The 214708-nt window shown below is 41.4% G+C and overlaps 6 protein-coding genes across 9 annotated transcripts; 4 read left to right on the top strand and 2 right to left on the bottom strand.

Moving 5' to 3' along the window:
* Positions 1 to 33456: 33456 nt before the first annotated feature.
* Positions 33457 to 130096, top strand: LOC146626871 (C-terminal-binding protein 2). Of its 3 annotated transcripts, none has more exons than XM_085361484.1 (10): positions 33457 to 33809; positions 76072 to 76278; positions 109597 to 109751; positions 113459 to 113603; positions 116610 to 116816; positions 122608 to 122822; positions 124159 to 124289; positions 125923 to 126050; positions 126499 to 126616; positions 128289 to 130096. In XM_085361484.1, exons 2-10 carry the CDS (start codon positions 76221 to 76223, stop codon positions 128467 to 128469), a joined length of 1338 nt encoding a protein of 445 aa, XP_085217610.1. In that variant the 5' UTR covers positions 33457 to 33809; positions 76072 to 76220; the 3' UTR covers positions 128470 to 130096. The 3 variants fall into 3 exon arrangements, with proteins under 3 accessions (XP_085217610.1, XP_085217611.1, XP_085217609.1); XM_085361485.1 differs by lacking the exon at positions 33457 to 33809 and adding an exon at positions 68035 to 68117; XM_085361483.1 differs by lacking the exons at positions 33457 to 33809; positions 76072 to 76278 and adding an exon at positions 86319 to 88143.
* Positions 130097 to 132377: 2281 nt separating this feature from the next.
* Positions 132378 to 147832, bottom strand: zranb1a (zinc finger, RAN-binding domain containing 1a). The gene is made up of 10 exons (XM_085361486.1): positions 147515 to 147832; positions 146206 to 147058; positions 140772 to 140959; positions 139617 to 139770; positions 138658 to 138729; positions 137774 to 137972; positions 136975 to 137095; positions 135387 to 135516; positions 134225 to 134454; positions 132378 to 133198 (listed from the first exon to the last, which is right to left on the bottom strand). The coding sequence occupies exons 2-10, from the start codon at positions 147032 to 147034 to the stop codon at positions 132983 to 132985; spliced, it is 2139 nt and encodes a 712-aa protein (XP_085217612.1). The 5' UTR covers positions 147035 to 147058; positions 147515 to 147832; the 3' UTR covers positions 132378 to 132982.
* A 476-nt stretch (positions 147833 to 148308) lies between these two features.
* hpdl (4-hydroxyphenylpyruvate dioxygenase-like) lies at positions 148309 to 150916 on the top strand. The gene is made up of 5 exons (XM_085360876.1): positions 148309 to 149063; positions 149151 to 149317; positions 149395 to 149546; positions 150051 to 150178; positions 150605 to 150916. Exons 1-5 carry the CDS (start codon positions 148309 to 148311, stop codon positions 150807 to 150809), a joined length of 1407 nt encoding a protein of 468 aa, XP_085217002.1. The 3' UTR covers positions 150810 to 150916.
* A 3112-nt stretch (positions 150917 to 154028) lies between these two features.
* fam53b (family with sequence similarity 53 member B) lies at positions 154029 to 168184 on the top strand. 2 transcript variants are annotated; one of them, XM_085360875.1, is made up of 5 exons: positions 154029 to 154179; positions 160712 to 160943; positions 161629 to 161683; positions 163089 to 163852; positions 167123 to 168184. In XM_085360875.1, the coding sequence occupies exons 2-5, from the start codon at positions 160854 to 160856 to the stop codon at positions 167471 to 167473; spliced, it is 1260 nt and encodes a 419-aa protein (XP_085217001.1). In that variant the 5' UTR covers positions 154029 to 154179; positions 160712 to 160853; the 3' UTR covers positions 167474 to 168184. The 2 variants fall into 2 exon arrangements, with proteins under 2 accessions (XP_085217001.1, XP_085217000.1); XM_085360874.1 differs by having other exon boundaries at positions 161629 to 161689.
* A 7009-nt stretch (positions 168185 to 175193) lies between these two features.
* On the bottom strand, positions 175194 to 198433 carry lhpp (phospholysine phosphohistidine inorganic pyrophosphate phosphatase). Its single transcript, XM_085361482.1, has 7 exons — positions 198282 to 198433; positions 197967 to 198154; positions 195802 to 195955; positions 195634 to 195697; positions 195437 to 195529; positions 193439 to 193530; positions 175194 to 175716 (listed from the first exon to the last, which is right to left on the bottom strand). Exons 1-7 carry the CDS (start codon positions 198431 to 198433, stop codon positions 175620 to 175622), a joined length of 840 nt encoding a protein of 279 aa, XP_085217608.1. The 3' UTR covers positions 175194 to 175619.
* Positions 198434 to 198798: 365 nt separating this feature from the next.
* On the top strand, positions 198799 to 211981 carry oat (ornithine aminotransferase). Its single transcript, XM_085361481.1, has 10 exons — positions 198799 to 198906; positions 205864 to 206098; positions 207063 to 207287; positions 207373 to 207468; positions 207793 to 207920; positions 208169 to 208291; positions 208693 to 208821; positions 208953 to 209066; positions 209256 to 209400; positions 210996 to 211981. The coding sequence occupies exons 2-10, from the start codon at positions 205888 to 205890 to the stop codon at positions 211154 to 211156; spliced, it is 1332 nt and encodes a 443-aa protein (XP_085217607.1). The 5' UTR covers positions 198799 to 198906; positions 205864 to 205887; the 3' UTR covers positions 211157 to 211981.
* Positions 211982 to 214708: the final 2727 nt, after the last annotated feature.

Genomic DNA, 214708 nt, shown 5'->3' with positions numbered 1-214708 from the left:
TTTGTCTGTGAGTGTTTTAATGATATCCTTGCTGTCCCGTGTCTGGGGTTGAATTAATAATGAGTGCAGGAATTTTATCACTGTTAGTGTGTTCATAGAAAAATAACAAATGTCACATCTTGTTGGAGCGAATGGTAAATACAGTCTCTTTAAAAATGGGCTTTATATTAATTCACCCAAAAATCTTTCGTGTCCAATTCACCACCTTCCCTTGTAGAACAAAAGGCTCACCAAGTTGTAGCCTGATTAGAAAAAATAATGATAAAGTATTGATTGCTGTCATGGACCTTTTGAGCTTTTGTATAGTATTTTCTTATGGGTTTTTTGTTTGTTTGTTTGTTTTCCATTGGGGGGGAGGGGGGTAAGTTTAAGCTTCTTTATTCTTACTTTTGAAATGCAGTTTCATTTTACCTTTTGAGTTTCCCTGTTTTGTGTGTCTTACCTTCTGTTTTACATCCTGTATCATTATTTATGGATTTACTTCACCTGCCTCTTCTTCCCCAGCTGTTTCCATTCTCCCTTATTACCCTTAAGTGTATTCATAGCCCTGCCCTTCCCTTCAATCCTTTGTCAGAGTGTCTGTTTACCTTCTGTTGTGTGTGCGCTTTGTGCCTTCTTTGGGATCTATGCCCTTTAGTCTTATCTGCTTAACCTTACAGTACCTAATACCTTTGGATGATAGCTCAGTACTAACTGAGTATTTTGCTCAAGTACAGCTTTAATCTGCTTAATCTATTTATTCTACTATTATTATTTATTTGAAAACTTGTATTTCTTATTATTTTGCAGATTAATCATATTATTATCAATTAATCTATCAAGCAACATCTCAGGAATTAAAACTGAAAACAGCTGAAATATGAAATAGATAAATGCACATCAGTGATTTTTTATTTACCAGTAACTATGATCCATTGATCCAAAATAATTTAGGTTTTATTAATCTGGAAAAAAAAAACTCAATTGTATATTATAAATATAATTTGGGGACTTTTAAGCGGTGCACAACAGTTAAGCTGCTTAAGTATGATAATAATTATTACTTAATTAAAAGGTCTAAACACTGTTTAAACCAATTATCCGACACAAAGGGAGATTTCCGGAGTCACTTTTCACATAGCAAATCTGTAATAAGACAATCATCAGAAAATCATAGGCAATCATTTTTATGCTAGTTTTCTTCACTGATTTTATTTGTGATCAAATCTTCGAATTTCCCGGTGTCTTGACATCAAATAGCTCAAGCATTGTGTGACAACAATCAAATCAGTCAGTGCGCACACTGTGTCTGAGGAGGATGTGCGGAAGTGCTTCAGGAAGGTGAACGCACGCAAAGCTACTGGTCCGGACGGGATTCCCGGCCGCGTCCTCAGGTCATGCGCGGCTCAGCTGGCTGGAGTGTTCACGCACATCTTCAACCTTTCCCTCTCTCTGTCTGTAGTCCCAGCCTGCTTCAAAATGGCCACCATCGTCCCTGTACCCAAATCCTCCACCATCTCCTCATTGAACGACTGGCGACCTGTAGCCCTGACCCCCATCGTAAGCAAATGCTTCGAGAAGCTGGTCAGGGACTTCATCTGCTCTGCACTACCCGACTCACTGGACCCTCTACAGTTTGCATACCGCCACAACAGGTCCACTGATGATGCCATAGCCCTGACACTACACACTGCCCTGTCACACCTGGAGAAGAGAGACACGTATGTGAGGATGCTGTTTGTAGATTACAGCTCAGCATTCAATACCATCGTTCCCTCGAAGCTGGACAGGAAACTGCAGGATCTAGGACTGAGCAGCTCCCTCTGCAGCTGGATCCTTAGCTTCCTGTCTGATAGACGCCAGGTGGTCAGACTGGGCAGCATCACCTCATCCCCCATCACACTGAACACTGGTGCTCCACAGGGGTGTGTACTGAGCCCTCTCCTGTACTCACTCTACACCTACGACTGCACAGCCACTAACAGCTCCAACATCATTGTGAAGTTTGCGGACGACACTACAGTGGTGGGTCTTATCACCAACGGTGATGAGACGGCTTACAGGGAGGAGGTCAGCGCCCTGACCCACTGGTGTCAAGACAACCATCTCACCCTCAACGTCGCAAAGACAAAGGAGTTGATAGTGGACTTCCGGAGGTGCAGAGAAGTACACACCCCCATCACCATCAACGGCGCTGCTGTGGAGAGAGTGAGCAGCTTCCGGTTCCTTGGCGTACACCTGGCTGAGGATCTTACGTGGTCAGTACACACAAACAAAACAGTGAAGAAGGCCCAGCAGCGCCTCTTCTTTCTCAGGAGACTGAAAAGATTCGGCATGAGCCCCCGCATCCTCAGGACCTTCTATCGCTGTGCCATTGAGAGCATCCTCACTGGATGCATCACCACCTGGTATGGCAACAGCACCGCCTACAACTGCAAAGCTCTCCAGCGAGTAGTGCGGTGCTCTGAACGGATAATTGGAGGTGAGCTTCCCTCCCTCCAAGACATCTACAGGAAGCGGTGCCTGAGGAAAGCGGGGAGGATCATCAAGGACTCCAGTCACCCCAGCCATAAACTGTTCAGACTGCTTCCATCAGGAAGGAGGTTCTGCAGCATCCGGTCCCGTACCAGCAGACTGAGAGACAGCTTTTTCCACCAGGCCATCAGACTGCTGAACACGTCATAGACACCTCAGCTTCACTACTGGAACTTCAACATTATGCACTCCACACTGTATATAAATGCCACTTGTTTTGCACATATTCAACTCTGTATATTTTATATATTTTATTATTATTATTATTATTATTTTTTTTTTTTTTTTACTATTTAATTTGTAAAAATGTGTATACACACACACACACACACACACACACACACACACACACACACACACACGTAGGAAAATATTTAGTATACACATCCAGAAATGCATACACTATTATATATTGTACATATATTTATTAGTTTCAGGTTGGCCATTCTTGTATTTTGCTCGTTTGTGTTGTTGTGTTTGCACATCTCTGTTGCTTGTGGGGCTCGCACACAAGAATTTCACTCGCATGTGCTGTGCCAGTGTGCCTGCACATGTGATGTGACAATAAAAAGTGATTTGATTTGATTTGATCAAAGACAAAGGCAATGCAATGTGCAAAGGCTCCACACCTATTCATTTCCGGGCAGGTTTTCTTTTATTAATCTGTTCTCAAAGTCAAGGCGACGCTCCACAGGATACATACAAAAGCGGAATTGTGCTCCTTATCATAAGTACACTGCTATGATTGATTGAGGGCTCTTATGGTAGTTTGAATAGGTTTTTTACAGCTATTAACATGCAAATATTAAAAAAAAAACACAACAACTTTCAGAATAAAATATGAAGCTATTATTTCTTCTTATTCTAAACAGCAAATGCAATAAGAGCAAGAAGTCAATCTCCTGATAATAATAAATTTGCTCTGAGGTATTTACATTCCCATCCTTCCAATTACTTATGCATCTACGCCAGCATTTAATCTTTGTCAAACTGTTCTGCACCTTCGGCAGCCTATAGCTTAGCACCTCCCTCTATGAAGTGAAGTCTGGTGTAAATGCTCTGTTAAAATGTTAATCTAGTAACATTATATTGTGCCTTGAAGCAGTTAAACTTATCTTCCAAAGTTGCAAAAAAGAGCCCAGCAGAGGGCAACCTCAACACACAGTGCACTGTTGTCAGCATCCATATGAAGTTTTTTGAGGCATCTTTGTGGGTTTTACTGGTAGCGGATGCATGTCTCTGTTGCATTTCTTTCACTCCTTGAATATGTCAGATATATTTTAACAGCAGAAAAAGAAAAGATAGGATTTATTCCACGTACTGCAAATGTCCCCCCCACCCCTTGTCAGCAACCTACTGTGGAAATTTTGACGTGCGTGGGGCGAGAGTGCATCCTGAAATGACAGTTTATGGAAATACAGTTTACCTGGTGTACACACACTCTGTGCTATGTTTAAAAAGGGAATTTGTAGTTTCTGCCAAAGATTTCCGACGCCACGTTGAGGTGGAGTGCGGATCAGCATTTATTCTGCAGTAATAAGCGTGGAATTCAGACTTTCCTGAAAAGCGGATTTTCAGTTGAAAGTTGTTTTGAGCATTAACTCTGAGTGGCATCGTTAACAAGGCTCTGGTGTGTTTACAGTGGTTCAAAAAAATCAAGCACTCGGCAAGAGACAAACTACACACAGGAATGCACGGCGATGCTCACAAACATTGACTTTGCAAATGCATACACATGTACACCCCCATTACAATTAAAACGTACAAACTCATACACACACAGATGTCCTCGTACACGTCTCTCTTCCTCCCGTCCATCCTTTCTGCTTCTCTTCTTGCCTCCAGATGAAGAAGTTTGGCTCAAAAGAGAAAAATACTGACTGAATCCTTTGTGACTGCTTCTCAATTTCAAATTTAAATCATTATTTCAAAGGTTTTATCATCAAATAGTTTGGCGCAAAGTGCTCCTCGCTAAGGATCTTTAATGTAGTAGAAAGGTAAATAGGATGTTGAATTCATAAACCCAAGCCTTCATGCTCTCATTATACTGTGGAGAAGAAGAAACTCCATTTGTGTGATTGAAAACTGTGTAAGTGTGGACTAAAACCATATTTTTATATGGCAGAACAAGTATCTTTGCCTTCACATTTCTTCTTGTTTATACATGCAAGCAGGAGTTTCTATGCCAAATAGAAATAGTACAGTAATTACAAATCTTCTCTAGAGAATACCCCATGTATCAAACAGCCTAATTTGAATGAGGAATCCAAATCATGCAAGTGTAATTAAGTATTGTGTAGCCTCATGCATAATGCAGAATTTAGGTATTGACTAAATACCTGATAAACAAATACTGTGAGTGTGGAGGAGGATATGTTTGTCATACCACAAGCAACCTTCCCAACAAATCCAGTCAGTTCGCTAATTTGCCTCCATATGTGGCAGGGGAATCTCCCACCCGCTGCAAACTGAACCTTGACCTTTGGCTAAGGAGGAATTTTGGAGACAAAATAAGACATGTCAGTCTGAGTGGCAACTGCAGGTCAAGGGGGGAGGGAGGAGGTTCTCTTATGCATGGCCGCACAGAAGTGACTACCAGGCCACCACTTTCATTTACAAGCCTGGGAAAGTGACAGGAGTTGTGCGTGCCATGGCAGACAAACAAAGGGAGGAAATAAGAAACGTAAAGCAGTCTGAATACTGGGCTAGAGGCAGATAAGAACACCTAATGCTTGAGCTATCTTTGTGTTTTATTGTATATTCAAGATGCACTTTAAAGGAGGAAAAAAATCTCGCTGTGCTGATTTTTTTGTACTGGAAGTATTTATTCAACACAAAGTGGTTTCTCTGAAAACTAACATTTGTAGAATCGCAGTGTGGGTGATCAAATGTAAGAAGACACTGTTTCTTGAAATTAAACTAACATTGCTTGGTACACTTGATAAGTTAAACCTTTGCAGAAACCAGACGTTTAATTAGTCCGAAAGGAGTTATGCACTGTTGCTGTTACCGAAAGCCTTTTGATAGCTACATCAGCGGCAGCAGAGTTCTTTTATTCGGTTTCAAACGTCCTCATTTTACAGCGATCACAAGTTCCAGCTTCACACATTCACACAAAATATGGTGTGATGTTGTTACAACCTGTCAACAAAATTGTCTCCAGTCATTTTACAGCCACATCTGCTTATAAGACTACTTGCACATTCAGAAGAACCAAACAAGCAATTTGTCAAGTGGTTGACAACTGGATTTTGGCTTTCCTCCTCACTCACTCTGTTGCTCCTTTCACATGCAAAACACCCACCACCTTTTAACCATCATCTGTACCTCCTCTATCTGAAGATCGAATCCTGATTTTATCCTCACCTCACTTCCCCAACCCCTATTTCTCCTCCTTCCCCCTCTTGCCTCACTTTTCTACCAGAGGAACAGATGGGGTGGAACTCAGGGGAGGGGGAATGATGGCTGGGTTTGAATTTAACAGGGGGACAAGGTTGCTACACTTTGTGTTACATGCCAGTCCTGTTTTTGTGTCCAGGTTTCACTTTCAGCTTAAAATTAGGTTGGAAAACATTAAATGGGGTGACTAAAAAGTCACTCATATCATTGTAGACGTACACAGAAGTTAAGCTGAGTTGCAGTTCCTGCTACCTGGCCCACCCAGGCTGATGGTTCACTGGATAGATGTTTTAAGTTATAGCAGCGGTCCCCAACCCCCGGGCCTCGGGTCCGGGAGTCGTTTGGTACCGGGCCGCGAGAGTTGAGGCTCAGGGGTGAAATGTATGGTTTTCAGAGTTTTTATCGGTTTTCAGCGTTATTTTGTTATCGTTTTTATCGTTTACTCGGTTTTCCTGGGTCTTTTCACGTCTATTATGAATAAATCTTCTTTTTTTCGGTACCGGTACTAGTTTTATTTTGTTGTATTTATCCGCGACACCTTAAAGGCCAGTCCGTGAAAATATTGTCGGGCCTAAAATATTGTCCGTGGCGCAAAAAAGGTTGGGGATCGCTGAGTTATAGCAACTCCCTGCAATTGCTATACATCTGCATGCCACTTTCCAACCCAGCCCTACCTCATGATCATCATCTACTAAGAGTTCACATCCACTAGCTCGCTGGGGCCTTTCTGCATTGACTTGTCACATTCTCCTTGTGTTTGGATAGGTTTTCTCTGGATTCTCTGACTTCCCACAGTCCAAAGATGTGTATGTTAGATTAACTAGTGATTCTAAATTGACTGTAACTCTGAGCATGAAAGGTTGTCCCTGTGTCTGAGTTAGCTAACACCCTACTGGGGTACACCCTAACAAGTTGTCCAGGGTGTACCCTGCCTCTTGCCCTATGACCTCTGGGATAGGCTCCAGGCCAACCTTGACACTAAATTGGTTAGTAGAAGTGAATGGATGGATGCTTCAGTTTTTAGTATCCCAGCATTGAAGATGCTGGTTCACTGTCACTCACCCTTAAGGATACTTGAGCAGTTCTTCTCTCTTACCCTGATAACTGAAAAATGTCTCTTGTAAAACAGGTATTTTTTCTGATAATCTCACCGACCACTTTCTTGTAACTTTCGATCTGTGTTGTTACAATGTTGCCAAAGGAACACTTTCAGATGTCACAAGTTATCTATAGAGTCCAGTGTTATCGTAACCTTTACAGGATTATGGTCTGGAGCTAGAAAATTATTGGCAGCTATGTGAGCAAAGGGCTGGTATGTTCTTACTTAGTCTTGGTAGTGCTTCGGCTCTCTTTCAGCTGCCTCAGGAGCACTCCCTGGGCTTGCCACCCTTAACGAAGCCCCTAGTCCACGCAGAATACACTACCCCTTCACACAGACGCTGGAAAGAGTGAACGACTGCCACTTTAACCCAGAGATTCTATTCTGAGGGAGCTCTGCCATAAAAATAACACAAAGCACCTTGCACATGATGAAATATCTCTGCAATGTTAAGTCTCTAGTTTTTAATTTGTCAGTAAATGTGTAGTCAAGTCATTATCTCAAAATCTTCTCCTTCCATCCTTCCTTCCTCCCTTACTTCCTGTTCTTTTTGTTAAACACGTGTTAAAATGTCCTGCGCTCATACAATATATAAAAGATGCATTTCCTAGCACCTACTCACTAAACCCAAACAGCAGGATAGCTGTTTTGCAGCATTGCAACTGAAACCTATTTGAAAATAAACCTCAGAGTTTTTCCAAACAGCTGCCATTATTCATGAATGTCAGCTAAGGGGTGTATTTCATATGTCACTGTCAAAGAGATTATATTATGTTACAACCTCTGGCTGGTGTCGGTAACGTGTTTTTAATGTACCAAACAGTGCATCAATAAAATAAATATTGCATGCTTTTCGCCTTGAAGGATGCGGTGTATATTCTAACCTATGCTCCAGGAAGTGTCGTGTGTCAACCATGAGAGAATTATGTCTTAGAGGAGAAGCGCTCTCCTCCTTAATGTTCATGCATTACATTTTGGAATACTCAGTAGACGGGAATCTTGCTGGGAGCTGGAGTTTGGGCTTTGGCTCACTCTCATGTAGGTCACACCTTATAATGGCAAATTTAAAAGTTCTTGCCACGACTCTGTTTAGAAAATGAGAAGGAGGTCCCCTGTGTGCATGTGTGTCACGGATTTAAACGGTACCATTTCACCTCCTTTCTGGAGTGTTTTGTTTGATCTAAATGAGAATTCGGAGAAAGTGGAGCAGCTTGTGAAGGAGCAGTGAGAAATCGAGACTGACGTTGCCACCTCATAGCCCTGAAATTGTGTGGAGTAGTTGTGCCAGTGTCTTTGTTTGGAGATTAATGTTGCGTCAGTCACATTCTTTGTATGAGGGACACTAGCCAAACTGCATGGTGAAATCTAGCTACATCAAAAACACCCATTTTGATGCAGAGGAAAATAGGAGAGCAGCATTTGGAGGGAATCATAAATTTATCTGACATGCATGGGCTCCCGCTGTTATGAGGTATTGATATTCTGCCAGTCAAAGCTTGCCATTTGTGGCATCATCAACCTCTGTCTTTTAACTTTGTGTGCATGTGTCTTTGTATGTAGGTGGAACATTGCAGGGTTTTGTTATGCGTAGTTGTACACACAGAGTACTGAATTAGAAGGCCCCTCTTTCCATTTTTTTCCTCCCCTTTTCTGCAGGCTTTGCTCAGGGGCATGACACATTTCTGAGGGGCTTTGGATCCACTGGCCTGATAATTCCTTCAATTATTAAATGGTTGGCTGGCAGATGAAGTGAGGCCATAAATAAAGCAAATCTGCGGGCATACAAACTCTGACAATACAAACACTGTACGGCAATCATTTCCTCTGCTCGTCCTTGAAGATACACTACAGTATCCTGAGTCTGTAATTATAGAGATTTTCCTGGGCATTGCTTTGAGTCTCACCACCTGTAATGGCAACAAAGTCAGTAGAGGGTCAGAATCATACACTGAATCCCAGCCAAACTCCTGCAGGAGCGATCTGCTTGTCGGGTCAGCTCTGAGGGCTTTGTCTCTCTCTTTCCGCACTGGTGTTTGTAAAATCAGAAAAGGGTTTTATCGGTGCACGCTCATTGTGAGTCAGAGCATCGAACATGCATCAGATTGTAGCTCTTTTCTTGTCAAGAGGTATGATGCCTGTGATAGAGCTGTGGCGCATAATAAAAAGCTGATCTTCTCCGACACACTATCCTAACTTAGATCAGTCAAGTGTAGGACAAAAGCAAAAGAAGGGCTGCTGTGCTCCGCCCTAATGAAGTTGTAGGTCTTGTTCCTTGCTGCGCTCTGTTGGAGAAACAAAGCTAATCATAGTGAGAGCAGCCCCAGACTGCTACAACAGAGGGACCAGGTGCTTGTTCTTTTTCCCCCCCTTCTTCTTGCTTTTCTTTTTTTTTTTCTCTCAGAGCACCTGCCTTTAACCATCTGCACCTGCTGTCTGTAATAAGACGACGGTGCAGCACTCACAGCACTCCCTGGATGTTCGACAGATACCACAGTTCACTGCGATGATGCCTCAAAGACATACAGAGCACACGTATCTCTTATCTCCTCCTGGGTCTCCGTAAATAAATAAAAAATGGGGGGAGCTGACCTTTTTGTTGCTCCGACAGGAAACCGAACTTGTCATAGCAGAAGCAGAGATTTGGCTTTTTACAAGCAAAAAAGGTTAAAACACCACAGCTTCAGATTGGTGCCACATATAGGAAGCACTGGCCCCTTTTTCTTCTTTTTTTTGCTCCTGCAGTGCCTCATTGTTGCTTGATTTTAATCTCCTCAGCAACAGACTCCTGGTGGATTTGGTTCACAGGGAGGTCAAGGACGAGCCAAACACTCCACCCTCTTCTTCCAGCAAAGCTTGGGAGGAAGAAGATAGACCTCAAAAACTCAGTACTTAATAAACACACCTTCCCCACAGATGAGAAGGTCAATTCTGCTTTTCTTCAGTGTAGACTTTTACCAGGAAAAAGTTCTCTGCCTTCAATCATTAATGATATAAAAAAAAATTAATTAATAAATCTTGCTGCGGATGAAATTTTGGACAAAAACCAATATTTTTAATCTATCAAGAAAAATCCAAATTTAGAAATGAATAACGAAAACGGGATGCAACAGAAGATGAACTGTGTGCCACGCTGCGCCTTAGCCTTTCACTCTCTTTGATGTGCGAGGTGGAGAAAGCATTGCACCTGAGGGAAGTGTGAGAGGGCGATATGGTAGAGAGAAGGGGAAGGGGAGGCTGCAGCACTGTGAGCCACTGCCAACTTACTTGAGTGTCTATCCACCTTAGCCTGGTATAACCATTGCCAGCATTATTGTGCCAGACTCTGCTCTTCCAGATAAATAAATGCTAGACAAATTTCTCTTTGTTAAACCTGTGTCAACTGCTGCATCATAATGAAGGCTGTTGCTGCCAGAGCATGTGTCCAGCCAGTAATGATCCTCCTGTCTGAGAGGACAATGAGGAAAGAATGTATTCATGCAAACGGATCCCTCTGCTGCTCTGTAGACTCTTTCTTCCCGGACTGTCCTGTCTCTGGCGTCATTGTGCATTTGTAAACACAGTAGTCCAGTTACTGTGCGCAATTATCCTTAAACGTATTCATAGGAGATCTGGACTGTAGTCATTCTAATCATTATTCTTATTATACCAACGACTTATCATTCAGCTGACTCCAGTATAACCCCCAGTTAGCATTTGCTTGCACTCAAGAAGAGATTGTTAAATTTAAATTGCAGCATGGTAGGAATACATCGCATCAGTGCTTGACAAAATGCCAAATCTGGGTGATTTTATGTCAGGGATCTGTCAGGGCTGTCTTAGTATCTGGCTCCAACAGGGACCACTGCTTGTTGAAACAATAATACATTACACTGTGCTTCTTTAAAATCCTCCTCTTGGTTAAAAAAAAAAAATGTTCGCTATTCTCACAGGACTCTACCTAATTATGCATGGAAGATGTCTGAGGGCTGTGGGGGGAGGAGGTGAGAAAGGATGGCTACTGGTGGACTTCGCATGGCTCGAGTGCATTGCTGAAGGCAGCCAAAGACTTTGATACCTGGCAGCTGGATCTCCCCGGTCCCGATTAAAATTACTTTCAGAATATCATGCATCATTACGACTGAAAAATTGGCCAGATCACAAGGTTACTGTGATAATGAGGAGAGGACGACAAGGTAAACTGCTGCAGTGAGACACGGTTTCAAATGTGACGCATATTTACCTCACAGGGTTTTCAAAAGGGGACCACATCTCATTTTCTGGAGGGCGACCCCTTTCCAGAGGTCATATCCAATTAAACAAACAAAACGAATGCAGAGCTTTTCGGTAAAATGCAAAGAGGCGATCCCCAGACTGGTGTAAAAATGCAAAGACTGTCCAAGAGGATTTGATCCACCCCCGACTCCACGCCTCCACTCACTCGTGTGTAATATCCTTTCTGTCAAATATGTATGTAATGAGAGTGTAAGGAGTACTAAAACACATTGCCCTCATAAAATGCATTTTTTACACTGCTTCATATGCAGCCATGCATTTGATGAACATTTAGCAATGTATGAAAGAGAAATGTGATCTGAAATATAAAAAAGGTTTTTTTTTATTTCATATATACGTTGATTTTTATGTTTTTACCTTCTACGTTTAATCGTTCTTACAGTTTATACAGTGGCATACGATTTGTTTTATATTTAAAAGTACACTCGTGCGTTTCTTCACATTAGCTATGTGAAATGAGAGGTTTTGTTCACCAGCCTGTGAATTCTCCTCAGTTTTTTAAGTCTAATTTAAGCCCACAAATATATTGTTTGGGTTTCTTTATTTTTTTCAGCAACAGCAGCTGTAAAAAAATAAAAATTAAAAATTAAATAAATCCACTGTTTAACCCAGAATATACAAATAAGCTCAGCCCACATTCCCAGTGCATCAGCTGATCTCAATTCCAGCCCACAACAGCTGATGGCTCAGCTAAATTCTGCTCATCCTGTTAAAATCTCATATAGGAGGCATCTGCCTACAATGTTGCTCCCTCTGCAAGCCGCTTAACAACCCATCTAGGTGGGCTGGAGGTGTGTGATTGCTTTGTTACCTACAGAGAAACAGGAACTCAGGCTGGAGTTATACAGTTAAGGCTAGGGGGATGGGGACTAGATGATGTTATTGGCACGTGAGTCCACTCAGGAACTCAGGAAAAACATAAGGCAAAAGGGCATTGTTTGCTCTCAGTTCTGGCATCTAATTATCAATACAATTACCTTAAACGTTAAAAAAAAATGTAACTATCTTGTTCCGTCCATGATCATTTCCTGTTGAACTTGTGACATTTTCAGCACAATGGGACAACAGGAAGTGAACAGGCTCTGACTAAAACTGGTATTCAGATATAATTCTTATTGAAATTGAATCTGCTTTAATATAAACATATTTTGTACAAGAAAATGACATTTTTAATGTCACTTTGTTCGGGGGAGTGTTTTGTTTCTTTTTGCACAATTTATGGCAACTTATGTGTGACCATAAAGCCAAAGGCAGACTCTACACATTTTGAAAAGTTAAATTCATTTTAATGTAACGCAGGTAAATAAGACGTGATGACTCTGAAATGAGACCCCCGTCTCCTTATCAGCAGCTGACCAGAACAGGCATGTGTCTCCTCGTTCTCGATGACCAAAGTGTGTTTTGGTAGCTGCCTGCTGCTCCTGCTGCTGTTGTTGCTCCTTCAAATGACAGACGCTCTGATTCAGTTTTTATTACTGAATCTTACTCCGGTAATGAAGTTGGGACTGTTATGTTTCTCTCATTACCTTTTCATTAAAGATATGACTAGAAAATGGGGTTGCCATGGAGATGGCTCCATAAAGTCTCCAAGCTGTATGCAGGGCTGCATTGTTTACTCTTTTGCCAAGACTGCTGTCTTCAATAGGGAACGAAGACTTTTTTTTTAAACACCCCTCCACCCCCCACGCACGCACGCATACACACACACCCACCCTTACCGCTCCTTCATCATTTTTCCTTTCTTTTATGGATCAAACAATGACCTGATACAAATAGCGCATTCTTCAGTGGTCCTATTTGTTAATGCTGAGAGGTTCCATTAGCTTGCTCATTGCTCCCAAAATGATAGATGATGCCACTCGGTGGAATGAGTGAAAGGGAAAAAAAAGTGATTCACAGGCTGTAAGCAGTAATTTACACAGAAGACATTCAAGAAAATGGTATTGAGACATTTTGTCTAAATGACGGTTGGACTTAATGTCTACAAAAGCAGCTGCCAGCCTCCTTGAGCACTACCTGCAAGGCAAGTAGTGTCACTGGTTCATATAAGTAAAAAGTAGCTGACATTCAAAAGTGCATGTTAACCCATCTATCCAGGCATCTAACCACCCTTCACGCCGTGTCATCCAAAAACGCTTTGGTATCATATTCCAGATGTAATGGCGCCCAGAAGCAAGGTAAATAAACGAGGGTAAAGACAGAGTCACAACCTTTTCTCCTCATTCATCAGCAGCATTTTCCAAACCATTAGCCCTGTCATTGCTTCCTGTACTTTTCGTGTCTGCTGGCTGGCTTCACCTCAGTACTGTGATTAGTTCAAGCAGGATGCCCGCTCATCGATTTTGCTCCACTGGGTGTTAGTTAACCCTCTGCCAGCTTTTAATTGCTTCTCTTGCCTGTTAAAGCACTACACATCTTCTGCAGAAAAAAAGAGCTTAAGATTGATTTGTTGTTTTTTTTTAAATTTGCATGCAGAATTGTGCCTTTCGGAATATCTAGATGTATCGAATTGTATCTACGCTATCAAGGAATACATGTTTTACTTGTATCTAAGAATAAGGTGATTAATTGAATGTGTTACCTGCTGGCAGCAATTTCTTTCATGCCGAGAGGTGGAGATAAAGACGGAGAACAGATGAAAGAAGAGAAACGCTTTGTCTTTCTCATGCGACTCTACCTCTGCCTTTCGAGCTTATTGTGTTTGCCGAAAATAACATAAATCTAGCGTGATTGACAGAGAGATGATAGTTGCAGTAAACAAAAGGTGCTGCACATACACGGAGAGACGAGGAGAGCGTGGAATGGGTTTTTGAAAACAATAAATCACAACTTGCACAAAATTCATGCTGCAACAAATCTCATTTGAGTTTCATTACTACCCCTGGATCCTTCATTACGCAATATGTATCTGTTTATATCATGAAAAAGACATTTAGACATAAATTATAAAGTTACTAGAGGACTCTTTTCCTTCATTAACTCAAGCTGTTCACTGACAGTAAAACATTGTTTGCAATGGATTTATATTTGTGAACAGAATTTTTCATTTTACACAATCAGCCCTCTAATCACACCTGCGCAAAGCTAATCTGTAGATCTAACCATTTTAATATCGGAGCTCTACTTTCTGATCTATGAAAACTTCTTTTGAGGACCCCATAAGCAATCGGTTGCACGTGCCCCTGGCTTCTTGGAAACCAACTGAGAACTGCTGCAATAAATGATCCCAGACCTGCTAACAACCCCGAAAATGTATATATGTTTGTCATGGTTTGATATTAATCCACCCATAAGGAACAGTTTGTTAAAGCTAGACAGGAAAAGTCGGCAGATGCTCTGTCATTAAGACACGAGAAACATCATTCACAACAAAGGATGATATATATGTTTTTATATTGTATCTGAGATGAACGCTGTATGAAATTCTAGCAGTGAAAATGTCATCTTGTGAACAAATGGCAGAAAATCATCTGCAGCAGGAGGAGCCGATGTGTGCTGATGGATTAAATTTAGCAATTTGTGGAACAAACAATTATTTTAAATGACTCAATATTTGGTTGGAAGCAGCACCTTCTCTATGAAAACAACATTTGTAAATGAGACTAATACATTTTATCAACATGTTGACAGAAGTCCTAGAATATGGTTATGAGGGCCTCATAAAGGCAGCCAAGCAAAACTTCAATACTTTGCTAAATGCCCCCTTGGTTTTCTACTCCCTATCATTATTTGAATGCTTTTTGAAGGTCTTTAATTTGCATCCTAATGCTGTGCCCTTGTTCAATTTAATTTACAATGCAGATACAGAAGCGATAAGTGTGATGGAGGTTCATCCCCCAAGAAAAGGAAGAGAGAGAGAGAGAAAAAATAACAATAAGGGGAAAAAAATAATCATTTTACTTTTATATGTCTCTCATATGAATTGAGCTGATAAAACATTCATATTAAGCGAAAAACCATTCACATCAGCAAGTGCATTATTAAAGAATACATGTGGAGACATAAAATAATCATTTCTGAAGCTGCTCAGAGGAAATTTCATATACATCTACCGTATGACTAAGCTGCCCCTTGTTTCACAATTTGTTTATCTGCTTTTTTGCTTCATGTCTACATGTTTGCTTAGCAGTAATTTATGTACTCACAGTCAACATTAGTACATGCAAACAAACAAGACAGAGGCGCACATTTAGGGAAGTGGCAGAGCTGGCGCAGAGTGAAAATGACAATGGTGTCACAAGAAACAGATTGGATTTGGGCATTTTGGGCCTTTTTTTCCCAAGGAAAGGGTGTAAAAAGTAGGTTGCAATGCTGGGGGTGTATGTGCCCAGCCCCCAGGGCTGTTACAAAAAATATGGGGCACTCTCACTCTTTCTTTCTCCTACACACACACACACACTCACACACACACACACACACTTCCTTTCTCTCTCTTCACCTCCCTGTTTTTTCTCCCTTCCTCATTATATCTTCAATTATCAAGTCAGGAGAGAAACTCATTATTTTTGGAAGTCAATGCCCATACCGGTGTTCTTTTTGACACAACACAAGAGGGGTGCAGACAAAGTCCATTTGTCGAGATTCCAATCTCTTAATACCATTAGCTAATTGTGAGAATAATCATTTTAAAATTACACCGAGGAAAATATGATTTTATATTTTCACTTTTAAGCTCCTAGAATTAACTACGCAAAATGATCCTTTTATGATCCTGTGCAGCTGTATCATTAAAGAGCAGGGAGTAATTACTGTTGGCTGATTTCACTATTTGATGCAGCATTTTAATTGTCTTACGGGACACTTTTCGCAAGCCGTGACCAAGCTTGGCGGCACGTGACCCGACTCCGGGACTGTATCTGATTTCATTATTAGCCCCAGTTTGGCTGGCTTAGCCCTCATATGTACCATGAACACCTTTACCCATGGGTGGCTCGAGTTAATTACTTCAGCCAATAATGCCTGAGATACCACCTAATAAGCATGGAGAGTTACAAATTATGATGCTCAGTTGACGTGTTGCTTGTGTCACATCAGTATTTGGGGGTGCTTTAAAAAAAAGATGTTGAACTTTTGGCATAGTCTTTGTTTCTGTGTTAGCTTTGTGTTCTGAATTGATTAGCCAGTCGAACTTACCAAGGTCATTAATTAAATTTGCTCCTAGTCTACCTAGATATAGATTCTCCCTCCATAACAGAACAATAGAAGTGAAATGTACTGTGTGTGTGTCTATGCATGTGTTTTGTAAAGCACTCTGTAAAGCATTTTGAATCACCTTGTTGTTGAATTGTGCTATACAAATAAACTTGCCTTGCCTTTTACAGAACTGCCTCCTAATGAAAGATGTGCTGTTGATTTTTGGGAGATTAGTAGACCACACCGTTAGCAGTTTCCACTGAGACTGCTGTGAACAGTGAAAGCTGCTGATTAATTAAATTACCTGTGAAACTATTAACTTTAGTCACGAGCGCCAAATGGCAGGCTCTAAAGATCTTACACTTTCCTAAATATACATTTTTGTTTGTTACACTGGCTTTCCATAAAAATGTGTCTATAAAGTCCAAGCAAAGATGACACAGACGAAAAAGAAAAAAAAAAGCTGTGCCCACAGGCTGAGTAGTACTATTTCTCAGGAAAATTAAGTTCCCGTTTAACATCAGCCAACAAACACTGGAAAATACCACCATTTTCCAAATGATGCTGCCAAACCCTCCATTATTCAGACAGCACACAGGCATAGTGATCTAGAATAATGCCTTGTGCTCTCAAAGTGTCTTTTTAAGAGCTTTAGTATGAGCCCTCTTGCACTTAGCGAGGTTAAGTTCAAACTGTCTAACAGTTAGCATGTGCAAATGGGCACAGTTCACCGATGTGCAGAGGACGCAGGCTGTTTCATGGCGATTAGGTGTATCTAGGGTGGTAGGTTTGTGACTACACGTGTGGGTTGGCAGTTGGGGGAAAACTTGAGACAATGGTCCACTTCATGAGCGTACACTGTAGAGAAGCCCTCCCACACAGCCTTTGTTAAGCGTTCTCTCTTGAGCTGGCACTCCAGCCTCCCTGAGCCCATTGACTCCCCCTGGATGCTCTCCACAGTGTTTCCTGGGTGAAATATAAGGGGGCCTCTTTAATACTGTAACATCCGTATCCATTCCTTTCACACATGCCCCCCTCTCAGTAAACTACAGCCAATACAATTTAATCCCATTTTGTAGGCAACTTAAATTCATCCAATTTCACAGATTAGGAGTTGTGGTCTCTCTGCAAAATTTTGCTTGGTTGCATTCTTGATGTTTCTTTAGCTTTCATTTTTGACACACTAACACACAAGACACACAACTAGGGCAAATTTTATATAAATATATATATATATATATATACATGTTCATATTATCTAACCTTTCCACTCTTTAATCTGTGCACTAATTCTTATGAAGGCCATATAAACCGCTTGCATATTAGTGTATTTTCCATAAGCCTGCTTTATTTAATTTCAAAGACCTTGTTGGAACAAGTGTTGTTTCTATAACAACCATAAATCACAATGTAGCTATAGGGTCCACATAATTAAACTGAACATATGAACATATAGCGCGAATGGGATGCAAGTCTTATGTAGCATTTTTATTTAATTACAAAGTCTTAATTATAAAATTGAAAAAACAGAAAAAAGATGAATTGTTCTTGAGCGTATTGTGCTCGTCGTCGCAGCCCCTGACAGAAATGGGTACAGTGTCATTTGTTAAAGGCTTTCTTGTGTTTCTGTGAGACAAGCCTCTTTCCCACGTTATAATTTCACCTTCTCTGATGAAAACTTTTCATTCCTCCTGCCAACTTAAAGCCTGCGTAGGGGTCATAAAGTAGCTTGATGTGTAGTGCACTTCTAAGGGTTTGTTTGCTCAGTGGGAAATGAGAAATGCAGTAATTCTTTCAAAAACTATACAGCGCAAATAGATGTATTGCACAGAAGGATGATGGAAGAGGTGAGGGGGAAGGAGGGGGGGGGGCGCAACCTCTGACAACAGAGACTGGTCTGTTTTATGAAAACGAACACCGATGGTTTTAATTTACTGACTGCATTAGTCGGCTCCTCTCTAACCAAGCTTGGTGTTGTCTGTTTGGCAGCAGCAAAAGTTATTAATGGTGCAATAACAGGAGGCAAGCCTGGGCACAGAATATTCTATTCTTTCTTAGATTGTGTAATGATTTTCCACAAGCGAGAGTGCTGCCTGCTATTCCTCTTTGCAGCTTTCTTTTTAATGGAGTGATGAGGGGAGGAGGTAGCAAGAATGCGGTCCTTTGGGTTAATTGACTTATATCCTTCACACTGACATGCCTTGTAAGCATGAAAAAAATGTTTGACTACCAGAGAAGATATGAACCGACATTCACCTACTTCAGTGTATATGTATTATATGTCCTTTCCTTTAACACGAACTGTAGCTAAAATAAAATAAAAATTGAAAATGTTGTGTTTCCGGGGGGTGGTGGGTGGGGATACACAAGAGGCCTCTTTGTGCATATGTTACATGAAGCATAAAAGCATAATAAATACAGACAGGCCTAACGCGCTCTGTTACATATTCATTTTCTAATCTGGGAGCATATTTGTGACCTTGCATGTTAGCAGATGGATTCAAGAAGTCAAGCGGTCATTAGAAATTCAAACCAGACAAAGGAAGTGAGTTCAGTAGGAGATTTAGATGATGACCTCCTGCCTGGAGACTTGTTTTCGGTAGCTCGTTCAGGTTTTATAATGCCAGCTCTGCAGGTTATGTTTTTAACCACAATTACTGGCCAATTGTCCAAGTCTGTTCTGTGATTTATGGGTTTTAAAAAACAGCGTACGAGAAGGTCAAGTCGCAGGGCAAAAGTGGTTGGCATTACTGACATGTCCTCTCTTTTTTATCCTCTCAGGGAAACTAAATTTGCCTACACTTCAGTGAAAGATAAACTTTACATTGATCTAAATGTGCGTACAACCCAAGGTTAACACTTCCTCTACTCTGTACTTTTAATGCTACTGAGTATGAATCAATACACGCTCAGCCCCCTCTCCTCTCCATTTTTTTTCCACTAGTCCTCATATTGATTCCATGCATGAGCCTGCAGAGTTATCACAAAACAAATTGCACAGACTTGAATTTGACAATCCCTTTATGAGGAGCGCTTCATTGATTTCTGGATGGTGGCTCTGCTTGGCTCCTTTACAGAGGCGGGAGGGAGGGGGGGTGCTCATTGGAAAGACACACAGCACGGCTTATTCTAATTGCCTTATTGCCTATTGTATTCTGGTGGAAGCTTATGCAGCACAGCGTCACAGGGAAGAAAGTTAGTGACTATTGCTCACATGTACAGTAAAATATACAGTGTGTTCTCCACCTTTTTCCATGGGCATATTTCAGCCCTGCTGGGAATAGCTCTGAGTTGCCACTTTTTCAGGATGCGTCGTGTCAGCGAAATCAGTCCTGCAGTGAGAGGCTTGACACTGCAGTGACAGCGCAGCAATATTTCTCCTCTTGTTTCAGGACATATTACCAGCAGCATGACATCAGAGGACTCACTGTGCACCTAGACCCCCTTCTTACATGCACCACTGCCCCTACAGTCCTCTGGGTAAAAGGTGCTGCATGCTATGTGATTCTAATCATCTTTTTTTTGTTTTTGTTAAGTTAAAAAACAAAAAATCTGACTGGGGTTTCTGTGTGGAGTTTGCACGTTCTCCCCGTGTCAGGGTTCTCTCCAGGTTCTCCAGCTTTATCCCACAATTCAAAGACATGCAGTTAATTTGGGTTAGGTTAACCGATGATTAGAAATGGTCCATAGGTGTGAATGTGAGTTGGTTGTCTGTCTCAGCCCTGTAACAGACTAGCAGCCTGTCCTGGGCACGCCCCACCTCTCACCCTGTGGCAGCTGGGATGGACCCGGTGACCCTGAATTGGATCAACAGAAGAAAATGCATGGATAATTTGGGGAGTTTGTTTTTTTTATTTATGAGTAATTATCTTTCTCAAAATACCTTATAGCTGTGTTCTTTCATTGATTTATTCATTTGTATCTTACATTTGAAGTACGTGTGAGTCTAAAGCCATTGAAATGGGCCGCCATTAGTTTTTTTTCCTCATATAAAGAAATTATTCACCTAAGGCACTTTCCATTTTTGTATTGATAGGCAGGTAAAAGGCATATATAAATGGCTCACAGTATACAGAATGAAGAGTATAATATTATGAGACATTGTGTGTCTGTGAGGCCACCTGATGCAATCCACCTCCAGGGTTAAGAGTTTATCCAGACCTCCAAGGTACCATATATATTTCTTGTTTACTTCTCTACATACAGTAGATCACTTTGATACAGAAATGGCCACTAAAAGCCACTCTTCTGCCTCTGCAGAAAGTGGTATTCATCTCTGCGATGTCCTTTCTTTTTCACAAGGTTTTTAGGTCTTCGGTGTAAAGAAAAAGGGGAGGGGAGGGGGGGGATTCTGCCTGCCTCTGCCTCCTTTTTCCTCCGTGTGGAATAAAGCTGCATTTTGAGGGGGAGTACTGTCATGCATCATACACCAGGAGAAGCAGGAAAACAAACAGGGCCAGATTCATCAAACAGGGGGAGTTACTCAGCAGGGTGGGGGAACGTTGGGTGTTAATCAAAGTTGAACAGCTCAACTCATTTTATTCCCAGCGGAGAAAGACGGATCGAGGCGGGGGAATAGCAGAGACTGCATAGTGTGTCTTGTCTATGAAAGCAGTGCATACGAGATGACATAAAAGTGTGAAGACATAGATAATTATGTTAAAAAGTTGAAAAATCCTTCCAGTTTTCTAACTTCAACTGAGATTCACGTTGCAAGGATTCATTAAATAAGCCCAGCTGCAAATTGTGAGTACGCAGTTTAACATATTTTCAGCTTGTGCGGCACAACCTAGTCACTCTGGCTTATTTGTTTCTACGTCCTGCAGACTTTGATGTGGCCTGTAATCTTGTCCAGTCTATTAGGATATTCAGATCGAAGCGGAGAGTAAATTAGTAGAGAAGCACTCGTCCAAATCGTGTCTTTTAAAAAATAAAAATAAAAGTAAAAAATCTGCAGTCCCTAATTGGATGAATGGATTTATTTTGTTTTTGGAACATCCGTGGTGAGGCTTCTGTTTAATCTCCGCGGGCCCCTCATCCTGCTTCCCCACCCACTCACCAGATTGATTGTATCTCATAACAGACAATGGCATCAATGAATTCAAGTAGTTTTTCCCCCCCTCTTGGGTAGAGAAGAAAGAAAATCATTTGCATGCAGGTGACATGTTCAAACAGGGCAAGGCAAGATGAATCAAAATGCAACTCAACAGTTTCCCTAATGCTTTGACCTAATTATGCACCCATTTTTCCTGCCTACTTTTTTCCCCCCCTCCACATTGGCTAGTCATATCAAATCCAAAAACATGCAGGATTGGTTTTGATGGAAAAGTCTCTGCTGATTCACTGATTCTGTGTCTGCCTTAGATTAAATTTACTGGAAGATTTGATGTCTATAAAAGAATGTGCAAGATCAAATGCTTAACCATAAGCTGCGCAGAGACCAGACGAACCTTTTCCCTTTCTGATCAGCTATATTAGTGAGTATTTCCCCTTCAGGATGCTCTTAAGGTTGGACATATCATCTTACATCACACTAACCACAACAGACAAATCCAGTGGGCAGAAGACTATACTTGCGCAGACCAAATGAGCATCAAAGAGCATCAGATTTATGATGGTGGAGTATTGATCCCAGAGGAAATTAAAATCATGTTTATAGGAAATTACTTAGATGACCCCACAGATGCTGTCTTACCAAGACGAATATGAGCGCGAGCATTGTGCAAAAGGAAAAAAAATCACTGATTTGAGTGCAATATTGAACCTGAACTATAAAATATAAGTGACAAGTTAAAGTACAGGTTCAAGCTTAATGCAGTGCAGCTCGAGAAAACACATGCAAATACAGAAAGTCCAACCTGCATACAGAGGAACAGGCTTTTTCCCCCCCAAGGGGCACTAAAAGGTGACAAACACATTTGTCGTTGTGGCACCTTAAAAAGTCACTTAAATCTAAAACCAGATGGCAGAAACTGTGTCCTGGCCTAATAGCATTTCCTGTTCCTGTGTGTGGTATTTGCTTTATTTAGTTGTGTTTTTTGAATTAGCAGGGAGGGGTTCCCCTAAAGGCAGCGTTAAAGCGTCAGAGAAGATGTTTTTCTCACTTTGCTTGTAATTTGCCTGCTTGCATGTGTTTTCTCAAATCATAGTGCAGCAAGGTCTCAGGGTCACCGCACTTGTCTGGACTTTTGGATAACAAAGCAGCAGCTATTTTCCGGCACAGAGAATACAGTCTGAAATGTGACTGCTTGTAGGCTTTTGTGTTTATTAAAAAAAAAAAAAAAAGTTGTAGACACTTAAGCTGCACTCATGAAATCCAGGAATGAAATTTATGCTTAAACTAGCTATGTGTGCTTGGTGGAGTTTTTTCTTTTTCCTTTTATTCTGTGGCCGTCTTATTGCTTCTTTCCAAAAGCCGTAACACACCACTGAAAGAAAAGATTCATACCATGGCGTGTTAACCTAAATGAGAAGAGTGGGAGCTGAGAAATAAAAGAAAACGTTCCAGTCATTGCCACCACCCTGTACTACAGTCTAGGCCGACATTAACACTGAAATGAGAATGACCTCATCATACGTTCAGCCAAATCATCATAAGTGACATAATATTAACTCTGCCAGACAGCTTTATTTTTTTTTTCTCGGGCAGTTCTCCATTTTGCTATAGTTTGTGGTTCTGTGCCCTTGTTATCTGGCCCTCCAGACTCTACTCTGACTGTGAAGCAGAGGAGCAGAAAGATGGCAGTAATTCATTTTGTGCCACGCCACAGGCAACGCTCTTTTTCCCTTCTGCCCATTACCTCTAGACCAGACTCTACGTCTCAGCAGGACACCGCTTCCTTCCGCTCTGGCCCAGACCCACGGTACTCCAGGGGGTTGAGGTTAGTGGACGACCCACTTCAGATTCTGTCAGCGCCACCCGCAAGCATCTGAGGCACTCCATTCTACCTCCAGGAAAACTGCAAAAACGATGGCAGGCTCACAGTCAGTTTAATCGAAGAAGCAGTGCCTGTTTTCTCTTCATTTATCTTCATATACAAGTTGGAACTCCATTTTAAAAGACCTCTTAGACTAGACTTGTTTGTACAATCACAGCCATATTGTGGCACGTGTGTGTGTCTGTGTGTCTTTTCGAGCTTTTTTGCAATATCCAAAAATAGCATTGTGTTCTACTATGTTTTATAGTTTTGTGGTAAGCAGGAAGGCATTAAGTATTTTTCTAAGGTAAAATATTCTAGTTTGGAATGGAATAAGGCTCAATTACAGTCCAATTCTTCAAAATGAGAAGATGTGCATCAAATACAGGATGCCTGGATGTTTTTGAATTTAGAGTGATACATTGGAAAAGCACTTTTTTTGCAGTATTGCCACAAGACCTAATTTGTTCCCCCGGCAGGCATTTGAGTTTTGTTGTTTTTTTATCTTTATTTTGACATGTTGTTGTTCATGAGAAGATGAGGAGAAATATCTCATTAACAGGCTCTCTCCTATCTCCCTTCATAAATCACTGACATGGAAATGAAACTGTCCTGACAAAAAGGGAGATGGATAGAGGAAAACAAATGCAAAAACATTACATGTACATTCATCCCTTCGCCCTCCTCGTCGCTGCTTCACACGCAGGCATTTCAACAACTGGAACAATTTCTGAATCGACAATTAGAAATGCAACAAAAACCTGAAGTGATTTAAAAGAGGATAAAAAAAATCTAAGAGGGCACTTGTGCTACACTGCAGTGTTTTCACAGGATGGCAGCTTGAGTCTTGATTCATTGATTCTTTGTTCAAATGTGACAAAGCCACAGATCTCTGATTACTGAGACAATGATTACATTTGTCTCGTGTTTGTGCAAGGTTTTTGCAGTCTCTTTCAAAAAACCACACCTGCATGGGTCAAAAATACAGACATATTTAAAGTTTTCTTCTCATTCTCTTCCTACGCTGAGCATGGGTAAATTATAAATAATATAACTTATATATCTAAGTTTTGGAACAATGGTAGTAAATAATAAAATACTCATAAGCTCTATCTTGTTTCTGCAAGAACCTAAAAAAATGAGGAAAAAAAGAAAAGGTTTGAAACCTCGTGAGTTGAAAAATGAAGCTAACATTAAAACACCCCAAAATTTTGGGCTTCTTGATTAAAGCTCCCTCCAAAAGCATAAGCAAAGAAAATTCAATACTAACGTTCACACCTTTACATGAGGAGGCTAAAAATGAGGTCACAGTCTTGTCCAAGAATTATTTTTAGTTCTCTATGTTCAATGTTCCCCTTCTTGACATGTGAACAGGAGGTGACTCAACCTTTATTTGTAACTATATATCACCTATTTATACTATAAGGCTTAGTCTTCTGTAAAGTAAGAGTGTGGAAGCTTTGACAGAAGGCTATATCTGCTAGCTCTAACTCTAGAATCGGACCTCACAAGTTTTTTTGTGGTTTTGTTGCATTTGGGGGCACTTTTGATTCAATTATACATTTTATATATTCAATTTTTCAATAATACAGCTTGTTGTGCAGTTAATTGTAGTAATAGTCCAGACAGGAATTGTGTTTGTAGGTAAGCGAAATTGCTGTCTGGATTTGTTTACAAAAATGGAGTTTGCGTACATCTCTAGCTAATTAGCATTAGCAAAAAAATTGGAACTCCACCCACTCATGCAAACGTGGTTACTTTTAGGACTTCTTGCTCCTTCCATCTTTTGCAACTTTGTGTAAAAACCAAGCCGTAGCAATATTTTTTAATTACGAGTGAAGTTAAAGCTGTTATGCTGCTAACTGAAACGTTATCTTTAGCTCAGCAAGACACAGCAAGCACAAGTGGCATTTTAATTGCCTGTTTAAAAATGAACTATAAGAAAATAATGTCAACCCATCTATGGTGTACGCTACTTCTCGCCCTGTGAAACCTGGGATAGGCTCCAACTTTCATTTGCAAAAAGGCAATAAAGCAAAGTGGACTCTAAAGTAAGACCAACTGCAGATGAAGTCATTTGCAACAACAAGCAAATGCAGATTGAGATGTCAGCCAATGGGATCCCAGGGGACAGTTCAATTCACAGGTACAGTATCCACTGAGAGAGACGAGAGGTAGGCCCATGCAGGTGAGTCCACAGGCAAGGGTGTAGAAATGTTTCAGGTGATTATGTTTGAGATCGAAACTAAGTAAGCTAACTGCTTGCTTAGTTTGCCTGAGCATTGGTCTTTTTTTATTCTGAGAAAGAGGTTTAGGAAGGTGAGCAGGCAGGTGAGGTGATCCGCTAAATTCTCCAGTGAAGGATTTCAAAGAGGGAGGACCAAGTTGATGAAGAAGCCACTCTTCCACCAAACAGGGAATGCTGGGAAACAGGGAAACGCAAAGAAAAACTAAAAGGCTTAGAAAATCACATGGAAGAGCCTGTTAAACACTCAAATGTAGCAAACAATCTGACAGAGAGTGGACACTGGAGATGGTCATTGACTTGTCAGAAGATGGATGGATGGATAGATGGATATCACTGACCTTTTGAACACGGCTTCTCTTTTGTCTGACCATGATATTTTTTGTTTTGAATATACCCTGATGTGTTACAAATATATCCTCTTCCCCTCACGTTCATTTATTTTTGAGTCAATTTCCTTCATACACTCCAATAAAATTTTAAACTACATTGCATCTGACAACGCTGACACTTCTATCACTCTCCCAGACAAGCATAATCAACAATCTTTGTCAATTTTGTTGGATTTAAACTCACAGATTTACCCAGTGGTTGTTACACAAGGGAGTCCGCAGCCCGTTATCCAGTACACCTTCCTCAAGGAGCAGCTGACATTTACTAGTGTAAATCTGTCATCTCAGGAGCTATCTGTATGCCACAGTGTTTTGTGGGGAGAACTTTGACTTTGAGCATGCATTCGTTAACAGTGTAACTCAATCTGAGAAGTGCTTCAGCCTAGCGATGAAATCTAGAAGATTGCAGCTGCGAAAACAAGCAGCTGATGAGTCCCTGAGGAGGTCAAATCCTTTTGCACAACTGAAAATAAGCTCTGATGCGTATGCAACCCTGCAACGGGCAAATCTAGATATAAACAAAGTCCTTAATTGAGATAAGTAGCTGCATTTACCTAATCTTGACTATTTTCGGTCTTGTCCTAGTAATTATAATATCACTCCACAATGTGCAGGTACACTTGAAGTAATTGCTGGGTGTGGGGTAAGCCTTGATGAAGTGGGATGCTGATAGCACCCGTGATTGGATAAAATATAAATCTTTTGATCTCATGTAAAGGTTAAGAATAGTGCATCAAATTTCTCTTTAATTCTTTTTTTCTTTTGTTTTTTCAAAGCAAAAACTCGTTTTTGGAGTTTCATCTGACTGAAATAGAAAATGAATATTTCTTTGATCTCTGAATGAGAAAAAAATGCCAAAAGCGATCACCAGCCAACAGGGAAAGTACAATAACCCAAGTCTAGTAAATGGTGTTCTAGCAGAAGGAGAAAGCAGAGCTACACAATACAGCTTTTGCGAACAAATGCAGAGGATTAAGTAAGTTTCCCTTTGAGAAATTAACTAGTACAAAAAGTGGAGATAAAAGAAGAGACATAATAACAAGGCCTATTCAGAGGTTTAGCCATGCATTAAAAATCATAGTGTTAAGCTTCCTGACAGATGCTAATGAAGTGATGTTTACATTTTTGATTCGCTGCCTAAACAAAGATAAGACATGCTCTCGGAAAACAGCAAACCCTGCAATCCAAACACATCCATTGAGTCTGTCACCAAAGACATGACAGCTTTCTTCCCTTTCTTTAACAACAATAAGCAGCTCATTTCCATATTAATGAGAAAAAAGAAAGGCAAGTGGATGAAGGGGGGGTGTCGAGCACGGAGGGGGCGATGTTGCTTCTTGTTGTCTTGGCACCTATTGACAAAGTCTTCAAATAGGTTGTTAATGACCAGCCTAAAACAAAGGGAGCAGCCTGTGGAGTAATCATATCAATATGTTGTGTATGTACATCGTGCTGAGTACTGTCGCCATATCTCCTGTGTGATTGCTCTGGCGTAAATGTTTTTTGCCACACATTTAGATATACGCACGTGTTCACGCAAGGACACGTGCGTGCACGTGTATTTGCCGATCTATAGACAGTGCGAAACATCTTTAAAAATCAGACATCCTCATCACACAGGAAGTAAGCTTCAGTACACCCAAAGGGTAAACACCAAATTAGCAGAATTAGAGTACACAAAGCCAAATTGAGAGGGGGGAGGGGTGTTACAAAAGATCTATTGGATCTCTTAGCACCGATGCCACAAAATGTAAACTGTTTATGAGAAAATGCTGTTGTCTTGACCTGCAAAGTAAAAACTGTACACTTCGGATTGGGCCATAAAATCCGACTTAAAGAAGGGGGCGGGGTACCGTTTTTACACTGGGTTCATTCAATATGTCACAGAGACTTCTAAGACTGTGATTTTTTTCTTTATTTGATGTGAACAAATAAGTTGGGTCAGACCACAAAGGTATTTTAACCACCTTGAAGAAAAGAAAATTTCAGCTTAATTTCATGATCCAGCATTTTTGGATCTTGCACCACTGAAAACTACATGTCTACGTATTTCAGTTTCAGTTTCAGTCTAAGCATAACAGTAGATTCTTTAAGGTATGCAAGAAGTTGTCATCAAACTATCAACATCACTCAACGTATGCAAGAAAATGTACAAATGCAAATATCTGCATATTTCAGTTTCTTATATGACTTAATCCTGGATTCCCCTCAAGGATATCAGACTCACACTTGAAAGAGATGAAAATTTAAAAAAAAAAAAAAGGTTTTATTCACAAATTACATCATAACTTATTATAAATAATTTTGTTGTAATCCATGTATCAAAGTCCCAAAATGTAAATTGTGGCATCTCTGTAATTTGTTCCCGTATTCTGTGTAATTTCTTAGGAGGCATTCGCCAAGGCAACACTTGACTCCGAGAGGCATCTCCTAAACACAATCTTCCAGTTCATAGTGCATGTCATTAGCCTCCTAAATTACAAACATCATTAGGGGAATTGAATCAGCTTAGCATCCTGGGGGGGCTCAGTCTGCTGTTCCTACATGGTGAGCTCATTCTGAGTGGTGTCAATCCTATTTCACAAGTTCAAGGAGACCCATTGGGGGTCTGAGCCGTTCACCCCCTCTTTATTCTTGCATGGTGAAGCCCTGTTTCCTTATTAGCAAAATAAAAAAAAGAGGTTGTAGGTGGGTGGGTGCGTGGTGCAGCCTTCATATATGTTGAGCATGTAGGAGCAATGATGCATACTGATCTTTGCAACTTAAACAAGTGCTGGGGCATGCTTTGGCAGCCGTGCATGTTATTATTGATTTGTTTTTATTCATTAGAGATAATAAATATATTTTACAACTCAACCAAAAAAAAGAACCAATACAAAAAAACAGAGAAATCAGACTGTAATAACTTACCAAGAAATGGAAAGTGTGGCGATGAGCAGGTGCATGAAAATTGCGATTGAGCTGAGTACGTGGGGAAAATCCTTTTGAAAAGAGTCTTCAAGGTGGAAGTAAAGTACCAAGGGAAAGCAACTGATTCATAGGAGGAGAACTGAAATATAGGAGGGGGGGGATGACTAGAAACACAACATGAGGAAAAAGAAATTTAAATAAATTCGCCCCTCGAACCTCCAGTGCAACATGGTCCTTGTACTCTGGAGCAACAACTAATTCCAACCGATGTAAAAAACATGGTGGGGGTGGTGTGCCTTCAATAATTCATCTGGAGATTGAAAGATGTGTGTCTCCAGAGACCGTAGTGTAGATAGCATGTTGCACAGCTCTCCAGGGGACTCGCCATGAACTCTGCATGTGAATTTGTGAGTATGGAGATTGAGTTCAGGGTTCAACATGAGAAGGTCTGATATGGCTCTACACTGAACCCTACCTCCTCTTCTTACAGCATAGAATAAATTCCTCCAGTACTCAAAACTCCCCACAGATCTCCACCAATCTTTTATGTTGATGCAGTGGTGGATTCGATGTGAAATGCAGATCACAGTTTTTTGCATGTTCAACAATAAAAAAAAAAGTAACATGGCACTTTCCTATTTGTTTACAATGTTGCTTTAAAGGGGATCTGATAGCGTGCATCCCTCCAGTGTTTTTTTGACTTGAGGCTGTCGATTCTTTTGTTAAAATGATAAAAGAGCACAATAAAATCTTATTGCTGGCTCTGATTTAACTTTAAGTTTGACAAAGGAAAACAGAGAGCATGCAGCATGAGCAGTGGGAATGGAAGATTTAAAGAGATTTCTGCTTCTATATACAGATTACATTAGCTGCTTGTGGTTATTGTATGCCGTTTTGCAGTGGGTTGTCATTTATTTGTAAATGTTTTTGCAGCCATGTAGTACAGTGCTTTGTAAATCCTTTTGAATTTTCTATGTTTCTGCATAAATATGGCTTAAGGCATCAGCATTTCTTATAAGTAAGTAAAGTACAAAGACAAATGAATTAAAGGTTTCCAGTACCGTCGATCAGGCTTGCATACTGGCTTGGAAGAATTTTAGCCCACTGGTGATGTGGCGGTGAGCTTCCTCACATAAACTGCTTGCTTCGGGGACTTCCTCAACATTTATTCTAAATTAAGAACAGGACTTTGACATCGCCGCTCCAAAACTTTTCAGGATCAACATTTGTGCTAATGGTTGCTGCATGACTCACCTTCTTTTGACATTCAGTTCGAGAGCAGTTTTCCTTTAGAATTATATATAATTCACAATTCATTTGTCCATCTATGATAACAACCTGTAATGGCTCAGATGCAGCATATCAGAGGCTGTTCTAGATCTTGCTATTGGGGAGTAACAATGGTCTCACATTTCCTTCGTTTGTACACAATCTGTCTGATTGTGATACATAACAGGCAAAGTCCAAAGATGGTTACAGATGGTTTTGTGACCTTTTCCAGCTCAATGAGCATCAATTCCTTTTCTTAGGTTCTCTGAAATCTCTTTTGTTTGGGCCATGATACATTTCCACAGACATGTGTTGTGAAGGACAGACTTTAGGGATTCTTTAGAGGCCTCATATTTATACTTGAACCTCATATTAAGATAATTTTCAACTGCGATCTACAGGCATGCTGCTGCAGGAAACAAGGTGGGTTAGAAAGATAAATAACACTCAATGGTTTTTCTGTAAAAACACCACTACTTTGTCATTTTTAATTAACTGGGTTCTGTTTTGCAACTTGTGCGAAACGTTTTCAGGTCAGCTTTGTAAGGAAAAATAGAAAATTATTAAGGATTTCCAAAGTGGCACTACTGTAGATGTGTTTCTTCCTTTAGTGTGAAAATGGAGTATCTGATATCATAAAATAGTCACAGTTTTCTGCCACCATTTTCCGTTTTTCCAATTATCTCACCGAGTTCGGTTCAATTCTTGTCTTCTTGTGCTATAAGCTGCCCAGCCCCCACATATAGCCAGTGTTCTGACAAAAGGTGGGCAATCACTGATGGAGAGACCAATAGAGAAGGGAGGTCAGGCAGAATAGAGCAATAGGAAAGTTAAAAAAAAATGGCTTGCTCTGTAATGTAATGAGATTGAGAATGAGATATAGAAATGCATTGTGGTTTCTTGAATCTGTAGCAGCGTTCAAAATGTTTATCAGAGGCAACCTCTTCATGGTTTAATCATATGAATCAATGTGTGTCGTTTGTGCAACAAGTTCCAAAAAAAAAAGATAGTAAAAATCAATCATGTGCTGTCCTCCATGCGCCCCACGCTTTCACAAAAAAACTGGGGACGTGCTCTTTGCTGTATATTCTTGTCAAATCAATTGAGCATGGGTGAGTCCAGTGTACAGCACAGTTAAACCATGTCTAGGACTAAATTAAATTCTCTGCCTTTACAAAAGCCACGGCACTACTTGCAGAATAATCACTTTAGAGAAAGCAAAGGAACTCCTAACATAATCAATATTGGGTTGTTGAGATTTGTACAACTCCTTTTCTGTAAAAACGCTCCCTCTACACAGAGCGAACATAAAAAAATCTAAGTGTGTCTCTCCTTAGATCTACAAGGTTTACCCTTCCTTCACCTTTTACTCACTTGGCTGTGCTGTTTTATGAGCTTTCAGTCAGCAGCATCCCACAGTGATCCATACTAAAAAGCACCATTAATCATCGGTACAATGTAATGGGGTGAAACACAAATATCACAGCCTTGTACAGTCTCCTATAACATCTTAGTAGTATGTTAAAGCAATTCCATAAATTATACATTGACTGCAGACTAAAGCACTGCTGGTACATTCATAATTCTGTGTGGTAGCATTGTATGGAGAGAAAGAAAGAATAATTTTGACATATTTGCTTGTAAAATTTTTATCACCCTATGAAGTTGGGTAGAATTTATGTGACAGGCATGCAACATTTTGTCATCCATGTTAGTGGAAGTCGGGGTCGGTGCACTCAGACATCGCATCTAGTTGAAATTTGGACCACACACAGATAATCTGGCTCTCAGGCAACACTGGCAGACCAACAGCCAGAACTGACTGCTATGGCATATTTTACAGTTAACGCCAAGTATTTGAGATTTGACGTGCCAGCGATTTAAAATGAAGATAAAAGGCAAAGAACTTCCTAAACTATTCATGATTGGCTAGATGCTGGTTTTCTCTGCCATTTGGCGAAAGACAGGAATTTTACAGGGATTTTATTGTAACTTTTCAATGAAAAAGGCTGAGTGGTGCACCAAACAACGCTGATCAGAGCAGTGAGATGAAAGTGTTGTGGTGGTGCTGTTAAGTGATTAAGATTATGATTCCAATATGTTTGATTTGATCCCATTGGTCAATGCCCTATTCCTATTGCTTAATTTTAGCTACTGCAACTATACTTAAAGCCGGATCAGGTGACCCTGAACCCTGAACCACCCCTTTCTTATTCTACTATTGGTTCAGACTTTTGCAGGACAGAGGTTTGTTCCTGTTAAAAGAGAGTTTTTTTCCTTACCACTGTCGCAAAGTGCTTGCTTCTAAGGAATCATCTTAGAAAATGCAGGGTAGAGCAATTTAATTCAGTCTTATTCATATAACGCCAAATCAAAACAACAGTCACCTCAAGGTGTTTTATATTGTAATTTCTCAATAATAAAGAGAAAACTCCAAAAAACAACCTTTTGGGTAAGCACTTGGTGACAGTGGGAAGAAAAATCTCCCTTTCAACAAGAAGAAATCCCTTGCAGAACCAGGCTCATAAAGACAGGATAAAAGACAAGGTGCAGAACAGAGTCAGATTTTAGTTTTGAGCCGAATCTTGAAAGATTGCATTATATTATTGATCATATGATTTGGTACTATAAAACTAAACATGCATTGAATTGACTAGCACTCTACTGTGATTTATATAAAAGGTGAAATCATCTTTTTTAAAAAAAAAGAAAAATAATAACAGCAGGCCACGGAACCAAAACAATGAGCTCAGAGAAACTGAACTATACTTAAAAACAATATAGCCTCAACACAGTGATAAAAAAAATAAAAAATAATAATAGTTGGTACAGTTTTTAAGAACTGAGAAGCAGAAGTTTGACAAAAAAGCCACATATAGCAATACATCAGATAGTTAACTTTTAAGAGTTCTTGAACTTATCTTCAATGCTCTGAGCATCACAATTTAAAAAAAAAAGGCATTCCCCAAGAAAAGCACTCCTCACCTGAAACTAAAACTATCTCAGTTTTAAAAACTCTTTTAAAAAGAGAGAGAGAGATGCGGTCATTCCAGAGGAAGAAACCAAAAATGACCGCATCATTTATGCTCACCGCGGTAGAGGAAGGTGTGTGTGTAACAGAGAGAGAGGGGGGGGGAGAGACGGTGGCGGTGGTGGTGGTGGGGGGGGTGTTCTTCTTCTTCTTCTTCTTGGTTTATGTCATTGGTTTAAACGACCCAAGACCCCGCCTTTATAAAAAAGAGAGTTAGACATAGTGTGACTACAGCCAAAGAGAGAGAGAAAGAGAGAGAGAGGTAAAATAAAGCAGAGAAGCAGTTAGACACCTACTCGGCGTTTATGCTCCGTCGTATTTGAATAAACAAGGACTCGCTTCAACACATTGTAGCTCGTTCCCTGCTCGGCTATCACTCCTCTCTATCCGGTTGTTTCTTCTCGCCTGCCCCTAAAAGAGAAAAAGAGAGGGGGGGAGAGAGAGAGCCCGCGAGAGAAGCCGCTCGTGCAGCGCGCGGAGGATTAATAATAAGGTGGAATCAGAATTACTCCAAATCTTATTTCGTATCCCCGAAGCGGATGATGCTGCCGCCGACGTGTGCCTAAAAAAAAAAAAAAAAAAAAAAAAAGTCGGCTTCTCAACTTGCTATCTGATACCATTCATCCAGGTAAGACTGCATTTACAGAAGCAACACCAGCCGTGCAGATTTAACTCGTGTAATTCAGTTTTGGAGGAGGGATGGTGGTGTTGGTGGTGTTGGTGGTGAGGAGGGGGGTTCAAAAGAGAGTTGGCCGCCGTTGGGTTTCGGGTCCGCATACGGCTCTGACCATGTGTGTCCACCTTACTGCGCCATGAAGATGGGGGAATGGTCGGTCGGGGTGGGTTGTACACACGGGAGGGAAATTATTTCTGACCACGTATATAGCACGCTGTGTCAAATGTGGACACGACCGGACCGCGTTTCCCTCCTTACAGTGTTGACATTTACGTTCCTCACCTTTACATGGCGAAAGGTAGCTGTTCGGCAAAGGCATGCGGAGTGTATTGTTTTTGCACACAGCCAGACCCCTCACGGAGTGCGTGTCGGTTAAAAGAAAATAGGAAGTGCATTAGTAGAGTGTCTGTTGAATGGCTGTGGAGTTGTACAGGCTGTGTTGTGCTTTCCAGCGAGACTATTTGCTCATAAATCCTCTAATACCCCATGCTTGATCCGAATGACTGAGTTTTTGTAGGCATAATAGTGTTGTAGAAGACGTCATCCTGTGTAATCTTCAGCGCTCCTCGCTGCTCAGCCTGTGTCTCTTAAAAAGAAAGAAGAAAAAGGAAAGAAAGAGAAACGCACGCGCAAAACGCACGCACACAAGTCATCCCAACAGGAGCACATTTGCTGCATCACAATGTCACTGACCATTCACGTGTTTGTGTCCTTGCACACATTTTAAGACCTCTTTTGGAGACGCTTTGCAATAAGCTGTTACGCATGGTTACGGAGGATCAGAGGGCCCCTTAAACTTTTTTTTTGAATTGCAGGGCCCCGCAAATAGATAGAAGATCAAACACCTGCATCTGATGACATTTTGCCCCGAGGAAACTCACCTGAAAGGATTTGGTGGTTTAGTGTGGAGCTGCAGAGGTGCAGTTTGCCAAATAAAAGTAAGATTTTAGAAACTGATTAACTTAACAGTTGTTAAGTGGATGGCGTTCTCTTGATCCCATAGACGATGTGACTTGAAAACCGCTAGAGGAGAATAATGAGCTGTTTTCTGTAGTCCCTGCTCTTAATCAGTTAGCTGTATTTTACATAGAGGTGAGTGTATATTATTTTAATTGCTGAGCTGTTATTTGCAGCTGGAATAAAGTATCACTTCTGGTTGGGTAAACTTTAAAAAAAGTAGTAAAGAAAGTGCTTCCTCTGTTTACAGCCACCTTTAGGTGCAGGCAGCGTATAAATGAGCTGCTAATTGCCTTGTGTTAACTTGTTAATTACACCCACTAAAGTATTCTTACATATTATTGGACTAATTAATTCACTGATTACTCTGAAAATATGACAACAGGACACGTGTTGGATTAATGAAGAACCGGGGTTATCCCAATTCCTTATCGCTCATCATTAAAAACATCATCGTCAGTAATTAATTCTTGTCAACTAAGATAATTTCCATCCAGCACCCACACCAAAAGAAAAAGTATAATCTTGATATAATCAAAGTAAATAATTGGATCACTGCAAGCTAAATAAGAGGTGACCTCTTTGTCTGTGCATGTATTGACTGAGAAGGGAGGGGGGCGTGTGCGCCTTAAGGAATATCAGACTGTTACAGATGTGTGCAGCTTGGACATCTGCTCCGTTGTCAGCCATTGTCAAGGAAGCAGTTAAGATGGTGGGCAGATCAGCTCAACAGAGCTCCCTTGTCAGGAAAAAAACGATAAACTGCAAAAGTGCAGCAGGAAAGAGCTCCTAACACAGAGCGGTATTCTACATTCACAATTACTCCTGGTCCACAGTGGATCAATTCCTCATTCATAACCAATAAAATCGCTACACATACGTTAAGATACATATTTTTTTGCAGAAGGCACCCTTTGTTAGGCTCACCTTCCCACACTGTGAGTCAGTGTTATCATTTAGAATGGGACCTGTCATGTTTCCACAGAGGAAATTGAACAGACTCAGTTAGCCGACCCCGTGAAGAGCCTGCCCTCTGCCATCCTCTCCTGTGTTGCCGAGCAGCACCCTATCACTCAAGGCAATTGAACGTCTCTGAGGGGACCTCTGTTAGCCCCGTGCAATATTTATTACCATCCATCATCCCAAGACTCTCGCTATATGGGTGAATAACAGTGGCTGCTAAGTTCTGTGTTAAAAAGTTCCCTCGCCAGCAACCATTAGAAGGGATTTATGAGAGCGGCTTCCCAAGAAGTGCTGTGGAAGGGAGAGGGAGCATGTTTTAGAGTTGCTGCGTAGCCTGCCCGCTGGGCTGTGCTGCCAAATATGTCATGGTTAAAATTCTGACTGGCTGAAGAGCTGCCTGAATGTCTCATTTCCATTTCAAGTTTGTTTTCTTAATAGGTTCTATTGCTTTAATTAATTAGTAGACTGGAAGAAAATTTCCCTGAAAATGTCACTCTTTCACTGTTTTAAACCTTCTTTGAATGGAATGTGTTTGGTTTTGGGTGGAGGGAAACATTTTGAAGTGCTGGAAAGTTGCATTTGGCATTTTTCTTTATTTTGACCTTTAGTAGATAAAACAACTGATTATTTGCAGCTGCCTTGCTCAGTGCTATAGTGACACGTGTAGCATTTAATACACCATGCTGTGTAATTCCCATATTTGCTGAATTGTGAAGCTAACAAGATGTCTATTTTCAGTGTATTTTCTTTGTAGATAGTAATGATGCTGATCTAATGTTCACTGTGGGCTTTAATAAGAATCAACTAATGTATGCATGCTGTGCATACAGAGCTGGTAAATTCTGCCTTCATGTCCTTTGAATGAGCCTGTGTGCATGTTGTGTGAAAATTACGTGCTCGCTACATCGCGATGTAGTCTTTGATCCTGCAGAGATGAGATGGGAGAGGGTTTTTTTTCAGTTTTCCACTCTGGTGAGATTATTTGTTTGTCAGGGTTGAAAACAATTGCAGTGTATCTAAAAACAGGTGAAACCATGAGTATGGGACAGCACCATAAACGAATGCCTTATTACGCTTCTTTTAGGTCAATTTGAATATGTGTTTTAATTGGTCTCTGAAGGCTAAGACTAGTCGTCTTTTTTTTCCTGCGTTCCTCAAAAGTGCCTGTGTGATGTGACTGCGTAGAGCTGACGAGCCCGGGGGCAACGGTGTTCATTTGAAGCTCGCTCAACGTGCTCATTATTTCCAAGCAAAGTGAAGATTGATTTAGCTGAAAGCTGGGATAGTGTTTTTAATGTTTACTTTTTCTGCTGTGAAAAACGTGGCCGTAGAAACTGATCGAGACGGTAAATCCGGCCCCAGATTGCTCTTGGTCAAAGCAGAGAACTTGGAAACAAGGTCTTTGCTACTCACGGCAACAAGAGATGTCATTACTCAGCAAGAGGTACTATCTCATGCTTTGAAAACTCCTCTCACCTTTAGAAATGCTGTATTGAAAAGATATCTCAAAGAAATAGTTTACTTGTCATTCCCATTTCTTTGCTTTTTCTCTTAAGGCATTGTGAGTCTTCACTTTTACGCACATTGAAGAGCGCGTGTGTTCAGTGTGGGTGTGGTTAGAGGGGGACTATCATCGCTAACCAACCCCCACCCCCACCCTTTCCTATAATTTCATTGACAGTAGCAGCAGTTGTGTTCTCCAGAGCTACACAGGGGTAAAGGATAATTGGAGCTGTGGATGTCTTTTTCGTGGTAACGGGGAAAGTGGAACCCTGTGCCAGCACTATTCTCTGTACTATACAAAGGGACAAGATCCAGCGATAGGGTGTGCATAAGAGATCTACAGTATTCGCTAACACAAACAGATGTATTTTATTCTGACTGAAACTAGTAAGGCTGAACCTCATGTGGCTTCTGAGTTGGCTGGCAGTTTTTTTTTCCCTGCTGTTATTGGAGTGGATGCACTGCAACAGCCACTCTGTGCTTTTACCTTGCACCACTCTACATTAGTATCAGGGGAGAGCGATGTGCCCGTGTAATAAAGTGTAGGTGCATTGTCTTTCAGCAGTGCAAAAGGTCACGCAGCGCTTGTACTTTGGCCCCTGTTGGCCGTGTCAGAGACCATCTTGTTAGCATTAAGGTATGAGTCGTTTGGCAAAGCAGCACTACAGCAATTAGAGTTATTAATTATTTTTTTCATAACTTAATACACTTTCGTTTAATGCATATTAATTGATGTGCTCCCAAATCTGCACTCACATAATCCACCAAGGATTTCTCAAAGGCAAGCACAAAAGGCTTTTATTATCTTAGGAGGAAGTGGTCTTTTGGGACGTAAAGTGCCCCTACTCAATTGTGTATTACAATATGAAACAGACGTAAGTGAAATGAAATTACAACATATCATCAGCACGGTGAAGGATCCTATTGAATTATTACCTCGGCAGCGCCATTGTTGTAATGTCAGGCTTGCTCTCTTGGATGTGACAGAGGTTTTTTTTATAAAGTCTTCATGCAAGGAAGTAAAAAGCAGTTTCAAGGTTAAACTGTGTGAAGGCCAAATGTTTGGGGAGGCTGGATTAATTTCATGTCCCATAACACTGGAATTCCCAGCTTCTACCGTTCTACCTTTAAAAGCCGGAGAGCAGTCAAGTCAAGAAGGCTTCTACCTGAGACCCCCGCGGAGTCATCATTTTGCGTTTCTACCTTTAAAAGCCGGAGAGCAGTCAAATGCTGGAAGTGGAAGCTAAATTGGCTAGTCATTCATATGTATATTGGGTCGTTACCTAGGAATTCTGGAGGGAGGGGATTGGGGGAGAAATCAACACACATGAGTCTAGGTCCTTTGTTGCTGACATTTATTGATAAAAACAGTAGTTTCATTTCATGTTATTTCCTTTTTCATTTCAAGCAAGGAAGTGGATGTAGTTAGTAAGTAAGATATTTCAGACATTATTCTGACACAGAGGAGGAGATACTGGAATTATAATTAGTATCTATGCATGCATTTGTGATTTTGTTTGACCTTCCCATTGCTCACAATTTGAATTTGTTCACACTGCAGATGAGTGTCTCAGTCCCCAAACAAGCTCTCTTTTTCGGTGGAGAAGCAGTCTCCTCATCCGCAGTGAGTGTGGAGAAATCAACACACATGAGTCTAGGTCCTTTGTTGCTGACATTTATTGATAAAAACAGTAGTTTCATTTCATGTTATTTCCTTTTTCATTTCAAGCAAGGAAGTGGATGTAGTTAGTAAGTAAGATATTTCAGACATTATTCTGACACAGAGGAGGAGATACTGGAATTATAATTAGTATCTATGCATGCATTTGTGATTTTGTTTGACCTTCCCATTGCTTACAGTACAAAAAACCAACCATTTGTACACATATGTACTAATAATAATAAAAAGTGAGTGCAACACTGCAACCCATCACCCCGTCGTTCAGTGGTCGTTGATCAGTGGTCCATTGTGGCACCATTCAGAGCACTGGTACAATAGTACCAGCAAGATATGGGAAGACATTGCAAATGTACTTGGATTTTAGGTTGCAAGCCACCCAAAACTTGATCCCAAACTTGTCAGGTTTACTTGCAATATACTGCAGGAAACCCGTCACCCCGTCGTTCTGTGGTCCATTGTGGCACCACTGATCAACGACCACTGAACGACGGGGTGACGGGTTGCATTGTTATGTGGTCACACCCCCGTCGTTGATCAGTGGTCCATTGTGGCACCATTCAGAGCACTGGTACAATAGTACCAGCAAGATATGGGAAGACATTGCAAATGTACTTGGATTTTAGGTTGCAAGCCACCCAAAACTTGATCCCAAACTTGTCAGGTTTACTTGCAATATACTGCAGGAAACCCGTCACCCCGTCGTTCTGTGGTCCATTGTGGCACTACTGATCAACGACCACTGAACGACGGGGTGACGGGTTGCAGTGTTGCACTCACTTTTTATTATTATTAGTACATATGTGTACAAATGGTTGGTTTTTTGTACTGTAAGCAATGGGAAGGTCAAACAAAATCACAAATGCATGCATAGATACTAATTATAATTCCAGTATCTCCTCCTCTGTGTCAGAATAATGTCTGAAATATCTTACTTACTAACTACATCCACTTCCTTGCTTGAAATGAAAAAGGAAATAACATGAAATGAAACTACTGTTTTTATCAATAAATGTCAGCAACAAAGGACCTAGACTCATGTGTGTTGATTTCTCCACACTCACTGCGGATGAGGAGACTGCTTCTCCACCGAAAAAGAGAGCTTGTTTGGGGACTGAGACACTCATCTGCAGTGTGAACAAATTCAAATTGTGAGCAATGGGAAGGTCAAACAAAATCACAAATGCATGCATAGATACTAATTATAATTCCAGTATCTCCTCCTCTGTGTCAGAATAATGTCTGAAATATCTTACTTACTAACTACATCCACTTCCTTGCTTGAAATGAAAAAGGAAATAACATGAAATGAAACTACTGTTTTTATCAATAAATGTCAGCAACAAAGGACCTAGACTCATGTGTGTTGATTTCTCCCCCAATCCCCTCCCTCCAGAATTCCTAGGTAACGACCCAATATACATATGAATGACTAGCCAATTTAGCTTCCACTTCCAGCATTTGACTGCTCTCCGGCTTTTAAAGGTAGAAACGCAAAATGATGACTCCGCGGGGGTCTAAGGTACTACCCCGAAATGACTGCTCTCCGGGGGTGTAAGTGCTAATGTGATTTGCAGTATCTCCTCCTCTCCTGCCCTTGGTTTCTTTGGAGATGTGCGAGCCTGATGAGAGCTGAAAGCAGGAGGGGAGGACAGGGGGGGTGCTGCTGTAACTATCTGCTGCATTTATAAGTGTTTACAGGACTCCTAAATGGAATTAGGGAAGATGGTGCGTGCTTACAAATTCACCATCATTCCCACACCCTGTCTCATTACTGAATACTAATTCAGAGGTTATTCCTTTGGTGCGCGGCAGAGAAAATGAGCTTTCTCTCACACATGCTAGCACGCACAACCACAGACAGACATATGCTTAAATATAAAATAACAGAACACACACCCAAAAAAGCGCAATCACACGATGGGCGCTGGTTCCCGAAAAACAAAAATTAGTGGACGTTATCAATTGCAGGGCAGGCTACGAAGGAAGGGGGACCACCATGAGAACAGCAGCGTTTGCAATACAAGGAAGTGATAAAATCAGCAACTGAGGTCACTGCAGGGAGTGTTTGAGGTGTAATACTGGTGGGTGAGTGGGTGGGTGAGGGTAAGTAGCACCATCTCATTACTGCCATGCTGCAACATCAGTGATTGAAGTACATCAACACTGGGGCTGCTCAGTTTTGGTACTTAGATTAAGATTTCTGTCCAAATGGAATCAGCAGCATGTGGGTCATTCTCTAAATTGGGATGTAAATGTGATACACTGTGCGGACAAAAGATGCTCGAGGTGAAAGACACAGCTCAGTACACCTGTGTGGACTGTGTATAGTTCGGATGTGGGTTGAGTAAATTTAACGTGTGGATAGCTGGGCATTTCTTTCCCAGTCTCTCCTTAGGTAGCTTTCAGTGAGGGCAGTGAGTATAATGAGCTGTAAAATGAGTAGGGAACAGCGAGTTTAGGCTGTCTGTTGCAACATGTTGTAGTATTTTAAACCTCTCCTTGGCAGGGGTGCGCTCAGTGGTCTGTGCATCAAGTTGCTGTTCCTCTCCTTCTCAATTTCCTGCAAAATATAAATGTAAGTGGCGTCAGTATCACCAGTGAATTTTGTTTTTTGTTGTTTGTGTGAGTTTTTTTTTTTACCTCTCCAAGTTCAGCTACAGTCAGATAAAGAATTAGATCTGATCTTTTGATCTATCCTTAAGCATTCACCCCCCTAATTTTAGGGAATTGTTGCTGATGCTATTATAGGGCGCTGGCTGATGCATTTAACATATTAGGGAAATTAAGAAGCTTTTGTTTGTAGGATCTCTGAAACAAACTGTTTTTGCCCCCGCTTTTGAGACAGTGCATTTCAACATCTTGCAACACACTGCTTTTATCAAACACAGTAGAACACGTCACTTACCAGATACTTTGTGGTATAAAGTATTGCAGCTGTGCTTTGATGGTATGAAAAACACCCCATGTGAGGTATTGGCATTTCAAATGCCTTCAAACTGCACTTATTCATATTTACCCTTCACATACACCCTATAGCAACGCCAATGTAGCCCTGTAGCGCTATTATATGTCTGAAAGTGCAGTTGGTAAGAAGAATGAAAAGACCAGGGCTGCTGTCTCACACTTTCTTATCTTGTTTCCTCTTTGGCTTTTTTCTTGTCCTCTAATGCACATATCCATCTCCACACCCCCACCCCTCCCCCATGCTAGTGGAGGTCTCATTGCTTATGTAATGTCTCTAAACATTTGTGCAGCATTAGGGGAAGTCAGCCATGCCAAAACTGTGCAAAACGTCCCTCTGTGCACCCCATAGAGGTGGGACAGATGGCAACCCTCGTTCCCAGTCTTGTAAACTGCCTGTGACAGGCGAGATGGCATATACACAGCTGAAGTAGGGCAACACTAACTAAAGCTTTACAGACAGTGGTGGACACAATTGCATGCACCCTCATCAGTGAGGTGCTTACTATGAAAGCCTCGTTTTATTGCATTTAGCTGTTAATTACAGCACAGTGTTTACCGCTCGCAGATTCGTGGAAAAGTTGATCCGCACTGTAAACGCACCGTCGCTTTGCCCCGCCTGTGATCCAGATTCTGGCACACCTATAACAATTGCTATCAAATTCTCGCAAGAGATCATCCATCACAATGTTAAAGAAGGTGACCCGGAGTTGTTTTCTAATTCAGTCGTTAATCACCGCCACAGCAGAGTGTCGGGCACTTTCACTTTGTTCCCCTTAACAACTCTCTGGGCAGAGTCCATTACTGAGTAAACAGACAGTGAAACACAGAAGAAATGAATGAAGCTGCCCAGCACAGAATCCCCAGAGGTGAGATCAAATGGCAGGCCCGGTGATGATGAGGGATGTTTATGGCTGGCACTCTATTAAGAGGAGGCTCTTTCCTGCTGGCTCATAATGAACATCTACCTTGTGAAATGGTTACTTGGAAGCTTTTTTCTTTACACTGAATTACTGGTCATTTTCATCAAATTTTGCCCTAATTGCTCTCAGCAGTGAGTCAGGGGAAGGGGCACTGATAAAAAGAATGAGTTTTAGGGTAAGTTGGCAAGGTGACTGGCTTATGGCAACATTAGCCATTTTGATTTGAATAAATCTCCACCACCGTTTCTCCCCCCTTTGTATGTTAATGAAAGCCAGCTCCGTCCTTGTAGGATGATATTTCAGGCCTGAACTCTTCTTCTTTTCTCTGTTTACTCGGCAACGCCTCCTCCAGATGTCCCCCACTGCGGGAGGCTTTGAGGCAAATGTGAGAGGCTTCCCACTAAACCATACACTCTCACACACACAGACATGCACACACAAACATGCACTCTCACATCACCTCTGGGGGTAGCCACTTTAGCTGACCTGTTACGAAATATGACTTCATGGGCTTCAGACAAAAAGTGTGTTGTTTCTATCAAGAAGAGACTTAAATATTGCTGACAAAAGGTGCAGCGGATGTGTTGGGGAGAAAGGAAAAACATCTCTGAAAGGAGAATGTTTTCGTAAATCACAGACAATGTACCATCTGCACCCGGCGGGGTGTATGAGCGACACTGGACTACTGCTGTGAGGAACTATTGCATTGTTATTAAATGGCTGTTGCCTCACTGGCAACCATATTAAAGCCTCAGATCCTGTGCCTGATGCAAGGCAACGAAGAGGAAAAATTTAGGAGTGGGGTGGGTGGCAGAAAAAAAAATCCCAAACCAGCCTGGCCTTCTGGACATGTTGACACAATGTGCAACTGCAATTGCATAGATTAGAAGATGGCAGTAAAACGTCTTGACAGTGAAAAGAAAGATTTTTTTCCCCTCTCGTCTTTGCCTGCTCTAACCTCTCTTAAGTCCTTGTTGCTGTCCATCACCACTACTTGCTCAGCATCTTGCACATGCTGCTGTGAAAGGGGAGCTTTTTTCATAGGTAGGATCTATGTCTTAAGAAAGGCAGATGTTACAGTTCGGGCTATACCAGAAACTCATGCTGGGAGGGTAATTTTCTTTTCCTTTCTAGATTTTCTTTTTTTTTTTTACTATGACCATATTCAAAGAAGCTACTTTTTATCCCTTAAGCAGTTCATCTTCAAAATTCATTTACCATTTTTTTTTACTATAGGATGTTCCTCCCATCTCATGGCGAAGGAGCCTGGATCTACTCGTGCTATATCAGCGTGCTCACTTATTGATGACGGGGTTCATTTTGTGCACGTTGAACTACTAGCAGAGAGTTCGTGAAATGCCACTGAAGAGCGAGAGCTGATTAGCTCGTCTTGCTCTCCCCTCATTTCATTCTCGCACATTCGCACGCTCTGATAACAGTTTCTTGTTAACTTTCTTTGTGTCAGAGGTTATTAAAATGATGCAGTTTGAATATATAGTTGCTGAATTGACGCTGACCTGTGCCAAGCTTTCTGTGCAATGTCTGTCTGTTATTGAAGGAAGTATTTTTTGTTACTTTTTTCTTGTATTTCCTCCAAATGTTTTGACCCTGAACAAACTGCAGGCTTTATGAAGATTGTCCAACCTCCCCATTTTGTTTAGTTTTGGTCAGTTGCTGAAAAGAAGCTTCAGCGATGTGTAATTACATGGTTATTATTATTTTTATTATGGGATTTGGGGAATTGTTTCTAAATATTTTCTTTTTTCTACTTTTCCTAAATGGCATGCAGTGCACATGTGCTTTTATACACATGTAAGACTTAGTCTCTGAGGGTAATCACATATTTTTCTGGGCTTCTAGCGTAGCCACTGGAGACTGGAGTCAAAACTGCCTTTTTGCCCCCCTATCATTGTTTCCAAAAAATTCGAATGAATTTTTAAAAAGTTAATAAAAAATAATAATACGATTCCGAGCCTTTAAAGGGCAAAGGTACCAAAATTCCAGATATTAAAAAGCCTTCCCTGGTGAGAAATTAGAAGTGGTTGACAAAGAGGACAAAAGACTCAGCTATTTTAATAATCTCTGCAAAAGACAGACCTCGGATCATTTTGTCTTATCATGTAGAAAAGTTACAAAAAAGAGAAATGCATATATTTCTATCACATAACACAGATTCATTGCAGGGCAAATACCACGTATAGTCACCCACCAAGGGCACATTGTGAGCCAGGAAAAACCCCGCTGGCCTGAGAAAAAAATAAATAAAATCCTAGTATTTTCTCAACTGTGACACAGAACGAGCACAAAACCCGAGCAATACTTGTAAAATGTGGAGTCAAGTGACTGTCAGATCAGTAGCTCTGTCCCATCCCTGCTCTGGTAACTCTGCGAGGAGTGAATTTGTGAATGCCCATAAATATGCATACGTACTTGAACTCTGCTGCTTCTTTTTTCTGTTGTTTTTTTTCTTTTTTTCTTGACAAAAGTTTCCGCGGGTCTGATTCTTGAAGGCCGTCATGGAGCTTGACGAAAACCTGACATTTGGAAAGGTCTGCGAGAGGGATTTGTTTGTGACAGCTTCAAATTACAGTGGCACGGAGGGAGCAGGAGAAAGGGGAGGGATGCAGAGATTGATGAAGAAAATGGCTCCTGCTTATTTAAATTTCAGTTCAGCAAGGTGAATGCCTAAGCTTCTTTTTTCCCCCGCAAGCATTACATGTGTATTCCTCACAATGGAAAAACATTTCTTGCCATCTTTTATTCTGTGTGTGTTTCTCACCGTCTTTCTGTTTGGCTCAGGCGGTGTTATTGGCAGGAGGCTTTATGCCTTGTGAAGCTTTGCCAGCATCTTGACAGTAACCACAAACCATTTAGTTGTTTGTTTTGTGTAGGTAGTGACTGAAGGACCAGTCACTCAGGTCCTATTTAGACTGGAGGTTTATTCTGGACCATATATGCAGCAGTATAAAATACATATTAATTTTCCGACTCTTGCGCTCTCTCTGCAAGTGCAGAAACAAAGCAAAAGTAAGAAAGACATCACTGCGAGTACAATCTGGGGGAAGAAAGCACACAAGGAAAATAACTGATAAGTATGCTGCAGTTTCTGTATATCCAGAGTGATTTCTGTTATGTAACAGCAGTTTTCCCCCCCCCAACAAAGGCTGTTACTTCTTGTCAGCCCTCAGCGCACTTACGAGTGCACAGGGAGCTCTGCCTGTCACTGACCTTTTTAATAAGGATGAGATGACCGAAATACACCAAGTGTCCCTCGGTGATGATAGCCAAATGTCACTCAAACTAAAGGACTGTAGCCAGACTTTCACATTGAGATTCCAACAATAGTACAGAGGAGGGAATGCAGAGCCCCCTATCTCTTTTCCTTGACAAATAGCTGATGACACTGTTGGATTAAGTCCTCACAAGTCATGCCAGCTGCTGGAATCAGATGACAAGTACCTCCATGTCTACGTGTCTTAATCTTTTTCAGACACTTCCAGCCGTCGTGTATAACTGGAATATTTATCACACAGGTTGCAAAAGCCAGTAAATTATGTGACTTAAGTGATGCCTGAGTTTGACAACTGCTTTCCTGAAAGGCATGTGCCCTTTTGCCTACTTTTTCATTGTGTCCTCCTGCCATGACACATTTTATTGAAGAGCTGTCTGCGGGCGTACCACAAGAACTCTATGCTGTCTCTAAACTGCAGCCTGCACAAGTTCCCACAGTAGAAAATAGACTTTTCGAATCAGCTACTGCAAACAGAACCTGTTTTAACAGAAGCATTGCCCATAATTAAACTAACGCATAGGAAAGTATGCTGGGGTGGCTCCCGTGATTAATGGAGCAATTACATAATCCATTACACTGAATTATGAATGTGCTAATGATGAGCTCATGTTGGGTAATGATTCCTGGAGTTTGCTTGTGTAAAATATGAAGAGGGAAGCAGAGAGGACTGTCGGTGTTTGCAGATGTTCCTCTAATCACTAGGAGGTAAGGCTAAGGAGGAAAAAGAAAATGTGCGACTTCCTACAGAGAGTGGCACCTCCACCATCACGGGTCATTGCTTCCTGTTCTAGAAAGAACGCCTCCTACTGTTCCCACTTGGATTAGATGGCGTAGATTTGAGTGTCTCCTGCTATGAAATACTAAGGCCATACTAATCTAAATTAGTGTTTTATGTAATTTTTATGATGGGAGCATGAAGTATGCAATTAAGGAGGCAAAAAGACAACATAAAGGATGACAGCTGGTGACTAAGCCCTGTCATAATTTTCTCGCCTAAAACAGTGACTGGCTGCAAAGCATTAATTTGTTGTTTACATTCTTGTGTCTTTGCTATGCTTGCTTTGGTGCAGGAAATGCCTCAAATATCTTGTATCATGTTAACAGAATTCTAGTTATATATTAAGTAAAATCAACAGTTTTTACTTTATTTGCGAATTCTGGTGTTTTTTGGTAAAGATGCACTGATCGACCGGCCAGGGGTCGGGATCGGCCGATTTTCCGTGTGCTTGGCCCAGATTGCCTGGTGAGTCTCACATATGTCCAATTATGAGCTGGTCTGTTTCATGCATGTCGTTTTCATGCAGAAAATAGCTGCTCACACAGTTACGGCTATATGCTAACATATTGTTTGTGTGCTGTAGCCATGAAGCAACCTTATTGAGAGACTTAAACACCCTCACCCAATTGAACATGCCCAGTTTGAACATGATAGCAAAAGGAAAGTGGCTAAATCTGAAGTAGCCAAAGCTCGATATGAGCCTTGGTATAAGCAGTGAAAAGACCAATGCAGTTGCAAGGAAAATTGCGGAGATGGGTCAAAACAGGGTCAATGTCAATGCAAATAACTGTTGTACCTGCTTTTGTTTGTTAAGCTAAAATATGTCAGGTAAAGTCGGGTGTACAGCTAGTTTTATTTTCAATTATGTAAGTGAGAGTAGATCCTGCAACTTACTGCAGTGTGTGGGAAATTGTAAAGTTGAATCATTTCTTTTATCATGAAAACCATTAGAACTGAAGAAAAGTTGGGTTTTCTTTGTATATGCTGTCAGTTATAGTGCTTCGAACTGAAAAGAAAATTGCAGCGGATAGATCTCTATCCTTCAGTCCAGCTGCTACAGGTGTATAAGATCAAGCACCGAGCCATTCAGTCTGCCTTTAGGAACATTTGTGAAAAAATAGTTTTGAAGAGCTTACTGAATTTAAGTGTGGTACTATAAAAGGATGCCATCGTTGTAATAAGTAAATATAAATAAGTCAACTGTGAGTGGTATTATTGCAAAGTCGAAGCCTTTAGCAACCACAGCAACTCAGACGCAAAGTGTCAGACCACATAAAGTTACAGATTGGGGTCTGTAAGCGCTGAAGGGTGTGGTGCGTCAAAGTTGCCAACACGCTGCTGACTGAATAACTGCAAGGTTTGAAACCTTTTCTGGTGTTAACATCAGCACAAAAACTGTGCACGGGGAACTTCATAGCATATGTTCCCATTGGTGATGAATAGTTGTGTCCAGATAGCGTAACTTTAATTTGCTAGCAATAGCCAGAATAAGCTCATATTGGACCAACTCTGAATAAAAGTGTACTAAATTGATAAAAGATGCAACAGTGAATGCAAGATGAAGGTTTTGCTGTTTTCCCTGGTATTAATTTTTAATGTATGAGTAAGAGCACTTTATCTATGCAAATTGCATTTACAATCAAACATAGTTCTTATGACACTGTGAATGAATGATTTGGTATTGTCAGAAGATTTGAAGACTTGTTTTGTTTTCTTTGTTTCTTAGTTATTTTTTCTGTGACCTTATTCAGCTTCACATCTTATTACTAGATAATCTTGAAAGTACATGCAGCGTATCTGATGTTGAAATTGTCATCTGGCATTTCTTGTGTTTAGTTTCTTTAAAGCACTTAAAGCAGTGTAGGAGGGTTTCAGTTTGTTTTTTCTATGTAATGCCTCATCCTTATTTTTCTTGTTAAATAAAAAGACTTCAATTAAGGGTTTGAATAATAGTGCATTTCAGACTTAACAGACATAACAGCTACTATTTAAATGCAATAACAACTTTAAATAATAATAACTTTAAACCCTCCTAATGACTTTTCATGAGGTTTATTTCTTATAGCTCCTTCAGGGTTTTTACAGACAGTGCAGATAGCTCAGTAGTACATTCTTATGAATATACTTCATAACGTTCTCATGAATCTTAGCTTAGGTCACCTTCTTCTTTTGGTTCTGCAACAGCCTAACCACAGAGATACCACCAAATGCAAAAAGCACGTGTTTGGTCTTTGCATCTGGCAGACAACTCGCTGCAGATATGTATGTAAATACTGCATCTGAGATAATAAGAAACACATCACAAGACAATAAACTAAAAATGGATCTGAGTAAATATTTTAGTAGAACTATTGAATATCTCTCATCGATATGGATGAAACCATGGCTGATGGCTGGATTAACTTCACGATGGATGCCTGGTGATTCTGTCTGTGGATGCCAGTCTTTGTAATTGTCGGTTGAGGTCTTACAATTCTCTTACAAATAGCATTGCTGTGGAGTTTCTGTGTCTTATTTACTTGACAAGCAAATAAAAGTACTTTACTGTCTGAAAGTACACAGTTTATCTTGTTTAATTAATAAATGCTGTTAAACCATGAATTTACTATATATATTGTTGTGAACATTCATGAATCTTCACACAGCATCTCCAGAGAACAAAAGTTCATTGCAAAAACAAGTTTTAATGGGGCTTGTGTTTACCAAGCTATGACCTCCATGCCCTGAATCCACATAAATGGGCTTCCTTTTTTCCTCCAATTATATTCTTTTTATGTGTACAAATAACAGAATCTGTTTGTTGATGTAGCTCAACCTGCTTCAGCGTGTTAGTGGACCTCTTTAGCTGGGATGATTGACGTCCATTATTTTTCAGCATACCTTGTCTGTTATAAACTTGCTGTGGGTGCGTCTGCATTAGATCTGGTTCATTTGAAGTTCACCGTGAGTCCATTTTCTTAGGTAAACAAAACAGCCTGACTGTCAGCTTCCAGCTGAGGACAGTTATCTGCTTATCTGTGACTGAAAATTTTTTTCTTCTTCCTAGTGGGAAATTCCTCTTTGCATTCTGTCAAGGTAACAGTGTTTGTCATCTTTGAGCGAGAGGTGTACTCCGTGCTATCTGCTGTAAGGGAGTCGCTTCGGCGTTGGAAGCTGGTAAATGAATTTTGTCTGTTAATTTTATGGGGAAACAATTGCTAGGCAAAAAGACGAAAAAAAAACTTTAATGGTTTCAAATATCGCAGTAAAAGTTTGTAACTGTTGAGAAGCGTGTCTCCTCTCCAGAAATTGCCTGTATTGTTTATTGCTATGGTCAGAATTGCAAAGAGGAAACATTATGAGAGTTTTGATGAGGTTGTTAGTTTGTGTATACTAGCACGTGTATGCGCAGGAGTCCATCCGAGCATCTGTTGGCTGTTTTCTCTCTGCGTGTGCTGCTGAGTGGAGCCACCTTTTTTATATATGCAATTATTATGTAAACATGCCATTTTGGTCTCAGAGCCACTTTGTCTCACATTGGCTCTGACTGTGTTGCAGCTCAAGACTGAATTGAATGCCACTGAATGCCATGATTTCTTATACTTAAAATACTTAAAATAAAATCATACACACATTGTGAGCTGTTACGGTTATATTTGTTTTTTCTGATTCAGTGTGTGTTTGTGTGTTTTTTTTCTTTGTTGTGTTGTGTTTGTTTTTTTGTCTGATTCTTAGCAGGATTATTAAAAAAGGTCTGGATGGATTTGCATGGAAAGTTTTCAGAGAGGTGTGGCATCGTCCAGCTTGGAAGAGATAAACAATTGGACCATTAAAAGATAGGGCAATGCTGAATATGTCATGTCATATCTTCAAATTTGTATTTTTATTAACCCGTTTTTCCCATGACAATACTCATGCATGACGTCTACGCAAAGGGCGTTTGGATACAGACACATTCAGTGACAGTTTATTTCTGCAAGCTGCAAAACTGTGACTTAAATGAATACTTAAAGCTAGTTACAGTGTCTGAAAGAGGTTTGTGTGCAGTTAGGGTCCCTTCCTGCCCTCCCTGCTCTCCAGGCCGCAGGCAGCACAGTGTCCTTTGGTCTTTATAGTGGGCCTCTGGGCTCTGGGCCACTAGCTCTGCCTTGTTCAGGTCCTTGTTCTGCTCTGCTGGTTGCATTGGCCCTGTTGTGAAATGTGATCAGTCAGCTCCATTAGGGCCTGGACTGGGTGCTTTTGGAAACCAAATGGCCCAATTCCTGGTTGTACCACCCAGGAGTTGATCTCAGGGATTGGTCGGAGCGAGTAGTGTCTGTTGCTTCGTAGTAAGTCTGCTGGGAATGCAGCCACACTGCCTTGTTGTTGTGGTATCGTGGGCTTGTTTACCACGTTCTGCCTTTGTTTGGACTCTTTTACATGTTAGGTAACAGTGGATTATGTATTTTCTTGTGGACACACAGTATGCCCAGATATGTTTCAGGTTAGTTTAATAACTTTTCTTATTAGTTATTTTAGGGCTGCTGTTGAAGTCAGTCGTAAGTACCCTGAACTCCCACCAGTATTTTTAAAGCCACCTTTCAAGTTTACAAAAGGTGAGTGTTAGACCCTTATTAGATATTTATAAGCTATATATTTGTTAAAAAATCATTTTAACCCATCACATCGTCTTTGTTGTTTCCATCTGTGTCAAAGATAGAGCAGCTTTGTTGACTTTTTGCCATTTGTTGTGCTGATTTGTGACTGTCTGACATGCTCAAGCTGAGTGACCCATTCCACTTTAACCTTCTTGTTCATGTTTTTCCAGCTGTGAAGTGAATGTCCCCGCCTTTTTTTATGTTCCTTGAAAACTTGAACATCAAATTTGTGGCTTTTGCTGAAAATATGAACAAATACAAACTCTAAATTTGGCATCCTGTTTATTAGACTGACATCCTCTAATGTGTGTTAGTAGTTCATTTGAGGAGGGTCACAAATGCACAGAAAAATCTGATACTTTACACGAGTCCTGACTTGGAGCGACCTGTTAGGTGGATACATGGGAAGTCTGACAAGCACGCTTTCACTGCAGCGCAACTTTTCTAAACCAGTCTGCTTTGCATAACATCAACTTGGCTGCCTGTCATTATTGCTTTGTAATTAACCTGCAGAGGCTCAAAACGGGCGCCCTCTGAATGGCTTAATTAACCTGTGCCTAAGAGGCGGCTATTGTCCTCTTTGCTTCCATGACCTGCACTAAGCAGCCTCAGTACCTCGTATTCTTTCTGCTCTCATGTAGAGCTATAATGGCTGAGAAAAAAGCGTGCCTGCATTTGTACTGAGATGATATAAAATCGTGCATGGATAACATTCGGGTCTTAGCTTTTAATTGGCGCCATCAAACACTCGATTTTTGGAGTCAATATTGATTTTAACAATAAAGCACAAATTAATATGAATATGCCAATTTACTTTATATACTTAGAAATGCTAAGGAGACTTTTAATTAGGTTTAATGCTAACAAACTATTTGGCATCTTATCATAAAGATAAAACAAACGCTGCATGCTACTGTCTGCTCAGCTGTGATACTACTCTGTCTACAAGACCTCTACTGGGCCACTGTTAATACTGCAGTAGTTTTGAAATTAAAGCATGCATCTGAGTTACAGTATGTTCTGTTTTTTATTGGGTCATTTCAGATGACAGATACAAATAATCTCCAATATACAAATCATCCTCCTTATGTATGGAGAAGGTCAGGAGAGAGAGATAGAATAGGGAGTGTCTACAGCCATAAAAACTGATGGAACACAGAAACGTACTGTCAAATTTTGGTCCATCTTCAATGTGTCTGACTGGCAACAGCTTAATTTTTCAGCATGACAATGAACCCAGACTCACTGCCTTTGTAGTAAAAGCATAATGGATAGACTTTCAAGCCCTCTAGAATTATACAAACTCTATTTCTGCCATATACGCTGTATTTCCATCTATGTTTGCACATGTTTCTATAAATTGCTGCTCCTATTTTTTCCAATAAAATATCTAAAAAAAAGAAAGGTGAGTCAAAACTTTTGCACGGTACTGTTTGTGGATGCTATGATAGGCTGATTTTCACCAGTGTTATCACTGAAAGTATTTACTATTCTGGCTTTTAATTACCAGGCAGGGGATTGGTCAAATGGCAGGAAAATAATTATCACTAGTTTGGCTGGTTGTTTGTTGTTTATGCTAACTGGCATTAAGGCAGTCTGTAAAGCTATTAGCGAGTTTACTGACTTTTTCAAGGCTGCTTCAGGGTTTTCAGTTTAGTCAGAGGATATATGATGGATATAAGCTGTTTTGTTCACAGTTTATTGTTGACAAAGGCAGATACATTAAAAAATGTTTTTAAAAAAAAGCTAATATGTGTATGTTAATACCAAATGCATTCTCATTTAAGCCCAAGAACAAGTACAAATTGCTTACTTTAATGTAAATAAAGACTGCTCAAGTGTGATTGGTCAGTACAACCCACACAGCAAGCATGCTGCAAATGGAAACCAGAAAGCCTCCGCTATTATAAATCGTCTCCCTTGTCTAAAGATTTGCATAATCATATGCAGATATCTGTTTATAGATATTAGCATTTAGCAAGCAAATGTGCCTAACACTTTGTTACTCTGCAAAAAGGGAAGATTTTCTGCTTCTTTTTAAATAATATGCATATTAATGTGCACTAGTGAAGCTTAAATAATAGTTTTCTTTTGTTGTCTACTTCTTATTGAATAATTAATGAGAGATTTGTTGATAATAAAAGCAGGCTAGTTGGTTTCATCCCTGGGCTCCCGCTTAGCTGAGGAAGCAAAAGTTGGGATAGCTTTGTCAGATAAGAGCATATAATTTCATGGCATCACCCTGTGGCATGGCACACCTTTTCTCATCCCACCTAAATTGAGTTGTCTCCTTGTTTAGTCAGCTTGATTTTTCTCAACATCAGCATGGAGCCCTGAAAACCCTTGGGATTTGAAATCTGTAGATGTGCGTTTGTATAAGGGAAAAAGAAAAAGGAAGAGGTAGACTGCAAGGCTTGTCTCTAGTCAGTTGGAGCAGTCTGTATGTGTGTCATCTCACGAGTGGAACACCAGCTTGGCCCACTTCTGCCTGACCGACTATACATCTGGGCTCTTCCCTCCTGTCTCTTTTGTTTAATTTGCTCTCTCTTCTACACTCCGTCCGTCTCTTCCCTGCGTGGGGTCCACTTCTCATGTCTCTTCTCGATATTCAGAACAGACCAACCAAGGCTCGCAGAAGATGTAGAACGTCCCAGGTGAATCGAACAGAAAGTATTAGCTCACAGTCAGCGTGTACAACGAAATCAGACTGGACCACCCAGTGCAGATTCACACACATACAGTTCCACACCAGTGCATGCATACATACACATCTAGGTCAGACAGTGAAAGGGGAAGAAAGGGGGGAACCTTTAGCTTACATCATGCCAGCTCTGTTTTCACAGACAGCAGGGGCTCTGAGGCTGTGTGAGATGATATGGCCTCCCCGTCATCTATAACTAAAGCTCAGACACAAGTGGTACGTTAAGCCAGAGAAGCTGTAAATGATTCAACCTTTGTATTTGGCTCCATTTTATCTCACTACCAAGGATGGAGATTACATCAACAAGTAGAGTGAATACTTGACAGAATACCTGCTGTCAAATGTCAAGTAGGCCATTAGGCTGCTAAACGCTACACTAGGTTCAACACCTCTAATTGTGCACCTCTGTTTGGTCATATAATGTAACTCACATATTTAAAGCTGTATTCTTTACGGAAAATGACGATAAAACCAAAATAAAGTACTAACAGATATTTTCATTTGCCACGTTTCATTCTAAAAATTACAGTAAGTTAAATAAATGTGGCGAATGAATGTCAATGATTATGTATTCAGAGATTTCAATGCTGGTATTATTAATATTTCACATGTCAAAAACATGTGAAGGTTATTACAATGACAGCTCAGCAGGATACGATGTGTTCATTTTGAGCAGGTGCTAGAAGGGTTTGTGTTGATGTCTCAGTAAAGTAGAACACTTGTCAATCATTTATTGTACAGCAGAGCTGAGAATGAACCAGGTCCCAATAAAATGCACTTCAACTTTGAAAGGATGTTGAGCAAAGCAGCATTTTTTTTTCTTTCGCTTTTGGTTTTGGCAGACTATATATTATCAGTCTCTTGCTGTCTACATTTTATCTCTTAGATCACAAAATTATATAAATGGTCTCCAATTAGGTGTAATTTAAATGCTTAATCTTAAGCTTTCTTGTAGATTTGACTTATATTATGAATTAAATCAATTTTATACAGATATTTACAGATCATTTGTATCAGGGGTTACGTTTGGATTTCATTCCAGTTTCAGCTGTTTTGTGGTGAGGGTATCTATTTGACATCATAGCCAAGATGCAGATTCTTGGCTTTCTGTTATGAAAATTTGTAATATTTATCACGTTGGCACTCTGGATTGAAAGGCCAAAAAAAGCTTCTTTTTTTCATGCAGTCTTTATGTTCTGGCTCTTTCCCAGTTCGTTAGATACAAGCTTCAAAATAACTGCATCACCAAGACAGACAGGCTGAGCAAATCATCTCCAACCTGTGGTTTACTGTTTATACGTGAGAGTTGAGATGCCCTTCTCTTTTAACAAAATGTCAAAATATTCCCCTATTTACTAAATGACGGAAAATGTGAACATTTTTTATACTTGGAATTTTTTTTATTTTAATATCGTGGCTAAAGCTCTTCTATAAAACATGATAAAATTTAAAGCCTTGAGACCGAATTAGGAGTCAGCTAATACACATCAGCGGGTAACTAGGAGAGTGCCAGAATGATGGATACTACAGACACGTCATCATCCTTTGTGTGCGTGTGTGTTTGCACACTCATTGCCTCCATCTAAGACCTTCTCGCCGCCCATGGCCAAAAATGTCACTCCAGGCTGCTGTGGGTTCATTATGCCATTATCTACCTCAGGCCACAGTCCATTTGCCGGGCAGAGAGTGATGAAGCTTTTTCACGGGGTCACCCCTCCTGCTGGAGGCCGGTCAGCTGAGGTGTGTGTGCGTGCATGTGATGAGAAAGACCAAAAGACAGATTGTTCACCTGTATTTGACACTAATCATGATTTAGCACAGGATGAGGAATGTGTTTTGTATTGTAACCACTCCATACATATGATTTGCTCTGATTCACATTGTCTGTAGCTGATAATATCTATCACTGACAATGTACAGCTCAAGATGATGGATTCATTATTGGCTTTGCTGCAAAGCAGTAAAAGCAGTAAGTACACTTTGTAAATGCAGCACAGCAAACAACCTAAATCAAATCTAATGGTGTATCTGTCTGTCATTTGGAGTTACGCACACTCAGTCCCAGCTAGGTAATTTTCAGACACTGCTTCATATCTCAGCGTGGGAAGGGTTAATCCATCAGAAGCGAGTGTTCTTGTGTAGCTGAACCATATTCCCTAGGCCTTTCACCCATCCGTTGCCTGAAGAGAACGGCCAGCTTATTTTCTCTGCATATTAAAAACTGCCTGGAGAGGTGGCAGGCAGGGCCTCAGGAGGATGCAGATAGCAGGGGAAAAATGAGTGGTAAGACAGAAACTGCATGGGCGAGAAGGGGTGGGGTCTTTTTTTTCCTTTCTTTTTTTTTTTTAAATCAAATAAATGATTAACTAAATACATCTCCCATTCCTGTCCAGGTCCAAAAAAAAAGGACCAGCTTTGATCTGCGTGGCCCTTTGAAATGATCTAAGGAATGAGGGAGAGGGATACGAGGGAGGGGCAGGGGTAAGTAGGTGAGACAGGGACAGGAAATGCCACGCCTCTCTGGGTTTAGAGGGGAGATATCACAGGTATACTTGCACAGAGTGCAGCAAAAGCAGAGCTGTAGAGAAGGGGGAAGTCTGCAGTGGTAAGCTTTTGGATAGTAACTGAGGTTGTGGGAGTTGTTCGGCAGCTACTGTGTAAAGTGAGCACAGCTTTAAAATGCCTTAGGATAGATTAGCCTCCCAGGATCCCCAGAGATCAATGGGGCAGCGTATGCCTCTTCCCCATTCAATAGTAAATTTGGCTTCACTTTCTCATCACAGGAGGCTGAAGTACTTCTAGATGTAAGTCTCATATCTGCCATGCTTGGTGGCCCCTGTAAAGAGCACGATGCCGACTTAGGCGGAAAGGTGCACCCTGACTTACTCCTGTAAATGTTTAAAGTACTTCTCTTCCCCTGCAGCTATTCAGCTTTCTTAACTTTCACAGCTGCGCTCTGTGACTAGTTGCATGGGCATTAAATCATCTGGTAGGTCTACTTAGTCTGTTTTGTTAGTTTTAAACCTCTCTTTAAATCACTTCAGACAGCAGGGTGCAGATTACATTCATTATCAGCAAGAATATTGCTATAAACAATGGCACAATAGTGTGTTTGTTTTATGCCATTGAGTGTACAGAAGAAGGGTAACTTTGTGTTGTGCTGCGGCAATTAAAAAAAAAGCTTTTGTTAATGCAGAATGTGTTGTAGCATTAAAGCCATCTGGAATTCCCAACTGCAGTGGTGGAGAGAGCAAGTGATGACTTGTACTTGTCTCTGTGGCTGTGGACTGACTGTGCTGGAACGTAAGCTGTATAGCTATACCTCCATCCGTTTTCCTCAGCTTATCTAATTCAGGGTTTTAGGGGGTAAGAGCCTGTCACACCTATTACAGGGCAAGAAGTGGGGTAGACCACAGACAGAACACCAGTCTAACGCAGGGGTAACACACAGAAACAGGCACTGACTCAAACTCACATTCACACCTAGGGCCATCTTGGAATCTAACATGTATGTCTTTGGACTGTGTGAGGAAGCAGGAGTAACTGGAGAGAACCCAGGAATTCCTCCAGAGGGAAAACATCCAAACTCCACAGAGAAAGGACCCAGCCGGCTGGCAGATTTAAATCTTGTACCCTCTTGCTGTGAGGCGGTATTGATAACCACTGCACCACCATGCAATATATCGTTTTTTTCCGAAATTTGAGAAATGTAGTCTCCTATGTTAAAATGCCCAACTAAAGCCAAAGAAACATCAGCTAACTTATATCAAATGCTTTCTTTGAGCATTTAATGCAACTACTTAGATATCTGTGTCTGTTAATTGCATCCATATAGTTATAGGATGTGCCTTGCTAACTGCTAATCAAGCTAGCTAGCATTACCTGAAAACATATCACTCCTATCGCTCTTTCAAACATGGTGACTTTCGATAAAAACAGGGAAAAAAGGTAGTCAAGGCTGACATCGGTCCATAAATAATAGGATGACATCACGGTAGTACTGGCCATTTTTATAAACAGTGTATATGCTGAAGCTGCACTTTATGCTAACTGCTAGTCTTGTAGCAGCTCTTTAGCTTATCTTCAAAAACATTTAGAATTCCAAAAGTTTGTAGTTGCTGTCTTTTTCACTCGTTCCTCCCTATGTTTGCTTCCTTATGTAACAACAAAATCGTGGGAGGAGTGGGTGGAGGCCTACATTTTTTTACATTTCCATATAACTCTACCACTTTATATAGCTTAGCACTCAGTAACTCTTAGAATCATCCAAATGTGATGGATATAATTTAAGTACCTCTCGTAAGTACGTCTTAGCTGCCTATTCTGTTTCATTATGGGTACTAAAGATGCATCAGCTGCAGTTTTTCTATGATTACAAGGAGTATATTTCCTTTTTTGCTAAGGAAATGCCTGAATTAAGGTACATGTGTATATCAGCGTGTGTGCTACACAAAGAATGTTTTGTGATAATTTCACATTATTATGCAGAAATGTTTAACACACTTCACATTTATCTAATTATAAACGTGCAAAATAGCCAGGAGCCACGCTGAGTGAAACACAGGTGTTGAAAACAGAACAGCCACCATGTTTAAACAAGGATTGACGTTGATTACCTCATCTAGAGATGTTTATTATTGAGCCAGCCTAGCATTTCACTGAAAGGCTACTGCTTTGTATCAGTGACTCTGTCTGTCCTTGTTGTTTTTTCAAAGCCAGGAAACTTGGGTATTTTCCTGAAGTCACCTGATGCTTTTAATTTCGCAGTGCGTCGGTTATTCTGTTGGAGTTCTTTCTTAGCGCTTTTGTTCCCACGAGACCGCTGGATCCTCACTTTCATTAAAGTTGTTTGGAGAGTCTCTCAGCTTCGGTGCCTCGTAAAACAAACTATGATGAAAACAACTAAAAAAAGCCCCACACAAGCCAACGCTACCCCTCTGTTTTATTAGTACATGCACACAGAAGCAGACACACATACACAACAAAATACTGTTTGTTGAGGTTCTAATGAGTCCCAGTAGCAGTGGTTTGATTTTTTTTTCCCTCTCTTCCTAATTTGACATGCTTCAATTGGGCTGGGTCCCTCTCGCTCCGCAGACCTCAAATCCTCCATGCAGAGGCCTAATGAATCTTCTCCATGTACACAAACAAAGGACAAACAAAACAAGCAGGAAACGCTCACTTCCTTAAGCTTGTAATTGTCCTAAACATGTCAGTCAATCACAGCAGCTTGCTCGAGTCTACTTTCTATGCAGACAAAAGGGTTATTAGTCACCCATGTGAACACACAAATCTTCTGATTTCCGAGAGGTATGCTCGTGTCTTGGGTTACAACTGGCGGAGTTTTCTTTCATTTCTCTTCAGCCGAGTTGGAGCATTCAGCATTGTACTTTCTGCTTAGGAAGGTGACACGAAGAAAAATGAGTCGAGCCTCACCGGTCTCTTAGGGCTCTCCGTGTTGAGGTTCAGCAGTAATTGAATCGGGGCTTTTGCTGCCCACAGAAGACAGTGTGAGTGAATTGTCTCAGATAGTTTATAGGGTAATAAACTCCCTCCACACCAACACCTGCCAGCTGCGCTCAGCTTTGACCAGTTCTATTTAATACCTCTTGCTGTGCACCTGCAGCCCACCCATAACGGTCAACTCGGATCGCACCAATCGACACAGCCAGTAGGCGGTTGTCTCTTTTTGGATATTCCTGAAAGTTATGATTAGGGCAATTAAAATCTTGACTCAATTAGCCCTGCGCTGTTGACCTTGTTTGCAGGTTAGGATGCTGTACAGTATCTGGCCAAATGCAATTACTGCAATCTTTTTTATCTTATCTGATCCCCTCATTATCTTACCTCTTATAAATAGTGACATTTTTTTCTTTTTTTTTCCTGGACTTCTCTTGACATCTGCTCACAGCTAAATCAAATCCGTCTCTGTTAAGAGGAGCAGCTGAGTGGGTGAAGAGTAGGTGGGCAAATGGATGCAGCGCTGATGACATCTAGAATTGTATTTGTCACAAAGGAGTCTTTCATACATTACACTCCGTGTTTACTTAAGCCAGTTTGAATTTTTGGTCAGTCTGCAGTGTTCAGATGTAAAAAACTAAATAAATGTTGCAGTGAATAATGCTAATTACATCCCTGACAAAACTGCACCTTTAAAATGCTATTACTGGGTGAGCATGAATCTTCTCTCTGCTTTTGCGGCCAGCTTTCGGTATTATTAAGGAATTGTGCATTAACAGGAGTCAGCAGTTTCCAGTGCTGCAATCTCATTACATTTACAAGGAAGGGATGAAGAGCAACAAAAAAAAATTAATTGGAGGCTTGCGATAGTTAGGACAGGAGCCTGGGCAAGGGCAGAATAAATCAGAGATCCATTTGACAGCTTTATGGCACTGGAGAGGGAGAAGTGGTTGACTTTAATGAGTGGAGATAGAAATGTTGAGTTACTTTATTTTTTCCTCTTTCTCCCTATGACACGCACTCCCCTCCCCCCCTCATCAGCTTAGGCACACAGCCCCTCACCCCTGAACTATTTGGCCTGGCTTGATATATTGAGTTAATTCAACCCGCTCTGTGCAATAATTCATGCGTTTCATGCATTCACTGTGATGCAGATGCAGTGTGGGGTGGATTTGTTCATTTTCTCTGTAGAGATTGCGAGCCTCTTTCCTCACTCACACACACACACACACACACACACACACACACACACACACACACACACACACACACACACACACACTTCTGTTCTGCCTGTCACCTACTCTACAAACTGTCCCCACCCCCAGCTCCTCTCCTCAGCTCTTTGGAAGTTAATTTAGGTGAAAGAGTGTCCGTCTTCAGCAAGTAATTCTTGCAGTTTCAACAGTTTGTGTCCCTTTTCAGCAAGGAAAAAAAACCACTAAGCTTGGTCGATGCCAGCACAACAGCCCAGTACGCTCAAACGCTCCATCTTTCTCCCTACCTCCATTCTAAAGTCTCCTGGTCCTCGCCCTGCGGTCACATCCTGCCATCACCCCCCATCACCAAGTTCACTAAGGTCATCCCCACAAGGGGCCAACCCCTCCCCAACCTCCCTGCTGACTTAAGCCTTGTGCTTTTATAATTCGGGGGGAAATGCTGGCTACTAAAGCAACCGGTGAAGTGGCTTCTGCAGGGCAATGGGGCCCTGCTCTGTGTGCACTTATTTATTCTGGGCAGACCTCTGTGTGTGGTGTGTGGGGGTGGCATGTGTTAGTGCTCTAGGATTGTTGTATGCTTTTGTGAGCAGATGGATAAGGTCACACCTCAGAAGGCATTGTTTGCATATTATACCACATAGTGTATACAGAAGTACCTGAAATGTAGAGCTGCAGTTAACATGTGAAATACGTTGAGCACAAGGTTGCAGAATAATGTAATGTGTTTAACTTGCATGTTTTGTCAGAGAAGATGTTCTCTGTGTTGGTAGGAAGTGAAAAGAAAATGACGAAAAGCAGCAAATGTTCACATTTGGGAAGCTGGAACCAATGAATGTTTGGTATGTGTGCTTGATAAATGACTGGAACAATTAAGTGAATAGCTGAACCCTGCTAAAATCATTTGATTATGAGCGTGTATGAAGAAAAACAACTGTAGTTAACAAACTACACTAACAGGCATTTTGCTCTGACATTTCAATTAAGTCATCTGAAATTACAAGTGCAGCTCAAGCAGAAAGGTCTAATTAATCTCAATCTGGTACAAAAACCCAAAACAAATGTTTTGCACATTTGTAACTCTGTGTTCAAAGGCATGCCATCACTTTGCAAGCTCTGCTTTGTTTTCCTTCAGGTTTGAGCAGTGGCAGCGTTGGGTTTCTGCAGTGTTTCAGAGGCCTTGGCTAAGACCAGCCAGCCAAAGATAAACACTGAAAAGCATTTCCCCCCAGGCCTTGAACACAACTCAATATAAAGTCGAAGCCGTCACCTTCACTTTTACATGGAAACTCTCGAGCTGGAGTTAGCAGAAAGAGAAAAAAAACCTACTTCTTTACGTGGTCTGGCAGAGTTGCAGAGCACATTGTTTTCATTTATTTTATTTCAGTTGGCAAGGTAGGGGTGAGTTAAGTTTTTTTTTTCTGTTTTACTTTAGCAGTGGGAGGGAAAAAGGAGGTCACATTTGTTGGCAGTGCTGTGGGAGTGCACTGATACGAGTGCGAGGGCTTTGTGTCAGGAGACATTTTGTGGCAGACAGGAGAGAAACCTAGCGCAGTGACAAGGGCTTTTCTGCACTTTAAAAGGCGTGACGACCCCCGTGACCCAGTGAGTTGAAATGGAGGCCACTGTCAACTCTCATGCCTGATTAAGAAAAAAAAATCTCTGGCAGCAATGGTTTCCTTATAAAAAAAAATACCAACAAAAAACCCAAACATCTGTGGGATGGCGATTTAGATTTTAAACAGTGTAAAAATTGTTTTTGTGTATGTTTTCATGAGGTCTGTGTCACTGCTGCTCAGACAGCACAACTGACCTAAATGATGAGGTGGTCAGTGTGACTTTAGTGTAAATACAATGCCATGATTCGTGTCCTCGTCCGTTGTGTTAGGGACTGTGTACTCTCAGGAGATCTCATTGACTTTTTCCTGCACTAATACAGAGATATGCACATCTTTATGTACCCTTTTCATCCTACACTTGATGCGTTTAAAATGCGGAACACTAATACTAAATTTGTAGATAAAGCTTATGACATTATATTGATAATAATGGTTTACTGGCCGCCTTTGATGTGTTGATGGTTGATAAATTATGCTTTGATTGGTCTTTCAAAGGCGACTCTTAACTGTAACAGATGGCAGCTTGCAGTGTAAAGTTTGCCAAACTTCTCTTCAGTTTATGTTAGTGCCTAGAAAATTAGTCAAGTAGCTGAAGCATCTATGAATAAGCCTTTATTTGTCACTTGTAGTTGTCCGCAGCGAAATAATTGTGAGTGGTTTAGAGAGTGGTGTACAACATTTTAATATATTATAGAAACTAGTAGACTGAAAAGTTCCTTGAAAGGATTCCTCTGGTTATATAAATACATTCATATTTTTTATACATGTGTTTAAATATATTGTGTAATAGCAGCATGTAGAGCCCCTGCCCTGGCATTGTAGTAGTGTTCATTGCCCCAACTTTAGTCTTGTGGCTGCTTATTCTTTAGCATTTACCCCTAGATTTAAACTTATATTTATTTATTGGGTTGAATAAATTGAAGCTTGTGCAAGTGCTTTGGATCGCCTTCACAAAGACTGGACGTACTAGTTCTTTTCTACAAGGTTGACTTGAAGCATTTACCACTTTGATTAAGCTCTCTCTCTAGCTGTTTCAGCTGAGTGGCTGGCCTGCTTTTCCATCAAGCACTTGCTTGTTATCTGTCTTTGTTATTTCTCTTTATTTTAGAGGTGGTTTTATGGATTGAGGTTAAGGTTTGGTGTTTGGTTATGGAATATATGATTTAAGTTTCTCACATGTCAGCTTCAGAGAAATGCAGGATCAGCAGAAACGCGACAACACCGTAGAGATTGCATTTGTTCGTGAGAGCTCCTACAATGCAGCCACATGTTTGATGATTCCTAAAAGCAGTCACACAAAGTAAAAAAAAACAAATCCCACACTATCTATTAAATGCATTTTAACTGATTTCTCGCACTTTAGTATTGAGGAGATGCAGAGACATGCTCCATCTTTGGAAAGAGTGGATGCTTCTGCACTCTAATCAATTCAGGTAGGGCAGCTTTATCTGTGGAGCTGCCACCAGAGCCACGCTGTACAATAACTCAAGGCGGGCATTTGAGAAGTGTGTGAGTTTGATCCTGTGCCAGGGTGATGAATAGCTGTTTTTTCTCTTTTGTTGCCCATCAGCACTTTTATTCTGCAGTTAATCCGCCAGGCCATGCGTACCTCCCCGCTGTAATTTTTCACCTTGCTGCGTGAGATTGTGTTTGTGCATTTGTGTGTGTTTCCCTATCCTGCTGTCAGTGGTTGGACTCATGCTCCCACACAAACACAACACCTGCATGTGCTCCGCCCTGCTGGGATTGGAGGTTGATTTAAAAGTGTGTGTGTGTGTGTGTGTGTGTGTGTGTGTGTGTGTGTGTGTGTGTGTGTGCATTGATAGGATTGGCATCTTGTGAAAAGTTAGTGGGGAGTGAGAGCCATATATAACATGTCAGCATGCACTAGTTGGGGGGAAACGCCTGTTACTGAGGTCGGGTCTTAAAAGGATTGTAATCTTGTTACAGATAATGCAGCTTATCCACCTGTTTTACTACATCAGTGGATACTGGACTTTCTGCTCAGGCTCACCTCCCACTGAGACCATGTCCGCACTAAAATAATTACAGCTAACAACCCATTTTTTCCATTTATCGTGCCCTTCTGCATGCACCAATCTTTCTTCTCATTCAGACATGGATATTTTACCAAACATTCTGCAGATTGGATACATTGAAAAACTTTTTTTTCCATCTGGCTCCAGCTTGGCTGCTTGAGACAATCTCCTGCTGTTATTCCCAACACGAACGTCTCCAGTGGGTCCATGGAAAGCTCAGAAGCTTGAATTTCACATGAGAATTTAGGAAGTCCTGTAGTCTGTGGTCACCTGTGTTTTTGAAAGTCAACACACATGGTGTTCCTATTGTCACATGTTTGAGCTATTGTGATTGGTAATATTTAAACATTCCTGTGACTCCATCTGACTGCAGAGCTCCCTTTCAAGGTTGTCTCTTTGTGCACTTCTGGACCACTTCCAGCATAGCTGTTATTTTTAAATCTCTCTGTTCTTACCACTTACATATGTGAATCTGTGGATTTATCTCTGACCTTGCACAGAGAGACAACATTAACTTTCATGCCAGCCAACCAGACAGCACTGTTCAGTGTCCCAGCCCTAAAGAGGCACGAACAGGAGATCAGGGTCGTGCATCATGAATGTGTCTGTCAACACAGACTTCTGCTGTAACATCGGCAGCCTCTAAGGGAAAATTGCACACCTGTTAACAACACAACATTAAGTCACAACTTGCCAAATTTGGCTTCTTGGACCTTCTTCCTTAAACGAAATTCAATGTCTGCATTTGACATAATGGAGGAGATCCAGTATGTGTTGGAGATGCACAAATGTGGTGGTCAGAACTGTACTTTAAAGGAATGTCTGAAAAATGGCAGCCATCGTTAACGAGGAATGGTGGCAGGGGGTTATTCATAATACTAACAAAGTCTTATCTTTTGCTTGCCTTCCACTCATTCAGTTTACAGTTTACATAAGGTTCATTATTCTCCATCAAGACTTTGATATTTACGCAGATATAGAAGTTTGTCTTTTTCCTGTCCACAACTGCATAACATTTGAACTGGTTATTTTAATGCATCTTTAATCCTTGACACTCCATTCCTCTGATTGGTTGATTACCATGTTTGGGACCCTTAGTCCGCCTTTTACACTGGCCAGATGGCTTCACTGGCCAGATGTTGCCTTCTTCTAGAATGAAAGTCTTCTAATCCTACTTCTGTAGCTCACTGGATTAAGGACACTGTTTTTTTCTTAAACACAAAAAATGAAATACACATTAGGGGCATGTATTGACAAATTTTGTGCAGAAATGGCAATCTTTATTTCTTATTTGAGAGTCCTTCTGGACTGAGTGCTGCTATGAAGATTTGTGTATGTGGTTGAGCCGGGGTGAGAAAGGTGTTTGTGTATAGAAAAAAAAGAATGATAAAATTGATCAAATGATGTCAGCAGTTTTGAAATGCCCAAGAAATAATTTTAAATGGGGGCTCAACCACTCAAAAGTGCTATGGTTTTTTAATGAGCTGACTAAAACTTGCTATGACCACAGCTCAAAACGGGCATCTGTAAGCAGTAGCTGTGGTGTGAGATCAGCTATGTTAAAATGATCTGATGACATAAAGCCTGTTGGAAATTTTCAATGGTAAAGTGTGGCTACTGAAGAACAGATGATCCCCACCTGATAGTTTCAAGATTACACCGAAACTGTGGTGGAGCTTTCAGTTAGATGAAGCTGGACCCCACAGACTTCACATTTCTTCAAGACAGGAAAAGCGGATTTTCCTGTCCTCACTGAAGAAAATCGTAAATCTGATGTTTGATTGATGCAATGCAGCAGAGCAGGGACAGCTTTTACGAACCCTTAATAAACTTACAATTTTATTCTCGATGAGCTCTCGCTACAGAAGATGGGAATATATGTAAATGAGAACAATGAGATGAGGAGAGCAGAATTTCTTTACTAGATGATGGCTGGGATTTGTGTATTTACTAAAAAAAAGAACAAATGTAGATGTTACCTTGTTTGCATGCGTTATGTGGACAAAAAACCCACTATTACACACGCTAAACAGCATTTTCAGATTTAGCTGGCTCAGTGTAAATGCAGTCTGAGTTGCCGTCTTCATCCCCACTCCACCCCCCAAAAAACATCTTGGTCACTTACATTAGATCTCTTGCAGTAGACGGGTTATAAGCATACTGCACATAAAAATGGTTAATGAGGTGTAAGTGGAATGACCTGAAATTCTGTACAGAGCTTTACACCCCAACAGAAAACCTCACCACCTCTCATTTCTCTAGCTTTTCAGACTAGCTCTGATTAGGGAGTTCAGAATCCTTGTGGTCATATATTAATACAAGCCTGAGCACTTTGAGGCCCTCCTCAGCCTTGCGCTTGCCGCATCGCTTCATGGCGTTGCGGCTAGCCTGCCTCCAGAGAGCTGTTCTACATACGGCGGACAAGGAGCACAGCTTCACGCAAAAGCCTGCTGAGACTCTACACCATTTATCTCTCAGCTGCAAGGTTGGGCCAGTACTAATTGACTGAGCCGTGTGTGTCTGTATGTGTGTCTGTCAGTCTTGGTCCCTTGAAGCATGGCATATTAGTAGAGCTTGAAATGATAGGATGTGGTGGTAAAGAGAGAGGTAGGCCAACCTTGTGTTGCAAGCCCTTCCAAGGGGGCTCGGATGAAAAGCTCTCCTGTTAGTCAATTATTGGCTGTGGTTCTCCAAAATGTAGCCAGTAAAACTGCTGTGGGAGCAGACAAACCACACTGCTGATGCTGCATTTAAAGGAAAATATCCGTTAATTACAATGCATGAGTTTTTTTGTAGTTATGAGCATCACTGGTGTTAGTTATATAACGTATAACATCAGTCAGATGATATAATAAATGGCAAGCAAACCCACTTAATCAGTGGGTGAAAACTGTGTGCGCCAAATACATCAGATGGCAGGTGAACTAGGAAGTCAGTATTTATACAGTGGTGGATGTTTGCAGTGCACAGGGTTTGTAGTAATGTTACAGTTAGCGTGAATGACTGAGTTGATTTAAAACATGAATTTCCTGGCCACACATATCACGTTACCACGTTTCAGCAATTAGGTTTTCCTTTTTCTTTGAACACATTACCAAACAAATTGATTGTCAAAACTACAAAACGTTCGACAATCTGGAATCATCCGTAAATGTTCATGGCAGTGTGAATCTCATGTCTGCTGCAGCACACCCTTCACTCTCTTTCTCTGTGTTCCTCTCACCACTCTGCTCTGGACTTTATCAACATGTTGTTTGACTTGGCTTCCACCCAATGTAAGCCCAAGAACAGCACGGAGTTGGCCGTTTCATCATCCACAGGGAGAAGGGTGTGTGTGTGTGTGTGTGTGTGTGTGTGTGTGTGGGTGTGTGGGTGTGTGGCGTGTTCATGGGCACGTTCTTGGGGGAGTGGAAGAACCTCGTTCTCCTGGATCAGGAAGCTCTGAATCATGCTGGCTCTTCCTGGAAGGACCCAGAGGGAGCCAGGCTGAGCTGGACTCTGGCAGGCTGTCTGAGCCGGAGCCTGGCCTCTCACTGACACCAGGCTGGTGGTGAGTGCAGTTCTTACCTCACCCTCACAAGGCAGGCCACACCTTCCCTCTGCTCACCAGGTTGGCACGCTGCAGGCGTTTTCCTGTACTGGGAAGTGTTTTCAGCTTTGGCTCTGGCTGTGCTGTGTGCTGATAACCCCAGCCTTTGGAACACTGAGAAACAAGATTTTATTGATTGGACGTAAATAGCACAAGGTGGGCTACAGTGGAATACATTTTGAGACTAAATTTTCATTACTGATAGCAGTAGTTCAACAATTCTGGAGTCTGAAGGCATTCACTTTAGCATGCTTACCAAGCTAAATATAAGTGTGTCAAGCTGTCACCTGCCTACGCTGTCACAGGCCTTGTTTGGTTCATGGAAATCACACTCTCCACAGCCTGAGGTGCTGAGGATCTTAGGCATGAAAGTTGATATTAATAGTTGAGCTGGGTTGGTGCTGGAGGGTGTCCACACCTTCCTGTTTTCTCTTTCTTTGTTTTGGCCCACTGCTGACAGATTTACCTCTAGAGGAACTCCAGCATTTGAAAGGGAAAAATGGTCTCCATTGTTCAAAGGGGGCTCTAGTGGAAGGAAAACACAGGCCTTTTTTGAAGAAAATAACAAGGGGGTAATAATGGTTTGAGATTTCAATAGTAAACAACCTTGTCATTGAGACTAGTGTTTGTTATTTCTAAAGGAAATTGAGAGGATAGAGGTATTTTTCCAAGTGAAGTGTGCCTCTTTGGCTGGAAGTGTGAACTTTAGCTCGCTTTGAGGAGGTTTTCATTTCGGAGTCTCTGAAGAGGCTTGCTGAGCTTCAGCTTTTGATAGGAATCAGCAGTAAGAGGGATGGATATTGCTGTGCGTTTTCCTGCTGCACACTGTCAGATAACCTGAACCGGTTGTCTCGTCTCACAATTTTCCTGTCAAACTCCACAGGGAAATTAAGTCAGGAGAAGTAACTGGATAAGTTGTCCAACTCTATCTTAAAGCTGCTATTTTGTGCTTTTACTGTTTTGGCAAAGATCCTCGCAGAGCTCAAATTGAGACATTGCATTGAAATTGTAGCGTCAGCTGGGAAAGAAACTAAGATAAATACAGACTTTAAATTGTATTTGACATGTCTTTTGAAAGATCACATAAAGCTTTTCTGTATGAGACATAATTTGGCAACTTACTAAAAATAACCAGTTAGATAATCTAACTTTCTAACCATCCTTTCAATACAGATAAAATACACTGCCTCTCACTGCTGTTTTTTTTTTACTCAGAAACTCATTCATCATCAAAAGTAAATCAATACCCCATTGTCCGGATTCATTCCATTTGAAGATTGATAAAATCCTTGTTGTTTCACTGTGGTTTCTGTGTTTTTGCCAGATACTGAAAATGTGTATCGATTGACTATAAAAGATTGCCAAACAGTGGATGGGTTCGTAGTTACATAATGTAATTCAAACAACTCTAAATCAAGAGACTATTCCCATCTAATCCTGTAGTACCTCATTTTAATCATTGAAGATCTGCACCACGCGTCTTATTATTTTATATTTTAAAAAAACCGCAGCAGCTGTTGAAGATTTTTCGTCATAATTACTAAACAAATATTGAAATCAGCTCAAACTAGAAAGAGCTACGAGCGTGTACCTGTGCCAAGCCTCAGCAGTCTCCACATTTGTTTTTCCTAATAGAAAATGTTCACAAGTTTGTAATCTGGATCTTTATCGGATTAGACATGATAAACAATTGTGGGATGTATGTGCCAGGCTCATTTCTTGTTTCAATCAAGTAAGTGCAGTAGCTCGTGTGAGAAAACGAGTGCCATATGAAGGGAATCCTTTTAAAGCAATTACAAATACTATGAGCTGCGATCTCCATTTGTTTTCATTATCAGAAGATTTGGATTAATATTCTGTTCCTGTTTGTCATTCATTTTTATTTAATAATGGTTTCAGGTCTAATAGATAAGCACCGAAAACTAATCGCTGATTGGTTTGTTACTAGAGCAACTTTTTGTTATAATTCTGACATATGCAATACCACACATTGCTAGTTCTGGCCTGGAGCTCCTTTTCCCCTCAGAGCTGTCTTAATCCTTCATTGCAGAGATTCAGCAAGTTGCTGGAGTTTTTGGTCCATATTGACATGATAGCATCACATGCTCCATTGAGATCTGGTGACTGGGGAGGCCATTTGAAAACAGTGACCTCATTGTCATATTCAGTTAGCCATTTTGAAATGATTGGAGTTTTGTGACATGGTGTGTTATCTTGTTGGAAGCAGCCATCAGAGGATGGGTACTGTGTGGTCATGTTCAGCAGCGATACTTAGGAAGGCTGTTGCAGTTATATGTTGATTGATTGATAGTAAGGAGGCTGTGGTTTCCCAAGAAATGATCCCCCACAACATTACACGCTCGTCTGCATAGTCTGGTTGTAGCGAATGATTATTTGAGTAGCTGTTTCCTTCATGTTAGCTTGAAGCAGTCTGGGTATTCTTCCCAATCTGATGCTCAGTTTGAACTAAAGCATGTCATCTTTGTCATGTCTACATGCGTAAAGCCATCAAGCTGCTGCCATTGATTGGCTGATTAGATAATCTGCATTAACAAACAGTTAAACAGGTACAACTGTTATATCTGAAGTAGGGCTGTGCGATATGACCAAAATCTCATATCCCGATATAAGAATTCTATCATCCCGATAACGATATAAAAATGTAACATTTTCTGTAAATTATGTGAATCTCGGGCAGCTCGTCTTGTGGGAAGTGTTTCCAGCTGCGCGTCATGTAGCTGGAGTAGAGTGTTTTAACCGATGCATGAAACTATACATTTTTAGACATAAGTTGTAACAGCCGCTGTTTTCTTTGTGAGTATTTATTACACGGCGTGCTGCGGGGAAAAGCCTGTTCTAACGTTTGAGTCTAAGGTTTATTTTTTAGCACCTGGCGGCTCTTTTTTTTTACTTCTTATCCATAAATAATCTGCTCTTTCACGTGATTCAGTTTATTTTGAAAAGTCTCAACAGGATCTTGAGCTTTATTGTGAAAGGTTTATGTGGTACATAAACAAGCGGACGCGATGGTGTTACCGTCGTTGTTGCTAACGACAAAACATAAAAACAGGTGCTTGTCCATCCATAGTGTGGTTATAATAAATATAAGAGAAATAGAGAACTTTAAGAAATTAATATAGCCACTACAGTGACCATCAAAACTGAGAAAAAATATTGCCGTAAACAGTTTATTTTGAGACACCGCGAAACAAACGATATATCATTATAACAGCCCTAATCTGAAGCATCCAGTGAGTTATATTGACCGACAAATTAGACAAAAAGTGCAACTTGTTGTTTTAGAATAATCAAGCAGAAGTCTCAGCAGCTATCATATTTTAGTCTAAGCATTAAGAGTCAGTGTATGCAATTGTCAGTGGCTGAAAACTCTCATGTTTTGACCCTGAGAAATAAAACCTAGGCCTGTTTGCTTTTGATGTGGATTGGAAACATGCTGAGTGTGGATTTTCTGGATTTATCTATCACTTAAATGTTTCATTGAGAAAATCCCCAATAAATGAATCCCCACGCTGTCGGGCATTAACTGACGTTTGTGGAAATGTATCGCCGTTAGATATATAAATGTCAGAACCTGTCTGGTGAAGAAAAAAGAGACTCCCCCTTCAGCAGCAAGCCCAGGGCTTCACTAGCACTTGCTCAAATCCTTAGAAAGTAAAGCCTTACTGGAGCAGACCCCAAGGCTTAATGTCAGCAAATTAATTATGGATTCACCCAATTAGTTCACAAACTGCACTGTGTTCTAGGGAAAATGATCATTCCCCCAAATGATGTCTCTCTTCAGTCTTTGTCCTACTGTGCGTTGCGTCTCTCTTAGAACCGCGAGTGTGCATGCCGGCGTGTGTGAAGCGACACGCAGCAGGCAGGTAGCCTGACCTTTTTAATTATTCAATCTCCCAAACTCATCCTCAGACACTCTCATACCGTCCAACCTTCAGTTTAGCTTTCAGTTTAGCTTTTTAACTACTCCTGCCTGTCTAAATATATTTCTGTCTTTCTTAAAATAAAACATCCTGTGTGCTCTGTTTTTAAAGCTTTTCTAATCACACTGATCTGTGTCAACACATGAAGTGATGCTGTAACTCGAGTGACTCATTTGACAGTGTGAGATTGCCTTTGCTCAGTCTGTACACCCCCACCCTGTCTGATAAAGCATGTAATTATTGCTATCTAATGAAAGTCGGTCAGGGACGTTGCTCATATCTATTTACCAAAGCAAAATTATTTTCTTATTTCATCATCATTAAATTTCATCGCATTACAAGATGATGCTGCAACAAATGAATTTAATTTGGATTATTATTATTTTTTTCACATCCTCCTATGGTTAAAATCACAATGTTGGGTGGAGAATAACCAGGACAGAATAGAATTAATGCTTTCATTATTGATGACTGTATACGTTGGGTTTTTGATGTGTTAATTAATTGTTCGGTGAATAAAAGATCAAAGTAGAGCGCAAAATGCCAATCACAAGATCACCTAACAGTTTCTTCTGCCTTAAAAAAAGGTCAAACAAAGCCACAAAACCAAATGATGTCACTTACTTTATGTCTCAGCCTTGTGGTCTTCCTCAGTACATTAAAGGAAATAGAGGTCATATGTTTGGCAGACGATTGGCTTAGAGAGTCACATGGCTATTGACTTCCTGATCTGATATACATCTTTCTGATAACTAAAACCAGAATTGCACAGATCCGAATCTCCATTATACCACCTGCATTATTGCTCAATTCAATGACTTGTCATCAGCAACATGCGGTGTCTATAAACTGTTCACCTGCTCTCTGTTGTAACCTCACATATGCCTCCATATAAATGTGAAGGTTAATAGCCACACGAGGACCAAAGAGTCCTTCTAGGAAGATGATCAGAGTTATTGACTTCACATGTCTGTGTCTTTAACGTTGTGCTTGATCGCTGCGCCGCTGCACATAGATTAAGCTTAGACACGCCCCCTATGTCAGTGCCAACTCAGGAAGTTAAATGGTATTAAAACCACTAAACATATCTATGGCAGCATATGTGTTACTTTTTTATTCACATATGTGTGATAAAAACACGTAACCTTTAACTTTGTTAAACCGATACATTAATAAATTAATATAACATGAGCCAGATAAAAGAATAACATTGAATAAAAAATTTAATTTAAGTCGAGAAAATAATGGATTATAGGTTAAAACTTCAAAAGTTCAGCACCCAGCAGCTGCATAAAACTTTAAAAATATGCTTAAGCTTAGCAAACAATCTCCCTATTTCAGTTGTAATAATACTAGGAGGTGTGAAAAAATGAAGGGGTCCTGAGACGGCCTTTTCTTATTGATTTGTTGGTGTTTTCTTCTGTCATAAATCACTTTACAACGAGATCAGTCATTTGAGACTGTTTGTCTTTGTGCTGTATTCGAAACCCCCGCTAACTGACTGCCCTTCCCCCACATCTGCGTACCATACATACTCTGACAGGGATCTCTGTGTGCCCCTGACATTGAGCAGAGTTTGCAGACTGTGATTGTGCTCACGGGTGAAGCCATCCTTGGGAGACAGAGCCGGCTGTCACAGATATGGATTCGTTCATTTAATGTTTTGGTGTCTCGCGCGCAAATGTTTCCCTTTCAGTGAGCTGTGGCCACGCAAGCGGGGGAGTTTTATCGATCATCTGACTTTTAATAGCTCTTAAATATTAAGATTCATGTATATGACCTTTGTGTTTGAATTGAGTGTGCAAAATTCCTGCCTAAATACCCTCTCATGCACTGCTGGCTGCACTGTCAGGCTTGTTTCACTTTTTCTTTTATAGTATTGAGAAATTGAACTCTTGATTCATGTGAGTTTTTCTTCTTTTTTTTTTTGGAAAATGAAACAGTTCTCAAACCACAGCTTATAGTTGATTGTCTAACAGAAAAGAAACAGGCATATAGATGGGGAAGGTTTGGCCTCTGTGCGGGTCTTGTTAGCTTCTGTGAATCCTCCTCTTCTCAACTTCCCACCCTCTCTGTCGCTCTCACTCTTTATGTCACACACACACACAAGTGGATGGCCCTGGAACAAGGGCCGGTGATTGATAACTCTGTGCGAGAGACCTCAGAGGCAGCGGCACTACAGAGAGATGGACAGATGAAAGGGGAGAGGGAGGAGGGACTGAGAGGAGACTGAAATGAAGTAACAGGGTGAGGCCTTCCAGCAGCAGTTAACATACTCCAGCCGGGGTACCATATTGTTAAAAAGGCACCCTGGAAGTAACCTTGTGTGCGGCTTCCTCTCGTCAAAATCATTCTTTTCTCTGCCATGACAGTAACTTAAAGATTACTCAGCTGAACAGGAAAATGATTAGCCTTTTCCACCTCTGCAGGGATTATTTTTAATGGACCCTTCTTTATCCAGGTTGTATGTTGTTGCATTTATGACCTGCTAAAGATCTTTAAGCATTTAGGTTTCCCATAAGTCCATAAAGGGAAAGAACTGAAATCATTAAAGGAGGCTTATAAACAGAAAACGGTTTTAGAGGGGACAAAATGGTGTGGCAATGTACGCTTAAATAGGAACATGTGGAGGATTTTTTCCTCAAGGAAAGGCTGCATACAAGTCTTTATACCTCCTGGTGTGATAGCTCTGCATGGTCCCATATGTGCAGAGGTGTCCTGATAATGTCACATTTCAGCACCACCCACAGTAGCATGTAGTTTCACATTTGAATAGCCAGTTCTGATGAATAGCACAGGTCGGCTCAGATCCACAACATATGAAATCTTTACCTTCTCACCCTTCTCGTGTTTTTTACCCTCGATATTTGACCACACAGGACCGATGAAGACTTTGTGTAATGACTTTGCTGTGATGCTTTCTGACACAAAGAGATATTTCAGTGATCTCAGCACTTTGTGAGAGCAAAGGCGCCTCAGGCTCTGGTCCTGGATGAGCACAATGTGGGATATGAGTGTTTTGAGAGAGAGAACGTTTAATCCCTGTTGTGCTGCAATAATTTAGTTCCATTTGACTCAGATGCTTTTCCCCACTTTCCTTTGTAACAAAGATGCAATTGTACAAATAATTGCCTGCATGTCTGTGAGTGATAGCGAATTAAAAAGGCTTTGTCGGGTTACATTTTCAGACAGCTCAAAATTACAAACTTCTCTTTATCTGAAATGGCAACTGTGATTATGTGTGCAAGGCCAAATCGTGGCCAAGCTAAAGTTATTTGAAGTTCAGTAATCATCTGGCTTCATATTGTGTGGATGTGAACATGTGTTTCTCTCTGGGTAGATTCTAACTACCCTCTATTGGTCTGAACGTGTCATTACATGACAGTCCATCTTCAGGTTCGACACATCACTTTATCAGATGATAAATTTCCCCTCTCCAGTCTTATCAGCTTCCTTCACATCGACTGTCGTCAGACTGAGCATTTCTGCGCTTGCTTTGTTTTGAAAAACTTTCACGGCAAAAAAAAGGGAAGAAGTAGACTGAGTTGAGATACCTCAAATGTCACAGTGATCAATAAGAAATGTGATGAGTGACAAGTTAGATGGAGCTTCACATGAGTATTTGTCAAGGAAAGAAAACACACTTCAAACAGGGGAAAAGTGGAGCTTTTAGAGCACTGAAGTTTTGTCACTTTTTAGAGCAAATGGAGCACTTTGTCACCAGCAGTGTCTGAGTGCATGTGTGTGAAGCTGTGTGATTCACTGATTTCCTGTATATCTATTGCCTGCAGCTTCCCAGACTCTTTGTGAAGAAGAGGCTGTGGGACTTTGTAGTCAAGGCCTCTTAAATGCATTCCTGTGTCAGAGATTTTTTTGGTGCTTTTACATCAATGATGTGTGTATATACAGTAACTACGTGTGTGCGCCCGCGTTGCTTTAAGCCAAGTTTCTTTGTGTTTGTGCCTTTTGTGTAGGTGTATGTGCCGAGGCGGTATGCCCCGGGGAGTAGTGCTGACAGTGCACTAGGAGTCTGAACCTTGTCAGTATTGGTGGCTCAGGAGGAGAGATACCCTGCTGTGCGGAGCAGAGCCCTGCCGTCCTGTGCTGTGCCGCGTTTGACGCCATGTCCCTGACTGACAAACACAAAGTGAAGAGACAGCGACTGGACCGAATCTGTGAAGGTAAAGTTTTGTGTATGTACCCATCTTAAACTTTTTTTGCACTCCCGACTCACATTTTCCTGCACTGCTCTTCTCTCTACCTTCGCGCCAGTTTTTGTTGTTTCAAGAGCTACTTTCAGTACGTACAAGCAGGCCTCCAGATTTTGCTGTAAATTAACTTTGACTGGGTGTCAACTGGGTGTGATGATGATTCTTTATATTTGGAGCTGCGCTGAACCAAAATCCTGGTTTGATGGTCTACATATTGAGGTTTAAAGTGACCTCAATTTGGTCAAAAGTGAGCATTTTTAGAATACAGGTTTAGCCTGGGTTTAACCTCAAAATCTGCATTTCTTTTGACCTGCAGAGAATGGAATTCTTGCTAAGTGCATCTCCTTGTTGTTTTCCTTTGGAAAATAAATCCTCACTTTTATGTTTTTCCTTCTGTCTTCATTGACCGCCTATTCTTGCTGTTCTTAGCAAAACCCTAGCACCTATCGGCGATCAGTGCCTATTGATTGCTATAATTTTCTGCTGGCACGCCGCACATGTCAGATACTACAGTAACCAGTCTATGAATGTTGACCTCAGCAGCAAACATTCATCTAGTGGATGTAAATGAAATTACTGCTTTACTCTGGCCTCTCTGCGAGCTGTGGTTGGTTTGTGTAGGAGTGTCTGTTATGTGACTTATGGTTAAGGAGAATCTCTAAACATCTGAACTCAAGTTAGATTACCGCAGGGGATTGAATGGTTTCCATCCTGTCACGCCTGTTAAAAAGCAGCCAATTTTACAGCATGAACTGCAGTGATTATTAAGCTTTAGGTGGTGGATTATAGAGCTGTGGTGTTGTATTGAAAGGCCTGAACATACAAGAGGAACCCCCTGCTGCACGCATAGCTACAAAGTAAGCCTAGGCAACAAGGAATATGAGTTTTTGTGTGGGTGTATAAACTGTATCTGAAGCCTTGTGAATGTGCATTTTTAAATCCACTTGTTTGACTGCCCAGCGTGTGTTTTGTGTTGTGTGTGTGTGTGTATGTGTGTGTGCATGCGTGTTTGTGCGTATGGGTCTGTCAGACTGTGTCCTGAGGTAAAATCATCTCCTCTCTGCTGTCTGGGTCCCCAAGAGGCTTGTTAAGCTGCTAGGCCCTCCTGGAGCCAGCGCAGAGAGAGGCAGACATGACTGCAGTGCTGGAAAATGAAGCTAGACGCACCATTACCCCCAGTGCCAGTATATTTGTTTTGCAGCATGATGTAACCACCTCAGCTTTATGCACATGAAATGAAGGACATATGCCACACTTCCAGCATATAGTCAGGACCAAGAAACCTTGTCTGTGATGTAGCATTTGGAAATATATACTGGCATTAGGAAATTACCTTACAACCCTGAACCAATAAAAGCAAATCTTTAAGTTCAGCATTTCTCGAGTGTAATCAAGCTTTTTTTGGAAAAAAAAAGTTGTCTGAATAACTAGTCATCACGAAATCAACCCCTTCATTATTTATTTAGTCAGTTTTACAAGTTTAATAATAATAGTATTGTTTTTATAGCTTTGACTACACTAACAGGTATGCAGTTCTGTATTATCTTGACAGCTAAAATTTAATGAGAGAGAAAGAAATAGGGAGAACCTGAGTTTTAAAACAACATTTTAAATGCCATGAGGTGCAATCATAACGTTTTTTGACTACACAACACCTGACTTAAATTTGGCTAATTGCTCTTAGGGCAGTGCTTGCCCACTTCCACTACAGCTGCTCACCACTCGCACTCTGGACCTCCTTTAGCGTGTTAAAACCTGGGGCGTCAAACTTGAATTTTTATTTTTGGGAAAAGACAGTCACAGGGAGGCATATCTGATATATAGGGCAGCTGATGAGCAAAGGTATTTTTTGGCTACAATACTGTGTTTTTCAAAGCACCCAATAGAAAATAACTCAGTCCTTTGGGTAGAACTCCATATTGACCGTTTGACCCTGGGGGATGAAATAACAGTGCATGTCTTAATAAGCACGCTCCCGGCTGTGCTTTTAATCTTATGCACCAGATATCCGGCTTTTCTAGTAAAGAAGTCTGCTGTTTGGTCTCATGGTTGTAGCAGGAGAACCAGCGCTGATCACCAGTGATGATCCCTGACGTGACAGGTGGGTTAGTTTTACCCAGACGTTGATGTCTGTTGTGTTGTGCGCAAGTTGTAGATCCATGATGAAATCCCTGACAGAGAAGTGAAAAGTGTTTAATAGGGGACTTTCACAGGGAGATCTGAAAATAGCAGGGTAAAATGGTAAATGCCTGTATTTATATAGCGCTTTTCTAGTCCCTAAGGACCCCAAAGCGCTTTACACATCCAGTCATCCACCCATACATTCACACACTGGTGATTGTACATTGTAGCCACAGCCACCCTGAGGTGCACTGACAGAGGCGAGGCTGCCAGACACTGGCGCCACCGGGCCCTCTGACCACCACCAGTAGGCAACGGGTGAAGTGTCTCGCCCAGGGACACAACGACCGAGACTGTCCAAGCCGGGGCTCGAACCGGCAGCCTTCCATTTACAAGGCGAACTCCCAACTCTTGAGCCACGATCACCCCGAAAGCATCAACGTTATACATGGTGCAGTGCTGCCCAAGAAGATGACCTTGAATTGGAGAACAGGCAAATCATTTTAATTAATTTATATTTTTGTTTTTTTGGTGGGGGGGAGGTGTCAATAGCAAGTTTATTCCCTTTGCACTCAGAGTTACATGAGAAGATTCATACCACATGCTACATGCTTTACCACATGCTTTATTTAAACAGCAGAACCAAGCTCAACGGGGCCATCATCTGCCATGGCTGAATGGGGGGTTAAGCAGAAAGAGAAGTGGGGGGAAAGGGAGAACAAATGGAGACTGAGACAAAAAAAACTAACTTTAGGAGAGAGAAGACAAAATGTAATGATAGCATTCTTAAGGGATAAGGGAAGGTGGAGAGGGAGTCTCTGCCTTCCAAAATCCAAACTGGGAAGCTGCCCCCAGAAGCTGGATAGCTTAGCTAAGCATAAAGATTGGAAAGGGGGGAAAGCTGCTTTTGCTTTGCCCAAATCAACTTTCACCACCTGTAAAACTTGCGGAGATTTCTTGGCCAGGACTATTTGCCAGTCAACATGCAAAGACTCCAGGAAGTCACTTATCCCAGCCAAGAAACAATACAGTACATAACCCCCTGCTGAACTGTTGTTTTAACATGGAGGTTTTTCACTACCTAGGATTGCTGCTGATCACAAGCTGTTTCCTTTGGACAAAGCAGTGATAGCAGTTTTCTTAGTGCTGCTCAGCAAACCAACATGACAGCCTTATGAATCTTTTTTTTAACTAATAAATGAATGAAGCAATGAAATTTCCAAGATTTCCTTAAAGTTTTTTTTATGGGCTATAATTACAAATAAATTTTATAATACACAGCACAACAAGGAGATTTCCTTATAAAAGTTCTCCCCCCCCCCAAAAAAAAAAAAAAAAAATTGAACAATAGTTCTTTAATAATCACCTGACCTTAAAGGTGAGTCGTAAGTAACAGGAGGATTTTTTCTATTGGTTGAAATAACTTCCTGATTACCATTGCAGTCCAGATCCAGCTGCTGAATTTGCATGAATCAGACAGCTGAGGTAGTTAGTCATTCCTGAGGGAACAACAGTTTGTCTGCTTGGCTTGAGCGCAAAGCCCACAGGAGACGCATAGAGAGATGGTAACAGGTGTTGCTGTGATGCATGCAGAGCTGCTTCATGGTGAGCTTACCTGCCGACGTTCCTTCTCGCACACTCGCAAACACAAGCACGCCGGCGTGAAAACTCACACAAGATCTCCAGATGGCCGTCATACAGGATCAGTGCATCAGTCCCCTGGTTGCTATTGTGAGGGCATAAAGGGGGGGGGAGACAGCTTGTGATTTGTTCACGAGCCAGTGACCAGGCCGAGTTGTCCCACTGATTGCATGTAGTGGAGTGATAAGGCTGCTATGGCGATTGTCTCTGAGCAAGGAGAAAGCGTACATGAAGCGATCTGCTGCTTTTGGTTTCACACGCAGGTAAAAGCCTCACAGGACCTATTTGGCTACTGTCTGGAGTAACTCATCTTAATCCAGGTTCACACTTCAACCAGACTCGCAGTTGGCAAACAGATACAGACCAGATGAAGCCATGATTTGCGCTGTCTCTTCTCAATCTCTTTCAAGTGAAAATCTGGAACGTCCTCTTTGGAAAACGTCTGCTGAGACTACACTCTCTCTGCACTGTCCAACAGAGCCTTTGCCTTTGTTTCCATTGTTTTCCCAACATTAAAATACACCTCTTGTCATATCCAAGTCAGCTCTCGTTGCCACGCAAGGTGCAAATTGTAATTTTTTTTATATTATAGCATTTCCCAAATTGTTCATCCTGGCTGTCTTTATATTAGCATTTATGGCAGTGGGATCACATATGCTGTATCTCTGAAAACCCGGTGGCTAGATGACAAGGCTGATTAAGCCATTAAAGTCCTTGATATGTATTTAGCATAATCTGGCCTGTCTGCAAATAAGAAGGCAGGGAGCTGGTTGCAAATGTTTTATCAAAAGCTGCTAGTTAGCTCAATCAAAGCAGCTGCTGGGAAGCATCAGCCTTAATTCGGCTTTATGAGAAATAGAGAGATGCTTTCTATCTCTCTTTCTCACTCTTTCTCTTGTTCTGTTTCTTTCTCTCTCAGGGGTGGAGAGATTCATTTCTGTCATCTGAAGAGATGAGGAGTGATCTGCCACGGCCCATGTTCCTCCCAGCCTCAGGTCCTTTCATGTTCTCGGCTTAATTTGAGCTGAACCAATGTTTATCATTCTGCAGCAACTGGGCCGAGTGGCTGGGAGGGAGGACAGTTTTGCTCCTGATCCATTTTTTTTTCTTTGCAAAGATTGTTGTTTTTCTTGTAGACTGCATTACTCTTTTCCCTCTGGGTTAGATTAGTGCCGCTCTAATCTAGTCAGATAATGTTTTTATCAGCATCTGCATTTTATTCATGTTGTGCAACATGATGGCACTTTATGGTGGAATAATTAGGAATATAATTTATCCTTATTAGATGCAAAACAAAAGTAGTACTGCAGACACAGAAGCAGAATTGTTCTTTCTAGTTTCTGATTGCATTTGCTCATAACTGTTATAGTGAATCTGTTTAGTGTGAACTTTGAACTGGATTGAGCACTTGAGGAAAAATAACGTGAGTCATGTAACTAGCTGTTTGGGTGTTCTTACCAGCTTTACTGATTCAGAGAAGCTTAGAGTCACCAGTTAAGAAAACTATATTTTTGGTGATCTTTTATTTAACTGATTATTCAATGAAGCTTATTTTGTGGCCGTTTTCTTTAAACTAGAACCCGATCGATACAGCTTGAATGAAAGGTTTAAAAATATATCTGTTGGCTGATTCATAATGAATGAATCAATGAATTTATAGCATTGAGGATTGAGGACTGCCATCCCAGGAATGGTGTCAAAATCGTTTCTTATATTTTATTGCCAGTTTATTGCCAGTTGATTACTCTAAATTAATTTTGAACTTAGAATATGTTTCCTTTTAGACTACAGCTGTGGCATGCTTTCAAGTAGTACAGTATATATGCTATATAGTTTCTCACTTAGTACATTAATTGAACAGGATAGTCCATATTTATTACCCATTATCCAGTTCAGGGTTAAGATAAGATAAGATAAGATAACCTTTATTAGTCCCACACGTGGGAAATTTGTTTTGTCACAGCAGGAAGTGGACAGTGCAAGGCTGTTGTAGCGAGGCTGGAGCCTGTCAGTGGATTTATATTTGTTAAATGTTGAATTTACACTGTAGGTACATCGCAGACATCTCTGAAATCCTACATGGTAGCATGCACCTCCCTGGAAATGTAAGTACATGTTGCTTCGACTGGCCTGTTCAGTACCGTCGATTCATTCTGTGCATTTCCAAGTAATTTTTTGCTGCAGTTTTTGAATTTGTCAGTGAGAGAACAGGAATGATTATCTCAATATAAGGACTCAAATATGTCCTGGAGAAGGATTGCAGAAATTGCAATTATTGGAATGTACGTAAGGGAATGACCCCCCAAAAAAGAGTGGAGGACCCAGGAGGGAAAAGCATCTTATTTGTTCCTATTGTGGCTGGTACCACATATAAAACACTGTGACACAACCATGAGGTAATTAACAGATTAAAAACCACACAAAGTCCTGAATGCCGGTAATGGTGTCGTGAACTGTTGGTGCTATAGGCTCGACAAAGATTTACCGCAGAAGTCTCTTTTAGCTAGCACTGGCATCACTTGCAGCACTGACAACACATCCACTGGCTGAAAATTGCTGTAATTCTTATGTCCTTCTCCTTTTGCTTTATAGCTAAAATTTTAATCACTAAGGGTAAGAAATCTGTTGCATTATATTTCTTTATAGGTGTTTTATCAGGATTACGTGCAGCTGCTTGTCTAAGACACTGATGAATGAGTAGTCTAGCTTATCTTGGGAGATGAAACATAGATTGCGGCTATTCTTAAATAAAAAGTGCCAGAAGACGTACTGACCTTTATACACTATGCATTAACACTACAGAAAATAAATAACGTTCGCCTTCTATAGCGTTCAGCGCATACGAATATTGCCACCCTTCCCCCACATCTCTGCTTTTAACTACAAAAAGCGCTCTTTCATTTAGCCGAACTCCAAATCATTTTTCACCAACGACTTAGAGAAAAATTACATTTTCTCTCCTTTCCTCTCTCTCTTGCTCTCTCCTTCCCTCCCTCTTCTTTCACTCAGCTGCAGCTCCAAAATGCAAGCGGGCTGTCGTCTCTCCCTTCTGTCTGCCCCATCTGTGATGCAGTATGGGCCACTGGCTTGATAATGATAGGCAGGCGGAGCGTGGGGCTGTGCACAAGGCAAAGATGGAAAATACCAACCTGCTAAAATGGAAGACAAAACTCTAATCAGTTGCTTCACCAAGTCTACTTGAGGTCTTGCCCTGTAGCGGCTCTCTCTCTGCCCTGCGTTCCTCCCATCCTTGAAATCTGTAACATGCTGAGCCGTGCACTGCAGAGATGCGAGGTGGTAAAGAGGCAGAGGACAGCGTCTTGATAACACAGCAGATGTAAACCCTCTGAAAGCCATCAGACCAGAATTGGTACCATGTGTTTTTCTTTCCTCATCGCCCCTCTTTCCTGCCTGCACTTGTGTTTGAGTGAGAAAAGGCCCAGAGGCTCGTTAAAACTTTAATATACTGTACAATCACAGTAATTGAGTAGAATTTTCAAGTTCTTCCAGTCATGGTTTTAATTTATGAAGTCCCTATGAAAGTTTAATGGATCAGCAGTTGTAGAGTCGCAGCTATCTAAATCATTCTGCAGCTATCTCTGCCTGCACTGCCTGCCAAGTCCCGCCGTTAGCGTCCTGTGCCCTAGAAAGATGGCCAGATTGCTCCAAAGGCACGACTGTTGCTGGACGTCTGTTCAACACATTGTACCTAGAGATCTTTCACAGAGCCGCATGACTGGCTGTGAGCTAGCAAGCCGAGGTTTTGGCATTAATTTTGATGCCGTTCACCACATATCCAGTGTTTAAATTTGGAGTTTCCCTTTATTGTATTATTCATACAAGCAAACACAGGATCCCTGTTGCTTGATGAGTGCAGTGTAGTATGCTCACTTAATTATGGAGCAACTCTCGTGAGAGAAAGGCTTGTCAGGGAAAATGCACAAGATGAATTTGCTACCACAGCTTCTTTTGCTAATAGATTGCGGGAGATATGATAAGCCACGTCCTTGTTTCGTTGTAAGCAACACCAGTCCGACCGTACTTGAGATGTTTATTATTGTTATTAATATTTTGTCAGGAAGCGGGAACTGAGTGACACACAGCCCTGAAAGGGGCTTATTAAAAGAAGTTATTGTCTGCGATCGCCGCAGAGAGATACAACACAGTGATTAATGGTGTGTTTTACAGTTGACAAAAAGGCGCAGGGAGACTCAGACCTGAGAGTACAGGACTGAGAAATCACTGCACGGAAATTGCTAGGTATGGGTTACCTCTAATAAAAGAAAGCATTCTTCAGATGTGCGACATCATGCGCTGCACAGAGCTGCAGGCAGAAACAAAACTGTTCTGATTTCTTCTTTGTTTGACCTACTTAATGCTCTCTGATTCAGATGTTCCATAATTAAAAATTCTCTTGTTGTTTTTTTGGTTTTGTTTAGATATTTTATCACTATTGCATCATTTAAGCCTGGAGTCGAAAACAAGGCGGTTCTAGCATTTGGCTCTGCGGTTTGACAGGTAGTGGGACAACATAAAGAGACACAGCATTATAGCAGTTTCTTGTTAGTCTTAAACTGGAATAAATTTAGCCCGTCTCAGTCACGCTGTCTCAGTGTCTTAGCTTCAGAAGCATCCAGATGATGTCACTAGAGACTTGCAGCAAAAGGTATTCCTTTAAACCCGAGGTGTCTATTTCATTGATGGGTAAAACGCAGAACAGAAACAATCCTATAGACATTTAGATGTGACAATCTATTCGGTATAGTCCAGTCATTTTCCCTTCCTTTCCTTCCTTGTCCTATTTCACATTATCTGTTTTCGAGGTAAAGTCAAAACTGGCAGCCTCTCACTTTATCGGCCTTTTTTCCTATCAGACACTTATCAAAGCTCCTTTCTTCTCCTCCTGCCACTGTTTGCATTGCTCTTATCACAGCAAGTAAACACTGGCAGTTATCTCGCTGATGGTGACATCTCATAAGCCACATCTGCTCTGCTGCGCATCTGGTGTGCAGTAGCAAAGTGTAAGTTCTGTGAGTGGATAAAAATGACGCGCACAGATGATATTGTGATGGCTCACATTGACCAGAATGCCTGCTGACAAACTGATAGATATAGTGGCTTAGTACCATGTAATAATGCACTAATTCAGTTCACACGTATTTAGATTTCTGCTACACACCTGTAATGTTCTTTCAGTGCCTTGTGCACAGTTGAGATACTATTATGTTGACACACCAGCCTACTGCAGTAGGTGTCTCTAGGATCATGCATTACAAGGACCATATAGACACTACTCATCGTAGTATAAATCAGTCATGACGAAAACAATCATTAGAACACGGCTGATTATAGGCATTCATATATGTCAACTTGCCCAGTGGTTTCCTGTCGTTTTCTACCAGTCACTAAATAAAATGTGGCCCACAGTAGTACTTGTGTGACTGGACACTGTAACCATCTCCTCCCCCTCTCTTAAGGGAAATACACCATGTCAATCCCCAACCTCCTCTGTCCCTTTGGGAAGATCCATTAATGCCCAGAGGGATACCGGCTGCAAGCCAATGGAGAGGTGAGCGGTAAACACTCGAGCTTTACTCTCTATAAACACATCCAGAGGTATCAGCAGTATGTTGGCTGTGTATACTATCTAGTTCAAGTGATGTCACAAGGGGCAGTGGATTTAAGCAGGTTTTAGTTTGATGCTAATCCCCTTGTGGCAAACGCAGTGGACAAGAAGACTACGCCTGCCAATGGCGTGCATCAACCCCCAGTGGATTAGTTCGCCTTGTCCCCTCCTCCATTCTGCTGCCATTGTCCAGCATGTGTTTTTTAACCCCAATTTCTCACCCTCAGTCTTAGCTTGGAAAGTAACCGTGATACCCAGCACAAGCATGACCTCTGCAGTAGAATGGAGCAGAGCTGCAACCTAAAGGTGTGTTAATTTTCTGTGTGTTTGTATTCTTTCTGTGTTTTTATCATGTTGGGCCTCTCTCCCCACAGATTTCTCATGTTTCCAGGACTGAATTATTTAAATAGGTTGCCAGCAGGGAGCTACATGATAGCATAGACTGAGAGGGGAGGGGGGCTTTCGGTTGCACATCAGGTAAAAGGGTACCTCCTGCTTCACCTTTCCTTTTTTCCTCTCTGTTCCTCTCTTTTGATTGGGGCTGAGTGTAACTGGAGAGTTGAAATACAACACCTGGCTCTATTTTCCGCCTTTATAGCTGCCCTCTTTATTGTCTTCACTGATGCCTAACTCAAGTGAACAGTCGTATTTTGGTGGCTCTCTGAGCCAGCGTGGTCCTGAATGGAGTGAAGGCCAGAACGATAGGGCTGCAAGTCGCTGTCACTACTGCGGTAACATTGCAGGGTGTAGAAATTCTTCTGCACTGTGTGGGGAAGACGGAGACGTTTGGTTTCACGGTCACCTAGATCTTGGGGAAAAACGGGATCCAGTCCTCCACTCCTCTCTATACAGACAGATCCAGCAGGACCAGCATGGGCAGCCACCACTGAAGAAAACCTCTGTACCTGACCTAAGCAGCAGTCTCTACCTCAAGGAGCTAATGGCAGGCCGGGCCTCAGCACCACCTCAGGATTATTACCTCACTGACGCCACCTTATCTGGTCATCCACCTAAGGAGTCTGGGTTTTACAGGGATAACCAGCACTTGCTCACCAGATCAGCCTTGCATTATGGGCCCAGCGTTGGGGGGGTTAGGTCTTCCTGGGATCAAGGACAAGCAAGAGCCACACCCTCTTTACTGGCCTCTGCTTCTACACCTACACCCGCGCCTCTTCCTCCTCCCCCTCCTCCCCCGCCTCCTCCGCCACCACCTCCCCCTCCGCTTCATGAGCTGAGCCGTTTGTACAGGGAAACTCTGGGATCTAAGATGATCCCAGACGTCCAGCGTATTGGTGGCAGCTCTCCCGCTACTGCGATCTTCGGGGCTCAGCCCCCGCTTCCTGTTTACGCTGCTGAACCGCTGTCTGCTCGTCAAACTTACAACAGTATCAACAGCTTGCGCCTGGATCCCCTTCAGCCAGCTGCCACCAGTTCATTGGTGGATCCAGCTTCTCAGGGAATGGACGCAGCTTTCCCCAGGGCTTACGGAGCTGTAGCCTCCCAGAGGCTGCCTTATGATCCAAACTATGACCCCAGCTCAGCCATGGTGGCTGCCACAGCTGGAATGGTCTCCACCTTGCCTCCTCACCAACCCAGTGCTGCAGACCCTAAGAAGATGGTGGACCCTGCTTTCTTGGCTTTCTTAAGAGGGGAAGGCTTGGCTGAAAGCACAATTACACTTCTGCTGCAACATGGCTTTGATTCCCTTTCCACACTGGGGATGATGGAGGACCATGATGTTAGGTCTGTGGCCCCTAATTTGGCCCAGGCACGTGTTCTGTCACGAGTGGTGCTCAGTTGCAAGACAGTTGGGACGGCAACACGTGCCCGATCTAATAGCTTCAGCCATCGCAATGACCTCTACGTGCAGCCCCAGGGTTTGACTATGGACCCCAACCTGATGCAGCAACCTCCCACCACTGTCCAGACAGTTTCCCCTAGAATGGGAGAATTTCTGGGTAGAAGACCGAACAGCGCACCCTCCCAACATCTCCTGGAAACCACCACCTACCCAGGAGCACGGCCGCTGGCACCTGGAGCTTTTCCAGTCAGCCCTGGAGGATATAGCAGTGCTGTGACTCAGGGAAGACCCTTCTCCATGTATAATGCCCACACCGGTCTTGCCATGTCTGCTCTCGGAAACCAGCCTCCACCTGCTCCAGGCACCCCTGGAGCTGCACCTAAAACCTTCTCTGGCTCCTATTCCCCGATGGAACTGATGAAGAGAGCCCCCAACTTTCCCCCAGCATCACCTGTAGGAGCAGCAAGCCCCCTTCACAGCCCACAACTTCTCCGCAAGGGGATCAATGCTGCTCCTGAGAGTACCATAGTTCCCGTCAGCTCTGCCACCACTCTTCAAGCGCAAAACCTTAACAACAACAAGATGGTGGGACGCCGCACCGGTCCACCTGTCATAGTCTCAACCATGGTCACTACGCCTGACACAAGTAATGTCCAACCTCACTTTTCTCATTAATTTATGCAAACCTTCCATCCTTATTGCTGAATAACCTTTTTTTTTCGTAAGTTGGTAATAATTTTCTTCTGTATATTAGTTCTACATATTTTGACATGGATTTTGGCATACTAGGAAAAAAATCACACTGACAGTGTTTTTGAATGGAGGAGTAGCATGCAAGATGCATCTGACAAGTTAAGTAGCTATGCTCGGAGGGGTCTTCTTTTTTGAATTACGCAACTATTTATACATGTATTGCAAGAGAGTTGTGTCATTTGCCAGAAGGGATCCTGTCTCATCATCAAGTTGAAATATTTCTTTTGAGCAGCACTGCTTTTATTGAGGTCAACATTTTTTCCATCTATTTCTTTTTAAAATTGTTGGTCAGAATTATTTTCAGGCACGAATGTGCTTTTGGAGTGGTTTGCAGCTCCGTTTTGCTTTTCAAGGTTGCCTGCACTTGATTTGGTGAAGTTAGAAAGCACATTTTAAACACTTTTGATTATTTAAGTGTAAGATATTAGACAGAGTGAGTTAAGTGACAGAATTGCATCAATGTTAAGCTTGTCTTATATGTAAAAGTTTATTTCCTTGATACAGAGCTACTGTCATTCTATTTTACGCTGCACTCTCTCCTAATCTGGGGCTTAACCGCCTCAAATCCAATTACACTAATTGGATGTATATTTGCGTCGACTATAGGAGGTAACTGTTTTTATAGACTCCACGCTTCCACTCAAATCCTGCTTCCAGTGCAGCGCAACTAAAAGAGTGTTTCTTTTGTTATAAACTCAAATTTAACTAATATATTGAGTTTATTAAGTAAATGTCCACTGATCTGCATTGTACACGTTTTCCAACATGCTCCAAGAAGCAGTATACAGTTTAGATTGTAAAATCACTGCTAATAAACACCAGTTGATGTTCATTTCGAAATTTCATTATAGCTTTTTTCATAGTGACAGAGCCATTAAGGAAATAACTACTAAATTAATATGTTTTTGGAGCTTTCCTAAGTGTGCTTTTATATTTAGATCTGCGGAAATACAGTTATTAATGGGCCTCAAACAAGGCTAACACAAGTAGTGAGGTAGCGTTTTATGTCCAGATACTGCAAGTGAATTCTCCAATGAGGCATCATCTCAGCTTATTTTGATTTCTCCTTCTAACTAGTTGATATATTTCCCGGCTGATGAGAGCTGATGAGCTTAGGGAGGAATTAAATCTTTTAACCTTGTTTTCAGCCGTGTAACCCTGTATCTTGCCGGCCTCTCTAATGGGTCCGTGGGCCGCTGCACTTGTTATAGAGTAATGACTTTTATGAAGTGGCTTCCCTTCATGTGTTGTCAAGGAAATAAGAAGCGAGGTGTGAGAATCAGAAGAGGGAGAAGGAGATGTGGGGGAGGCAGGAGGGTTCCTCTCGCAGTTTCGCGGAAATGTACGCGTCTCTCCAAGGTCACGGCGACGGCCGAACGTACCCATAACACTTTTAGCAAACAAACTCATTTGCATGGCGCTGACATTTGTTGCTTCACTAACTTCATCTGATAATGGGCGGCCCTTGCTGCTGATCGGAAAGCGTACTTCTTAATTGTGTGTTGCCAGGCAACATAGGTTTCAGTGGTAATCAGAGGCAGATAATCTTCACATTTAAGGAAACAGGAAAGTGGAGCTCCGCATTCAGTGTTACACATTTAGTTTTTTTTAAACTTGTTACGTTTTTTGCAGAGATAATTGAGTGAAAACAATAAGACGGTGTAGGCCATTTCTTTTACCCACCCGCTCCCCCTGAGCAGTGTACATCTCAAGAAATTGCTAGTCACTTTTCTGCAGAGGCGCTTGTATATCTGTGAAGAGCCTCTCGCATTACATGCATGGCGTTTTATGTTAAAACATGCATATTGATGAAAAGTTGACACGTAATTCCTTTTACACGTCCTGAATAAATCCTCCCAATATGAAGCACTGTCCTTTTCATCGTCTCACATTAAAGTGGACGTTTACACATAGCGTGAAGGCATCTACATTATCGTACCATTAAATTCAAATTTATTCTCCAAGGAGAGTTGTAAAAACAAAGACGTGAGCAGAAGTGAAATCGGTGCTTTCTTAAAATATTTAAGTAGATGTAGGTGCAGGTGGGAGGGCCCTGCCTCCTCTCCGCTGGGCGCTGTCTTGGTTGGCTAAAGCTGTAAGTAGTGTTAATAATGGCATTAAACGGTTGAGTCAAGCTCTGTTGCACCATTTCCTTCAACCTTAAGTAGGGAGAGGGCCTCGAAGCACTTGCATTGGCCATGGAGTTGTCCGTCAGTGGCATCCCACAGAGCGGCACAGGTGGGTGAAACTTTCAGTGTCACGTGAAGCAGAAGAGCCATTTCCCTGGCTGTATGTGCGATTGGCTTGTAGCCTGAATTGTGTGCGTGCTCAGTAGATTAACAAAGGTGGACACTTGCACATGGTTTCCTTGTGGAGATAATCCGCAGAACATCTTCAGCTGTACTTTTCTGGGCTGGAGAATTAGCAGGCAGTGTGGGGAGGAGACGGGGTATATTTTGGGAGCAGAGCTTGTAACTTACAGGGAGGAGTGAGACCAGAACTTGGCAGCAGCGCCTCATAGCCATATGGGATGTGTCAGTTGATGTGTTTACCTGAATAAGTCTGTTCTCTTGGTGACACACTCGGTGCCCAGGTTGTAGTCAAAACACAGCAGATCACCTTTTTTTTTGCCTCTGAGAGGAAACCATTGCTGTTTGTGGCTGACAGTTATGCAACCTTCCAGTGCATGGTTCCCATGGGGGGCCTGAATGGGATTTTAATTTCCCTGCCTGTGTTTGGAAGGACATTCACGAGGATGCATGCCTAATGTGCACTCAGCTGTCCTTGGCTAAACTGCTTTGTGTTCAGGTGTCTGACGTTGATTTCACTGTGCACTCGTACATGTTTTTCCCCCTAGCTAGGTGGAAAGAAACAACTCCCTGTGTGTCATTTTGGCCCTAGACTAGTACTTGCAAATGCTTTAGCAACAAGGTAGCGTCTGTCTTCCTGCGTAGCCACTCTGGTTTTGATTCTATGGGAGCAAAGCACTTTGATTTATAGCTAACATGGTCACACATGCATAACTCCAGATATTCATGCATTACGATATATGGCTGTGTGTGTGCGCGCTGGTGGAACAATGAACGAGGTTGGCACAATCCACCATGCTGCCACACATGCACACAGACAACAGATGCCCGTCTCTCAACAGCAGGAAGTGCTCATTTTCATCAGGATGGCTGAATGTGATGAAGCTGACAGCAGGACACAGAGACAAGACCTTAAGTTTCCTCTATTTGTCTCTCTCTTCCTTTTACTAGCACTATCTACTATACATATAAAGTGCCGTCAGGAAGTGTTGCAGTAGAATTGTTTTAGCTCTGCTTTAAAAAAAATATCAGCTAACTTAAAAACTAGGCACATCACGAGCTACTGGAGCACAGCTGAAAACGTCTGTTTTTCTGATGTGTATGTGTATGTGCAAACATGTATGATCCAGGCTCCGTTTTCTTTAAATTCAAATGCCCTGCGGTGTTAAGGCAACACAAAAATAACTTTCCTAATACTTCCTGGCTGAACTGCATGTTTACCCTTTCCTTACTTGTTCTTAATGCAATTATGGGTTACACATTATTATTGTGGAGGGCTAATAGCTTAAGGCAGGAATAGGCGCAGAATTAGAGAGGTGGAAGCCTGCTGTCCACATGTATGTGTTTGTGCATGCTACTATACAAGCATCACGTGTTGCTGACAGTGTGTCATCCTCGCTAATCCCACTGATATGAATGAAGGGAGACAGACAAGAAGGTTCAGCTCACACATCGTCGGTACGGAGTTATTATGTGGAGCTGTAATAAGCATCTATATGTGCTTTTGTATTAACGCCTTATAATCACGCACATGCAAAACCCTCACTACTTTAAAGCTGCAGAGCAATTTATTCAGTGCTAACTCTTCGTTTTTTCCCTTTTTTGTTCACATAAAAGAGTAAATGTGTAGTAATTGTAGCCTTTGTGCTTATTACCTGTAATTTTATTGAAAATAATTGTGCAACAAACTGAATGAACTCATAACATTTGGACAATTTGTTCTGTAGTAAGTAAAACACATGATCGGTGGTAATCGGTAAGAAACTTTCCTACCCCGTGTGCTTCACAGTAACTTTGGGATTCTTAGACACTTGCCTGTTTGCAGTCTCTCTGTCATGTATCTCCAGTTTCCTTTAAAACCTGGTAGATGTTACATGAACTGTCTGCTGCTCCATCTCCATTAAAAATCCGTATTGTTTGTATCCCCGAGGAAATACGACAAATCTATTTTTCCACTTCAGTATTTATTTCAGAGAGAAAAAAAAATTGAAGGAAAAAAAAAGTGTTTTCGAGCCCCATCCTCACTCACCCCTCCCTCTGTGTTTTCTCATGGTTGATCTTTCCAAACCATCGGTTGCGTTCACAGAGGGATTAATGGTTTCTGCAAAGCCAGCCAACCCGTGGAGGGAATGGAGCCTTCGAGCGAATGAGGAACAGCTGGTCTCCCCCTGCTTGTGACAGCTTGAGTGTTTGAGTGTGTGTTTGTGCGTATATGTGCGATAGTTGCAGCTGACCTCTGCGCAGGGTCAGAGGTGTTCCTGCTCCGAAATAACACAAAGTTTATGTTGCCGCTCTTCTGCATTGCTGATAAATGCCAGTCAGTACTGTCAATAGGCCTATTTAAGTATTACGGGTTTGCAACACGAGATTTTGTTTATACTCTGCAATTACCCTGTAATTACCCTTCAAGTTTGTGTGTTTTTCATTATTGAGAGAATTTTCTGTTATTTTGTGGTGATCAATTTGCTGTCGTCCTCAGTGCTAAAGGTAACTGCGATGGTGCGATGCATACAGTGTGAGTATGTGCGGGGGGTTTTCTCCAGCTTTTGTGGGTCTTCGTCTGATGACTTGTTATGATTGGTGGGAAGAATAATTTGGCTATTTCGAGAGACTGCATTGTCATGTTTATTCTACTAGTCTCCCCATCCCATGGCAGTTTTGTTTACAGGATAGCAACGGCGTGCGCTTGCTGCTCGTGCTGCAAGAATGGCAGCGCTTTGATATAATCTCCCCAATTATCTGTCGTCAATTCCGCTGTATATTATTCCTCTCTCCACAGCAGCTGGGGAGGAGACTGGTTTTGTGCTTGTCACAGAGGAACAGCTGCATCCACTAAAGCAGACAACTACCTCTGCATACCTCCCCAGTTATTCTCTCCTTTTTTCTTTTTTTTTCTTTTTTTATCCCTCCCCCTCTTTCTCTCTCACTCAGTGGTGGGCAGGTCACCCTGAATTATTCATCAGTGTGAAATGAAAAAGCTCATGGATATTGAATATCCCCTCTGAAGTGGTGGCCAACATTGTGTTTTTTTTTCTCCTCTTCTTCGATTTTTTTTTTTTTTTTTTTTTGCAACTGAAAAGAGTAAAGAGAGGCAGATCTCATTGCCAGGGTATTTCAAAGGTTAACCGATTGCTTTACCTCGTGCACATATTTACTTCTTTCATGGTCTGTGGTCAGGGAGGAGGGAGGAGGAGAGACACTGAGAAATACAGAGGATGAAGAATAAAACCTAGGAAGACAGATGAAAGCAACAGGATTTTTTTTAAAGGTGTAACAGTAATCTCTGTTCTTTTTTTTCCTGGAAGAACTTGTTTCTCTGACCACCATATAGTGGGTGATCTCATTGCCTAGCTGATGTACTAACCTTTTTTGTTGTGAGGCCTATTTTCTTCCAGTAAAAATTGCACTTCGGCCGGTTGTGGTCATCCTGATCGATCAGTTGTCATTCGTTCCCCATGTGGTCCTCTGTGCTTCTCTATTGTCTTCCGGGCTAGTCTTTTGTCCTGTGGTTTGATCTCCTGCCCGTGTTGCAAATCCATGTTACCGGTTGCCATTCATCCAGCACAATTGCCAGTAAACACAGCAGAGGCTCTCAGAACATTTCCCATGTGAGTTTATTTGTAATGGGCAGGGATAATAGGTAGAAATTAAAAATTCGGTCGAATATTTTGTTTCCCATTTGCCGTCCTAAAAAGTAAGTGAATACTGATTTTCCAGAGGACAAAGATGTGAAACATCCTCCTTACTGCCATAGAGCAAATGCTAAAATAACAAATAAACCAAAATAATCTGCTCAGCAGCGAATCCCTCATCCCTTGTTTCCTATGTTGTACACACTAATAGGAGATGGAGTGCTTTATTTGTTCAATAATACCTGAGAGAACAGGCAGCGCTGACCCTGCATTGCTCCCATTGGCTGCTACCTTTGCTTCCTTTCATTTTGGTCCATTTTCCTCCATTCCTGATTTCTACTGCAGCACAGACAATTACGCAGGAATGCTTTTAAAGGTATTCTCAAGCTTTACAAATGTTCCTACAGGAAACAGCCAGGGGTTCAAACGGCTTTTATTTATTTATTTTTTATGAGCAACAGTTCTTAACAGAGTCATAATGACTGACAACTGGAGAGAAGAAAGATATTTTATTTTCCCATGAAAAAAAGAGAAAGTCAAATTGTTTGTCTTCCAGGAAAGCCTCTTTTTTTTTTTTTTTTTTGCTTTAAACTCATATTTGGGAACACGCCGTTACCTCTGGGTAATTGTGTTTTAGCTTGAGTGAAATGCATCAATTGTGACAGCGTACAAGTTGCGTGGGAACGTCGTTGTGGCTTTAAGGTGTCAGGTTTTCCAGGTGTCAAATTGTGCGCCCAAAATGCGAACTCCGGTTACAGTAGGTTTCAGGGTATTATATTTTGTGGGGAAGAGGTCTGTGCTGCCACAGGAAATGTAAAATATCATTTGCCATGGTAGAGGGAGGTGGATGAGTAGGTGGGTGGGAGTTTCTTTTCAGAGGGTGTAGTGCGATGAAGCGGGGGGGGGGGCTATGATGATGAAAATGGCTGTAACTCTTTAGCAAAGTGAGCTTTAAAAGGCTGTAAGTGGACACCTCATAGTATCTGATGGCTGACTCCTGGTTGACAGGACCCCCATGACCCCAGTGTATTTATCGTAATGGAGCACAGCTGGGCTGCAGCTTCGATGGGTTAATAGCCATGTGACAGCTTTTGGGGGTTGGGGGGAGGTAGGCAGGAGGTATTTTGTGCACGTATGTGCATGCATTTTATTTACTCGTGCACTCCGTTGAGTGGCACACAGGGGCCACACTTGGGAGGGTTGGGACTTTGTGCTCCACTCTCTCTGCCAGGCCAGATGGCTCCTGTCACTGAAAGGGGAGGAGGAGCGATGGAAGGAAAAAGGGGAAGGATGGAGCTCTGAGTCGCCCTTAACAGCGCTAGAGTGGCCTGTCCCCAGAGCCACCACATCTGGAGACCACCTGCTGCTGGCTCAGCCTGCTTCCTCCATCCTCATCGCTCTTGCACACGCTCACTTTTCTCACTCTGTTTTTCCAGATGGGGGAGGTGGCGGTGGTGGCAGTGGTGTGTTTGGTCAGGCTGCGTGCCTATATTTCAGCAACTTTAGTGTCTGTGCTTTGGGTGGAGGAGGTGCAGGAAGGAGTGAGCTGAGGAGGGATGGGAAGAGGAGGTGGCGTGAGAGCATAGAAAAATATCATTTTATTTTATGACTGCACCAGCCTCTGAGAGTTGTGGGTTTTGTATTTGTTGTATTTCTTCTTTTATTCCTCCCCAAGTAAAGAGACAGAGTGAGAATGTTCGTTTTTCTTCTCTTAGCCGTTGCTGCAACTGATCCACAGGCCACGGGGGGGCTGTTCCTGCCTGGAAAATAAAGCCTGCTTGCCCTCGTTGGCTCCCCCCAAATAAAATACACTCATTTGCATTCCCATGCTGTAATTTAGCCCTTCTCTCTCACACATACACTCTCTCTCTGCCTTTGCTCTCTCTTTCACTATCTCTGTCCCTCATCCCTGCATCTTTTCAGCCCCGGTCCTTGCAGTTCCGCAGGGACTTGAACGTGGGAGGGGAAGAGAGGAAGGGAGGCAGAGAAAACAAAGGCGAAGAGGCAGTGTTGACTCAGGGTTGTTATCTGGACCGCCGGTGAGGGGGTGGGGGGTCTTGTGGGTATCTGTGTGTCTGCATACATGCCTGGGGGGTTATTTACCCTGGCTGCCACTGTCACGGCAGGTGCCTCCCAGTGGATAAACCTGGGCCCCCTAAATAAATATTCACTGCAGTGACATTAGACTTGCATCACCAAAAATGAAACTAATACTGCCCTCTTTCCCTCCCTCTGAAGAATGTCCAGACCGCTAAAGATCACCCATATATTGATGTTGCATGGTGACTGGCTTTACGATCATCCTGATATTTTGGTTGGGTGGGATCAGAGGTTTCAGCTCTCATTTTAAGTTGTGAAGTGAACAAACATGATCTTTGGCTAAAGTTATTTTGCATTGCTGATTCCCTGTGAATGAGGGTTGAAATTGTTTTATTGGTCTGAACGGAAGACTTAGTTTGTTTGCTTTGGTCTTTTTCCCCCACATAATAAATTCAAGCAGACAATGCGTTCATAAGGGACAGATTTACTAAAGGTTTGTGGCAGTGCCAGCTCATTTCTGGAATAAAAAAACATGTTGGGATTTACTAAAGACATGCAGTGTAAAGTTAGCAATGGAAAGGTGTGGACTTTTTTTTAAGCCATGTTTGTAGGGCTTAGTTTTTCAGATTTACAATTTTGGGAAGTGGAGTCTGCTGAGGTTTGCAGTAGTCAGTTTACTGCCAAAAACATTCCTGATGCACTGAGAGTGTATGCTAGAAGGAAGAGCATTTTATTCGCTTGTGCTAATTTATTTTGAATGTGTTATCAGAACATATTAATTGCCAAGGCACGCTGTTCTTGCTGGAGGAACTCAAAGACTGCCCAACTAGAAAAAGTCACACAATTCCCGCTGCACCAAAAATCTTGCAACCCGTAATTCTTTTTTTTTTCCTTTTGTCCTCTTGTTATTTAAGTCAAGCAGGGCTTTATAATAAAACTTTTACTTTCACAAAACTGCCTTCAGCCTTAATTTCACTGAGTCTTTCCAAGTGAAAAAGTAATGACACAAAAAATTCGCATAGTTTTTCATGTTTCGGGACAAAACTGCATACAATGTTGCCACTTGTTAGACTATAACAGCCTAGCAGTCATTTATTCTATAGGTAGAATCAATCAGAATGTAGTGCTGTTGTAGCCTACACATGTGAGTTCTCATTTGTGTGTCTTCCTTACTCCATGAAGAACACCTTTCCCTACTATTGCAGTTACCTTGGCCACAAAGCTGTTCCAGATGTTCATTTTGGAAACATATTGAATATTGTGATTTGGAGGTATTTTATAATAACGATTGCATTCCTCCACTGGTCCCCAGAAGATTTCTTCTTCCACTGTTTGTGTAACTAATAGATTCTCTTGCTTATTAGATCTTTTTTTTAGGTGGATTTTCTGATTATTGGAATGAATTGGCTACATCTGAACTCACGAATGTGCACAGTGACTGTAATTACCTGCAGAGCTTGTAGTTGTAGTTGAACCTGTAGCTGAAATGAAAAGAAAAAAAGGTCTTGTCTGCTTCATTAACATTGCATTCCAGCGAGAATCAAGATATGCAATTTGTAAACTTAAAAGTCACAGTGTTTTTGGGATACTCGTGGCTATATTAGTACAGATTTTGAAATAAATCTCTTCACCCCACTGGTATGGTAAATAAAATTTGTGATGCTCAGCACTCTGTGGAAGCCAGCAGTATTCATTGGGAAAACTGTTCTGTAAAGTCTGCGGACATTTTTTGAGCAGATCAAGCATAAGTAGAAGTACAGTACAGGAGAAAATCATGGTCTTACAGTGTGCTAGAAAAAAATTGCATTAAAGAATGCACAAACTCTTGATACCACTAAAACTAAAATAAAAAATAGAACACCAACACTTAGCTCTTAAAAAGGAGAAAAAAATCAAAGCAAGAAAAACGTACTGTAAAAGCTGTCTGGTGATATTCTCTGGGGTTTAACTGCTGTGGAGCTGAACCTCTTTTTGACCCAAGTCCAGCATCTGAAATGAACCCCTGAACCTCTGGTCATAATGTGGTCAGCTCAAGCCTCGTCTCCAAGCGGCAGGTTGGCTCGCTCTACCACTTACTTTCTTAAAATCCCTTTAACTGCTTTAGGGGGATTTAACGGGCCTCTACATCCACTGTGCTCTCAGAAGCCAAGTTCTAGCGCTTACATTAAAAGGGCACACACAGTATAATGAAGAAGGCTCCCTCTCATGGACTGTAAGAAGGCTTGGAACATTTGTTGGGTCTTCCAGAGCGTGAACGCTGCCCTTGATGTCTTACTATGCTAAAGGTTGGCGCTCAGAGAAACCATGCAGCAGGAAGGAGTGTAGACTGAAAACCTCAAGTATTATTATGCATCCCAGGAAAAGCAGCACTATTGCTTTTCTTGTAAGTGTGGTTGATTTAAAATTTAACAGATTTCTTTTTTTTTTTTCCGTAGAAAGCCACACTAATTTTTTAAAGAGGCAGCTAATATAAAAACCCAGATTTACATCCTTGTGCAACTCAAAGCACCTGAGAGTAGGTTGATCACTTATGTTTACACAAAGACTGTGTTTACTATGTGTAAAGTGAAGAGAAAAATGAAAGGCTAAAATAAAGATCGGTAGACATTAAAAAAATTGGATTTCAAATGGAATTGATTAAATCTGACTTTAAGATTTTTATCGCACTGAATATTTCAGAAATTCAGCGCTAAGGTTTTTTTTGGTCAGAATTTCAATTAAATACATTTTGGGCAGCAAAACTGAAATGGTGTGGGGAGCAGGGATGGGATGCTGCAGTGCCAATCTGTCGTCACTAGTCTTCACTCGCCTCTTCCAAATAAGCATGTCGTTACATGCTCGTCAGCTTTTGGACGAGTGCTGGAGCACATCTCGCTTTCTTTGAACTGGGCCAGTGGTTCCCCATGCATAGCCTATTGCTTCTGTGCAGCTGCATCTTCCCTGCTTTAACCCAAAATTTTTTCTTCTGGGATTCTGTGATATTCTTGTGTTAATATACTGCTGTCAGACAGACAACCCCCACCCCAGCTTTTTTAATATTATTAAAGAGAGAAAGATCAGAGGGGCAGCCATATCCCCACACTTTATAAGGAGTGTGAGCATGTCTGGCCGGCTGGCAGGAAGTGGGTTGCTACTGCCTTTGATGGTCAAACTCTCTCAGATGTGTCATTGCTGCAGACTGTAGCTCGGATGACAGGTCATGTCTCCGCTTGTTGGGCTCTTGCAGCTGAGATACAACAGCCCCAATAATTACCTGAGCAAGCACACACACTTTAAGCGGATATACATCATGGTCCTACACACAGACAAAAAAAGAGAAGTAGCTTTACACTTAGATGGACACTGCTTGTGCTGTTTCACCTTTCTGCTTTCACTGTGAGTGATGATCAGTTCTGGCGCGTGACCGTGCCGGACTCTTGCTGTATTGGTCACGCTTGTCACGCAGCTGACGGTGTGCGTGCACGTGTGTTTATGTGTATGTTCGTCGCCGTGCTCTGGCGAGTAGCAGGGAGGCTCCGATTGCTTTGTTATTCCAAACAGGGTGTTTACAGCCACTCATCCTCACAGTCATTCAGCAAGGCGATCTGTCAGCTCTCCCCTACAGGGACCAAACTGTGAACTTAACACGCTCGGCTCTGATGACTTCCCTGATGGTGTGAAGAACAGCAAAGTCTACAGCTGTAATGTTGTTGCTGGAGTGGCTTGAATGTTGCATTGTTCTTGCAGTTTGTGTGTGTGTGTGTGTGTGTGTGTGTGTGTGTGTGTGTGTGTGTGTGTGTGTGTGTGTGTGTGTGTGTGTGTGTGCATTTTCAAAGGGAGGTAGGCGGTATGAGTGTGTATGTCACTTCCCCAATGTTTTTCCAGTAAGCCCCCAAAATATCAGGGTGGAGTGAGTTTGTGTGCATGTTCAGTATTTTTGGTGGGGAGTGGGGAGAAGGTCTAGATGAAAGTAGAAAAGAAGAAAAGGAAACCAAATAATCAGCAGGGAAAGGGAGGTGAGGCTTAGGCTGGGAGCAAACCAGTGTGTGTGTCTGTGCGTGTGAGGGGGGGGGAAAAGGGGCAGGCATTCTCAAAACACCATGGAGTCCAGATCAGAAATAAAACATAAAAAAGTGGAGAGGCAGGAGGAGGGAAAAAAGGGAGGAGGAATTGTGCTTGAGTGTGTTATGCGTGTGGATCCTGTGAAGTGAACTGAACACAGCCGTAAATTGTGCAAGCCCAGAGAGTCCAGCTCTGTATGTCCAAGCTGGCACGTCTGATTTAGACAGATCTTTTTTTTCTTCCTCTCTTTTCCCCGATGCAAGGTCTTTTTTTCTGCAGCTTCTGGTTTATTATCTGCTAAGACAAAGGCAGGAGAAAAAAAGCTAAGGAGAGAGAGCGATAGAGAGACACGCAAAGCGAATAAATGTTGCGCAGCTGACAGCAGAGGAAGCAGCGAGAGAGTTTCCAGCTACTGCGTTCCCCGACCGCAGCAGCCTTTTCTTCCTGGGAGATTTAAAAAAGGAAAAGAGAAAAGGACAAAAGCTCCTGCCCCCGTCTTTCTCCGTCCTGCTACCATCCGATCATCAGCTCTGACCTCAGCGTGTGTGAGTAAGCGTGCATATAAGGACGCCGCGGGTGTATGGTGCTTTTCTCCCTGCCCTCAAAGGCATGGACTAAAGATGATGCAGCCAGGGGCTTAGTGAGAGCCCGCACCGCAGAGACCCCTTCCCCTCACCAACAGGGCCAGACCGAGAGGAGCAACTCCAGGGGAAGGGGGAGGGGGGTTAGAGGAGTGGAGGAGGAGGAGAAGAGGAAGAAGTGGAGGGGGGGGGTACCCTCCATGGATGATTGCAGAGGGTCCTTCACTTTCCTTTTTTTGTGTTTTTTGTTTTTTCCACTCCCTACTCGCCTCAGTCATCTCCTGCTTTCGCTGTGATGCATAGCCTTTAAAAACGAATAATGTGGAGACAACATTTTCCAGGCAAGCAGCATGTTTCCTGTTTTCTCTTCTGGATGTCTAATAAAGTCTGGCATGTGGGAGGTGGGAGGGAAGTAGGTGAATGGGGAGGGGTAGAGGGAGTATGGGTAAGAGGAGAGGAGGGGAGCAGTGTTTTAGAGTGTGTGTGTATGTGTGTGGATGCATTGCGTGCCCGGTAAGGAGTAGTCATTTCGGGGTCTGTTACTTGTGCTGCTGAACTGGGCTTACTAGGTTTTTGCTGCCTCTGCAGTCTTGGGCTCAGAGTTGCACTTTGTAGCTCAGGGCAACGCCGAAGAATAAAAGAGCGGGAAAAAGAGAGAGGAAGGGGAGGTAATGGGAGGTCCAGCGTGGTTCTGCCATGGATGCTGTTGACACTCGCTTTTGTCCCGCAGTGGAGTGCGAGCTCCGGCCCGCCAGTGCACACAGAGGGTACCATTTAAAACAGCCGTGCGCTCATTTTCTTGGCAGGGGATGGATTGGTGTGGCGGGCAGCCGGGTGGTGACAGGGGTGGGGCACTGGCAGCGGAGGACAAGTGGCCTTTGTGTGCTACTTTTGGGGAAGTGAAGGGAGGGAAGGGCAGGGAGGAGGCTGCCAACAAAGGGTGCTTATGCCCGCCCTCCACACCCGCTCTCTTCAACTACTACAACTCATGCAATGACCTCGTGCTGTCACGGGCAGACTTTGGGTCTGCGTGTGTTCTAGACAGGTTTTATGTGCACACGTAAGTAAAAGTACAAGCGCCATGTGAAATGGAGGGAAACTTAAGTGAGGAACACAAAGTGTTGTTTGACCTAACAGCACTGTAACCTGTGCACAGCAAGCTTCTCCTTTACCTCGCAGCAACCTCCTGGCTGTTCACCAAGGTTTGCTGTCCCATTCATTACCTCCCAGTTACATACTATCGACCCTCATGTCAACGTTTTCATAAAAATCTCACTTTGCCTTTGCAACCTTTTACTCTACAAGAACATTTACAGCATGGAAATGTGGTTTGAAGGCCTTTTGTTGAACATGAATGTGGTTTAGAATCTTCTTCCTAATTAATTTGTTACCAATTAAAGTCCATCTGGTACACAGCAGACCATCCTATGTGCTCTGGCTTTCCTCTGTAGAGTTTTCTCATGTGACATCACATTGCTCAAGAATTGCCCACCTTAACTATCAGTCATGAGGGAAAAATGTGTATTGCCCAACTGGCTGCAACTGCAACCTCCTTTTAGTTGCTTTGGTTTCTAGCAGATCACCTCAGTTGCTTGTATAAATGCAGAGTGGTATAAAAGTGAAAAGAGGTGAGTGAAGAAGAAAGGCTCAGTTCATCATAGGAAGCACTCAGCAGCCTAGGTCTATTACAGTGTAACTGAGGGGTAAGCATCACCTGATCCAGCCATAACTATAAGATTTATCAAAAAGAAAAGTAGTATTTATAGTCAGGTATAGGGTATACATGCTGGCCTCTCGGTGCCTGTAAAACATTTGTAACATAAAGTTGGCCTACATAGTGTGTGCACCACTGTAGGCCTCTATTTTGGTTGATGCTGTTTTGCACTCTGTGGGTGATTTGGCATGTACTGTTAGGAAATGCAAGCAGCGGGGTTGTGACTAAAGTCAGGTTATGTAGGGAATCAGTAAATTATTAATATGATTTGCATGAAAATTTTAACCGGAACGTCAAACCTGAGAGACAATCGTGACAAGATTGTTCCACTAATATAAAAAAAAAAAAAGATTCAACTTTCTTCTCAGAGTTGTCTAAAACTTTTTCATTTTTTCCCTAACTCACAGTAGAGATGCCAATTTGCAGTGAGGACGTGAGATTTACTACAGCAGTAGGCTTTTGTTTGGCCTTTTTGGCAAGTTTCTGGGAGAATTATCTTTAATTAAGAACAGCTGAAGCAATCCACTGCGAGTGACATGTTTCTTTTATAATAGTCAAAAAAGGCATTCAGTCTTGATTTATTGTGTGGCGCATGTGACCTGAATGATTTGTAGAATCGTTTTTGCCAAGAAAATCAGCAATGATTTGATTGTAATTTGAATTTAAATCAAAACGAAATCCTTGTCAAAATGGCTCCATATTTTCTTTAGAGTGTTTAAATTATTTAAACGGCAACTGTTTCCGCTAAACGTAAACTGTCAACTATTTTGCCAGCCTGGGAAAGTCCAAATGAAACCACATGTTCATATGGTTTGGAACTGAATTTCCCGGAGGAACCCACCCGAGGGATTAATAAAGTTTCATCTAATCTCTAATATCAAAGCGCGCATGTAAAGCAGGCGTTACGTGACCATTTTATAACCCTTCTCTCGCCACCATCGACATGCCCCACCTCTCACACGCAGCCTGCTCCTTTTGGGCTTAGCAGGGAAAGTATATGGGTCATGTGTTAGCTCAGGGTGGCACAGTAAATGGCTGTAACAGTTAGCGGTCAGCAGCAACCCCCACCCAACCTTGTTGTTGAGATGGAGCCACCTGCAAACAGCAGCTTGGGGTTGCTAGGTAACCTGTGGCAGAAGATGATTATAGTATGGCGGAGGGCTTGTCTCTCATTAGCACTAAAGTGACTTCTGTTTCTCTGCTCTTCTCTTGATTTTAATTTCTCATTTCCCCGTTGCCCCTCTAGTCCCCCTTCCCCTCACTGGAGGCAACATAGCACCAGCAGCAGAGGCCAGTGGTAGGATAAGACTCCTAGCTCCCTTCACCACATAATGGAAACACTGGCCTCATCTCCCGGTACGCCGCTCTGCTACTTCCTGCTGCCAGACTCTGACTAAGTGTTTCTGGCTCAGAAACCGCAGCCTTCAGCCCGGACTGAGTTAGGGTTGTATTTGTCTAAAGGAATGATTAGAATTTAAATACAGATTTAAATACTGAGTAAGATTACTGGAAAAAAAGAAAGAGGAAAAACACTGATCTTATGAAGTTTGGTAATCTACATCAAGTGGTTTTAAGCTTTTTTACTGGAGGCCTAGATTTCCAAAATAATTTCCATTGTGACCCAGTTCTCATTTTCCACAACTGGTGTGCAATCTAATTGAGAAAAATGTTCTGTTTTTAGACCGCTAACTGAGCCCCCACATTTTATTACAGGGAATTAAAAAGACTTTAGTAACATAATATCTAGCAGCCATGGATGTCTTTAAAAAAAAATCATTTCAAGGCTCGTCTTTCAGCGTCTTGGAGCCCTCATGATAAATATGTCTGTGCTTTTAGCAGGGAGAATTATTTTAGATGTGTTTGTGTGTTAGTTTCATTCCAAAAGTATAGTAATCACAAAGCAGAGGTATTTAATTGAATAATATAACCAGCAGATAAACCATGGATACCTGTACAGAACAGTGTCGTATCTATCAGGCTGTAAATTAAATGTTTTTAGATTAGTGGTTAAATTAAATAAGAAAATGTTACTTATGTCGCTAATTTTTGACATGTCGAAGATTTGCAATTAATTAAATAGTTGAAGAAAATCAAATAATTAATCACCAATGAAGAAAATCATTAGTTACAGCCCCAAATCTATCATTACACATATTACACCACAGCAGGAGGTGTGTATGCGTGTGAACATGCATCACATGCATTATTTCCTTTGGCAGGTAAACCCACAACAGCAGCTGCCCCCCTCAAAGAAAATTAATTCATCCCTAAACATCTCACGCGCATGCATTTGCAGCCTGGCAACAGTTAAGCGGCAAGCAGAGGACGCAAGAACTAGGAGGAAAGGAAATGAGGGAGATTAATTAATGGAGGAGTGAGTGAAATTAAGAGCACTCTGCCTCCTGCGGCTCTGACATTACCTCCAATACTCCACAATCCCCTGCCCTTCACTTAACACATTTGTTGAGATTTGGTGCACCGTATGAAAGTCTGTGCTCATGCTTCAGTTCAAATCCTCTGGCTGTTTGCAGTCAGGTGGCCAGCGGCCGCGTTTGCCAAGGCGCCAGGACGTAAACCTGCAGAGAACATGGTAGACCTGCTGAAAATGCTGTTTTACTCCTGCCTGTTGCCTCTGAAAAGGTGTTGCACAGCTGTTAAAACAAGTGAGCTTAGAGAGTGCTTGTCACAGTGGAGGTTAAAGCTTGTTTCCAAGGCTTGCAGTGCCTCTCACTGAGATTGTCTTGTTCCAAAGAGTTAAATTCATGCTGAGATAAAAGATAAATTGGAGGTTGACAGTAAATCGTAATCTTGAGAAAACTGCTGGTGGCTTCAAAGCACAAAATTATTCTAGTTTATGGCACTTTAGAGGGGATTTTTACTACCTTTTCACCCATAATTTGCAAGCCAAGAAGCCTTTAGATCGATGTTAAGTTTTTTAAACCCCGACTATTTGCATAGTTTGTATATAAATGATAGTCACTCCATTCCATCCCTCATTGGTTGATGAAATCCCATTATGAATTCTCAGGACCAGACTTCTTGAATGTACTTTCAAATGTACATTAACTGAAAAATAAGAAGGTTACATGAAAAATACCCCGTAAGGCACCACTCAGGCAGTAAAAAGAGACCCTTTACAAACTGCCGCCACCAGGTGGCGATACCTGTAGATTGAGTAAAAAATTATTCCTATTTTGAACATCTTTTTCATGTCACATTTCAAAATGGCATGAAACCACATTGGCTATCATCTTGTCAATCCCACGTCGGTAGCTAATGGGTGCCAGACCCGTCCCTCCTCATCACATCCATTTTTTGCAACCAAGATGGCGAAACAGAAACCCTCATATCAAGGATGTTACGAAGGAGAAAATTAACTATTGACGTGAAAACTGTCTTTTGAAACAGCCTGTGAACATGTTTATTTTAACACAAGAGTTTATTAGCGCTTTTGAAGCCAGCCTCGAGTGGACACTCGAGGAAGTGGATACTTTCAGGCACTTCTGCGTTGCCCTCATTTTCTAGCCCCGGGCGTTGTTGCCTGGTTACGAGACTATTACTCCCCATCCATTATTGTGACTTAAATATGAAGCTTTAAATTGTCAGATGTATGAACACATCTAAACACACACAATTCTATATTCTACTTAATTTAGATTGGTACAGACTTGTCATAGATGCACAGAGCACAGGGATGCTGTTGAGTATCACCACGGAGAAAAGAGGTGGTGAGAAAGGTGTCATGAACGCATCACCTATCAGAAACGGGTGTTGTGGTGTTGTGCAGCTGACAAACCCAGCGGTTCCGGTTGATACTGGTTTGATGTACTTGCTGTCAATTTAACACAGAGGGAGTGTTGCCTGTCACCTCCCTGCTTTCCCTGCCTGAATATATCATATCCTCTCCATCAAAATCAACAGTGTAAGAATCAATCTGTCACACAGGAGGACATGCGCACTTCGGCTTATAGACAGACAGACCAACTGGAATTGAGGGTCGGAATAGAAAATGGAGGAAAAGAAATGACAGTTGAGGTGAAAGAATGACAGAGAAAGGAGGGGCAGTGATTACTGAAAGACAGCTGAGGAATGATAGCAGAGGTCGGGGAGGAATTTATGTGAAAAGGGAGAAAAAGAAAATGAGATGCGCAGTGAGCAAACAGTCACTCAGGGCTAGACATCGGCAGCAAAGAGGAGCTGTCAGAAGATGCTATCATACAGGGAGAGATCTGCGAAAATACAACAGTGCCAACGATACTTTAAAATGTAGCAGAGGAAGAAGTCGACAAGAGGGAGATTAAGAGACTGAGTAAGAGACTGAAAGGTCAGAGGAACCCGGTGGATGATTCATGGAGTTCAGCCTATCTAACTTCTGCCTAAGGGTTTCACACAGCCTGTCAACCACTCCTCTCTCCTACTGCTTCATCTACAGCTTCTCTAACGTGCACACACACTGTGCGCCAATAATTGTTAGATACAAGTACACACTGGTAGGATGAAGCAGGGAGAAGCCATAATCAGTATTTTTCTTCATATCTCTGAATCAGTGACAAGTAACAAGTGGCATTTAGTTTTTAGCCTGTTTTAGGTTATTGTTTTTACTTTAGTGCACATTTGCACCTTGACTCTGAGCAAGAATAAAAGCTCATCAGCAACTAAATACATCTGCTGAATCCTAATGTTGCCACCTATGATAGACTATTTGTTAACAACTTTTATTGATAGTTGTGAGATGTTTTCTTCTGCCCTCTAGTGGACATGTAAGAAAATCTTGAATAGAATAAGCTTGAATAGAGTTTGTGTGATTTTTGGGAAGAAAAATAAGCCAAAGTATTTGGAAATGACTTATTACTGGCCTCTTACATAACTTTCAACAGTCCAAAACCCAGACGTGTTCAGTTTACAATGACATTACAAACAATCCAGTCATTTGTTTCACTCGATCGATCAACCACCATTCGTGGAGTGTTTCTGACACACCCTCGCCAGTTTGGTGTTGATGTTTTTGACCACTGCTGCCCAGTCTTTACCAGCTGCCTCTATTAATATTCAACAAGCTGTCACATACAGATGCGACAGCCAAGCTGGTAAGCCTCACCTTTCCCACCGTCATGTCAGCTGTCTTGAACAGGGAGCCTGATAAGGAGGTAGGAAGCAACGGAGGCGTTTGATGGAAGGCTTGAGATGAGGAGGCGGAGGGAGAGGGGAGGAGGCGGCTGTCTGTATGTCAGGGGAGAAAACATCTCCTCCGCCCTTTGCACCGCAAGAGTGGGGTGGATACGGCCGTTTGCGCCTCCGACCCAAACTCATGGCGCAGATGCCGGCGGTGCCAAAAATAAAGTGCATTAAAACTGGCAGCCAAAGCCTGTTAAGTGATCACCATGACAACAGGCGGAAGGCGCACGGAGACGACATCTTCGCTACAATCCTCCCCCCCTGCCCTAAGAGGCTACACTGCTGGACTGCTCGCTTTCTGTCAGCTGGGCTTTCTCTGCGTCTCTGCTGTCGTTTATGTGCTCCTTCTCCTTTCATCCTCCTTCTCCCCTGATAAGTCTCCTGGGAGCTCTTTAAGCTAACAGGCAGTGTTTAGTCTGTTTTTATGCTTCCTTGTTTTACATTTTAATTTCACTCTTCTCTGAATCGCTCCTCTTTTTCTTCCCCCCTCCTCCCCTCCCACCTGTTGTTTTTCTCACTGTGCATTTTAACTTGTTTGTGCACACACACATCTCATCTTAAATCTCCTTATCTCACCTATATCGGTCCCAATGCTGTGTGCTGTAATCCCAAAGAGCACTGCCCTAATGAGACCTCCTCCACCTTTGCTCTCCTTTCCCTTTCTCCACCCTGCTCCTTATCGCATGGCGTCATTGTAATCTTCAGGATAACTTTGAGAGCTATGCATACACTAGTGCGTGCACAGAGTGAGGTCATGCATGAGCATCCCGATACAGATCTTAGCAGCAAACCTAGATAAGAAACGTGATGTCGTGAAGTCACAGGGAAACATCCGCAGGGGATCTTGTTGTCGGGGTGAATATGGTGACCTGTGCAGTGTTGCGATGCTGTTTCTTAGCAAGGAGCAGTTTTGCTTCTTCTAAAGTCTCTCCGTCCACAGGCCAGCATCTGAGGGAAGCATGAATATTGATGCTCCTCACTTGTTAACATTGTATGAAGCAGGGGCTGGTAATTGTCTGTCTTCGAAGCGCGACACGTCCTCTTCAGTGGGATGTGTGAGAAGGTCGATCCCGCTGGGGGGTTCGGCTTCTCTTGACTCATTTTACTTCAAGTGAGAAAAGTAGCGAGTAAGGAGAGGAGAAAGAGCCGAGCGGCGACAGAAACCCGAGTTACGACACGCACTTTGTCAAGTGTGCCGAAGTGCAGCTGCGAGTCGCTTCCGAGTTTGTTTCAGGCTTGTAGCGTTTTCTCCAATGCTCTTCATTTCAATGATGCATTGCTCTTATGAGGCATTTCTAAAGGTGTCCTCACAGTGTTTCTCTTTTCTTCTTCTTTTTTTTCACCCCTGTTCCACAGCAGCTGGTTCCACTCACACTGCCGTTTTTTAACTGGTAAAAGAGAACGACCAAAGTGTGCGTGTCAGTATGCACACAGGGGAATTTGTTCCCCTTCATATGATTGTGTGAAACTCTGTCTGCTTGCATTCGCCTATCTGTGTCAGTGTATGTAAATGTTTCTGTGTGCGTTTGAGAGCCAGACCCAGAGGATTCCTGCAAGTGAGCCCGTCTTCTAATCCAGTCTTGAGTAGGCGCATTGATTTATTGAGCAACTTTTGTTAGTTCGGAGAAGCCCCGCTTCCTGCTACATCCTAATCAGCACACACAAGTGCACACATGCATACACACAGCAGATGATTGTTATCTGAGTGTTGATTAACTGAGTGAAGACTGCAATTTAGTGATAGTTACATTTTATATTTTATTTGGATTTCATCTTTCCTGATTTTGAAAGCTACTTTCTTAATACCTTTTCTGTTTAAAATAATCTTTCCTCTTCTTGAATGTATCTCTCCAGGTATTCGGCCTCAAATCATGAACGGGCCCATGCATCCCCGCCCGTTGGTGGCCCTGCTGGACGGGCGTGATTGCACCGTGGAGATGCCCATCCTTAAAGACTTAGCAACCGTTGCCTTCTGTGATGCTCAGTCCACGCAGGAGATCCACGAGAAGGTAGGAAGACGCACGCACCGTAGTTCACTTTCAGTGTCTTCCACATCGCAGCTGAACCTTGATGGAGAGACGGAATTTACCCGTCACTCATATCTCCCTCTTCCTTTTTCTATAGCGCTGATATGTGAAGTGCGTTATATTGGCCTCATACACACCTGCCAGTTAAAATATAGTGGCTTCATTATGATTTAATGTCACTTTGTAGCACTGACTGTAACGCCTATATCAGTGCCATTGTTCTAATAGAGAATCTCGTACAGCGGGGATGCGGTGTAATTACATTGGCTTGTAGAGGCTCTTTATTGCTTTTTATGCAGCGCCGTGGTTACAAAACAATATATGGCCACAGAAATGGGTATCACCCAAGTGCTATCTCTTCATCTGCAGACAGAGTGAGGGCTGCTATATCTTCCATCGCGCTGTTTTTATGAAAATGGGACATATTAAAAAAGAAGCATTTGCATAGAGATCAATTCAATCAAAGACCTTGGGCGGTGAGGAGAAGGGGGGAAAGTGGGTAGCTTTTTGTTTGTTTTAACACTGCCTTATCAGGAAAAACATGATTGTAATGTTCACCTCGCAAGCATATTCAGCAGTTTGCAATAATAACTTGCAGTCTAGATACCCAGAGGGGCGGTATAGATTGAAAATGTCCAATCTCTGCTTTCTGCAGCATGGATGCGAAGATGCAGTGTTGATAACTCTGGGAGTTTCAGTTCAATGTTGTCAGGGCGGACAGCAGCTGCCACACTCCCGTACATATACACTAGACAACAATAAAAAATAAAAAAATCTTATGGAAAAGATTGGCCGAGGATTGAATATGAAAGTTGCCTAAGGTTATGTGAAGTCTTCTACCTGGTAATCCTCTTTTTTCTCAAGTGATAGGGATACAATAAAGCACACAGGCAAATACCAATCAAGATCAAGTTACAATACCACTTCAGTGAGACCAAATCCTGTATGCAGCACCTGCGCTCCAGCATCATAATCCAAGGTCTCTGATCCCTCGTCTTTGTCACAGTCGTTGCGCCTCATAACCACATGTGGCTTGTAAAAGTTGGATGAGAGCCCATATGGCAGGGAGTCAATATTGGCCTATTACTTTGTGCGCCGCCTGACTGTGATCATCCAAAAGAGGTGTTAAGCTTGGGGCTTGCAGCTAATGACTCTTAATGTAACTAAAAGATGATAGATGGAAAAATTATGATACTGTGTTCAGTTAACAGTTCAATCTCTAAAATGCAGGGGGGGGGGAGCCATACATTGCGTGTTGTCGACTCGCGTCATTAGTTAAACTGTGAATAGAAAGTCTTCACAATATCAGCAAATGTTTACTATTTTCCATTTATAAGAAACAATAAATTTTCAAAGCAGTAAATCCTTTAATAAACCCTAAATGGGGTTATATAGATATTTATAGCACTTTTCTGTTGTTAAAGTACTTCACCCATTCACATTCACATATTAAATGCTGTGCTTTATCTGTTACACACACACACAAGGATGAATGGGGGCATTTAGGAGGTTCAGGCTCTTGCACGAAAACAGTTTAAGGTGCATACTGGAGGTGTCAGACTAGTTTAGTGGACATACTGGTTAACATCTGTTTATTCTTTGGCACTAAGACATAACTTTTTTTGCTTTCTTGCTGCTATTTCACTATTTAGGTGGGGGACTGGGGTAAATGTGCAAGAAGCCACGTTGCTTTAGATAAGCACTGAGGCTGCAACCAGGAAAACTGGTAACCTCCCTCTGACCTAAGCGGCTGGACCTGGCATGTAGTCTTCTGTAAAATCAGCACATCTCGTGTGGACGGATTTGTTTTAGAAGTATTGAAAGATTTTGTGGAATCGATGCACTGCTAAAGTGGATTTTGAAGGTACAATGGCCAGTGGGGTCAGAGCTTGTTGTGTTATGACATATTTCACAGTATTTTGTGACGCTGTCCTGCAAAATGCTAAGCCACCTTCGTTGTAAGAAGTTTTAAGTAGTCTGTAGTTTTATGAAGCAACAGTTTGAGCAGCACAACATCCCTGCGGATCACTCACGGGATGACTTCATTGCCATAAAGTCCCCCTCCTAGAAGCTAGGAGTGTGCACTACAGTGTGCACATCACCAAATCAAAACTCCCTTGAAACAGTCTATCTTTTGCTCAGCCAGGCTAAATGTGAAGCACGGGCTTTGTGCCTTGTCAGAAAAGTCCAGGCGTCATAAGAAATGATAGATCCTTAAAGCGATAAGGGTTTGGTTACAGTGGAGAGGGGGATGTAGCTGAGGTCAGAGTTTCCATTAACATCAACTACAATCAGGCTAGAAGATTCCTTCCCCCAGCTCAAAAACAACACAAGACCTTCAGGATCAGCGCAGAGGGAGACAATTATGTATGTGTGCATTTTGGCCGGTCGCGCATGTGCGTGTAAGGAGTGTTTTAACCTTGAACTAATATCTGGAAGGCCTGTCCAGGACACTGCTCTAATAAAAGCAGTATGGAAATTCAGAGCTAATCTACTAATCACAGGAAAGCTAATGCAGCTTGGCTGGAGGTGAATGTAGAGCTGTTATTTAGGCGCTGACAGGGGCCGGGGCTGATACGGAAGGGGAATAGTTTAGATCCACATCACAGGCCAGGTCACCTTGTCCACGTTAAGTGGCAGAGGAGCAGCATGAGCAGCATTTCACAGTGATTGTCCCCCCCCCGTCCAAGGTGACAGAATTCAGACTTTTTTGGGAAATGTTTCACTTGGTACATCTTAAGATTGTTTTTATTTATTCTTTTTTATTTAACTTGAATGGATTGTCTTTGGGTAGGTAGATTCAACAACGCCACCATGTGGTTGTTTAAAAGCACAGTTAGTTTTGACCTTTACCTGCTTTAAAATAAGTAACAACCACTTTCACTTACACTTAGCTGACATGCATCTTTAAGCTGGAGTTTGCGCAGCCTAAAATTTTACTCAATGCATGAGTACAGCAGGTAAGAACACCACAAGCTACTAGTCTTGATGCATTCTCAATCATCCAAGTAAGTAAATCTCCAAAAGTTGATTCTGTTCATCTTCTCCCACTGAAAACGCTACATCCAGATGAATAGAATCAACTTTTGGAGACACAAGCTACTAGGGCAAATGCGGGATACATTCCCAGGAATCGGGAAATTTTGAAGCCTGAAATACAGAGCGGTACAGTCTGGGTAGTAAATTAGTTACTTTCTTTGTAATGGGGCTATTTTAATTCTATTATTCTATTTAATTTATAAGGCTTATCCTGCAATCAGTACCTCTCTATCCAGTCACTTATCCAGATCTTGTGTCCGTAAACGCTCTTGGTGCAATTGTGAATACCGTGCAGAACTGAGCCCCCGCAAAACAATATAATGACTGTTTCTACTTCCAGTGCAGGTCTGTTAAATGAACAATGTGTCAGTGTTGCTCGCGGCCATGTGATGTCTGTAGTTCCCCCTCGATGTGAAATCTATAATGTTCACAAATGTCGGAAGTCACGGCAGGCGTGTGATTTTCACAGCATCTCTGAAAGGAATGCGACAGTGTGATTGTCATGAGCTCTTGTATCCCCAAGTGGATTTAATAGCCGTGTTTTGCATGAGCAAACGAGTAAACTGGCCAACGGAAGACACAGATTAAGGAGGGAAAAGCATTTCATTCAGTTGTGTCATGCAAAATTTTATGAATACATGTGTCTGCAGGTGCTTAATGAGGCAGTGGGTGCCATGATGTACCACACCATCACCCTGACCAGAGAGGACCTGGAAAAGTTCAAAGCTCTACGCATCATCATCCGCATCGGCAGCGGCTACGACAACATTGACATAAAGGCTGCTGGAGAGCTGGGTATGAACTCTTTAAATAGCGGCTACTAAATCATAATCATTTTCTTCTCCACATCTGTGCTCGTGTAACAGCCTCTTTTTCTACATCTGAGCAAAGCTCTAATGTGTTTTGTGCTCCTTTGATACGACTATCCCGCGTCGCATTGATTTCTTGTGAGGGAGCAGGTCTGCTGATTTGCTTGTTTGATCGTTTGTTTGCCTGTTAATGACAAACGATACCTCAGGTGCCTGTAATCAGATTTAGGTGAATCTTGAAGGGAAGATTCATCACATCGCAGCGTTAAAATTGGACTGACCATCTAAAAGAAAAGCAGCGATGAAATAGAGCTAATAGTCGTTGTCCCTAAAGCGGACTACTTCGAATACCACGTATACCGTTTCCTTGTTTTTACTGTATGGATTTTTTCTGAATAGTATCAAAGGCTGAATAAATAGTCAGATGAAGTGCAGACATCCCGCTGTGAGCCAGAATGTTCAAAGAGACAGAGTAAAAGACACACGGGGAAGGAGAAGAGTTCAGTTTTCTCCCTGAAACACCACCCAGGCTTATATCAGCAGGCTGGTGGCTCAAAAAGCTCTTACAGTTGACAAAGCTGCCATTTCCCTGCCAATATGAGATACTGTGTCTAACTGCCACCCACTCACCGAAGGCGCTCTGCCTTGCAACACAGGAGTCAAAAGCTATCGTGCCTGGAGAAGGCGGCGCTGATATGACGGCTGTTCTCGGGGAGAAGAAAAAAGGGGCCATTGATTGAGCAGGCTCGGTCTATTTTTTGCTGTCTAGAGACGACTGCGCTGTTATTCCGAGATACAGAGTGAGATGAGGACATTAGGAGGAGAATGAGGGCAGGCAGAAGTGCTTAAGTGTTAGAACAGAGAAAAAAAAGTAGTCTGTGTTGTTGGAGGAAACGGCAAGGTAATACCACAAGGTCAGGCCTGTATATCGGCTGAAAGGAACAAAATTATGAACACTGCACTGGATAAGATCTTGACTTTACATATTTACGTGTGTATCTTCATATTATTATTGACGTTTAGCAGGTGATGTTTGGAATACTGATTACGTTGCCCAAATATAGACCTAATTAAAGATAACCCAAGTTATTAAGGGATCAGTTCACACCATTATCAACTTTTCATGTTTTTCCTCTGGCCTGTAATGCTTTGGAGATTTTCACTGTTGAAATATTTGCCTTTCTCTTGAAAACAGTGACCTAATTGGCAGTCGTGATGCTAAAAATTACATTTGGCTTTTCAAAATATAGCATATGTAGATTTATATACATCCACAAACTTTATTGTGATCAGTTTCGTGTAGGAAGTATCGTTCTCTCTCTTTCTTTTATTAAACTATGCTCGCCAACTGTTTCAAGAAAAGGCCATCCGTCTACCTGTGATGAGAGGCTAATGCTAGTGACAGATAGACAAGTGTTAACATTATATGAGCTGAGCTTCTGTGTGGTGGTTCCTACATAAAACTATAAAATATGTGAATGAGGGCTTCAGAAACATTACCGCTAAGTAGCTTTTTGGTTTTTTAGTTTGGTTTTTTGTTGTTGATGCTTTGAGCATCACGAGAAAAGTTCCATTAAAATCTAGAGAAGGCAGTTATTTCTACAGAAGATCCATCCATCCATCCATTTTCATCCGCTTTGTCCGGGGCCGGGTCGCGGGGGCAGCAGCCTAAGCAAAGAGGCCCAGACCTCCCTCTCCCCAGCCACCTCCTCCAGCTTATCCGGGGGAATACCAAGGCGTTCCCAGGCCAGCCGAGAGATATAATCTCTCCAGCGTGTCCTGGGTCTGCCCCGGGGCCTCCTCCCGGTGGGACATGCCTGGAACACCTCACCCAGGAGGCGCCCAGGGGGCATCCTTGTCAGATGCCCGAACCACCTCAGCTGGCTCCTTTCGATGTGGAGCAGCAGCTGCTCTACTCTGAGCCCCTCCCGGATGGCCGAACTTCTCACCCTATCTCTAAGGGAGAGGCCAGCCACCCTTCGGAGGAAGCTCATTTCTGCCGCTTGTATCCGCGATCTCGTTCTTTCGGTCACTACCCACAGCTCGTGGCCATAGGTGAGGGTAGGGACGTAGATCGACCGGTAAATTGAGAGCTTCGCTTTTACACTCAGCTCCCTCTTCACCACGACGGACCGGTGCAGCGTCTGCATTACTGCAGCTGCAGCCCCAATCCGTCTGTCGATCTCCGGCTCCCTTCTCCCATCACTCGCGAACAAGACCCCGAGATACTTGAACTCCTCCACTTGGGGCAGGAACTCATCCCCGACCCAGAAGATCTACAGAAGATATCACCCCTATATGGGTAAATATAATAAAATATACTTTTGGACCAAAAGCTTCCTTTGAAGTTTTTATAATATATGACCTGTGTTATAGTACATAATATCCATTCACGTATCCATCATCTTCTACTTGTCTAAAGTGAGGTTAGGGGTGGCAGCTGCCTAAGCAGAGTATTCTAGTCGTCCTTATCTCCAGCAACACGTTTCAGTTACTCCTGTGGGATCCTGAGATTCCCAGACTAGGCTAGATGTATAATCTCTCTAGCAGGTTCTGTATGTCCAAGGTCCTCACTCTATCTCCAAGACTGATCCCAGCCACCCTACAAAAGAAACTATTTTCATCTGCTTTTATTCGTGACCTTACTCTTTTGGTCATGACCCAGATCTCATGACCGTAAGCGAGTGTTGGAATGTAGACTGACTGGTACATGAAAAACATCAATCCGGCACACCAAATCCACCGGTCTGTTTCATCCTCGGCTGCAATGCGTGCTGGAGGTCACGCTCCAATGAAGCCGACATATTCTGATGTCATTTTCACACTCCCTTGAGATGCTGACCATGAATATCAGAAATCATAGTGACCCATGTTGGTTTTTTCGCCCTGGACAATAAAATCTCCCTCTGTACTCATATTTCACGTGTCACATACGTCTTTAATGTGCTTTTCAACCCTTCTGCCTTGTGTGTGTTTACTGTTCTATCTTTAGGCATTGCCGTGTGCAACATTCCCTCGGCAGCTGTGGAGGAGACGGCAGACTCGACCTTGTGCCACATCCTCAACCTTTACCGGCGGAACACCTGGCTCTACCAGGCTCTGCGGGAGGGCACGCGAGTCCAGAGCGTGGAGCAAATCCGGGAGGTGGCGTCCGGTGCCGCCCGCATACGTGGCGAAACCCTGGGTCTCATCGGTTTTGGTGAATATTCAGTTATTCGCTTTCCTCTTTTAGCCTTTTTCTGGCTCCTTCTCTTGCTTTTTCCTCTTATTTTCATCATGTTTTTTTTAAATTTACTCTCCCTTCCGTTGCTTCCACTTTTGTGCTTTCATATCCTCTCACCACTCAGTGTGCCTTCTGTTTTCCTGCTCTGATAAGGTTATTTTTCACCCTCTGCCCGTCCCACAGATTATCTCAAGGTTGTCTGTTTCGCCTCCCTGCGGGCTGACTTCCTCTCTCTGCCTCACTGTTCTCATCCCACTGCTCTAATGCTCACCATTATATCTCTATTATACTCTCTTCTTCTGTTTTCAACTCTTCTTCTCTGTCACCACGGTCCCTCGACATCTTGCCCTGCCATGATCAGGCCTCATGGCAGACTAGATTCTTCCTCTGTGTGTTTGTGTGTGTGTGTTCTGACTTGATTCCCTCTCTGCACCTGTTTTAGTGGTGATTGTGTGTGTTTGTGCGTCACTCTGCCCTGTCACAACATCACCGGGCCGACAGATGCTCTGTCTTCTCACAAGCCTTTCCTGAGTGCCACCTTATCTCTCTGTCCACATACACCTCCCCCCCCACACACACACAAACACACAACCTCCTTCCTCCTCTACAGGTCCCAGACAGCTGCCTGGACTAACTGTGCCTGAACAGCGGGTCCTGGCAGGGAAGATTTCTCCCCCCTGTCTCTCCCTTCCTCATCCAGTCCTCCTCTGCTGGTCTTTCTGGCTCAAGCTGTCTCCAAAACAATATCCATTGTCAGTGGGAGGTTGGGGACATCGAAGGCCTCTTGGCGTTGGTTTCTAGGACTCTGCATATTCAGCCAGCTGCACAACTGTCGGCAAATACACAGACTGAAAAAAAACCCTCTAGCTCTGGGGTGACAGTAGACTCGAGGACTTGAAGTACCAAACAACCAACCATTTGATCTTCTTCTCAAAAATAAGTTCAAGCCTTTTAGTTGTGAATTATTCTGTTATTTCTCATATGTAAATGTAACCAAGTAGCTGTGGTCTGCCTATCTACCTCCAGTAAATATCCAGGATAATCCTATCAACTAAATTTGATCTGATAAAAAACTCATTTTCAACTTTGGAATTTGGGGAATATGTTAGTCTGGGAAGAGACATCTAAGATACCTTTAATCAGCATTTTTATATGAATGAAGGCTTAAATGATCATCAGGGTTCAGTGTGATAAGCTTGAAATGCCATTTTAGTTACTAAATGCAAAACAACATTTTTAACACATTATATTCCCCTAAAAATGATATTTTTAAATGTTGCATCTTATACTAAAAGTGATTGCAGACAAGTATAATTACTTTCTCTTGAAACGTCTCAAAGCAAATTCAAAACAAAGAAAATTCCACTTGCATATTTAGCATTTCCAGATGGTCAAATCAAATTAGCCGTGCAAAGACAGTGTTGATACTGCAGCAGATGCAGATGAGGACCGATGAAAAAATGTTGGAATTCATTACCCAAGTCTAATCCTTCCCACATATTTCTGCAACATTAGCCGATTATGTGTCAAGGAAACATAAAAACTGAATATCCAACTGCCAAAGTTATGCTTCCATGTTTTAAGAGACACAATCGCAAGGTAAATAAGGACTTTTTGACAGCCTCTGGTAGTTGCACATTTTTCTATGCTAACTGTACTCACTTAAATTTTTAATTAACAGAATCCCATTACATCCATCTTGAAGTTGCTCACAGTGAAAAGTCTAATCACTCAAACCAGTTTATTTGAGTGATTAGGTTTAGTTCACTCTCACCACTATGATCAGTATCATCTCCACATGAAGCAGGCAGCTGTTTTCAGACGATTGCGCACTACCCGCCTGCGCCGAATGGCACACAGACACAACTGACAAGTATTTGAAAGCTAAAGAGAACAAATAACCGTATTGCACGTTATTGGATTTTGCACTTGTTGCATCTCTTTGCAGAATATGGAAAATATCTCCAGTGATATTGTGATGTCGCCTGGTTCCTTTTGTAAAAACAGAGATAATCTGCCTGCTGTGCACAAGGACTTTTGAAACAATGTTTTTTAAAAAAAAACGTTGACCTCTTGGCCAATTGCCACCATGTTTGCCTCTTCACTGTTGGGTGAGACAGGGCTGATTTCAAGAATTGGTGCTTCAGCCTCGTGTTTTACTGCAGAATCTGAAACCTTTGTCAGCAGAAAAATTTGCAATGCAAAGCAAACATCTGCTGCCGAGTCGAGAGTGAAATGACAGAGATCAAAATGTTCAGATCCACCTGAGTGGGTGGCAGACCCCCTGGTTTTCGTTGCATGTGGCATTGATAAGTGTGGGACGGGAGGGCGAGGCTTAGAAATAGAGACGACAGAGGAGCTGACATATTAAAGGAAAAATCCGCACAAAAAAAATACAAATTCTTTTTTTCCCAGTGCAACAAAGTTAGAGGTATTTTTAGATGCCAAAAACTTCAGCTGTTAACTGATCTCATTGTAAATCAAGATTGTGTAGATCTAGTTTCTCTTTAAACCCAGTTCTTTGCAGACATTTTCCAACAATCAGAGAGGCAGAAGAAATCATTGCAGAAGAAGTGATGATCCAACTTTCCACAGCTGCTCCAAAAGGTTTAGTAAATCACATCGTACTGCAGCTGCAGGATGACCTGGTCTGTTTCAAACTGACAAGAAAAATCTTTTTAAAAAATTGATTCCTTTACTGCTGCTGTCTGCATCGCTTTTTTAGCTTGCACTTACAGCAGCTCACACCCACGCTCTGTGTTGTGTCAAACGTGGCCTGTGAAAATTAGGAAAAGTAACGTTAGCAGAAAGAAATGGACGGATGAATCACTCGAAGAAAAGTAAAGTGCGCAACTGTGATCATCGCAAAATTTGTAGTTTTATTGTGCGATAGCTGCAGCTATATCTGGGTCTTTAGCATTGCACGTCTCTTATCGGCTGACATTGAAGGAGAAGAAGAGAAGGAGTGATTCTCTTCAGCTGTGGAGTGTAAGAGCAGGATATAATGCTCGATCACAAAGAGGGGACCTTGAGAGTGTAAAGGACCTTATCGATCCTTTTTACGAGCAGCAACATCCACCTCTCCATTACTCTGTCCCTCTCTCTCTCTCAGCTGCTGCTGCAGAGCAGAAACTGGCGTCTCCAGCCAACAGAGTGGAGACTCGCATCCTACACAACAAATGGCTGTGAGAGACAGAGGGAGAGGCTCGAATGCTGCACATTCAGTTTCTGATTCACTGTCTCACAACTTCACCTCACATTGGGCCTCATTCACAAACAGTGTGTTTGCACAAACGTGTGCCTAATCAGCACAAACAAATGTTTTACTCACAAATCCGGGATCCATCCGTGTTTTCGTGCCTGAAGTGGTTGGTGCACGGCAAACGAACGTAGAGCTGCCTCAGACTTAGAAAATATAAACATACATGTTTTAACTAAATGCTTAGCAGGTTAAAACTGACTTAAAACACTTAAAAAACCTTTAATTTATTAAGGCAGTGGCCAATTACATAAAATAAACACAAATCCGTTGCCTTTCATCCTTGCTGGACGTCATCGCCGTCACCTCGCCACTGTTTCAACAATGTCCTACTTACGGATGTTTGTATAATCTGGTCGGTTATTCCTTTTTCCATAAACTTGTATCTTAAGCTTTTTTCTTATATCTAAGTCACGGTCTGTGCGTCAAGGATTCAGTATTTACCGCTTCAGTGATTGCAACCCGAGTCTCTTGGTGTGTCTTTCCAGTTTCCACCTTAGACATTATGTTTCCTCAGTCCACAACTTTTTTTTTGCTTAAGTGACCTTTTTTCCTCTTAGAACAGCTTCACAGCTTTCTCTGTGATCCGCCTCTAGGCAAACACGTTTCCTTATATAGAGAAAAATGGGGCCACGGAAGTATGCTGACTGCAAGTAACGTGCGTGCACCTGCTGATTTACAGTGATTCTCTAACGTGCACACGATAGTAAGAGTAAAATTGGCTGCTTTTGCACGATCCACAAACCTGACTTTTGTTTGAGTGCTTATTTTGTGCACAAATTAAAAAGCACACACGGTGAATGAGGCCCTTTGTTTGTTTGTTCTTGTTGTTTTTTAATTTTTTCATCATAGCTCCTTGTCTTCATCGTAAGCCTTTTTTCCCTTAGTGATATTAAAAGTAGCCTTTTTCACAACTTTAATATAATAAAGCCGACATGAAAAGGCTGTTGCAACATGAAAGATGTTCAAGTGACATCCTGTTACTATTAGAAGAATGAAAGGTTTATTTTTTGTGAAGTTTTTTTTAGACATTGGCTTCTTTTTCGCTCATTTTCAGGTCAGAACTTGTACTTGATTATTTTCTCTTTTTTTATCGTTCAAGCATAAAAAAGCACTCAAATCAGGGGATGAGCCAGTGCTCAATTTAGCAAAGAACTCATTTTAAATTGTATCTTTAGGCAGTTTGTCAATAGTATTCTATCACAATAATAAAACCTATTCCCCCCTTTTTTTGGATTGGCAAGGTGGTTTCTGAAGCGCTATAAGACAAAAACTTATATCTCTGCATTGTTTGCAGTGTGTCGTCAAAGGGTTAGAGTGGTGGATGGCTGTGGCTTAGAAGGTTGTGGAGTTCCCATACTAATTGGAAGATTCGTGGTTCAATCCCTGGTCCTCCTCTGCATAATGATATTGTGAGTGCAAGATACTGAACCCAATGAGTTCACTGGAGTGTGAATGTTAGATAGAAAACACTGCGGACGCAATTCTACGTCCTACATCTTTTTGATACATGTCTACAAACTAGTAGATGGTCTAATACGTCTTGATGCATGCTCAATCATCCAAGTAAGTAAATCCCAATCTGGATGTAGTGTTTTCAGTGGGAGAAACATTTCGTCACTCATCCAAGTGACTTCTTCAGTCTCAGCTGACTGCAGGTTTCCCCAACCTTATAAACAGTGCATTGCACAATGACTGAAACTAACATCACTGAATGAACGATGGGCTGGGAGGTCAGTTCCTTGATCATTAATGTGCAAATTCTCATGACCATTGATCAACAACTGACCTCCCAGCCCATTGTTCAGTGGTGCTAGTTTCAGTCATCGTGCACTCACCCACTGAAAACGCTACATCCAGATGATCAGAATCAACCTTTTGGGATGGTCTCAATGGAAGGGGTGGTTGTCAAGAAGACTTAAGCAAGGGAAACAGAAAAGGCTGAGATATGACAAATTACACAAGAACTGGAAACAGGTCTTATGGTATGATGAACCAAGATGAACCAGTGGTGTTGGGGATCTTGTCAAAATTGATGGTATTATGAACACAGAAATGTACCGTCAAATTTTGGCTACTATGCAATACCATCTGGAAGGCATCTGAGCAGTTTAATTTTGTGACATGACAGTGATCCCGAAACACACTGCCAATTCAGTAAAAGCATACCTGGATAGAAAACACACACAAACCATGGAGCGGTCGGACCTCAACATTACTGAAGCAGTGTGGGATTATTTTGACAGCGAACAGAACAAAAGGCAGCCAACATCCAAAGAAGAGCTTTGAATGTCCTTTAAGAAGCCTGGAGAACTATTTCGGAAGACTACTTAAAGAGTTAATAGTTAACAAGACATGTAAATGATCAGTGAACTGGTATTTAACAGTGCAACTTTTGAACTTGCCTGGCTTTTTCTGGAGAAGACACGCTCTGTTAACGTACGAGAAATCCCTCTGTGTCTTTGAGCACATTGACAAACTTTATAAACTCTTTGTTTGTGTCCCCAGGTCGTTCGGGCCAGGCGGTTGCAGTGCGAGCCAAGGTTTTCGGCTTCAACGTCATCTTCTACGACCCCTATCTGCAGGACGGCCTGGAGCGCTCGCTGGGCGTCCAGCGCGTCTACACCCTGCAGGACCTGCTCTACCAGAGCGACTGCGTCTCCCTGCACTGCAACCTGAACGAACACAACCATCACCTCATCAACGACTTCACCATCAAACAGGTGCATTACTCAAAACAAACACAGACACGCGTCGCCCGCACACGTGTCACCCAGACAGAGCTGAACATCCCATTGAACAGCTGTGACCTGATGTGGGCTTAATGCGGTGCTATCTAGCAGGTAGACAAGTCGAGATGCTGGTATATTATTACTCTGTCAGCCTAGTGTCTGTCCTAAAGAGCATTATATCTGGCAGAAAGAGAAAGCAGGAAGAAGAAAAAAAGGACTGGAAACAGCAGCAGCCTTCCTGCCTGTACATTCCCTGCTCTTTATCTTAAGCTCCACCAAAGCTGGACACAAATTCATTCCTTTGCTCTGTCAAATGCATTTAGTGCCAGCCCACGGCTACAGCAAATATATCGACTAGGCTGCACAGTGTGAGGGGAAAGTGCTGCTCTCTGAGTCAATAACTGCACTCTGAGGCACTGCCTGGGGTGACACCTGCAGGGCAGCTGAGGAACTGCACAAGCTGGGGACGCATCTTCCTTCTGTCAATATCACCCCGCACTGTGACACACTCTCTCTCTCTCTTTGTCTTGTCCCTCGCGCTCCATTCTTCCTGAGTTACAGTATGTGAGGAGATGAAGAGGAGTGGGTGTAGGGTAACCCAGTTAACTCTGTGTCTTTTCCAAAGCACAAGATTCTCAGCTGCCTCTTAAGTGCTGCAATGAAAGAACACTTTTCTGTCTTTCCTCACCCAGAATTTGGCAGTGGCTCTTAGCGTTTAAAGTGGAAACGTGTGTGTGCATGTTTGTGTATGTTCTGTGTGTCAAAACCACCAAGGCCTAATAAAAGACTGCCTGCCAGCGTAAAGGCTTTTCATGCCCCTGGATTTCAGCTTTTGTCAACATTAAGGGATTACTTTCTTCTGAGCATATTCATTTGATTTTTTTCTTCTTCCTCCCTCATACACTTTTTGTTGTGCCTTATTTTCTTCTCCCCCCCCCCCCCCCCCCGGTAAGCAGCAAGGGGTGGCGGTGCTACTTCATCTTTCAGCTCATCCCTCGTCCTTCATTTCATCTCCTTGGTTTGAACAAAGCCTGCTCTATATCCCACATCTGACAGCATTTGTCCCAGTTGCCTTTCTGTCTCCTAGATCTTTCAGGTGTCAGGTGAAACAGAGATGTCACCATTTTATTCCTTCTTCTCAATTTATGTCCTGTTTAATATGTCTTAAGACATATAATCCAGATTGATGCTCTCTTTTAGATCAAACACATTCATTTGCCTGCCAGGCTGGCATACACACAAAAGTCCATACATGAGCTGTAAAAAAGCTGGCTTCATCTGTGCCTAGTGTTGACTTGTTTGTGTTTGCATGCCTTTTGCACTACAGATGCGTCAGGGTGCATTCTTGGTCAATACTGCACGGGGAGGTCTGGTGGATGAGAAAGCTCTGGCCCAGGCGTTAAAGGAGGGAAGGATACGCGGAGCTGCCTTAGACGTCCATGAGACCGAGCCCTTCAGGTAAATGCACACATGTGCCAAATCCTGGACAGATATAGGCAAGCAAAGTGATGGGTGTGTAGGAAGGGAAAGACAAAGAAACAGAAAACCTTTAAGAGATAGACAGATAGGCAGGAACAATGGCAGATATAGTTATAATGAGATAAAAGAGAAATCATGTGCTTCTAAAAGGATCCTTCAGGGCCCTGTGTGTAATAGAATTGAGGAGATGGAGAGCTGGATTTATTCTTGTCAGAGCAAGTTAAAAACATTTAAAGGTACAGGTGTATGCTTGAGTTTGAATAGAGGTGCAAAAAGAGGTGAATAATCTCCATTTTTTGGTATCCAAACACAACGATAACCCAAGAAAAGACCATATTTATACAGGATTATTAAAACAGACCTTCTTGGACATTTTTCCTTACGCTTTATTCGTGAGAAAGTGCCGGGGGCAAAGTGGTGAAAGGCCAAAACTAGGTGAAAAGGCATCAGTAAGTGTGTCATAACATGCAATCAGCTAATTAAGAGTGAAAGTGTACAGCTTAATTTGAAGTATAATCAATAAATCTATAATTTCTTCATTTTGGCAAATGAATGAATGAGTTACAAGTACTGCTGAATTGATTTAATAACTATTCAAATGACATCTTGACACTTGTTACTTTTGTTGTCAATTATAAACAAATTAATTCAGTTAAGTACTGGTGATATGAATAATTGGAAAATCTGGTAACAGCTTCATCATGAACTATACTGGTGACACTGGGTAACCAGTCTGAAATAATTGTAAATGAAATAATTTCAGATTTATTTCCCAAAGCTCACCTGTTCCCCTTATGATTTGACACCGTGTTTTAGCTTTGAGCTATGAACTGCTTTCATCAGAAGGCAAACAGCTTGGTACGCGTCCCACTTCTCCACCATCCTAAGATCCGTGTTTTCCGTCTCAGCGGGTAACTGGTGTTGTGTTGTTCACGCGTCGGGGGCAGTCAGAGAGTTTGGAGGCTGATTATTTCTGGACAGCTGCTCAGCTGAGTGGCTGCTCAAGAAGGCTGAAACTGAACCCGATGAATCTGGAACTCATGCTCCGCTAACCCAGCATGTCAACGGGGGAGCGTTTCATAACTTTGGACCTCCATCCCACGCGGCATGACACCGATTTCAGGACGCTGCTGACGCGTTGCAAAGCTTACACGCAGAGAACCAGGCTAGGTGTTACAAGGATGATGGAGGGGGAGGAGGGAGTTGATGCTGATCTGTTTTTGTGAGTCTCCTGAGAGGAAAGAGGCTGACAGAAAGGAAGTATCAAAGCAGCAGGAAGAAGATGGTGGCATCTGTGAATAACAGGATCTGACATTTTACCCCACTGGCCATATTTCCAGACAACTGTCATGTAAACTGTACACAAATAGTTTTTAAAGGAAAAGAAATAGTTACAGTATCAGATGGTTTTGATATACAAGAATATGTTTTGTCATTGGCCTCAAAATAAAAATAATTAATTCTACGTTTGTATTTCTTTATAAGTTAATTAGTGAAGCCCTCCACAACATCCGGTACAGCCTGTTATTGATGTTAGTTTTAATATAATTCTGTCATCATGTGCTTGTTGGAGAAAATGTGCATACTGTATTAATTTGACTGTGTGCTGTAGTTTTGCTCAGGGCCCACTGAAAGATGCTCCAAACCTGATCTGCACGCCACACACAGCCTGGTACAGCGAGCAGGCCTCACTGGAAATGAGGGAGGCCGCAGCTACCGAGATCCGAAGAGCCATCACCGGTAAGCCGCCGCGTTTCAATTTTGTTGTCCAACATCCATCGAAACTAAACATCCACGGCTTCATTATGGAGGCCCGCGCCTCGGTGCAGTCTCCCGCGTGACCTGTTGCACGTCTTTTCTTTCCCAGATGTCACATTTCCACTTCAATAGACCCTCGGCAGCCTTTATTAGATCTGGACCTCTTAATTGATGTTATCCTTAGCTTCACGACACAGAGTGGCTCTCGGGGGCTGGCCTTGCCGCCACCCTGGCCAAAAAAAAAGAATTTAAAAAACTGATTGTTAAATGGTCCTAATTTGCATTTGTGTATCTAAGCCTGATATGTTTGTCAGTCTGAACTCATTAACACTTTGCATAGCCTGGCCGCTCATGCCCTGTAACAAGTCGTAGCCTTCGAGTGTGTTAGATTTATGCAGCTCTTTTAAGCTGAACGCGTGTCTCGTGACAGGCCGTATCCCTGACAGCCTACGAAACTGCGTCAACAAGGAGTTCTTTGTCACTACGGCACCGTGGGCGGTCATGGATCAGCCAGGCGTTCACCCTGAGCATAATGGCGCTGCCTACAGGTAAGGACTGAAAATACAGCCATTATTTTCATTTTAAGAACAACAGTTTTATCACCTGTGAGCTACACTAAAGTATCATAAACTAGAGCAATTTCCTTCGTTTGCTCCGCCTTTATACAGTTGTAAAAGATGTCTTGATAGATCGGTGGTTTTTATAGGTTAGTTCACCACTCCTGTAGAGCCTAGCATCTCATCCGCTAACGCTTCCCCTTAGCAGCAGAAATAAATTCTGTCCACATTGTCCCACTCTTCGCCATTCTTGATCTCAGCATTTCCACCTCCATGTGCTTCTTTCACGCAGCCAAGTGAACCAAACTCTTCCAGGCGTAACAACCGGCATCCCCCAAGACAAAATTAATGCCTAGATCAGGACCAGGTAAATACGATCATCTGGGGCCAACAGCCTCCGGTTGGAGGTCCTGGATATAAGACCCTCTCACCTCCTGAGCTCACCTGATGTGTGTCCCTCCTGTAGTTCCCCTTCAGCACTTACCTGTTTGAATGAACACAGAATAGAGATGGGTAGCAGTGAATGTGGGTTTTTGAGTGTCACAGAAAGCATGACATGAAACCACTGAGGTGCACTTCCATGGATGGAGTCATGCTTCGTGGTTTCCTTCTTATAGGTATTTGGGAATGTTCTTTCCAGCTATTTTCTCCTTCTCTGGTTGATGGATTTTACTGTGATTTCCACACCCATTTCCCCCCCTAACTAATGTGACATATTAGCTCTTTTCCACCAAACAGTCTCAGGAAGTCTGTGTTTCAGGAAGTATTAAGATAACTGCATAACTGCATTTTTTTAAAACAATAAAAGAAAAATGATGGGAAAGAAAAATATGTGGCTCATTGATAAATAGAACATGTGCTGCTTCTTTCATGAGAGGATTGTGTTTTCTCCTTTTTATATCAAATTATGACCCAATCATCTTTAAATTAGGCACTAAAACTTTACGAGCTATGAGCAGATTATGTGCATTTATAGACCAAACAGTATCTTGCCTTTTTATTTTAATTACCATAATGAAACTGAAACAGTTTCATATTTAATCTAAGCTAAAGAAACAAATCAATAAGCAAGGCAAGAAATACTTTCCAAAGTATGTTGATTAATGTAATCTCTATAAACAGGAAGATCGCCTGGAGAGTTCATGCTCCACCAATGCCCACGTCCTGTTTTAAGGAATGTGATCCAGATGTACGCCAAAGTTTAATGGATTCTTCTCTACCTCCGCTCCCTCATTGCTTCTAGCTTTATGAAATTAAAGCCTGGTAGCTTCCGCAACTTGGTTCTGATCTTAGAGAAGTAATTAATGTCTTTTTTAAATTGTTTGATGTGTAAAAAGTTAGTAAACAGCAAAAACTCTTTTTGTCTGGCCATCTGTTGAGTCTCCCTCTCTTTCCCCATCTTGCACCTGTTTCATGTTTAGTCTAATCTGGCTGCATATTTTTCTGGACATATTAATTTTATTCACATTAATTTGGACCTTTCTGAATCTGAAAATTCAGCCTGAAAGCTAAGTAACTCTTAAACACGTTCCTGAAAAGGTGGAAAAGAAGCAGCAGTTTCACTAGATGATGAGGTCTTTGCACAGAATCCTGTCTTTCACGGTTGTACGTGGGGGTTAGGCTCGTGTCGGCACCACTAACCTCTGACCTTTTCCCTCCCCAGATACCCGCCAGGTGTGGTTGGAGTGGCTCCGGGCGGCATCCCAGGGGCTTTAGAGGGCATGGTGCCTGGTGGGGTGCCCATCGCCCACACCTTGCCCTCTGGTACACACCCCTCCCAGGCCCCATCGCCCAACCAGCCCTCTAAACACGGCGACACTAGAGAGCACCTCACCGAGCAATAGCAGCAGAAAGGATACATACGGCAGCATCTCATCCGGCCTGTTGACACTCAGAAACAACCAATCAAAGCAACTGACCAACTGGGACCAAGAGACAGTGAAACGACACAAGCGGCTGCCTGCTAAAAATCCAGCCAGCAACTGGGAACAAAAGAAGTGTTCCGGGAAATTTGTACTTTTAACCCTTTTAGTTTTTACTCTCTGTCTCTTTGGGTTCAGTTACCGACTTTACTCTTTGATGATGATGTATTTTTGTCTTTCTTTGGGACATGCCTATGATTGTGGACACAGAGTCCAGTGTTTTTAGTGCTCCGGGATTACCCGATGAGACTCTGTTCAGCTGCCCCCACCGTACCACCCACCTCAGAGCTCATGGGAAATGTAAGCCCACTTCTAAACACACCAACTGAACAAGAGAAAAAAAAAAAAAGAAAAAGAAAAACCTTTGGCATCATACGTTACTGGATCGTATGACCCCTGACAGCGCTCCTAATCTTCCCCGCCTCTTCTTCACCCAGCTCCAATCCTCATTGTGTAACAAGTGTGTGTTATTTAGGCCCCCAATTATGCCTCAGAAGAGAATTATTATTAATATTTTTTTTTTTCTTTTTATCCTCAGTGTGAATGACTAAAAATGGATTATCAGCTTATATATATTTATCAAATTAAAGAAAAAGATTGTTCATCAATTATAGTAATCAAAAGTGGGCTTTAACCCTTTCCTGGCAGTGGTACATTTGACACCTGTCACAGCTGGAGTTCCAGCTTTTCACCACTAGAGGGCACTTGTACACAGTGTGAGAATTTTTGAGTTTTAAGTGTCTCCAACTTACTACTTTTTAAAGCAGTTGGTGATTAACGTAAAGCCATTCATTAAACACGTAACTGCAGCTGAAGCTTTTGAAAAGAAGTTATTTTGTACTTTTAGTTCCTAAAAGCTCAGCGATGCATCCAGTTCTCTCCAGAGAAGCGTCTGATGGCTAACTAATCATAATGGCAGTCTTGTTAGACATGGTGACCCAGTCCCTTCTGTGAGCACATTTCACACTGAAGACAGGAAAGGGTTAAATTCAGCATGGTTTCTTAATGACTCAGGAATAACACTTTTTTTTTGCAGATATTGTTTCTCCTCCCGCCCCTCCCCCCCGCAAAATAATTGTCTATAAAAGGAAAAAAAGAAAACACAAAGACTGATCTGGTTCGTCTGAATATTGAATATTTCTCTCCATCATCCTCTCCATCGTGGTATTTTTATAAAAAGGACACATTCACACATTTTTTTGGTGTTAAAGAGTTTTGAGGAGTCCTGTTAGATTCGTATTGCCTAGTTAAATGTTCCTATAACCATAGTCCTATGTGATCCCCCCTCTCTACCTGCTCCTTAATATTTCCTTTGTTCTAATGAAGGCCAGGTTCTTTGGGGCATCCTGTACTCTGTAAGAGCAATAGCTGAAACTCTTATTTAGTGTCCCAACAATAGCAGAAGAGGCAGCCAGCAGTATGTTTTTGTTTTTAGTGTGAGTATTTGTATTTGTTTCTTGTACAAGGTGAACATTTAGCATTCAGTGCAGTTCAAATAAAAAAAAAAAAAGAAAGAGAAAAAAAAAAAGATAAAGATACGATTCTGAGAACCAGCCGTCTGTACTGACTTCTTGATTTTCATGTAAAACAAGTTTACTCCCTTGTCATGTACATGCACTGGCCGCTTCATTAGGTACACCTGTTTGTTAACTCAGCAAATGTCACAGCAAGAAAATAATCACATTTAGCCATGTACAGTCAAGATTGGCCTTCAAAGGCCCAGCAGAATGCAGAAGAAAGGTGATTTTAGTAAGTATATCAGTAACTACTGATCTACTGGGAATTTCCCCGTACAGTAGAGAAGAAAGGTGAGTGGCACTTCTCTGGGTGAAAGTGCATTAATCGTGCACGGAGCATGCAGGAGAGCATCTCTGAAAGCGCAACGCATCGAACCTTGAAGCAGGTGGCGTACAACAGCAGAAGATCACATGCGTGCTGTGTCTGTCTGATAAGAACAGGAAGCTGAAGCTACAATTTGAAGATTTGTCAAATTGGACAACAGAAGAAGAAGACTGGAAAAATGTTGCCTGGTTTGCATGTCTTGATTTCTGCTGCAACATTTAGATGATAACACCAAATTCCTAGCATGGATCCATCGTTCCTTGTATCAGTGATGGAGTGATGGGATATTTTCTTGGTACTTTTTGGTCCTGTTGGTACCAATTTATTATTGAGTAATGCTGCTGACCATCTCAATCCCTTTCTGACCACAGTATACCCATCTTCTGATGGCCGCTTCCAGCAGGATAACACTATATCACAAAGCTCAAGTCTTCTCAGACTTGTTTCTCAATGTGACAATCTGCTGTGCTTGTCACCAGATCTCACTGCGCACCTTTTCAGATGTGGTAGAATGGGAGAGTCACATCATGGATTAGCATGAACGTGCAGCCAACAAATCTGCAGCAACTGTGTGATGCTATTATGTCAATATGATCAAAATCTCAGAGCACTGTTTCTAATACAATTTTAATTGTATGCTATGAAAAATGAAGGTCATTCTGAAGGCAAAAAAAGAGTCCACACGGTATTAGCATGGTGTACTTCATAAAGTGATCAGCAAGTGTATATTTCATAATTATGAAAAAAAATAAAATAAAATAAAAATCACAATATCAGGGCTTTATCACAAGTGTAAAGCCCCAATACTTGGTGGTGGTGGGGGGGGGATGAAGACAATACTGAAATAGAATGAAATCCAGTATTTGGGGCTACAAGAAATAACTTCTTATTGAATGAAAAACAAAAACAATCTCACATTGTTTAGTCCCAGAACAATTAATTTAAAGGGGAGGGGGGGGGGAAAAGGTCTGTTTTTATAAACCTCTCTTGATCTAGTAATTCTGTAAGTTTTAAACAAAATCCTGCTGAGGGGGTAAAATAACAGACTGTATATAAAAGATGAATGTATGGAACATAAGTGAAAAGTACCTTAAACCTGCAGTTCTTCATATTGCCAGCAGGGGGAAACTCTTTGGCTACAAAAAGAACCCTGCAGGTTAATTAATATTAAAAGTCTTATTCAGAAATTTAAACTTTAATAAAAATTTGTATTTAATTTTGTCTAAACTGTTGTTTTGCACGTTGCAAATTACAGCCCACGTCCGAGTTAAAAATGATGATAAAGCTAATGTGGGGCCCATCTTGTCCTGAATGTGTAATTTTCTTGGCCAAATTAGCCCCACTATCAAGCACCATGATGGCCAAGATGTAAATATTCAATTTGAGCCTTTACAACATAACTTTACTAACCAATAAGTGATGGTACCGAGGCTAAAGCCATCTTTTATATACAGTTTATGACATGCTTCTAAAACTAACTGTGATTTGCACTATAGAGAACTCCATACTGCAGTGATCCTTCTTATATTTAGATGATGTGGGTGCACAATGTGAACATTATTGGCTGTGTCCTTGTGTGCGATCAAACATTCCCGATCCACCATCACCCAGTGACTTCAGCTATAACAGGAAGGAAAAGCAATCGTGCGTGTGTGGCGTCACCAATTCAAACAACGAATTTAACAGTGGGAATTAATGAACAATGCAAGTAAGTAAGTAGGTGCAAGTGAGTCAAATTTAATATTAACGCTGTCCACTGAAAGAGGCGGGGCGTTTGGTTTTCTTTCCCCCACCAGCATCATCACCACCCCCCACTCAAACACAAACTGTGTCACACATAGAAATGTCAGTAAGCCTGTATGTCCTCCCCCCCCCCCCCCCCCCTCACAGAATTTATGTATAATCTGTGCAAAATAAAATACTTCAATACTTCAACTGAAAAGATCAAAAAAAAAAAAAAAAAAAAAAAAAAAAAAAAAAAAGCAACCAAAAAACAGATAAAACGGGGCAGAACAAAGGGTATCGCCTCCGCGTGCCAACTCTTCTGAACAAATAAATAAATTCAACATCAAATGGGGCTTTGTAGAGGGGATCAGCAATCAGGAAAACAAGTGCTCTGTAAACCTTAAACATACACACACACACACACACACAAAAAGGATTATCATCCTCTCAGTTTGAAGCAAAAATTTCTGTCAGGCAATTCTGTATAAATGAACTTTGCCATCTAGTGCAGCTTCAGGATTTCCTTAAATACAGTATATTTTTCCTATATGAGCTATTACTTCTCTCACGGTGAGATAATTACCTTGACAGGAAGCATCAAGATAACCGGTAAGGACTATAGGGAAGCAAACCAAGTGGACTTGCGTTCATGGGAGCAGTAATCAGGATTCTGTTTGATGGTGCTGGTATCTTCTCTACCACAGAGCTCACAGAACACATGCATTATTACAAGTTAAAGATTTACATTTTTGGAGAAACGAGGGAGGGGAAGGGGAAATGTAGATAGCAAGGTAGTCTCTCCCAGACCCTATAATGTCCATTCCACAGATTTAAGAGCTCTTTTCTCTCTTCTCTACTTCCCCCTCACTCACTCATCTTCATCGTCCTCTTCCTCGCCATCGGAGAGAGAGGCACAGGGGTGGATCTGGCGGTATCTGTCCAACCACTTCTCCACCATCTGGGTGACCAAGGGGTGGTTACGGCGGCGAGAGCTCTTCTGCATGGCAGCCAGCATGCCTCCTTCTGTCACGCAGCAGTCCAGCCATTCCCTCAGCAGCTTTTCCTGCTGCTCCTCGTTGCCCATCTGAAGTCACACACAAAACATGCTATTAGTAATGTTCAGATACACGCTTTCACCTCACAATAGCACATGTTAAAAGCTTTCCTGCATCAAGACTAATTTGCAAAAAACAAAGCTAAAACTGGTCTACAGCCAAAATCACTGAAACTAATGCTAAAGATTGTTAATCGTTTCACGAGGCACTGCTACCAAAACTGGAATTTTTATTACAAAGGCCGCTCCATCCAAACTGTAGATTCAGTTTTGATGAAATGCAACAAGTATTAAATACAACTGGTAGATTTTTCATATTTTAAGATTAATGCAGTTTTAAGTACTGTGACTCAGAAATGGTACAAGTGAAAGGCTTATAACATCTGGTAGTGCGCTACATTATTACATGGTCACATGGTGAAACCAGCTTGTCTACAAGTCAAAATACACTGGGTAATTGATCCAACTGCTGTTTCTTCACATCCCAACATCCCACCTACACATAATATTTTAACCTAGCCTTGTAGACTGGGCTTTAAATGCAGTCAGCACAGTTCTTTTTGGAAATTGAGCTGGCATAACCCTGCTAGGCTTTCTAATATTCTTCATTAGCCGCTACAGTGGATCAGCCGCCTCCATAATCACACTATCCCTAGCATCCTCGTCTTTCATGCCACCCCTCTTTTTATCCTCCTTCACTACATCCATGAATCCTCCTTCCCAGTAGCTCAAATCAAACACCATCCCTCCTCTGCACATCTCCAAACCACTATACCTAAGCTGTCCCCGTGATGTACTAAATCTTAATCTTGTCCATCCTGGTCACTCCCAATAAGAAAATAAAAATTAGGACCTTTGTCTCCTCTGCCACCTCCAGCTCCGCCTCCTCTGTCAGTTCCACCCCCCGCCCCCCCAAAAAAGCAGTAAAGTTCAAAAATATTTACAGTAATACCAAAATACACTTCTCAAAATTACCCAATTACCTGCTTTTTAAAGTTAAATAAAAAAAAAATAATTAACAAATCTGCAGTTTTACAGCACAACCACAGTTCCTACCTCTTGTGCAGACAGGAAGTGAATATGCAGCAGCTTCCTTTCGCTGTCCACCAATGGCAGGAAAGTGACTGTGACATCGTCGTCAGTATTGAGGTTGGCGCCCGCACCGCGATTGTCGTAGCCGTCGTTCTCCATAGCCACCAGGGCCGAGAAGTGACCCCGTGTGTAGCCCAGGGCAATGGGGCTCTTCCAGCAGAAGCTCTGCTCCCATAACAGAGGCAGGTACACACCTGAAGACACACAAACTAGTCAAAAGGTGCTGCACGCCACAGCACTCGAGGCATCGGCCAGGAACAGGCTCGGCAACTGTTCGCTCAAATTGTGTGCAAATGTCAGCCGAGGCCGAGCGCACTCTCAGATTTGACCTGACGCTAGAGGCGGCTGCTTTTTAGCCCGCTGAAAACAACCGGTTCTTTGTGAGCAGAGACGAGCCCCGCGGTGCAGCCTGATGCTCTGCTTTTTCAGAAGTGCACCCGCCCTCACCCCTCTGGCTTCTGACAGGCCAGCTTCCAGCTCCAAAAGCACACCAGCAATCACTAAACACTTAGCGTGCAATGTACACAAAAGCTATGGTTTCAGTCTACACACATAATTACCGTAATTAAGGCAGGCCATCATAACCAGGATGCACCCTAAACGGAACAGATACACAGCGAGGCATCACAGACCATTTTATTTATTTAAATTATCAGTGCAGCACACCGAATGAGGTCAAGATATTCTGGCAGCCACGCACTCCAGCTGTGCTCACTCTGCATCTCATACACAATAGCCTGTCTGTATGAGTAATTCTAATGGCCTTGTTTCATGTGGTGTTGCTGCAGGTGTTTAAAGCTGGCTCACGCCATGATAAATGTTAGAAATAAACAGCGAAGCTCACCGGGGTCAGTTTATCACAAATTCCACTCAATTTTAAAAAGTTCTTTCTGCTTAAATTAAATATTAGCAGAGCTGTAACATAAGTGACTACTACACCCTCTACAGTGCACACACGAGGGTCCAAAGCTTCACCTTTGATAGTCACATCAATAAATATTAAGAAACATACTGATCAGCAAGTGTCAGTACTCTGTTTCCATTTTCCCCAAGATCTGACACCCTTTACAAGTTCAGGATCTGAGTTGAGAACACCGTTTTGTATTACAGCCACACGATGCCTCACCTTGAAAACGAGTGTATCCTAACGTTTCCCCACGGAAACTTTTGTAGTATTTCACTCCGTAGACTATGATGGGTCTTCGAAGAATATGTGCAAGAACAAAAATGTGGGTCTGCTCTAGGCTGGCCCCGGGCTAAAAAGGAGGAGAAAAAGAAAAAGCATAAGAATAGTTAGGCATTGTGATCATACTGCAAAGAGAAAAGTATCTTATGCGCGAGTATGAACGCTTTTCTTTCCTTCTCATTGGGCACATTACATAAGCACTTTTAAATATTCTACTGCTGCAATGATCTATCGCATAAAAAGGGGTTTCAAAGTTTCAGCCTTGTGGGATGGGATTTAAAAAGCTTGGTTTTTATCCTTCGGCTCTCATCTCTCCGTTGCTGTCAAAGCCTGAGACGAGGTCATCGCTTGGTAGCTTTTGCTGTGTTTGTTTGTGCTGCTGGTAGAGTGGCTCTAAGCTAAATGCCTGTAAATCCCAAGGTCACATGCTGGGGAGAGAGAGTGCTGCTTCAGCAGGCGTGCCGGTAGATCAGCTGTCTACAACTTCATCTTAGGGGATCAGCAGTAAATTGCTTATGTCCTATCTGTCATTCACACATGATCCACCATGCACAGTGCGACCCTTCCGACTGTCTTTTCCCATTTAGACTAATGCACATATATGACAATAGTTCATAGTTTCAGTAGCTTGTGCTTTATGCAGACCTTTATTTCCTCAAATAGAGTTGTTTTAAAAAAAAAAAAAAAAAAAAAAAACGTGGTCGAGGTCACTGCAGCAACAGAATCTGACAAAACAGCAAATCAATAGCTACACTAACATATGTTTTGCACTTCTGGTGGTGTCGTGAAGTTGGCAAGCACAATTAATCTACTTGCAACTGCGGTGTCAGCCTGTTGAATTATATAACCGCACGCCCGTACTGACGAGATAACCTATCGGCCTGTTTGAGGCGGCGGAGTGAGCGTTGTGCACGTAACACGACTACCCAGTGTTAGAGACCAGATGGAAGAGGCTCCACGAACAGACTGATTGTGTTCATGTCAAGATATTAAGCAGATCAGCTTCTAGCTTTGAAAAGACTGTTTCAAATGATTTCAATGTAAAAGGGCTTATTTAATTGATATTTGTTCAACTGTATTAATTGTGCATATTGAGTTTCTTTGAGGGTAGCTGTTTGTAAATGACAGTTTTTGAGTTGAGTGAGCAAAATATAAATGCATCCAACTATCTTATGAGTTGCCTTTCCTTGATCAAATACAGGCGATACATTGCAATTTTGATGTTTTCCCACAATTATTGCAATATGACTCACACGCTTTTGCTGACTGGAGTGCTGCAAGAGTCTAATGAATATGCAAACAATGCAAGAGAGGAAAGGGACTATTGTTATGTAAATATTTTGGAGACAGACGTTTTGGGTCATAAACCTTCCCGTTTTGCCTTTGTTAGTGCATCAATTTATACATCATTTTCCAGCTTTTATTTCTTTTGTAGACCAAAAAATAAAAAACATTTAAAATGTACCACTGTCTTTAAACTCAATGGAAGTGAAGGTAGGCTGTAAACCAGAGACAACAACATAATTACCTGGCTGGCCAAAGACAGAATGAAGGCCCAGTCTTCCTGCCACTGCTCCTCTCTGAGGGAGAAATGTAAACCAAAGCTCTGCGAGTACCATGACTCCCACTCCTTCCAGCGTGTGTAAAACCTATTTTTAAAAAAAAAGAATATTATTATACTATTTTCAAAGCTTATTGAATTAAAGGTGACCTCGAGCTCAGCCTGCTTGTATAGAATGGATTACTTTATGTATCCATTTACAGAGCTTCAAAAGAGCTACACTTTAAGTGCCAGAGGTCTTAATTATACATAAACAGAACAATCCACACACCTGCAATGCTCATTAAAAGGACTTCTACCCATGTTTTTTGTCTTGTATGAGTGTAGTCTATAGGCATGTCCTCTAGAAAGAATATTCTGTTATACACCAGTTTGAAAATCTGGATTTACAGTCACTCGTATTCCAAGAATATAGCAAAAACTTTAGAATAAATATAATTATGATGTAAACAGGTCATAAATTCACAAAGAAAAAAAAAAACAAAGTGCTTGTGTTAAAGTGAATCGAATCAATACAATAAAGTCTAATTAAATAAAATAGCATAACTTGGTAGAGGGGGAAATGATGAATGACTTTTTTTTGTTGTTTTAATGTGTCCAGTCTTGTTTGCAGTTTATTTCTTTCAGTTCGTCTGCTCTCGCTTTGTTTTTATGCAGATAACACGAGGCCATTTTTGAATATGCAACATGAACTGAGAGCAGCCTGTGAAAATTTTCAAGTGTCAAGTATCAGACTACAGGAACTGTGTAGGGCTGAGCCTCTCACCAGTGGGAGCAGTCGTGCAGGCTGTCGTGGAGAGCCTTGCGGAGGACAGAGTCCTTGTCGTAGATGCCCCAGGTGGCCTGCAGAACAGAGTCCAACAGGCAGTCTCCGGCAGTGCGGTTCCACAAGGCGTAGAGGCGACTGTCCAGGCGTGTCCCCAGCTCCAGAGACCAGTTGATAACAGGAGATTCCTCTTCCAGTTCTACAAACAGATATAAATGTGCGATTGGGTGTTGAGGACTCCAAGACAATAACTAATCAAGTTCCGTGTTGTTGCAGTGAAAACACAAAAGAGGAACTTGTGGCTGCATTTATTTTCTCCGCTAATATATTTGATAGTTTAATGAAAAGAATCAAAACAAAAAATTGTGTTTCCAAAAACTCAGCATAGGATTGCATAGATGCTGCGTTAAGTGTTTCAGATGTGCAGCTGCTGCAGCCGCTATTTCCGCAGGGACAAAATGCAAAATGCAAAACCTGCTTTTCTCTTCCCATCGTGAAATATTATTAAACACATCTCCCTGAATATGCAATCATATTCTGCACCAGAAACTCAAGGCAGCTCTATCCAGTAGCCCACTTTAAGGTGGCTTAAATGGGTCATAACACTCCTTTTATATCTTCGTTGAAACACAAAACACACACACAGCTGCACTGGGAGAGTGTCATTAGATAAGTATGTGGGAGGGAAACTAGTGAGCTCAATTAACCTAATTAGAAAAGGAAAAGAAGACGAAGCAGGAGGTGGGGAGCTGATTGAAGACAAACACAGGCAGGGAAGATGCTAGTTTAAAGTCCCTTCTATTGCAGGACGTGAATGGCTGAAAACATGCAACTGGACAGATTGAGAATATGACACAGGATATAAAGAATGACATCTTCAGTACCTTTCTGCACATCTCGATCTAACACCTCATCAAACAACTTCTCCTGGACAGCAGGCGGCAAGTCTTCTATATCTGCAGAGAAACATGGGAAAGATAGGTTTTCATGCTCGTTATAACCTAATGGTAGACAAGGCCGAGGGCAACATAAATGCTACAGTAATGACACACAGAGGGGATGTTCTTCACTGGATGGCATTTTGTCAATGGCACACTGTAAATACAAGCTCTGTGTATTGAACTGTGCACACACAAAGCCAGAACACTGGTGGCTGTTCTCTGGTTCAATAGTGAATGGCACTGGCTTTGTCTGAGAGCAAGAGAGACACAAACAGACAAAGCGAGAGAGCGAGTGCCCTGCAGCTGGCCTCGGGCCAAATTCACTCTGTAGTGAAATGCTTGGCATTAGACGCACACACACAAAAATTCGAATTTATATGCAAAGGCTTCATAATCTTTGCTCCCAGGGACAGCAGCAGGACTAGATCAGAACAGTGGGTGTTCTTAAAAGTAAAGTGCATGTCATTTCAGTGAAGACATAATGCCACAGGGACGAGCTGATGTTTCTCTGAGCAATGCGGCGGGGTCCTATTCTTACACTCAAGTTCACACATTGACAATTTAGACATTTATACTGTGTAGAAGAAAATTCTACAAAGAAGCCATGAATAGAATCCCAAAGAGCACAAAAGTAATTATTTCCCCGTTGCTTGCTTCCAGAGTAAATGGAGCCAGTAATATTCAGTGTCAGACATGACAAATATTAAGACTGGTTGTTGGGGTGGGAGTTTAATCTGAGCTGTTTATTGAGGCTACAGGAAAAATTATATATTTCTGCGAGCACAGGCCCATAAAGCAAAACTGATAAAGGGATAAACAGGAAGAGAGGTTAGATTACACGCACAAACACACACCAATAAAAAAAAAAAAAAAAAGTGGTATAAGCATTAAGACCCAAGTACCTGCGGGCAGAGTAAAAGTGACCAAGTCGGTGAGGAAGTAACAGGTGAAGTCTCCTTTACGTTGACGTAGTGAAGATGCAATCTCTCTGCGGATCTGCTCCGTCAGCTCGGGACACACCATGGAAGGGATGCACTTGGCTGCTTGCTGGCTCACCTTATAGACATGCACACAGATTAAAAAATTTTATTTTACAATGAAATTAAAAGATTAAATGAATATGTGAACTTTGGACTATATAACTAAAACTAAGCTAACTTATCTACACTTAAGATACGTCTGCAAATGTACTACCCCAAAAGATTTGTTATGCTAAATGCTTGCCCTCCCAAACTGAAAATTCAAAACCGCAAGCTCCACCCACGACATTATGGTAGCGCGCCAGATGTTGTCCATCAGCTGCAGCACGCCAGGAGGGTTAGCATCAAAAGCTGGGCAGGCACAGTGCCAATTCTATTAAACAGAAGCATTGTAGTCACCCACACTGCATGCCGAGTGTGAATGCGCTGCCATCCTGTGCACTCAGATACACTGTGTCTTCTCTTGCTCACAATTTTGTTTGAATTGTCAATTCCAGTTTTAGTAGTATTAGTGAATCTTCTCAAACAGAGACGAGATCCTTGACACATACTCATACGCCGTTGAGACATGGTTCCCATGCATTTCACGCAGCACAAAAGAGGAAGTTGGTCCACCTTACCCACCCAAGCGTTTTTCATTCTGGGGATCAAACTCTCCCATGCATAGTAAAGACCTGCCTTTCTATGCTTGCCAACATGCTTCCTGTGCCTTTTCCTAATCACTGTTTGCTCTCCGAAATCACATCAACTCTTATCATGCCCCATAAGAAACAATGACAGAATAGCAGCAATTCTAATACCCCCCTAATTCTAAAAAAGTGCTTTTCTGCTGTAATTCTATGCATTAAGAGCATCTATTTTTCATTATATAGCACACTTGGTAAGGAGCAATTATAAGCGGTTGTGGCTGATAATGAGAAATACAAAAAAGCACTTAAAAATGAAAAGTTTCTGTAACATAAAGACTTTACAGGCATGTTAGAATTTTTAGGATCTTTTTATAAAAACTGACATAAATCCTCTTAAGATTAAAAACTTATAGCAAATTTTTGCTCAAAGATTCAAGACTATGCTTACCTCTGTTAGCAGAATGGCGAGCATGTCCTGCCTTTGAAAGCGAATAGCCAGATGTACCAGAGTGAAGCCTACATCAAAAGCTGAGGACCGATTAAGGAGCTGCACCTCGTCTGCAGTGAGCTGTCGGGCAATGTCGCCACCGGATGACTTATAAGCTTCTACTGCCGCCAGGTCTCCCTCCACAACGCCTGCAGGAGAGGAAGGAAGGAAGGTAGGTTTAAAAAAAAAAAAAAAAAAAAAAAAAAAAAAAAAAATCAGAAGGAAAAATAATGGAAAACAACTGTTAAAAGTGATGAATCAGTGCCTAAATATTGCTGACACAGCTTCTTTTCTAGGATTGTGTGTAGCGAGGCTACCAAACTTTAATAGAGTGACTCATGTCAACATAGTCGGCCATTTATGTCATCACATGACATACACATTCAAGTGCGGTGCATCGATATAGGGAAGACTAAATGATACAACACAAGCCATTTAACAGCACTACAAGTCCAACCTCAGAGCTGACCATAAAAGGTTCAACACCTTTGTAAACATCATAACCCAGCTGCAATGTAGCCTTTATTACTTTGGATTAGTATTACTTAGGCATACTGAAACAAGCAAGTGTATTCAAAAGATAATCAAAAGAACATACATGTATCAGCAAAAAAAAAAAAAACAACAACATTAAAATCCATTTTAAAAATGGTTTAGATATATTTTTTGGAGCAGCTTCAATCCCCATGTCTGTTCTTGTAGAAGCAAGATGTAACAGACAGCTTTAAATGTGCTAACACAACATCGCAAATCACAATTTATTAATATTAAAACCTGGGAGAAATTTGTAAAACAAATTCAACTAGAGGAAAAATTAAATAGGGCCTTGATGTCATTCGACAGCTCTGATGACCTTTAGATGTAGCCACGAGCTAACCGAGTGCAAGAACAGTTATCACACTGTCGGGCTACTACATAGCAGAACAGACAGAGCAGTGTAGCTGTAATGTGGCGCTATCAGAGAGCTGTGTAACACATAGGACAGTGTGTTGAACCTACTAGTCTCAACATCTGTTATGAGTGAAACAGCCAGGTAGCAAACAGGACACTGGAAGAGCTGCTTTATTTAAACTGGCTGCCTTACATCAGGATGTTCTCTCAGGCAGGGAAGAGGACAGTTGAGTGAATCTGGACTAAAACATTCCAAGCATGACCCTTCTCATTTTACACATACTGGGTGACATTTTGCAAACAGATCTATAAATACATGCAGAATGATTTGAGTTGCAATAGCTGTTGCTATGCGGGAGACCTCAAAGGAACTCAAGAATGCGGTGACCCGTTTTCAGTGAATACAGGCAGTTTTGCTAAATTTAGACTTAGATAAACAAACCGTAAACCTTTGTCAGCGTCAAGCTGAAGCTGTTGATTTACTGGTCGATCTATGTTCCTACCCTTCCCTGTGGCCGTGAGCTCTGGGTAGTGACCCAAAAGAACTGATTGCTCATTTCCGCTGCTTTTATCAGCAATCTGCAACTAGTGTACCCTTAGAGATAGGATGACGAGAATGGCAGTTCGAAAGAGGGTCAGTGTTCAGGCAGTTGACTATGATACCTCCTGGATGGCTCTTAGTTGAGGGGATTCTAGCATATCCAACTGGGAGGAGACCCAGTGCAATCCTAAAACATGCAGGAGAGATTACGTTTCTCACCTGGCTGTCTCCCATGACATCACTGATTAGACTGCTGCATCAAGTCCCTGATAAACGGGAATGGATAGATGGAGAGATATCCTACTGGTTAAGGCAGCTAGGTTTGCAAAAAAACAAAAAAAACCCCAGACCTTTCTTGTGTGACTCATACCAATCTTTGTAATATAAAACAAAAGCAATAAAAGAGAAGTTATGAAGACTTTCTAAAAACCGAGAAACAAGTAATTGGATGGTCAAGTAATGTGCATTGGCATGGTGAGCAAGCATTAGTGCAAACCAGATTTCTCGACCAGTATTAGGGCTGCCACGATTAGTCGACTAGTCACGATTACGTCGACTATCAAAATCATCGACGACTGATTTAATAGTCGACGCGTCGTTTGAAGCTTTGTAAGATCACAAAAGACGCAGGAATAAGTAGTAGAATTTAAGAGTGCAATAACGGACTGAAACAGAAGATGGCAGCACTGCATGTACAAGGATGCCAGCTGCTGTTAAACCCCGAAGAAGAAGAAACTGTGTCCTAGAATTCATAGCGTAGCCCAGCTCAGTTTCCAACAATGGTGGCAGCTAGTTAGCTTTAATATTACTCTTATTATTCTTTCTGGGTCACAAAATAAACGTTTAACATATTTTCAGGCGAGAATGTAACTGTATAAACCTCAAATATCTGCTCAGTTTATCAAGACACCACATATTTTCAAAAGCGCTTTTCGGAGACGTCTGTTACCCACTAGCTCGATAGCTAGCCGGGGGCAAGGCTCACTAGAGCCCGTGAGAACACCGGACTCCCAGCAAATAGTTTTCAAACCCACTGCCGTCTTTCGCTACTCAGGTTAAATATATATAAGGCTACGTTCACACTGCAGGCGAAAGCGCATCAAATCCGATTTTTTTGACCCTATGCGACCCATATCCGATCATGGTATGACAGTGTGAATGGCACAAATCCGATATTTTCAAATCTGATCTGGGTCACTTTCGTATGTGGTACTGAATCCGATACATATCCGATGTTTTAGAAAGCGACTGCTGTTTGAACGGTCAGGTCGCATTAAATCCGTCTTTTACGTCACCGACACAAGACAGACGCCAATTATCAGCTCCGGAGAAGCACCCGAGAAGACATCGTGAACGCTTCCTGGCCATCCAGTGTAGATGTCAGTGAAACTGTTGGGAAGACATCGTTGGAGAAACGTGAACATTTTATTTGTACTGTATAATCTGCAGATTCTGACAGAAATCTGCAACTATCCTTTGAAGCACCGCTCCTCTAAAACAGCAATAAGGATAATTATTAGGTTATTTACATTATTATGTAAATAACAAAATAACTTAAAGCAAAAATTGGGAAACGTAAAGTCCGAAGTCTTTATATTAACGGCCATCTGTCAAACAATACTGTTTGGTCTGGGTCTAAACAGAGCGCGTTGTGTGTGAAGTCTTCTTTTGCGCATGCGGGCCACTTTGAGCGTTCACACTAGAGCGCGTTTGCTGTCGCATTTTATTTGTAGTGTGAACACGCAGACACAAAAAAAAATAAAAATCGGATTTGATCCAAAAAAAAAAAAAAAATCGGAATGAGCAATAAGACCTGCAGTGTGAACGTATCTGCAAATTTCATTCAATTTTAATAAACTATCATCTTGTCTTTATTTTTAGTTAGCACATACCATAAACACTTAAAGCTGTAAGCTAATGATAGTTATATAAGAGCAGATGCATGCTAGTGCAATAAGCTGTACGTTTTACGTCCAATAAATGCATGATCTGATTAGTTGACTAATCGCAAAAATAATCGGTGACTAGTCGACTATCAAAATAATGGTTTGTGGCAGCCCTAACCAGTATTTTATCTTTCGGAGCGCTGTATGGGTCCTTTCATTTAATGTAAATGAAAACATTTAAGTTTTAGCAACTGCAACCCATTAAAAGATTAGGCTATGTAATATTCGTCCCCATAATGACCCAATCACCCAGAGATGGGTCATAGAGGTTTTTAGGCATGATGGTTTGTGGTTTTATCCCAACTAGAACGCCTCATTACGCCCTCAGTGAACTAACATGTCAGAATATTTTGCCTTTGCATGCTTGACAAGGTCAGCTTCATGAGAGCATGTCTGATCCCAGCAGTGCCTACAGTCTGATCAATGCACATCATGCAGGTTGTGAAAGACTTTGAGCTAATATTGGTCTGCGCTTAACAAATACACAGTCTGACATTGTTTCTCAATCAGCTGCTCCACAGTAACCTATGGTTATCTAAAAGTAATGTGCTGGAACAAATGAAATCAATGTCTGTTTGTTTCTCGATATCTCTCACCATAAGTACTACAAAGTGGTGGGCTTGCATTTTTTTTGAATCATCTGAAAAATTCAGTTCATCGTCGAGATTAATTTAATCTTCTGAAAGCAAAACAAACAGAGGTCCTTGATAATGTTTTTTTCTCCCACACCACATTATCAGGAACCGCATCGAAATATAAACAGAGCGGCAACAGCAAGAGACACCAGTTAGGTTTTTCACTGAAACAAAAGAACCATAATACAAAAACATGTCCGCTTCCTTTTGTGGGAAAGCACAATCAATGGGAATCATCTGATTTTGGCTCTTGTACGGAGCACAAAAAACATTAAAGTAGAACTGCAGGAACACAGTAAAGTGAAGTGAGATCGTGTTTTCAGACCTGAGGAAGTGCTTGGCCATAACATACTCGACTCAGGCACTTCCTCCACTGACAAACACTTTGAAGAGCACATGCGGTATAACCGTAAAGAGTCAGAGACATGGTATGAAGAAGAAGAAAAAAAGGCTCAGCCATATTTAAAGTTAATACATGAGTCTTCCCATGTCTTTAAGGACAGCGGTAGGGAGAGGGGAAAAAAAGAAAACGACAAAAAAAAAAAAAAAAAAAATACTGCCAAGTTCAATCAGTGCAAAGGTCAAGGGGGCGTTGATCATGTGCTGCACTCATGTTTTTTTTTCCTTCTGTTTTTTGTTGACTGTTTTTAATGTCCTGTCAATGTTATTTTTACCTCTTGGGGGGCTCTGTTCAGCACATACGCGTCACTGTTTACAGGGTCTATTGACTGTGAGCCAGGAGACTCTCTGCTCCATGGGCTGCACTTGCACTACGCTGCCCAGACGGCCCATTCATCCCCACCAGCTGGGAAGCACTCACACCCTCTCAGTTGCTCAAAGATGCTCTCAGAGCCCAAGTAAAAGCACTGGGAACATCAGTGGTGAGTTGGACCAAATTCCTACTTTCCCTTTTACCACATTTTATGGTTTTTTCATTGCAGTCAGCAGTATTTACCTGATGGCACCGCCCTATGAAATAACACAGCAGGAATTTCTTCTGTACTCTAATATTTGGAGACTAAACAATGAGTCATGCCGTCACTCATTTATAAAATACAAAGTGGCTCTTAGTGCTGTGCAACCTTGGCACTTTGCAGAGTGATGCACCATCTGCAATGTAATAACACAGAAAATGTGTTGCATTGGGGACAATAACTGCCACCTCTGTCTGGAGTACAATGCTTTGCTGTCGCTTAGCATGACATCACAGACACACAAAAAAAGTGTTGTTATAAGAAAAACATGACATAGGAGAGTGTATTCTTTTTAAACAAAATTAAGAAACAAGCACATTTTCACATCATTCATTTGCTATGAACCAACTGATCTCCTAATCCATGCAGAAATTACATGTAACGTAGAAAGGAGGAAAAAAAACTCACCAGCACATGCACTAAGAAACAGCCAGTCAGTTTTCTTCATTCGGTTCCTAATCTGCTTTAACCTCTTGAAGTCGACTTCTTGTTCCTCTTTGCTCATGGCTCCAGCTGCAAGCTCTATCCTCTGGAAATCCATAGTGACATGATCTTCCCTCTTGGGCATAGGAGGGGATCTCCTTTGCCCCTGGCCTTCGCTGCAACTGCCCCTCCACCGAGCCCTGTCTTGCTCGTTGATTACGGGTGAGGGCTCCGCAGACTCGGCCAGCTCTATGGCTTCTTGGTTGTTGGGCCTGGGGAGGGCACACACCACACATTTTGTAGTTCTGGGCCAGTTCTGGTAAGTGCAGGCGGTACATGTCCAGTGCTGCTGGTGGGTGTTGAGTCTGTTTCTGTCATTATACTCCTCACAGGTATCCACAGGAGAGTGGAGAGCAGGGCGGCAACCTGCATTGGAGCCTGACGTCTGTGGGGACTCAGTGGGGCTGCTGGTCCTCGGGCGCTGACAGAGGCACTGTGTGCAACGGATGGCACGAGGCCAGTTCAGATAGGTGCACATCTGGCAGGACCACTTATTGGCAATCTCAGCCATACTGGGTGACCTGACTCTAGGCCTGGCACTGGAATCAGGACAGATGAGGAGGCTGCTGCCACTTTCACTTCTAGAAGGCTCCCACTCCAGCCCGGGGTCCAGATCAGGACTATTTTTGTAAGGTTCCTCTGTAATAATGGGTCCCCTCAACCTCGGTGCACGGCACATAGTACATTTGATTGCAGATGGCCAGTTTTCATAGGTGCAGTAGTCACAGGCCCACTTTATCCTCTGCTCCGTCATTGTGGACTACTTTAGTTGGATGCACTGTTGTGAAAAATCCCGTTAGAGTTGAGACATAAACAATAGCTCTGCGAATAATCTCGAATAAGCAGGTGTTACAAACCATTGTGTTTAGATATAAGAATTCCGTCCAGCATATGCTCCAGCAGTTTGTAAACTAACCTGCATCTGATCGGGCACATTCAATGACACACTGGCAAGATTACATTTTAGAGTGTTTGATTTGAATCCTTAATAATCCGTAACTCTAAGAAGAATGGTTAACAGCGCGGTTTTAACTCATCTGACTAAAGACACTATTGCGTTACTCTGCAGTTGTGTTTTTAGTCTTTAGCTTTAGCTTGCTAGCTACTGAGCTAACCTCCTAGCATATATAGAGCTAACTGCCATCAAATCCAACGATTAACGCGCACGACGGAGCATACAGTCATGGAAAAGGTCATAATTTCATTCATGTGAAGAAAAATGTGATAATCTTACCGTTTCGTGACTGCGCTGCGCCGCCGAAAACCACAACAAACCCTTCTCGTTCACTCCCCCTCCTCCCCTCCTCTCCTCCTCCTCCGGCTCAATCAAACCTTTCCCAATCCGAATGATTTCGACTCCTCTGCCCTCTCACATGTTTACCTTCGTGGACTCGTTAACCACTGGCGGAACAAAGCAATCCCCGGCAAAGCCTGGAACACCTCGAATCATCGTTTAAATCCGCGACTCTCCGTGGTTTACATTGCCTCCGTGTTGTTTAATGGCGGCGACAGCAGACAAATGAGTAGCAGAGCCAAAATAAACGCTGGCCTGCCTCCGTCACCAATCATCTGGCTGAGTTCTCAACGTGATTGGACAAAGGTAAAGTACTGTGTTGCCTTCAGGAACGTCCGGAACAGTCAAAACGCCCTGGGGGGTTTAATTTTTAGGACGCAGAAAGAGTTGATAACCACGTCGCTGAAATACTTTGCATATTTTGTCGATTTTTAGGCACATTGCACTAGACAAAAACATGTTGATGTTAGTCATGCTAAGACATTTGCGATTGGATAGTTTACACATCCCCAAAGATTGGGATAGAAAACTGGATTACATAAATATGACATTATCCGTATGGATATTAAATCCGATATTTATAAGCAGCATAGAAACCATGGTGAGTCTGTAAATTGTTTAATTTCTTAAATTATATTTTGAATACATTCCAATTAAATTCTGAACTAGCTGTGAAGAATAGCAAAAGCGTTAAGTATATGCTGATGTAACTGAAAAAAATAGGCTTTTCGGTTATGAATCAAGGGTTCCGCTTTCTCTGGACACGCCCCTTTCAAAACGTCACTGAAAACATGGCTGTTTTCTTGAGCCGGTTACACCACGTTTCGCTCCACGTTTCTAACGCGGAGAAAATAGCTAATGACCTTGTCTCTAAATTCAAGTTTGATTTATTTGCTGCCAGATTAACTGACAAGTCCAAGCAGTTTGCTTTCAGGAAAGGAGCAGCAGTTTTCGTCGTAAATGAGAGACCCAGTAAAAGCAGCGTGGGACTGAATGAAGGGATACTGGGATTAGCTGACAGATACTCCATTGATCCACAGCGGGCTGACTTGGAGAAGTACAAGCAGGGTAATAATTCTTTGGGATGTCTTTATGATTTAAGCCCTCTTCATCCGGTGGATACTGTAAACAACGTGTGTTTCGAGGTAGAGGATGTCCAAAGGTCATTCAAGGTTCTTCGCGATCTGGGCTGTAATTTCTTGGTGCCTCCCACCACCGTTGAGGACGTGAATGGTCCTGTCACCTACTCGGTAGTAAAATCAATTGTGGGAAACGTGTGTCACACGCTAATTGAGAAGACAAACTATGAGGGAGTCTTTTTGCCAGGGTTTGATGTCATTGAAAAGGACTGGAGCTTGGGAGAAGAGGACATGTCTTGTCCTGTCACACACTTTGATCACATAACTTATGCCTGCCCCAGGAAGACAACCCGCCAGGTCATGGGGTGGTATGAGAAGGTCTTTGGTTTTCAGAGGTTTTTCATTGATAGGTGAGAAATTGCTCCGAGGCATTTGTTGCCATATCTTTTCCCCAGCGTGGTGTCAGTAATCTCAAGGCTGTTTGTTCTCCTGAATAGTAATGAAGACGTGGATGAAGGTTTTGTGATAAACCAGGAGGGCATTGGGCTTCGACTTACTGCCATGGAGTACTGGAAGTGCAGCAAAGCAGGCATCGCTCTTCCTTTTGCTGGCAAAAAGGAGCCTGACTGCAAGTTTGTCATTGCGGAATCACTGCCCGAACAAGGTAATAGAAACCCCTAGTTTCTCATTTAAGCCACTATTTATGATCTCCGCCATCATTGTTTGCATTTGCTTTGTCAGGCCGGAACCAGGTTGACACCTTCTTGGAGCAGCATAGGGCCCCAGGGATCCAGCACATTGGGCTGTACACTAAAAACATTGTTTCTACTGCGCACACGATGGCTGAAGCTGGCGTACAATTTTCCTCCCCTCCTCCAGCCTATTATACTCAGGTTTGAATGATTTTGAACTATAATCACTGCAAGAAGCGACCTGTGTTTTATTCATATTTTCACATTATAGTTCTGTTTAATTTATATAGTTGGCCTGGATTTTGAAATTTTGGGAATTTGGGAGAAGCTTGTCCTCATACTTCCTGCAAGGCAGGCTTTCAGAGATTTTTCAGATCTTGTTAAAAGGGTACATTTTGATCCAAACCATGATATATTACCACACTTGACAAAGTAGTTATGCCTAAAACCTAGCTGAACTGTGACTTAAGGCTGAAAACGATATCAAAGAAAAGAGGGCTTTGAAGGCAAACTTCTCCCACTAGAACACATAATCCAAGTCATTATCACACTTTTCAAGGTTATGCCATCACCACACAGAAGGAGAACAGGGTCTGCTTTGTACCAGTAATCACAGGAGCAAACACTATAATTACAGACTTTGTAACAAGTTCAAAAATAAAGGAATTTTCCATCTTTTTAAACCCATCCCATTCGCTGTGGCAGCTGGGAAAACAGCAGGAAATAGAGGAAGCAGGTCACAGCCCCCAGATGCTAGCACAGCATGGGATTCTCCTGGATACAGACCTGCACCAGGATCCTTTATCACAGAGAGCATCCAGTGAAAGTAAAAGGTAAGAGCCAATCAAGAGTTGTAATCTCTCACAGCCTTCAAAGAATGCCTCTCTTGTAAATTGTTTTAGTCAATGGTTTCTTTTAACTATCTTTGGCATTATCTTATTAAATAAGTGAAACACTGTGAAAGTTTTGTGTGATGTATGGCTGCTCAATGTCAGCAAACAATCTTATCAGTCATCTCTATTAAAATGAGGACATGTTCCTGTTTTACTATTCAGTACAATTACAGAAGCCCGTTTGGCTTGCAACATGCATGTGAAAACTGCTTGACTTCGTTTAAAATTGCTGCAATAATGATGAAAGACACGAACCACAATTTTTTTTTTTTTTTTTTTTTTTTTTTTTTGTATTCACCAATGAAAAGTTGTGGAAACAGTCCCGAGGCTGAAAGTGAATCTACTGTGCTGCTTTTCCCCTTTCAGACATCTTCTACAGGTGTTTACCAAGCCCATATTTGCTGAGAACACCTTCTTTCTCGAGCTGATTGAGCGAAGAGGGGCAACGGGATTTGGCGAGGGGAACATCAAGGCGCTGTGGCAGTCAGTGCAGGCGTACATGGAAAATGAGAGGGTGGATCGTCAAGAACCTCAGGGATCCTCAAAAACTGCACAAACTGCTCTTAGTTAGCCACTCCAAACATTTCTATAACAGGTTATGTTATTTCATGTGGCTGCACTATTTACTGAAAAACATATGAAATATTTAAATTAGTCTCTAAAAAGTCCCTCGTTGCACTGATGACACATTACTTATTATATAATGTATTCATATCTGTTGAAATGGGTGCTGTGTTCTGTACTTGAAATGATACAACAAAAGACACTTGCTGTAGGAGTAAAATAATGTCTTTGTTTTCACTGTCTCAAAGTAAACCACATTGCTCCAGAGTAACCTCAATAAACTTGACTCACAGTAAACTGTGAAAATCAATTGCTGGCTTCAAAATATTGTGCTCCGTTTTTCTTCTTGTGTGGGCCAAACTTCAGAATAAGCACACTTAAAACCTCTTAGACCTTCCTAGACAAAGACTGACAATGGCCAGTGCATTTTAGTAATTGTCAAAGATACTGGAACTTACAGTTACTTACATTATATAGTAGCACTTGCATGCGGTACTTTTACTTTGCAAGGGTGCAGTGGCTTGTTCTTCATTGTTAATGCAGCATATGTATGTAAAGTGTCTGAACACCACTTCCACATATACTCAATGAAGTATGCACAACAAGCTCAAGCTGCTAGAAGACTGAAAGCTTGCTAATGCATCAATGATAGTGTGCTTTTTTTAATGTATACTGTGCTATAATAACACTGTATATTAAAGTATTTTCACTTAAAACATTTAAGTGCATTTGCTTACTATAATGCTCATAGTTATGAATGCAGGAAAAGTGAGAAATGTTTATTTATTTTTTTACATTTTATACTAAGGTATTATTAATTGATTTAATGCATTAGCATCACTTAGTCAAAGTCACTGTCCATATGAGAAAAAGTGACCACTTCATTGGCTCGTAATGTAGAAATGTATCCCAAACTATTATTTGCTGTTCACTTCATTATGTAAGCATTATGTTGGTGGAAAATTAAACTAGGCTCTTTGGCCCTTTTTTTCCCTAAATAACCCACCCACACTGTCACTTGAAGAACTGTTACTGGTCAAACAGCTGCACCTCTTTCAGAAGCCGTAGTGGTTTTAGCAATGTGCATGCTTTGGCAAAAAAAAGTGGCTTTAGAACCTCTTAGAAGGGATCTCCAATCCCACAGAGATGTGCCAGTTCAATTAACTTGGCTATAAACATTATGGATGAGGATTAGTGGGATAGATGAGAAGCAGTGAAGTTTAATGGACTTCCATGAAAGCCATATGTTCTTTTTATGCCCTGTCTGTAGTTACAGTATCCTACTGAGTACACAAGAGAGTCACTGTAAAAACAAAACATAAAAACTCAGCAACAGGCAATTTATGAAATTAATGTACTTCTGCATTTTGACAAATGGTGTCAGTGTTTTTCCTTTAATCAGGGGTCACCTGCTCAGGCAAACTGCATTTTAAAAATGTTGATTCTGTATTAAGGATTTATGTTTTTCGATTACATAACAAGCAAACCGAAGCAGCACATACAAAATAGATGCACTCCCCTTTCTTCATTCACCACTGGAACTGGGCTGTGCTATGGCACGAGTTTCTAAAGTTTAATTTTAATTGCATTTGCTTCGAATTATCTGATATAATAGGAAATTATGCTGTGTGATAGAGAGGATTAACTGTTCATTAAAGTTGAGAAGGGATGGCTCCTGTAACAGGAGTCTTTTAGCCATCTGTCTCCAGCCACAGTGTGAACCCCAGATGGTGTATAGCATTCTGCATGGGGTCTCAGTAAATGGAGCTGGAAGATAACTCCCTATTTACTGTTAACCATACGCTAGCTACAGATTTATTAACAAAAATCATAAAGAAATATGCAAAAACATCATAATTTGTAGCTACATCAGCAAACACACTCCAGGTTACTTTTTGTAGCATTTTCCTACACTATAATTGGTGCACACTGCCCCCTGGTTGTGATAGTCACAACACACACTAGCAAACCTGTTGAACAGGAAGACTTCCACCCCTGTTCTGCAAGGTACTTTCTTCCTAAAGAGTGACTTTTAATGCTATGAAACAGAAAAGCCAAAAATTTGTCTTATTATCTGTTTGCTAAATACCTTCTCTATAGGGATTTTGTGAAAAACCCCAAAACTCTAGCCCGGATAGTAGAAGAGACAAATCCTGGGTGCCCTTTAACACAAAAGGCAGACAGTCTAAAACCGAGGAGGACAGCCTGACAGTCTGGGGGAGATTAGAGGCACACAACAGATGTTACTCCTTGATTAACAATAGTGTCTGCCAGGGGTGAGTCTCAGCTCCCCACCCTTCTGAGGCCCACTATATTAATTCCAGCTCCTAGGAAATATATTGATTTACTGTACATAATGTTATGGGACAGGGATGATAATTTGCAGTCCTTTAACAATGCATAGAAAAAGCATGGACTTCATGAATTGAATTGCCACTGGCTCATCCAGTGGACCCATATTTAAACAAACAGTGAGCTAAACCAACTTTAAGGTGAGATACCCACCTCTTGTAAAAATACTTGTTTAAATAAACTGATAAAAGTGTACAACGACCACAAGCACACGTCTGTTTTATATGTTTAAGAAGTTAGAAGGCAAGCAAATATTGTGTGCAGGTTACCACATATACACCAGCTGCACAGCGTTTGTGTGTGCATGCATGAAAAGCTAAACTTGTATGGCTTTGCTGCTGTAGGTCATGATAAAGACTGAATTTAGTTCCTGGAAGAACATCTGCTTGCAATAAATCTATTTATTCAGGATTGGCCTGTGCTGTACTGGAACTGATAATGTAAGGTGGAACAAGCTATGTATATAGAACATGCATTTTACTCCCTCACCCTGTCTGTAAGTCACACGCACTCGGTAGGTTATCATGTTACACTGCTGTGTATTGTGAAAGTACCCTGTCTATATGCTCAGATCAAAACTGTGATTACTTTTCATTACAACAGGGTTGCTCACACCATTAGTTGTAGGCGCGGGGTGGTCTCTTTTACAAAAAACATCAGAGGATAATATTTTCATTTCTACCATAACAAGCTTCGACTGAATTGTGTATGAGGTATAAATAAACTAAAGAAACGCAAAGAATATGAGAAAACTAAAAAAGATTGTAGCATAAATAACTCGTGGGACACCCCTCGCCCCTACCCAAAGTGGTACGGCTCGCGTATGTTGTCACAGGCTCATTAGCGTGCAGTCTTGTTGGACAGTAGAGCACTGGGTTAATGTTGTAGTCTGCAGGAGCTGCCTTGAGCTGAAGTAAGCTTCCTGTTCTTTTTTTTCTTTAGTAAAACAAAACTCAACACGGTCAACCGAAACTAACCAGTTGCCCGGTGGTTGTTGAAGATACGAGACGCTCACCGTGATGATTGTGAGTGGCAGTTTTTAGTCTAAAAAAAAACTTTCTGGCTTAGCTAACTTTGAATCTGTTACTACTATGTCATAAAGAGTGAGGTGCGATGTTCCTCTGTGTTTTGAAAGTGCGTGGTTTCTGTTAATGTAATATTTATGGTGACACATTAGAAGTAACTCCCAGCAAAGTGTTGTCGGTGAAAACAAAACATAGCTAAAAGTAGTAGTTAGTTAGCTTAGCAACTTTTCCTCTTGTGTACTGCCTTAGCCATGCCCTTTTTGTGTTTTGCCTAGGTTATTACTTGCATAAATTCTACTGTAAATGATTTTGTCTTCTGCCGCTTATTATATTTATGTTTTGTCACTATAATTTGTGATTTAATATTGTAGGGACTTATAATAATTATATATAAAAAAGATATAATAGTAAGTTTGTCCATTCATCCACTCAGCATTTTTGACAGTAAGTATAAATTCATCCACATACATTTGTAAAGTGACTTTGAAGTCCAGACATTCTGATCTCATACTGGATTTTCCCTCACGCATTGCAAAAGAAGTCAGTGTTGGTTAGTTAGTGACAAATGTATAAGACTTTTAAAATACATTTTACAGGTATTTATTTGCTGGTGGGACATTGGTGGCCCATCTATTTCTCAGATCCGTGTGTAGTTACACTCTATGCTGTTTTTCTTATCTTTATCTTACCAACCTTACCCTCGGGTATGAAGTCAGGACTGGCTGATACACAGTCCAACAGATTCTGCAATTTAAGTGGATGTTGGGATCATAAACACAAGAACTTGTTAACTTGTTAAACCTGAACTACTGGCTGTGTCCCATAGCTATAATTGGGTCTGATAAAATTTATAGGTGGCTTGTATCATTTATTAGGGTTACATTAGGTGACTTGTCCTTGAAGTACAGATGTATTTATTTTTTACTTTCTGTACATGCATGTGTAATATCTATTTTTCACAATTAGCAGCTTGTGGCCTTTCTGTCATAATCCTGTTTGCTTCTGTGAGCTCCCATCACAGTAATTTCTTTGCCAGACTCATTTCCCTTTCATAAAGGATTTTAGAAAAGGGGTTTAAGGGAGTGTTTGTGTTGGTAACTTGGACTAGCTTAGTTTTCAGGGCCTTTTCTTCTAAAATTAAGAGGCATCCACCTGGATGGTTGGCAAGCTCCTCTGAAAAACTGTTAAACAGTTTTAGCTCAAGGACACGAGTGACTGCCTATCAGAACTTGCCTTAAACAATATGTAAATATCCTGTGTACTGTAATGCCATTGTTGCAGCATTGTTCACTTCCATGAGACAATGTTGGGACTACATGGTATGTAGTCAGAGGGAAGGCAGTGTTTAGGTTGGATAAATTCCTGCATGTAAACCCCAGGAGTAGTCTCTCCCCTGCATTATAATGTCCACTCAATGTGCCTTATTCTTATTTTGGTCCATTAACATGCAATGCTATTCCAATGTCGTTGTTGTGTCTTCAAGCCTCTGTAATTAAGTGACTTGGCTAGATTTAGAATTCAAGTGGACAGCATTTCTCTCCAACTTGGACAAGTTTGTTGAAAGCCTTGATTACAGAGATCCACAAAGCCATTGTTCTGGACAAATGTATACAGTGCAAGTGATTATGTATGAGAAAATTAAACAGCAGGCCTGCTTTAAAACGTAGGCCTCCTTGGCTGCCATGCATAGCCATGCTGAGCCTTTGTGTTTATGGTAAGTGGGCAGCTGCATGCTTGTGAGACCTTGGCTGTACCCCAGGCCCTCAACTGAGTCTGATAACTGCTATTGAAGCCTCCCAGCCATGCTCATTTCTGACTATTCACTCACTGCTTTAAATGTAGTGCACCTCCTGTTTGACATAGCCTAATTTCTGTGAACATGCAGACAGCTGTGGGCTAGCCTGCCTCCTACAATGAGTTTCATAAATTTCATTTCAGTCAGTCAGCCGTGACAGTACTTAGTAGCACCTGCCCTTTGTGAGACCAGCTTATGAGAGTACCAACAAAGAAAGTTTCAGGTTTCAAAATCTTGAATTTCATAGTAAGAATTCTGCATGTTGATATTGTTTTAAATTTGGATGTATGTTCCAGCATATCCACAGATACAAAAGCGCAACACTAGTTTGACACTATGTCATTCACATATCTGGTCTATGATGTAGTATCACTAGCTATATTAATTCAAACACCACCATGTCATTAGAGACTGTTCAAATGCGAGTCCAAATATGGGGCCTGCATGCAGCTCAAAGATGAACAACATCAGTGCCAACAGCTTGGGGAAACAAGCTTTTTAGGAACATGCATATTCTTTCCAAGGGAGTGTTTCTGCAGAGAGCCACGGCCAGGCATTTACCCAGCATTCCTTTCACAAGTGGTGCAGTCATGAAGAGCAGCATAAATCCCTCAGTTCGTTTTTAAGTCTGGCCATCTCAGGTGCTCAGCAGATGCTCAGATTATTGAGATGGCCACAATCCTGGGATTGTTGAGGGCAGGACACAGCTCCAGCTGCCATTCTTTTGTGCACATCAAAAGAGGATGCGTGGAAATTTAGCTTGACATCCTCGCCATCACAAGATGTTTGTGTATCAGTGTACCCAGACGAGAGCTTTAAATTTAAGCACTGCGATATCTTTCAAATGGGTACATAATAATCTTATAAGTAGTTTAGAAGTGTATTATACACTTGATTTGGGGCTAAAACAATCATATCTGTGTTGTTTTCCACCAGCTGTCCAAGTGCTATATAGATGGATTAGTATTAGCTCTGATTGCCCATCAGACACAAAGCTGCTAAATCCTTATATAATGGTGGCCCAACCCATGGGATTACACCGTAAGTCATGTATGGCAAAGCTGTTCAAATTGACGAAACAGGGGTGCACTTATTTTAGATGTGCAAACCCAGTTTAAGTAAAAAAAAAAGTGTCATTTCTTTTCTTTTTTCATAGAAAAAACAGTAGGGTATCTGGAGGTTTTGAGACCTTGGCTGACTTTAAAGCAGACATTTGCTTTAACTTGACCCAATCAATTCTGTGGTTTACTGTCGTGTCCTATCTCATTTACGCTGTGCCAAAGCTTTCTGTTTCTGACAACCTAAAGCTGCGATGGTTGAAAGCCTTCTAGTGACCACAAAGGAAGCGTGGAGTCCCATCAGCTTGCCCAAGGCGGCTTATTGTTGTGTTTCAGAAGGGCTGCTGTCACTGCAGACTTGGCTGCTGTCACTGCAGACTTTGCTGCAGTCAGTCAGCAGCCTGTTTGCATGTGATGGAAGGCCACGTCTGAGGAGCACGTCCTGCAACGTTGTTCCCCTTTTATAGAGATTAGACTTCTCAGTTGTCATAGTGTCAGCTGCCCTGGCTCAGATAAAACGTTATCGCGCTGCAGAACCATAGAGACTCCCACTGATTCCCGATAATGCCAGCATCGTTAATGGAGGTGATTCGAGTTTTGACATCAGGAGTGGCACCCCTTGGGCAGAAATTCTAGATACCTCATTTGGCAGATTACACCGTCTATGAGCACAGCTGTGCATGCAGTATTAGGTGAGTGGGTTGGGTGTAACCATTAAGCACTAGTCATGCTATGGTATGGCTTCCACATTTGTTTTACAGGTTTGTCTGTACAAGAAAAGGCAGACCAAGCTAGCCTTTGCCAGAACTTATTCACACACTGACACAAGTTTAAATGGCTTTTAAAGGCTGCAAGGTTAGGCTTTTATAATTGTGTATTCAACTCATGTCATGGAGCCGAGGAATGTTTATAATTATGTCATAAACCTCACCCATTTAAAGCACTCAGTTCAGATTTATGGGAGATGGGATTTGTGGGATAAAAATGAAATGCCCAAGCATGAGAAAGATGATTAAGCCGCTGCTACAGCGGTGGTTGTTTACAATTTTAGAATTAAGAATGTAGGACTCGATTTTTTGTCTTTTTCCATCCTTCTAGGGAAGGGAGACGTAATTTAATTACCTCTTTGTTCAAATAAATGTCAGAACTTTTCTCATGTTTGGGCAAACTTTCTTTTCTCTTTGTTAATGTCGCTTACGTATGTCACCAAGTCATTCAGTGTAATATATAAACAACTGTTTCCTCTGTCCAAGCACATCCATAGCTATCTCTGCAGTGAAACAGATCTCTGAGGTTAATACTCATGCACAGTGTAATCGGCCTGACCCACTCCAGCTTCAGGCTTTTATGTGTCCTTTTCTCAACACACAGGCCACAAGTTAAAACTGCCAGACATCCTTGAGTGGTGTTGATCTTGTTTTATATAACTCTGCTAAAAACGTCCTTCTAGTTAAGTTGTTTTCTTCATGTGGTAAGTGCTTGTAATGGAAATCATATGCCGAATGCAAATGCCACCTTCAGCATGTCAGCTCCTGCAGGGTCTTGTGATGCTCTTCCCCCAACATCCCTCACGCACACACACTTTACCCCACCGCCGGCAACCTCAGATGTCGCCTTTATTGTTTCCCACGGTGTCTCATCTTCTGCACAAAGCACTCTTTTGTTTTGCATGCACCATCTCCCCCCCCCCCCCCCCCCCCCCCTTTTTTTTTACTCCACTTGCAGTTGTTCTGTCATTTAAGTGCACACCCTCTGACCTTGCATGCAACGTACGAAGATCTTGTGTCCACTTCACTTTATTTCAGTCGCCTATCTTACTTGGCTTCGTGTGGTACTGATCTAGTGGTTGTAAAATTCTTCATGATGATTATATAGATTTATATCTGTGACTAATCAGCAGTTTTACTGTAATCATGGCGCAGCATTAATACGAAGAAGGTTGTTTTGATAACCGCAAGGTCAGGTATTCCCAGCCAGCCCCTGAGGATTCAATTACACAACTTTGACTTTGCTCTATTCCTTGCTGTGTGCTTAATGGAACACTTTTGAGGAAACTTGCTCTCTGTACTATAAAAACAGGCAAAAATAAAACAAGGTATAGAGTTCCACTTTTGTTGTTAGGTTGGAGAGAACATTGAAGTGAAACACCTTGTAATATTAATCTATCGATGGCAGCATGACGAAATAGGTGACGCCTTGTCAATCAAAGCGAGTGTTTGCTGGGAATGTTTACTCCATTGAGAATAATAAACAGAGCTTGTCGAGCCATTGACCTCCTTGAAATTTCCACTATCTATCTTCCAGATGTTGAACAGGATGCTCCTGTGTAGAGTGACGGGCGAGTTGGAGTATTTATCAGTATTAAATGCTCATCTCTGCACATGCAAGTTAGATCTAAAAAGTTAAAAGCTTGCTCATTCGTGAAAGAATGTGTTATTTGTGGTTTCATGGTTGTCATAAGTGTGCGTGCCTGTGCAACGTTAACAGGCCAGTGATTGAAATCATTTGATAGACTTAAACTAAGCATGCATTATCTACCCAGGGTATAATTTAATCTGATCAAACCATCCTAACTAGCTTTGTACTGTTTAGTTTGACCTAATGGTGACAGGTTACCCCATGTAGTCCTTATTACAGTACTTGCTAATAAGCATTGTTAAAAAAATAAATAAATACAAGTATTAGTAAGTATTAATTGAAGTAGACTATGAAACCTGTTTAGATTTAGCTGTGAAACTTTTTTTTACCTAATTCTCTCCCTTGATGCATGCTATTTGTGCCATCCAAATGACCAAAGAAGGGGTTGACTTACAAGTTGGCTTTTATAGTAACAAGATGAAACCTTATAAAGAATGTGACATTTGCACATTTTCCCATTTTATACAGCTACAGTAAGAGTGAGAATGTATTTCAGTGTTTAAGCAGTGACACAAATCCCCCTTTGGGGATGGATGAGAAAGGGCATTCGGCGTAAAACTGCCAAATCAAACGTGGAGCTACCTGCTGTGGTGACTCCTTGTAACAAGGCAGATGTATGCAACAGTTGAATTGTCTCCTGATGATTTGAAGAGCAAATGTACTGGTGATCAGGTGGGGAAAGCCCTGACCCACTTTTTAAGTTTTGCTTCTTGGTGTGGTAGAATTAGAATTATTGGGTTTTTACAAAATGTTATGGGATTGGTTTAGATCACTGGGTAGAGCAGGAGACCTATGTGCTGTAAGACTAATGCAGAGGTTTGGGTTTGAATCTGACACGAGGACATTTACTTGTGTTATAGTTTGATTACTTAGCTGAATACATCGTGTAAATTTTTGTAAAATTGTTGGAAAGCTACAACTGGAACATGACAAATGGGTAATGTTTTACATAGCATAAGCATGTTATTATTTTCATTGCATGCCCACATTAGCATATAGCTCAAAGCATACAGCCTGACAGCTGCTAATGTGACTGTAGCTCTAACTATTCTCAAGGAGAGAGATTTCCTGTAAGACTTTTAAGATTAACTTTTGATATCATTAGGAGTTTAGTAGTTGAAGCTGAGATGATGATAGTGTCCCTCCATAAAAAGGAGTTTGTCTTCTCCTCCTGCTTGATGGCTCTCTGCTTATATGGTCGACAGAATGTCAGAAATGTACTGAATTATAATCCTGGGCTCATCTTTGTGTGTCTGCTCAGGATTGGACCGAGGAGTGAAGCACATTCTGGGAGGAGCCGAGGGTGGGCGTCTTTAATTTATGAGAAATCAGTCTGCTAACGCCGTGCTCATCGAGATGTCCTCCAGCTTAACTTGGCATTACCGTAACGACGTGGGACAAGCATGTGCGTTGCCATGGTGATCATTTACCCCAAAACACTGGAAAAGAAGGGTGCCGATGATGTAACAACCAAACGCACAAATTTTGTCCCGGTAAGAGGTTATTTTTTATTCATGTGAGCAGATGTTTTGTGAGTGTGTGTCTCTGTGTGTTATTTCACATGTTTACATAAAATGACACAACCTAACCACGAGACTTCACCCAATGAGGAAGAGGACAATGTTCTGCTCAGGTTTAGGAAGTTATTGCTGGCCACTCATTACTCCATAGCACTTTTATGATTCTGCATTTTATTTTTCTAATTTGCCAACTTTAACCAGAGCTACAAAATCTTAGTCAGTAATAATCCACTCTGTTGAACCCCCCCACCCCCCATTTTTTTACCAAAATGATATTCACAGATTCACTAGAAACGAGTATTATAGTGCTCTATCTACTAGGATAAGCAGCTCTGACTCAGCACAGAGTAAAAATTCCCCCACTAATATGGACTGACTTTGCCCTCTTAGTCCCATGAAATGAAGTCATCATGTTCACGGGCTGAGCATCCATCAGAGGAATTTATGGTGGAATGCTTTCTCTCTCTCTTTCTCTGCGTTGCCGAGTTGCACGTAGGACCAGTAACGCATACACAGAATCTGTCTTTCCAGTAGTTGTTGTTTTTGCTTCTTTTTATTTGTTGGTTTACTGACTTGTAATTATTAAAGCCTGTTCTACATTTTATTTTTGTGGCTTTCCTGTAAGCTGAAAAATTTCTTTTTTTTTCTTTTTCTACAGTTCCAGGCACAGACCATGAGCCAGGGGACAGCACTTTTCTCTTGCGGACTCATGGGTAAAGGTTTGCATTATGTGACATGGATAAAATCTTAGATCTTTAACTTATTTACATGTTGCACATTGCTTACAATAACAAACAGGACAGGAAGTGTTGTTATAAAGTAGTTATGTACTAGATGGTCTAGATGGATGATTAAAGTCTAGTGCATTTTGTTCATTGTAGCTTTATGTTTGGTGAAACATGTCTGGCAGGTGTTTTTGCCAACAGAAATAATACAGTAACGACTTTGTGTTGGGGGTTTAGCATTAATTTAAATTTTGCGGCACTCCTTGATGCTTCAATACTCCAGACATGCTGCAAAAGAGTCATATCTTTAGTTTTCTTCTAGCGGTAGGACATACTTTACAGTCTCTGTTTTGTATAATTGGATGTATTATGTCCTTGCAGTTACTTGGCATTGAGTGTGTAAGAATTGAAAATGTCCTGGCATAGAACAGAGCTATACCAGAAGGCCTTTTGTTCTTTGTCCTACCCGTGTATTGTGGATGGCATTTTGGGGAATTTTATCTCCAGTGAAGAAGAATAGACCTTTTGCATACCAGAAGTGGGCAGTGGCCTCGATGTTTAGTATCTGACTCAGAGTTGACCAACCAGTTCATTTGGCATATCTGTTCTGTGGTTTACGAGTGTTGTTTCTATGACAATAACAGGTGTTTGCATGGTAGCTTTGGTTTCGGAGAATATCTGACCATTGACTGCAAATACCGAGCTGGTCTGATGCATCGCTCTTGTAAATCTCAACGAAGAGATGAAAAGCTGTAGTTAGAAGCTTATTGACATTTGCTCAGGCATGTTGAGTCAGTTGGACGTTGAGCTCCATTCCCTTTTCCAATCAGCTGTATTTACAGACGGTGACGCTAAAGCAGTGGCTGCAGGGCAGTATTTATTTTTAGTGCCAATTAAACAAAGCAGTGAGTAGTGTCAACACAAAGTACACATGGTGACACCCATGCTTATGCATTGCATAAGTTGCGGGTACTAAACAATTGTAGTACCTAGGACTAAAAGCAATTTTCTTTGTTTGAGATTCATCTCCTAAAGGAGTTTGCACAGTGCTGCAGGGGTGTATAACGGTGGATTTTTAATTGTATCTTAATATATTTTTAAAATCTTTGTGTAAATTTGACACTAGGGAGTAAATTTGCAGTCCTGCATGAGTATGGAGCTGTTGTTGAAAACTGCTGAAGAGACTGAAGTGAAAAAAGAGGGAAAGTAACAGATTAGCACTGGAGTTTGAACACTGCATTAAGATCTGTGGGCAGCTGTTGATTGATCAACACACTTTCAGTTCAAGTTTAGCCCTTACATTGTTTCCCATATTGTAGGTGGGATTGTGTTTGGGTGTCTTTTGTTTTTTAAAGGCAGTTTCATTCATATAAATGTGGTCTGTCTGTTGCAGACACAAGCCGGTGGAGGGACATGGGTCACAGGTGTGCCATCCAGCGGAGGCCAGTTGGAACCAGCCTGGAGAGCCTGTGGGATGTTCTGCCAGAAGTGCACACAAGTTCTGCCCACTGGGACTGGGATGTTGGCTCCACTTCAAGCACAATCACTAACTTGTTGCAGGACCTAAGCCTAACTGAGGCCTCGCACTCCACCGCTCCCCCCAGCAAACGACAGTGCCGGTCCCTGTCTTGCTCAGACGAGCTCAGTGGTTGTCGCTCTTCCTGGCGTCCTCAGGGCTCTCGCGTGTGGACAGCTGTGGAAAAACGGAGGTGCCACAGTGGAGGAAGCGTCCAACGCAGCAGTATTGGAAACATGCAGAGTGGCTTTGCGGGCATGCAGCGCAGCTCCAGTTTCAGCCTGCCTGCCCGATCCAACACCCTTGAGCTGCCGTCTTTCACCCAGCGCCCTCCATGGTCTTCTGCGTTCACCAGCCTGACTCCCTCCTCCTCTTCCTCAGTGCCCCTGTCCTCCGACCCTTCATCGCAGCCCCTCTACCTCTCTCATGAACAAATTTGTCTCCCTGAGCCTCGTGGACCGTCACCTCCCAGCTCCCCCGACTCCACTCCAGAACTGGAACGGCGTGGAGGACAGGGGGGTCTTCCCCGTAGTCGCTCACAACCATGCGTCCTCAATGAGAAGAAGACTGGTGTGAAGCGCAGGAGACCAGATGACACACACAAACAGAGGCCTTCACTGGATCTGGCAAAAATGACACAGGTTGGTATTTAACATGTAGATCAGATGATAATATAATATTTTTCTTTATTTAGACAGAAGAAACATTAAATACTGAAAACCTGCCAGTTTACCTCTTCCATTTAACAACACGTTGCACTCAAGATGCTGTCTGTTAATACACTGTATTAACTTTGAAACTGAGCCAGTCATAATTTATTAGGAGCTTTTTCCATTGGCGTTTTTATGTGGCATTTATTTATCGGTTAAACGCGCCACAACCCCATGACTTCAAGGAGGAGGATTACAGGAAATGGTCATACCAGCTGGAAGCTTTGCGAGGTCAATCAGTGTCAGTCACAAGCATTTTTCTCCTTATGTGTCGGATAAACAAAACACTTATGGTTAAGGTCACTCCATTGTTTCCCTCAGGCGTTGTCATTAAAGGCAATTGTTAATTCATGCAAGCCTATTCAGGGTCACATTCGATTATCTGAGCTTGTACTCACAGAGTTTGAAGAAAAGTAGCCCCATTAAATGTGCTACTGAATAAAGATAATTTGATCAAAGCAGGAATTACTAGAGGAATGATTAGCTTCGGTTGGTCGCTTCTGAAATTTGGATTTATCTGGACATCCTGGCAGGCGTTTGTCTGTTTGCCCCTCGAGCTCACACACACACACACGCACACACACGGTGCAGTTTCACACATTCACTGGCTGGATCATAAACTTGGAGCTGGACTTGGCCCCTGTGAGAAAGTCACCCAGAGTTCAGCAGTGTCTTAACAACAACGCTGCTGTGACACGACAAACAGACGCCGCACGCGCTCCAAGCAGGAACGAGGTCAGCGTGGCGAAAACAACCTTAGATGAGGCAGAGAAATTTCAGGGTGCTTAGATTTGGATCTTCCCTGCTGCTCTTTGTCTCTGTTAAAAAGGCACAACTCTGACAGGTAGAAAAAAAACAAAAAAAACTTCCAGTGATCGGTAAATTTTGTTGCTTCACTTTCTTTTGAATTGAAGTGACTGGCGTAAGGCAAACCCTGGAGGAAATGACTTCCAAATGACTAGCATGAGAGGGATAAAATATCATTTGACTTTTAGCCTAGTTACGCAGATGAACTTTCTTCAGTCTTTTCTAAATGATTCATTACAGCAGTAGAATATAGAGTTTGACACGTAGGTTTATCACTCAAGCTGCTTACAGGTGGATGTTGAGGTGGTGGACGGGTGGAAACAGCAGGCATCCACACAAGGAACTGCAACTGGAATTTCAGAGGGAAAAATGGGAAATGTTCAAGTTTCCAGCCTGAATTAACTGCAACAATCCCATTATTCATAAACCCTTAATTGTCGTTATTGCTCTAATTGGTTCTGAGGAACAAGCTTTCACTTAAACCTATTTACATTTTATAGGTTAAGTGATTTCATTGAAAAAAGGACTAAATATGTTATATTTAAAGTATGAAGTGTGTAGTTGCCTTAGATTCAACAGAAATGACATTCACGTTTGATGATAGAGTAAGTCTGTTTGGCACTCAGCTCAAGGGCTTATATCGCTTCACACCCGTCGCCCTATCCGCATTCAAAGTCACCTTACTATTCAAAGATCGGTCTCAGTGCTGAGTGCGTCTCTAAAGTGTCCTCTCATCCACACGCCTCACTGGTGTGATTTACTCTCTGCGTGGTTCACTGTGACTGCAAGTGGAGCAGCTGTGGCAGAGGTTATAGATCGTCTCACAGGGGGGGATATGTGTCGGGTAAAGAGATATTGATTTCTGTAAATTCAGCTCAGTGCGTAGATCGCTCCCACTACAAGGCCTCATGAGCTATTGATCAGCTTTTATTGACGGAGAGTCAAGGTCAGTATGGATGAGGAGACTTTCTGCTCTCCTCTTCGTTTCATTCAGTGGGTGGGTGGGAACGAGGGAGCGTGACAGTAACAGACAACGCAGGCAGTACTTACTCATTAGCCTCATTTTTATTGGTGCAGTAAGTTATGTGAGGATACGCTGTCAAAGAAGATTTTGTGTGCATAACAAGTCTGCTACTCTAAATTAGAATTGTATTTGGTTAAGTTAACATCCGTGCCACTGTTTTTTTCCATATCCCAGACTAATTGTGACCTTATCAGTTTAGTCTCATGGTCTCTCAGGCGAGAAGTCTGAGAGACCTAATGCTGAAGGCAGCAATGTGACACTGGCCTGCTGCTGACAAATGCACCCGCTTGACTAGAGCCAAGAAAAACAGCAGCGCCCTTTTGATCTAGTAGAGACTTTACTCACTCATGCATAGATCTGACCACGATGCTCTCTATGTTTGCAACTCTTAGTGGGTGATAAATCCTGAAAAAGTGAGGTTATTTGTGAACTGACATTGAATCAGCTAGATTTGAAATCACATTTTTATCTATGCTGAGAGTAAAGAGGTGTGATTTGTCGAGTCATAATTAGGGAACTATCATTACGAATTGTTATGAGTTAAAACCTACAAATATTTCCCTCTAAAGGTTTTATGTATCTCATGTTACTATAAACTGTCCTTTCCTTTGTGGTCTTAAAACTTACATTTGATTTATCTCTTATCTATTTATTAATCGCAACTCACTTGGCTGTGAGCTGCATGTCTAACAGTCCCATGCTTGTTTCATGTTATATAAGCACACAAGTGACAGCAGGTTTCACAGAGCTCCTATTCTCCCGTGTCCCTCTGCCCTAACACCGTAACAGTCAGGCATGAGGCAGCTGTCCTGCCTTCTACACATTAGCTGTACAGATTGGAAAAGCCTCAGTTGTAAAGCTTCTCGTTCCAGCGTGCACAGCTGTCACAGAACTTGCCCACAGCAGTGCTGGCACACATGTATTTGCCTACAAAAGGTTCTGGGTTTCCCAGATGTATGTGGGTGTTGTGCAGAGTCAAAAGGCCAACATGAGTGATGTCTGCCTCCTGGGTATCTGGCTACTTGCTGTTTTCCAATCTCTCCCATCGGCCTTCAGATCACAGTTAACAGTCTCACATGCTGTCTGTAATGGAAGCTAAATTTGTATCCTTCAAATCTTGTTATATTTTTATATTATAGAGTTTCTTGACCAGTGTCCAGCACTGACCTCACTCAGTCACCCACATGCTGTTTGAGTACAGTAGTGGGATTGTTTTCATAAGACGTCTGTGTGCCTTTAGCCATGCTTGTGTCCTCTTTAGGATATGGGTCATACTCCAGGAAGGGAAATGTTTTGTGGTTTAAGTGCAAGTCTGCTTCCTTGAGAGCATGAATTCAAGGCCTCTAAAAAAATTCATTGGCTCTCCACAGAAACTTCGGAATTTCCACAGTCTGAGCTGCCCAGGATTCACAGGCGAGGACGGCCGCGAGTCCAGCCAGGCTACCCCCACCCTCAGGAGCACCACTCAGCGCGATACTGACGACTCAAACGAGCACAGCTTCAAGGACATTCAGCCTCAGACCAAAGAGGGCGAGATCACCAGCACCGTGTCGTCAGACACCGCTACAGAGGATGCAGACTGGAACTCCACCGATTGTGACGACATGACACCAGGAACGACCAATGGGAAAGACAGTGAGCCTTTCTGGGCAGGTCTGTGCAGCATGAGGAAGGATCAGCTTGGAGGCGAGCTAGATATTGAACAAATTGAGAGGAACTGAGCGGGACTGCCTTCCTCCTGGGGGAAGCTAATTTAGAGGACTGAAAGAAGAACAGTGCTGATAGTCTTAAGGAAAAAGCAAGTGGAAAGCTAATACAATGAGTGTTCTAGCACTTGTCTTTATTTTTTCCCTTGTGGAGAATTTTGAACAGGAGCTTTGTGTGCTAAACGCCTATTTTTGTGGACTTTGTGTAGTCAGAAGCTACTCCCCCACTGTGTGGTATCTTAAACGTGTCTCAGGAGAACAAGAAAGTCAGGGAGGATGGATGTGGGTGAAAATAGAACTGATAAATATAAAAATGATTATGTTGGCTCACAGACTGGGGTCTTTAACATTTCTCTGTAACCCTGATTACCCTAATTGTACTAGATATGGAGAGAATTCACAGCGGGTTTGTAAAAATTCTCTGCTCCAGGAAGAGGGTCTTTTCCTTTGACGTTCTTCAGTAGTACGTGGGTACATGATGGAGAAAAATGGAGACTACTTCATGAGTTACTGTTAGTAAAACCCCTTTCACTTTTACTGAGCAACAGGCTGCACGCACACACCATAAAGTATACTGAAGAGCTTAACATTTCACACAGTAACATCGGGCTTATCTCTGGATCTCTGCTCCAGTATGTTTGAAGAAACGTGATGCTAATAGCGTTAATATTCTTTCTTTTTACGATTTGTAACTACAGAGTTATGTAAAACATGAGCATATTTCTATACGAATAAACACACTTTTTAAAGTGTCATTTGTAACTTCATTATTTAAGTGTTTTTTTCTTGTCATGACATATGGGATCTCTGGACTATGTTTAAAGCAGATTTTAAACTCAGCTAAATTATTTACCATTGGAGCAATTAAAGGATTCTGTGACTGCCAAATCCCTTTCTGGCCACTTGCACGTCTGCTATTTCACCATGGACTGCAAATTTAAACAGACAGAGGGGGAAAAAAGATAAATAATTGTACTTTTGTGCAGCCGATTAACAAAGGTGATTAAAGCTAGATCAGCAGCTGCATCCAAGCAGTTTTCATCAGAGTGTCCAAAAATTTTGTGTGCGCGGAAATCAACTTTTACATCCTGAGGCATCTGAGGGGGAGCCATAAATTCAGCCTCGTAACCACTTATCCAATTCAGCGTTGCTGGAGTCTGACCCAGCTGTTGTAGTGTAAGAGAGGTGGGCTACACCCTGGACAGGTGGCCCGTCTATTGCAGGGCTAACACAGAGAGGCAGTCATTCATGCTGACATTAACATTCACAGATAATTTAGAATTGGCAAGTTAATATTCACGTTTTTGAGCTGTGGGAAGAATCCAGAGTACCTGGAGAGAGAACATGCAAATTATACACAACAAGGACCAGCCTGCCAATGAACCACTAACCACTGCACTGCTCAAGGAGAGCAATTAGTGCAAACTGCCTAAACTGACCGATGCCTTGCTGGTGAAAATCTACCATGTGTAGGTGATGCACAGGATTTAAACAGCGTAATCTTAAAATACAAGTTGTCCTAAAAAAGGTGCAGTTTGTCATTGGCAAAATCACACAACTCTTAAGTCAAATGCTGGAACAAATCAGTTTAAAAAGACTAAAATCTTCACAGTAGAAGGCCATCGAGATACACTGAATAAAAGTACTTTCATGCTTAAACTTAACTTGAATGTTGGATTTTATTTATTTGAGGAAAATATAATACTTTTTCCATAAACTAGCACATGCTTTTATATTAATACATCTGATATTTTAAGATAAAAAAGGTAATACAATCAAATACATAATAATATTACATGATTGTGGGGTATAATTGTGCATAACTAGATCTACTTTTGATGATTTTAAGGATATTTTGCAGAGGAAAGTTGCACAGTACATTTTAATGCAGGGATTCTTTGCTATCTTATAAGTGTTACACACTAGCAATGTTACTTTTGGTCAAGTAAAGCAGCTGAAAGACCTCTTTCATTAATAGCAGCAGTGCACAGGACAGCAAGGTCATTGTTGGCGACGTCTTTAATGCAACGATGCAGACTGACCCAATTAAGTTGCAGGAAAAGACAATCACAACCGTAGTAGTGGTACTACTGATGAGCCTGTGTTTGTGTGCTGAGGCGGCGAGTAAGTATGGAGGACGCCAGGCAGAGTTGGGAAGTCCGGTCCCTTTTTCTTTCTCTCTCTTTTCCTGGCGGGTGGAGTAGTGGAGCTGAGCGACGGTTCACCCCAGAGACCTTCCTCCCTCCCTGCTTTGGGAAACAAAAGGGGCTTTTTCTCTGAGGAGCACAGTGACGTGGGAGGCGGCTGTGAATATGGGCCATGTGTCAGGGCTGCTGCTGCTCCGTTTGTCTGTTTCCCCTCCCCATCTCTGGTGCCTGTGTAAATCTACAAAAATTTATGCCGTCGTTACATTTTTGATTCACTTCTCCCTGACGGCCGCACGCTCCTCCTGCAAGTTTGTTCACACTTGCAATGATGCTTGTCATTCTTTGAAAGCAATGATGTGCCACTGAGGGAAGAAAGACTCCTCATTAAAGACTAGCTGAGTAATTTGAAGATTGCTTGACATGCTATACTCAAGGCTCAAATTTCAAACGAAGCATATCTGCAGGTCGCCTGCAATGCCTTGTAAAGTGCTGACTTGTGGCTGTTGCACGAGAAACCTTTGAGGCCATATTTACGCTCAGAGTCACCAGTGGTACACACAGCTCACTAAACCTTTCTCATGTACTGAGTTGAGAAGGAAAAGGGTAAACACGAGCCTTTTTAAACGTGCCGTGCAGCAGCCCAACACACTCAGGGCCCCCGGCCTTTAATCAGTAGAGCGACAGAAGTGAAGCGAGACGATAGATACAGCAGGAGGGGTGCATGACACTTGCTCAAAACCCTCCACCACACATAAGAGAAAGGTGGTCACTTTTGAGGGGCTTTTGGAGGTTAATGACACTTCACTTCATACGGCATACTTCAGCTTTAAGACAACAGACGTCCCACACTTTTCACCGCATTCGTTTGCTTCTCTATTATGAAAGGGTTGCGCTGACAGTTTTCCGTCCACATGTACATAAATAAATCATTTTATTTAATATTCAAATATGATGCGTGCTTTACAGAATTTTTTTTACGCCATTTTTCCGGGTGGAAAAGTCAAACCATATGTGAAATGAGCCGAATATTGGCAGGAGTCTCGGGTTAGTTGCCAACCACAGCTTGGCAGCTCAAATGTGGTAGAGGTGAAAAGCAATTTAGCAGTACCACCCAACCACAAAACATTTCCAGTAGAGCAAATGCTTTTTTTGTTTGTTTGTGTGTGTATGTTTAAGTAAAATTGCGAGGAGCTTAATTTTGAAAAGTCAAACCAAAATATCAGCTCAAACCTCCAGTTACTGACTGGTCATGTTGACTACACTTTGCAGGATTCACTCTGAAGTACTTCTGGGAAAAACTGTATTCATTGTCGTGTCTTAAAAGCAGACGTCTGGTCTTACACAAAGAATGAATCAGAAAAGTCATAAATTCTTATTTTTTTTGTCAATACCTTCTGAGTTCAGTCCAGTGTCACTTCACAAGACAACTGCAGGGTCTAAAATGTGAGTCCTCACCTCACCGACCAGTAAAGTTGTAGTTTTTACCTGTTTTGCCTATTAATGAGACTTGTTCCCCATCCACACCAAGGGTCTAGGAATAGAACAGGTTATTTATACTTTCTTTCTAAAGCTGTATTCACATGAGACAAATTCAATAATAGTCGCTTTATGTACAACTATGAAGACTGTTGGGTAGAAAATCGGGGTGGGGTTGGGGACAGCACAGAGAGGGAGGAAATTTAGGGTTTGGCTCCAGACCTAACATCTTCAGACGTTTCAAATCCCTCCTGCACCACCAAGAGCTGTTGGCACAGCTGCCCACAAGGGAAGGAGAGTGATGAAATGTGGGGAAACCACGTGTCTTGGCGAGCAAAATCAAGAGGCCTCTTTTAGTTTAGACCAGCTTGCTACACGCAGAAGGGAGGGGATAAATAACTGGCTGCTGTAAAAACAAGTGCACGTTTCTGTGGATAATGGTGCATTTAGAGCTGCAGGTGTGCGACGTTGTCTGGTCAGCTGACCCTCCATTTCCTGTCAAACAGGAAGAACCGAATGAGCAGAGATGAAAGTTCAAGGTAGCACACAGCTGGCAGTTGTTAAGGTGGGTAACTGCAGGTGCATTACAAAAGCGGCTGTGTGCACGCTGTGTAAGAGGAGCCTAACCCAAATAGATGACATACAAATGTAGTGTATGTGAATATAGTCTGAGAGACACACTGCAGCAGGGAGCACTCTGCAAATATGCACAGTGTGTGTGTAATGAGCTGGGGAAAATCACTTTTAAAAGTATCTGACCATAAGTTCGATTTACATTAAAATAATTTCAACAAATAGAAAAAAGTATCAAAACTTTGACTGGGATTCTGTTGCAAACGCAAACACTGTTGAAATCATACCCCTCACAAGAATGTTAGTACTGAATGCCAGAAAGTGGCAGGATACTTTCAGCATACAGCCACATTCTGTTCTTGATCCTCAGACTCATGTTAAAGGGATTTGCATCCCTAAGGTGTCCGTCAACATAAGATGAAAATGAGATCATCAGCTCAATGAGCTGAGGTTGTAGGAGAGGAGGGCGGGAGGGGTGAGGATACTCTTGTGGTCGTAATCATATTCTGCTATGACCAGAGAAGATGATACTTCAAGACAGACATGTAATGAACTCTGCCTTGAATCAAGTGCACTAAACGGGAAATGACATTTACAGGTAAAATGCAGAAAAGGCTATAAAAGGGAATTCTTCTGCCACTTTGACAAGTTGTATTTGATATCCAGTCTCGACACATGAGTAGTCAAAACTCTGAATAGGTGGAAAACAAAGGTTAGTATCATATAACTGATCACTTGTGAAACATGGTCACAATCTCTGCTATTCCAGGTATTCCTGAAATATTGCATTCACAGGATTGGCACAGATGGAGTGCCACTGTGACTCTGAACTTCGGACACTGAATTCTAATCAGTTTAACCTAATGTAGCCCCTTAGTGGAGATCTCTATGTAGGTACAGGGGAAATTCCAGATTCAATTCTCTGTGCATTATATATATATATATATATATATATATATATATATATATATATATATATATATATATATATATATATATATATATATATATATATATATGAATGACACAGGCGTCTCCCAAAAGATAATAAGATAATAAGATGATGTACAAGAGGCATCATTGTGGAAAAAAATATTTCTCAGCTTTTATTTACATTTAAGCAAACGGAGGAAATAGGAGTTTTCCTATTTGTTAAGTCACTTAACACTACCTGTGAATCATTCAAGCATTTAAAAAGCACCTAGCTCAAAGGATAAACCAGTGTTGCATCGTCACATAACTGAAAAATTAGCAAAGAACAAATTTAAATCGTATCTTTAGTCACTTTGTTACTAGCAGCCTGTCACAAAAACAGATGAATCTAGAAAGAAATGCCCCTAATAACTGTTTGACAGGCATAGATAGTATTTTTGCACCAACAAGGTGTGGTGTGTCTTTTAACAGCTGAAGTAGTGGAGGACAAAAGAAAAAGGGGGAGGCTTAAAAAACTTTTCTGTTAAGTTTTTTAGGTCACGACTAAGAAACAGGAAAAATAAATCTAACAAAAAGGAAGGAAAGTTAGGAAGGAAAATAGGGGAAAGGCAGAGGTATGCCAAATTACACAAGAACTGGACTGAAAAATCGGTGGCAGAAAAAACATCTTTGCAAATCAATTATGGAGTAATGAATCCAAATTTGAAATATTTGTTTCAAATCGTTAGCAGTATGTACGAAAAGGTCAGGCAACAGTTACTGCCTATGGCCATCTGTGAAACACTGTGGAGACTCTGTCAGGGTTTGGATGCATTTCAGTCAGGGATGTTGGAGATCTTGTCAAAATTGATGGAATTATGAATGCAGATTTTGATCCACCACATAATACCATCTGGGTAGAATTTGATTAGAAACAGTTTCATTATTCAGCATCAAAATGATCCAAAAAACACTGCAAATAAATCCCAGCAGCCATTTCAAAATTTCATCGCAAAATATACCGAAATAAGGGGTGGCTCAAAATTTTTGCACAGCAGTGTATCTTGCGTATTTTATTTCATTTCTAGCATAAATTGAAGTACAAGACAATACAGTTATTTTAACGTACTGAACACAATGCAATACCAAAAAGGCCCAAAGGTGACAAACTGATGTAGCAATCACCTTTACATGTTAATCTCCATAACAGCTTTGGTGAGACAAGGATTTGCCAGTCTATCAATTTGTCCCATGACAGTGAAATCCTACTCTACATGCCCAGACATGTCTCCCAAAATGAGGTCACCTCTATTATCTGAAAGCAATCTTGCTGTGCAGCGACAGGAAAAGAATCAATGTACTGCACCCCATTAGGAATACAGTATATCGCTGTTTAACAGTGCAGACAGCCAGGATAGGTAAACTGTTGCTAATTTGTAACTTATGTCAAACGGGTGGCTAAACTCAGGCTGGCCTGAGAGGTGAGGTTAACAATCATCCAACTCTGGGTCATGTGTGTGTTTGAGTTTAAGACCTAGTGATGGTGAACCTGCCAAAAGGGGTGTAAGTGTGTGTTGTAAATTGTGGCCTAGATCCCTCAGATACTTCACTTCCCTTAACTGGAAAAATAACCTAGTTAAAGCCAAGTGAATTCATTCGAGAGTATTCAAATGCATGTTTAATAGTTCAATACGAGTCCAGCAGGCAGTAACATAATGGACAAAACACAGGGTCAAACAATGTGCAGGCTGTTAGAAAACTGGGTACCAGCTGCTAGTGCTTTTCTGCGTACATTAACATTTATTCCTGAATTGCAAATAGGAGTGGTACAACCAGTCAAGCTGCAGTTTCATACTACTGCATAACATTTCATTACCTCTGAATGCCCAGACATACTCAAGCTTGTGTCTGCTAATGGTGAAATAAACCTAAGAGACCTCAATGTATCACTTGAAAACGAGCTTTTTTTTCTTGTCGAATTTATTTGGTACAGTGGAACCTTGGGGGCAACGATTGAGAATCATTTGTTTTACGCTCCATTTCCAAAGATCTCAACGATCCAGCTGTGACACTGAAGCCCAATAACCAATCTTTTTTTCTTTTGTTTTTTTGGCCACGGTCGTTTTATTAAACCTCGGTGTGGATACCGTGTGTAATGAGTGGCTTTAGACAGAGAAGCTATGACAGGACCGTCTCCAGTAAAAGCCCGCTTAAAGTCAAGTAAATAAAGATAAGCAGTTGAAGATCTGTGGTTCTTCAATCTGATGGAGTGTCAGTTTCATTTTTGTTTACACAGAGAGAAACATGAGCCCAAGCATCAGCATAATTTATCGCATTCAGCAGTGGTTGCATTTATCATCTCTTAGACCAGCTCACTTCCCATTTCCAGCGATTTATTATTGTAAAACAAAAGCCTCTCCGATATGAATTCCAGTTTAAACCTGAGCCAAGGCTGAATTTTCCCCAAGTGCTTTAAGACCTTGAGCTTTTCTCTGACAATGACTCAGACAAATTTCCAAACTGATGGAGATTCCACACATTTTCACACAGACTCGAAAATGATCTTTCTTTATAACAATCAAAGAAAAAAATCAAATATTTCCTGCAGCCCTGTATGGGTTGTGCAGCAAATGTTTAGTGCAAACTGTGAGTACAGCAGCTCTTCGGAGAATTTGACTGTGGGAACTTGAACACTGCATTTCTCTCGCCTTTTAACTGTCAGTCAGCAGCTGGTTACGGCAGATACTCGTGTCATCTTGAGGTATCTTATCTATGCCAATCATGTACTGACAAATACACAGTACAGCTCAAGCATGCTCAACACTATCTCTTGCAGATGGGATAATTGTTCTGCAAACTTCATTCCAGTTTGTGTCACACTTCGCAGAGCAACAGATGGGAGTCTTTCCCATGTGTGACAATACAGTTGGCTGTTAAGAGTTTATAGAGGCCATGGGCTAATTAATTTAACTTTCATAACAAAGAAAACTTTCAGAAGCTACTTTTTAATGGTACTGCTGATCAGCTAGAGTTCAGTGTCCACTGCCTGGTGTTCAGTGCCCCCTCTGACTGAGGATCATGTCCACCGCCTGGGCCAGGTTGTCTACAGTGCCGTCAGCCGTCACCGCCGGGTGCCTCTCATCAATGGGCCTGAGGGAGGAGAAGCAAATGCACAGGTTTGAGGACCTGTATCGCAGGACAAAGGAAATCTTGGGCACAAAAGGGATGGTAAACAAGGACTAGCAGTTTGACGCAGTCGAGTGGATTAACAATGCTGAATGCATTATGTGGGGGGATGAAAACAAAACAAAAAAAAAACACAACAAAACACAACTGAAACGAAAAAGAAAGTTTGTTATCAAAACTGTCATCCTGTGTGGTAACTCTGGTTCTGTTAAGAGCTTGTTTAACAGCATTGTATTTTTAGTTCTTTTGGCTGCTCCTCTTACAGTGTATCATCTGCCTCAATCGCACCCTTTCCAAAGCATACCTACACTCTGAATGTCTTTGACTACATCCAGAGTACATCCACAGTCGTCATCCTTTGCCCAACATATTAGTTGATTTGAAGGTATTTCAGGGTAACAGTGGCTCCATAACCACACCTTTCTATCATATGTGCAGGCTACTACACCACAATTATAGTGCTGTTTTGTATCAAGGTTAGGATCAAATCGTAATATACTGTTAATCTGTGAGGCTGTAACAAAACACATTACTTCCACACATGGTAACAGACCGATTTCTCCAAACTTGCTGTTCAGCTGTGCTAATCTCGTGGCTCTGTGGCCCCTTGACTACATTGACCTCAAATTTTTGTTAAGACATTTAGAGACACCAGTGCAAGAGACACTTGCAGTATTCCCCTGACATTCTCATCAGCTTAATCGTTACTCTGCATTTAGGACAAATTAGCAAATGAACTAATGCTAAGGTGCTGAAAATGGTTTACCTCAGACTTGTGCACAGTCTTGTTCTACATTTGTAATTGGATGGACTGCACAGAAAGGGTTATTGTATTTACAGCACGCACACAGAAATGATGTTTACATTTTTTCCCATATAAAGTACCCTACATCAAAAGGTCACGGGCCAATGTCCAAAATTACCCTACCCATAATCCTGTTTCCACACGATTTCCTAAATTGTGGGAAAGTTGTGGACTTGGTCAAGACGGGCAAGGCTGTAGCTTCAACACTGGCTGCTGCCATTGTTTGGATCAAGGCCCAGTGATGGATGCAGATTTGGTTGTTTAATCAGCTGGTAGTGGAAATGTAATCCATTTGGTGTGGCACTAGGCCCAAGCTCACACGGAGGACCTCCTTTCCACCCAATTCCATCAAAAGACAGAGACGCCCCTTCATTCATCAGAACTGCCCTGGAGTCCTGCTCATTTATGGAGTGGTGCCTATAGACCCCCCCCCCACCGGCCGCCTTGACCGGGCTCTGTGTGCTGCCTGTGTTCCTCAGTCACGGCTTGGAACTCCAGATGGGGACTCTTTGTCAGGCCCTGGGTGTGAGGCACACACCACCATTAATCCTGACTTCTGAGAGCTTACAGAGCCCCATGGCAAATATTTGTGAGCCGCCCAAGTGTAGTGACAGAAAGAAGAGGCCTGTGGTGGTGGAAATGGGGGAAGAGGTGCTGAATGCCGAAGCCACGCTGAATATGGCAAAGCAGTGCCATGTGTTTACGCATGTCTGTCAGCTGCCAGTGCTTGGGTTATGTGAGCTGGTCCACTAATGGTTGGGGTTTTATGTCTCCTGTGCTGGATTACTCCCGCACCCTTTTCTGCCCGAGGACTGATTGAGTTCACACACGCATGCACGCACAGGCATGAACGCACAAGCAACATAGGTCACATGGCTCTTATGTTTCAAGAAGTGAAGCCAAAAGTATCAACCTCACTGTCTTTTCAACCCGATGCTTCTTTAAATCTCTCCCCGACTCCATCTTTTAGATAGGCATACATAGATGCATGCGCGTGTATTCATTTTGCTGCCTTCCTCCCATTCCCATGAATAATGAAGAAGTAACCAGGTCAATGTGACCATGCAAAATTCAGCACAATACAGCTAGTGTTACCGGTGAGGTAATCTGCGGCTTGCTGTCCTTCAGGTCAATGCAATATCAATACACGTGAATAGATAGGTTTGGTCCCTGAGCCTGACTGACATTGCAGAGCCATCACATAGGGATGAGGTCAGCTATGAGGCAGGAGGTGGGGAGCAGCCAAGGGTTTAGTACAACACAGCTGCCCCTACGCTGAAAGAGCAAACTGCCTCATCAGATGGTTAGTAAATGATCACACGATTTGTGCTGCAAGTAGTGCAAGAAAAAAAAATCCAAAAGGAGCAGTGAGCTTGGCTAGTGGTGAACAAGCACAGCAGCCGATTTGACAAAAACGATTTTGACAGCTGATTAACATTCAAGCAAATCATCAATCAAGATGTCAAACACTTGTGGGCTCCAAATTTTTTTTTGACAGCTGAAAATTTGAATATCTTTGGTTTTAGACAGCTAAAGACCTCACATTGGGCTCTAGGAAGATTAAATGCTGATCAAAAAGGAAAAGTGGAGCTTTAAAGTTGGGTTCTCTAATGCTGTCGATCCTTTAAAGCTATGAATGCCCCATGTGATTCTTGCAGGTTGTCACAGGACTTGCTTCCAAAATAACAAATCAGTTGTGAGTGATTCGAGTGTGATATGACATATACAGTATAAAACTTGACACTATTAAAAACACTTTATTTGCAGCCACTGGTTGTTCCTCCGTGAAAAGAAAGTAGATAAGAATGACTCATGTAGTGAGTGCATTTGTTTGTGAAAGTCTGCTGTGAGTCAGAGACACACAGGGACGAGGTAAGATATAGAAATAAAGAAAAGGACTCTTGTTTAACCTGAAGAGAAGAGGGCGGCTTCACCTTTGTTTCGTTTCGTTTAGATGCATTCAGCTGACTCCTGAGGTAACTGACCGCAGGGTGAGAGAGCATGAAAACGCTCTCGCTGGTTAATGCTTAACTCGCCTCGTGCACAGAGGGAAGCAAAACCGTCACATATACCCGATTTCGATTTATACTTGTCTCTTAACCTCTGCACCTCTGCTGAGCAGGCATTTTGCTTGACACAATACTGACGAAAAAACAAAAAAAAAAAAAAACAAAAAAAAAAAAATCAGGTTAGCAGCGCGCAACTCTCGGTGATATTTTGGTGTGAAGGCGGTTACATACTGAGCAACTCAAGCTAGAAATATCTGGGTTTCCTGTGATTTGACTGTAGGACAAAAGGCACTTTTAATGGCTGCTATTAATGGTGTAGTCAAAGAAGCATAAGCTAGTATAAAATCCAAACTGCCTACATGAAATATGGCTCCTATTAGATAGAAATTAGCATTTGTTAGCAATGAAAGAGGCTGGCTACTCAGTGTAGGCTTTAAAAGTAGTACTGTTTAACTTTGGGAGGTTCTTCTGATCAGTGTGTTTGCGCACTCTTAAGTAGGAACATGGGTGTGACAAATTCAGCCAAATATTTCAATATTTCAGCCACGTTGCATACTTTATGACTTGGCTTTCCGAGTCATCATGAGAATTTTCCCAGTTGGAAATCTGTCACAAAAAGTCACAACTCTAAAGAGGGCTGAAGTTACCAAGAAAGTGTACTGAAAGTCATAAAAGCATTTAAAAACAAACCCACAACAAGAAACAGGAATAACCAATAAAAGCTTACCAATAGAGACATCACATAGCAACTAACTCAATGAAATGACATAGTTATCACACTGCTCCTCTAATAAATAGGAGCTACAGGGTATCATTGTAGGCTTTGTGTAAAGTGAGTTGCCACCTAGCAACACAGGGAAGATAACACTGAAAGTAAAGAGTCACTCTGCAAGTGAAAGGTGGAAAAACAGTCAACCCAGGCCAGTGTGTTGTTTTCATGCCAGACTAGTGAAGGCAGCAGGAGCTGAAACGCAGCCTTTTTTCCACTATAAAGACGATGATATTAAATATAACCTGAGGGAGATCACGTCTTGATGACATTCATAGCCTTTATGTTGAGCCAAGCCGTGTGGGTGACATAAGATGCAGGCACATGACAAAGCTCTCTACCTTCACCCTGGGGACAGGGAGAAAAGGTGTGCAGCTGCTCGCGTTTCCTGCTGCACGGTGCCGCTTTAGCAGCGTCGGCCTGGAGGGTGAAAATGTGATCCGTTTGACTGACTCTGTTGTAAATAAAATGCCACAAGACCGAGTGAAGATGTAGCGGGGATCGTCGACACCAGCGATGCTACAGCCTGGTTTTATTACAATCCGCTCCGAGCTTCACTTTTCCTATCTTTCTGTTCTCTTTTACCTGATAGGTACAAAAGCACAGATAACATCCTTGAAATAATACAGCTGCACCTTCTTAGGAAAAACAGCCCAACTGAACAGAGGAAACCACCATGTTACGTGCATGTTATGGCAACAGAAGTGACAGATGCTAACTTGAAGCCTTCACATCCTCTGCCGAGTTTGTGGCAGTGCAGCGACCGTTATCACTTCACTTTACAAAAGGCTACATAATGTTGAATCATGATCAGCAAACAGCTGCGGCATGGTTTTCACACTTTACGCATATTAACGGTTCTTTCCAATCGAGCTGGACACAAAAGGGGATTCCCTGGTTGCGGCGCAAAGAGCTACTTGATTATTTTTTTTCCATCCTGTGGCTGTACGAAAACCTCCTGTGAGTACGAGCGATGACTGTGAGCGTGTGTGAGAGAGAATCCTGACCTGCTGAAAACCACCTACTGGAAACTTTCTGCCTTTCACAATAACAAAAACATCCAATGCTACGTGAACAGGATGCAAACCATAAATTTTTTTATGTCCTCAACGACTACTTAGGACATAAACTTTTAGACATTATAGATTAGACTGACTCTTTATATTTGGTGTGACGCTCATCGCTTTGAAATCTATTTAATGAATTATAAAAGGTTTTGCTGCTATGGTTTAGGTGCTAATTTGTGGAGTCATCTTAGGTGATCCGGTGGGAGCAAAGGGAAAAAATATATATATCTAAATTTTAGCTTTTAAGAAGCCATTACCTTCTTCAACATTTAACAGCTGTCCTTGTCAGTGTTGTGCTAAATATGCAAAGCCTTACGTGACCCAGATCTAACCACACTGTTTTCATCTGTGTGCTGTTATTATTAGCAGCACTGCTGATGACTTGCTGAATTGTCTTTTTGTGCGTATATCTCAGGGCGCATGGGTGTTATGCTAGCTCTGAGGTGCTGCTGAGTCACCTGCATCAGATAAAGAAAATGCAAGTACAACCATGCATACCCACTTGCTAAAACAAATCCTAACAAAAAAAAATGGTTACAGCAGAATCCAGGCAAAGGCCCAAATCCCTCTAGCCAAGCAGCTTGTCAATTGGTAATTGCAAGAGGGATTGGTTCCCCATTGAAACGGCTACGGGTCTGTGTTCATGTATTTAAGAGGCAGTGCCATGTTTCAGCCTGCCATCTGTGGGCTACAACTCGCTCTACTCTCCCACTCTCACTCATTTCCTCTTCTCTTTCTCACGGGTGGAAAAGTACTGTTGAAGGAGCTCAGTGACTGAGGCCTGCTTGGTTCCTTTGTCTTACCGTGGGAGTCTGGTCTCACTGCAAAAAAAAGCTCAGGTTAATTATTAATATCTCATTGACTTATAACGCACAGCAGGCTTTAAAAGAGCCTGCAGGCAGGGGGAAGCTAACACCCATGGGTGGGGAGGCTTCTATAACCTCTTTGTGGCTACTGCCACTTCAATCTATGACCTCAATTCAATATATGGCACACTATCAGGTGTTCGGATTACACATTACTACGATACTAAAAACAAAAATGAAACAAGCTTTTGAGATTTTGTTGAAGACGAGTCTCACTTTGCCTTTCAACTGTTCAGTTCAGCTTTGTTACTTCTTGGATTTATGACTAGGTAATTGATCATAGGGCTCTCTTATCTGTCACATAAGACAGGACAGCAAACTCAGGACCCCATGTAAATGATTTAAACTCTATATTTAACTGTATAACAAACAGTAAGACTGTTGGGTTTAAAAAGGGGGGGTTTCAGCAACCTGGAAACCACCTAACAGCTTTTTACACATACATTTAAAGTTTTTGATGTTTTTAAAAAAAAAATTGGCATGATGCTTTTCTGACAGATTGTAGGTGAATGTAGGGCTCCTCCAGCTTGTATGTAGAAATGTCCTTGGACAAGACACTGAACCTTGAGCCTCCCAACGCTTTCATTGGAGTGAGATTGTGTGAATGTCAGAATAAAATTTTAAGTGCTTTATGAATGGGTGTGTAATTGGGATAATGATGCTTGTAGTAAAAACATTTTGAATGACAAATCAGACTGGAAAAGGGTATGTATAGTTTTTATATACCCATCATGGTCATAAACATCATAGTAATTTGGGGTTTTTAGATTATTAATGTGAACTCTTCTTCTTCCATAGTGAAATTGTCACCCAGTCTACAATGGGACATCTTTGACTTTGAAAGAAAGTTTGAATTTATTTTGGATTTTCTCTAATCTACACAGGTTCAAACATATGCATACGCTCAGGTGGTGCTGAAGGTTCTACAATGTCTTTTAATTTGATGCTGCTGCCATGAAATAAAACTTTTATGGTGGTTTTAAGACTTGTTTTATGCATTTAGATGCATAATTGCTAAAAGTACGTGCTAGGTGGTTGCTAAGCAATAAGATGGAATCAAAATATGTGATATAGATAAGAACCTTGACAGACTTAAGATGTAGTTCTGTGCCAAGTTTGGTTGCTCAACTCCAGATTGTGTACGTGTAGTTGGTAGACAAAGAAACAAATACAAAAAAAGATTTTGCGATAGCCAAAGTATAGCTACACAAATCTGTATCTTACCAAGTATGGATTGTCTGGAAACACCATGCTAAATTAGCATTTATTTTTTGGAGCAAGTATGCTTGCATCAATTCAGATCCACAATTTTGTACAAATAATTTACAATAACAGTTTCAGTTGGCATCATGATTGGCTGATTTTGGTTGCACGCTACAATTGGAAAATTTAAAAGGACTGACCACAGTAGTGAAAAACTAGAATGATAAATAAAGCAGTTACAATTTAGGCCCATCCGCTCCGCATTTGGAATACACTGGGCATAAAGATGGAAAATTAGGAAGTGGCCCATTGCATGATGGGGCTCAAGTAGCTGTTAGCACGAGCAAGAACTAACAAGCGAGTCTCTTTTTTTCCAGTGGAAATGAACACCCATTTCTAGAAACATGCAGCAAAAGAAATCCAACTAAAAAACACAGCTTTCATGTGTTATCTGTTAAATAGAAGGGAAATCCAACAGTGGAAATAGGAACCTTATGCAACACACATTTATCCCAGTTTACCATGCATCCTGCCAAGGCCCTGCTGCTGACTGACAAAGGAGATGCTGAGAGCTGTTAATGGCTTGTCAGACATCACTGTGCTTATCTGTATGCTTCTGATGATGCATAATGTCAAAATTACTTTAGAATTATGCCTTATTCGGTCAGTCTAATAAGAAATGAACACAGATTTATATACAACCCATTCTGTACAGTCAGGTTTACACATTTCTATATAAAGCTAACAGGTTAGAACGTGCTAGCTTTAGTTCCTCTGAACATCTGGGTGGACTTGGACACAAAAGAGGGCCCCTGTGGATTTAGCTTTAGCTCAAAGGCCACGTTGTGCACATGTCACGCATCCCTTTGCTGGTGTAAAGAGTCAGTGTTCTTGTGGTGCACAGATAAACAGACCTAAATGACACATTTAGAAACACTGTAGCTGACAAATTCACAGCCCACAGCCTCAGCGGAGAGGAGTGCACTTCGATAACTTCACTTCCTTCCCACACAGACAAAACTAATGTGTTAAGAGTGGTTAAGAGGACAGGGTGTGGGACTGCGCTGTTACACGAGACACTATGAAGTGCCTGCACTCTTTTCTACAAAGCAAAATGCTGCACAGATCAAGACAATGCAAAGCGAAAATGTGACTCAAGCGTAACCTGCTCAGGCAAGACTACACATTCAATTCAGTTTAGTGTGCTTGAAGGAGAGAATTAAAGGCATTATCTTAGGTAATCTACATTTCATAACTGTCTAGGTTAAAGGAAGGCCTTGCAGTCATACATGAAACCATGACCATTATCATATGTGCTGATCTATATGTCGTGAGGAGGACTGAAAGCTAAGCTAAGCTGAAATACATAATGTATCTGGGAGCCATCCCAGAAATGACCACAAAATAAAAGCTAACTGGCACCAACAGTCCAGCAATAATCAATTTCAACATCATGCCAATATAGATTTAAAAGCAAATATTTTCAGTCAAACTGCCAGATCTGATCACCATATGGAGGAGGTCCAACTTAAATTTGGATCACTTCATTTTTATTAGACAGCCATTCAAATACAGGCAAATGATTTATGAGGAATAGTGCCAAGTTACAGCATGTGGTCTCTTAGGAAGCGGGAATACAATTAACCTGCCCTAAATATGCTAGTAATATTGGGGTTATTATACTAATTCTGTCCACTTTATTATATTAAGCTGACAGCAAACATTTTTCTACTTGAAAAGCCTTCTCTTGTGTTTGCTGAGGCTGATTGGCCATTTGCTTTCTTAATGAGCTGTCTTTCCTTTCATTCACTGCACTCACAATGGCTTTATTTTCAAGACTTCATTACAGGTTTCAGTGGAAATCTGCTCAGGATATCCACACTAATCACAGGTTCTGTGCCACTCAGAGAGAGCCAGTTCAGTCTGGGCTGGGAAGGTTTCTCTGGACTGGTCTGCTGGTGGACAACTGTACAGTGTATTGTAGTCTGTTAAGCTGTTAAAATCCTTTGGTGCTTACTCACAGATTAATTGTACCATCACTTTTGGATTAAGCCAAATTCTTTTTCTACTCTCAGACTTGTTGGTTCTGATCATACTAGCAGTTAAAATCATAGCTTGGAATATTTGCATACTAACGCATTGGATGAGAACTGCATGTCCTCAGGGATATTACTCATTGCACAATGTTGCAATGTTGCAAGCTCATAGAAGCTTCATTGACAACATCCATGTTCGTGAAATATGCCATATGCCAAGCATTTATCGTTTTTTTTGACATATTCTTGTCTGTCAAAGAGCATTTTCAAAAACTGTTAGCTTTTCTTCTAGTTATCTCATTACTACACTATCATGTTTCACTCAGTTCTCATGAATCTCAGTTTACCTATGCGTCAACTGTAATATCCGTCTAGTAGCCTTAAAGTCAAAGAATCTGACAGTTACAGAACATCCCAGTTGGAGAAAGTTGCTACATAAGAATAACCGAAAACACCTTTGGACTAAACTAAAATAAAGACTAAATACAAGTGCAAAATTATTGCTTTAATTTGAGTACATTTTACAACAATATTGAAAGAACTGCTTGTAAGACATATAATACCATACATAGTGCCTGTGGGTACAACACAAGCAGGTTTTCTTTCAAATTGTTTCCTAGGTGAGGTATGTGAACACTAGTTCATGCGGAAAGGAGCTAGCACACAGTTCAGAGTTCCCACAGAGTGTTCTTAGGTGACTGAACACATGAAAAGGCTATTATTGAGGCTCATAAAGCCAAAAAATAAATACATTTTAAAAATCAGCAGAGCGATATCAAAGGTAAACCTAGTAAATGACACATGACCTGGGAGACCAAGACTGCACAGAGAGTCAAGAGTGTTCTCATCAAGAGTAAAGTTCATGGCACCCTTTTTCACCTTTAGATGCCTTTCAAACATGTTGGTGGCGAATGTGTTGTGGGCGGGGGAACATACAGCTTTCGTCGCGCTTGCTGATAGACAGGAGTACGCTTTTACACCCTCGTATAATCTATATGTTCAAAAGGCAACACCCGCCACACCCTTCTTCTATATAGATGCAAAGCAACAGCTAACTAAAAGAGGCTACTCTGTTGTCTCTATTATTTTTTTTATTAAAAAGCCACAAAAAACGAGGAAAAATGTAATTCTAAATGTTTTGTGAACCATTTTAATTCATTGTCTTTGACTCTTTCTACTACGCTTGCAAAAACTGTAGAAAAGCTGTGCTTCTGTCTAAATATTTATGGACATGATTGTACTTGGTGTGCCCACAAAGGCAGGAGTGGAGATATTTCTGGAATGATCGGTGGAATCTCAAACGCTGGAACAACATGGGGTTTTCCTGTTCTTTACACTGTGCCAACAAGGGCCATGAATGCAGCATTGAACTAATGAACCGTTCTTTCTTTAGCATGTTCTTTTGCAAACATGCATAAGTCAGCATCTTGATGCATTCTCAATCATCCAGGAAAGTAAATCTCCAAAAGTTGATTCTGTTCATCTGGACGTAGCGTTTTGTGAGAGAAACGTTTCGTCACTCATCCAAGTGACTTCTTCAGTCTCAGCTGACTGCAGGTTTCCCCAAATCTTATAAAAAGTACATTTGCATAATGACTGAAACCAGCCCACTGAAGGGACAATGGGCTGGGAGGTCAGTCTTCTCATGATAGTACTTTCTATCATGAGAAGATTTTGTCACTACTCAGTGATGAAAATACTTATGAGCCCCTGAAACGAGACCCAGGAAGTGGCTACAGGAAGAGGGTGATAGACTGTCTGAAGCAGTTAGAACAAGACAAGGCTATTGACCGGACCTCATACCACAGGCTGTACCCAGGGGAGTCTACACCAAGTCTGTATGGTTTACCGAAAATACATAAACGGTGCACCTTTAAGACCGATTGTCTGCATGATCAACTCTGTCACCTATAACACCTCCAAGTTTCTGGCTTCGATCCTCAACCCGCTGGTGGGCAGCTCTGAACACCACATCCAGAACACCCTAGATTTTGTTGAGAAGGTGAGAGCTGTCATTATGGAGGCAGATGAAACCATGGTCTCGTACGACGTTACATCTCTCTTCACTTGCATCCCAGTCACGGAAGCGTTGGAGGTAGTCCGTAAGAGATTACAGGATGACACCAACCTCAGCAACAGGACCACTCTCAGCATCGACCAAGTGTGTTTGCTTTTGGAACTGTGTCTTCATTCCACCTACTTCACATACAAGGATCAGTTCTACAGGCAGAAACATGGGTGTGCCATGGGCTCCCCAGTTTCACCCATTGTGGCCAATTTGTACACGGAAGAAGTGGAAAAGAGGGCTTTGCTTTCCTACCCTGGAACACCACCAAGCCGGATATGTGGATGACACCTGGGTGAAAATCAAATCTCGGGATGTACTACATTTCACGGATCACATTAACTCGGTGGACCGACACATCAAATTCACCAGGGAGGATATGAAAAGTGGCAGGTTAGCCTTCTTAGACTGTGAGATTGCCATCAGTAATGGGGGATATCTAAAAGCTGACGTGTACACAAACTGGGTGTCATCAGGACGCTACAACACAGCGCGAACACCATCCCCACTGACACAGCGGCCAGGGAGACAGAAGAACAGCACATCAAGAAGGCCCTGAGTAAATGTGGTTATCCCAGCTGGACTTTTGTCAAAGTGGGAAAGGCACCTAAAGAAAGCTCCAGCCGATCCAGGAGAGAAGGACAACCGCTGCCCAAGCGAAAACCTATAGTGATCCCATATGTGTCAGGAGTATCGGAGCAGTTGAGATGCATTTTTTCAAAACACCAGGTCTCTGTGGCTTTTAAACCCCAAAACACGCTGCACCAAAAATTGGTCCACTCCAAGGATCGGGTCCTCCGACACAAACAGAGTAACATAGTGTACGCTGTTAAGTGCAGGAGGATTGCCAGGATTTATACATCGGGGAAACCAAACAACCTCTGGCGAAGCGGATGGCACAACACAGAAGAGCTACCTCATCAGGCCAGAACTCTGCAGTCTATTTACACCTACAGGCCAGTGGACACTCTTTCAATGATGAGGATGTACACATCCTGGACAGGGAGGAACGCTGGTTTGGGGGCGGAGTCAAGGAGGCCATTTACGTGAAAAGGGAAAGACCATCTGTGAATCGAGGAGGGGGCCGAGGGGTCATCTTTTGCCATCTTACAATGCTGTGATTGCAGCCATTCCCCAACTCTCTGTGAATGGTACTCATGGCCATTGATTAGTGGCCATTGATCAGTGGGTTTTGGTCAGTGGTTGTTGATCAATGGTCATGAGAATTTGCATAATTATGATTAAGGAACTGACCTCCCAGCCCATTGTCCCTTCAGTGGGCTGGTTTCAGTCGTTATGCAAATGTACTGTTTATAAGCTGGGGAAACCTGCAGTCAGCTGAGACTGAAGAAGTCACTTGGATGAGTGACAAAACATTTCTCCCACAAAACGCTACGTCCAGATGAACAGAATCAACTTTTGGAGATATGTCAGCATGTTTGTTTTAGTAAATACAGTAGAGCATTGGCTTGGTGCAAGCCATAAAATTACTGTAGGGACAGTAATCCATGTATGGTAAGCACATGGCCACTAACCCAACCCACCCCCCAACCCCGCTATGCTTCTTTCCTGTTGTGTCCCTCGTTGACGGCCACAGACAGAAAGGGCATGAACCAGGGTGCGGTTTCAGCAAACTATTTCATAGTTTGTATCATCAGGGACTAGTTCCATCTTGAGAGCTTCAATCTGGCTCAGCCTGCTTGTTTCCACACATTCCCATTAGCAGCCAAGCGTTAGCCGCAGAGAGAGTTTCACAGTGTAAACCACTCTGACGATGGTTGCTGCTGTGTGAAAATGTTTGCTGTGTGCTCTTTGCCAGATTCCAGCTGGAATCCACTATGGGCTTCCTCTGGCGCCCATTCAAAACACCTATCAAAGCTGTGCCGGTATCCCACTCTTTGCTGCATAGCTTTCTCCCCGGCACAAGCACACACGCCAGCGCTGAGGGTGTATGCACACGCAGCACATGGGGAAACGGCAGTAGCAATTAAACTGGTTTACCACTGCTGCATGCAGAAACAGCATGATGTGAACCTGCTTTTATGAAGCTTCAAAGCTTCCCAGTTCTGCGCTGATGCAGTTCCTTGAAGATAAGAGAACAGAAACAAAGAACACACGATCGGTCACAGGAACAGGCTGCTGTAGATCACTATTGAAAAAGGTAACATACGCTTGAAAGAGGAAAACAAGGGCATCATACTCATAACCTTACTGCTCAGTAACATTTTTTAATTATAAACGCCAAGCTCACAGCTTATTTGTTTTTTTTTGTACTTCCACAAAATAATTACCAAAAAAAAACCCCAAAAAAACCCCCACATTGACCCACCACTCATTCGCTAATATTGCTTTTATAATAAAGTGGCCCTTTATGCTCACTTCCATCATGTTTCATAATTAAAGGTAATCCTTATTATTTTTTATGCAGCTCTTAGGTCGTCACCTGTCGCCATAAAACCCTTTCACCTTCCTTAAAGCTATTTTTCTTTTGATTGGCTGTCCCTCATAAACAAGGATATTAGCCTATGCTGTTCTCAGTTACATACGCAGACCTTTAATTTAACACTATTGTAACAGTGCATACAGATAATAAAGGCTTGATATGGCCACTTTATAGTCATTCAAACCATTATTAAAGAAGCAAAATGGTTGGGACAAACCTGCAGGGAACACTGCAGTTGTGACACTTTACTTCAGGTCGCTGTTTTGGTTTCTAGGCGTAAAGAAAATTCCCCGTTTCAGTTCAGCTTCGCTGCTTGTGTCAATCCTGTTTACTCCCGTGGCAGATAAATGTTTCCTCCCAATACCAAATGGCAGACAAACAAATTGAGTGCCTAGTTGGTGATGAGCGTAACACTTAGCAGCCAAGGACCCAGACACCAGCTCTCTGAAGAAGTGTTGCTTTTGCATAGACTTGCGATTATCAGCTGGCCATAAACATTACTCCAAATGAATGCTAAAGCTGCTTCATGTTAGCTGGCAAGTGTTTCCTAACAAGTTAAAAAGGTGATAATTAGTCAATATCAGGTTTACAGCTTGAATCCATGTGACTATGAAATCCATTAGCTTTAATACCAAATGTTGCATATAATTGGCCCATTTCGCTGGGAAAATGTGTTTTTTTTTTAAGTACAATTATGCATAATTGTCCAATCAATTATTGTTACAATCTGCATTTCAGGCCAACATCAGTCCAAGAGCTTTTTCCTACACACAGCAGAGCTTCATCAGAACAATAATTTAATTTGTGTTTTTAAAATTACACCTGAAACCTAACCAACTACTGATTACTGATTTTCAATAGCATAAACAGCAGTTATGGATAAAGTGTAATATGGATGGTATTCAGTAACCACTGAAATTTCATATACAGCTATAATGTTCTGACTGCCATTAAGCATGTAACTTGAGAAGTGAAAGCCTGAGTGGGGTTTGGAGCAGAGCTCAGTGTCTGTGGATTGTTCCCATGCAGCTGATTAACATCAGCAGTCCGATCTCTATACTCTCAGTGTAATTTCCACCCACTTTTCAGTGGTAGGCCCCTCTTTGCAAACCTGGTCTACATTAAAGAGCAAAGGGTTCTCTGGCTCCCTTGAGGTGCATTAACTTTCACTCGTTATATACAAGAACAAGGGAAATTTGACTGCTAGCAGAACTGCCAATTACAAATGCCCTTATGTTGTGCCTATAGCTCACCAACTAGTCCAGCAAAGTCACGTTGCTAGCTCCACTTTTGAATTTAATCAAAATGAGCCACATATAAGAAAATACATCTTATTTAACACTAAAGTGAGCACTTAAGTGCACATAAAACCCTCTTATCGTATAGGTTTACTATAACATGTATCCATTAAGTTCTATTTGATACTTTAAAAAACTACACACTTTAGCTTTTAACACATTAAAGGTCAAAGACACACATATAGCTTCAGAATGAGCGAGGCACAATTTTGGCTCTTCATCCCTGAAGCAGCCAACAAAAACAAAACAAAACCGGCTTGTGAACCAACTTCAAAGGATGTAAAACTTTAGAGAGGATTTTTTAAAAGTAGACACTCAAAAAAAAAAAAAGAAAAGAAAAAAAAGCTTAAAGTTGTCCAGAGCTATGAGTATGTCAAGTGAAAAGCATTTTCACACAAGCTGATACGATTTGATTTGTATCTTTTTCCCTTCCTGTCTTGTCACCGAGTCTGGGGTATTTGAATCCGTAATTTCTCCGAGTGTGATGGGAACTGGAGGCCTGCGCAGCATCTGGTTGACTTGGAAACAGCTGTGTTTTCACAGTTATGACTGAGGGTTTATAGCCGCTCAAAGCGAGCCTGGGTTCACCGGGCCCGTTTAGCTAAACAATGTTAAATCTCAAGTCTCCCCCCACTACTCAAATTCCCACTGAAACACTGTTAATGTCAAAGTTACTCCTCTTCCTCTCAGAGAACGTGTAAAGTCAGCAAGTCTGGGCACTCCGAGTTCTGGGTTATTATTAAGTTTCCCATGTTTAATAAACAAAGACAGTTCGCTTTAGGTGTCATAAATGAACAGCCTTTATACTCTGTTCCTAGTTGTGGGCAAAAGAATACACAAATACTGTGAGGCTCTTCTGTTATTACTGTTTCACACCCACATGATGTGCTGTTCAGAGCTGCTATTGCAGCAATACATTCGAAACACAGATGATTTCTTAATCATTCATAATAACAGTTTTGGTTTCCTTTGAGTCATTATATTGCTCTGCTCAGTTCTCCCCAGATAAACCCCTTTGATAATACTAATAGCAATAAATCCACAGCTGATAAACAGCATGTCATGGAACCCAACACTAGTTTCACACATGTTCCTCTGCTAATCTATAACCAGATGCTTTCTCCACAAAACATAGTTAGGCAGTGATATAATTGAATCCCTTTTACCCTGTTTAGTAGAATTGACACTGTTCAGAGTGTCAGCACACTGGAGCTCAACCGAGCTGCTGGGAGTAGACTATGAAGTCACACAAACCAGATGAATTCATGTGTTTACTCCACTGAGACTCTACAGTAGAAAAAGTTCAGCCCACTTGGCTTCTAAGCTAAACATGCAGAGATGTGCAGGTCTGTCTTTCTCTCTCTGAACGAATGACTGCCCAGACAGAGGGCAGCTTTTATAATGAGTGACCATGCTCTTAGCTAAGGATTAATGCTGAGTGATGCTCAAGCAGATTACTCAGCGTTCTCTGGTCACATGACTGCAACCTGCATGCCAGTCTACGTTGGCAGGGCAGGTAATAAAGAAGAGCACTCGTCAGATTGATGCGTGGTTTGCAGGCAATTTAAATATTTCCATATTCATATTCTGTTGCATGCATCTGACAGCTACAGTTGCTAGCTATCCATCTTTACATAAGTGTTACTCACGTTAAGACAAAGGTAAACATTAAAAGCCCACAATTTTGTTTGTAGCAATTATTTTACTTTGGGGAAAACCTGCATAAGCTGCAAGAGTAAGGTAGAAATAAAATAAAAAAAAACGTCATCACTTTTCTCACATATCCTTAAACATGCATATAAAGGGTAAAGCATTTATATTACTTACCAGAACTGCAGACATACTAAAATTATAGTAAACAGTACATATGGCATAATGTAGTTCTATACCAGCATCCTCTCTTACACCCAGAAACTCTTCTCTTTTCTTTAAACTGTAAACATGGTTCTAAAATAATCAACCATAAATTTCCGTAATTACACCATAAGGAAGGCGTCCCAGTACTCCCCAGATTTGGGACTATAAACCCTTTGGTGACTACGACCTTGCGGGCAACGAGCATCTACATGTGGAGAGAATAAAGCTTTTTCTGGCAGATTCTCAATCAAATAAACAAATCTGAGGATTTAAGAATATGGTGGCTGACTCACAGGAAGCCTGTTCATTACAAAGGAAACATTGCGCCCCAAATCTGGTGTAATGCTGCCCCCTTGTGGACAAACTAAGCAGCTTCTTGCAAGGACATTTTTTTCAAATGCACTCACAGAAACCCTAATAGGTACACTTTGCTAGTACTAGTTGAACCCCATGTTGCTTTGAGAACTGCCTTGATTCGTTGTGGCATAGATACAACAAGGTGCTGGAAACATTGCTCAGAGATTTTTGTGTGTGAATTGTGGCCTTAGGTTCATTTTCTTAGCTTACAAGAGAGGCAGCCAGTGTGGTCAATCAAGGTTTGACGTGTTGTGCGTTCAGAGATGCTCCTCTGTATACCTTCGTTGTAATTGGTGGTTATTGGATTAATGGTTACGGTCTTCCTATCGGCTCCAGCAGTCTCTCCACTGACCTCTGGTTTCAACAAGGTACTTTTTACCCTGCCGCTCACTGGATATTTACTCTTTTTAGGGCCTGTAAACTGCACACTTGGTTGCGTGGGAAAATCCCATTGGATCAGCAGTTTCTGACCAGCCTGTCTCACAACAACATCCACAGCACGATCAAAGTGACTTAAATTGCCTGTCTTCCCCATTCTGATGCTCAAATTCAACCTTAGTAGGCCGTCTTGATCATATCTTCATGCCTAAAATACACTGATTTGCTGCCATGTGATTAAATGAGTAGATATTTGTTAATAACCAGCTTACGTACCATCTGTGAAACAAAAAATTAAATGAAATAAAATGAAATGAAAAGAAGAGTAGCAGCAACATGGCCGATGACAATATTTACTTCTATTATTTTTATCTTTAATAACCATATAATTAAACAGATAAGTAAAACAGACAGTAAGAATATGGATTATTCAGGACAGAACATACTGACTGTAACCGTTAGATAAAACGGTTACCCAACATAGACAAATCACAGTTCACATAGCATATTTGTAGATTTAGGATAACACTGACCTGTACTTGCCAGTCCGCACCTGTACACCTTTCATTCCACAATGTTGGGCCCCACCTACATCATTTAAAAGATCGTCTCCAATCATCAGCACCTGAACGTGAGAAGGGAGAAGAAAGAGAAAACAGCAGTTCCATAATCCGTGCAACTGATGACACAATACTTGACCCTTTGTGGTTAACCAACTGTATCACTTGTTAATACCACTACAGTATGTTTTTGAACATTTGGATACACTACAGATCATTACTGCACCGATCTGCCAGAAGTTATTCTCTGATGTCCTTGCTTCCTTACTAAGCTTCATTAGCGCTTGGGGAGATCAGTTTCATCCAGGCCTCCATTCTACTCATGTTTCCTTTCAAAACCTGCTTAGTCGTCATCTCAACTGACCAACCTTTTGCACCACTGCCCACTAAAGAAGCCACAAAGGGGGATGAGGACAAAAACAAAGGAGCAACCCATGATGGGCTCTCTACAACACAAGAAAAACAAAAAGGAGACATATTAGAACAAATATAGTGCACTGGGAGAATTAAAACAAAAACGGGGATTAAGAATTCAACCAGCGTCACTAATTTTAGATAAAATACGACTACTTAAACTACTCGCGAGATTAAACAGGAGCAGCTTTTTTCCCCCTTCAATGCAAGTGTGTCAAGGGCAAAAAGAGGTGGCTACAGACTCCTAAGAGAACCTAGTGCAGATGTGTTTTAAAAACATCCACACCCTAGACCTGCTTTGCATGCTCAGTGAGGTCAAACCATGGAACTACTTTACTTTATTAATGAAGCAGAGGCACAAAGAAAGGAGGGGAAGCTGATGAAAGCGGAGACAGAGCTGGTACAGAGAGTTCCTTGAACACAGGAGGAGTTCAGTATCAATTGACTGGGCCAAACAGGCCGTTGTTCAATGATTCTAAGAAGGCATTTCTTAAAGAAACAAAGAAGAGAATAACAGTGGGTCTGTAAGGGAGCTTTTTAAGTGAGTGACTCGACAAACAAGGAAAAGAGCCTGGGTGAGTAAATGAGTGCTCTGGAGAGGATGGCAAAGTTAGCTGTGAATACATCCATGTATCTGAGAAAGAAGGAAAATTACTAGAGTGAAACTTGTACTGAGATTATTGAAACTTTCGTTAACATTCTTGTGTCTGTGTTGGTGGATGTGTTCCTCTACATGAAAAGGTAACCAAAAAAAAAAAAAAAGCCTGTAGGAATTTTACAATCAAATCAAAAGACCATGTTTATCTGTTATATATTATAATTCCACAAGTATTACAAAACTTGTGTCATAATATGAATTACTTGTTAAAGTGTCTTCTTTTGCATTCTTCTCATACAACATAACACAATGCTTACTCTTACAAATACTTTCAATAATGAAACATATGATATCAGACTTATAAGAAACAAAAGCAGATATAGTGATATAGTTGATTCGATGTGTTGAAATCATATTGTGCAGCTTTTAGTTGTCATTTTAAATATTGATAACATGTTGCTGAAAGCATTGACGCCCATATTTTGGCTGAAAAGACAAAAAAAAGACCCATCAGAGAGATAGGAAATCTTTAAGAGTGGCTAAATCAACACTCTGGTACATTCTTAAAATGAATGAAAACACTGGATAGTTCAGCAACACCAAGAGGCCTGAAAGACTGTAGAAAACAACTAAATTACAGGATGACAGGATTATTATTTTTAAAAAAGAAAATAAAAAAATTAAAGCTGAAAGTTTGTAAAGTTAGCTATATGTGACTAAAGTGCAATCTATTGTGGTAGACTACAGATGCAAAACTAGAAAGAAAACACTGTGTCATTGGTTCAGAATTTGTTGGAAAAACTGGAACAGGAGCGTCAGAGCACAGAGGAACAAGCTCAACAAAGCAAACCTGCAAAACAAGAACTAAAGGCAGCTGGTCTTTATTGCACAACTGACAGTAAACTTTTCCATCCTAACTTGTGCTCTGTGCACATGCAGGGCCATGTATTGCTGCATACCTCATGTGGTTTAAGGCCCATATCATTGAGAACACTCCGGAAGAATGTCGGGGAAGGTTTTCCAATTACTTCTGCCTTTAAATCACAGGCATACTAAAAAGAACAAAAACACAAAAAAGCCAACATTAAAAATAACTTATTTATTTCCACTGAACTCTAAAAAAATATATATCAAAATATCGGTGCACCTATTTTACCTCCAGAGCTTTCATGTAAACACCAACATCTAATTTTAAACCGTCCGTCTCCTTGTAGTATCGCCTATGAAGAAAGATTAACATCAATAAATACATTTCATTATATAATGATGCGTTACTTTGAATAAGCAATAGAGTAATGTCGGTTGGCTAGTAATATTTAATTACCCCTGGCCCAGGGAGAAAAGCACCGGCTTTTCCAGGCCTATGAGGACCCTGAAAGCCTCGTTCAAGTTCTGATAGGAAAACTTTTCAGCTGCATCTCCTACAATCACACAGTTTGGGTTGGTTTTGTCAACACCGTCAAACTCCGGGAGAAGTCCTGCAGAGAAGGAGCAAAGTCAGTCATAAATGGGTTATTGCATCTAAAATAGGGCTGAACGATTATGGAAAATAATCTAATTGCGATTTTTTGCCCCAATATTGCGATTGCGATGCGATTATTTTTTAAGGTCTTTGTCTTCTGTATTATTAAACAAAGACAAGCAATACATCATATAGTATGGCCAATACTATATTACATTAATTTTAAACTGTTCTTTCCTGGAAGACAGACCTCTGTTATGATGACATGAGGTGATGCATGAATTGATGACTGACATTTTTATTTAACTTCTTCAATCACAACAGTATATTTGAACATACACAATAGTTTATTTTTAGCTTACAAACATCTGAGCATAAAGTGCTGACAAGGAACCCTGGTGTAAACATTAAAATGAAAGTCAGTACAATGTGCAGATTGCAGAAATATACATAAACAAAATCAGTGGCTTTACCACACTCAGTTTTTCGACATCTGTGAACTACTAGACAGTCATTCAATTAAAAAATAATATTAAATAAATAAAACTAATAAATAAAAAATACACACATCTTACTGATCTCTGCAGTCAGTAACATTACACATAAAGTGCAAACATAATAGCAATTGTATAAACACACACACAAACACGCCTTTAAAATTTAAAGGCGTGAAATTGGACGGTCTAGCCTTCTGATTAGCGTCACCGCTGTCTCGGTGGAGTTTAATAAACTCGGCCGTCTGCTTCTTGCTATCTAAAATATAACCAGACACTGGTGTAAATTCTCGACTGTCTCATACTTCTGTTTAATAAGTTTTCTGTTTGACGTTTAGTCAGCTGTGTGAAAACCAAGGAGGAACCCACCCGGGGGATTAATAAAGTTTTATTTTATCTAATCTAATAACTTTAATCTCAGCCAAACCGATTTACTCACGAACAAACAAAACACTGAAAAAAGCCCAACAATAACATTTTTAGGTTGTCTAAGTGACTTATATATTGCGTTTAACCCGAGCAGCGAAACTCCGCGGTGATCTGAAAATGATGTGCCGGGAGTTGTGCCGTTCTCGGCCGCATCAGTAACCCTCGAGCTCCCGGCTAGCTGTCGAGCTGGTGGGTAGCAGACGCCTCTGAAAACGTCGAAGCACTTTTGCAAATATGTGATATCTTGATAAACCGAGCAGATATTTGATGTTTACACAACTACTTTCTCGCCTGAAAATATGTTAAAAGTTTATTTTGTGACCCAGAAAGATTAGTATGAGTAATTTTAAAACTTAGTAGCGGCCGCCATTGCTGGAAACTGGAGTTTGGCTGGGCCGCGCTATGAATTCTGGGATATGGTAGTAATTTGGACAGCCTTCGGCGCGTCGCTGTGACGTAATCGGTCTACAAATGCGGCCTCAGGAGGATGCAGCCCATGAATTTGGACATGTCCAGAGTATAATCGCAGCCTTTGCGGTTAGAAAATTGCACTTGATCATGTCGCGATATTATCGCAAATGCGATATATCGTTCAGCCCTAATCTAAAATCATTAAATTATTAGATAATTTTCAGCTCAACCCGCTTTGATTAGTCTGAATATTTTATGATTTAAAATTTGGGCACGATGGACATAATGATTATTGTGAAATTTTAGTTTCATACATCAAATATAATTTATATACTGTATATGGATTCATGCCAGGTATTTGTAAGAATAAGTAATGTCTTATGCTGCAAAAGGGGAGACTTTACCAAGTAAATCATATTATAAGACACATAAGTCTTGTTTTACTTATGAGACAATTTAAGTTCCATTCAATAGCCAAGTTAGACGTGGTCCAGCAGAACACTCAAGATGACTTGAGATTAAATGAGTCAGTTTATAATTTAACACCAGAATGTAACAGAAAAAAACCCTTTATGTACTCCTCACATATATTATACCAGGGCTTTTAATGTGCATTTATTCCAAGTGCACTCTTAGAACACAATCAACTAAAAAGTGGTCTGAAAACTTTAGATGCTCAAATATGAATCTTACCATCATGCACCAGCAAGTGAGGACGTAAACCTCTTTCTTTGAGAACAGCTATGGCTGCAGGCGCAGGAGGGAAGACTTCAGATACAGAGATGTCAAAGTCCAATCTTCGAAGCTTGGCTACAAACTTCTCTCTGGTGGCCTGGGTCTCATTGGTGCAGAATCGCAGCTGCAGGTCGGATTCCTTGAGCCTTTCAATAGGTCAGGAGGGCAAAGCAGGTGGTCACATACATCATTAAGTCTGAGTGACGGACTTTGACAGCTATTCAAACTGAAGACGTAAAGCTAATCAAATTTCTACGTAAAATTTTCACTCACTTTTTCACAGCTTCGATCGAGCCAGGAATTGCAACTCCGTCGCCCTCCCCGCTGTCATATAAAACTCCACACAGGTCCAAAATGACACCTTTTAAACTCTTAGCACAGCCCGGCCAGCCACTGTCCGCCATGCCGAAGTGATTAGTACGCATGCGTGTAATATAAAGCGGCATGTGGCAAAGCACGTGTGAAGTTTAATGTGTTTATCGAAAACATACAAAACAGTATTTTTTAAATGTACATCTTTAAGTATAATTAGACTCACCATTGGATCCCAGACGAAGTGCTTTCAATAAATTCTGGACGGAACATTAAAAATAAACTTAGAAATTAATTTCAAAGAAGTAATTTATTTATTTATGAATTAATAAAAATACATAAACAGAATGAAAAAATACATTTTTATTTCAGTGATATAATACTTGCTGTCTTTTAAATTATGCAATTACTGCGTGAATTGCAACATGTAGGCGTACCCCATCTCACCGTGACGCAGTCGCATTGAAAGAGCCACGACACTGCCTTCCCACTGCACAAAACAGAAGAGCTACCAGCTGGTGTGTCTATAAAGGACAAGCATCATCGACTTGGAAAGAGAGATTTGACCACGCTCGGCTTTCTTCTGGTACTGTCTGACTTCCTTTTATTTTTCCTTCCTCTTTTTGAATTTTTTTCTTAAATAATTTAGGGATGGAAATTTGGCATCCGGAAGTTGCTCATGTTCCTCTGCTATCCGGTATTACATAAAGGAAACAAAGCACCTGTGTCTCTGCAGCAATTTAGATGCGTTTTAAAGGGGGACGAGATAAGATAAGGAACCTGTGTTAATTCATACTGAATCGCTGATAAGCATCACATTTAACCACTCGATCATTTTAAACTACAGATCGCTGCAGCTCATGTCTCAGGGCCACGATACAGGTTTGTATAATCCGGGATTGTTTTGGAGAACTGAGATATAAATATAAATATACATAATCTGAAAGAACTCTTAACTGCCCATCTTTATTTAGCCTGCTGGGGCTGGTGGGTGTATCCCGGAGGCAGCTCCCACGACAGCCTATCATGGCTCACCTAAAAGGAGCTTTAATGCCGTCTGCGGCACATCAGCAGGGACACGTGCAGTGTCATTACATTAAACCTTCCAATTTACAGAGTGTTTATTCTGTGCTGTACATGCTAAAGCTGCTGTCTACACTCTTGTTAGTTTAATCATATTGACTTAGGTAATAATAGATTTCCCTCAGAAGGTGGCTTATAGCATTCCAGAGTTATTGCAATAACATTATCTAGTTTGTCTTCTTAGTAATAGAGCTAGGGATATAATAAATAAGGAGATATTTTTCCGTGATAAGATATTAAAGAGGTTTACAATAGATATTAAACTACAGGCTAACTCACGAAGAACTGCAACTCTCAATAAGCAAATTAAATGATGGTTGTTCCAACAAAGAGTATTGTTTAGGTTACTTCCTGTATATTATTTTTATAGTTAAGTTGGTGTATTTATAACACTGTTTTCTGCTGAATTTTATTTTCGTAGTTATGTTGTCAAACTAAAATTACATGTGTAGTTTTAGTTAACTGTAATAAAACTTAAAAAACAACAACAACAACAACTTTCCAGCGAAAAGACAAAAGCCCTAATAAACACAATGATGTGAGACACATCAGAGCGATTTGTTTTACCATGTATTTCTCACCTATATTCAAGAAAGCCTATTTTCATGAACAGTGGAAAAGTCTAGAACAGCTGCCATACTGCTGTGGGATTACTTTTTTGTTAACCCGCCTTTAGTATGGGAGTGTTTTACATTCAACACATTGTGCTGGTTTTGAAAGGGAAGCATTGTTCAGCAGGCCTGTAAAACCTATGCAGTCTGTGGAATTTCACATTGGAGTATATCAGCTTATTAAAGTTCCAACTCTGATGCTGCATTTTATTTTGAAACAGTCTCAGGCATGAATTTACAGTAACCTTTTTGTAACTATTCAAATTTTTTCTTGTTTACTTAAAACCTTTGAAATGTTTAAATGTAACTTCATTATTATATGTTAGAAATTGTCACGTTTACGCAGTCCTAAAAGTAGAGAGGGAAAGACGAGGATGGAAGAAATAAAACTACAGAGAAGATTCTTGGAAGTAGTAAAGAATGACATGCAGATGGTTGATGTGACAGAAGAAGACTCAAAGATAAGGATGAGATAGACTCTTAAAGGGAGCAGCCAAAAGAAGAAGAAGAGTTGTTTTTCAAGAGAACTTTATGAGACTTCTTAAAAGTTCTACTTTGGATTTTGGCTGCCTTTGGTCTGTTCTCTGTCAAGATGACGATCCCTACCTGCTTCAGTAAAATTGAGAACCGGGCTATGGGGAGGCCAATTCATGACTAATAGTGTTCCATTGTGTTTTTTTTCTAAAAAATGAAGCTGCTGTGCCGACATCCCCAAAACCACTGGCTGATATGATGCCTAAAACCATGACAGATCCTCCACAGTTTCAAGAATAACCTGCAAACCATAGCAATAGTTCTTTGGGTGTCTTATCAATACCATTTTGTGCATGTCAAGCTGCTACATTGTTATTTTTTGTAAATGTTTGTAGATTTAACTAAAAATGGGAACAAATTATGATTTTTTTTTTCTTTTCCTGACATGCTGCTGGTAATAAAGTGTGGAAAGATATTTTCAAAAATTGGTTCTTTGTTACGTGTAGATTCAACAGACACAAAGGTTCATCCTTTTAGTTAGGTGCCTTATGTTTGAGCGATTCACAGATCAGTGTTAAGTTGCTTAACGAGCAAGAAAACATTCCTTTGAGAAGGGCTAGCTTTCCAAAGAAAGCCTGAAGTATGTCAAGGCCACATTAAAAATTACAAGAAAGTCTGACTGCTTGTAAGTTAGCTCATTTTTCCCACAGTTTTTTATTAGGTCGTGGTTTCACTTCACTACCCCAAAACATTTACTTTAACTTTATTCTTTACCAATGCCTTCTTAGAACAACTTGCTTAAGGTTTTGTTTTGCTGCCATCAAACTGTTCCTTTTATGTATTAACAGGCTCTTTCAATTAGACAACAGCATCTGCATGACTGCTGACGCTGCACCAATCCTCTGCTGATCTCCCCTTACTCATGAACAAGACCCCGAAGTCCTTCCACTGAAAAGAAAATTACACTAACACTAAATGAATAAAGATCTTTTTTCCCACAAATTTGTGGAATTAGCTATTTTTAGCTACCTTATGGAGTTTTTATGTAGTGTTTTATTTAAATCCCCATATTTTGTTGAAAGATACCATAATCATTTTATTTAGAAAAACCAAATCTATTTCTTAATGAATAACAATAAAAAGTTCTTAAAATCTGCAGTAAACTGCTTGAATGTACTTCTGTGCGCCATTGTATCCATAGCACAGTGAAATATTAAGGACTTTTATTATGAAAGGACAAAATGGGCTGAAACTAAAGTTGTTTTGGGTGAATCTGAAATTCCAGGCAAGGGAAAGGTGTGGGGAGGGTCACAACTTTGGCTGTTGTGCTGTCAATTGTTCTTGACCTGTAAGTGAGTAGTTTCTTCTGCTTTTATTGATTTTAAATGTTTACACATGTGCCATTGAGTTAATTAATAGATGTACTTGTTGTATTGAATTTATGTAAGAAAACAAGTTAATGAGCAGTTAGATTCTATCCTCGACCTTGTTATCGTGCAAAGCTCACTGCAAACATAAAATGCAAATTATGCTTACTATATCATATTATATTAGCATTTAAGATACTGTTTCTCAGCGTAGTGAGTAATGGGTGAAATTCCATCTCATGTATTTGGATATTTGTGTTAATTCTAGTTGAGGCCCTTTTACCTCGCAGTGATAACTACAGTTAATTTGGATAGCATTGTTTGATAGAAATGGTGATTAAATCTTTATTTTATCTTATTAGTTATATTTTTACTGTAGAAAATTATGACATTTCGTCTATCTGTGATTATCTGAGGCTGAGAGAAGACCAAGGCCATGTAAAAACATTATTATTAAGCAGTATCCCTTTAACCAAAAGTAATTTTAACCTTAGCTAGCAAACAGCAGTTAGCTAATTAGCTAGCTAGCTGGCTAGTTCATGTGACTAGCCTCATTACACTTTGCCAACATAATACAAATGTGTCATTAAAATCTACCACTATTATATATTTAAACTCAGTTGATTCAACACTGTACTTAAGGTAAAAAATCCTGGTGTTTTTATGTCATATTACGTGGGGTCTTTTCTGTTCTGATATATCTCAGAGACAATTGTTGCTCTTTTAGCATATTACAACTAGTGCAGTTGGTTTTAAAATTTAGTTACTTTAATTTAATTATCTCATAAAGTTCTTCATATCAAGTGGTGGGGAAAAAATGGAAAGATCATTTTGCATGTTTGTGATAAAAATGAAGGCCATTTAACAAACACGTATGTTTCAAACACATCCTTGTAAAATATGTTGTAATGCTGTATATTAAATTGCCCTAAAATATATAAAATGATGAATAGCAGTAATGTGTAACAGACACGACAATTTAGCAGTAATATTTACCCAAAAAATGAGAGAAAACTAAAACAGACAAAAAATAGTACAAACATGGTACAAAAGCACTCCAAAAATACCACAGAAAGACTGAGAATCTTCCCAGCTACTGCCTGTTTTATAATTAAGGTCTCTATTTAGAATTAAAGCATCTGTAAATCTGTAAACTTTGGTTATTGGGATGTTGGATTACCAATATGCACTGGCCCCTGTGAATAAGTCATCTATTTCCTATCTCAACTCAACTGAAGCTGTCTGCTCAATTCTCCCTAAAACAAATATCAAAGTACACTTTGTTTGGCACTGCCAAATAGACTCAGGTGAGTTAGCCAACTAACCAATGTAACTGTAATTAATCTTGAAGTTTGTATGGGGTTTTAAAAGGAATATTCATCTGAATTAAAAACAACATTCACAACTTGTTTAAAGTTACTTGACTTGGAGTATATTCGCAGTAGTTATAAATTCAATTCAGTTTTTTTTTTTTATATAGTATCAGATCACAAAAACGGTCACCTCAAAACCCCAACCCTTAGACAATCCCCTCTGTCAGCAAGCACTTGAAGCAGAGATGGTTCAGGTTCACCTGATCCATAAGTTTTAAGATCTATGTTTTAAGTCTGGTCTTAAAAGTAAAGAGGGTGTCTCTCTCCCAAATCCAATCCGGAAGTTGTTTCCAGATTAGAGGGGCCTGGTAGCTGAAGGTTCTCCTATTAATCAATGGTAGAATCTTGAGAATTTTTGCATGTTGATGGTAGGGCTGCCACGGTTAGTCGACTAGTCACGATTACGTCGACTATCAAAATCGTTGACGACTAATTTAATAGTCGATACGTTGTTTGAAGCTTTGTAAGATCCTAAAAGACGCAGGAATAAGTAGTAGTAGTAGTAATTAATTTGCTAGGCGAGGAGAGACAGCGTGTCTAAATTTCAGCAGTTTTACTTGGTCCGCCTTTCTACATTTTTGAAAAGAAACCTGGAGTTGGTCCCATTTCTTTGAGTGATACGTCACAAGATGTCCTAGCTTTATCCAAAGCTGTTTTTTCAGAAAGAGAAATACAACAATTTTCCTTGCTATATAAAGATCTTCTAAACAAGTGCAACACTATTTCCTCTCCAGCTTCCAAGTTATCTGCTTTAAGGAGCGCATTTGTGAGTTAAGTACGAGTTAAGATTTGTAGCTTTATTTGTCAGAAAAGCCACAGTATCCAGTGTTGTACACAGTGAGGATTTAACTCTAGTAGCAAAGTAATTGACTTCTGTGGGAGTAAAATTTAGTTAGCTCCTCTGGATTGTCTTGGCAGAATATACCATTGGAGGAATTACTGCCTTAAACTTAGTTACTGCGCTTTCAAAAGGACATCAGCTGTAATGAAATCTGTTCCCCAGTGCTGTGTAATACATAATAGTAAATTTAAATGTCATCAAAAAGTGGTCCGATGCAGAAGGATTCTGAGGAAAACCTGTTAAATTATCAGTTTTTTGTCAGGACAAGATCAAGAGTATAATTAAAAAGATGAGTCATTTTGAGAGAAGCCAGTTGGGTCTAATGGATTATCCAGGCTGTTGTTTTCAGTGTCTACAATCATGTTAAAATCACCAAAGCTAATTAATTTATTTGAACCGATCATTAATAACATTATAAAGTCGAAGAAATTGGATAGATAGACTTAATAAACTGATCCGTAAGGCCAGCAATGTTGTGGGGATGGAGCTGGACTCCCTCAAGGTGGTGTCGGAGAGGCGGATGCTGTCCAAGATAAAGACAATGTTGGATAACACCTCCCACCCACTCCATGACATGTTGGTCAGCCACAGGAGCACGTTCAGTGAGAGACTGAGATTACCGAAAAGCACCACTGAACGACACAGGAAATCATTCCTGCCTGTGGCCATCTCCCTGTACAACGCATCCACTTAACACACTGTTTGCTGCTACAGCTACACATGTTTCTTTTCCAAATATTTATTTATAAGTGACTTATGTATGTATGTATGTATGTATGTATGTATATATATGTATATATTGTACTATTCTTAGTTAGCGTATTGTCTGTCTTGTCTTAATGTTGGTTTAAAATGGAGCACTGTAACAAAAAATAATTTCCCCCAGGGATCAATAAAGTATTCTGATTCTGATTCTGATTCTGATTAGAAGCTTTGAGTAAGTGCCAGATGGACGATAAACAGCAACAACCCACAATCCATAAAATGCTCACAGTCATTGTTATTGTGGTTGTGGGTATTTTATGGATAACTGTTAAGGTCAACCTTTCAACGGCTTCTGCAAAGGCCTGAGATGCATTAAGTCGTTCTTCGCTCACAATCTGAAATTTGTATAACTACATTACTGAATGAGGTAATACTTATTTTGAAACATGTATTTCTTGGGGTTGCATCAGGAAGGCTGTCCGGTATAAAAACGCTGCCAAATCAAACTGTTGCAACATGTTTTATATCTTGAAAGTCCCATGTAAGAGGCCTGTGGAATGACCTTCAGGTAGATTCAAACCCAGGCTGTCTGTTTAACCCAGTGAGCTAAACCAGCGCTCATCTGCCAAGTTTTGTTAAGGACCTATTCTTTCTCTCTGTGGCTTAAGAACTTGACCGGGAATGCTCCTAGGAAAGTTTCATTGAGGGGTTTCAGGGCGAGCACCCAATATGCTCTCTCAATGTTGGGCACTAAAGAGGCTCCAATCCTGTTGTCAATAACAATTCCACAGAAAGTCAATGACGTCATCTTATTTTGTTGTGAATGCCCTTCCCTATGAGTCATTTTAACTTCTGTTTATACCAACTCTGACAAACGTCTTCATGGGAATGAATTTCAGTCATTGACATTATCATTTTCTCCACCGTCTTTAATTCTTAGGTATATTTTATTTATAGGTTCAATTATACAGTTTAGGTGCTGTTTGGAAGGTTGTTTTTTTTCTGTTACACATTTTTGTTTGTCCGTTGTATCTCCAATTTGAAAATGTTTCAGATATGTACAACTGTTGTTTGTGCTTAAACTTGCAGACGTGTCACACAGCATAAAAACAAATGAAGGGAATGTTTCTCCAGCTGAGCCGTGCGATCCATACCGCACCTGCTCTCCGTTATGGCATCCATTCTGGGACGCGCCCCGTCTCAACTGCCGCCTCCAAAAAGAGGGTTGAGCGCTCGTTGACTTCTGAGGAAATCTACGCTCGTGAAGGCAAGCATGGAGCGCACAACTACCATCCCCTTCCTGTGGCCCTGGAGAGAGGAGAAGGTACGTTTGGCATATGACTATTAAAATTAATACAATACAGAACTGTGCAAAAGTATTGAGCCACCCCTCGTTACTTTATATCTTGATACAATTATGAGCTTAGAAGTCAATATTTGGTATGACCACCTTTACTCTTTAACACAGCCTCTCTTAGTTAAGCTTTCTCATCATTTCTTGGCATAGTCGTCAAGAATAGTTCTCCAGGCTTCTTGAAGGACAGTCAAAGCTGTTCTTTGGCTGTTGGCTGTCTTTTGTTCTGTTCTCTGTCAAGATGATCCCACAGTGCTTCAACAGTGTTGAGGTCTGTTCTTTCTATCCAAGTGTGGTTTTACTACATTGGCAGTGTATTTGAGGTCTTTGAAAATGAAACTAGTCAGATTTCAACACATTGCTCTTTGGAAATTGTATTGTTGTTGCAAAAGTACAATTTTATGCCTGTCAGACTATCTTTTAAATTGTTCATTGTTTCAACTAAAGAAATGGGAACACATATATTTATGCAACAGACTTCTACTAACAAAGTGCCTCAACATACAATTTAAAGTTGTCTGTTATGTGTAGACATAAAACCGGTTCATTCCTTGAGTTTAGGTGTGGTCCAGGACTTCTCCACAGTGATCTATGACTATTAAAGCTAACACTATAATTAATATAACAGGTTTGTGGTTTCACTGTAGTTTTTCTGGAGAACTTGCTTTTCTTCTTGACCATTATTACTTCTTTCAGCGTCTCTCTTTAGGTGTCTACATGGCAGATCACCTGCCTCCATCTTACTCTATGCCATCCATAAACTTTCTCTGCAATCATCCACTTTTCCTCTTGCCTGATAGCTCCATCTTTAAGGTCATTTGCCCACTCTTCCTCCTCTGCACATGTCCAAACCATATCAACCTTGCTTCTCTAACTTTGTCTCCAAACCACTTAACCCTGACATGTCCATCTGTTTTTTTCCCCTTCCTCCCAGGCATCTATGTGTGGGATGTGGGGGGCAACCGGTACTTTGACTTCCTCAGTGCATACAGTGCTGTAAACCAGGGCCACTGCCATCCCAAGATCATAGCTGCACTCACCTCCCAAGCATCGAAGCTCACCTTGACTTCCAGAGCGTTCTATAATGATGTGCTGGGAGCCTATGCGGAGTATATCACCAACATGTTTGGCTATGATAAAGTTTTGCCAATGAATACAGGTAACATCTAATCCTGACTGCGCTAGCTATCTTTGAAGGTCATTGTGAGTAGATTTGTTGACTCTAATATTTTGTAATGCAACAGGTGTTGAGGGTGGTGAGACTGCCTGCAAGCTCGCACGCAAGTGGGCCTACAATGTAAAGGGGATTCCCAAAAACAAGGCAAAAATCATTTTTGCAGGTAAGTTGGTTTTTTTTTTTTTTCATTGAAATTGACTTCACTTTTCGTGTGTCCATTTTTTTTCACCTTACACATCATTCTGTAAGAAATAGACCAAACGTTACTAACGTTTACTTTAATAAGGTAAGATGACCCATTTCTTGACTTGGCAGGCACAATAACCTCCACTATTACGGGATTAGGAGACCAGTGAGCTAAACCAAGCAAGTTACTTCTTAGAAATTGTATCTTTCAGATGTTCTTTGTTCAAAAAAATATGATCCCCCTCCCCCCAAACAACAATAATATGATAAACACACCATCTTCTTTACTCTTCTTGATTAGAGGGAAACTTCTGGGGCCGCACCATGGCAGCCATCTCCAGCTCCACTGATCCCAGTAGCTACGAAGGTTTCGGCCCCTATATGCCAGGATTTGAACTGGTCCCATTCAACGACATACCTGCACTAGAGGTACAGGTTTTCATGCACAAGATTTTCTGTACAGTTAGTTTCATGCTAAGTGGATAATATAGTCTATGAGACTCTGACCATCTGTGTACATATAGGGTAGAAATTACACATTGAATTTAGCTATTTTTGTGAATGCAGACCTTTTTTTAACATAACAGGTGAATAACTGACTGAAGTACTGTTTATTTATTGACAGAATTATCATATACTTGTCTTTTTATTTTCTTTTTTTTTGTCCGCCTCTCCAGAAAGCCCTTCAAGACCAAAATGTTGCAGCTTTCATGATGGAACCCATCCAAGGGGAAGCTGGTGTGGTGGTGCCCGACCAGGGCTACCTGACTAAAGTCAGGGAACTTTGCACAAAATACAATGTAAGTCCTGCGCAGAAAGGAAAATAAGTGTTGTAATTACCTACAGGTTGATATGGAAACAAATGTTTCCCTTCAAACTGAACTAGAGTCTAGTGTTTGTTATAAAAACAAGTATATTTCGCATATTTCCTGAAGCTTGCTTCATGCTGTTTTATGGTTTCAAGCATATGAATGTCAACATCAAAGAGCGGGCATTTAGTAGAGGTAGTTAATTCTTAGGTGGTTGATAAAAGCTGAAAGAGAAGTGTTTTGACTTTTCTGGAAACAGCTGTGTAATGACTTAGTGGCCTGTTTATGTACCAATAGCATAAATAAAGGCATGTCAACAAAATCTTTAATCAATCTTTGTTTTTTCTAAGTTTGACAACAAGATGTCCATTTACATTCCACGCTTTTTTCAGGTGTTGTGGATTGCTGATGAGGTGCAGACAGGCTTGGCACGTACTGGCCGACGGCTGGCTGTGGACCACGAAGACGTTCGTCCGGATATGGTCATTCTAGGCAAAGCTCTTTCTGGAGGAGTTTACCCAGTAAGCATTTTACTTTGGTTCAATCACGCTTCGTTACACGTTATGAATACTCGGAGTTCAAGATTTGTGAGACAAAGTAGACTCAGAACTTTTCACCTTTGCTTAACCTGATCTGTTTTTGTCTGCACTAGGTATCTGCTGTACTGTGTGATGATGAGATAATGCTGACCATCAAACCTGGTGAGCACGGCTCCACATTTGGAGGTAACCCGGTGGGCTGTCGGGTAGCTATTGCTGCGCTAGAGGTCAGTGTTAAAATGCACTTTACATTCACTTATTGGCATACGTAAAACAAGTCAGCAAAAGTTTTTTTTCCTTATTGAGTAAACAGATTAAATAAAATGAACATAAAATTTAAAATGCATAATAAAGTTGACAGTAGCAGAAGAATAATCAACCTGTTTGTTTTCCACTCTTGCTGCTCTTATTTGTAGGTGATGGAGGAGGAGAAGCTGGCAGATAATGCCCAGAGGATGGGGGAAAAGCTGCGGGCTCAGCTCAACAAGCTGCCCAAAGACATAGTGACAACAGTGAGAGGAAAAGGCCTCCTCAATGCAGTCGTCATCAAAGAGACCAAAGGTATAGTAGTGATCGTTTCTTGATAGCTAACATGAAATATTTTAGTCAGTGAAATCAGATTACAAAGCTAATCGACGGTCGTCTACTTTTATTATCAGATTATCAAGGCTTGAGTGTTGCCATCATGTTTTAATGCAGTGGTTCTCAAACTGTGGTACGTGTACTTGGGCTCTCTCTGGTGGTACGTGGGGATCTTTTTTTAAAGATTAAATAACATAGCATTGTTGAGGTTCCAGAGGCTCTTCTGGGAGCCAGAGTAGGCCAGGAAATGTCTCCCCGAGCATGAGTCCTCTATGTAGAGCAGCCAGGGAAATGAGCCCGCCAGCGCTCTGTAGCAGCCGCGACTGCTGCTACAGAGCGCTGGCGGGCTCGTTTCCCTGGGTCTTAAAACTGCAAAGGCGGCATGGTGCTGTCACGCCCTTTCTCAGTGATGCCGCGGTGCCTCAATCCCAGCCAGCATCGATGAGTCAGAGACCCCCAGAAGAATCGGTGCTGGATGCCGAAGCTCCTGGTAGCCAGGAGAATGCGATCTGTTTCTTCTGCAAGTGAGCAGTAATCATTCGCAGCCAGCAGCGGGGAGTTGGTGAGGCCAGCTCGTACCTGTAACTGTCGGAGGAAGACGTGAGTCTGGAGAGCACCATTCCTAGCAAGGACAGCGTGCTCTCCATGAGCTCGAGAGCGGTACCTTCACCCAAGCCCGAGAGAGAGAGGAGTTTCTCTGCATCGGAGAGGGAGTAGTGCCGCAGCAGCAGCGCCTTGAGAGCAGTGTATTTCCCTTGGGTGGTTGGATCCCGGAGGAGGGTCATCACACAGCCGATCCAGTGAGGCCAACACATGATAGTATTTCGTGTCATCGGCTGAAATGCCACAAAGAGCAAACTGAGATTCGACATGCAGGAACCATGAAGGAGGGTTGTGAAGCCAAAAATCTGGTAGCTTATTTGCCACAGCAAAAATTAAAACGTACAGCTCTGCTATCACTTCCGACATAAATGAAGACAGAAAACTAAACAGCAGTAGCGTTTGTAGGGTTACCGAAGTTGGGATAGCTGGTATATAATGATGTGCTGGGTGGTGGCTAGCTACACAGCTATGTTAGCATAATATAAACACAGTGAAGCTGGAGGATGAACGCTAAGTTTTTTCCACTCGATAAAAGTTAATGTGAGAGTTTCTGATGGTAGGGACAAATGTAATCGCATGACAGGATGCTGTAAACAGACCAAACTTCAATTGGGAGAAAACCTGCAATATAAGGTTAGTCATTAATATACTGCTGCATGGGCTGGGCTGTAGTTACATCATAATGCTTTAAAATGAACAGTGATCATAAAAACTGAGAGAGGCCGACGGTGATCGCTGACTTTGACATTGAAATGACAGTTAAAATAACATTTATATAAGAAATAAAATTGTCTGTGTAAACTGTATGTGGTGTTAAATAATACTATTGTACTTTAATGTTGGTCATAAGGGTGGTACTTCAAGAGCCATATATTTTATGGTGGTACTCATTGTGAAAAGCTTGAGAACCACTGTTTTAATGAGTATAAACGATATATTAGTGTAACTTATATTAAAACAATTTCCCCCAGACTACAATGCGTGGAGAGTGTGCTTGCGTCTTCGTGACAATGGTCTGCTGGCAAAACCCACCCACGGTGACATCATCCGCCTGGCTCCTCCCCTCATCATCAAAGAGGACGAGCTAGAGGAATGCATTGATATCATCCAAAGAACCATCATGTCTTTCTAAATAACTGAACATCACACTGACATCCTTCAGACTACTAGCTTAAGTTGTGATCGGTCAAGTAGCTAGTTTTTTTCTTTTTTTCCAGAATCAGTATTTCCGGGCTGGGCATTGCTGTAGAAATACAGTATAAAAGTACTGTGTATTTAGTGTTTGCGTCATTGAGGACACTGACACTGAACAGACAAACTAGACAGCCTCAGGAAAGAGTGCAATTGTTAGAACAGTGTTTGTAGTAATATTTGCTTTTAGACTCTCGGTAAATGGAGTAAAGGATGAGTTTTCTTTTTAAAATTTTAATTTTAAAAAGAAAAAGGTCAAAAGTTACAAAAGATTTTCGTTTTAATAAGCCTTCACAAGGCTGAATGAACACTATCTTGTGTAAGTGAACAACAAATTTATTAGTCTGCTGTTACTCATTTTTTTTAATTAGACTAAAGACATAATTGCTGTTTCATTCCATGAAAACTATCTTAAGGAGCTTTAGAAGTCAATACATTTATAAAAGTTTTAAATCCCACGTCCTTAAAAGCACATTTTTAAAAATCAAAAACAAAAGCTAAATTATTAACAAGGATACAAATGATTGTGCATTGCTGGAAGAAACGACCCCACATGATTGTAATAATTTACACTTCATACTGAAGGATTTGGTATTTTGTTTTATATAACATCATATTGTTTAAGGACTGTTGAATCTTTGGAAGGCTTATGCTGCTAGCTTTGTTTGGCATGGAGTTAAGAGTTTACTGTATTCATGTTTTACATTTCTACAGTATGTATAGATTGTCATCTTACAATGTTACCTTTATGTTGTTGCATCTGTTTCGCTCTAAATAAATTATTCTCAAATTATTTATCTCTTTTCCGTTGTCTCTTGCTCTCTGCTTGCACCAGTAATGCAGCACGTCAGGAAGTGAGGTCACGGACTTATTCAGATGACTTTGCTGATTGCAATCTGGAAGATATCCCATGTAAAAAGAACCTTATCTGGGTTGTACTCACTTTGTAACTTAGGAAATTCGAAATGGGACAAAGTTCTCGGTCACAATACACAACAGGGGTATTGGGGTATATCAAAGTTTGTTCCTTGTAAAGGACAAAGTTTAACGAAGGAAAAATATCCAGATTACTCTTTTTTTTGTTTTGTTTTTTTTATGGATCAGATCCACAAACATGCATCTAATGACTTATATAAGCTTGGATAATTTAGCATGTCACAAAAATGTTGCATTGCATTAAAATATTTGCAATGACCACAGATGTGACACTAGAGGGTGCTGTGCTCTTTTTAAAATGAAACTGGATCCAAAAAACTATCCAAGGCAAACATGCTGTAGAGAGACAATTCGAGCCCTACTGACAGAGTAAGGTATGCACCCTCTGCTTAACACTGTCAGACAAACCACAGATTGGATGATCCCTCTTTTAGCACAAACAATCCTTCAGGCTAGCGCTACGCTGGGATTTCCACATATTTACAGATCTACTCTGACTTATTCTTTGGAAGTGGTCAGTGTCAGAGTCCAGTATATCAACTTTATTTTTCTTGAGCAGAAGCCAGCACTTTTTTTTTTTTGAAAATATTTTTATTGAAAAAAGAAAACAGTACTTGCAGTTACCGAAATACAATCAACCTTTCTTAATTTTCCTAAGTAAATTAATATATTAATATATATATATATATATATATATATATATATGAAAAAAAACAACAAAAAAAACAAAACACAACGCCCCCCCCCCCAGTCCCACACAGATCAACACAACCATCAAACATTAGAGGAATATAACTGTAACAAAAGTAGATTTAAACAGGCAATACCTCTAGACTAGCAAAATAAGAGATAAAGGGTTGCCACTTGTGAAAAAATTTGGCTGTGCAACCTCTCAACGTATATTTAATTTTTTCAAGTTTTAAAAAAAAACATGACATCTTTAAGCCACCGGGAAATAGTAGGATACTTAGCAGACTTCCAATGCAACAATATTAGACGTCTCGCTAATAGGGATGTGAAGGCTATAATATCCCTTTGTGTGGGATCAAGTGTAAGTGAGCGAGCAGGAATCCCAAACACAGCAATCAGAGGACAAGGATGAAGAGTTACCCCAAGAACAGTTGACATAATAGCAAAATACCTTGTCCAGAAACCTTGTAGCTCAGGGCACAGAAAAAACATGTGGCTAAGGTGACAAGGAGAACCATGGCATTTATCACATTTATTTTCCACTTCTGGATACAATTCAGAAAGTCTAGACTTAGAGAAATGCACCCTGTGTATGACCTTAAATTGAATAAGTCCAAGACGAGCACAGGAGGTGGAAGATCGTATCCTCGTTATAGCCCGTTCCCAAGACTCCTCATGTATTCGAAATCCCAGTTCTTCTTTCCATGTACGCTTAAGCTTAACATTAGAGTGGTTACTAAAAGACAGAATAGCATCATAGAGTTTCGAAATGGTTCCTCTGTGATGAGGAACAAATGATAACGTAGTTTCCCACTGCTGTTCTGGAGGTAAAGAGGGGAAATTTGGGAAACACTTAGCAACAAAATTTCGAATTTGAAAATAGCGAAACAAATGGGTAACAGGGAGATTGTAACGAGAAGACAAGTTGGGAAAACTATCGAAAACACCATCCACATATAAATGTTTGAACTGTTTTATACCCTTGTCACACCACACTGAAAATGTCGAGTCCAAAAGTGAAGGGGGAAACAAATGGTTTTCGCTTAGAGGACCCGAGGAAGACGGCATTACAAAATTAAAGTGACGTCTAAACTGAAACCAGATTTTGAGTGTGTTAAGAACCACCTGATTATCAGTGTACAGAGAGGGTCTCACGGGTAAAGAGGAATAGAGCAAAGCCGGTAAAGAAGAGCCCTTACATGATGATAGCTCCAATTTACACCACGAGGAACCAGAAGATTTTAGCCAGTAGCAAAGTTTATGGATGTGAGCGGCCCAGTAATAGACTAAAAAATTAGGTAATGCAAGTCCTCCACTAAATCTGCATCGCTGCAGCAAAGTTTTAGAGACCCTAGGTGGCTTCCCTCCCCAAATGAAAGAACCAATAATCTTGTCCAGTGAAACAAAAAAATGTTTCGGCAAAAATAAGGGAATTGACTGAAATAAAAATAAAAATTTTGGTAAGATGTTCATTTTAACGTTAATCTTACCGATTAAAGAAAGGGGGAGATTACCCCATCTTTGAATATCAGATGTGACCCTAGATATAAGAGGAGACAAATTTGCTGATTTAAGGCCAGCTAGAGAGCGAGTCACGTTAATCCCTAAGTACTTAAACCCAGACGGACTGAGACGAAAGGGTAGATCGGACTGTTGAAGTTGACGTGCTGCCGTATTAACAGGAAAACACTCACTTTTCCCCAAATTCAATTTATAACCTGAAAACGAACTTAAGTTCTCCAGAATACTTAAAACAGCAGGAATGGAGCATGCGGGGCCAGTCATATATAATAACAAGTCATCCGCATACAATGATACTTTATGTGTAATTCCATTACGGATGATTCCCCTGAATACAGAAGAAGAT

Source organism: Diplotaxodon limnothrissa, linkage group LG8 (genome assembly GCF_057381915.1).
Source record: "Diplotaxodon limnothrissa isolate DT_005_m linkage group LG8, D_limnothrissa_male_GT1.1, whole genome shotgun sequence".
NCBI classification, from domain to species: domain Eukaryota; kingdom Metazoa; phylum Chordata; class Actinopteri; order Cichliformes; family Cichlidae; genus Diplotaxodon; species Diplotaxodon limnothrissa.
This window is presented reverse-complemented; position numbering and strand designations above follow the sequence as displayed.

Bases quoted from the DNA above. Each gene is read 5' to 3' on its own strand.
- LOC146626871 (XM_085361483.1), top strand. From the start codon at position 86,319: ATGCCTAACTCAAGTGAACAGTCGTATTTTGGTGGCTCTCTGAGCCAG. The intron at 88,144-109,596 runs GTAATGTCCAAC...GTATCTCTCCAG, and splicing joins GGTCACTACGCCTGACACAA to GTATTCGGCCTCAAATCATG. The intron at 122,823-124,158 runs GTGCATTACTCA...TTTGCACTACAG, and splicing joins ACGACTTCACCATCAAACAG to ATGCGTCAGGGTGCATTCTT.
- zranb1a (XM_085361486.1), bottom strand. From the start codon at position 147,034: ATGACGGAGCAGAGGATAAAGTGGGCCTGTGACTACTGCACCTATGAA. The intron at 140,960-146,205 runs GTGAGTTTTTTT...CCTCTCCTGCAG, and splicing joins GTTTCTTAGTGCATGTGCTG to GCGTTGTGGAGGGAGACCTG. The intron at 138,730-139,616 runs GTACTTGGGTCT...GTTTCTCTGCAG, and splicing joins CACTTTTACTCTGCCCGCAG to ATATAGAAGACTTGCCGCCT.
- hpdl (XM_085360876.1), top strand. From the start codon at position 148,309: ATGAATCAAGGGTTCCGCTTTCTCTGGACACGCCCCTTTCAAAACGTC. The intron at 149,318-149,394 runs GTAATAGAAACC...TTGCTTTGTCAG, and splicing joins GGAATCACTGCCCGAACAAG to GCCGGAACCAGGTTGACACC. The intron at 150,179-150,604 runs GTAAGAGCCAAT...TTCCCCTTTCAG, and splicing joins GCATCCAGTGAAAGTAAAAG to ACATCTTCTACAGGTGTTTA.
- fam53b (XM_085360874.1), top strand. From the start codon at position 160,854: ATGTGCGTTGCCATGGTGATCATTTACCCCAAAACACTGGAAAAGAAG. The intron at 160,944-161,628 runs GTAAGAGGTTAT...CTTTTTCTACAG, and splicing joins AACGCACAAATTTTGTCCCG to TTCCAGGCACAGACCATGAG. The intron at 161,690-163,088 runs GTTTGCATTATG...TGTCTGTTGCAG, and splicing joins TTGCGGACTCATGGGTAAAG to ACACAAGCCGGTGGAGGGAC.
- lhpp (XM_085361482.1), bottom strand. From the start codon at position 198,433: ATGCGTACTAATCACTTCGGCATGGCGGACAGTGGCTGGCCGGGCTGT. The intron at 195,956-197,966 runs GTAAGATTCATA...CCTTCTCTGCAG, and splicing joins TCACTTGCTGGTGCATGATG to GACTTCTCCCGGAGTTTGAC. The intron at 195,530-195,633 runs GTAAAATAGGTG...TGTTCTTTTTAG, and splicing joins TTTACATGAAAGCTCTGGAG to TATGCCTGTGATTTAAAGGC.
- oat (XM_085361481.1), top strand. From the start codon at position 205,888: ATGAAGGGAATGTTTCTCCAGCTGAGCCGTGCGATCCATACCGCACCT. The intron at 207,288-207,372 runs GTAACATCTAAT...GTAATGCAACAG, and splicing joins AGTTTTGCCAATGAATACAG to GTGTTGAGGGTGGTGAGACT. The intron at 207,469-207,792 runs GTAAGTTGGTTT...CTTCTTGATTAG, and splicing joins GGCAAAAATCATTTTTGCAG to AGGGAAACTTCTGGGGCCGC.